Here is a 207480-nt window from a genome sequence, read left to right as displayed (position 1 = left end):
CTTCAATCTACTTTTACTGAGTTTCTCTTTGTAACATTCTCAGTCTCACTCTCTCACTGTGAAGCACTCGGGAGGGAGAGGGAGCTGAAATTCACATTCCTGAGCCTGGGGAAAGGCTTGTTCTCCATCCCAGAGTCCTCCTTGTGTTTTTAGACAGGGCACTGGGATTTGTGGATGGAAAGGATTGTTCTGTTTCACTGGGCCTCAATTCAAGGCCTGTGTGACTAGGCCTCAATTCAAGGCCTGTGTGACTAGGCCTCAATTCAAGGCCTGTGTGACTCGGCCTCAATTCAAGGCCTGTGTGACTGGGCCTCAATTCACGGCCTAATCTCAGGGGCACTTTTGTATTTGCTTAATTCCCGAACAGGGTTTAAGTGGCTGAATTCAATGGTTCAATAAGAGTGAAGGAAGAGAGGAGGGGTAAAGACGTTGAAGAATGCGTGAGGGGAGAGAGTCAGAGGAGGGAGAGAGTAAGGGGAGAGGGATTGACGGGGAGAGAGTGAGAGGTGATAGAGTGAGGGGCAGAGTAAGTGAAGAGCGAGTGAGGGGGAGAGAGTGAGTGAGGGTAGAGGGCAAAGGGAGATGGAGTGAGGGGAGAGAGAGCGATGGGCAGAGCGAGTGGGGAGAGCAGAGACCAAGTGAGGGGAGACTGAGGAGGAGTGGGTGATGGGAAGCGAGAGAGAGCGAGGGGAAGCGAGAGAAGGTGAGGAGAAATGAGAGAGAGTGAGGAGAGAGAGACTGAGGGGGAGAAAGTGAGAGGAAGCGAGAGAAAGGGTAACCGAGTGATGGGGGAGATAGAGTGAGGGGAAAGAATAAGGGGAGAGAGGCTGAGGGGACGGACAGTAAAGGGGAGTGTCTGAGGTGGGTTAGTGTGAGGGGAGAGACTGGGGGAAGACAGTGAGGGGGAAGAGAATGAGGGGGGAGAGAGACTAAGGGAGGGAAAGTAAAGAGGAGAGTGTGAGGCGGGAGAGTGAGAGAGCAGAGAATGAGGGGGAGAGTGATGGGGAAGGAATTGAGGAGGAGAAAGTGAGGGGAGAGAATGAGGGGAATGTGTGAGGGGAGAGAGTGTGAGGGGAGAGAGGCTAAGGGAGGAAAAGTAAAGGGGAGAGTGTGAGGGCAGAGACAGGGGGAGAGAGTGAAGGGGAAGGAATTGAGGGGGAGGGAGTGAGGGGTAGAGAGGGTGAGGGAGAATTAAGTGGGGAGGAGACAGTGAGGGGGGAGTGTGCGAGGGCATGAGGGAGCGGTAATGAGGAGAGAGGGTGAGTGGAAGAGTGAGGGGGAGGGAGTTTTGGGAGGAAGAGTGAGAGGAAGAGAGGCTGAGGGGAGCGAGAGTGAAGGGGGAATAGTAGGGGGGGGAATAGAGTGAGTGGAATAGTGAAGGGGAGAGACTGAGGCGGTGAGGGGAGGTAGAACGAGGGGGTGAGATTGAACAGGTGATAGTGTGAGGGGAGAGAGTGAGGTTAGGGAGGGTGAAGGGTGAGAGTGAGGGGGAGAGGGTGGGAGGGTGAGAGTGGATGAAGAAAGAATGAGGGAGAGAGAGTGACGGGGAGAGAATGAGAGGAGAGTGTGTGATGGGGGAGAGTGAGAGGGATGAGAGTGAACGAGGAAAGTGTGAGGGGAGAGAGCAAGAGATGGGAGAGTGTGACAGGGAGAGAGCGTGAGGGGAGAGGGAGTGAGAAGGGGAGGAGAGAGCACGGGGAAGGGAGAGTGTCGGGGAAAGAGTGAGGGGAGCGGAGTGAGGGGAAGTAGGTGAAGAGCGAGTGAGGGGGGAGCGAGTGACGGGGAGAGAGAGGGATAGTGTGAGGGCTGAGAGAGTGTGAGGAGAGTGTGTGTGAGGGAGGGGGGAGGATGTGGGAGGGAAGGTGTGTGAGGGAGGGGGGAGGATGTGGGAGAGGGGGAGGGAGAGTGAGGGGAGTGAGAGAGTGAGGGGAGTGAGAGTGAGGGGAGAGTGAGAAGGGCACAGTGAGGGTAGAGAGAGTGAGGGTGGGAGAGTAAGGGAAGAGAGTGATTGAGTGGGAGAGAGTATGAGGGGTATAGAATGTGAGGGGGAGCGAGTGAAGGGAGAGAGATTGAAGGGTATAGAGAGAGGGGAGAGAATGAGGAGGAGGGAGGAGCTTCCGTCAGGTTTGCTCACTGGCCGTGTTGGGGAGTTAGTGGTGCTTGTGGTTTCTCTCAGAATCCCGCTTTCCACTAACCCTTTAACGATCTCCACTACAGCTTTCTCTGCCTCTGGTTTGATTGGGTATTGTCGGTGTGGCTTATGCTCTGGTCCCGGTACCTTTATTGGGTCCGTTTTAGTCAAACCGGTATCTAACTTTGTTTTAGCCCATACTCCGGGGACGGAGGCACAGATGGCTCCGAACCCTCCTGTCTCTAATTCCCAATTTCTGGTGGTGACTGTGGCCACCCTAATAGTTTCGAGGTGACTTGTGAGTTTCCCTATTCTAGTTTTCCGACCGTCCTGTCTTGGCCAGATTAATTCTCCCTTTCCACAGTCTATCAGAATCTCATACTCTTTCATCAGATCATTTCCCATTATTGTACCCTCATTATTTTTGCGCACACAAAACCTCATTGGTAAATACAGATTAATTATTTCTACTAACGTGGTCTCGCTCAGGTAGGTGGGTGTTTTGTTCCCTCCTATCCCGGTCAGGTAAATCATTTTATTTGTAGTGGGTAAGGGTAGGTCGGTGACAGATATGGACGCTCCTGTGTCCACTAGCATCTCACATTGTCTGCCCCCTACCAGTGCTGACACGTAAATCCTTCCCTCCTTCTTACCCTTGTGGATGGGGGCTGCAGACCGTCAATCTTGCTGACCCCGGAGGTCCTGTGGTTCCTCCGGTTCTGCTGTGGTCATGGATCGGGTCGGGGGTCTCCCATGCTTATTCCAACACACTGCTTCTGTGTGTCCATATTTATTTCAGTGGCTGAAATGCTTCCCACTGTTCCCAAATCTGTTCCCTTTCCGTGGAGTCCCGCAATCCCTCGCAAAGTGTCCTTGCCGACCACAATTGTGGCAAGTCAGTTTAGACTTTGTTCCATTCCCGTTACTGTAGGCTGCTACTCTTTCTAGCCTTGTTCTTGCCTGGGATTTCCCTTCTCCCGGTACGCTGCTAGCCCACTCTACCAACTCATCGTAATCTTGGGGCATAATCACTCCCATTTTTAGGAGGACCTGGTGAGCGCTGGAGAGTCCACCCTTAAAAGCCTGGATGAACGCTCGATCCCCTCGACCTGGGTTCCCTTGTCCTGAGCACTCTTGATATACCTGGAACAATCATTCCCCGTATTCAGAAGCTCCTTCCCCTTTTAACTGTTTGGTTGTGGTAATTCTGCTCCAGTTAGTGGGAGCATTCCCTAATACCCTCTGAATCTCTGCTTTAAACTGGGTGAAGGGTGTCTGTTGGGCATCTATCTCCGATGTTCGGGCGACTGCATGTGTCCACCGTCCCTCACTATAATCCTGTGCTGGAGGAGCGGCGCGTCCACCTGCTACCTGCCTCCACTTACCCGCTGGACAGGCTGCCCTGACCAGCTGGTGTACGTCTCTCAGGTGTAATTGGTGTCCTACCCAGATTGTGTCTAATTCTTCCCAGAATTTAGTGTTTGCGCTTCTAGGTTGTAATTTACCCAGGGAAGCCATTATCTGCTGTCTCTCACCTGGGGTGAAACTCTGCTGCACTCTGTAATTCCTGTTTCCAAGATAACACACCTGCACCTATTTCCAGACACACAGGCCCAAACTGACACCCACACACTCACAAACACACACATACTCACAGGCACAGAGAAACACACTCTCACAAACACACACACACCCAGACACTTGCACATTCTTACCCATGTACTGACACACAGACTTACAGAGAGAGAAACACAGAATCTCTCTTAAATACACACAACACGCAGCCATAAACCCACAGAAACACACATCACAAACTACAAGCAACAAACTCATGCACGACAGCGGTTAATGACTTCTCAGCACCCCATAACCAAATTAAATTTAAGTTGGACAAAAGTGATAGCATTTCCTCTGAAACAGACATCCCGAAAACGAAAGCAACACAGGAACACTGGCGCAGCATTGCACAGGATCGGAGCCTCAGAAATGCAGTTTCCTCTTTCCTTGTTCCTTATATCTCACTGAGCAGATACAGAGCGAGAGCATAGAAAGGTAGAATTCACAATTTCACTCTGTCCCTGCACTCTCACCTCAGCTTTATTTAATTTCTGAATGTATGATTTATTTTGGATTATCCCAAAGATCTCAGGATAGATGCATGATGTCAGATATTCCCATTATTTATCAAACTGTTTATTTTACCATGACAGATATAACCTGGTGTTTGTCGGATTGTTGCTTTTCATCCATCTACAGTTGCAGATGCCGGCGCTGAAAAGTGGGTCGATATTCTATACCATTAAAAGCTTCACATTGAACCGGGGAAATTCTTCAAAGACTATGAATTAATCACTTTCTAATTAATATCATTTCTTCAGAACAAACTATTCATATCATCTATTATGTCAATTTAAACTAACTTTATTGTGTTGTCTGGTCTGTGCTAGTTTGAACTGAATACTGCTCAGTTGGAATGCTGAAACTAAAGCATACACTGAAGCTAATAAAGAGCGGGGGACTAGTGTAAATACTGTCGCTAACAGTGAGCGTGAAACTAATAAGACCATATGATATAGGAGCCGAATTTAAGGTATTCTGCTCATTGAGTCTACTCCGCCATTTAATCATGGCCGATAAGTTTCTCAACCCCATTCTCCCGTCTTTTCCCCATAATGTTTGATCCCCTTACCAATCAAGAAAATGTCTATCTCTGTCTTAAATACACTCAATGAACTGGCCATGCACAGCCTTCTATGGCAATGAATTGCACAGATTCACGACCCTCTGGCTGAAGAAAGTCTTCCTCATTTCGGTGCAAAAGGGTCGTCCTTTTATTCTGAGGCTGTCCCCTCGGATCATAGTCTCTCCTACAGATGGAAGCATCTTCCTCACGTCCACTCTATCCAGGCCTTTCAGTATTCTGTAAGTTTCAATGAGGACCCGCTCATCTTTCTAAACTCCGAGAACAGACCCAGAGTCCTCAAACGCTCCTCCAACGTCCAGCTTTTCATTCCCGGGATCATTCTTGTGAACCTCTTCTGGACCTTCTCCAGGGCAGCACATTCTTTAACACAGGTCCAAATTTGCTCACAATACTCCAAAGGTAGTCTGACCAGAGCCTTATAAAGCTTCAGCAGTACATCCCTGGTTTTGGTGGCACAAATTATTTTAATTTCTAAATGTGGCAAAGACCTTGAAGTTAACAAATAAAACTCAGCTGATAAAGTCATTTATTACACGTCAATGTCCCAGATTGGTCTGTCATGGTTGACCGAACAACAGGAGATTCAGATGCAGCTTCCAGTCGCTTTCTCATCTGCTGGGATTTTAATTGATGATTAATCTTTTGATTTGATCTTTTACTGTCACATGTATTAAGATAGAGTGTAAAGTATTGTTTCTTGCACGCAAGACAGGCCGAGCATAACATTCATAGAGAAGGAAAGGAGAGAGTGCAAAATGTAGTGTTACAGTGATAGCTCGGGTGTAGCAATGCACGAGGGTGTACTAATGTAAGATAGGTCCATTCAAAAATCTGACGGCAGCTGGGAAGAAGCTGTTCTTGAGTCGGTTGGAACGTGACCTCAGACGTAGAGCAGGAGCCATAAAAAAATGAGACAACCAGAAAGAATGCTTTCTGTGGTGCATTTGTAAAAGTTGCTGAGAGTCGGAGTGGGCATGCCAAATTTCCTTTGTCTGTGATTGCCTTGGACAAATATTAAATTGGAGAGATGATAATGTTTGAATTGTAATATCTAATGGTGTAAAGTATCTGGGAGCTGAGTGGATTTGATAAAGGCTAGAATACAGACTGGGGGAATGAGCGGGAAGAAGTTGTGCTGAATGAATGGTTCTTGTTGTAGGAGAGGGATGGATGGAGAGAGGGATAGAGGGAGGGTGAGATGGATAGAGGGAGGGTGAAATGGATAGAGGGAGGGTGAGATGGATAGAGGGAGGGTGAGATGGATGCAGGGAGGGTGAGGTGGATAGAGGGAGGGTGAGATGGATAGAGGGAGGGTGAGATGGATAGAGGGAGGGTGAGATGGATAGAGGGAGGGTGAGGTGGATGCAGGGAGGGTGAGGTGGATAGAGGGAGGGTGAGATGGATAGAGGGAGGGTGAGATGGATAGAGGGAGGGTGAGATTGATAGAGGGAGGGTGAGGTGGATAGAGGGAGAGTGAGGTGGATAGAGGGAGAGTGAGGTGGATAGAGGGAGGGTGAGATGGATAGAGGGAGGGTGAGATGGATGCAGGGTGGGTGAGATGGATGCAGGGCGGGTGAGATGGATAGAGGGAGGGTGAGGTGGATAGAGGGAGGGTGAGATGGATGCAGGGAGGGTGAGGTGGATGCAGGGAGGGTGAGGTGGATAGAGGGAGGGTGAGATGGATAGAGGGAGGGTGAGATAGAGGGAGGGTGAGATGGATGCAGGGTGGGTGAGATGGATGCAGGGAGGGTGAGATGGATAGAGGGAGGGTGAGGTGGATAGAGGGAGGGTGAGGTGGATAGAGGGAGGGTGAGGTGGATAGAGGGAGGGTGAGGTGGATAGAGGGAGGGTGAGGTGGATAGAGGGAGGGTGAGATGGATGCAGGGAGGGTGAGGTGGATAGAGGGAGGGTGAGATGGATGCAGGGAGGGTGAGGTGGATGCAGGGAGGGTGAGGTGGATAGAGGGAGGGTGAGATGGATAGAGGGAGGGTGAGATAGAGGGAGGGTGAGATGGATGCAGGGTGGGTGAGATGGATGCAGGGAGGGTGAGATGGATAGAGGGAGGGTGAGGTGGATAGAGGGAGGGTGAGGTGGATAGAGGGAGGGTTAGGTGGATAGAGGGAGGGTGAGGTGGATAGAGGGAGGGTGAGATGGATGCAGGGAGGGTGAGGTGGATGCAGGGAGGGTGAGATGGATGCAGGGAGGGTGAGGTGGATAGAGGGAGGGTGAGGTGGATAGAGGGAGGGTGAGATGGATGCAGGGAGGGTGAGGTGGATAGAGGGAGGGTGAGGTGGATAGAGGGAGGGTGAGGTGGATAGAGGGAGGGTGAGATGGATGCAGGGAGGGTGAGATGGATAGAGGGAGGGTGAGGTGGATGGATGGAGAATTTGAGAAGCTGCAGTTTACATTTGAAGAGGTTCCCAGTGCCTCTGAGCAGCTGAACTGGGGAAGCCTTTGGGGCAGAGACTGCGCTGTTGCTGTTTCCCTCCCTGGCCGCCAGGCGGTCGCTGTAACACTCCCGGCTGCTGCTGCTGCTCCTCCCAGTGTCACCTCCTGCCGTAACCGGCCGAGCCGCTGCTCGTTGGCGGAATATCCGGGGCCTGTGGAGGGGCGGGACCACCGCCATGTTGACCCGACGTCACGGCGAGCCCCTCCCCCGCCGCCATGTTGACCCGACGTCACGGCGAGCCCCTCCCCCGCCGCCATGTTGACCCGACGTCACGCGAGCCCCTCCCCCGCCGCCATGTTGACCCGACGTCACGGCGAGCCCCTCCCCAGCCGCCGTTTGTCTTCCGAAATGGAAGGTAGTAATTGATAAATGGATGGTGTTAGCCATCGGTAATGTATTTTTCATGGATTGTTTGTTATTGTAATATGTGGTTTTCCTGTTATGGTAATTGGTGGTTTGTTCCAGCCCCCGTCTATTTTCTTGCGTTATTTGTGGCCTGGGGGGCATCCCCCCCTGGATAAAGTCACCCCCGGGGGGTGTGACATCCACTTGGGGAAAGTTCTGGGTGGTGAAGCCCCGGACATAGTAACACCAGAGGGATTTTTATTCTCCGGGAGAAAAATTGGGAAGGCAGGCCCGAACTGAGTACCCTGGAGAGACTCTCCCACCGCCCCGGCTGAAATTCCGGAAGGGATTCCGGATTGAGTAGGTTCGGGGTGGTTTCCCCCATTTCCCCCCTCCGGCTGAACATCCGTAAGGTGTAACCCCCGGATATGAGTGCCACTGGAGGGTTGCATCCCCCAGCAGGTGGACAAACCCAGGGGACGGTGCCCTTATGCTTCAGTGTTTATTTTTTGTTGTGTACAGTTGTAGTGTTGTGTTAATGTTTGTAGATTTGTAGATTATGATTCGTAAATGGAGGTGTATTTTGAGGGCAATGCCCTGGAAAACTGTAATTGACGATGAACCCTTCCGAAATGGAAGGTAGTAACTGATAAATGGATGGCGTTAGCCATTGGTAATGTATTTTTTTCACATTTGTTCTTTGTGTATTTGTAATTGTTTTGTATTAACGTATTTGTAATAAACAAAAAGAAACCAGCCGCCGTTTGTTTTTAAATAAAAAGGAAGAAGTGAGTGTTGAGCAATGGGGAAAGTGAGAAATTCCCAGCCCCAAAACCCCCGCCAGGAACCCAATCAATATTACATCAAATCCATATTTATATCCAGAGGCCGGGGCGGGACCGCGCCTGCGCGGCGTGTTCTCCCAGACTGCACCGCGCGGGTCAGAATTCTTTTAAAAAACGCAATTAAAAAAAAGAAGCGACGATCCCGAATCGAGCAGGAACCGAAATTCTGCCGGGAGCGGATTAGGAATAAAAAACATCAACATTTAAAAAAAGATTAACATGTAGCTGCCGGTGCGCATGTGCGGGAGGGGGATTCTCCCAGAGGGCCGCGCGCGGACCACCGCCGCATTGAAGATGGCGGCCAGCCGTCTCCCCTGGCAACGCAAGATGGCCGCCGGCCGACTCCCCCTGGCAACGCAAGATGGCCGCCTTCCGTCTCCCCTGGCAACCGCAAGATGGCCGCCGGCGGTGAGTGCTGGCGGCGCAGCCGCAAACCGGGAATGGAAGGCGGGCCCCCGGCGCAGAAAGAGGCCATTCAGCCCATCAGAGCGGCAGCAGCTCGGGGAATGGAAACTAGCCGCCCATTGTAACCGCAGCTTCCAGTCAGGCAGCCCCCAGCCCCCTGTTTCCAGCCGGCAGCATTTCAGCTCCAGGTGCGGCTGCTGATGGAGTGAAGCCCAGGGCTTTGTGTCTGAAGCTCCAGTTTAGGCAGCGAATTGCAGACAGGCAGCAGCCTCTGAGTGAAAAGCTTCTTCCTAATGTCCCCTCTAATGCTGCCAGCAATCCCCTTCAATCTGTGGCAGCCCCCCCACTGCCCCCCCGGGTAAGTCACCTCTCTCTGCTCGGGGGAAACTGCCCTTTCCTCTCCACCCTGTCTCCCACCCTCACCATTCTGGACACCTCAGTTCACTCACCCCTCAGCCTCCTGTGTTCCCAGCAACACAACCCTGGCCAATCCAATCTTTCCCCATCGCCGCCATTCCCCAGCCCCGGGGCAACACTTTTATAAATCCAAACGGTTCTCCAATCCCATTAAACTGTCCATTTAACATTGCCCCATCGCCAACCGTGAGCAACCAACACAGACACAAACCAGAGGCACAGACGCTGCAAATGTGGCAATCTTTATTTACAAAACAATGGAACATTTATTGACATGTTCAGGTCAATCCCAGTGATGGGCGGTGACCAGGCCCACATTAAAACAATGGCTCAGTCCAAGGTTAAACATCATTGGAACAAAGTTGAAGTTTATTCTGAAATTAGACATTGCCGGTGACTCCCAATATGATGGAGAGTTCCAAACTCACACCACACCCTGATGTGGCAAAGGGGACACCAGGCCGAGCTACAGAGTTGGATGTAAAGAACAGCGGCGTGTGTTTGATTCTGGTGATGCACCCACTCCGAGCCGGTGTTGAATAATTCTGAGGCAGAGAGACAGCAGATTGAGGCCATATGACACATTGGGCCTTTACATCTCCCATAACAATCCCCCCCTCTCTCTCTAATACGATCTCCCTGTGTGTGTGAATAGAGGGATCTTAGAGTGAGTGTCCACTGATTCCTGAGGGTAGCAGGACAGCTCGATAAGGTGGTTTCGACCGGCAGACGGAATACTTTCCTTTACTGGCTGATGTATAGAGTACCAGAGCAGGGCAGGTTCTGCTTGAGCTATATCAAACACTATTTAGACCTGGACTGAGTGTCCAGAGAGAATTATCCCTGTGTCTGGGTGGGTTTCCTCCGGGTGCTCCAGTTTCCTCCCACAGTCCAAAGATGTGCAGTTTAGGGTGATTCGCCATGGTAAATTGCCCCTTAGTGTCAGGGGGATTAGCAGGGTAAATATGTGGGGTTACAGCAATAGGGCCTGGGTGGGATTGTTGTCGGTGCAGGCACAATGGGCCGAATGGCCTCCTTCAGCACTGTCGGGTTTCTAAATTTACAGAGGAAGTTATCAATTGTGGCACAGATTCCAAAAGCAGGGAAGTCATTTCAGGGAAGTTATTTCCATTTCTTCAGTTTTATCAACATTAACTTTGTAACCTGAGTAATCGCCAAACTTTATAATATTCTCTTTTCAGAAAGAATATGGATGTTGTCGGATCTGATAAATATAGCAGGATGTCATCAGAATATGTCAATTTGTGCTCTTCTTCTCCAGCTAGAACACCTTTTATGTCCTGACTGTCTCTCACCATTTGTGCTCAGGATTCTATGCAGATAGTGAACAGAAGGGGGGACAGAGGACACTCCTGTCTTGTCCTCCTCTTGAGTCCAAAGACTTCAGAAATTTGACCATTCGCTCTGACAGAGGCCTGTGGAATTGAATAAAGGATCTGGACCCATCTTACGAAGTTGGGCCCAAACCCCAGGCCGTCTGAAGTCTGAAATAGGAACACCCATGATTCCTGGTCAAAGGCCTTTCCAGCATCGAAAGATAAGACCATGGCCTCAACTCCACGACCTTGGGCATGAGTCATGATGTTAAGGAGCCTGTGGAGATTGTCCCCAGAGTAATGCCCTGTTCTACTAGTTTGGTCTGGGTTTATGATCTCAGTTTTTATCCTATGGATAATATAGATATTATTATCTATATCGATAACATAGTACAGATATTAGATATTGAAAATTGAGTACAGCGACACAAAAAGCAGCACTCAGCAGCTTTTGCAGGACTCCCTCACTATGGCCTTTGAGTTGTTCTGAAAGCAAACTATCAAGAGCTCTACGCGCCGTTGTGAGGGAAGCCATCAAAAGCTGACGAGTGCTGCTTTTTGTGTGGCTGTACTCAATTTTCAATTTAATTCAATCCATTTTAATTTATTTTTCTTCCTTTTGGGACAGCGAATGAGATGATGCAACCTCTGAAACACACCATCACTCAGCCCAGTAATGTCAGGGGTGAGGGACCTCTTGCTGCATTGAGTTGTTGATGGTGTTGAGATTGTTGAAGGGTCCAGTGCCTGGAGCTGGGAGCGGTCACAAACTCCCCGTCCATTCAAACTGGCCACTGCAGCCGCTTGGGGACATCATTGCAGGCCGCCGTGTGATTGGCTGCTGGCTGCTTTGTGATGTCACCTGGAGACAGGTCATCACCCCTGGTTACGGCCAATCAGTTTGGGGGTCACTCTGGGAGGTTGGGTTTCAGAGCTGGTCTGATGCCAGCTACAGAGGATGCTGCCATGTAAGGCATGGCACACATCAGTTAGAATATGGATCTTATTCAGTGTGGACATTGCACAGAGAAACTGTCAAAATGTTAGGTTAGAAAGGAGGTCACTGCGTTCACAAAGCTGCCTCTGACCATCAGGTGACACTGCTGTGTGGATCCCAGGACCCAGTCAGGGAACTGAGTCACTGCCTCACAAAGAGAAGGGATTGTGACTGTCGGTGACAGCAGCCCGAGCGAAGCAGCAGATTCTGGAGAAATCTGAGCACAACCACTGCTGGTTTGAGGTTAGTTATTGGTTTGAGTAAAAACAATTAAACTCATTCTGACTACAGCCAGGGAAGAGATCCAGACACGACACATCAGGAAAAACATTAAACTGCTTTTCTGGCCACAGTCTCTGAAGCCTCAGGACACCACAAGAAGAATCCGTCCATTCTGGTGACAAACCAAGGAGCAGACGATTCTCTCCCTGAACCTCAACCCACACAGGAACTGACTGTTCATCGATTGAAGAAACGACCAGAAACCAACTTCATCCTTTCAAGGGGATCCCAGAAACATCTTCTACCCCGGCTGTCAAAACCCCTTCACTGATCCTTCACTAAAGGAGATCTCTCATCAGGACTGCAACTTCGATCATCAGATTACAGCAGAGAAGTGGTGTGGGAACATTTCCTTTTTTACTCCTGTAACCTTTGCAGAGTGAGTTAGTGAGTGAATGTGAGACTGTGAAGTAGCATCAGTTTTTTGGTTATTTAGCTTCTTGTTTTTATTAAATTGTTTTTCATACAAAAATGGAAATAAATGAATATAATCTGAGCCGTTTTGTGCTGCAGGATGACATAGATTGGGACTGGAATATTGAAGGGTACAAGATGTTTGGGAAGGACAGGAAGTGAGGAAAAGGTGGAGGAGGACTAGCTCTATTAATTAATGATGGTGTTAACACAATAGAGAGGGATGGACTAAGCTCAGGAAACCTGGATGGAGAAACGGTTCAGGAAGAAATTTATGAGAAACGATAAAGGGAAGAAGTCTCTTGTGGGATTGACAGGCCCCTAAACAGTAACCACACAGGAGGAACAAGGTATAAAGGAGTTTGTCAGAAAGAGATGGCGATTATCATTCCGGATTTTAATCTAAATAAAAACAAAAATCAGACGGACAAAGGTAGCCTCGGTGAGGAATTGATAAATATTTTCAGGATAGTTTATTAGAATAACATGTTCTGCCACCTACGAGAGAGCAGCCTATACTAGACCTGGGAAAGTACACAAATAAGGATTAATTAGTGACCTGATAGTGGAGGCACCCTGAGATAACAGCCATCAGAATGTGATGGAATTTAGCATTCATTTTGAGGGAGGATCTGAGTCTAATATTCTCAACTGAAATAAGTTTAATATTTCACAATCCACAGACTCGATATATTCAAACAAGAATGAAAAATTCCCAGGGGGAGGGCCCACCCTCTGTGGTTAGTTAGAACAGATAAAGACAGTATCAAAGTTAAAGATAAAACATATTTGAGTGACAGATCAGAAGATTTGGCAGATTATCAAAAATAGTAAAGAATGACTGAAAGGTGAACAAGGAGGGGAAGTTTAGAGTTCAGTAGAAAGCTCGCCACAAATCTGAAGACAGATGTTGAGAGTTTCCACAGATAATTTTAAACAGAAATGACTGAAAGTGAGTGTTTGTCCACAGAAAGTGAGCCTGTAGAATTAATAATGGGAAATAAGGATATGACGTGCGAATTGAACAGATACTTTGAATTGGTCTTTACAATCGAAGAAACAAGTAACACCCACCCTGCCCTATGATGCTGAGAGACCTTGTTTCAGTTATGTCAAAGTCCTCCAATGATTGGATATGACGCTTAAGGTGGAGGGTGGTTGTTTTCCATGTGTTACCGTGTTTTCCTGTAAGCAGTTCTTACCATGTTTATATGTTCACTCCAATGCCTGCATAATGTTTAAAATTGTGTACATATGTTGTTACTGAGAGTTTTTGAAATTAATGTACTTGATCTGGTGCTGGCTAATGAACCTGGACAGGTGGAGGATCTGTCGGTGGGTGAGCATCTTGGGGATAGCGATCATAATTCTATCTCCTTCACGATAGCATTGGAAAGAGATAGGATCAGGCAGGCTAGGAAAGTGTTTCTCTGGAGTAAAGGGAAATACAGTGTCATCAGGGAGGAAATTAGACGGGTAAATTGGAAGGAGGCATTCTTGGGGAAAAGTACCGAAGGAAAGTGGAGGATTTTCAAGGAATGTTTGTCTGGAGCTCTGCATGACAACGTTCCGATGAGACAGGGGGGTGTTGGTAGGGTACGGGAACCGTGGTGCACGAAGGTTGTGGTGAACCTGGTGAATAAGAAAAGAGAGGCGTACAGAAGGTTCAGAGAGCTAGGAGGTGTTAAGGATTTAGAGGAGTATACGGGATGTAGGAAGGAGCTTAAGAAGGAAATTAGGAGAGCGAGAAGGGGTCATGAGAAGGCCTTGGCGGGTAAGATTAAGGAGAATCCCAAGGCTTTCTACAAATATGTCAAGAGTAAAAGGATGAGATGTGAAGGCATAGGACCCTTAAAAGGTGAAGGGGGAAAAGTTTGTGCGGAACCGTTAGAAATGGCGGAGCTGCTTAATGAATACTTTACCTCGGTATTCACGGTGGAAAGGGATCTGGGTGGTTGTACTGCTGGTTTGCGGTGGACAGAAAGGATCGAGCATGTGGACATAAAGAAAGAGGATGTGTTGGAAGTATTGAATGGCATCAAGGTTGGTAAGTCGCCGGGACCGGATGGGACGTACCCCAGGTTACTGTGGGAGGCGAGGGAGGAGATTGTGGAGCCTTTGGCGATGATCTTTGCATCGTCGATGGAGACGGGAGAGGTTCCGGAGGATTGGAGGATTGCAGATGTGGTCCCTATATTCAAGAAAGGGAACAGGGACAGCCCGGGAAATTACCGACCGGTGAGTCTAACCTCAGTGGTTGGTAAGTTGAAGGAGAGGATCCTGAGAGACAGGATTTATGATCATCTAGAGAAGTTTAGTATGATCAAAAGTAGTCAGCACGGCTTTGTCAAGGGCAGGTCGTGCCTTACGAGCCTGGTTGAGTTCTTTGAAAATGTGACCAAACACATTGACGAAGGAAGAGCGGTGGATGTGGTCTATATGGACTTCAGCAAGGTGTTCGATAAGGTCCCCCATGCAAGACTTCTTGAGAAAGTGAGAGGGCATGGGATCCAAGGGGCTGTTGCCTTGTGGATCCAGAACTGGCTTGCCTGCAGAAGGCAGAGAGTGGCTGTGGAGGGGTCTTTCTCTGCATGGAGGTCAGTGACCAGTGGAGTGCCCCAGGGATCTGTTCTGGGACCCTTGCTGTTTGTCATTTTCATAAATGACCTGGATGAGGAAGTGGAGGGATGGGTTGGTAAGTTTGCTGACGACACCAAGGTAGGTGGTGTTGTGGATAGTTTGGAGGGATGTCAGAAGTTGCAGCGAGACATAGATAGAATGCAAGACTGGGCGGAGAAGTGGCAGATGGACTTCAACCCGGATAAGTGTGTGGTGATCCATTTTGGCAGATCCAATGGGATGAAGCAGCAGTATAATATGAAGGGTACCATTCTTAGCAGTGTAGAGGATCAGAAGGACCTTGGGGTCCGGGTCCATAGGACTCTTAAATCGGCCTCGCAGGTGGAGGATGCGGTCAAGAAGGCGTACGGCGTACTGGCCTTCATTAATCGAGGGATTGAGTTTAGGAGTCAGGAGATAATGCTGCAGCTTTATAGGACCCTGGTTAGACCCCACTTGGAGTACTGCGCGCAGTTCTGGTCACCTCATTACAGGAAAGATGTTGAAGCCATTGAAAGGGTGCAGAGGAGATTTACAAGGATGTTGCCTGGATTGGGGGGCATGCCTTATGAGGATAGGTTGAGGGAGCTCGGTCTCTTCTCCCTGGAGAGACGAAGGATGAGAGGTGACCTGATAGAGGTTTACAAGATGTTGAGAGGTCTGGATAGGGTAGACTCTCAGAGGCTATTTCCAAGGGCTGAAATGGTTGCTACGAGAGGACACAGGTTTAAGGTGCTGGGGGGTAGGTACAGAGGAGATGTCAGGGGTAAGTTTTTCACTCAGAGGGTGGTGGGTGAGTGGAATCGGCTGACGTCGGTGGTGGTGGAGGCAAACTCGTTGGGGTCTTTTAAGAGACTTCTGGATGAGTACATGGGATTTAATGGGATTGAGGGCTATAGATAGGACTAGAGGCGGGGATGTGATCGGCGCAACTTGTGGGCCGAAGGGCCTGTTTGTGCTGTGGCTTTCTATGTTCTATGTTCTATGTTAAAGGGGAGGAGTGTTATATATGTAGTTTGGGGTGTTCTGCCCCTTTAAGAGGCCGGGATAGGTGACCCAGGGAACAAGCTGGGGAAGCAGTATTAGAATGACTATGCAACTATTAAGACGTTAAGTAAACTGTTCCTTGTTTTAATTATACTGACCTAAATGGTTGTCTTTTTATTGTTTATAATTAGATGGAAACATAATAGTTGGGCCTGGGACACTACCCTGAGGAACTCCTGCAGTGATGTCTTGGAGCTGAGATGACTGAGCCCCATAACCACAACCATCTTCCCATGTGTCAGGTACGACTCCAACCAGTACAGAGTCCCTTTAAGAAGCACTGTCTGTGATCTTTCCCCATCATTCTGTAACTCTCATCAGAAATTAGTTTACAACAAGATTCTGAACTTTTACTTCAATCCTAAACCCAAATCTATCCAATACAGCACGGTGATAGTGCCACACAGCACTCACTGTGAAGATGGGACTTTATCTACACAAGGAGTGTGCAATGGTCACTCCGACCACTGCTGTCATGGAGAGATGTATTTGTGGCAGGCAGGTTGGTGAGGAAGGGGTCTTGTATGTTTTCCCTCTTGTTGTTCCCTTCACTTGCCACAGACACTCTGTGTCCTTTAGCACTCGGCCAGCTCAATCTGTGTGTGTGTGAGATAGAAAGAGGAGGCTGTGTGTGTGTGTGTGAGAGAAAGAGGAGACTGTGTGTGTGTGAGAGAGAAAGAGGAGGCTGTGTGTGTGTGTGTGAGAGAGAAAGAGGAGGCTGTGTGTGTGTGTGAGAGAAAGAGGAGGCTGTGTGTGTGTGAGAGAGAAAGAGGAGGCTGTGTGTGTGTGAGAGAGAGAGAAAGAGGAGGCTGTGTGTGTGTGTGTGAGAGAAAGAGGAGGCTGTGTGTGTGAGAGAGAGAAAGAGGAGGCTATGTGTGTGTGTGTGAGAGAAAGAGGAGGCTGTGTGTGTGAGAGAGAAAGAGGAGGCTGTGTGTGTGTGAGAGAGAAAGAGGAGGCTGTGTGTGTGTGTGTGAGAGAGAAAGAGGAGGCTGTGTGTGTGTGTGTGAGAGAAAGTGGAGGCTGTGTGTGTGAGAGAGAAAGAGGAGGCTGTGTGTGTGAGAGAGAGAAAGAGGAGGCTGTGTGTGTGTGTGTGAGAGAGAAAGAGGAGGCTGTGTGTGTGTGTGTGAGAGAGCTGGTATGTTTGTGTGTGTGAGAGAGGGAGGTGAGGGACTGGAGTCTGTGTGTGTGAAATAGAGAAATTGTCAGAGTGTGTGTGTCTGTGAGATAGAGTGGAGTCAGTGTGAATGTCTGTGTGAGAGAGAGAGACAAGAGTTGCAATGTGTGTGTGAGTGAGAGTGTGAATGTGTGTGAGATAGAGGAGAGCTGGTATCTTTATGTGTGTGTGGGAGAGAGGAGAGAGATTGGGATCAGTTTGTGAGCAGACATGTGTGAGAGAAACACTGTGTGTGTGTGTGTGATAGAGAGGTGAGCGCATGTATGTGTCAGAATGAGGGATGTGAGTGAGAGGGATTCAGTGTGTATGGCTGTGTGTGTGTGTGTGGAATAAAGAAAGAGGTGTGTCTGTGTGAGAGAGAGATGACAGAGTGAGTGTGGGGGGGCCAGTCCGTGCTGCGCGCCGGGTTGGGTAGGGACACTGGGGATCAGCTTGTTAGTGTGTGTCTGTTTGTGTGTGAGCAAGGAGGAGAGTCTTTCTTTATATCACACACACACCCCTATACACAGAATCTCTCCCCCTCTCTCACTCACACCCATCATTCTGACTCACACATGGAAGCACTCAACTCTCTATCACACACACACACACTTTGTTTCTCTCACACATGGACGCTCACACACTGATTCCAATCTCTCTCTCCTCTCTCACACACAGAGATATCAGCTCTACTCTGTCTCTCACACACACACTCTCCTTTCGCACTCTCGATCACACACATTGCAACTCTTGTTTCTCTCACACACACATTCACAGTTTGTGTGTGTAAGAGGAGAGTGTGGTGTGTGAGAGACAGTATGGAGCGGTGTGTTTGTGTGTGTGAGAGAGGAGTCTGTGTGTGAGCCTGTATGTGTGAGCGAAACAAGATGTGTGTGTGTGTGTGAAATAATGAAAGAGGAGTGTGTGTGTGTGAGTGTGTGTGTGTGAGAGAGAGAGAGATAGTGTGGAGTGTATGTATGTGAGAGAGAGAGTACTGTGTCAATTTTTGGCATGTGTGTGTAAATGTAAGATAGGGAGGGAAGTGTGTGTGTCTGTGTCTGCGCATGCGTGCATATTTGTGTGAGAGAGAAAGAGGAGGGTGTGTGTGAGAGAGCTGGTATGTTTGCGTCTGGGAGAGAGTTGAGGGACCGGAGTCAGTGTGAGAGAGAGTGTGTGTGTGAGAGAGAGTGTGTCTGAGAAAGAGTGTGCGTGTGAGGTAGAGCGTGTGAGAGAGAATGTGTGTGTGCGTGTGACAGAGAGTGTGTGCATGTGAGCGAGAGAGTGTGCGCGAGAGAGAGTGTGCGTGAGAGAGAGTGCGCGTGAGAGTGTGTGTGTGTGTGCGTGTGAGTGTGAGTTTGTCTGAAAGAGTGTGTGGGAGAGAGTGTGTGTTTGTGACAGTGTGGGCGTAAGAGAGTGTGTGCCTGAGAGTGTGCTTGATTGTGTGTGTGTGAGTGTGCATGTGTGAGAGGGAGTGCGTGTGAGAGGGAGTGCGTGTGAGAGGGAGTGCGTGTGAGAGGGAGTGCGTGTGAGAGGGAGTGCGTGTGAGAGGGAGTGTGTGTGAGAGGGAGTGCGTGTGAGTGTGAGAGTGATGTGTGTGCATGTGACAGAGTGTCCACGTGTGAGTGTGTGTGTGTGCGAGAGAGTGTGTGAGTGTGAGAGTGTGAGAGAGAGTGTGTGAGTGTGAGAGTGTGAGAGAGAGTGTGTGAGTGTGAGAGTGTGAGAGAGAGTGTGTGCGACAGAGGGTGTGTGCAAGACTGTGCGAGAGAGAGTGTGTGCCAGAGATCGTGTGTGTGAGAGAGTATGTGAGTGTGAGAGTGTGTGTGCATGAGAGAGCGTGTGTGTGTGCGAGAGAGTGTGTGAGAGTGCGAATGGTCATCATTATTTATTACTCATGTTTTAACATTATCAATTTATTGCTTCAAAATTGTGTTCATTGCTCAGCAAGATGTTTCTGTTTATATCTGAGCTTTATTTTTGAACTCATGTTTAATGTTGTGCCAATCTTTTTCTTTCCAATATCTGTTCATCGGCCCGTTGAGTGAGAAAATAACTGAACCTGGTTCTACACAAGAAGGTTGGAGCAGCCGGTAACCACTGGACCAGAGGAGGAGATTGCAGGTCTCTCACCTTCCTTTCTCAGACGGGCAGGAACAGAGATAATGAAGACACAGAAACATACGCTGACCATCCACCAGAGGAGCTTCTAGATCTTGGCTGGCTCTTTGCTGACAGAGTTTATGAGAAGGAAGTTGTTGCAGAAACAAGTGATCCGCTGGAAGAGGAGCTCCTGGTTCTTTGTCTCCACTGTCAACGCAGACGTAATCTCTCTGGTCTTGAGGAGTTTGCTCCAATTGCTGAAGGAGTCATGGGAAAGATCAGCGGCCAGATGGCAGCAGTGGCCAGAAGCTGCTGTCCCGCTCCACCAAGGTGTTTGTGCCCCAGGAAAAGGACAAGTGAAGGCAAATGTCCACAACTGGCGGCAAGAGAGCAAGAGCACTGTTGGAGATTGAAGACTCGGGGGACAGTGACCCCCGGGGGGGTGGTGGAGGGGGTGGAGGGGAGAGGAGCTGGACACAAACTACAAAATACAGGAGGGAGGGGAGTGACATTCGTATTATCTGTGATTTTCATTTACAATTAGCTTGATTCTGTTGTCTGATCTGCGCTGGTTTTAAGTTAAATCTGTTCCACATGTGACGTGTTTTATGTGCGATTGAGTCTTGTAAATAAAAGGTTAATCCTGCTGCTCAGTAATTGGTGCGAATATTCCTCATTTTACAACCTGTATAACTGTATTTATTCACAATTAACTGCTGTTAAAGCCAGTTAATAATCGGATTCATGTGTGTTTTCTCGTGAAGTTTTATTAAATCAGTCTATATTTCAACAATTGCCGACCTAAATTCTCAATGGAATTTCACAATTCACTCCCTTTCATTTGAGTTGTTAGATTCACTCAACCTGTGATGTGAGACATGCAACTCCGCCTGGGAGTTCACTCCCTCCCGCTGCAGCTTGACACACATGTTCATCGATATGGTGGGGAATGCGGAATAGTCTGTATTTTGTCGAGTGTTAGCCGAGGTTCATGACACCAGACGACAGTTTCATGGTCACCTTACACAACGTAGAATCATAGAAACCCTACAGTGCAGAAGGAGGCCATTCGGCCCATCGAGTCTGCACCGACCACAAATTCCGGAATAATGACCATGAAATCGCCGTCTCGTGATAAAAGCAAACTATTTGGTCCAATACAAACCTCACTCCCCAGCCTCTCTATCCCCCTCCCCAGCAACTACCTGAAGCTAAATTAATGTCACAACATTACTGCCATCTTTTACCCAAAACTTAGCTTCAGACCGTGTCCCTCTATATTTAACCAGCCCGTCTCTGACATCTCCTCCAGTCACACAACCCTGTGAGATGTCTGCACCGCTCTAATTGTGGCATCATGAGCGTTCCACATGCAACATGACTTGCATCGAGAAACTCTCATCTCCAACATTTCAATTGAAATTTCAAAGCTCAATGGCTTTGAAGCCGAATGGTCCAGATTGCCATGGCCTTCAATGTGAACAGGTTGTTAGTGATGTCACTACAGAGGTTGCCTAGGAAACAATGACTGAACACAGGGGGTGAATGTGAGAAGCTGAAGTTTCCACTTGAAGACATTCCCAGTGTCTCTGAGCAGCTGAACTGGGGAAGCCTTTGGGCAGAGGCTGTGCTGCTGCTATTGCCCTTCCCGGCCACCAGGCGTCGCTGTAACGCTCCCGGGGGCTGCCTGTGCGCATGTGCGGGACGGGAATGCTCCCAGAGGTCAGCGCGCGGGACGCCGCCGCATTGATGCCGTCTCCCCTGGCAACCGCAAGATGGTCGCCGCCGCCGCCTCCCTTGGCAAGGGAATATGGCCGCTGGCCGTCTCCCTTGGCAACGCAAAATGGCCGCCGGCGGTGGGGGGTGTCATTGCGGCGCGTGCGCAGTGGGGTCTGTCTGCAGCCATTGTCCAGGTTGCCCCCAGTGGATGGGGTTGGGATTGTGCAGCAGATGGAGCAACAATCCCAGTTTCAATAGGGGGACAGAAGCTGCAATGCTGCCCCCTGTTGGTCACTTCTCCCAGTCTCAGCATTGCAGAGTGTTTAAACAAGAGTGCATTGTCACAGCAGCACCTTCACCTTCAGTTTCAGTTTATTTATTAGTGTCAGAAGTAGGCTTACATTAACACTGCAATGAAGTTACTGTGAGAATCCCCCAGTCGCCCACACTCCGGCGCCTGTTCGGGTTACACTGAGGGAGAATTTAGCCCGGCCAATGCACCCTAACCAGCACGTCTTTCAGACTGTGGGAGGAAACCGGAGCACCCGGAGGAAACCCACGCAGACACGGGGAGGGGACAGCCCGGGGGAAAGCTCCATTCCAACTGTCCCTGGAGTGTCAGATTAACCTGGGTAACTCACGCACCCCCGGCTAAGACTCACCTCCCTCAGACAGTGAGACCCTCCTGTATCACTCACCTTACTGTAGTCAGATACCCTCAGACTCAGCACTGGGCCCTGGGCGTGTTCTTTAAATGCTGCGATCAATCATGGAGGAAAGAGTTGGGAGGATTTTGATTTGATTTGATTTATTATTGTCGCGTGTATTGGGATACAGTGAAAAGTATTGTTTCTTGTATGCTGTACAGACAAAACATACCGTTCATAGAGTACATCGGGGAGAAGTAAAAGAGAGGGTGCAGAATGTAGTGTTGCAACATAGGTAGGGTGTAGAGAAAGATAAATCTAATATGTAGCAGGTCCATTCAAAAGTCTGAGGGCAGCAGGGAAGTTCTTGAGACGGTTGGTACGTGATCTCAGACTTTGTATCTTTTTCCTGACGGAAGAAGGTGGAAGAGAGAATGTGTGCATGAGGTCCTTAATTATGCTGGCTGCTTTTCTAAGGCCGCGGGAAGTGGAGACAGAGTCAATGAATGGGAGGCTCGTCTGCGTGATGGACGGGGCTACATTCACGACCTTTTGTAATTTCTTGCAGTCTTCGACAGAGCAGAAACCAGACCAAGCCGTGACACAGAAAGGATGCTTTCTCTGGTGCATCTGTAGAAGTTGGTGAGAGTCGTAGCTGACATGCCCAATTTCCTTAGCCTCCTGAAGAAGTAGACGTGTTGGTGGGCTTTCTCAATTATAGTGTCGGCATGGGGGGACCAGGACAGGTTGTTGGTGATCTGGACACCTAGAAACTTGAAGTTGAGACCCAAATGACAAGTTGTCATAGTGTCATAGATGTTTACAGCATGGAAACAGGCCCTTTGGCCCAACTTGTCATGCTGCCCTTTTTCTTTTAACCCCTAAGCTAGTCCCAATTCCCCACATTTGGCCCATATCCCTCTACATCTATCTTACCCATGTAACTGTCTAAATGCTTTTTTAAAGATAAAATTGTGTCCGTCTCTACTACTACCTCTGGCAGCTTGTTCCAGACGCTCATCACTCTCTGTGTGAAAAGATTGCCCCTCTGGACACTTTTGTATGTCCCCCCTCTCACCTTCAACCCTCTAGTTTTAGACTCCCCTACCTTTGGGAAAAGATATTGACTATCTATTGTGTGTCAACCATAGAATAGCCACAGAATGAAGGAGGCCATTCAGCCCATTCAGCTGGTGCCGACTCTCTGCTAGGGCAATCGAGCCAGTCCCACTGCTCCACCTTGTCCTTGGAGCCCTGCAAATCTTTTCCCATCCCATTTCCTCCGGAAAAACAGCGAGGAGCAGAGAGGAAAGAGGGACTTGGGGAATGGAAGGTTTCATCTGATGTTCTTGTTGGCAGATGCTCTGTGGCGGATAAAGCTGGCAGCCTCCTCCAGAAAGCAGCACAGAGTGAATGGAAGGGGCAGAATGTGAGTGAGATGAGACACGAGAGAGAGAGAGAGGGGTGAAAGCTTTCTGTTTGTCAGCAAAAAGCACAATGGTGGCCCTGTGTCCTTCAGGGAGCGGCCCAGGCCTCGCTCAAAGCCTGCCCTGTCCTCACACTCACTGGGAGACGGCCATTTCTAACATGTTGCCCATGTTTCTGAGCTGACACTGAGACAAACACAACAACAGCAGCCACTGTCCGGACAAGTCCTCACGGAGAATGAAATGTCCAAAGCCACTTCAAAGGAAGATTGCGCGGCAGGATTTGTCCCCAAGCTGCGGAGGGAGAGATTTGGATGGATGACCAGAAGCTGGGTCAGTGAGGTTGTGTTTTAGCAATGGAGGTCCAGAGAACAGAAAAGGCCCTTCGGCCCATTGCATCTGTGCCGGTCAAAGACAAATCACCCAACTTGGCTCACGGCCTGGTAAGCCTTGGCATTGCAAATGCATAGCTAAGCACTTCTTAAACGTTCTGAGGGTCTCTGCCTCCACCACCCTTTCAGGCAGAGAGTTCCAGACTCCCACCACCCTCTGGGTGAAAAAGGTTTTCCTCACATCCCCTGTAAACCTTCTGCCCCTTACCCTAAATCTATACCCCCTGGTCATTGATCCCACCACCAAGGGGAAAGCTTTCTTCCCGTCTACTCTATCGATGTCCCTCATAATCTTATCCAGCTCCATCATGTTCCCCCTCAGCCTCCTCTGCTCCACGGAAAACAACCCCAGGGTGGAATCTTATCACCGTTCAGGCCGGCAGGATTTTCCCATCCCACTGCAGTGAAAGGAGATTTGGCTGGTCACCAGATTCTCCGACCTCACTGAGCGGGAGTGTGGCGTCAACAGGTGGTAAGATCACACCCTCAGTCTATAAAATCTCTCTTCAGTTCGAGTGGTGGCACGGTAGCACAGTGGTTAGCGCTGCTGCCTCACAGCGCCAGGGACCCGGGTTCAATTCCGGCCTCGGGTTACTGTCTGTGTGGAGTTTGCACATTCTCCCCGTGTCTGCGTGGGTTTCCTCTGGGTGCATTGTCCATGCAAAATTGCCCTGAGGGTCCCACGATGTATAGGTTAGGGGGATTAGCGGGAACATACGTGGGGTTACGGGGTAAGCCTTGGTAAGAGTCCGTGCAGATTTGATGGGTCGAATGGCCTCATTCTGGACTGTCGGGATTCTATGATTCTATGAACTAAAACTCTCCAGGCCAGGCAACATCCTGGTGAATCTCCTCTGCACCTTTTCCAGTGCTATCACATCCCTCCTATCCTGTGCATTCCACAACTGCACAATTTTTCGATGAGGGGCGGCACAGTGGTTAGCGCTGCTGCCTCACAGCGCCAGGGACCCGGGTTTGATTCCTGGCTTGGGTCACTGTCAGTGTGGAGTTTGTACATTCTCCCCATGTCTGCGTGGGTTTCCATCGGGTGCTGCGGTTTCCTCCCACAGTTTGAAAGACGCGCTGGTTCGGTGTATCAGCCATGCTAAATTCTCCCCAAGTTGCCCAAACAGGCGCCAGAGCATGGCGACTACGGATTTTCCACAGTAACTTCATTGCAGTGTTAATGTAACCCTACTTGTGACACTAATAAACAAACTTTTGAACCTGATACTCGATTCCCCCATGTTGGCCTTGTTCTGTGATAATTAATGCGGATGTTTAGATTATTCAATAGTTCTTTAAGGACAGCAGACACGGGAAAAAAAACGTGACTCTTTACACAACAGATATATTTCAAGGGGATACTGCAGCCAGCTGTATCTGAGTGGGCAGTAATCTTCCCTCAGAATTAGACAGATTGTGGCTTCAGCTCAGAGCCTCAAATACTGGGCCCTTAGCATCGATCAGAGACTCCGAACACAGCATGATGGGAGAGCGGACAAAGGAAAGTGGTGTTGAATTTGTGAGCCTTGTTTTGTGGAAAGCTTTAGTGTTTGGTCAGAATGTTAATTTTTGAGTGGACCTACCATACATTAAGCTGATCTTTCTCTACACCCTATCGGTAACTGCAACACTGTATTCTGCACGCTCTCCTCTCCTTCTCCCGAATGTGGGGGTAGGGCCTGGGTGGGATTGTGGTCGGTGCAGACTCGATGGGCCGAATGGCCTCCTTCTGCCCTGTAGGGTTTCTATGATTTCTATGATTTCTATGAACTCTATGAACAGTATGTTTTGTCTGTGGAGCGTGCAAGAAACAACACTTTTCACCGTGTCCCAATACATGGGATAGGGCGACATGGTGGACAGTGTTTAGCACTGCTGCCTCACAGCACCAGGATTCAATTCTCGGTTGGGAGTTGAACCATGGAACCATAGAAAATTACAGCTCAGAAACAGGCCTTTTGGCCCTTCTTGTCTGTGCCGAACCATTTTATGCCTAGTCCCACTGACCTGCACTTGGACCATATCCCTCCACATGCCTCTCATCCATGAACCCGTCCAAGTTTTTCTTAAATGTTAAAAGTTAAATGTTAAATGTTAAAAACCCTGCATTTACCACTTTATCCGGCAGCTCATTCCACACTCCCACCACTCTCTGCGTGAAGAAGCCCCCCCTAATATTCCCTTTAAACTTTTCTCCTTTCACCCTTAACCCATGTCCTCTGTTTTTTTTCTCCCCGAGCCTCAGCGGAAAAAGCCTGCTTGCATTCACTCTATCTATACCCATCAAAATCTTATACACCTCTATCAAATCTCCCCTCAATCTTCTATGCTCCAGGGAATAAAGTCCCAACCTATTCAATCTCTCTCTGTAACTCAGCTTCTCAAGTCCCGGCAACATCCTTGTGAACCTTCTCTGCACTCTTTCAACCTTATTTACATCTTTCCTGTAACTAGGTGACCAAAACTGTACACAATACTCCAAATTCGGCCTCACCAATGCCTTATATAACCTTACCATAACACTCCAACTTTTATACTCGATACTCCGATTTATAAAGGCCAATGTACCAAAGGCACTCTTTACGACCCTATCCACCTGTGACGTCACTTTTAGGGAATTCTGTACCTGTATTCCCAGATCCCTCTGTTCAACTGCACTCTTCAGAGTCCTACCATTTACCCTGTACGTTCTTCTTTGGTTTGTCCTTCTAATGTGCAATATCTCACACTTGTCTGCGTTAAATTCCATTTGCCATTTTTCAGCCCATTTTTCTAGTTGGTCCAAATCCCTCTGCAAGTTTTGAAATCCTTCCTCACTGTCCACTACACCTCCAATCTTTGTATCATCAGCAAACTTGCTGATCCAATTTACCACATTATCATCCAGACCATTGATGTAGATGACAAACAACAATGGACCCAACACCGATCCCTGCGGCACACCACTAGTCACAGGCCTCCACTCAGAGAAGCAATCCTCCACAACCACTCTCTGACTTCTTCCATTGAGCCAGTGTCTAATCCAATTTACTACCTCCCCATGTATACCTCGCGACTGAACCTCCCTAACTAACCTCCCATGAGGGACCTTGTCAAAGGCCTTGCTGAAATCCAGGGAGACAACATCCACTGCCTTCCCTTCATCCACTTTCCTGGTAACCTCCTCGAAAAACTCTAATAGATTGGTCAAACATGACCTACCATGCACAAAGCCATGTTGACTCTCCCTAATAAGTCCCTGTCTATCCAAATATTTGTAGATCCTATCCCTTATCACACCTTCCAATAACTTGCCTACCACCGACGTCAAACTTACTGGCCTATAATTTCCCGGATTTCTTTTGGAACCTTTTTGAAACAACGGAACAACATGAGCCACCCTCCAATCATCCGGCACCTCCCCCGTGAATACTGACATTTTAAATATGTCTGCCAGGGCTCCTGCAAGTTCAACACTAGCTTCCCTCAAGGTCCGTGGGAATACCCTGTCTGGTCCTGGGGATTTATCCACTCTGATTTGCCTCAAGACAGCAAGCACCTCCTCCCCTTTAATCTGTAAAGGTTCCATGGCCTCCCTACCTGTTTGCCCTATTTCCGTAGACTCCATGCCCGTTTCCTCAGTAAATACGGATGCAAAAAAACCATTTAGTATCTCCCCCATCTCTTTTGGTTCCATACACAGTCTACCACTTTGGTCTTCAAGAGGACCAATTTTGTCCCTCACTATCCTTTTGTTCCTAACATACCTATAGAAGCTCTTTGGATTTTCCTTCACTCTGTCTGCCAAAGCAACCTCATGTCTTCTTTTAGCCCTCCTGATTTCCCTCTTAAGTAGCTTCTTGCACTTTTTATACTCCTCGAGCATCTGATCTGTTCCTTGCTGCCTGTACATTTCATACAACTCTCTCTTCCTCTTAATCAGTGTTACAATCTCCCTCGAGAACCAAGGTTCCTTATTCCTATTTACTTTGCCTTTAATCCTGACAGGAACATACAACTCTGCACTCTCAAAATTTCTCCTTTGAAGGCCTCCCACTTTCCATTTACATCCTTACCAGAGAACAGCCTGTGCCAATCCACACTTCCCAGATCCCTTCTCATTTAATCAAATTTGGCCTTTTTCCAGTTCAGAACTTCAACCCGAGGACCAGATCTATCCTTATCCATGATCAGGTTGAAACTAATGGCATTATGATCACTGGATCCAAAGTGTTCCCTCACACTCACATCCGTCACCTGCCCTAACTCATTTGGGACACCTGGGACTTCGATGTTGTGGCTATTTCAGAGACATGGATAGAGCAGGGGCAGGAATGGATGCTGCAGGTCCCGGGGTTCAAATGTTTTAGTCGAAGTAGGGAAGGAGGTAGAAGAGGGGGAGGGGTAGCATTATTGGTCAGAGATTGTATCACAGTGTCAGAGAGGAGGTTTGATGAGGACTTATCTGTTGAGGTAGTATGGGCGGAGATTAGAAATAGGAGAGGAGAGGTCACCCTGTTGGGAGTCTTTTATAGACCTCCTAAAAGTTCTAGAGAGGTTGAGGAAAGGATTGCGGAGTCAATCCTGCTTAGGAGTGAAAGTAATAGGGCAATTGTTATGGGGGATTTTAACTTGACTAATATTGACTGGAATTGTTATAGCTCTAGCTCGTTAGAGGGGTCAGTTTTTGTTCAAAGCGTGCAGGAAGGTTTTTTGACTCAGTATGTAGACAGGCCAACTAGAGGTGAGGCTATATTGGATCTGGTGCTGGGAAATGAGCCAGAGCAGGTGCTAGACTTGGAAGTTGGTGTGCATTTTGGTGATAGTGACCACAATTCGGTTACGTTCACCTTAGTGATGGAAAGGGATAGGCATGAACCTCGGGCCAGTGGTTTTAGCTGGGGGAAGGGTAATTATGAGGCTATTAGGAGAGAATTAGGAAACATAGGTTGGACTAGGAGATTACAGGGACTGGGAACGTCCGACATGTGGAGTTTTTTCAAGGAGCAGCTACTGCGAGTCTGTGATAGGTATGTCCCTGTCAGGCAAGGAGGAATTGGTAGGGCTAGGGAACCGTGGTGCACCAAAAAAGTTTCTTTGTTGGTTAAAAAGAAAAAGGAGGCTTATGTTCGGATGAGACGTGAGCACTCGGGTAGTGCACTAGAAAGCTTTAGATTGGCTAAGAGGGAGTTGAAGAGCGAGCTTAGAAGGGCTAAAAGGGGACATGAGAAGACTTTGGCGGATAGGGTTAAAGAGAATCCTAAGGCGTTCTATAGGTATGTCAAGAACAGAAGGTTGGTTAGGGCAAGTTTAGGGCCAGTTATAGATGGCAGAGGGAAGTTATGTGTGGAACCGGAGGAGATTGGTGAAGCATTGAACCAATATTTCTCTTCGGTGTTCACGCAAGGGGACATGAATATAGCTGAGGAGGACACTGGGTTGCAGGGGAGTAGAATAGACAGTATTACAGTTGATAAGGAGGATGTGCAGGATATTCTGGAGGGTCTGAAAATAGATAAATCCCCTGGTCCGGATGGGATTTATCCAAGGATTCTCTGGGAGGCAAGAGAAGTGATTGCAGAGCCTCTGGCTCTGATCTTCAGGTCGTCGTTGGCCTCTGGTATAGTACCAGAAGATTGGAGGTTAGCGAATGTTGTCCCATTGTTTAAGAAGGGGAACAGAGACTTCCCCGGGAATTATAGACCGGTGAGTCTCACTTCTGTTGTCGGCAAGATGTTGGAAAAAATTATAAGGGATAGGATTTATAGTTATTTGGAGAGTAATGAATTGATAGGTGATAGTCAGCATGGTTTTGTGGCAGGTAGGTCGTGCCTTACTAACCTTATTGAGTTTTTTGAGAAAGTGACCAAGGAGGTGGATGGGGGCAAGGCAGTGGACGTGGTATATATGGATTTTAGTAAGGCGTTTGATAAGGTTCACCATGGTAGGCTTCTGCAGAAAATGCAGATGTATGGGATTGGGGGTGATCTAGGAAATTGGATCAGGAATTGGCTAGCGGATAGGAAACAGAGGGTGGTGGTTGATAGTAAATATTCATCATGGAGTGCGGTTACAAGTGGTGTACCTCAGGGATCTGTTTTGGGGCCACTGCTGTTTGTAATATTTATTAATGATCTGGATGAGGGTATAGTTGGGTGGATTAGCAAATTTGCTGATGACACCAAAGTCGGTGGTGTGGTAGACAGTGAGGAAGGGTGTCGTAGTTTGCAGGAAGACTTAGACAGGTTGCAAAGTTGGGCCGAGAGGTGGCGGATGGAGTTTAATGCGGAGAAGTGTGAGGTAATTCACTTTGGTAGGAATAACAGATGTGTTGAGTATAGGGCTAACGGGAGGACTTTGAATAGTGTGGAGGAGCAGAGGGATCTAGGTGTATGTGTGCATAGATCCCTGAAAGTTGGGAATCAAGTAGATAAGGTTGTTAAGAAGGCATATGGTGTCTTGGCGTTTATTGGTAGGGGGATTGAATTTAGGAGTCGTAGCGTTATGTTGCAACTGTCCACAACTCTGGTGCGGCCGCACTTGGAGTACTGTGTGCAGTTCTGGTCCCCACATTACAGGAAGGATGTGGAGGCTTTGGAGAGGGTGCAGAGGAGGTTTACCAGGATGTTGCCTGGTATGGAGGGGAGATCCTATGAGGAGAGGCTGAGGGATTTGGGATTGTTTTCGCTGGAAAGGCGGCAGCTAAGAGGGGATCTTATTGAAACATATAAGATGATTAGAGGTTTAGATAGGGTGGATAGTGATAGCCTTTTTCCTCTGATGGAGAAATCCAGCACGAGGGGGCATGGCTTTAAATTGAGGGGGGGTAGTTATAGAACCGATGTCAGGGGTAGGTTCTTTACCCAGAGGGTGGTGAGGGATTGGAATGCCCTGCCAGCATCAGTTGTAAATGCGCCTAGTTTGGGGGCGTTTAAGAGATCCGTAGATAGGTTCATGGACGAAAAGAAATTGGTTTAGGTTGGAGGGTCACAGTTTTTTTTTTTAACTGGTCGGTGCAACATCGTGGGCCGAAGGGCCTGTTCTGCGCTGTAATGTTCTATGTTCTATGTTCTATGTTCTATTTCCCAATAGGAGGTCCAATATCGCATCCTCTCTAGTTGGCACCTCTATATACTGATGTAGAAAATTCTCCTGAACACATTTTACAAATTCTACCCCGTCTAAACCTTTAACAGGATGCGAGTCCCAATCTATATGTGGAAAATTAAAATCCCCTACTATCACAACTTTGTGTTTCTTGCAGTTGTCAGCTATCTCTCCGCTGATTTGCTCCTCCAATTCTCGCTGACTATTGGGTGGTCTATAATACAACCCCATTAATGTGGTCATACCTTTCCTGTTTCTCAGCTCCACCCATAGGGCCTCTGTAGACAAGCTCCCTAATCTATCCTGCCTGAGTACCACTGTAACATTTTCCCTGACCAACAATGCCACCCCCCCCCCCCCACCACCACCTTTTATCCCTCTGCCTCTATCCCGCCTGAAATATTGGAACCATGGAACATTGAGCTGCCAGTCCTGCCCCTCCTGTAGCCAAGTTTCACGAATGGTTATAATGTCATATTTCCATGTGTCTATCCACGCCTTCAGCTCATCTGCCTTCCCCACAATACTCCTGGCATTGAAATAGACACACCTCAAAAGATTATTTCCACCACACTCTACCCTTCCATTTGTGATTTTGCTTGAACTAACCTGTCTTTTTACCCCTGCTCCACTATCTGCTCTGGCACTCTGGTTCCCATCCCCCTGCAAATCTAGTTTAAACGCTCCCCAGTAACACTAGCAAATCTCCCTGCAAGTATATTGGTCCCCTTGTAGTTTAGGTTGAGTTTGCACATTCTCCCTGTGTCTGCATGGGTTTCCTCCGGGTGCCCCCGTTTCCTTCCACAGTCCAAAGATGTGCAGATTAGGTGGAATCTGAGACGCTACAGAAGCAGGGTAAAGATTTGAAAATGAAGTGTTTCTTACCCACTTTTAAAAGACAATCCACATTCGCACCAGTCACATTTCACACACTCTGCTCAGTCCTGTGTTGGGGGGTGTTTAGTGTGGGATCAGTGTTTGCTTTTCTCAAACCGCAGTGATATTCCCAACAAGGGCAAGAGGTTTCAGTGTTTAAACATGTAAACATTACAAAACTAAACCAGACAGAAAGTGATGAGGCCTCACACCTTCAATGTAGCCATCTTCGCTCAGAGTCTGAGAGATTGTGGGTTCAGGTCAGAGCCTGAAATACTAGGCCCTTAGCATCGAGACACACAGAGACAGAGAAAGACAGAGACAGAGACAGATACAGAGAAATGCAGAGACAGAGAGACACACACAGATACATAGAGAGATATACACACAGAGGCAGAGAGAGAGACACAGATCCAGAGAAGTACAGAGACAGAGAGACACACAGATACACAGAGAGATAGAGACAGAGAGACACACACACAGATACACAGAGAAATAGAGACAGAGAGAAACAAAGAGACAGAGAGAGACACACAAATACAGAGACAGAGTGAAATATACAAATATACCGAGAGACAGAGAGAGACACAGATACAGAGAAATACAGAGACAGAGACAGACACACAGATACACAGAGAGATAGAGACACAGAGACATACAGATACACAGAGAGATAGAGACAGAGAGACACACAGATACACAGAGAGATAGAGACAGAGAGACACACAGATACACAGAGAGATAGAGACACAGAGAGACACACAGATACACAGAGAGATAGAGACACAGAGAGACACACAGATACACAGAGAGTTAGAAACAGAGAGACACACAGATACACAGAGAGATAGAAACAGAGAGACACACAGATACACAGAGAGATAGAAACAGAGAGACACACAGAGAGATAGAGACAGAGAGACACACAGATACACAGAGAGATAGAAAAGGGCGGCATGGTAGCACAGTGGTTAGCACTGCTGCTTCACAGCTCCAGGGACCTGGGATCGATTCCCGGCTTGGGTCACTGTCTGTGTGGAGTTTGCACATTCTCCTCGTGTCTGCGTGGGTTTCCTCCGGGTGCGCCGGTTTCCTCCTACAGTCCAAAGATGTGCGGGTTAGGTTGATTGGCCATGCTAAAATTGCCCTTAGTGTCATGGGGTGTGTAGGCTAGAGGGATTAGTGGGTAAATATGTAAGGATATGGGGATAGGGCCTGGGTGTGATTGTGGTTGGTGCAGACTCGATGGGCCGAATGGCCTCTTTCTGTGCTGTAGGGTTTCTGAGAAAGCTCGGCACAACATCGTGGGCCGAAGGGCCTGTTCTGTGCTGTACTGTTCTATGTTCTATGTTCTAGAAACAGAGAGACACACAGATACACAGAGAGATAGAGACAGAGAGACACACAAATACGCAGAGAGATAGAAACAGAGAGACACACAGATACACAGAGAGATAGAGACACACAGATACACAGAGAGAGATAGAGACACAGAGAGACGCACAGATACACAGAGAGATAGAGACAGAGAGACACACACATAAACAGACTAACAGAGAAATACAGAAAGAGAGTTTGGCAAAGTCAGATTTAATTTTCCATTCAATATTTATTTAAAAATTCAGAGAATATTTTACAGGAAAATTGATTTTAAAGTTAACAAAAGTGAATCTGACCTTTGAACTTCACAATGAGATCTGAACCCCTACGCTCTGAGCTGCCCAATATATGTACAGCTGTACCAGACACCAGAAAGAGAAAACCAGAGCTCAACATCACGGGAAATGAACAATTGTGAATCAGGAACGAGAAAAGTTATTAATTTATACCTGAGATTTAAACTACAGGAAAACTATTCACTACAATTACATGACGTAAACTGTTCCCAGTGTGATATACGTTTTGTTTTCAATTGAAGTTCTTTCTTTGTCAATTTCCATCCCTCATGGAATGAAATTGCTGTCGGAAGCTGGATTTCAATTGATGCAATAATGTGAATTCTTCTGCCATCTCTGCAGTTCTCGCTGTTCCAACTTTCTGTTCTTCAAAATGAGTTCTTATTACTTCTGGAATTGAATACTTAAACTCCTCCAGCAGAATAATAGCTCTAATAGACTCATATTTATTTTCTATCTTTTATACCTGCAACTGTACAGGACCTTGGTGAGACCACATTTGGAATATTGTGTGCAGTTCTGGTCACCTCACTATAAGAAGGATGTGGAAGCGCTGGAAAGAGTGCAGAGGAGATTTACCAGGATGCTGCCTGGTTTGGAGGGTAGGTCTTATGAGGAAAGGTTGAGGGAGCTAGGGCTGTTTTCTCTGGAGCGGAGGAGGCTGAGGGGAGACTTAATAGAGGTTTATAAAATGATGAAGGGGATAGATAGAGTGAACGTTCAACGACTATTTCCTCGGGTGGATGGAGCTATTACAAGGGGGCATAACTATAGGGTTCATGGTGGGAGATATAGGAAGGATATCAGAGGTAGGTTCTTTACGCAGATAGTGGTTCGGGTGTGGAATGGACTGCCTGCAGTGATAGTGGAGTCATTTAGGAACATTTAAGCGGTTATTGGATAGGCACATGGAGCACACCAGGGTGATAGAGAGTGGGATAGCTTGATCTTGGTTTCAGATAAAGCTCGGCACAACATCGTGGGCCGAAGGGCGTGTTCTGTGCTGTACTGTTCTATGTTCTATGTTCTAATACTCTCACCCATCTATCGAAGTTGCTCAGCTTAATTCTTTCACTCTCGAAACGTTTCTGAAATGTTTCTTTCCTCACATTTCTGAACTGTGGTCCATTTGCTTCTGGTAACAATTTGTAAGCACTCAAAACAGCCTTCTTTAATTCTTCATACTTCCCTTATATCTCCTCTGACAGCACGGCAATCACCTCAGTAGCCCTGCCTACCGATTGGTCTGAATTAACATTACCCACACCTCCACTGGCCATTTCATCTCTGTAGCCAATTTCTCAAAGGAGATGAAAAAGGCTTCTGCGTCCTTCTGATCGAATTTTGGTAATGTTTGGACATATTTTTATACATCTCTATCAGGCGGTTGGCTACACTGAGCTTGCTCACAATCACTTCCATCTTGTACTTTCACTTCTGTCACTTGAAGTATTTTTTGCTTCGAATTCGAACTTCATCTTTTCCAACTCAAACTATCTTTCGCTTTCTTCTCCCTCTTTTTTCTGACTCCGGCCTTTTAAGTTCACTTTCTAACTCCATTTGTCTCATTTCTAATTTATTGTTTCTCTGACTCCACTCTGAATGCTTGGCTATCTCCGTTGCAATTTTAGCTTTCCTATTATCCTTGGTTCAAGCAAAGTTTAGCCTGTTTGCCAATTCTACAGTGTCACCTTTTTCTGTCATTATAAACTTTCTTGGCAAATATGGAAAGCATCGCCAACTCCTAGAACCTCTTCAGCAATGTTAAGAGCCATTTCCCCACTTTTTATTTAATCTGCTTGTTGTCTGTTAGCAGATCTTACACTCGGCACTTAAGGTTTATTTAAAGACCTGAGACTGTTCAAATCCCGGAGGAGCCACCAGTCTGTAACAAGGGGTGGGAGGTTAATCTCCTCTCTGCGAAAAAGCACTCAACCACTCAAAGATAAGTAGTTCCCTTCATAATCTATTTAAGTGTGTGTGAGAAGAGATAGTACCTGCACTTCAGCAACTTTTGGTGGTCAAATCAAAATCATTACCTGAGACTGTCTCTGGGAAGGAATACGTAACAATTTATTCATCTTACGAACAGTGAACACGTTAACTAAACTATTAACAAACCGAATAAAATATTATTATTAATGAATGTTGTTTAGATAAATACAATTCCTATGTATTAACCAAATAAAAAGTTGAATTTCTAGTCACTCTCCAAATAAAATAAGGTGTTATTTTCCCGAATCTTCTGTCTCCTTTACCTTCTCTTTTCAGTATCTTCTGCTGGTACCTTTACGATTGAGATGAGACTTTCTTTTAAGACATAAATGTGACTCTTAGGTTGTTAGAGGAAGTTCCTTGCTGTGCTTCTTTCTCTCTCTCAAACTATGAAATGTGTCAGTTGCTGGCAGAGGCAGTGGCTGTCTGGACCTCTGGAGTTGGGAACTGTTTCTTCCATCCCTGATGACATACCAAAATCCTGACAATAAGATTGTTTTACATGTTATCAAAACATCAAATTCAAATCTGATACGCTGCAGCTATTCAAATGCCTAGTTTAACCTGATAGGGCAAACTTCAAAAACAACCTGCTGTCTTGGCAGCACCACTGCCCAGGCTCGTCATACAATGTTTCAGTCTGTGCACCTGCATCTTTTCACGACATAAAAATACTACCTTTTCAAACAGAACCATGAAACTTTACAACTCTCAGCATTTTAGAAGTTCTTTTTCTAATTTTACAAACACTAACTTCACAACAATAGGAACACCGGAAATTAGGAACACATGACTTTGGAGCAGAAGTAGGCAAATTGAGCATTTCAGCCTGCTCTGCATTTCAGTCAGATCATGCCTGATCTCTCCATTGTCTCAAATCCAACTCCCCACCTGTTCCCAGATTCTTCTTTATTTCTTTATCAGAAGTATATCCATCTCCCTCATTAAGCGATTCAATGATTCAGACTCCACCGCGCTCTGTGGCAGCAACTTCCACAAATTCGCCACCCTCTGTGTGAATTAGTTCTTCCTCATTTCAGTTTTAAAGCTACCGCCTCTCAACCTATACCTGTGACCTCTTGTTCTAGATTGCAGCATAAGAGGAAAGATTGGCTCAAAATTACTTCAGCAATCCCTTTGAAAATTTTATATACCTCGATCAGATTCCCCTTCCATCCTTCTGAACTCCAGAGAAAGCAAACCCAAACTGTTGAACCTCTCCTCACATGTCAACCCCTTCATACCCCCGAAATCAATCTAGTGAAAGTTCTCTGAACTGCTTCCAATGCCACCACATTCTTCCTCAAAGTTATCCATTCGGAATGAATAACACCACAACCACAATTGAAATATTACCAAATAAGATCATTTCAGTATTATCCAATTGTACGGTATATATAGGCAATGTGGTGATTTTAAGTCAGACGTGAACCTGTGGTGGAATTATTCAATCGACTTCAGGAGGTGGGCTTGGCGGTAACCATAGCGAAGTGTGAGTTTGGAAAGGCCCAAGTTACATTCCTCGGCCAAACAATTGGACATGGACAAATCGCTCCACGGGATGTGAAAACAAAAGTTATTGGCGAGTTCCCAATGACGTCGACAAAAAGGAGAGTAATTACATTTCTGGCCCTGAATGGTTTTCATTGGAAGTTTGTGCCAAAGTTTAGCATTGTGGTTTCTCCACTGACTAATTGCTGAAGAAGCGTACAAAACTTCAGTGGAGAGCGGAGTGTCAACAGATATTTGAAGGCCTGAAGGCTGTGTTAACAGGTGCCCCTCTGTTGACCACATGAAATTACACAGAACCATTTCAAGGTGGCCATCGATGCGAGCGATGTGGGTCTCGATGCCGTGCTATTACAAGAAGACGATGAAAAATCTTGGCTATCTTTAAAAAAAATGATCTTCAGAAGAAATATTCAACGAATGAGAAAAAGACCTTGGGTTTGGTGCTGGTTTTGCAAAAGTTTAACTTTTATGTTACCAGGAATTCATCTAAGACGATTTTGTATACTGATCGCAATCCGTTGACGTTTTTGGAGAAATTTGAGAATAAAAATGCCAGATTGTTTCGATGGAGTCTATTATTGCAGCGATTAAATTTAAAAGTTATACATGAGCAAGGAAGAGACTATATGATTGTCTATGTTTGGTCACGAATGTGATAAATGATGTTGTGTTCGAATTTGGAAGACAAGGAATGAAATTGACTATATTACTGTTCTGTTTGCATGTTTTAACTTTGTAAAATTAATGCATATATTGCGAAGTAATCTTAGTGTGAAACTGAAAGGGCTTGAAAAACGAAACCATCTTGAATGCTGATGCTTCTTTTTTTATTCTGAAGGCGCTGCTGTGCCTTTAAGGAATGTGTTTTTAGGCATGTTCTCTGCAGCATGTCAGCAAGCCTTTGTTTTTGATATTGGCACCGAGCTGCCTGATTAGATGTCATTGTATTGCTGATAGAATGGTTTAAGTAGGGATTTGTTTATTTTTACTCTGGGCCTAATGCACTTTCTGGGAGCTTCCGACCATTTGAAGTGTGGTGGGAAGATTGTTTGACATGCCAAAATCAGGCGGTTCCTTCACAGAGGAATCCAATGATTCACTTTCAGTTTTATTTTGAAGTTATGTGGAATCCAGACATAAATGCAGTATTTCTGTGCCTCTACCCTTGTTGTTAGAAATTCTGCTCTGCAGGAAGCAGTCTGCTTGCCTTCCTGGAGTAACAGCTTTGCTGGCTAAACGGTAGAGCACAGTAAGAAGTCTCACAACACCAGGTTAAAGGCCAACAGGTTTATTTGGTTGCACAAGCCCCAAGCTTTCGGAGCGCTACCCCTTCATCAGGTGAGTGGGAGTTCTGTTCACAAACAGGGTATATAAAGACACAAACTCAATTTACAAAATAATGGTTGGAATGCGAGTCTTAACAGGTAATCAAGTCTTAAAGGTACAGACAATGTGTGTGGAGAGACGGTAAAGCACAGGTTAAAGGGATGTGTATTGTCTCCAGCATGGACAGTTAGTGAGATTTTGCAAGCCCAGGCAAGTCATGGGGGTTACAGATAGTGTGACATGAACCCAAGATCCCGGTTGAGGCCATCTGCATGTGTGCGGAACTTGGCTATCAGTTTCTGCTCAGCGACTCTGCGTTGTCGTGTGTCATGAAGGCCGCCTTGGAGAATGTTTACCCGAAGATCAGAGGCCGAATGCCCGTGACCGCTGAAGTGTTCCCCGACAGGAAGAGAAAAGTCTTGCCTGATGATTGTCGAGCGGTGTTTATTCATCCGTTGTCGTAGCGTCTGCATGGTCTCCCCAATGTACCATGCCTCGGGACATCCTTTCCTGCAGCGTATCAGGTAGACAACGTTGGCCGAGTTGCAAGTGTATGTACCATGTACCTGGTGGATGGTGTTCTCACGTGAGATGATGGCATCCGGCACGTCTTGCACAGGTTGCTGTGGCAGCATTGTGTGGTGTCGTGGTTACTGTTCTCCTGAAGGCTGGGTAGTTTGCTGCGGACAATGGTCTGTTTGAGGTTGTGAGGTTGTTTGAAGGCAAGACGTGGGGGTGTGGGGAGATGTTCCTCTTGATCGATGACATGTTGAAGGCTCCGGAGAAGTTGTCGTAGCTACTCCGCTCTGGGGATGTAGTGGACGACGATACATGGTACACACACTTGCAACTCGGCAAACCTTGTCTACCTGATACGCTGCAGGAAAGGATGTCCCGAGGCATGGTACATTGGGGGGACCATGCAGACGCCACGACAACGGATCCACATCATAAACGCGAGAGGCCAGCAGTGGTTTTCCCTCCACCACGAGGTCTGCTGGAATTTACAAAGCTGGGAAATCAGAGTTTCAATTGTATCCAAAGGATTAATTCACAGCAGGTATTTCTGAGCTGCGAAAGCAAATGAGCATTCTTATTTTCTGTGCTGCACCTGGGGCAATATCCATTGTTATAAGGAGATATGTTGTGTTCGAACAGTGTATTCAGATGTTATGTTTTATAAAACATCATGGGTGTTTTTTTCTTGTTTGTAATTTGTCAAAAAAATATTGCTAATTTTCAATCTATCTACTACTTTTTGATAAAAGCTCCATAGTGGGTCATTTGAATCATACCTGAAGTGAAATATCTCATGCTTCCCTTGGCCAAATTCAAATTGCAAATCCTATGATGCAGGCTGACACCATAAAGTACCTTGGACATTCTGCCCTGGATTCTAACATTCACTGAGCAGTTAGACTGTGGAGTTCGTCCCCTCTCCGAAAGCACTGGGGGCTGGGTCACTGAATTTATTCAACACTGAGGTTTCCTGTCGACAACAGAGACAACCGTTGTGGAGGACAGATAGGGCAGTGGAGTCGGGGCGATAAGCAAATCTGCTCAGTCCATGTTGAATGGCGGGTCAGGCTCTTAGGGCGCAGGGGCATATCCCTGCTTCTATCCCATGTTCCTATGATTCGGCGTGTTCGTTTTTCCCCTTAACAGCTCGATACCCGGATCACATGATTCAATCAATCCTGAAGAAGGAATTAGGTTCGTGAAGAATCGCTGACTCAAATGTACTAACGGAGCTTTGCTTTAGTGCGCGGAATTGGGGAGGCGTTGGAGAGAGCTCAAGGGACAAAGTGAGTTGCAGAGGTCAGAAATTTGAAATATTGGCCAGGAAAAATAATGAGGAACCAGATTCGAGTTCAAAAATCGGGTTGAAGCCCAGGAAATGAAGATTGTGCTTTTCCTGTGAAACATTTGCCAGTGCTCACACTCGTGCAAATTCCTGACGGGATGTCCAGGTGCGAAATTATCCCCAGCCTGTTGAATACTAAATTTAGCACAATGATTCTGGAGTTGCACGTTCCCTGAACCGAAATATATTCCCGCCTGATTATTAACCAGCGAATTTAGGATTTAGAGCAAGTTTTTAGAGCAATTAAATGCAAAACAAATAACAGGCCAGGTGCCCTTGGGATTTATGTGTTTATGTCAGTTCAATCCAGGGAGCGGCGCGATTGCACGGGCCGAGGTTAGCATTGTTTTACTGTAAGTAGCATCACATTGTCAATCCATGGTCGAGCAGTTTTCAGATATATCGGGGCAGCAGCTTTTTGTTAATGCTCGTCAGCTGACTGTCTGTGAATTGCTGAGTAAAAGCCTTCACTAAAATGGGCAGAAAGTTGGGGATCGGGTTATTGAGTAACAGACTCTTGCTGCTTTACAGCACAGAAAGAGGCCGTTTGGCCCATCTTGTCTCTGCCGGCCATCAAGCACCTATTTATTCTTTTTTCACTTTCCAGCAATTGGCCTGTAGCCACCTCTGCTATGGCGTTTCAATCGTTCGTCTAAATGCCGAAATGTTGAGAGTTCCCCCGCCTCATCCACCCTTTCATGCAGTGAGTTTCCAGATTACCATCACCCTCTGGATGAAAACAGTTCTTCTCAAATCCCCCCTCAAGTTCCTTCTCCTTTTGTAAAATATTTCCTCTCTTTTTATTGAACCCTCTACGAGGGGAAACATTTCATCCTATCTACCCAAACTATATCCCTCCATCTGTGCTAATATGTTTCCTCAAGATCATATCAATAACTTCTTCAATCAACAATGCAACTCCACCATCTCTTCCTCTGACGTTCCTTCCTAAACACCGACTACACCTCAATGCTTATTTCCCATTCTTGGTCACCTGGAGCATTGAGTCTGCAATATGAAATATATCATATATCCGCATAGCTAATTCTTCCATGATGTTTGGGATGCTCGGCGCGTTCAGGTACAACACCTTAAGGTAAGCATTTTAACTTTTCTTGACCCGTTCCTACAATTTTTACTGAGCCCTTACCTGTCTCTGGCTCTTGATTTATCTGCCTCTCACTGTTGTTATTCTTGCTGTATTTTCCACTTGTTCTTGCTGACCCAACCTCTGAATAGTCAAACAGGTTTCCTTCCCCCTCCCAAATTGATTTATGGCCTATGACTCTATCAAGTACCTTCCAAGGACAGCAGTCGCAGTCCTGCCCCGATGTAATTCATGTCTTTATCTAAAATGATCAGAGGGTAAAAATCAATTGAAAATGAACTTGTGTGTAATTTATAAGGAGCTCATTATGAGAAAGTATGGCATGGAGGGATTATGGTTTCATCATAACTTCTTGTGGGTCAGAAAATAATGTCTGACATTCGGGGCACCCGAACTACGGAGTCATCTGAAGATGTCCTCACCTGGGCCCAGAGGTGCTCGGATGAGCATTCCAGGCTAATATCCCGGGATGTTCAATTTTGATGTATTCCCTCTCAAGTCTCTGGTGGACTTGCGCTCTGCTGGGATAGACATTGAGTAATTTCATTCCAAAACGTGTAGGCGGCAGACAAGAATAACAACAAAATATTGAAATTAACTACTTGCAATATTACTGTTCATGGCTAAGGCTTAACAAACAGAAATATCGCATGTAACGAAATAGGGACCATCTCCAGGGCACTCCAATCATTACTCTCCTGTTAGTTGGTAAAATAATTTATGAAGGAAACTGCACATGTTCAAGACTGTATAAATGAGGTAATATGATAGAAACCTGATACCGAGATAAATCGAGCCAAGATGCAAATACATTCCGTTTATGGAGATAGAATTGGAGCAAAATAGAATGAAAGATCTAATGGTTAAAAGCAAAGTTTTTTTTAACACGTATTTCAACACATTTCCTACCTTCTGATGTTTGAACCCAATAAAGGAACAATGCTCTTTGCACATTGCTCTCTCTGGACGTTTATAGCCAAATAATAAAGACATTATATAGTGAGTAATAAAATAAGGAAAACATCAAATCTAACAAGTGCATACTGTTTCTCTGTCGGGCTGAAAGTGCCGGGGGAGGTATCACTGTCAACAGGCACGCAAAATGACTGATTTTGTTTAATTTGATCAGTGAGTTATCAGAATAAGTTAATATTAATGAAAATATGAGTGATTCAGACCCAGCACTAAATTAGGGAAAAATGTGATGAGGAATTGTACTGAGCAGGCTGAAGTTCATGTTTATGACTCTGCTGTGTGACAACCATTATCAAATTTTACCGGAGCGACATTGTGAAATATTTGACTTTCTGGTGCAGTCCTTATTCCTTGCCATTTGAAGCCCTCTGTGAAATTGGATAAGAAGTTTCTGAATCCTGTCACCAATTGAAACAGATTCACTGTAGTTAATGCTGAAAATGTCCGTTATTTTGAACATCGCTTAAATTTAGTGATTGAAAGCAAGTATGTTTCAAAACGAGAGTTTAGTTTTTCCTATCACCTGCCGTCTGAACCCAATAAATGTACATTGTTCTTTGAACCTTGTTCTCTCTAGAGTTGCCTCATTAAATAATAGATAAGTTATACAGTGGATAATAACATCTAACAACTGCTGACTATTTATCTGTGGGTCTTAAAGATTCTGTGGAAAATACTCTCTGTTATTCAGGCACACAGAACGAATGACTTCGTTTAAATTGATTCCGGATTTATTCAAATGATTCAGTAAGATTATACTGTTTAATTCAGACCCAGCTGGCATTAAGAGAAAGGTGTGGTGAGGAGTTGCACTGATCAGGCTGAAGGTCGTATTTATGACTGTGTGTAACTGACCTTTACCCAGGGTGTGTTTGATAAACGGTTGAATCCAATATACTAATTTGTTCAGACTTGCTGGAACCAGGAGCGGGAACGGCTGCTCAAGGTAAGAGCCCAGAATATTGTGACCACCTTTACATTGTTTTAATGTAGGGAATCTGAACAATCTCGAGTTTTGGTGCAGTAGTTCCATAGATTCATAGGTTAGAAAGTTCAAGGAGGTCAGTGTGCCTGTGTTAGCTCTCCGTAAGAACAATCCAGCCAGTCCCTCTGTCCCCTATTTGTCCATGTACCCCCTCATCCTTTCCTTAAATACTTCTTCGTTTCTGTTTAAACAAGGTGAAATGGGATATAAACGCTTCCCAATCATTCTAGCAATGATAACAGTTTATCTGTAGTTAATATTAAACTGTTCAGTGTTTGTAACATCTCGCGAAACCTTCTGTCGACCCCTCTTTTACATGTGCTGACAGTAATCATGCAACTGAGTTACTTTATCCGTGGATGATTTTCCTATTTTTTTCTTTATTCTCTGTGAACCTCACAGCTTCACTCAATATTCCTACTTCAAGCCGAAACAAAGTTTCATAAATTTTCATCGTAACCTCCTAGGTCTGAGCATGTCAAGTCTGGCATGCAGTGTGGGGCCTCACATCCTAACTGTGAGGTATCCAAAGATGTCCCTACAACAGGCCAGAGGTCCTTTAGTCAGGGTTGCACGACATTGCCCGAGAAGTTCAATTCTGAGGGCTCCCAGCAACTCTCCTGCGATAATACTGCCACTCCCTCTGGCGGATCTGTTCTCTCATGTGACACACACTGAGTGATTCCATTCCAAAAAAGGAAACCAGCAGACAAAGCCAATTACCAAATATTGAGGCTGATTAAGTGCTATATTTCTGATCACATCTCAGGCTGTAAACAAAAAAAAAGCGTAGATAACCAACTGGAGACCATTCTAAGACATTCTCCTCATTAATCTACTGAAGCTGGGAGAATAATCTATGATGGAAAATGCACAAGTTCAGGGCAGTGGAATATGATAGAAGCCTGGGTACCGAGATTAATGGATCAACAATATCAATAAATAGCATTTACACGGATAGAATTGCAGCAAAATGGAGTGAAAATCTAGCGATTGAAAGCAAATATATTTCAGCGGTCGAGCTGTGTTTCCTATCCCCTGGTGTCTGAACCCCATAAAGCAACCATGTTTGAACTTCTGAACTTTGCTCTCTTTGAAAGTTTATCGTCCAATAATAAAGACGTTACACAGTAGGTAATAAAAAGAGAAAAAAAACATCACAGCCAATAAATGTAGACTGTGTGTCTAAAAGAGCGGGGGGAAATGTAATCACTATCAACAGGGAACAAAATGAACACCCTTGTCAAAATTGATCAGTGAATAATCAGAATAATTCAATTAAAATGATACGCCATTTAATTCGGATCCAGCTCTAAATAAAATTACAATGTGTTACTGGTTTGTGCTGATCAGGCTGAAGGTCTTGTTTATGACTGTAATATGTAATTAATCTTTACCCAGGGTGTGTTCGATAATCTGCTGTAACCAGTACACTAATTTATCAGGACTCTCTGGAACCAGATTCAAGAACCGCAGCATAAGGTAAGAACCCAGAATATACTAACAACTATTACAGAGATTTAAGAAACATGAGTCTTTGTGGCAGTTTACAGAGTGGTCCAGTAGATTTATTGAATGGTTAACAACACTGAAGATCGCCATTTCTGCTACCATTTTTATCAACATTTTCTTCGCCTCTCTGAACCGGTTATGTTCTTTCTTTAGTACGTGTCCAATGTTCAACTCTTTCTTCCGGCTTAAGGCTGAACCAGTGTTTTAGGTTATCTTCATTCAATTCCGGCTCATACTTTTCGGGCTCTGAGATATCCGAATTGGGCAGAACCCAAAAAAAAAAGATGCTGGGGACACCACGGCCACGGCGCAGAGTTCCCCCGGTAAAACTTGTGTGACAATTGCCCGAGAAGTTCAATCTTTTATTGAGCCATCGCCCTGTGATGGAACCACAGACATTGTGATGTAAATTACGAACTTCCGATTAATGTTCAGACTGCCTTAAGTAGTCATCATTTAGACAAATTTAGAAGAATTTAATCCACTTCAAACTGAGATCTAACTATATTACTGAGGCAGCTATCGATAACATGGTGATCGATAGATCGATAGATCCACAGACCACCCATCAATATCGAATAATCCAATAGGAACAACGGACTGCCTCCTTGAAACCCCCACCCTCCTATCTGACTACTCATTGGCAATACATGGCATCCTGTCTTACCACCATGACGCTCTATGTTATTCCACATCTAACTTCCGAACATTTTGACTGTCCCTTCGATCCCCTCTGGCCAAACTCCCCTCGATCCCCTCTGGCCAAACTCCCCTCGATCCCCTCTGGCCAAACTCCCCTCGATCCCCTCTGGCCAAACTCCCCTCGATCCCCTCTGGCCAAACTCCCCTCGATCCCCTCTGGCCAAACCCACATAACATCAGTTGCCCTCCCCCTGACCCGACTTCAACACCACCAACATTCCACGGGATCCCACGGAAAACCACCTGATCTACAGAGCACCTCTGACTGTGTCTTCCGTGTGGCCCCACCAGACCACGCCCGCCTACCCAGACACTACCACGTGACCTATTATGAGCCCCTCGAGTAAACCCCACCTCCCTTCCTCAGGACTACACATTAATTACCCCCGAGTCAACTCGTCGCTGACTAAATGCCAGTGAGCTCCATTCACTACTGACCAGTATACCCACTGATCATCCAGACCATCTGAACATCCCATTGCAGCCCGCCTCCCCACTGACCACCCTCTAAAGACTTGACTGCCCTGCTGACTGACCCGGCTGACAATCTGACCGATCTCCACCAAGTAACGAAGCCGTTTAAAATATGACACCCCATAGCAACTTTTTTCACCATCTGACAACACCACACTGAACACCTCCTATCCAAGCCTTCCACTGACCATCCCCCTGACCACCCGTCCCCCTCGCAACTTCCTTGACCACCCAAAGGCCTAAAATTCCCCATGGGTCCCACGCTACACTCCAACCCCATTCCCACCACGTGACCTGTGCACTAACCTCTCGGAGATCCATGGGACAAAACGATTTCCCTCTGCCACAAGATTAGCCCCTCCATCCAGAATAGGGCAACATAACTACCCCCTCCCCCCACCAGCTGATGAATACAACACCGGCTCGCTTGCAGCTCAGTGCACCCACCTACAACCACACAACATACCACAGAATTCCAGCCCATCTTCCTCAGCCGGGCCAACATCTCACTGACTATTCTGATAATGATTTTCCAATCATCACTAGAGATAGAGGAGCTAACTGAGGGCTGCAGGAGCGCAAACTTAGAATCATAGAATCATGGAAACCCTACAGCGCAGAAAGAGGCCATTCGGCCCATCGAGTCTGCACCGACCACAATCCCACCCAGGCCCTACCCCCATATTTTTCCCGCTAATCCCTCTATCCAACGCATCTCAGGACACTAAGGGGCAATTTTAGCATGGCCAATCAACCTAACCCCGCACACCTTTGGAATGTGGGAGGAAACCGGAGCACCCGGAGGAAACCCACGCAGACACGAGGAGAATGTCCACGTTCCACACAGACAGTGACCCAAACCCGGAATCGAACCCAGGTCGCTGGGGCTGTGAAGCAGCAGTGCTAACCACTGTGCTACCGTGCCGCCCCATTCCTTTTTTAAACACTTGAACTTTGTTCAATTGTTTTAAAAAGGTGTCGAGGGAAATGCCAAACAATTATAGGCCAGTTAGCCTTAAATTGGTGATGGGCAAATTATTGGAAATAATCCTGAGTGAGCGGATTAATTGTCATGTCGAAAGGCACGGACTTGTCAGGGATGGTCAACGTGCAGTTGTCGAAGGAAGATCTTGCCTCACGAATTTCATTGAATTCTTTGAGGACATAACAGCATTTTGGTTGGAGGAAAATGGATGGAGTCAGTGAGATCAGACAGTGTGTAACCCGGGGAGGATGGAGTCAGTGAGATCAGACAGTGTGTAACCCGGGGAGGATGGAGTCAGTGAGATCAGACAGTGTGTAACCCGGGGAGGATGGAGTCAGTGAGATCAGACAGTGTGTAACCCGGGGAGGATGGAGTCAGTGAAATCGGATTGCACATGATAAAGGGAGGAGGGATTACGATCCAGTTAATAAATTAGTACCAGTTCTCAGCTGTGTCACAGAGCAGACTGTTATCAAGGAATTCAAATTTCATTTTTGCTCGTGACGCCGGTTTGATGCTGCAGTGAAATGGGCCTGTGATGAGTTACCGTTAGTCAGTGGAGCAGTGACAAGACTGCTCTTATTTCCATTGTGTTCTCCAGCCTGGTGAGATTAAAGGTCAGAATCATTCCCTGCTTCAGCTCAAGATCAAGTGCCTTCTATTGGAGGGTGTGACTGAGGGATTAAGGAGAATCCCAATGCATTTTATTCATACATTAGGAACAAAAGGATTGTCAGGGAAAAAATCGGACCTCCTCAGGGACAAAAGTGGGGAATTATGCTTAGAGCCCAAAGAAATAGGGGAGATCCTAAATGAATACATTGTCGGTATTCACAAAGGAGAGGGATGTGTTGACTGGGAGTGTCTCGGAGGGGAGTGTTGACCAGTTAGAGAAAATCTCCATTACAAGGGAGGAAATGTTAGGTTTTTAGGGAATATAAAGACTGACAAATCCCCAGGGCCTGATGGAATCTATCCAAGGCTGCTCAGGGAGATGAGAGATGAAATCACTGGGCCTCTGACGCAAATCTTTGTCTCGTAACTGGACACAGGTGAGGTCCCAGAGGATTGAAGGACAGCTAATGTGGTCCCGTTATTTAAGAAGGGTAGGAAGGATAACCCAGGAAATTATAGGCCAGTGAGCTTGACGTCCGTGGTAGGGAAGTTGTTGGAGAGGATTCTGAGAGATAGGATGTATGCGCTTTTAGAAAGTAATAAACTCATTAACGATAGTAAGCATGGTTTTGTGAGAAGGAGGTCATGCCTCACTAACCTGGTGGAGTTTTTTGAAGAAGTAACTAGAATGTTTGACGAGGGAAGGGCCGTGGATGTCATCTATATGGACTTTAGTAAAGCGTTTGACAAAGTCCCTCATGGTAGGTTGGTGCAAAAGATCTCATGGGATAAAGGGACAGGTGGCTAGATGGGTGGAGAACTGGCTTGGTCACAGAAGACAGAGGGTGGTAGTGGAAGGGTCTTTTTCCGGCTGGATGCTTGTGACTAGTGGTGTTCCGCAGGGCTCTGTATTGGGACCTCTGCTGTTTGTGATTTATTTAAACGATCTGGAAGAAGGTGTAACTGGGGTGATCAGTAAGTTTGCGGACGACACGAAAATGGCTGGACTTGCAGATAGTGAGGACCATTGTCAGAGGCTACAGAAGGATATAGATAGGCTGGAAATTTGGGCAAAGAAATGGCAGATGGAGTTCAATCCAGATAAATGCGAAGTGATGCATTTTGGTAGAACTAACGTAGGGGGGAGCTATACGATAAACAGCAGAACCATAAAGGGTGTAGATACGCAGAGGGACCTGGGTGTGCAAGTCCACAGATCCTTGAAGGTGACGTCACAGGTGGAGAAGGTAGTGAATAAGGCATATGGCATGCTTGTCTTTATCGGACGGGGCATAGAGTATAAAAGTTGGGGTCTGATGTTGCAGTTGTATAGAACGTTGGTTCGGCCGCATTTGGAATACTGCGTCCAGTTCTGGTCGCCACACTACCAGAAGGATGTGGAGGCTTTAGAGAGAGTACAGAGGAGGTTTACCAGGATGTTGCCTGGTATGGAAGGGCTTAGTTATGAGGAGAGATTGGGTAAACTGGGGTTGTTCTCACAGGGAAGACAGAGGATGAGGGGTGAACTAATAGAGGTGTATAAAATTGTGAAAGGCATAGATAGGGTGAACGGTGGGAAGCTTTTTCCCAGGTGGGTGGTGACGTTCACGAGGGGTCATAGGTTCAAGGTGAAGGGGTGGAGGTTTAACACAGATATCAGAAGGACATATTTTACACAGAGGGTGGTGGGGGCCTGGAATCCGCTGCCAGGCAAGGTGGTGGAGGCGGACACACTGGGAACATTTGAGACTTATCGAGGTAGCCACATGAATGGAGTGGGAATGGAGGGATACAAAAGAATGGTCTAGTTTGGACCAGGGAGCGGCACGGGCTTGGAGGGCCGAAGAGCCTGTTCCTGTGCTGTATTGTTCTTTGTTCTTTGTTTGTTGTTCTGACTGCTCTGTCGGATATGGAACTTGAAATAGATAATTGTGCAACAGATTATTTTGCTATTTGATCATTAGAATCTATCCAACACACAGAGGTATTTGCACCTGAAGGCGTGCAGTTTCTGTAACAATCAACAAGCTCTTCTGCAGATGATGTTTTGGATTGATTTCGTTGAGGGGGATTTGAGCCCTGACTGTTAGTTCACCAGAGAAAGAGGTCCTTAGGAAACTGAAACCAGTTATTAATAATTGCAAGTAAAAATATGCTTGGTTCCAGGAAAGATGCTGCATTTTGGGAGCTAAATATTTCTATTAGCTAGGTAGAAAGAGGGATGTGAGTGACCACCTGGAGGGACATCAGAGTCACAGGTGAGCGAGCTGCTGAGTACTGGAATTGTCCTATAGATAGCTGGTATTGGGAACTGCCTATATTGAGCTCAAACAACTCAGCATCTTGTCTGGAACTGAGCATAATTTAAATTATAACTATTAATAACTGGTTATTGAGGACTGACAGGGAATGTCAGCGGTCTCTACCTGTGATGCTACTGAAAGAAAGCCAAGCCCAATGGAGAAATAATATTTGCAGATTGCATGGGCCGACCTGAATGCGTTTCAAATCAGAATACTGGATATCTGGAATAAAAACTGAAAATGCTGGGGAATCTCAGCAGCTGTGGCATCACGGCGGAGATAGAAACAGAGATAACATTGGGGTTCGAACCAAGAGTCATGTTGGACTCAACATGTTTACATTGTTTTCTTTCCGTCAGGTGCTGCCAGACCTGTTGGGATTTTCCAGCACCTTCTCTTTATATTTCGAGAATTGAACAGAATTAGCAGTGACTCCACGTCACAAATAAATTTCCTGAAATATCACATGTAAAATGTATGGCTGTTATGAAGAATTTCTTGATGGAATTTTACGTGGAAAATTGCATTTATTACAGAGTATCAGAATCTGGGATCGTCTAGCACCACCATGGCTGAAGGATCACGTCCAACATCTTCAACAAGAATGAAGATGGATGCGGGTAGGTTCAGAAAATAATTAAAATTATAATTTCTAGTCAGGACAAAGGTCCAGATTTTGAGCAATAATCTACAGCTCAAATAGGAAGTGAAAGGGTAACAGGGGCTGAGTAGGAAGAGGAATTGAGTGACCATGCAGAGGTTCATCCTCGTCATAGGTTGAGGGAGCTCATCAGTACTGGAACTCTTCAATAGATAGCTGGCATTGGGGACTATAAGGTGAATCGAGACAGTACTGAAACTGGAAAATCCCACCCGAAGTCAACGGACCTTTCCATGGTCCGCCCCCCGCCTGCCCTGATTCCCTGGGGTGCGGGATGTTAAAATTCACCCCAACAAATTGCAGCAGGGTTTGAACAATAATGAGTTCAGTCCCCAGCTGATACCAACTGACAAGTGAATTCCCCTCACCGAAAGTGGCTAAATTGGTCCTATCTTTTATTATTTATTTAGTAATCAGTTGTTTACTTTGGATGGCAACTAGTGAACAGAGTCACTGACTCCATCCTCCCTGGGTTACACAATGTCTGATCTCACTGGCTCCATCCCCCTCGTGTTACACACTGTGTGATCTCACTGACTCCATCCTCCCCGGGTTACACACTGTCTGATCTCACTGACTCCATCCTCCCCGGGTTACACACTGTCTGATCTCACTGACTCCATCCTCCCCGGGTTACACACTGTCTGATCTCACTGACTCCATCCTCCCTGGGTTACACACTGTCTGATCTCACTGACTCCATCCTCCCCGGGTTACACACTGTCTGATCTCACTGACTCCATCCTCCCCGGGTTACACACTGTCTGATCTCACTGACTCCATCCTCCCCGGGTTACACACTGTCTGATCTCACTGACTCCATCCTCCCCGGGTTACACACTGTCTGATCTCACTGACTCCATCCTCCCCGGGTTACACACTGTCTGATCTCACTGACTCCATCCTCCCCGGGTTACACACTGTCTGATCTCACTGACTCCATCCTCCCCGGGTTACACACTGTCTGATCTCACTGACTCCATCCTCCCCGGGTTACACACTGCCTGATCTCACTGACTCCATCCTCCCCGGGTTACACACTGTCTGATCTCACTGACTCCATCCTCCCCGGGTTACACACTGTCTGATCTCACTGACTCCATCCTCCCCGGGTTACACACTGTCTGATCTCACTGACTCCATCCTCCCCGGGTTACACACTGTCTGATCTCACTGACTCCATCCTCCCCGGGTTACACACTGTCTGATCTCACTGACTCCATCCTCCCCGGGTTACACACTGTCTGATCTCACTGACTCCATCCTCCCCGGGTTACACACTGTCTGATCTCACTGACTCCATCCTCCCCGGGTTACACACTGTCTGATCTCACTGACTCCATCCTCCCCGGGTTACACACTGTCTAATCTCACTGACTCCATCCTCCCCGGATTACACACTGTCTGATCTCACTGACTCCATCCTCCCCGGGTTACACACTGTCTGATCTCACTGACTCCATCCTCCCCGGGTTACACACTGTCTGATCTCACTGACTCCATCCTCCCCAGGTTACACACTGTCTGATCTCACTGACTCCATCCTCCCCAGGTTACACACTGTCTGATCTCACTGACTCCATCCTCCCCGGGTTACACACTGTCTGATCTCACTGACTCCATCCTCCCCGGGTTACACACTGTCTGACCTCACTGACTCCATCCTCCCCGGGTTACACACTGTCTGACCTCACTGACTCCATCCTCCCCGGGTTACACAATATCTGATCTCATAGACTCCATCCTCCCCGGGTTACACACTGTCTGATCTCACTGACTCCATCCTCCCCGGGTTACACACTGTCTGATCTCACTGACTCCATCCTCCCCGGGTTACACACTGTCTGATCTCACTGGCTCCATCCTCCCCAGGTTACACACTGTCTGATCTCACTGACTCCATCCTCCCCGGGTTACACACTGTCTGATCTCACTGGCTCCATCCTCCCCGGGTTACACACTGTCTGATCTCACTGACTCCATCCTCCCCGGGTTACACACTGTCTGATCTCACTGACTCCATCCTCCCCGGGTTACACACTGTCTGGTCTCACTGACTCCATCCTCCCCAGGTTACACACTGATTTCACTAATCGAAGTTTCAGCAAAAGAATAAAATGTTTTTGAAACAAGGAAAGATAAACTATAATAAGCTGCTGCATCCCACTATACCTTTCCAGGTGTTTAAAAAAGTTTGTAAGGTAACATGTTATAAAATCCATTTTATGCTCTAATGTTCTTGATGAGTAAACTGTACGTAGCTAAGTGACATATGCCTCCCAAGAAACCTCCATGGATTTTCTTTCAGCAATCCTTCATTCTCAATGCTGATCACACTGAGCCAACTTTTCTTTTCATTGGTGAGACATGGGCGTTGCTGGCTGGCCAGCATTTATTGTTCAATCCTAGTCGCCCTTACTGACTGAGTTGCTAAGCCATTTCAGAGAGTAATTGAGAGTCAACCACATCGCTGTGGCTCTGGATCACATGTAGGCCAGACCAGGTAAGGATGGTAGAATTCCTTCCCTGAAGGACATTCATGAACCAGATGGGTTTTTTTCACAATCAACAATGTTTTCATGGTCATTTGTAGATTCTTATTTCCAGATTTTGCCTGACTGAATTCAAATTTCACCAGCCTCCGTGGTGGGATTCGAACGCGGGTCCCTGGAACATCAGCTGAGTTTCTGGATTAATAGTCCAGCAATAATAAAAACAGGCCATCACCTCACTGGGACTCTGCTTTCCATATGAGTGATTCTTTCTTTGCTGTTGAAGAGTATGCTTTAGAATCTTCTCCAATTGTTGCTTCTATTGAATGTCTTCACCAAGGATACACAGCCAGGATTTCAGCCTTTCTTTTTTGTGTCCATCTGCCCGGGACCACCATAAAGATTCAAGATTCACTTGCCACAGACTCTCTCTGGCGTTTAGCCATACCAACAGAACACAATTGCTTCATAGCCCCTCAATATGGAGTAACCAAGTTCTGATTACATCCGAGGCCTGGCTTCTTGAACATGAATTAAAAATCTGCTTCTTGCAGTTGTCTCTACCTCTTGGGACTTTCACTGCTCCTTTCTTGAACAACACTGAACATGGCCCTGTTCAGATTCCCACTGTTCGGAGGCACAGTAGTTGGCACTGCCGCATGACAGGGTCAGGGACCCAGGAATCGATTCCAGCCTTGGGCGTCTGTGTGGAGTCTGCACAATCTCCGCCGTCTGCGTGGGTTTCCTCCGGGTGCTCCGGTTTCCTCCCACACTCCAAGGATGTGCAGGTTACGTGCACTGGCCATGCTCAATTTTCCCCTGTGGATATGCAGGGGTGTGGGCGTAGGTGGAATGCTCTGGCGAATGGTGGGGGGAGGGGGGGGGGTGGAGGGGGGGGGGGGTGGAGGTGGGGAACTCAATGGACTGAATGGTGGGGGGAGGGGGGGGGTGGAGGTGGGGAACTTAATGGACTGAATGGTGGGGGGAGGGGTGGAGGTGGGGAACTCAATGGACTGAATGGTGGGGGGGGGGGGGGGTGGAGGTGGGGAACTTAATGGACTGAATGGTGGGGGGGAGGGGGGGTGGAGGTGGGGAACTTAATGGACTGAATGGTGGGGGGAGGGGGGGGGAAATGGGGAACTTAATGGACTGAATGGTGGGGGGAGGGGGGGGTGGAGGTAGGGAAGTTAATGGACTGAATGGTGGGGGGTGGGGAGGGGGGGGTGGAGGTGGGGAACTTAATGGACTGAATGGTGGGGGGAGGGGGGGGGGAGGTGGGGAACTTAATGGACTGAATGGTTGTGGGGGGGGGGGGTGGAGGTGGGGAACTTAATGGACTGAATGGTGGGGGGAGGGGGGGGGGAGGTGGGGAACTTAATGGACTGAATGGTTGTGGGGGGGGGGGGTGGAGGTGGGGAACTTAATGGACTGAATGGTGGGGGGAGGGGGGGGGGAGGTGGGGAACTTAATGGACTGAATGGTGGGGGGAGGGGGGGGTGGAGGTGGGGAACTTAATGGACTGAATGGTGGGGGGAGGGGGGGGTGGAGGTGGGGAACTTAATGGACTGAATGGTTCTCCTACACTGTCGGAATTCTATGATTCTTTCTTCCTTTGAGAATACAGTCTTCCTGGAACTTTATTTTGTTCTATTCCCTGGTTTCTAAAGAACATTTGTTCTTCTTCATCTTGGGACCAGCCACCCTGCAATCCCTACTCATGTTTTCCCTGTCCTAACAGTTTGCTGGAAAGCTGCTGTCCCGTGAAAAATAAATATTAATGTCAAATCTATGCCCATGAGTCGGCAACACGATCAAACTCCGACCTCTCTCTATCCCCAGCCACGTTTTGTTCATTTTATTTCAGCTCGAACAGTTCATCCCGCCCTCGACCCAGGTTATAGCCAAAACATAAAGGCTGTCTGGCCAATCAGCTTGCCCAGTAAATGTAAAGGCCGATGAGCCATGGAAAACTGCATTCAATTGGCCCCTTAATGGGCTAAAATCACAGTTTGGTTTGTGGTGAGAGTCAGGGGTGTGCCTGCCACTGGAATATTGCATGAGAAAGCAATGATTTTGAAACGTGAACCGGATGTCTTCTCTCATGATTTCAAAATGCGACTGAGTCAGGCACGTACCCACCCTATCAATGTAAAATTCTGGCCAATGTTCTTGGGACATTAAGGTGAGGGAACTGAGAATGGAGGGGACGGCCGCCATGGTCTGAATCTACCATCAACAACTCATTTACCGATAAGGTGGATAGAACAGTGTGAAGGGTATCAGCTGATGTGACTGGACAATGAGAAATATCCAGGTTTGAGTCGATAAGCAGCATTAACCATCCAATTGGAATAGAAACTAATGAGTACTAATTTACCACATGACTGTGGCCCTGTAGCACAAAAGAAACGATGATATATATCACTATTTGGAAGCTGTCACTTAATTGGAGATGATGGTGTTCCCATATTTTCCCCACTTGTCCTGGATAGTTGGATCTGTTAACTCGGGGGCGGCTAGTTTTCAAATGGATTGGATTAAAATAGCCCTCTTGATCATTTCGGGAAAGCAAGAAATTTCAGGAACACTGCAATTAAACAACCATAGAAACCATTGAATCCCCAGAGTGCAGAAGGAGGCCATTCACCCCATCGAGTCTGCACCGACTCTCAAAGAGCATCTTTCCCAGGCCCACTCCACCACCCTGTGCTCATAACCTTGCACGTTTACCATGGCTAATCCACCTAACCTACACATATTTGGACACCATGGGGTAATTTATCATGTCCAATCCATCTAACCTGCACATCTTTCGGACTGGGGGAAGGAAACCGGAACACCCGGAGGAAACCCACACAGACACAGGGAGAACATGCAAACGCCACACAGTTTCTCAAGGCCTGAATTAAACCTGGGTCCCTGGCGCTGTGAGGCAGCAGTACAAAGACAAAGAATTCCCAGTGTTACATCAAAATAGAAATCTATCTGAAGCCAATAAACTGAAGCTAGGTTGTGTGGCAAATTGTACATTTTTAATGAATTGATGATACAGATTAATGGAAAGTAGCACATGTGTTGTATCTGCCTTTCCACACATTGTTTCTGGTTCCGCCATTCTCCTCTCTTCCCCTCTATGGAAGTGACCCAGCAGCGAGGACCTGCATGGAGAGTGGCAGAGAGATGTGAGGAAAAGTTTGAATGAAGTGGGGAAATGGTAAGGATGGTGGGGGAAGTGCAAAGGCGAGTGGGGGAAGCGGCTGTCAGGAAACCATTTGGAAATTCCAATGAAACTGTTAGTTTTTCATGTGTTTCCCAATTACCGGTTCTTAATGCAGCATTGAGCTGGGACAGCGCCTGCATTGGGATTCTCCAGATTAACTTGGAATTAAAGTGTTTGATACAGGATCTCCCAGGGATGTCACTCACTATGATGTCACAGACTCTGATAGGACATCTGAGCATGTGCAGGACGTGTTCCCCCAGGTGCTGTAGCAAAGCAAATAAACACAGCTTTAATAAGCTGGTTCACAGGAGGATTCGGTTGTTCAGAATGAGAGGAATGTGACCGTCTGGGTAAAAAATTGATAATGTGTTGGTATTTCTTTGCTTTCACAGATCCAGACTCTACACTCACTGAGTTCTTCACAAATTGCAACGATGACCTGTTGTTCCGATTAACCAAATTTTACCGGGATAGACTGGAACAGGCGATTGAAGAAGGGGTGGAAGGTTTGGCTCTCATGTTAATCGGCGAGCACCATTTCAGTGGACAAGAATATCAGGTAAGATGTAGATTGAATTCCATCTCTTCACACATCACAGAACCTACAGAATAGAAACAAAGAAATAATGTGGAAAAAATACCTCAGTCTGTCTACTGCATCTTCCTACATGTTGTCGTTTGCATGATGTACTGAAAATTGAATTGTTGACTAATCATACCAATCGGTAGGTCTACAGCAGTCCCATGTTTGGAATGAGACAAACCCCAGTGTTTTAGAACCTTTGGAGCCATAAAAAGGCCAGAATTATTTTGTAAGTGACATGATCTCACTGACAGGAACCTTGCTTCAGCAGGTGGTGGGGATCCAGGAAGCTGCTGTCCTTATTAAAGGTGGCAGCTTCTACCCAAAACTGTCAGCCCAGTCAGACAGCCGGTATCTCAGCAGCAACGCCATAAGCTGCATCTGGAGGGTGAGTGCAGGTCAATGGCCATGAGCCCTGAAATTCAGACAAGTTAGGTCTGGGGGCCAGAGAGAGACCAGACCCCAGAAAGACTGGGGTTCTTTGAGGGCAGGCAGCACCGATGCCTTGGCATATCTATTGCCCCAAAGGATAGGCCCATCTGTGCACCAAATGGTGTCCAAAAAAGAGGCCTTCTCCGAGAATAGATTTTGAGGCCACCATCTGGAATGCCATCAAATGCCTTCGTCTGCCATTTTGCCACCTTCCCGCCTGGCAGCCCATCTCCAAATAGCCTGTAAAATCCCAGCCATAGAAACTTCCTTCCCCCAAACATCCTGAAAATTCGCTGGTCAAATCTCTGATATGTTATTATCTGAAATAAATCTAGATAACTTACTTTGGCATGATCAAAACTGACTATCATTCAGTCTCACGAAGGATCTTCTTGCACAATTGGCCACTTGCTTATGAGATGTTGGAATTAAATTTCCAAAAGCGTATAATGTCTCGCTGCTCGGGGTCAAAACATGAGCCAACCCTGATTGGGGAGACCATATGGCCCTGGGCATCATTTTATTAACAGCAGTCAATTAAGAAGTCACTGCTGGGACTTGTATCCAACTGAGATTCGCTTCCCAGAGCTAATAGCTTAATCAATGGATCGTTTGCACGACAGGCTCAGTAATGTCAGTGTTGGAATTGATCTCTGCTGTGACTGCAGGAAAAAGGAGATGGCACCTTCATGCTGAGCTTCCCTTCAAGGCAAGATTGCCTTTTGTTCAGCCATGCCAGGGCATGACAGGCAGGTCCCAGCAATTAGTGGGTTCACCTTCCATCGCTGATCATAGCTGGAAGCGCTAGTCATTGCTGCCAGGGTCCATCCATGAATCAAGGAGCATTTATAAAGGATGCCCTCTCCTAGCAGCCAAAGTTTAGCTGAAAGTTGCCGCACACAGGCATTGTCCAACTATCGTAAAGTTCCAGTGGGGCAGGAAGGAAGCTTCACATGGGTATTTCATTGGTGTAATAGGACGCCCATCTGGGGGCCCCACCACAGAGATTCCGACCTCTTCTAAGGTCCCATAATCCTGTCACATGGTTCTCAAATTGTGAAAATGAGAGAAATAATGAGTACAGAAATAAACAACCATTCCAAGGTGGATCCTGCGTTTACTTTCCTCTCCAGCAATCACTTATTCTAACCTGAACCTGATGCTTACTATCTGTTAGTTAATATCCCATCCAGTTGGACCAGTCCTGCTTCTTGCTCTCTTTTGCTATTAATTTATTATCCAATATATCAACAAAATAAAATTAACTTCTTCATCACAATAACATATTTTAACCATTTTACACTAAAAAAAATCCAGTCTGACCCATAAGACTGTAAATGTGTGACCTCTGACTGAATGTTGGAAACAATCCGTGAACATGTACTTCAGCGTAAGGCCACAATTGATTTGCCCTTTAATCTTCACAACTCTATTGTAACAAGTCCTAAATTCTCAGATCTCTGTTATAACATCAAACCATTCACCTCCAGTAACATTTGGATATATTCTCAGGACAGTTTTCTAATTGCTTTTATTTTCCTATAATGGAGGGTCCGAAATAATCCGTAACTGAGTGAAACTCTGACCATGTGCTCTGGGTTTGGATGGCACTCCTCCCCAGGGAAACATCAGCATCTTGAGCACATCTACTCTGTAGTGTATCTTTAAACTGCTGAAGAACACCCTAAAGCCACAGGGCGTTGTGTGATAAAGTTACTGGAATGTTATGGATCACATCTATAAGGACTGTTGTCACCAAAAGAGGATTTTGCTCTGAGCTTATTCAAGCAAAAATCTTCAGGGGATGTTTAACAGTTCTATTAAGTGTATTCTTTCCCTTATTTGAATCATTTGTTAACCTCAATGCAATACCATCACAATTGGCCTGAGCTACTTTTTCAGAAAACCTGTGCAGAATAGAAAAATTTAAAAAAAACATTTTGACAGCTGTTTCAAGCTTCCCTTTGCGGTTCGTGCACCCTTCTATGTGCACTACCTCATTCAGACCACTACTCGAGGCTGAGACTTCCGATGTCTTACTGTCCCTTCTGCCTCTCGACTTTCCTCACCTCCTGAAGACATTTCTGTGCACCCTGCTTTGTATTGGGTTCATGGTCCGATTTCTCCTCTTTTTGTGGGTTGTAAACTCTGAATGTAAACTGGTGATGAATGTTAAAACTTTGTGAACATGGTTAGTGACATTTCACACTAACTGCAAACATGCAAAATAATGGCTTCAGATATTTCAGTTAATGATGTGAAAATGATTGAATTGTTATCGTTGGTTGATTCTCCTGATTGATAAATCAACAATGTTTCCATTCATCTGTGGTCATTCCTGAGACAGCTGCAGCACGGGATCACTTGTGTGCCAAACTGAGAGCGGTATTCCAGCCATTAAATTTAGTTTATTCACATTCATTTGAAGGAATGATGGAATCAAGATGTGTGGAGAATATTCATCACTTTTCAGAATGACATTTCACCGAAAGAAGTCGCTGCTTCCTGTCCTCCAAACAACTGGGAAATCCCATCCCTGAGCAAGTCCTTTCCTTCCCTTTCCCAGTGTTTATCGTTCACACCTCTCATCGATATATTCATTATTATTCTTCACAGAAAGTCAGTGAGCTCGTGCAGAACGGAAACAGGGCGGGAAGTTCCAAACTTCTCCTCAATCTGGTTATGGGGAAAGGATCTCGGGCTCGAAGGATGATGTGGGAATCCTTTGTGAAAATGCACCGCAGTTTACGGAAATTGGGCACAATACTGAGAGAAATACAGGAACTTGGTATGGTAAAATCACACTGAATTCAGTTTCAGACCCAAACACTGCAAACTTTACTATAATATTACACAGACCTGATTTCATGGAAGTTAATTCTTTTCAACAGGTTCTGATCCAATTAATTATATGAAAGTTGGAGAAGAATTATCAGAAATACCCAGCCACCTGAAAGGTAAGGGAGGATTTCAGACAATTCATTTTACTTGTGAGAATCTGGGTATTTGGAAATACATCTTTGCCTCGAGGTTATCAGAATTAGAGATACAGAAATTCATAGAGTCTCGGAGCAGGACTAAAACTTGTTTGGAACTCATCAATTCTTGTGAATTCAGCATCGATGTAAGATTCAATCCATGTGACTTCTGACATTTCTTGTAATTATAGGGATATTGTTTCACTTCCTTAAATTCACAAAACCCCGTACTCACCTGGCAGGATCCTGATTCACTGAGAAACCCTGTATTCACCCGGCAGGATCCTGATTCACTGAGAAACCCTGTACTCACCCGGCAGGATCCTGATTCACTGAGAAACCCTGTACTCACCCGGCAGGATCCTGATTCACTGAGAAACCCTGTACTCACCCGGCAGGATCCTGATTCACTGAGAAACCCTGTACTCACCTGGCAGGATCCTGATTCACTGAGAAACCCTGTACTCACCTGGCAAGATCCTGATTCACTGAGAAACACTGTACACACCCGGCAGGATCCTGATTCACTGAGAAACCCCGTACTCACCTGGCAGGATCCTGATCCAGTTATAAACACTGTACTCACCTGGCAGGATCCTGATTCACTGAGAAACCCTGTACTCACCTGGCAGGATCCTGGTGCATTTAAACCCCTGCACATACCTGGCCAGAGCCTGATACACTGAAATGCTGTACACACCAGGCAGGATCCCGATACGTTGTACACACTTGGCAGGATCTGCACACGCTGCATGCACCTGGCAGGGTCCTGACGTGCTGTGAAGCACTCTGCCCACCTGGCAGGGTCCTGAGGCGCTGTGCCCACCTGGCTGGGTGCTGAGGCGCTGTGCCCACCTGGCTGGGTGCTGAGGCGCTGTGCCCACCTGGCTGGGTGCCGAGATGGAGGGGTATTTCCATACGGTCGCATGTGGTATACAGTTTTCTCCCTCCGAGTGTGCACAGCACCACAGGTAAAAACAGTAAAAATCTGCTTTGATCGCATTCAGCCGCTGAGCAATCTGTGCCCCAACTCCTCACAATACCCAGAACTCTGCTTCACAGACATCACTGAAGGATTCAAACGTTGAACGACTGGAATCTCCATTGTTGTACAATCAGGATTACGTGGGGGTTTGTACTGTCTACAATACACGGCAGCTTGGATAGTATTCACCATTAGAGAGAAAATATTACCTGCAAAGAAACCTGCATTCAGTAAATTTAGAATCAAGTGAGGATATGAAAATTTTCTCGGCTTTTGTTCACTTTCAAATGAGATTTCCATTAACTTTTAATGAATTAAATCTATCTTTTCAGCAAAGTGGTCTTGAGAATTTACTTATTAAAGCCAATAACATGAATAAACATTTTCTCTCTGTTCTGATTGAAGATCTCCAACAGAAACACAAGGAGACACTCCGGGTACAAACTGAAACACTGAGAGTGAACACTATCCTCATAAAGGAGAAGGTTAAGATTTTCCAGCTGGTTGGTCGATACGCTGAGCTCACGGTTATTTCTACTGTTCGAGATCGGACACTTGTCGAACATGAACTGCTGGCAAGAGGCCGAGACCATGAAGAATGGAGAGAGAAACATCTCCGGAGAGAACTGGAAAAAATCCGAACTGATCAATTGTTCCAGAGCAGCTTTTCCCAGAGAAAATCCAAATCTGGGAATTCAGCAGCAGTGAGCGGAGTGCCGGGAATTGGAAAAACAACAATGGTACAAAAGATTGTTTATGACTGGGCCACTGGGAAAATATACCCACACTTTCAATTTGTTTTCAGTTTTAAATTCCGGGATTTGAACACGATTAACTGTAGAATAAACCTGAGGAATCTGATACTGTTTTTCTATCCTTACTTTGGGAATATTCTGGGAGAGCTCTGGAAGAACCCAGAGGGATTGCTGTTTATATTCGATGGTTTGGATGAATTCAAGGACAGTATTGATTTTGCCGACAATCGGAGAAATACAGAACCTCAGTCCATGTGCACAGATCCCGAATGCTGGTGTGAAGTGTCTGACATTGTGTACAGTTTAATACAGCACAAGCTGCTCCCAGGATGTTCAGTGTTAGTGACCAGCCGCCCCACTGCATTACATTTATTGGAAAAGGCTGACATCAGTGTCTGGGCTGAAATCCTGGGATTTGTTGGTGATGAACGGAAGGGATATTTCAACAAGTTTTTTGAAGATCAGACGGTGGCAGCAGCCGTTTTCAAACACGTGGAGGAGAACGAGATCCTGTACACCATGTGTTACAACCCTTCCTACTGCTGGATCCTCGGTCTGTCACTGGGTCCCTTCTTTACACAAAGAGACAGGAAACGGCAGCAAGTTCCCAAGACCATCACCCAACTATATTCCTACTATATTTACAACATTCTGAAAAACCATGGCCGAGAGATTGAAAACCTCCGTGATGTGTTACTGAAGCTTGGTGAGATGGCCTTCACAGGAATCTCCAAGAAGAAGATTGTGTTTAGAGATGGAGATTTGACCAAGTACAAGCTGGAACCTTCCCAGTTCCTGTCTGGATTCCTGGTGGAACTTTTGGAGAAAGATGAATCTGCCCAGAGTGTGGTTTACACATTCCCACACCTCACCATCCAAGAGTTTGTAGCTGCACTCTCACAATTCCTGACTCCAGATCCCGGGGAGATCGGAAAACTCCTCAGTGAAGCCCACAGCGAGGAAGATGGGCGATTTGAGATATTTCTCCGTTTTGTTGCTGGTCTCTCCTCCCCACAGTCAGCTCGACCCCTGGTGGAGTTTCTGGGTCCATTTCTTCATCAAACAACCTGCCGAGTGATTGACTGGGTGAAGGAGAAGGTTGAAGGGCAGATTGGAGACACACAGACTGAAACTGGGAAGAGGAAGCTCCTGAACACATTCCACTACCTGTTTGAGTCTCAGAATAAAGCACTGGCTCGGAACACAGTGGGATCTATGGAAAAACTTTCATTTAGCGGATTGCGACTGACCCCGATTGACTGTGCGGTCCTGTCTCATGTCATTGGACTCTGTGATACAATAAAACACCTCGATCTACAGCAATGCTACATTCAGTGTGAAGGGCTCCAGCGGCTGGGACCCGTTCTGCACAAATGTCAGGAATTGAGGTAACTGTTTGGTCTCAGAGCGGATATTTTCATTGCTGAGAAGCCATTTCCTTTGTTCTAATAAAACAGAGACATGTTCAGTTGAGGAAGTCAAGAGGGAAACAATGTCCAATGGTCACAGAGAAAGCGCGGGAGAATGGCACAAAGCCATAAAGCTCATTTGAGAGCAGATGCAGACATGATGGGCCGATTGGCCTCCTTCTGAACCTGTAATAAATTTTTAATTCTCTGATAAAACTACAGCGGTTCAAGAAGGCAGATTCTCGTGGGCAAAGAGGCATCGGCAATAAATGTTGGCAAAACCAGCGATGATCACGTTCCTTGAGTGAATAAAAGCATTATTGGGATAAATTTTAAATAATTAGAGGTGTAAAGGCCTCGTTACAAAATTTTTAAAAAGGATATTTTCCCAACAGAAACCATCTGATTATGTATGATGCTAGAAGGAAATTTGTTTCTCTTGTGTTCGGTACAGCTTACAGTTTGTGGCTAATTATTGTCAGGATTATTTTCCTGCACGCTGCCTCTGTTATGTATTATAGTTGGTGTGTGTTTTATCGGGACAGTGTCCTTTTATAAGTCATGTGATAACTGGTAACATCAGTCAGGGTCGCAGTGGAGCTTCAGTCTTGTATTAAACCTCACAGTGTGCAGTTGTGAAAAGAAACCTCCCTTAGGTTACAGCAGCCCACGCTGTTTCTGTTCCATGGTTCTGACTGCAGCCTCATAAAACCTGAATCACTCGCTGTGTTTAAAAAAAATAGCTTTATTCACACTGTATTTGCATCTTTTAAAAATCACTTTAAATCTTGTTGTTGATCCTTGTCCGAGCAGCAACATTTCGATTTGCTCCCTGTTCTCTCCAGCACCATCACTATTTTGAACATTTCTATCAAATGTCCTCTCAGCATTCTTCCTTCCAAGGTGAACAACCTCTCCTATCGATCCTCGTGTCTGAAGTTTCACATCCCTGTAGCCAATCTTTTAAACATGTTCAGCGCTCTCTCCAATGTGTTCTAAGCCTTCCTAAAGTTTGACGCACTGAACTGAGATCTAACTGATGTCTTTTGCAGGTTCAGCACAGCCCCCTTGCTCTTGTACTCTATGCCCCTATTGACAATGTTATGATCCCAGCTGATTTCTGGACAGTCAGGTCGAAGAGCAGAAACCCGGCTCAGTAAATCATAACTTTTATTTATTGTTTTATTATTTAGAAATGTAGATGAACAGAATAACAAGGTCGTTGATTAACTTTTAACAAAAGAATAAAACCTTTGTTAAAAAAATAACTGCAATGCACCACCCCATCTAACTTCACAGATGTCTGCAGATCTGTAAGGATGACACGAGTTACAAAATAGATCTTATGCTTTAATGTTCCCAGTCAGTACACAGTTAATGTAAACCAACAATCCACCTGTGGTTCAGATATACCACTCTGTGAAACTCAGTGACAGATGCCACCCAAAGTAACTTCAGTGGATTCTTCTTCAAATCCCCCCAAATGTTTGTAACAATGTGAGAAAACCCGTCTCACTGGGACTGATGCTTCCGCTCCAGAAGCTCCACTCGAGAAACAAAAGCAGCTTTTGGAATCTTTTCAATGCTTTCTCTCAGGTGCCTTCACCAAGGATCCCTGTCCAATATTTCAATGTTTCCTTTCATTATTCCTCCATACTCAGCCGTGCCAACAGACACCAGCGCCTCATAGTCTGTATGAAGGTGTCACCAACTTTAGGAATATATCAGATATCTGGATTCTCGTGAGCAAACTTTACAATGTCTGCATCTCGCAGCTCTGTCTTTAACTGGGAGCCCGTCTCTGCTCCTCTCTTTAACTTCGGGAGCAGTCGCTAGTTCAGATTCAGGTTTTTTTTGTCTCTTTGACTTCTGTCTTCCTGGAACTCCTCTTTTCCTCCTTGGTTTCTGACGGTGATTTATCTTGTGGGTCCTGCTTTCTGAGTCCCTGCATTGCCCTGCCTCTCCTGGCAGCCTCTGTGAACTCCATCTCGCTTCTTGGGTTAACTGGTTGCAACTGAAACTCAGTGTTTCTATCATTCATTGTGGACTTCTGAATATAAGCAATCATTTTTTTAACCTCTCTAACTCTGACAATGTCGTAAACCTTAAATTAAAATGCAGGGACACAAAAAACCCGCAGGCAGGCAGCTTTGTTTATCACGAAGTGAAATTAAAGTTTTGGCTCTTTCTTAACACACAAGCACAGAAACACAAATTCAACTTAAACTCATGAATTATTATCTGATGCCTACAAACATAAACTATTTCACAGCAGTAAAGCCCAAGATGCTGTATTCTTTATTAACTGCTCCCTACACTTGCCCTGCTAACGGCAATGATCAATGTGCATATACGTCCAGTCCCTCTGCTCCTGCACTCTGTTAACTATTCTACCGATTATTTTATATTCCTTCCTCATGTGCATGTTACCAGAAAGTATCACCTCACCCGTCTCTGCATTGAACTTAATCTGCCACCTATCTGTACACTCCACTATTGTCCGTTTTTCAGTCCCAAGCTCTTCTCCTCACAGTATCCGATGCCTCAAACTGTTCTGTGATCAACAATCTTTGAAATTTTCCTCTATACTGCAAATACCTAGATCATTCATATATATCAGGGAAAAGCAAGGATCCCAATACTGACCTCCTCGGGTTCTCCACTACCGACATCCTCCAGCCTGAAAAATACCCATTATTCATTGTTCATCCAATTTTGTATCCACGTTGCTACTTTCCCAGTTATTTTATGAGCTTATGCCACAAGTCTGTTGTGTCACTGCATCAGATGATTTTTGAATCTCCATGTACACCACATCAACAGCAGAACCATCATTGAACCTTTCTGTTGCTTCCTCCAATTCACAGCAATATAAAGCCAGTCGCAAATGGCATTTTTTTAACCAACCAATGAATTTAGTTTTCTGTGTGTCATTATTAGACTTACCATTTCCCTTTTGAACTCAGTGTGGGTCGACTCAGTGTAGTTAAATGATCAACTGACCCTCCAACCCTCAGCTGAGCTTAACACCAGTGCTCCCGTCTGGAGCCACAGACTTGACTCAATTGGATTGACTCACTATTTAAGGTTGTGGTTACAGGCTCCTGGCCCTCTCTTCATCCACTCCAACAAACTGAGATAGCTGGGAATTAAACCCGTATCAACTGCTTAGAAAGCAACTATGCTGACCATTATATCATTGTCATCATTACATCACAGGGGTAAGTTTTTCACTCACAGGATGGTGTGTGCGTGGAATCGGCTGCCGGTAGTGGTGGTGGAAGTGGATTCGATTGAGTCTTTTGGATAGGTTCACGGAGGTTAGTAAGATAGAGGGTTATCGATGAGCCGAGAATGTAAGGAAATTGTTCGGCGCAACTTGTGGGCCGAAGGGCCTGTTTGTGCTGTCGCTTTTCTATGTTCTATGTTCTTCTATGTTCTAATGTAGTGTTACAGTCATAGCTGGGGTGTAGAGAAAGATCAACTTGGGTGAGGTATCGTATCGTAACTTGAATCTTAACTTGCTAAGTTTCTGACACAAAAATAGATCCAGCTATTTTTCCTGCTGAACATTCATCTGAATTTAATGTGTTTCTCACTTTCTCCATTTAGTCTGCGTCGCAATAATGTGGGAGATTCAGGAGTGAAACTACTGTCTGCGGCTCTGAGGAATCCAGAATGTAAAATACAGAAACTGCAGTAAGTATCAGACTGTGTGAGATTGTGTTAATAATCAGTGGATGTCTGACACTGTAAATTATTATCAGTGTCAGTAATCGTGTCATTAATAACCATTCCACATCATTCCTGTCAGTATTCGTGTTAAACACCACGGATTCACTCTGATTCCTGAAATCTTTCTCTCTCTGATCTCCAGTTTGGAGAGTAACAGCCTCAGATATTCTCACCTCTGCTCTCAGTACAAACCAGTCAGTGATGTGTCTGAACCTGAGTTACAATAAACTGCGAGAATCAGGAGTGAAAGATTTAACTAATCATTTATAATTATTCTCAAAACCATTCATGAAAATAAAAAAGGTGGACAAAACGATTAAATGTTTATAGAATTCCCCGATATGGCTGGTCGCATGTTCAATTCAGTATAATTTGTCATTCAGATTATAGATGTTTATGCCTGTCGGCTTCTCAGTTTGATTAAACATGGAAAACTGCTGTATATTGGTAAGGCAGATGACAAGCTACATTGAATTCTGATGAGTTTTATCCCGAGGGATCCACTTTCAAATGTATGTTAAACGGAGCTTAAGGAGCATCTGAAAAGAGAATGCAGATATCGAGGTGGGGAGGGTTATGAAGAGAATTCCAGAGCTTACAGCTCAGCAGTTCAAGGCACAGCTCAGCTGGCAATGGCAATAATCATTCTGGTGTTGTTACAACTCTTACAATGGCAAGAATCACTGTGCAGAATAGTCTGAATGATGTCCCTATTAATAATGGACATTGTTTTGAAGAACACAAATAATGATACAAAATATATCATTGCTATCAGTATTTTTGTTCTTAAAAACACGATCCGCTATGAGTAGACACATACTGAGCTTGGGAGCAAAGTAAGAAGACCATGAAATAAAAGAGACAAAGGCAGCCTGGATATGAAGTTATCTGAGTGACAGGAAATAGGCAGGAGAGGTGATCTATACTTTTTCATTCATCGGAAGCTGACAGTGGCTTTCCCCAGCAACCAGTACTGTGTTACTGCGACTAATTTTCTTTACATTATACTGCCAAATGAGACTTGGGTTTATCTAAAGATGAGATGTGAAGGTCCAGCACACGCCCACCAGACCACAGAGCGGACGCAGCATATGATAGACCGAGCTCAATCACACCAAAACCAATGGATCAGATCAGAGATCTGCTGTCTTGCCATATCCAGTCCGAAATAGTGTTACACATGCAACAAATGGTGGACATGCCGCTTACATGAGGTGACACGGTGGCACAGTGGTCAGCAGTGCTGCCTCACAGCGCCAGGGACCAGGGGTCAATTCCGGCCTTGGGTGACTTTATGTGTAGAGTTTGCACATTCTCCCCGTGTCTGTGTGGGTTTCCTCTGGGTACTCCAATTTTCTCCCACAGGCCAAAGATGTGGATGTTCGGTTGATTGGCTATACTAAGTTGTCCCTAGGTGTCTCAGGGTGTGTAGGTTACGGGGATTAGTGGGCCACATATGTGGAGTTACAGAGATAGGGCCTGGATATGATATTCTTTCAAAGAATTGGTGAAGACTCGATGGGCCAAAGGGCCTCCTTCTACACTGTGGGAATTCTATGATTCTATAAACATGCCACAAGAATTCCATCATTACTGATGAGGGAACCCAGAGCATCAGTGCCATCTGCAGCCAGAAGTGCTGAGTAGAATGATTAATCTCGGCCTCCTCCTGGGGTCCCCAGCATTACAGATGACCATTTGATTCACTGCATGTGAGGTAAAGAAATGACTGAAGGCACTGCATACTGCAAACTCTGTCAGCCCGGCTGTACCCCAGCAATGGTACTGAAGAATTGTGCTCCATAACTAGCCATTCCCCTGGCCAAGCTGTTCCAGTACAGCTACAACACTGGATCTACCGGACAATGTGGAAAAAAACAGGGCAAATCCAATCTGATGAATTGCTGCTCCATCAGTCTGCTCTTGAACGTCAGAAAAGTGTCATCCTTCCAGTGCCTCATGAACATCACTGCAGGAGTTCCTGAGGGTGATGTCCAAATCCCAACCACCTTCAATTGCTTTATCAATGTCCTGCCTTCCATTATAATGTCAGAAGTGAGGATGCTCACTAATGATTGCACAATGCTCAGTACTGTTCACAATTCCTCAGAGACTGAAGCAGTCCATGTCCATAAACAGCAAGACCTGAACAAAACAGAAAATGCTGGAAAGGCTCAGCATGTCTGACAGCTTCTGTGGAGAGAGAACAGCTAACCCTTCGAATCTGGATGACTCTTCGACAGAGCGAGCGTCTTAAGCTCTGAAGAACTTTCAGGCTTAACCTGATAAATGGCAAGTAATGTTTCACTGCACAAATGCCAGGCAAGGACCATCTCCAACAGACGGGAATCTAACCATATTCCCTTTACATTGAATGGCAGCACCATCGCTGAATCCTCGACCATCAACATCCTGAGTGGTGGGAGCGCACTGGGACCATTGAACAGACACTGAACTGTAAACACTATGGCTCCAAGGGTAGATCACAGTCTGGGAATTCGGAGATGAGGAACTCGCCTCCTGTCTCCCAAATGTTTGCCCACCATCTCCAAGGCACAAGTCAGCAGTGTGATGGAATCCGCTCATCTTGCTGGATTGTCTGCAGCTTCAAAAACACTGAAGAAGCTCATCCATGGAAAAGGAGCCCACTGGATCAGCTGGCCATTCACCAAACTAAACATTGACTGTCTCTACCACTGACGCACAGTGGCAGTATTTTACCACATACAAGGTGGAATGTAGCAGCTCACCAAGGTTCCTGAGCCAGCATCATCCAAACAGGCACTATCCATCACCGAGATGGCCAAGGATATCAGAAGGATGGGACACCAACCAGCTTCAGATTTCTTTCCAAACCACACACCATTCTGACTTGGAATATATTGCTTTTCCATCACTGATGCGGGATCATAATCCCGGATGTCCCTTCCTAACGGTTTTGTACCAGATGCTCTGCAGAATTTAAGAAGATGGCTCACCACCACCTTCTCAAAAGCAATTGGGGATGGGCTGCAAGTGTTGGCATTGCCAGTGATACCATCATCCCTTGAAAGAATTAATAAAGACAAGCGCTACCCACTGTAGAGGTGGGTAATTGTGCCTGTGTGTAACCCAAACACAGTCACGGAAGAGAGAAAAAACAGCTGCGACAGGACAAATAGTGTGACCATTGCACAGGCCAGAGGAATTCTAAAGATAGATCTGGTGGAACTATTTAATATACTCAGCGAGGGTCTCAAATGTCCAGGTGTTGTGCTGTGTTCCATACAACCTGGATCTAGAGTGGAGAAGCTTTGAACAAAGTGTGATGCAATACAATGTTGACCAGATGCTTCATGATGAGGAACCCCATGGACCACAGGCCAGGGACATGGGATATGTGTCAGGGAGGATGGAGATTCAGTAATGCAGACATGTTTTCCAAGAACCTTAACTCACACAGCCATTCAGTGTAATAAATCTTCACCATCTCCAGCACTGTTGCTGTTTCTGTGAATGTTTTATAATTTCCCTGGAGCCGTCACGACATGAAACAAAGGTATTGGAATTGTATTGACCTGATTCAGTGCTGTATTTCCCATCTCACATTCCCAGTGAACTGTTAAAGACCCAGTAATGTGGTGAAGCATTTTTTTAGTGGTGCTCCATCTCTGAATTTACTCAAAATACAGACATAACAAAGTGACCAGTAATAACAAAGTATAATCCTGTGAAACCCAAGGAAGCAACCCCACCATGACAACCACCGCCATCCCCGCACTTTCCGCTGAGCTGCAGGCAGCATCTTACCTCTCTCCTCTCCTCTGGGAATTTCGATGACCGTGGCCTTTGTCCTCGGATTTCCTGAGTCCTGGAAGGATCCGGCCAACTGCGGGTCCGTTGCCCAGATGCTGGAGTTGTCTCTGTCATCATAGCTTCGTGAGGTGCTTGTGTCACGGTCGGAGCAGAAGGGGATCCACTGCCCACACCAGAGGCATCCTGAGAGGAGCTCCCGAATACTGCAGGCAGCCGCTCCTCTATCCATTCAGGGCAAACTGGACCCTCCCTGCTCAGCTGGGGAGCTCCTGACAGTTACTCCAGGCACATTTTCCCACCCCTCCCGCAGCCCGTGTTCCACAGAGCTCATGGAGGTGGTGAGAACATGCAGGTTCATGTGTATTTCCTGTGGGTGATGGGCTGGATGTGACTCTCCATGAAGGTCACCAATCTCTCTGTGGAGGATGCTATTTGTGCTCCGACCTGAGACATGGTAACACTGCTGGCCTGGATTGACTCCTCCATCCTTTGTGTATGGATACACACAGCCTTTGGAAACTCCACCAAATGTTAAAGTATCCTACGCTGCAGCTCCAGTATCTGCTGCATTGTTAAAGACTCCAGTCACATTTCATCTTCCTGAAGCTGACAATGACCTGTCCTCTCGAGAGTGTGAGTGAACTCAGCTATTCCTGCCACCATCAGCTGTTCGGGTTTGTGTGTGCTCTCCTGTGCTGCCAGATTGTAACCCCTTTGCTAATCGTGAGAGACATTATCTGCTCTGGCGGACGTTATAGAGTATAATGTGACAATCCATCCTCTGACCCCTCCCCATCTTCAGAGCTGCACGCCTGTCTCCCGCTCACCGCAGCTGTTGATTTGTGAGAGAGTGAAGAATGTTAGAGGGTAATACACATTCCAACATGTCCTGCAGACTGTTCCTAACCCAGAGCTCCATGTGACCAATGGAAGACACACAAGCACCAGGTTTTGGACTCAGCAGCAGAGTCTCTCCTGTGCCCATCCATTCACTCACTCACTCTCTCTGGATCCACAACCCATCTCACCATCAGCGATTGCCCACCCAGCCTCCAGGTCTCCCAGCTCCAGCACTGCATCTTCCATTGGCATAAGGATGACACAATCCAGACACTGTCACTCTTGGCTCCTTCTCTGACGCTGTGTGCCCTCTTCTACAAGAACATAAATTTCCATTGTTACTCACCATCAAAGACACACACAAACCTGACGCTAATTTAGACTACCCATCATGGGACCACCAGGATGGTCAGTCAGTGTCGGCAGTGCAGTAGCCATCTCTGACTGACTCTTTACTCAGAGAGCGGTTGGGGTGTGGAATGGACTGCCTGCTGTCATAGTGAAGTCGGACACTTTAGGAACTTTCAAGCGGGTATTGGATAGGCAGATGGAGCACACTAGAATGATAGGGAGTGGGATAGCTTGATCTTGGTTTTGGACAAAGCTCAGCACAACATCGTGGGCCGAAGGGTCTGAACTGTGCTGTACTGTTCTATGTCCTATGTTCCATGTAACCCTTCACAGAGAGGCTGACATGTTCCTGAAGATTGATGCTGCTGTCTGGACATTGCCAGTGTCTGGGTGGAGATGGTCTTTCCACAATTTCTCTTTCATCCTTATTCACATATCAGCCTGTAGGCTTAACGCTCACCTTGTCAGAACATATCAGATTATTCATCTTTTGCCTCATTGCAGCCACTGCTCAGACCCTTGGCAGTGTCTATCCAGACTTGCTTGGGTTGATGTGACAGGTATCCTTCTCCAGTCCTGAGGGAACAGAACCTCCCTCCAAACCGAAATAGCCTTGAGAATTTCCAGGGTAGTGTCAGCGAATTGGGTTTAATCTGCCTTCTGCCATTTCAGCCCTTTGTTCATTAACCAGGGCTCCCTCACTGCTCCCTTCAGAGCCTTTAAAAGTGCTGCTGGCTGCCTTTAAATCTGGTGCCAGCATTGCCAGAATTGTGCTGTCCCCTGCAGCCAGTGGTTAAGCTCTGCAATACACAGGGATTTGGGGGAAGGTGGGGGAATGCCACTGAGTGAATTGCTCATTCGGAGAGTCAGTGCAGACACGATGGGCCGAGTGGCCTCCTTCTGCTCTGTAACAATTCTGTGATTCTGCCTGTGCTGCCTGAGTGGACGGATTTCCCGAACCTGTCAGACATTTACTGTGCCCGTTCTGGCTCTGTGTGGAGTTGGTTAGTTCAGTTGGTTCGGTGTCTCCAGCGTGATGTAGAATGACGCTGTTGTTGAGGGTTTGGTTCTCGTACTGGCTGTGGGGTTAATGGAGTCCCAACTCTGCCCATATCCCCACGTTTACTAAGTTGTGTCCCTGAAGTGACATGTACCAAATTGTGTCTCTTTCTATTGGAGAGATTTCATTGGGGACTGTGGCTACTAACACTGTCCACACGGCAACATCACCAACTTCCAGTTGAAATATCGATAACATTTTCAACCACTGTCTCCACAGAATTCTTACGGAGCACAATGAGGCCATTTGGCCCATCGTGTCTGCACTAGCTCACCAAATTGACATTCGAAATTCGTGTCATTCTCCAGCCTTTTTGTCGTATCCATTTTCGTAGCTCATTGCCTATCTTCAAAAAATCACCTAATTCCTTTTTGACTGCTTCGATGCAGCCGACCTCCACCACACTTCCCGGCTGTGAATTCCAGACCCGAACCACTGGCAGTGTGAGAAAGGTTTCTGTCGCATCATCTTCAACCCCACCACACACTCCATTCCTGAGCCCCAGTTACAATACTCACTGTCTCCATCTCCTGGTGTCCCTGTCTAACTGCACTCAGTTACCCCCCTCACTGTCTCCATCTCCTGGTGTCCCTGTCTAACTGCACTCAGTTACCCCCCTCACTGTCTCCATCTCCTGGTGTCTCTGTCTAACTGCACTCAGTTACCCCCCTCACTGTCTCCATCTCCTGGTGTCCCTGTCTAACTGCACTCAGTTACCCCCCTCACTGTCTCCATCTCCTGGTGTCCCTGTCTAACTGCACTCAGTTACCCCCCTCACTGTCTCCATCTCCTGGTGTCTCTGTCTAACTGCACTCAGTTAGAATACTCACTGTCTCCATCTCTTGGTGTCCCTGTCTAACTGCACTCAGTTACCCCCTCTCTGTCTCCATCTCCTGGTGTCTCTGTCTAACTGCACTCAGTTAGAATACTCACTGTCTCCATCTCCTGGTGTCTCTGTCTAACTGCACTCAGTTAGAATACTCACTGTCTCCATCTCCTGGTGTCTCTGTCTAACTGCACTCAGTTAGAATACTCACTGTCTCCATCTCCTGGTGTCCCTGTCTAACTGCACTCAGTTTGAATACTCACTGTCTCCATCTCCTGGTGTCTCTTTCTAACTGCACTCAGTTACCCCCCTCACTGTCTCCATCTCCTGGTGTCTCTCTCTAACTGCACTCAGTTAGAATACTCACTGTCTCCATCTCCTGGTGTCTCTGTCTAACTGCACTCAGTTAGAATACCCACTGTCTCCATCTCCTGGTGTCCCTGTCTAACTGCACTCAGTTACCCCCCTCACTGTCTCCATCTCCTGGTGTCTCTGTCTAACTGCAATCAGTTACCCCCCTCACTGTCTCCATCTCCTGGTGTCTCTGTCTAACTGCACTCAGTTAGAATACTCACTGTCTCCATCTCCTGGTGTCTCTGTCTAACTGCACTCAGTTTGAATACTCACTGTCTCCATCTCCTGGTGTCTCTGTCTAACTGCACTCAGTTAGAATACTCACTGCCTCCATCTCCTTGTGTCTCTGTCTAACTGCACTCAGTTACCCCCCTCACTGTCTCCATCTCCTGGTGTCTCTGTCTAACTGCACTCAGTTAGAATACTCACTGTCTCCATCTCCTGGTGTCTCTGTCTTACTGCACTCAGTTAGAATACTCACTGTCTCCGTGTCCTGGTGTCTCTGTCGAACTGCACTCAGTTAGAATACTCACTGTCTCCATCTCCTGGTGTCTCTGTCCAACTGCACTCAGTTAGAATACTCACTCTCTCCATCTCCTGGTCTCTCTGTCTCACTGCACTCAGTTACCCCCCTCACTGTCTCCATCTCCTGGTGTCTCTGTCTCACTGCACTCAGTTAGAATACTCACTATCTCCATCTCCTGGTGTCTCTGTCTAACTGCACTCAGTGACCCCCCTCTGTCTCCATCTCCTGGTGTCTCTGTCTAACTGCACTCAGTTAGAATACTCATTGAATGTCCCGCGCTGTACATTATTATTGTTAATTATCTTATTCTTAAAAACACTGTGGATTTACCCTGATTCCTGTTATTTTTCTCTCTCTGATCTCCAGTCTGAATGTTAATGGTCTGACAGATTCTTGTGCCGAGGACCTGGCCTCTGCTCTCAGTACAAACCGCTCACTGATAGATCTGAATCTGGGTTCCAATAAACTGGGAGATTCAGGAGTGAAACTGCTGTCTGTGGCTCTGAGGAATCCGGACTGTAAAATACAGGAGCTGGAGTAAGTAGCAGACTGTGTGAGATTGTGTTTATAATAACTGAATATTCAACAATATAATTTCACCACTGGTATTTGTATAAAAAACACTGCCCATTACTATTGGCGTCAGTTATGAATAAGGAAAACTGCTTTTCCTCTGACTCCTGTTGCTTCTCTCTCTGATCTCTGAGCAATGGGATGTCAGTCCCACAGATCCTTATGTTGAGGGAGTGGGGGAATAATGTTATGGTTCACCCTCTGAGGTCCAGTCATTGGCAACTGCAAACTGTATTGAATTTCTACCTTCGGGTGTGCTGACTCTCAGAATCCCCAACCTGATCCAATCACATGACTTCATATTATAAGATCCGACAGCTTTGACAAATCAACAGAAAAGGCAATGAGGGACAATTCGCCTGGGAGCAAAGGTCGCCAGTCACAAATCTGATAGGTTTGTGGTCACAGCACAGCTGAAGTAACGTATATAGTTTTGGTCACCTTATGAACGTATTTTATAAACATTTGAGAAAATGTTGGCTTGAGTCTTTCATGGCATGCCAGGCTTATCTTATGAAAAAATATAGAAATTATTCGTCCTATACTCACTGCAATTGGGACAAACCACGGCTGATCATGGTCGGCAGGGTGGTAGAGCTGTTAGCACTGCTGACTCAGAGAGCCAGAGACCCGTGTCAATTCCGGCCTTGGGTGACAGATTGTGTGGAGTTTGCATGTACTCTCCGTGTCTGCGCAGGTTTCCTTCAGTTACTCCAGTTTCCTCCCACATGCCAAAGATGTGCACGCTAGTTTGAGCGGCGATGGTAAATTGACACTTCATGTCAGGAGGATTTGCAGAGTTAATAATTAGGGTTACTGTTATAGGGCCTGGGCGGGATTGTTGTTAGTGAAGGATTGATGGGCCGAATGGCGCACAGCTTGTCTGGACTTGCAGAATCTCACTGGCTGTCCTGTCTGGAGACAATACACATCTCTTTAACCTGTGCTTAATGCTCCCTCCACTCACACTGTTTGTACCTTTAAGACTTGATTATCTGTAAAGACTGCATTCCAGTCATTATTCTGTAAATTGAGTTTGTGTCTCTGTATGCCCTGTTTGTGAGCATTTCTACACTCCACCTGACGAAGGAGCAGCGCTCCGAAAGCTGGTGGCATTTGCTACCAAATAAACCTGTTGGACTTTAACCTGGTGCTGTTAAGCTTCTGACTGTTCCTAACCCAGAGCTCCATGTGACCAATGATGAACACACAAGCTCCAAGTTATGGACTCAGCAGCAGATCTCTCCTGTGCCCATCCATTCACTCACTCACTCTCTCTGGATCCACAACCCATCTCACCATCAGCCATTGCCCACCCAGCCTCCAGGTCTCCCAGCTCCAGCACTGCATCTTCCATTGGCATAAGGATGACTCAATCCAGACACTGTCACTCTTGGCTCCTTCTCTGACGCTGTGTGCCCTCTTCTACAAGCACATAAATTTCCATTGATACTCGCCCATCAAAGACACACACAAGCCTATGATGCTGCCAGACTGACCACCATGGGACCACCAGGATGGTCACTCAGTGTCAGCAGTGCAGCAGTCATCTCTGACTGACCGGAACCCTTCACAGAGAGGCTGACATGTTCCTGATGATTGATGCTGCTGCCTGGACATTGCCAGTGTCTGGGTGGAGATGTTCTTTCCACAATTCCTCTTTCATCCTTATTCACATATCAGCCTGTAAGTTTAACGCTCTCCTTGTCAGAACATATCAGGTTATTGATCCTTTTGCCTCACTGCAGCCACGTGCTGCCTGCTCTGGCCTTTGGCAGTTTCCATCTCGACTTGCTTGGGTTGATGTGACAGGTCTCCTCCTCCACTCCTGAGGGAACAAAACCTCCCTCCAAACCGATATAGCCTTGAGAATTTCCAGGGAAGTGTCAGCGAATTGGGTTTAATCTGCCTTCTGCCATTTCAGCTCTTTGTTCATTAACCAGGGCTCCCTCACTGCTCCCTTCAGAGCCTTTAAAAGTGCTGCTGGCTGCCTTTTAATCTGGTGCCAGCTCTGCCAGAATGGGGCCTTCCCCTGCAGCCAGTGGTTAAGCTCTGGAATGCACAGGGTTTTGGGGGAAGGTGGGGGGATGACACTGAGTGAGTTGTTCATTCGGAGAATCTGTGCAGACACAATGGGCCGAATGGCCGCCACCTGCTCTGTAACAATTCTGTGATTCTGCCTGTGCTGCCTGAGTGCACGGATTTCCCGAACCTGTCAGATATTAATGTGCCTGTTTGGTTATATGTGGAGTTGGTTAGTTCATTTGGTTTGGTGTTTAGAGTGTGATGTAGAATGATGCTAAATCTGAGGGTTTGGTCCTCTTACCGGCTGTGGGGTTCATGGAATCCCATCTCCTCCCGTTGCCACACGTTTATTAAATTGTATCCCTGAAGCTACATGTAACAAATTGTCTCTCTATTGGAGAGAAATACAAAGAACAAAGAAAATTACAGCACAGGAACAGGCCCTTCGGCCCTCCAAGACTGCACCCACCATGCCGCCTGACTTAAATAATACCCCCTACCCTTCCGGGGTCCATATCCCTCTATTCCCATCCTATTCATGTATTTGTCAAGACGCCCCTTAAAAGTCACCACCATATCCGCTTCCACTCCCTCCCCCGGCAGCGAGTTCCAGGCACCCACTACTCTCTGTGTAAAAAATCTGCCTCGTGCATCTCCTTTAAACCTTGCCCCTCGCACCATTGTGAGGAGGATGCAAAAATATTTCAAGGGGATGTGGAGAGGCTCAGGGAGTGATCGCATTGAGGGGATGAGACAGGGTGGTTGCTGAGAGGCTGTTTCTTCTTGTAAGAGAGACCAGAACAAGGGGACAGATTTTAAAATGTAATTGTCAGTCCCTTAAGACTGAGATGAGGAGAAATTTATTTCTTAGATGATCGCGGGAGAGTGGAACTCTATTCCCTCGAGACTAGTGCAGGCAGAGTCATTGAATATATTCAAAGCTGAGTTAGCAATGACTTTGGATCGAGAAGCGAATCAAAGGTTACAGAAGAGCGAGCGGGAAAATAATTGTGACTGCAATTAGATCAGCTGTGATGGAGTATGCTCGAGGGGCTGATTGACCTTCTGCTGCTCCTAGTTATTTTGTTCTTAACCCAATACGTCCTTCAGACTGCTCTCTCTGGCCAGTGATGGATAAACAAGCTCTATGTTTTGTCCTCACCAGACGCTCTCCTGTGCCCATTCATTAGGCCACTCACTCAACCCATCTCACCCGCAGTAATTACCCACTCTGCCCCCAGGCCTTCCTGATCCAACACTTCATCTTCCATTGGCGTAAGGATGGCAAGACCTGGATGTCTCCACTCTTCTTCTCTCATTCCCTGATGATGTTTGCTCTCTTTCCAAACACATAAATTGTTACTCACCCATCAAACACATGCACTAGCCCAGGGTTGTCCAACGTGTGGACCAAGGGGCGAATGTGACCCTCGAAGCCCCTCAATGCGGCCCCCGGAGCGAGTTTCCAGAATCTCAGTCACACAGTTCAGTTTGAATGGAAGAATCTGCATGGAGCCGCTCCTCCAATCACATCCCGTTCCTTTCCCATGTTTGCTGCTGATAGGATTTTGAGCCAATCTGCAGCAAATGTGGGAGAGAAACAATTTGTGATTGATGAGGATTAAACTCTAATAATCATCTTTATTTATTACTCATTATTGTGCTCAGCAAGTTGTTTCTTTTCATATCTCAGTTTAGTTTTTAATTGAAATTTCTGCTGTGCCAAACTTTATCATTCTGAAATTTACTCATCGGCCCCTTGAGTGAGAAAAACATTGACGTGTGTTTGCCCAGTGAATATGTTGGTCAGCCCTGCTCGAGCCTATGCTGGTGTCAGCCTAACGGACATGTCTCTGACAGTCAATGCTGCTGCCTTTGCATTGTAAGAGTTTTAACAACACCAGGTTAAAGTCCAACAGGTTTATTTGGGAGCAAATACCATTAGCTTTCGGAGCGCTGCTCCTTCGTCAGATGGAGTGGAAATCTGCTCTCAAACAGGACACAGAGACACAAAATCAAGTTTCAGAATACTGATTAGAATGCGAATCCCTACAGCCAACCAGGTCTTAAAGAGACAGATAATGTGAGAGAAGGCAGCATTAAGCACAGGTTACAGAGATGTGTATTGTCTCCAGACAGGACAGCCAGTGACATTCTGCAAGTCCTTTGCATTGCCAGTGTCTGGGTGGAGATGTTCTTTCCACAATTTCCCCCTCATCCTTATTCACATATCAGGCTGTGCTGCACTCACCGTGGCAGAACACATCAGAACATTGATCCTTTTCCACTCTGTAACCACGTGTCTGAAACCCGCTCACCTCCCAGCAATCTCCATCCAGACTGGCTTGTACCGATGGGATAATCTCCTCCCATCCTGAGGGAACAGGACCTCCCTCCGAGCCTGAGCAGCCGGTAGGAGTCCCTCCAGGGCCGGGCGGGGCGGGGGGGGGGGGGGGCAACCCTTGCTCTGCTTTCTGACATTTCAGTCCTTCATTCAGTGAGCAGAGCTCCCTCGCTGCTCCCTCCAGAGCTGCTGTGTTTGAAAGTCCTGCTGGCTGCCTTTGGAGATGGTGCCAGCATTGCCTGAACCGGGACTGCCCCCTGCCCAGGCTGCCTCAGTGGGCAGCTCCCCCTGCCTGCCAGCCGTTAATTGTCCCGCCTCTGACAATATCACCTTCATAACTCTGCCTATCCTGCCCATACGGACACACCACCCATTTCCAATCCCCATGCTGGGACTTCAGAGCTTCTGGTAAAATCACAGCCATTATCTTCAACCTCACCACAAACTGCATTCCCAAACCACTGACCATCCCATGTCCCTCCCGAGCCACTCCGAGTAAGGACATGGTGATCCTGTGATTATGGTCCTGTCCCATCATCACTTGTATCATTTAATCACTCCTGTAATTCCAGTTTGTCCTTTCTTTGTTTCTTCCCCAGCCACCCACCGCTGTCACTTCAAACCTGTCAATTCACTGCCCGTTCCCAGTTCCAATGGAAGCTCAAACTTTATCCCTGTTTCTCTCTTCACATGTATTTAGCGAACCTGCTGAGCGTTTCCAGTTTATTTATATTTCATTTTCAGCATTGAGTATTTCCTCATTCTACAGAAATGCAGGTTGTGTTTTTGGAATGTCTCATACAATACATTATTATTGTTATTAACAGTATTATTTAAAACACTGGGGATTGAGCCTGATTCCTGTTATTCCTCTCTCTGGTCTCCAGTCTGTATAGGAACGCTCTCACAGATTCTTGTGCTGAGGATCTCGCCTCCGCTCTCAGTACAAAACAGTCACTGAGGATTCTGGACCTGGGATTAAACTCCTTCACAGATCAATCTGTCCCTGCTCTCCGCCGCCTCATACTGACCTGCACGAGTCTGGAGGTGATCCGGTGAGTGTTTGTGTTAATTTTTAGGGTAACAATTAAAATATAAATGGATTTAAAATATAAATGTGCCTGAATCTTCCAAGCAGCAGCAATGGTAAGCAGATTGTCGGTATGTTTAAAAATTCTCCCAACCTGAAACTGCTGCATATTTCTCCCAGGAACTTCGGCACTGCGACCCTGGGAGCTCCATCAGAGCAGACAAGAGTCGAGGAAGAGAGAGCACACACCCTATTTACAGCACAGTGACCCCGGGGAGCTCCATAAGTGTCAGTTGATTGGGGGAGTGGCTGGATGAATAGTTAGCCAGGGGGCTGGGGAGAGGTTCTGGGTGTGGGAGGAGTGGACGAGTTGTGTTGTGTTGGGTTGGAGGGTTAATCGGGAGTTTAGATGGTGGCTGGGAGTTGGTCATGCTGCTGGGGGTCTAAGCAGATGTGGGTGTATGGTGGGGCGTTGGGAATGGTTAATAGCTTTAGAGAGGGTAGTGGGGTGGGGTTGGTTTTGGAGTAATCAGTCAGAGGCTTAGTCAAGAATGTATTCAAGAGACGGCTATAAATAGCACTTGGGGTTAACGGGACCAAAGGTTATGGGGAGAAAGCAGGATTAGGCTATTGAGTTGGACGATCAGCCAGTGTTGTGATGAATGGTGGGGTAGGCTCCAAGGGCAAAATGGCCTCCCTGCTCCTATCTTCCATGTTTCTGTGTCAGGTCAGGAGAAGTTGGGACGGATGAGGCCAAGTTCGGAGGTTTAGTCAGATTTGTTCAAGGGCCAGTGGGAGGTAGTCAGGCTGGGGGGGGAGGTAGGGATGAGTTGCGGGGACTGGGTCTAGTCAGATTGTGGGAGGTGTAGTATGGGGATCAGTGGGATGTGATTGGGGGACTCGGGTTGTGCTATTCAGGTATTAGCCCAGGTGGTGAGCTGTCTAACATTACCTGAGTAACTATCCAGGTAAACTTTGTGGATCTGTCCCAAGTATCTGAATCTAACTGCAGCAGGGGAGTTCCCCAATAGTAGTTAATACCTCTGGGACAATTCCCAGATAGATCAGTGCGTCAGGACATCCACAGGGTCCCGATGCTCATCTTCGGATGTGTGTCTGGCCTCTGGCGATCCAGAGACCAGAAGATTTGTCCCATTAACTCCAGTCTCCTGTTATTTACTCTGTTGTTCAATCTGTTTATTTCCTGTTTCATCTTTACTCTGTTTCAGGCTGCAGCAAAATCAGTTCAGTCCAAATGGGAAGAGACAGCTGGAGTCGCTGCAGGGATCCAGACGGGGACTGAGAGTGACAGTGTGAACATTTCAATCTATAAACATTGCTGCTCCACCGGTTACAGTGAAATCCTGAATTGTGAAGATCTTCGACAGCTCCTTCCAAACCCTTCATTCCTGCCCCTCTCCCTCCCTATTCCATCAGCCCCTCCAGCCTGGCACTGATTTCCCTGCTTACCTGGTTTCCCAGCTGGAAAACTGTTGTAGTTTTAGTCTCCACATTGAAGGAAAGATTGCTGCAAACCATTGTTTAAGCAGCAATGTGTTGTCAGTGTTCTCAGCAACAGAGTCTTCAACCTCCTTTCAAAATGGAGCAGCAGAGATCATTCTCCAGAGAGAGAACAGTGTGTGTGTGATTCTGACAGTGTCCAGCAGAGGGCAGATTGGTCAATCTTGTCAGAGTTTCCTCTCTGTCTCTGTGAATGAATTAAAGGCTCCACCAGCCTCTCCTCAAAACCTCTTTCACTATCTGGTGATTAAAGTGACACAATGCCACCATCTGCTGGTGGCTCACAGCTACTGCAGGCGCTGCTCTCTGTGAGCCTCAGACAAGTTCAGTAAGTCCCATGTCTGCATCTGGGAACCGGTTACTGCAGCGTGAATATTGAACAATATTGACAGGGATTGGAGTTTGCAGCAGGAACCCCGGCTGGTGAATTAACCCTTTTATCACCAGACACTGTACATGAACTCTGTTCCCTCATTCCCTATGGGAGATATTGTCTGGAGATTGTAGTTGGGGATGATCTCAGACTGTAATGTGTACATTTGGTGCAGTTATCAGACACTAATCCCATTCAGAATGGGAGTGGGTAAACTCTGCTGCACTCTGTAATTCCTGTTTCCAAGATAACACACCTGCACCTATTTCCAGACACACAGGCCCAAACTGACACCCACACAATCACAAACGCAGACAATTGTTCACTCTTATCCACGTACTGACACAGAGAGAAACATAGAATCTCTCTTAAATACTCTCAACACGCAGCCATAAACCCACAGAAACGCACATCACAAACCACTATCAAGCAACAAACCCACGCATTTCAGCAGTTAATGAAACCGCAGCGCCCTGTAACCAAATAACATTTAAGTTGGACAACAAGTGATAACATTTCCTCTGAAACCGACATCCCTCGAACGAAAGCAACAAAGGAACACTGGCGCAGCATTGCACAGGATCAGAGCCTCGGAAATGCAGTTTCCTCTTTCCTTGTTCCTTATATCTCACTGAGCAGATGCAGAGCGAGAGCATAGAAAGCTAGAATTCACAATTTCACTCTGTCCCTGCACACTCACCTCAGCTTTATTTAATTTCTGAATGTATGATTTATTTTGGATTATCCCAGAGATCTCAGGACAGATGCATGATGTCAGATATTGCCATTATTTATCAAACTGTTTATTTTACCATGACAGATATTACCTGGTGTTTGTCAGATTGTTGCTTTTCATCCATCTACAGTTGCAGATGTCGGCGCTGAAAAGTGGGTAGATATTCTACACCATTAAAAGCTTCACATTGAATCGGGGAAATTCTTCAAAGACTATGAATTAATCACTTTCAAATTAATATCATTTCTTCAGAACAAACTGTTCATATCATCTATTATGTCAATTTAAACTAACTTTGTGTTGTCTGGTCTGTGCTAGTTTTAACTGAATACTGCTCAGTTTGTGACATGATCTGTGTTATTGAGTCTTGGAAGAGAAAGGGTTAATGTTGCTGCTCTGTAATTGTAATGGATATTCCTAATTTTATCATCTGTATAACTAGTTATTTACAATTAAATGCTTATTGGTTAATTAGTTAAATGCTAATTGTGAATCATTGGAATGCTGAAACTAATACGTACACAAGCTAATAAAGAGCGGAGGAACTAGTGTAAATACTGTAACTAACAGTGAGCGTGAAACTGAAAAGACCATAAGATACAGGAGCAGAATTCAGCTATTCTGCTCATCGAGTCTCCTCCACCATTTAATCACGGCTGATAAGTTTCCAAACCCATTCTCCCACCTTTCCCCCATAACATTTGATCCCCTGACCAATCAAGAACATGTCTATCTCTGTCTTAAATACACTCAATGAGAGAGAGTGAGCAGAAAGAGTGAGGGGGAGAGTAGGTGAAGAGCGAGTGAGGGGGAGTGAGGTTGAGGGCAGATGGTGTGAGGGGAGAGCGCGATGGGAGATCGAATGAGGAGGAGAATAGGTGAAAAGTGAGGGAGAGAATGGGGGAGGGAGAGTGAGGGGGAGGGAGATTGTGAGGAGGGGAGGGAGACTGACGGGAAGATAGCGCATGAGGGATAAGAGAATGAGAGGGGAGTGCGAGGGACGCAGGGGGAGGAGAAGGGTGAAGCGGAGAGATAGAGGGGACGGAGTGAGGGGGAGAGAGTGGGGGATGAAAGTGAGGAGGAGAGAGAAGAGAATGAGGTAGAGTGAAGGGGAGAAAGTGAGCGGAGATGGAGTGAAGGGACGGTGAGAGGGGCAGAAAGGTGAAGAATGAGGGAGAGAGGACGGAGAGAACGGGGAGAGGAACTGACGTGGAGAGAGTCAGAGGAGAGAGTAAGGGGGAGAGTAAATGAGCAACTGAGGGGAGAGCATAAGCGGGAGAGAGGTTGATGGGACGGATAGTGAAGGGGAGTGTCTGAGGCGTGATAGTGTGACGGAAAAGACTGAGGGGGAAGAGAGTGGAAGGTCTGAGGCGGGATAGTGTGACGGAAAAGACTGAGGGGGAAGAGAGTGGAAGGTCTGAGGCGGGATAGTGTGATGGAAAAGACTGAGGGGGAAGGGAGTGGAAGGTCTGAGGCGGGATAGTGTGACGGAAAAGACTGAGGGGGAAAGACACTGAAGGGGAAGGGAGAGAGTGAAGACAGAGTGAGGAGGAGAGAGAGGGGAGGGCGAGTGGGGAAGTGTGAAGGGAGAGAAACTAAGGGATGGAAAGTAAACGGGAGAGTGTGAGGGCAGAGACTGAGGGGGAAGAGAGTGAAAGGGAAGGAATTGAGGGAGGGAGTGAGGGGGAGGGAGAAATAAAGTGACGGACGGCATGAGGGGGAGGGAGTGAGGAGAAGAGAGGGTGAGGGGAAGAGAATCAGTGGGAGAGAGTGGAAAAGAGGAAAGTGTGAGGGAGGCAGAGTGTGCAAGGGGGAGAGATCAAAGGTTCTAGAATGTGGGTCGCGAGAGGGAGGGCAAGAGTAGGGGGAGAGAATGAGGTGGAGGAAGAGGGAGGGGGAGAGAGAGGGCGAGGGCGTTTTTTCACTCACTTTCCTGCAATCCTTCCCCGTTGCTCCACCTATTTGCTTCTGTGTTGCATCTTGTAATAAAGTCGAGGAAAATCCCAACGTGATTTGTTGTTTTAATGCGGGGGGGGGGGGGGGGGGTGGAAGGGGCAGGGTCTGGTGATCACTGGCTCCACCCTCATCCCCACTCTCCCTTTTCCCTCTCACTCCTTCCAGTCGTGTCTGGGGCAGTTTCGGGGCTGGAGAGGATTGTCCTCATTCACTGGGGGAGGGGGGGGGGGAGAAAACTGTTCTCTGTCCCCGAGGTTTAATGCAGCCTCTGTGACTAGGCCTCAATTCAAGGCCTAATCTCAGAGGGCCCTCAGAATGTCCTTTTGTATTTGCTTCATTCCCGAACAGTGTCAGTGCTGAAGTGGGAGAACTCGATGGTTAAAAACAAAATAATGCATTTAATTCAGGGTGTGATTGTGGGTTTTCCTGCTCTCTCTCTCTCTCTCTCTCTGTCTCCCATCGTTCTCCTTTGATTGCGAGTTATCAGTGAGAGAAATGGGAAATGGAGGGTAACAGTGAGGGGCGGGGGGATGGGGCGGGGGGGACAGGAGGGTAACAGAGCAGTTTGCTTGTGGGATCTTGCTGTGCGTATTTTCCCTGCAGCCTATCCTGCTGGGAGACTGTGGTTCCGCTCCCCAAGTTCAGTGTACTGACAACTGACTGTGATTGCTTCCATCTCCCACCACTGCCCCCAGCCTCATTTCTCAATGTGAATCAGTGATCAACACAAACAGTGGTCACAGGGTGACATGATTTAAAATGGTCAGACAGAAACCTTTCAGAGAGCATTTCAATCCAGGTTCATCGTCAGAGAGAGAGAGATTATCCAGAGCAGGCGAGAGAGAGAGAGGAGGGCGATGGGTACGTACAGAGATAGGGGGAGATAAACAGGCAGAGAGAGAGAGAACAGAGATAGATCATCAAGTGCAGGAGAGAGAGAGAGAGGAGGGTGTGGATAGGGGCAGAGATGGTGGAGGTAAAAGAGAGGGAATCAGAGAGGAGTGACTGTGCTCGAAGTGGAAGGTTCCCTGTTCATATCAAATGTACAAACAGCACCAAACCTGGAGTGACGTCCCATTATTGTAATTGGGGAGGGGTGGAAGGAAGAGACGGGGAGGGAGAGAGAGGGAGTGGTCCCTCATTCCCACTCACTTTACCTCAATCCTCACTTAAATATCACATTGTATCTGGCCATGTTCAGACTGTGTGGGATCTTGCTGTGCACTCATGCTCTGTGCCTCCTCCCTGCCCCATATTCCTAACACTGTATCAGTGTCCACATTTTAAACATAAAAGACTGAGGGAAAGGAGGGTGGGATATGGAGAGGAACAGGGTAAGGCAGAGCTGCAGAGAGGGCGTTTCGATCGAGTTCTCACAGGGGCTTGGAATGAAAAAGGCTGCGATTGGGACCCGGTTTAATTGGCCAATTGGACAGTGCCTGTGTTTTACTCTCAGTAATGTCACGGTGCTGTGTGAGAGCCCAGGGCAGCGCTTCAATCTACTTTTACTGAGTTTCTCTTTGTAACATTCTCAGTCTCCCTCTCTCACTGTGAAGCACTCGAGAGGGAGAGGGAGCTGAAATTCACATTCCTGAGCCTGGGGAAAGGCTTATTCTCCAACCCAGAGTCCTCTTGTGTTTTTTAGACAGGGTGGTGGGAATTAAGTAAACCTGCCCCCACCCACACCCCCCAGCAAAATGCTTTGATGTGTTTAATTAATTTAATACTGGGACAGTCACGAGGCATTTGCACCTTCATTTCATTTTGAAACCTGTTCCCCTTTGGTCAGAGTTTAATAATGGGAAGGATGTGGAAATGAATGTTTTCCCCGGCACCCCAGAGAAAATAATGCTGAGAGGAGACTTGATAGAGAGATTCAAGATCCCAAGAAGTATCGACAAGTTAAAGAGTGAGAAACTCTTCCCTATCAAGAGATGGTCAGGAACTAGAGGTCACGGATTGAGAATTGGTTCGCAGACAGGAAACAGTGAGTCGGATTTAAAGTATATTTTTCTCAGTGGCAGCCAATGACTAGTGGGGTCCCGTAGGGGTCAGTTCTTTCCCACCTCTTCACAAAATACACCAGTGATTTGGATAAGCTGTGCATCTTCCAGTCTCTCTGCATCTCTCTGTATCTGCCTGTTCACTGTATTTCTCTCTGTATCCGCCTGTTCACGATATTTCACTGTGTATCTGCCTGTCTCTCTGCATTTCTCTCTGTATCTGCCTGTTCACTGTATTTCTGTGTATCTGCCTGTCTCTCTGTTTCTCTGTGTATCTGCCTGTTCACTGTATTTCTGTGTATCTGCCTGTCTCTCTGTTTCTCTGTATTTATACATACAGAGACACAGGCAGATACAGTGCGAAATACAGTGATACAGGCTTGAGGCTGTCAACAACATTCAGATTGAATGCAATTGGTTCCGTGTCTCTGAGTCCTCGCTATAAACTCATCGCTCCAAATTCAGAAGCCTGTTTTGCTCTGCTGGGACTCTGGCTGCTGCTCTGGATACAAATGTTGTAAAGTTGTCTTCTGCAACCTGCTTTTGGCAGTTTAAAACCCCCCAGCACAGAGACACCTGCTTTTTAAAGAGACAATGCTGTATGATTTCTTATTTTGGTTTCAGCATTTCTTTTCAATATGTACATTATTCAAACTCCACATTTTTAACCTTATATGTGTAACTGTGGAGAGAGAAGCAGATTCTGGGATTGGGGGGGGACTGAGAGACAGAGAGATAGTGAAACACACACAATCTCACACACGAGCAGAGACACACAGACACACACACACAGCCCCACACTCACAGACAGACACACAGATACACAGACACACACGGTGACCCACAGAGAGACACGCACACAGAGCGACACACATACACAGAGACACACACACAGACAGAAACATACTGACACAGGCACACACACAGAGACACAGCGGCACGCACAGACACAGAGATCAACACACAGAGACACACTGAGGCACACAAACAGAGGCACACAGACACACACACTGACACAGAGACACACGCAGACACACAGACATGCGGAAAGATGCACAGACATAGATACACACAGGCACACACACACACACACAAACACAGATACAACCCTAGTTTTGTCTCAATAGCTGGGTCCCTGTCACATTTAACTACTAACGTTACCTTAGTGAGGAGACAACTCTGTCAGAAATATCTCAGTGCTGCGCTCACATAAAATGGCCACTGTGAAGAAACGTCAAATGGTTGACTGATGTTTGTGGATATTTTTCACAGATTCCCAGAGAGGGAGAGTGAGATGGAGAGAACATAGAACATAGAACAGTACAGCACAGAACAGGCCCTTCGGCCCACGATGTTGTGCCGAGCTTTATCTGAAACCAAGATCAAGCTATCCCACTCCCTATCATCCTGGTGTGCTCCATGTGCCTATCCAATAACCGCTTAAATGATCCTAAAGTGTCTGACTCCACTATCACTGCAGGCAGTCCATTCCACACCCCAACCACTCTCTGCGTGAAGAACCTACCTCTGATATCCTTCCTATATCCCCCACCATGAACCCTATAGTTATGCCCCCTTGTAATAGCTCCATCCACCCGAGGAAATAGTCTTTGAACGTTCACTCGATCTATCCCCTTCATCATTTTATAAACCTCTATTAAGTCTCCCCTCAATCTCCTCCGCTCCAGAGAGAACAGCCCCAGCTCCCTCAACCTTTCCTCATAAGACCGACACTCCAAACCAGGCAGCATCCTGGTAAATCTCCTCTGCACTCTTTCCAGCGCTTCCACATCCTTCTTATAGTGAGGTGACCAGAACTGCACGCAATATTCCAAATGCGGTCTCACCAAGGTCCTGTACAGTTGCAGCATAACCCCACGGCTCTTAAACTCCAACCCCCTGTTAATAAAAGCTAACACACTATATGCCTTCTTCACAGCTCTATCCACTTGAGTGGCAACCTTTAGAGATCTGTGGATATGGACCCCAAGATCTCTCTGTTCCTCCACAGTCTTCAGAACCCTACCTTTGACCCTGTAATCCACATTTAAATTTGTCCTACCAAAATGAATCACCTCACATTTATCAGGGTTAAACTCCATTTGCCATTTTTCAGCCCAGCTTTGCATCCTATCTATGTCTCTTTGCAGCCTACAACACCCCTCCTCCTCATCCACTACTCCACCAATCTTGGTGTCATCAGCAAATTTACTGATCCACCCTTCAGCCCCCTCCTCTAAGTCATTAATAAAAATCACAAAGAGCAGAGGACCAAGCACCGATCCCTGCGGCACTCCGCTAGCAACCTGCCTCCAATCCGAAAATTTTCCATCCACCACCACCCTCTGTCTTCGGTCAGACAGCCAGTTACCTATCCAATCGGCCAACTTTCCCTCTATCCCACACCTCCTCACTTTCATCATAAGCCGACCATGGGGGTCCTTATCAAACGCCTTACTAAAATCCATGTATATGACATCAACCGCCCTACCTTCATCAACACACCTAGTTACCTCCTCAAAAAATTCTATCAAATTTGTGAGGCACGATTTGCCCTTCACAAATCCGTGCTGACTATCCCGGATTAATCCGCATCTTTCTAAATGGCCGTAAATCCCATCCCTAAGGACCTTTTCCATCAATTTACCAACCACCGAAGTCAGACTAACCGGTCTATAATTACCAGGGTCATTTCTATTCCCTTTCTTAAACAGAGGAACAACATTTGCCACTCTCCAGTCCTCTGGCACCATCCCCGTGGACAGTGAGGACCCAAAGATCAAAGCCAAAGGCTCTGCAATCTCATCCCTCGCCTCCCAAAGAATCCTAGGATACATTTCATCAGGCCCAGGGGACTTATCGACCTTCAGTTTATTCAAAACTGCCAATACATCCTCCCTCCGAACATTTATTTCCTCCAGCCTATTAGCCTGTAACACCTTCTCTTCCTGAAAAACATGGCCCCTCTCCTTGGTGAACACTGAAGAAAAGTATTCATTCATCACCTCGCCTATCTCTACTGATTCCATACACAAGTTCCCACTACTGTCCTTGACCGGCCCTAACCTCACCCTGGTCATTCTTTTATTCCTCACATAAGAGTAAAAAGCCTTGGGGTTTTCCTTGATCCGACCCGCCAGGGACTTCTCATGTCCCCTCCTAGCTCTCCTCAGCCCCTTTTTCAGCTCATTCCTTGCTAACTTGTAACCCTCAATCGAGCCATCTGAACCTTGTTTCCTCATCCCTACATAAGCTTCCCTCTTCCTTTTCACAAGACATTCCACCTCTTTTGTGAACCACGGTTCCCTCACTCGGCCATTTCCTCCCTGCCTGACAGGGACATACCTATCAAGGACACCCAGTATTTGTTCCTTGAAAAAGTTCCACTTTTCATCAGTGCCTTTCCCTGACAGTTTCTGTTCCCATCTTATGCCCCCTAATTCTTGCCTAATCGCATCATAATTACCTCTCCCCCAATTGTAAGCCTTGCCCTGCCGTCCGGCCCTATCCCTCTCCATTGCAATAACAAAAGACACCGAATTGTGGTCACTATCTCCAAAGTTCTCTCCCACAACCAAATCTAACACTTGGCCCGGTTCATTTCCCAGTACCAAATCCAATGTGGCCTCACCCCTTGTCGGCCTATCCACATATTGTGTCAGGAAACCCTCCTGCACACACTGCACAAAAAGTGCCCCATCCAAACTATTCGACCTACAAAGGTTCCAATCAATATTTGGAAAGTTAAAGTCCCCCATGACAACTACCCTGTGACCCCCACACGTATCCATAATCTGCTTAGCAATTTCTTCCTCCACATCTCTATTACTATTTGGGGGCCTATAGTAAACTCCTAACAACGTGACCGCTCCTTTCCTGTTTCTAACTGCAGCCCATATTACCTCAGTGTGCATATCCCCCTCAAAGTGCTTTTCCGCAGCCGTTAAACTATCCTTGATTAACAATGCTACTCCTCCACCTCTTTTACCAGCTTCCCTACACTTACTGAAACATCTATACCCCGGAACGTCCAACAACCATTCCTGTCCTTGTTCTACCCACGTCTCCGTAATGGCCACAACATCGTAGTCCCAAGTAGCAATCCACGCCCCAAGTTCATCCACCTTGTTCTGGATGCTCCTTGCATTGAAGTAGACACACTTCAACCCACCTTCCTGTCTACCGGTACCCACCCTTGACCTTGATACCTTCCCCAATATCTCACCACCCTCAACACTGACTTCCGGACTACAACTCCTTTTCCCACTCCCCTGACAAATTAGTTTAAATCCCCCTGAAGAGCCGTAGCAAATTTCCCTCCCAGGATATTGGTGCCCCTCTGGTTCAGGTGCACCCCGTCCTGTTTGTAGAGGTCCCACCTTCCCCAGAACGTGTTCCAATTATCCACGTATCTGAAACCCTCCCTCCTGCACCATCCCTGCAACCACATGTTTAAGTGCACTCTCTCCCTGTTCCTCAACTCGCTATCACGTGGCACCGGTAGCGTACCAGAGATGACCACATGTTTTGTCTTTGCTCTCAGCTTCCAGCCCAGCTCCCGAAATTCCTGTTTTAAATCCCCGTCCCTTCTCTTACCTATGTCGTTGGTACCAATGTGTACCACGACTTGTGACTGTTTCCCCTCCCCCTTAAGAATCCGGAAAACACGGTCCGAGACGTCACGGACCCTGGCATCCGGTAGGCAACAAACCATCCTCGAGTCTCTTTTGCTGCCACAGAACCTCCTATCTATCCCTCTAACTAACGAGTCCCCAATAACTATTGCCCTCCCGCTCTCCTCCTTACCCTCCTGAGCCACAGGGACGGACTCAGTGCCAGAGATCCTCTCACTGCGGCTCACCACTGGTATGTCGTCCCCCTCAACCGTATCCAAAGCGGAATACTTATTGCTAAGGGGAACGACCACAGGGGATCCCTGCACCGACTGCTTCTTCCCAGCCCCTCTCACCGTCACCCATCTATTTTCATTCCGCGGAGTAACTGTATCCCTGAAGCTTCTGTCTATGGCCATCTCTGCATCCCTAATGATCCTAAGTTCCTCCAACTCCAGCTCCAGTTCCCTTACACGGTTTTGGAGGAGCTGCAGATGGATGCACTTCTCACAGGTATAATCAGCAGGGACACTGACGTCGTCCCTCACCTCGAACATAGTGCAAGAGGAACATTGCACTGCCTGCACACCCATCCTCTCTAGATACCTTGACAGTACCAGGTAGAAACAGCAAAAAATGAATTAACTCACCCCTGCTCGCCCTTTCTGCCTAAGCCCTGTGAGCCAAAGCCCTACAGCTTTCACTCTGCCTCCTGCTCACTCCCCTGCCCGCTAACGACGCTGCCCGCTCAAAAGTGCGGCCTACTTTTAAACCCTCCAAAAACCTTCTCAGACTCCTGCTGGGCCCACTTCCTGTTTTGAAAAAAAACCTCCGATTTTTTTACACAAATTTAACTTAAAATAAATAAATAAATGTAGTGAACAAACCAACTGCCTTCTCCTCAGCCTGGTCCTGTGGAACAATGAGAAGGACACAAGACACAGACACAGAGAGTGAGAAAAAGAGAGACACACAGATTGAGAGAGGTATAGATGGTCTCCCTTTTGCTGCACGTTTTAACTTGCTCCCATTGAATATGTCCAATGTCCCAACTCTCTGGGGAAGGGAATTCTAAACACTAACCAACCCATAAGAGAATAAATTATTCCTCCTCATCTCCCTCTTTAATGGGAGCTGTATGAATTTTAAACTGTGCCCTCCCTGATACTAGATTCCACCATGTTGGCTCTGTTCTGTGATAATTAATGCAGATGTTTAAAGATTATTCAATAGTTCTTGAAGGGACACAGGGAAAAAACATGCGGCTCTTTACACAACAGATATATTTCAAGGGGATACTGCAGCCAGCTGTATCTGAGTGGGCAGTAATCTTCCCTCAGAATCAGACAGATTGTGGGTTCAGCTCAGAGCCTCAAATACTAGGCCCTTAGCATCAATCAGAGACTCCGAACACAGCATGATGGGAGAGGGGACAAAGGAAATTGGTGTTGAATTTGTGAGCCTTGTTTTGTGGAAAGCTTTAGTTCTTGGTCAGAATGTCAACTTTTGAGTGGACCTACCATATATTAAGCTGATCTTTCTCTACACCCTATCAGTAACTGCAACACTATATTCCACACCCTTTCCTCTCCATCTCCCGTGTGTACTCTATGTGCGGAATATTTTGTCTGTATAGCGCACAAGAAACTCTGCTCAGTCCTGTGTTGGGGTATTGCTAAGTGTGTGATCAGTGTTTGCTGTTCTCAAACCGCACTGATATTCCCAACAAGGTCAAGAGGTTTCAGTGTTTAAAAACAAAAGCAGACAGGATTTGGTAAAATCTCACGGGATCCAGGGTGAGGTAGCCAAATGGATATAAAATTGGCTTGATGACAGAAGACAAAGGGTGGTTGTAGAGGGTTGTTTTTTTGATCAAACTGGAGGCCTGTGACCAGCGGTCTGCCTCAGGGATCAGTGCTGGGTCCACTGTTATCTGTTATTTATATTAATGATTTGGATGAGAATTTAGGAGGCATGGTTAGTAAGTTTGCAGATGACACCAAGATTTGTGGCATAGTGGACAGTGAAGAAGGTTATCTAGGGTTGCAACGGGATCTTAATCACTTGGGCCAGTGGGCTGACGAATGGCAGATGGAGTTTAATTTAGATAAATGCGAGTTGATGCATTTTGATAGATCGAACCAATACAAGACTTACTCAGTTAATGGTAGGGCGTTGGGGAGAGTTACAGAACAAAGATCTCGGGGTGCAGATTCATAGCTCCTTGAAAGTGGAGTCACAGGTGGACAGAGTGGTGAAGAAGGCATTCGGCATGCTTGGTTTCATCGGTCAGAACATTGAATCCAGGAGTTGGGACATCTTGTTGAAGTTGTACAAGACATTGGTAAGATCACACTTGGAATACTGTGTACAGTTCTGGTCATCCTATTATAGAAAGGATATTATTAATCGAGAAAGTGTGCAGAAAATAATTACTGGGATGCTACAGGGCTTGCTTGTTTGAGTTATAATGAGAGGCTGGATAGTCTGGGACTGTTTTCCCTTGAGTAGGCTTAGGGGTGCCTTATAGAGGTCTATAAAATAATGAGGGCATGGATATAGCAGCTGTACAGAATCTTAGTTAGGCCGCACTTGGAACATAGTGTTCAATTCTGGTCGGCACAGTACCAGAAAGATGTGGAAGCTTTGGAGAGGATTCAGAAAAGATTTACCAGGATGTTGCCTGGTATGGAGGGCATTAGCTATGAGGAGAGGTTGAAGAAACTTGGTTTGTTCTTACTGGAACGACAGAGGTTGAGGGGAGACCTGATAGAAGTCTACAAGATTATGAGGGGCATGGACAGAGTGGATAGTCAGAAGCTTTTTCCCAGGGTGGAAGATTCACTTGCATGGGGCCATACGTTTAAGGTGCGAGGGGCTAGGTTTAAAAGAGATGTATGAGGTACGTTTTTTTAGAGTGTGGTGGGTGCCTAGAACTTGCTGCCGGGGGAGATAAAGGAAGCAGATTCGATAGTGAGTTTTACGGGGGGTCTGGACAAGCACATGAATAGGATGGGAATAGAGGGATATGGTCCCCGGAAGGGTAGGCGGTTTTAATTCAGTCGGGCAGCATGGTCGGTGCAGGCTTGGAGGGCCGAAGGGCCTGTTCCTGTGCTGTAATTTTCTTTGTTCTTTGGTAAGCTAGTCAACATCTTTTCCAAAAGGGAGGGGAGTCTAAAACGAGAGGAGATAGGTTTAAAGTGAGAGGGGAGAGGGTCCAGAGGGCAATTCTTTTCACACAGAGGGTGGTGAGGGATTGGAACAAGCTGCCAGAGATCGTAGTAGCAGCGGGTACAATCTAGACAGCTAAATTGGTAAGATTGGTATGGAGAGATATGGGCCAACACAGGCAATTGGTACTACCTTAATGGTAAAAACTGGGCGGCATGGACATGTTGGGCCAAAGGGCCTGTTTCCATGCTGTAAACCTCCATGACTTTGTGGCACAGTGGTTAGCACTGTTGACTCACAACGCCAGGGACCTGGGTTCGATTCCCACCCTCGGGTCACTGTCTTTGTTGAGTTTGCACGTTTGCTAAATTGCCCCTGAGTCTCAGGGGGATTCAGGCCTGGGTGGGATTACTGTCGGGGCAGGCTTGTTGAGCTGAATGGCTCCTTCTGCAGTATATGAATTCTATGACTCTCACTTTCCCCATTGCTGAACACTCACTTCTTCCTTTGAGAAATGCCAATGTCTCCCCACACTCTGTTTCCTATCTCTGAGCCAACAAGAAAAAAAAGATCCTCCTCACGTTACATTTACCAATCACAGTGACTTTGCATTCGCTTGTTATCTAAACTCATGTTGTGGAGATGCCGGCGTTGGACTGGGGTAAGCACAGTAAGAAGTCTCACAACACCAGGTTAAAATCCAACAGGTTTATTTGGTCGCACAATCCACAAGCTTTCGGAGCGCTGTCCCTTCATCAGGTGAGTGGGAGTTCTGTTCACAAACAGGGCATGTAAAGACACAAACACAATTTACAAAATAATGTTTGGAATGCGTGTCTTTACAGGTAATCAAGTCTTAAAGAAATAGACAATGTGAGTGGAGGGAGCATTAAGCAAAGGTTACAGAGATGTGTATTGTCTCCAGCCAGGACAGTTAGTGAGGTTTGCAAGCCCAGGCAAGTCGTGGGGGTTACACATAGTGCGACATGAACTCAAGATCCAGGTTGAGGCCGTACTCATGTGTGCAGAACTTGGCTATCAGTCTCTGCTCAGCGACTCTGCATTGTCGTGTGTCGTGAAGGCTGCCTTGGAGAACGCTTACCCGAAGATCAGAGGCCGAATGCCCGTGTCCACTGAAGTGCTCCCCAACTGGAAGAGAACACTCTTGCCTGGTGATTTTTGAGCGGTGTTCATTCATCCATTGTCGCAGCGTCTGCATGGTTTCCCCAATGTACCATGCCTCGGGACATCCTTTCCTGCAACGTATCAGGTCGACAACGTTGGCCGAGTTGCAAGAGTATATACCGTGTACCGAGTGGATGGTGTTCTCACGTGAGATGATGGTATCCGTGTCGATGATCCGGCACGGCTTGCAGAGGATGCTGTGGCAGGGTTGTGTAGCGTGGTCGCTGTTTTCCTGAAGGCTGGGTAGTTTGCTGTGGACAATGGTCTGTTTGAGGTTGTGCGGTTGTTTGAAGGCAAGACGTGCGTGTGTGGGGATGGCCTTGGCGAGATGCTCGTCTTCATCAATGACATGTTGAAGGCTCCGGAGAAGGCATCGGAGCTTCTCCGCTCCGGGGAAGTACTGGACGACAAAGGGTACTCTGTCCGCCGTGTCTCGTATTTGTCTTCTGTGGAGTTTGGTGCGGTTTTTCGCTGTGACGCGTCGGAACTTTCGATCGAAGAATCGCGCGCCATATCCTGTTCTTATGAGGGCATCTTTGAACGTCTGGAGTGTTTGATCTGAACCTCCTCAAGAACCGCACCGACCTCCTCACAAGACAAACAAGTGTCGGTGTGTGTGTGTGTGTGCGTGTGTCTTTGTATGTGTGCTCCTAGATCTAAAGTCTGCTTTTCATGTCCTCCCTGTGTCCTAGTGGGTTTTCAGTGGCTGCACTGGTTTCCTTCCACTGTCCAAAGCCGTGAAGACTAGACTGATTGTCCACGGTAAATCATCACACACAAATACCCGAGTCTGAAATCGAACTTAGAGCTGTGAGGCAGCAGTGCTTGCCTTACAAATAGACAATATATGCACATAAACAGACAAACACAGCGTTTCGTTTGTTTGTCGGAATTTGTGTCCGTGAGAGTGCTTTTCATTTGCGAGTAAATCCTGTCCCTCAGAATCCTGTCCAGTAATTTTCCTCCCATTTGTGTAAGGCTCGCCAGCCTGTAATTTCAGAGAATACCCTTATTGCCCTCCTTATTCAAAGGAACAACACTGGCTATTAGCCTGTCCTCTGCGACCTCTCCTATGAATATAAAGGATATAAAGATTCCGAACAAGGCCCCAGCAATTTTCTCCCTCTCCTTCCTCAGTATCCTGGGATGAATCCCAGCATGTCCTGGGGACTTGCCTACCTGAATGCTTTTCAAAGAACCCAGCAATGGTATCTTTCTTTATATCAGCATGCTCCCCTCTCGACCCACCACCCAACATGCCCTCCTTTGTGAATATGAATGCAAAGTAAGACCTCACTCACTTTCTGAGGATGAACCCAGGCATTTTCTCCTTTAGCCTTGAGTGGACCTACATTTTCTGTAGCTGCCCACTTGCATGCATGCCCACTTATATACATATAAAACGCCTTGGGATTTTCCTTAACCATGTTTGTCAAGGACATTTCATAGTCCTCTTCAGACCGAAAGACTCCTTGATTCAGTTATTTCCTCATTTGTTGATATTCTCCGCGGGTTCTGTCTGCCTCCAGTTTACTAAATCCTACTTATGCCGCCTTTTTCTTTTTGACTTCCCTCACTATATGTCTTGTCACCCAAGTCTCCCAAAACTTGCGATCGTTTTCCTTCATTTCGCAGACATGTTGGTCATGAATTATAATCCACTGCCCTTTGAAACGTTTCCACATACCCTCAAACAGTGGCCCTGATTTAAATTCCCCAGTTTCTGCCGAATACTGTTGTAGTAAGCTTTACCCATTTTAGTAACTCCATCAGATGGCCACACTTATACTTATCCATAAGTTACTTATAGCTTACAGAATTATGTCTATTGTTTCCAAAATGCTCCACACTGAAATTTCGATCACCTGACCGAGTTCATTCCCCAATACCAGGCCGAGCATGGCCCCCTCCCTAGTTAGACTAATTACAAGATGCATAAAGAATGTCTCCTGAACGCACCTTACAAATTCCCCACCACTTTATCCAAACCTTTGGCACTAAGGGAGTCCCAGTTAATATAGGGGAAGTTAAAATCACCCGCCACAACAACCCTGTAGTTTTTACGTGATTCCAAAATCTGTCCATATACCTGTTCCGCTATCTCTCCCTGGCGATTGGGAGGCCCAGTACAACCACACCAATGTGATTGCGACCTTCCTATTCCTGAACTCTACACTTATGGGTTCGCTGGATGAGCCCCCCACCAAGGTGTCCTCCCTCAGTACAGCTGAGATATTCCACCTAAGCCGGAATGCAACTACACCCACCTCTTTTACATCCCTCTCTATCACGCCTGAAATATCCAAATTCTGCAACGATTAGCTCCCAGTCCCGCCCCTCTCTCAACCACGTCTCTGTAATACCTGCACCATCATAGTTATTTGTACTAATCCAAGCTTCAAGTTGATCTGTCTGAGCTGTCATACTCTTAAAGTTAGCACAAAGAAATTTCAGACCGCCATCCCTGCCTTGCTGATTAACCTCTCTCTGACAGGCCTTCCCCTGAGGCTTATTGCTTTTAAACTCTAAGTCCTGGTCGGTCATTTCACTTGCTGATCTGTTGCTCTGATTGCCATCCTGCTGCCACAGTAGTTTTGAATTGAAAAACAATTCCCCTCAGGCCATGGAACATTCTCCCTCACTTGGCCTTTCCGTATCAAGCTGTAACTATTTTGCGCCACTGCTTGTGTCCATGCCATGTAAAGTTTCAAAGCAGGTTTGTTTCTCTCCCTCCTGCCTCGCCCATCACTCCCCTGCCTCCCTGTCCCTATACTCTGACTCCTACTACAGCCACAAAATAATACAGTGGGAATGTTGCGGTGAGTGGAGCAGAGCATCAGAGAATTTTCAGAATGGGGATGTTTATGTGTAGGCATCAGATATTCCTCATCATGTCACATCACAGGGAAGCAGTTTATTCTGTAACAAAAAATGTTGTACTTGATGTTGTATGAGGTCATTATTGAAACATTTAAAACAGGATTTTTTCCCAGTGTGGGAGTCATTTAATCGAAAAAAGAAGACGCTGATGAACGAGATCATATTCCAGCAAAGAAAAACAGAATAGAAAAGCCTGGCAGTAAGCAGCGTTGATACATCCATTGTTCTGGAATCGAGTTTCGTTTCTACAGGCGCCCGAACACATATTTGAGTGAAAGCGAACAAATTGCAACCTCCATTTTGCTTCAAGACACGGGAAACGAATCTTTCAAGCCTCCAACAATTTCATGCATTATATTACAGACTGGAAATAAGTGACTTTTTTATGTTCTGCCCTTCTGATAATCTAAACGCCTGTTAAATTCCTGGATATGGCTTGATCAAATGTAATTTTGAGAAAAACCTTTCGTTACGTTTTTTTTTTCTGGTTTTGCAATGAGCAAATTGTAAAGCTCGCGTTTCATGTCTAAGTTCACATGGACGCCTGTTTTGTGACTGTTCTGCAATTATACCACTGGAAGTGTTTAACATTCTTTCCGAGAAATACAACGTACTCCTGGTGTTAGTGAAGTTGGAAAAAAATGTTTTGTGCAACAGGCGTCCTTGTCGGTAATACAACCATAACATCTGGTCACTCACCGAAGGTACAGCTTTCCCCGATTCCTTCCATCAACACACCTTGATCACACTGTTATGAATAGATCTCATTTTGCTCCTGGGTTCCCCATGGCCTGTGGAAACCCTTACTTGTGGTATCCTCCCGACTGTGTTCCAACTTTCGTTACCGAATCTTTGCTTTCTTCCGCAGCATTGCAGATCTTCCGGTTTGTTCTCTAACATTTTAATGTATTTCAATATTTCGCAGCACATGCAATAACACCTGAATCAAACTGTTAACTATTTTCCAGGCTCAAAGCTTAATTTTCTTGTTTGGTTCCATTCCTTACAGTGAACATTGTCACGATGGTGGTCCTGAAATTCAGAAACTGTGGTCTCTCAAAATGTGTCACTTCTCACCTCGTGACCATGGCAGCAGCGGATCTACTGGTCATTAACCTCGATCTGATATTGAGACACATTCCAATTGTTTATTGGGAACACTTTCTTTTCCTGCAGTATATTCTCGTGTGTAATGTCCACGCCATTCTGCTTTATGCAGCTACTGACTGTTCTGTCTGGTTCACCGTTACTTTCACCTTTGATCGATTTGTGGCCATCTGTTCCCAAAAACTGAAAAGTAAATATTGCAGCGAGAAAACGGCGGCTGTCGTGCTGGGAACAGTGACTGTGATGAGCTGTTCAAAGAACATTTTCTGGCCCCTTATGCTGAAGGGTGCATATAGGTTGAGAACATCCCTTGGTTTTGCAAGTACCCGAATTATGTTTTGTTCTCTCCAGTCTGGGGGACTGTTGTTTTCTTGCACAACCGTTTGAACCCATGTGTCCCATTTATCGTCATTTTGGTACTCAATGTTTTCACCTTCAGGCACATTGTAGTAAGGAGCAGAGCCCGCAAGAGACTCCGAAAGAACAAGAGTCGCGGAAGCCCCAGAGACCTTGAGATGGAGAGCTGAAGGAAATCCATCATTTTATTGTTTGTTATATCGGCAAATTTCATCCTTTTATGGGCAATGTTAATGGTTTACTCTATATAGTGGCGGATGTATTACTTCGGATATCGGCACATATGGTTAGATGCATTTTCTCAGGAATTGGGATTGATGTTGCAACTCCTGAGTTCCTGCACGAACACTGCTATTTATGCTGTTACACAGACAATGTTCAGAGAGCAGCTAAAGAATGTGCTCAAGTATCCCTTAACTCCAATTCTTCAATTATTTCAACGATGAAAATAATTGACTCATTGGGAATGAGTCAATCATTTTTATTTGATCCGAAAGTTCCAGGATTGAGAACACACAATTGTGCTTCTCTTGTCTCCCGGTAGCTGACCTGAATGTTCACATTCCCTCTTCGTCACATGGATCAACCAAAACAGTACGTTTCTCTCGTCCAGTAAACCTGTACACGAGTCTGATGCTGCACACTTAATGGACAGAATCACAGTATCTTAGGTGGTGGCCTGTAGCCACCTCTGCGATAGCGTTTCAATAGTTCGTCTAAATGCCGAAATGTTGAGAGTTCCCCCGCCTCATCCACCCTTTCATGCAGTGAGTTTCCAGATTACCATCACCCTCTGGATGAAAACAGTTCTTCTCAAATCCCCCCTCAAGTTCCTTCTCCTTTTGTAAAATATTTCCTCTCTTTTTATTGAACCCTCTACGAGGAGAAACATTTCATCCTATCTACCCAAACTATATCCCTCCATCTGTGCTAATATGTTTCCTCAAGATCATATCAATAACTTCTTCAATCAACAATGCAACTCCACCATCTCTTCCTCTGACGTTCCTTCCTAAACGCCAACTACACCTCAATGCTTATTTCCCATTCTTGGTCACCTAGGAGCATTGAGTCTGCAATATGAAATATATCATCTATCCGCATAGCTAATTCTTCCATGATGTTTGGGATGCTCGGCGCGTTCAGGTACAACACCTTAAGGTAAGCATTTTAACTTTTCTTGTCCCGTTCCTACAATTTTTACTGTGCCCTTATCTGTCTCTGGCTCTTGATTTATCTGCCTCTCACTGTTATTATTCTTGCTGTATTTTAGACCATAAGACCATAAGACATAGGAGCGGAAGTAAGGCCATTTGGCCCATCGAGTCCACTCCACCATTCAATCATGGTTGATTTCAACTCCATTTACCCGCTCTCTCCCCATAGCCCTTAATTCCTCGGGAAATCAAGAATTTATCAATTTCTGTCTTGAAGACGGTCAACGTCTCGGCCTCCACAGCCCTCTGTGGCAATGAATTCCACAGACCTACCACTCTCTGGCTGAAGAAATTTCTCCTCATCTCTGTTCTAAAGTGACTCCCTTTTATTCTAAGGCTGTGCCCCCGCGTCCCAGTCTCCCCTGCTAATGGAAACAACTTCCCGACGTCCATCCTATCTATTTTCCACTTGTTCTTGCTGACCCAACCTCTGAATAGTCACATAGGTTCCCATCCCCCTGCCAAATTGATTTAAAGCCTGGCCAATGACTCTATCAAGTACCTTCCAAGGACAGCAGTCGCAGTCCTGCCCCGATGTAATTCATGCCTTTATCTAAAATGATCAGAGGGTAAAAATCAATTGAACATGAACATGTGTGTAATTTATAAGGAGCTCATTATGAGAAAGTATGGCATGGAGGGATTATGATTTCATCATAACTTCTTGTGGGTCAGAAAATAATGTCTGACATTCGGGGCACCCGAACTACGGAGTCATCTGAAGATGTCCTCACCTGGGCCCAGAAGTGCTCAGATGAGCATTCCAGGCTAATATCCCGGGATGTTCAATTTTGATGTATTCCCTCTCAAGTCTCTGGTGGATTTGCGCTCTGCTGGGATAGACATTGAGTAATTTCATTCCAAAACGTGTAGGCGGCAGACAAGAATAATAACAAAATATTGAAATTAACTACTTGCAATATTACTGTTCATAGCTAAGGCTTAACAAACAGAAATATCGCATGTAACGAAATAGGGACCATCTCCAGGGCACTCCAATCATTACTCTACTGTTAGTTGGTAAAATAATTTATGAAGGAAACTGCACATATTCAACACTGTATAACTGAGGTAATATGATAGAAACATGATACCGAGATAAATCGAGCCAAGATGCAAATACATTCCGTTTATGGAGATAGAATTGGAGCAAAATAGAATGAAAGATCTAATGGTTAAAAGCAAAGGTTTTTTAAAAAAAGTATTTCAACATATTTCCTCCCTTCTGATGTTTGAACCCAATAAAGGAACAATGCTCTTTGCACATTGCTCTTTCTGGACGTTTATAGCCAAATAATAAAGACATTATATAGTGAGTAATAAAATAAGGAAAACATCAAATCTAACAAGTGCATACTGTTTCTCTGTGGGGCTGAAAGTGCCGGGGGAGGTATCACTGTCAACAGGCACGCAAAATGACTGATTTTGTTTAATTTGATCAGTGAGTTATCAGAATAAGTTAATATAAATGAAAATATGAGTGATTCAGACCCAGCACTAAATTAGGGAAAAATGTGATGAGGAATTGTACTGAGCAAGCTGAAGTTCATGTTTATGACTCTGCTGTGTGGCAACCATTATCAAATTTTACCGTAGCGACATTGTGAAATATTTGACTTTCTGGTGCAGTCCTTATTCCTTGCCATTTGAAGCCCTCTGTGAAATTGGATAAGAAGTTTCTGAATCCTGTCACCAATTGAAACAGATTCACTGTAGTTAATGCTGAAAATGTCCGTTATTTTGAACATCGCTTAAATTTAGTGATTGAAAGCAAGTATGTTTCAAAACGAGAGTTTCGTTTTTCCTATCATCTGCCCGTCTGAACCCAATAAATGTACATTGTTCTTTGAACCTTGTTCTCTCTAGAGTTGCCTCATTAAATAATAGATAAGTGATACAGTGGATAATAACATCTAACAACTGCTGACTATTTATCTGTGGGTCTTAACGATTCTGTGGAAAATACTCTCTGTTATTCAGGCACACAGAACGAATGACTTCGTTTAAATTGATTCCGGATTTATTGAAATGATTCAATAAGATTATACTGTTTAATTCAGACCCAGCTGGCATTAAGAGAAAGGTGTGGTGAGGAGTTGCACTGATCAGGCTGAAGGTCGTATTTATGACTGTGTGTAACTGACCTTTACCCAGGGTGTGTTTGATAAACGGTTGAATCCAATATACTAATTTGTTCAGACTTGCTGGAACCAGGAGCGGGAACGGCTGCTCAAGGTAAGAGCCCAGAATATTGTGACCACCTTTACATTCTTTTAATGTAGGGAATCTGAACAATCTCGAGTTTTGGTGCAGTAGTTCCATAGATTCATCGGTTAGAAAGTTCAAGGAGGTCGGTATCTCTGTGTTAGCTCTCCGTAAGAACAATCCAGCCAGTCCCTCTGTCCCCTATTTGTCTATGTACCCCCTCATCCTTTCCTTCAATACTTCTTCGTTTCTGTTTAAACAAGGTGAAATGGGATATAAACGCTTCCCACTCCTTCTAGCAATGATAACAGTTTATCTGTAGTTAATATTAAACTGTTCAGTGTTTGTAACATCTCGCGAAACCTTCTGTCGACCCCTCTTTTACATGTGCTGACAGTAATCATGCAACTGAGTTACTTTATCCGTGGATGATTTTCCTATTTTTTTCTTTATTCTCTGTGAACCTCACAGCTTCACTCAATATTCCTACTTCAAGCCGAAACAAAGTTTCATAAATTTTCATCGTAACCTCCTAGGTCTGAGCATGTCAAGTCTGGCATGCAGTGTGGGGCCTCACATCCTAACTGTGAGGTATCCAAAGATGCCCCTACAACAGGCCAGAGGTCCTTTAGTCAGGGTTGCACGACATTGCCCGAGAAGTTCAATTCTGAGGGCTCCCAGCAACTCTCCTGCGATAATACTGCCACTCCCTCTGGTGGATCTGTTCTCTCATGTGACACAGATTGAGTGATTCCATTCCAAAAAAGGAAACCAGCAGACAAAGCCAATTACCAAATATTGAGGCTGATTAGGTGCTATATTTCTGATCACATCTCAGGCTGTAAACAACAAAAAAGCGCAGACAACCAACGGGAGACCATTCTAAGACATTCTCCTCATTAATCTACTGAAGCTGGGAGAATAATCTATGATGGAAAATGCACAAGTTCAGGGCAGTAGAATATGTTAGAAGCCTGGGTACCGAGATTAATGGATCAACAATATCAATAAATAGCATTTACACGGATAGAATTGCAGCAAAATGGAGTGAAAATCTAGCGATTGAAAGCAAATATATTTCAGCGGTCGAGCTCAGTGTTTCCTATCCCCTGGTGTCTGAACCCCATAAAGCAACCATGTTTGAACTTTGAACTTTGCTCTCTTTGAAAGTTTATAGTCCAATAATAAAGACGTTACACAGTAGGTAATAAAAAGAGAAAAAAAACATCACAGCCAATAAATGAAGACTGTGTGTCTAAAAGAGCAGGGGAAATGTAATCACTATCAACAGGGAACAAAATGAACACCCTTGTCAAAATTGATCAGTGAATAATCAGAATAATTCAATTAAAATGATACGCCATTTAATTCGGATCCAGCTCTAAATAAAATTACAATGTGTTACTGGTTTGTGCTGATCAGGCTGAAGGTCTTGTTTATGACTGTAATATGTAATTAATCTTTACCCAGGGTGTGTTCGATAATCTGCTGTAACCAGTACACTAATTTATCAGGACTCTCTGGAACCAGATTCAAGAACCGCAGCATAAGGTAAGAACCCAGAATATACTAACAACTATTACAGAGATTTAAGAAACATGAGCCTTTGTGGCATTTTACAGAGTGGTCCAGTAGATTTATTGAATGGTTAACAGCACTGAAGAACGTCAGCGAGCCTGTGCCGGACAGTGCAAGATCAATCCATCTGGCCCAAATATCCCGCCTTCCTTGTCACCCTGCTTCCTGCAAATCGATTTGTTTTCTTTGGAAGATATCGGCGAAATTGAGACAACGATTTTTAATTCTTCCAGCAATAGTTACAGTTTCTCTCTACTTCGTCTAAACCGCTCGGAACTTTAAACATCTTTTGAAAACATTTCTCAATGCTGTTCTCCATGTTGCTATACTTACCAATGTAACTGAAGATCGCCATTTCTGCTACCATTTTTATCAACATTTTCTTCGCCTCTCTGAACCGGTTATGTTCTTTCTTTAGTACGTGTCCAATGTTCAACTCTTTCTTCCGGCTTACGGCTGAACCAGTGTTTTAGGTTATCTTCATTCAATTCCGGCTCATACTTTTCGGGCTCTGAGATATCCGAATTGGGCAGAACCCAAAACAAAACAGATGCTGGGGACACCGCGGCCACGGCGCAGAGTTCCCCCGGTAAAACCTGTGTGACAATTGCCCGAGAAGTTCAATCTTTTATTGAGCCATCGCCCTGTGATGGAACCACCAGACTTTGTGATGTAAATTACGAACTTCCGATTAATGTTCAGACTGCCTTAAGTAGTCATCACTTAGACAAATTTAGAAGAATTTAATCCACTTCACACTTAGATGTAACTATATTACTGAGGCATTTATCGATAACATGATGATCGATAGATCGATAGACCCACAGACCACCCATCAATATCGAATAACCCAAGAGGAACAACGGACTGCCTCCTTGAAACCCCCACCCTCCTATCTGACTACTCATTGGCAATACATGGCATCCTGTCTTACCACCATGACGCTCTATGTTATTCCACTTCTAACATCCGAGCATTTTGACTGTCCCTTCGATCCCCTCTGGCCAAACTCCCCTCGATCCCCTCTGGCCAAACTCCCCTCGATCCCCTCTGGCCAAACTCCCCTCGATCCCCTCTGGCCAAACTCCCCTCGATCCCCTCTGGCCAAACTCCCCTCGATCCCCTCTGGCCAAACTCCCCTCGATCCCCTCTGGCCAAGCTCCCCTCGATCCCCTCTGGCCAAACTCCCCTCGATCCCCTCTGGCCAAACTCCCCTCGATCTCCTCTGGCCAAACTCCCCTCGATCCCCTCTGGCCAAACTCCCCTCGATCCCCTCTGGCCAAACTCCCCTCGATCCCCTCTGGCCAAACTCCCCTCGATCCCCTCTGGCCAAACCCACATAACATCAGTTGCCCTCCCCCTGTCCCGACTTCAACACCACCAACATTCCACGGGATCCCACGGAAAACCACCTGATCTACAGAGCACCTCTGACTGTCTTCCGTGTGGCCCCACCAGACCACGCCTGCCTACCCAGACGCTACCACGTGAGCTATTATGAGCCCCTCGAGTAAACCCCACCTCCCTTCCTCAGGACTACACATTTAATTACCCCCTAGTCAACTCGTCGCTGACTAAATGCCAGTGAGCACCATTCACTACTGACCAGTATACCCACTGATCATCCAGACCATCTGAACATCCCATTGCAGCCCGCCTCCCCACTGACCACCCTCCAAACACTTGACTGTCCTACTGACTGACCCGGCTGACAATCTGACCGATCTCCACCAACTAACGAAGCCATTTAAAATATGACAACCCAGAGCAACTTTTTTCACCATCGGACAACACCACACTGAACACCTCCTATCCAAGCCTTCCACTGACCATCCCCCTGACCTCCCATCCCCCTGGCAACTTCCTTGACCACCCAAAGGCCTTACATTCCCCATGGGTCCCACGCTACACTCCAATCCCATTCGCACTACGTGACCTCTCAACTAGCCTATCGGAGATCCATGGGACAGAACGATTTCCCTCAGCCACAAGATTAGCTCCTCCATCCAGAATAGGGCAACATAACTGCCCCCCTCCGCCCACCAGCTGATGAATACAACACCTCCTCGCTTGCAGCTCAGTGCACCCACCTACAACCACCCAACATACCACAGAAATCCAGCCCATCTTCCTGAGCCGGGCCAACATCTCACTGACTATTCTGATAATGATTTTCCAATCATCACTAGAGATAGAGGAGCTAACTGAGGGCTGCAGGAGCGCAAACTTAGAATCATAGAAACCTACAGCGCAGAAAGAGGCCATTCGGCCCATCGAGTCTGCACCGACCACAATCTCACCCAGTCCCTAACAGCATATTCCTACATATTTACCCGCTAATCCCTCTAACCTACGCATCTCAGGACATTAAGGGGCAATTTAGCATGGCCAATCAACCAAACCCGCACATCTTTGGAATGTGGGAGGAAACCGGAACACCCGGAGGAAACCCACGCAGACACGAGGAGAATTTCCAAGCTCCACACAGACAGTGACCCGAGCCGGGAATCGAACCCAGGTCGCTGGGGCTGTGAAGCAGCAGTGCTAACCACTGTGCTACCGTGCCGCCCCATTCCTTTTCAATTGTTTTAAAAAGGTGTCGAGGGAAATGCCAAACAATTATAGGCCAGTTCGCCTTAAATTGCTGATGGGCAAATTATTGGAAATAATCCTGAGTGAGCGGATTAATTGTCATGTCGAAAGGCATGGACTTGTCAGGGATGGTCAACGTGCAGTTGTCAAAGGAAGATCTTGCCTCACGAATTTCATTGAATTCTTTGAGGACATGACAGCATTTTGGTTGGAGGAAAATGGATGGAGTCAGTGAGATCAGACAGTGTGTAACCCGGGGAGGATGGAGTCAGTGAGATCAGACAGTGTGTAACCCGGGGAGGATGGAGTCAGTGAGACCAGACAGTGTGTAACCCGGGGAGGATGGAGTCAGTGAGATCAGACAGTGTGTAACCCGGGGAGGATGGAGTCAGTGAGATCAGACAGTGTGTAACCCGGGGAGGATGGAGTCAGTGAGATCAGGCAGTGTGTAACCCGGGGAGGATGGAGTCAGTGAGATCAGACAGTGTGTAACCCGGGGAGGATGGAGTCAGTGAGATCAGACAGTGTGTAACCCGGGGAGGATGGAGTCAGTGAGATCAGACAGTGTGTAACCCGGGGAGGATGGAGTCAGTGAGATCAGACAGTGTGTAACCCGGGGAGGATGGAGTCAGTGAGATCAGACAGTGTGTAACCCGGGGAGGATGGAGTCAGTGAGATCAGACAGTGTGTAACCCGGGGAGGATGGAGTCAGTGAGATCAGACAGTGTGTAACCCGGGGAGGATGGAGTCAGTGAGATCAGACAGTGTGTAACCCGGGGAGGATGGAGTCAGTGAAATCGGATTGCACATGATAAAGGGAGGAGGGATTACGATCCAGTTAATAAATTAGTACCAGTTCTCAGCTGTGTCACGGAGCAGACTGTTATCAAGGAATTCAAATTACATTTTTGCTCGTGACTCCGGTTTGATGCTGCAGTGAAATGGGCCTGTGATGAGTTACCGTTAGTCAGTGGAGCAGTGACAAGACTGCTCTTATTTCCATTGTGTTCTCCAGACTGGTGAGATTAAAGGTCGGAATCATTCCCTGCTTCAGCTCAAGATCAAGTGCCTTCTATTGGAGGGTGTGACTGAGGGATTAAGGAGAATCCCAATGCATTTTATTCATACATTAGGAACAAAAGGATTGTCAGGGAAAAAATCGGACCTCCTCAGGGAAAAAAGTGGGGAATTATGCTTAGAGCCCAAAGAAGTAGGGGAGATCCTAAATGAATACTTTGTCGGTATTCACAAAGGAGAGGGATGTGTTGACTGGGAGTGTCTCGGAGGGGAGTGTTGACCAGTTAGAGAAAATCTCCATTACAAGGGAGGAAATGTTAGGTTTTTTAGGGAATATAAAGACTGACAAATCCACAGGGCCTGATGGAATCTATCCAAGGCTGCTCAGGGAGATGAGAGATGAAATCACTGGGCCTCTGACGCAAATCTTTGTCTCGTAACTGGACACAGGTGAGGTCCCAGAGGATTGAAGGATAGCTAATGTGGTCCCGTTATTTAAGAAGGGTAGGAAGGATAACCCAGGAAATTATAGGCCAGTGAGCTTGACGTCCGTGGTAGGGAAGTTGTTGGAGAGGATTCTGAGAGATAGGATGTATGCGCTTTTAGAAAGTAGTAAATTCATTAACGATAGTAAGCATGGTTTTGTGAGAAGGAGGTCATGCCTCACTAACCTGGTGGAGTTTTTTGAAGAAGTAACTAGAATGTTTGACGAGGGAAGGGCCGTGGATGTCATCTATATGGACTTTAGTAAAGCGTTTGACAAAGTCCCTCATGGTAGGTTGGTGCAAAAGATCTCATGGGATAAAGGGGCAGGTGGCTAGATGGGTGGAGAACTGGCTTGGTCACAGAAGACAGAGGGTGGTAGTGGAAGGGTCTTTTTCCGGCTGGATGCCTGTGACTAGTGGTGTTCCAGAGGGCTCTGTATTGGGACCTCTGCTGTTTGTGATTTATTTAAACGATCTGGAAGAAAGTGTAACTGGGGTGATCAGTAAGTTTGCGGACAACACGAAAATGGCTGGACTTGCAGATAGTGAGGACCATTGTCAGAGGCTACAGAAGGATATAGATAGGCTGGAAATTTGGGCAAAGAAATGGCAGATGGAGTTCAATCCAGATAAATGCGAAGTGATGCATTTTGGTAGAACTAACGTAGGGGGGAGCTATACGATAAATAGCAGAACCATAAAGGGTGTAGATACGCAGAGGGACCTGGGTGTGCAAGTCCACAGATCCTTGAAGGTGACGTCACAGGTGGAGAAGGTAGTGAATAAGGCATATGGCATGCTTGTCTCTTTCGGACGAGGCATAGAGTATAAACGTTGGGGTCTGATGTTGCAGTTGTATAGAACGTTGGTTCGGCCACATTTGGAATACTGCGCCCAGTTCTGGTCGCCACACTACCAGAAGGATGTGGAGGCTTTAGAGAGCGTGCAGAGGAGGTTTACCAGGATGTTGCCTGGTATGGAAGGGCTTAGTTATGAGGAGAGATTGGGTAAACTGGGGTTGTTCTCACAGGAAAGACGGAGGATGAGGGGTGAACTAATAGAGGTGTATAAAATTATGAAAGGCATAGATAGGGTGAACGGTGGGAAGCTTTGGGTGGTGACGTTCACGAGGGGTCATAGGTTCAAGGTGAAGGGGGGATGTGGGGGGGAGGTTTAGCATGGATATCAGAAGGACATATTTTACACAGAGGGTGGTGGGGGCCTGGAATGCGCTGCCAGTCAAGGTGGTGGAGGGGGACACACTGGGAACGTTTAAGACTTATCTAGACAGCCACATGAATGGAGTGGGAATGGAGGGATACAAAAGAATGGTCCAGTTTGGACCAGGGAGCGGCACGGGCTTGGAGGGCCGAAGGGCCTGTTCCTGTGCTGTATTGTTCTTTGTTCTTTGTTTGTTGTTCTGACTGCTCTGTCGGATATGGAACTTGAAATAGATAATTGTGCAACAGATTATTTTGCTAATCTGATCATTAGAATCTATCCAACACACAGAGGAATTTGCACCTGAAGGCGTGCAGTTTCTGTAACAATCAACAAGCTCTTCTGCAGATGATGTTTTGGATTGATTTCGTTGAGGGGGAATTGAGCCCTGACTGTTAGTTCACCAGAGAAAGAGGTCCTTAGGAAACTGAAACCAGTTATTAATAATTGCAAGTAAAAATATGCTTGGTTCCAGGAAAGATGCTGCATTTTGGGAGGTAAATATTTCTATTAGCTAGGTAGAAAGAGGGATGTGAGTGACCACCTGGAGGGACATCAGCGTCACAGGTGAGGGAGTTCCTGAGTACTGGAATTGTCCTATAGATAGCTGGTATTGGGAACTGCCTATATTGAGCTCAAACAACTCAGCATCTTGTCTGGAACTGAGCATAATTTAAATTATAACTATTAATAACTGGTTATTGAGGACTGACAGGGAATGTCAGCGGTCTCTACCTGTGATGCTACTGAAAGAAAGCCAAACCCAATGGAAAACTAATATTTGCAGATTGCCTGGGCTTGCCTGAATGCATTTCAAATCAGAATACTGGATATCTGGAATAAAAACTGAAAATGCTGGGAAATCTCAGCAGCTGTGGCATCACGGCGGAGATAGAAACAGAGATAACATTGGGGTTCGAACCAAGAGTCATGTTGGACTCAACATGTTTACATTGTTTTCTTTCCGTCAGGTGCTGCCAGACCTGCTGGGATTTTCCAGCACCTTCTCTTTATATTTCGAGAATTGAACAGAATTAGCAGTGACTCCGTGTCGCAAATAAATTTCCTGAAATATCACATGTAAAATGTATGGCTGTTATGAAGAATTTCTTGATGGAATTTTACGTGGGAAATTGCATTTATTACAGAGTATCAGAATCTGGGATCGTCTAGCAACACCATGGCTGAAGGATCAAGTCCAACATCTTCAACAAGAATGAAGATGGATGCGGGTAGGTTCAGAAAATAATTAAAATTATAATTTCTGACAGGACAAAGGTCCAGATTTTGAGAAATAATCTACAGCTCAAGTAGGAAGTGAAAGGGTAACAGGGGCTGAGTAGGAAGAGGAATTGAGTGACCATGCAGAGGTTCATCCTCGTCATAGGTTGAGGGAGCTCATCAGTACTGGAACTCTTCAATAGATAGCTGGCATTGGGGACTATAAGGTGAATCGAGACAGTACTGAAACTGGAAAATCCCACCCGAAGTCAACGGACCTTTCCATGGTCCGCCCCCCGCCTGCCCTGATTCCCTGGGGTGCGGGATGTTAAAATTCACCCCAACAAATTGCAGCAGGGTTTGAACAATAATGAGTTCAGTCCCCAGCTGATACCACCTGACAAGTGAATTCCCCTCACCGAAAGTGGCTAAATTGGTCCTATCTTTTATTATTTATTTAGTAATCAGTTGTTTACTTTGGATGGCAACTCGTGAACAGAGTCACTGACTCCATCCTCCCTGGGTTACACACTGTCTGATCTCACTGACTCCATCCTCCCCGGGTTACACACTGTCTGATCTCACTGACTCCATCCTCCCCGGGTTACACACTGTCTGATCTCACTGACTCCATCCTCCCCGGGTTACACACTGTCTGATCTCACTGACTCCATCCTCCCCGGGTTACACACTGTCTGAACTCACTGACTCCATCCTCCCCAGGTTACACACTGTCTGATCTCACTGACTCCATCCTCCCCGGGTTACACACTGTCTGACCTCACTGACTACATCCTCCCCGGGTTACACACTGTCTGATCTCACTGACTCCATCCTCCCCGGGTTACACACTGTCTGATCTCACTGACTCCATCCTCCCCGGGTTACACACTGTCTGATCACACTGACTCCATCCTCCCCGGGTTACACACTGTCTGATCTCACAGACTCCATCCTCCCCGGGTTACACACTGTCTGATCTCACAGACTCCATCCTCCCCGGGTTACACACTGTCTGATCTCACTGACTCCATCCTCCCCGGGTTACACACTGTCTGATCTCACTGAACTCCATCCTCCCCGGGTTACACACTGTCTGATCTCACTGACTCCATCCCCCCCGGGTTACACACTGTCTGATCTCACTGACTCCATCCTCCCCGGGTTACACACTGTCTGATCTCACTGACTCCATCCTCCCCAGGTTACACACTGTCTCATCTCACTGACTCCATCCTCCCCGGGTTACACACTGTCTGATCTCACTGACTCCATCCTCCCCAGGTTACACACTGTCTCATCTCACTGACTCCATCCTCCCCGGGTTACACACTGTCTGATCTCACTGACTCCATCCTCCCCGGGTTACACACTGTCTGATCTCACCGACTCCATCCTCCCCGGGTTACACACTGTCTGATCTCACTGATTCCATCCTCCCCGGGTTACACACTGTCTGATCTCACTGACTCCATCCTCCCCGGGTTACACACTGTCTGATCTCACTGACTCCATCCTCCCCGGGTTACACACTGTCTGATCTCACTGACTCCATCCCCCTCGTGTTACACACCGTCTGATCTCACTGACTCCATCCTCCCCGGGTTACACAATGTCTGATCTCACTGACTACATCCTCCCCGGGTTACACACCGTCTGATCTCACTGACTCCATCCTCCCCGGGTTACACACTGTCTGATCTCACCGACTCCATCCTCCCCGGGTTACACACTGTCTGATCTCACTGACTCCATCCTCCCCGGTTACACACTGTCTGATCTCACTGACTCCATCCCCCTCATGTTACACACTGTCTGATCTCACTGACTCCATCCTCCCCGGGTTACACACTGTCTGATCTCACTGACTACATCCTCCCCGGGTTACACACTGTCTGATCTCACTGACTCCATCCTCCCCGGGTTACACACTGTCTGATCTCACTGACTCCATCCTCCCCGGGTTACACACTGTCTGATCTCACTGACTCCATCCTCCCCGGGTTACACACTGTCTGATCTCACTGACTCCATCCTCCCCGGGTTACACACTGTCTGATCTCACTGACTCCATCACCCTCATGTTACACACTGTCTGATCTCACTGACTCCATCCTCCCCGTGTTACACACTGTCTGATCTCACTGACTCCATCCTCCCCGGGTTACACACTGTCTGATCTCACTGACTCCATCCTCCCCGGGTTACACACTGCCTGATCTCACTGACTCCATCCTCCCCGGGTTACACACTGTCTGATCTCACTGACTCCATCCTCCCCGGGTTACACACTGTCTGATCTCACTGACTCCATCCTCCCCGGGTTACACACTGTCTGATCTCACTGACTCCATCCTCCCCGGGTTACACACTGTCTGATCTCACTGGCTCCATCCTCCCCGGGTTACACACTGTCTGATCTCACTGACTCCATCCTCCCCGGGTTACACACTGTCTGATCTCACTGACTCCATCCTCCCCGGGTTACACACTGTCTGGTCTCACTGACTCCATCCTCCCCAGGTTACACACTGATTTCACTAATCGAAGTTTCAGCAAAAGAATAAAATGTTTTTGAAACAAGGAAAGATAAACTATAATAAGCTGCTGCATCCAACTATACCTTTCCAGGTGTTTAAAAAAGTTTGTAAGGTAACATGTTATAAAATCCATTTTATGCTCTAATGTTCTTGATGAGTAAACTGTACGTAGCTAAGTGACATATGCCTCCCAAGAAACCTCCATGGATTTTCTTTCAGCAATCCTTCATTCTCAATGCTGATCACACTGAGCCAACTTTTCTTTTCATTGGTGAGACATGGGCGTTGCTGGCTGGCCAGCATTTATTGTTCAATCCTAGTCGCCCTTACTGACTGAGTTGCTAAGCCATTTCAGAGAGTAATTGAGAGTCAACCACATCGCTGTGGCTCTGGATCACATGTAGGCCAGACCAGGTAAGGATGGTAGAATTCCTTCCCTGAAGGACATTCATGAACCAGATGGGTTTTTTTCACAATCAACAATGTTTTCATGGTCATTTGTAGATTCTTATTTCCAGATTTTGTCTGACTGAATTCAAATTTCACCAGCCTCCGTGGTGGGATTCGAACGCGGGTCCCTGGAACATCAGCTGAGTTTCTGGATTAATAGTCCAGCAATAATAAAAACAGGCCATCACCTCACTGGGACTCTGCTTTCCATATGAGTGATTCTTTCTTTGCTGTTGAAGAGTATGCTTTAGAATCTTCTCCAATTGTTGCTTCTATTGAATGTCTTCACCAAGGATACACAGCCAGGATTTCAGCCTTTCTTTTTTGTGTCCATCTGCCCGGGACCACCATAAAGATTCAAGATTCACTTGCCACAGACTCTCTCTGGCGTTTAGCCATACCAACAGAACACAATTGCTTCATAGCCCCTCAATATGGAGTAACCAAGTTCTGATTACATCCGAGGCCTGGCTTCTTGAACATGAATTAAAAATCTGCTTCTTGCAGTTGTCTCTACCTCTTGGGACTTTCACTGCTCCTTTCTTGAACAACACTGAACATGGCCTTGTTCAGATTCCCACTGTTCGGAGGCACAGTAGTTAGCACTGCCGCATGACAGGGTCAGGGACCCAGGAATCGATTCCAGCCTTGGGCGTCTGTGTGGAGTCTGCCCAATCTCCGCCGTCTGCGTGGGTTTAACATAGAAAGCCACAGCACAAACAGGCCCTTCGGCCCACAAGTTGCGCCGATCACATCCCCACCTCTAGGCCTATCTATAGCCCTCAATCCCATTAAATCCCATGTACTCATCCAGAAGTCTCTTAAAAGACGCCAACGAGTTTGCCTCCACCACCACCGACGTCAGCCGATTCCACTCACCCACCACCCTCTGAGTGAAAAACCTACCCCTGACATCTCCTCTGTACCTACCCCCCAGCACCTTAAACCTGTGTCCTCTCGTAGCAACCATTTCAGCCCTTGGAAATAGCCTCTGAGAGTCTACCCTATCCAGACCTCTCAACATCTTGTAAACCTCTATCAGGTCACCTCTCATCCTTCGTCTCTCCAGGGAGAAGAGACCAAGCTCCCTCAACCTATCCTCATAAGGCATGCCCCCCAATCCAGGCAACATCCTTGTAAATCTCCTCTGCACCCTTTCAATGGCTTCAACATCTTTCCTGTAATGAGGTGACCAGAACTGCGCGCAGTACTCCAAGTGGGGTCTAACCAGGGTCCTATAAAGCTGCAGCATTATCTCCCGACTCCTAAACTCAATCCCTCGATTAATGAAGGCTAGTACGCCGTACGCCTTCTTGACCGCATCCTCCACCTGCGAGGCCGATTTAAGAGTCCTATGGACCCGGACCCGGGTGCTCCGGTTTCCTCCCACACTCCAAGGATGTGCAGGTTACGTGCACTGGCCATGCTCAATTTTCCCCTGTGGATATGCAGGGGTGTGGGCGTAGGTGGAATGCTCTGGCGAATGGTGGGGGGAGGGGGGGGGTGGTGGAGGTGGGGAACTTAATGGACTGAATGGTTCTCCTGCACTGTCGGAATTCTATGATTCTTTCTTCCTTTGAGAATACAGTCTTCCTGGAACTTTATTTTGTTCTATTCCCTGGTTTCTAAAGAACATTTGTTCTTCTTCATCTTGGGACCAGCCACCCTGCAATCCCTACTCATGTTTTCCCTGTCCTAACAGTTTGCTTGAAAGCTGCTGTCCCGTGAAAAATAAATATTAATGTCAAATCTATGCCCGATATTCGGCAGCACGATCAAACTCAGACCTCTCTCTATCCCCAGTCACATTTTGTTCATTTTATTTCAGCTCGAACAGTTCATCCCGCCCTCGACCCAGGTTATAGCCAAAACATAAAGGCTGTCTGGCCAATCAGCTTGCCCAGTAAATGTAAAGGCCGATGAGCCATGGAAAACTGCATTTAATTGGCCCCTTAATGGGCTAAATTGACAGCTTGGTTTGTGGTGAGAGTCAGGGGTGTGCCTGCCACTGGAATATTGCATGAGAAAGCAATGATTTTGAAACGTGAACCGGATGTCTTCTCCCATGATTTCAAAATGCGACTGAGACAGGCACGTACCCACCCTATCAATGTAAAATTCTGGCCAATGTTCTTGGGACATGAAGGTGAGGGAAGTGAGAATGGAGGGGACGGCCGCCATGGTCTGAATCTACCAACAACAACTCATTTACCGATAAGGTGGATAGAACAGTGTGAAGGGTATCAGCTGATGTGACTGGACAATGAGAAATATCCAGGTTTGAGACGATAAGCAGCATTAACCATCCAATTGGAATAGAAACTAATGAGTACTAATTTACCACATGACTGTGGCCCTGTAGCACAAAAGAAACGATGATATATATCACTATTTGGAAGCTCTGCCACTTAATTGGAGATGATGGTGTCCCCATATTTTCCCCACTTGTCCTGGATAGTCGGATCTGTTAACTCGGGGGCGGCTAGTTTTCAAATGGATTGGATTAAAATAGCCCTCTTGATCATTTCGGGAAAGCAAGAAATTTCAGGAACACTGAAATTAAACAACAATAGAAACCATTGAATCCCCAGAGTGCAGAAGGAGGCCATTCATCCCATCGAGTCTGCACCGACTCTCAAAGAGCATCTTTCCCAGGCCCACACCACCACCCTGTGCTCATAACCTTGCACGTTTACCATGGCTAATCCACCTAACCTACACATATTTGGACACCATGGGGTAATTTATCATGTCCAATCCATCTAACCTGCACATCTTTCGGACTGGGAGAGGAAACCGGAACACCCGGAGGAAACCCACACAGACACAGGGAGAACATGCAAACGCCACACAGTTTCTCAAGGCCTGAATTAAACCTGGGTCCCTGGCGCTGTGAGGCAGCAGTACAAAGACAAAGAATTCCCAGTGTTACATCAAAATAGAAATCTATCTGAAGCCAATAAACTGAAGCTAGGTTGTGTGGCAAATTGTACATTTTTAATGAATTGATTATACAGATTAATGGAAAGTAGCACATGTGTTGTATCTGCCTTTCCACACATTGTTTCTGGTTCTGCCATTCTCCTCTCTTCCCCTCTATGGAAGTGACCCAGCAGCGAGGACCTGCATGGAGAGTGGCAGAGAGAGATGTGAGGAAAAGTTTGAATGAAGTGGGGAAATGGTAAGGATGGTGGGGGAAGTGCAAAGGCGAGTGGGGGAAGCGGCTGTCAGGAAACCATTTGGAAATTCCAATGAAACTGTTAGTTTTCCATGTGTATTCCAATTACCAGTTCTTAATGCAGCATTGAGCTGGGACCGCGCCTGCATTGGGATTCTCCAGATTAACTTGGAATTAAAGTGTTTGATACAGGATCTCCTAGGGATGTCACTCACTGTGATGTCACAGACTCTGATAGGACATCTGAGCATGTGCAGGACGTGTTCCCCCAGGTGCTGTAGCAATGCAAATAAACACAGCTTTAATAAGCTGGTTCACAGGAGGATTCGGTTGTTCAGAATGAGAGGAATGTGACCGTCTGGGTAGAAAATTGATAATGTGTTGGTATTTCTTTGCTTTCACAGATCCAGACTCTACACTCACTGAGTTCTTCACAAATTGCGACGATTACCTGTTGTTCCGATTAACCAAATTTTACCGGGATAGACTGGAACAGGCGATTGAAGAAGGGGTGGAAGGTTTGGCTCTCATGTTAATCGGCGAGGACCATTTCAGTGGACAAGAATATCAGGTAAGATGTAGATTGAATTCCATCTCTTCACACATCACAGAACCTACAGAATAGAAACAAAGAAATAATGTGGAAAAAATACCTCAGTCTGTCTACTGCATCTTCTTGCATGTTGTCGCTTGCATGATGTACTGAAAATTGAATTGTTGACGAATCATACCAATCGGTAGGTCTACAGCAGTCCCATGTTTGGAATGAGACAAACCCCAGTGTTTTAGAACCTTTGGAGCCATAAAAAGGCCAGAATTATTTTGTAAGTGACATGATCTCACTGACAGGAACCTTGCATCAGCAGGTGGTGGGGATCCAGGAAGCTGCTGTCCTTATTAAAGGTGGCAGCTTCTACCCAAACCTGTCAGCCCAGTCAGACAGCCGGTACCTCAGCAGCAACGCCATAAGCAGCATCTGGAGGGTGAGTGCAGATCAATGGCCATGAGCCCTGAAATTCAGACAAGTTAGGTCTGGGGGCCAGAGAGAGACCAGACCCCAGAAAGACCGGGTTTCTTTGAGGGCAGGCAGCACCGATGCCTTGGCGTATCTATTGCCCCAAAGGATAGGCCCATCTGTGCACCAAATAGTGTCCAAAAAAGAGGCCTTCTCCGAGAATAGATTTTGAGGCCACCATCTGGAATGCCATCAAATGCCTTCGTCTGCCATTTTGCCACCTTCCCGCCTGGCAGCCCATCTCCAAATAGCCTGTAAAATCCCAGCCATAGAAACTTCCTTCCTCCAAACATCCTGAAAATTCGCTGGTCAAATCTCTGATATGTTATTATCTGAAATAAATCTAGATAACTTACTTTGGCATGATCAAAACTGACTATCATTCAGTCTCACGAAGGATCTTCTTGCACAATTGGCCACTTGCTTATGAGATGTTGGAATTAAATTTCCAAAAGCGTACAATGTCTCGCTGCTCGGGGTCAAAACATGAGCCAACCCTGATTGGGTAGACCATATGGCCCTGGGCATCATTTTATTATCAGCAGTCAATTAAGAAGTCACTGCTGGGACTTGTATCCAACTGAGATTCGCTTCCCAGAGCTAATAGCTTAATCAATGGATCGTTTGCACGACAGGCTCAGTAATGTCAGTGTTGGAATTGATCTCTGCTGTGACTGCAGGAAAAAGGAGATGGCACCTTCATGCTGAGCTTCCCTTCAAGGCAAGATTGCTTTTTGTTCAGCCATGCCAGGGCATGACAGGCAGGTCCCAGCAATTAGTGGGTTCACCTTCCATCGCTGATCATAGCTGGAAGAGGTAGTCATTGCTGCCAGGGTCCATCCATGAATCAAGGAGCATTTATAAAGGATGCCCTCTCCGAGCAACCAAAGTTTAGCTGAAAGTTGCCGCACACAGGCATTGTCCAACTATCGTAAAGTTCCAGTGGGGCAGGAAGGAAGCTTCACATGGGTATTTCATTGGTGTAATAGATCGCCCATCTGGGGGCCCCACCACAGAGATTCCGACCTCTTCTAAGGTCCCATAATCCTGTCACATGGTTCTCAAATTGTGAAAATGAGAGAAATAATGAGTACAGAAATAAACAACCATTCCAAGGTGGATCCTGCGTTTACTTTCCTCTCCAGCAATCACTTATTCTAACCTGAACCTGATGCTTACTATCTGTTAGTTAATATCCCATCCAGTTGGACCAGTCCTGCTTCTTGCTCTCTTTTGCTATTAATTTATTATCCAATATATCAACAAAATAAAATTAACTTCTTCATCACAATAACATATTTTAACCACTTTACACTAAAAAAAATCCAGTCTGACCCATAAGACTGTAAATGTGTGACCTCTGACTGTAACGAGTCCTAAATTCTCAGATCTCTGTTATAACATCAAACCATTCACCTCCAGTAACATTTGGATATATTCTCAGGACAGTTTTCTAATTGTTTTTATTTTCCTATAATGGAGGGTCCGAAATAATCCGTAACTGAGTGAAACTCTGACCATGTGCTCTGGGTTTGGATGGCACTCCTCCCCAGGGAAACATCAGCATCTTGAGCACATCTACTCTGTAGCCTTTTTCTTTAAACTGCTGAAGAACACCCTAAAGCCAGAGGACATTGTGTGATAAAGTTACTGGAATGTTATGGATCACATCTATAAGGACTGTTGTCACCAAAAGGGGATTTTGCTCTGAGTTTATTCAAGCAAAGATCTTAGGGGATGTTTAACAGTTCTATTAAGTGTATTCTTTCCCTTATTTGAATCATTTGTTAACCTTAATGCAATACCTTCACAATTGGCCTGAGCTACTTTTTCAGAAAACTTTTGCAGAATAGAAAAATTAAAAAAAAACATTTTGACAGCTGTTTCAAGCTTCCCTTTGCGGTTCGTGCACCCTTCCATGTGCACTACCTCATTCAGACCACTACTCGAGGCTGAGACTTCCGATGTCTTACTGTCCCTTCTGCCTCTCGACTTTCCTCACCTCCTGAAGACATTTCTGTGCACCCTGCTTTGTATTGGGTTCATGGTCCGATTTCTCCTCTTTTTGTGTGTTGTAAACTCTGAATGTAAACTGGTGATGAATGTTAAAACTTTGTGAACATGGTTAGTGACATTTCACACTCACTGTAAACATGCAAAATAATGGTTTCAGATATTTCCGTTAATGATGTGAAAATGATTGAATTGTTATCGTTGGTTGATTTTCGTGATTGATAAATCAACAATGTTTTGATTCATCTGTGGTCATTCCTGAGACAGCTACAGCACGGGATTACTTGTGTGCCAAACTGAGAGCGGTATTCCAGCCATTAAATTTAGTTTATTCACATTCATTTGAAGGAATGATGGAATCAAGAAGTGTGGAGAATATTCATCAATTGTCAGAATGACATTTCACCTGAAAAAGTCGCTGCTTCCTGTCCTCAAAACAACTGGGAAATCCCATCCCTGAGCAAGTCCTTTCCTTCCCTTTCCCAGTGTTTACCTTTCACACCTCATCAATATATTCATTATTATTCTTCACAGAAAGTCAGTGAGCTCGTGCAGAAGGGAAACAGGGCGGGAAGTTCCAAACTTCTCCTCAATCTGGTTATGGAGAAAGGATCTCGGGCTCGAAGGATGATGTGGGAATCCTTTGTGAAAATGCACCACAGATTACGGAAATTGGGCACAATACTGAGAGAAATACGGGAACTTGGTATGGTAAAATCACACTGAATTCAGTTTCAGACCCAAACACTGCAAACTTTACTATAATATTACACAGACCTGATTTCATGGAAGTTAATTCTTTTCAACAGGTTCTGATCCAATTAATTATATGAAAGTTGGACAAGAACTATCAGAAATACCCAGCCACCTGAAAGGTAAGGGAGGATTTCAGACAATTCATTTGACTTGTGAGAATCTGGGTATTTGAAAATACATCTTTGCCTCGAGGTTATCAGAATTAGAGATACAGAAATTCATAGGGTCGAGAAGCAGGACTAAAACTTGTTTGGAAATCATCAATTCTTGTGAATTCAGCATCGATGTAAGATTCAATCCATGTGACTTCTGACATTTCGTGTAATTATAGGGATATTGTTTCACTTCCTTAAATTCACAAAACCCCGTACATGGCGGGACCCTGATACAGTTTTAAACACTGTATTCACCTGGCAGGATCCTGATTCACTGAGAAACCCTGGACTCACCTGGCAGAATCCTGATTCACTGAGAAACCCTGTATACACCTGGCAGGATCCTGATTCACTGAGAAAGCCTGTACACACCCGGCAGGATGCTGATTCACTGAGAAACCCTGTACTCACCCGGCAGGATACTGATTCACTGAGAAACGCTGTACTCACCTGGCAGGATCCTGATTCACTGAGAAACCCTGTACTCACCTGGCAAGATCCTGATTCACTGAGAAACCCTGTACTCACCTGGCAGGATCCTGATTCACTGAGAAACCCTGTACTCACTTGGCAGGATCCTGATTCACTGAGAAACCCTGTACTCACCTGGCAGAATCCTGATTCACTGAGAAACCCTGTATACACCTGGCAGGATCCTGATTCACTGAGAAAGCCTGTACACACCCGGCAGGATGCTGATTCACTGAGAAACCCTGTACTCACCCGGCAGGATATTGATTCACTGAGAAACGCTGTACTCACCTGGAAGGATCCTGATTCACTGAGAAACCCTGTACTCACCCGGCATGATCCTGATTCACTGAGAAACCCTGTACTCACCCGGCAGGATCCTGATTCACTGAGAAACCCTGTACTCACCTGGCAGGATCCTGATTCACTGAGAAACCCTGTACTCACCTGGCAGGATCCTGATTCACTGAGAAACCCTGTACTCACCTGGCAGGATCCTGATTCACTGAGAAACCCTGTACTCACTTGGCAGGATCCTGATTCACTGAGAAACCCTGTACTCACCTGGCAGGATCCTGATTCACTGAGAAACCCTGTACTCACCTGGCAGGATCCTGATTCACTGAGAAACCCTGTACTCACCTGGCAGGATCCTGATTCACTGAGAAACCCTGTACTCACCTGGCAGGATCCTAATTCACTGAGCGACCCTGTACACACCTGGCAGGATCCTGATTCACTGAGAAACCCTGTACTCACCTGGCAGGATCCTGATTCACTGAGAAACCCTGTACTCACCTGGCAGGACCCTGATTCACTGAGAAACCCTGTACTCACCTGGCAGGATCTTGATTCACTGAGAAAATCGGTACACACCTGGCAGGATCCTGATTCACTGAGAAACCCTGTACTCACCTGGCAGGATTCTGATTCACTGAGAAACACGGTACTCACCCGGCAGGATCCTGATTCACTGAGAAACCCTGGACTCACCTAGCAGGATCCTGATTCACTGAGATACCCTGTACACACCTGGCAGGATCCTGATTCACTGAGAAACCCTGTACTCACCTGGTAGGATCCTGATTCACTGAGAAACCCTGTACTCACCTGGCAGGATCCTGATTCACTGAGAAACCCTGTACTCACCTGGCAGGATCCTGATTCACTGAGAAACCCTGTACTCACCTGGCAGGATCCTGATTCACTGAGAAACCCTGTACTCACTTGGCGGGATCCTGATTCACTGAGAAACCCTGTACTCACCTGGCAGGATCCTGATTCACTGGGAAACCCTGTACTCACCTGGCAGGATCCTGATTCACTGAGAAACCCTGTACACACCCGGCAGGATCCTGATTGACTGAGAAACCCTGTACACACCCGGCAGGATCCTGATTCACTGAGAAACCCTGTACTCACCTGGCAGGATCCTGATTCACTGAGAAACCCTGTACACACCTGGCAGGATCCTGATTCACTGAGAAACCATGTACTCACCTGGTAGGATCCTGATTCACTGAGAAACCCTGTACTCACCTGGCAGGATCCTGATTCACTGAGAAACCCTGTACTCACCTGGCAGGATCCTGATTCACTGAGAAACCCTGTACTCACCTGGCAGGATCCTGATTCACTGAGAAACCCTGTACACACCTGGCAGGATCCTGACTCACTGAGAAACCCTGTACTCACCTGGCAGGATCCTGATTCACTGAGAAACCCTGTACTCACCTGGCAGGATCCTGATTCACTGTGAAACCCTGTACACACCTGGCAGGATCCTGATTCACTGAGAAAACCTGTACTCACCTGGCAGGATCTGATTCACTGGGAAACCCTGTACTCACCTGGCAGGATCCTGATTCACTGAGAAACCCTGTACACACCCGGCAGGATCCTGATTGACTGAGAAACCCTGTACACACCCGGCAGGATCCTGATTCACTGAGAAACCCTGTACTCACCTGGCAGGATCCTGATTCACTGAGAAACCCTGTACACACCTGGCAGGATCCTGATTCACTGAGAAACCATGTACTCACCTGGTAGGATCCTGATTCACTGAGAAACCCTGTACTCACCTGGCAGGATCCTGATTCACTGAGAAACCCTGTACTCACCTGGCAGGATCCTGATTCACTGAGAAACCCTGTACTCACCTGGCAGGACCCTGATTCACTGAGAAACCCTGTACACACCTGGCAGGATCCTGACTCACTGAGAAACCCTGTACTCACCTGGCAGGATCCTGATTCACTGAGAAACCCTGTACTCACCTGGCAGGATCCTGATTCACTGTGAAACCCTGTACACACCTGGCAGGATCCTGATTCACTGAGAAAACCTGTACTAACCTGGCAGGATCCTGATTCACTGAGAAACCCTGTACTCACCTGGCAGGATCCTGATTCAGTGAGAAATCCTGTACTCACCTGGCAGGATCCTGATTCACTGAGAAACCCTGTACACACCAGGCAGGACCCTGATTCACTGAGAAACCCTGTACACACCTGGCAGGATCCTGATTCACTGAGAAACCATGTAATCACCTGGCAGGATCCTGATTCACTGAGAAACCCTGTACACACCTGGCAGGATCCTGATTCACTGAGAAACCCTGTACTCACCTGGCAGGATCCTGATTCACTGAGAAACCCTGTACTCACCTGGCAGGATCCTGATTCACTGAGAAACCCTGTACTCACCTGGCAGGATCCAGATTCACTGAGAAACCCTGTACACACCTGGCAGTATCCTGATTCACAGAGAAACCCTGTACACACCTGGCAGGATCCTGATTCACTGAGAAACCCTGTACTCACCTGGCAGAATCCTGATTCACTGAGAATCCCTGTACTCACCTGGCAGGATCTTGATTCACTGAGAAATTCGGTACACACCTGGCAGGATACTGATTCACTGAGAAACCCTGTACTCACCTGGCAGGATTCTGATTCACTGCGAAACATGGTACTCACCCGGCAGGATCCTGATTCACTGAGAAACCCTGGACTCACCTAGCAGGATCCTGATTCACTGAGAAACCCTGTACACCCCTGGCAGGATCCTGATTCACTGAGAAACCCTGTACTCACCTGGTTGGATCCTGATTCACTGAGAAAACCTGTACTCACCTGGCAGGATCCTGATTCACTGAGAAACCCTGTACTCACCTGGCAGGATCCTGATTCACTGAGAAACCCTGTACTCACCTGGCAGGACGCTGATTCACTGAGTAACCCTGTACTCACTTGGCGGGATCCTGATTCACTGAGAAACCCTGTACTCACCTGGCAGGATCCTGATTCACTGGGAAACCCTGTACTCACCTGGCAGGATCCTGATTCACTGAGAAACCCTGTACACACCCGGCAGGATCCTGATTCACTGAGAAACCCTGTACACACCCGGCAGGATCCTGATTCACTGAGAATCCCTGTACTCAGCTAGCAGGATCCTGATTCACTGAGAAACCCTGTACTCACCTGGCAGGATCCTGATTCACTGAGAAACCCTGTACTCACCTGGCAGGACGCTGATTCACTGAGTAACCCTGTACTCACTTGGCGGGATCCTGATTCACTGAGAAACCCTGTACTCACCTGGCAGGATCCTGATTCACTGGGAAACCCTGTACTCACCTGGCAGGATCCTGATTCACTGAGAAACCCTGTACACACCCGGCAGGATCCTGATTCACTGAGAAACCCTGTACACACCCGGCAGGATCCTGATTCACTGAGAACCCCTGTACTCAGCTAGCAGGATCCTGATTCACTGAGAAACCCTGTACACACCTGGCAGGATCCTGATTCACTGAGAAACCCTGTACTCACCTGGTAGGATCCTGATTCACTGATAAACCCTGTACTCACCTGGCAGGATCCTGATTCACTGAGAAACCCTGTACTCACCTGGCAGGATCCTGATTCACTGAGAAACCCTGTACTCACCTGGCAGGATCCTGATTCACTGAGAAACACTGTACTCACCCGGCAGGATCCTGATTCACTGAGAAACCCTGTACACACCTGGCAGGATCCTGACTCACTGAGAAACCCTGTACTCACCTGGCAGGATCCTGATTCACTGAGAAACCCTGTACTCACCTGGCAGGATCCTGATTCACTGAGAAACCCTGTACACACATGGCAGGATCCTGATTCACTGAGAAACCCTGTACTCACCTGGCAGGATCCTGATTCACTGAGAAACCCTGTACTCACCTGGTAGGATCCTGATTCACTGATAAACCCTGTACTCACCTGGCAGGATCCTGATTCACTGAGAAACCCTGTACTCACCTGGCAGGATCCTGATTCACTGAGAAACCCTGTACTCACCTGGCAGGATCCTGATTCACTGAGAAACCCTGTACTCACCCGGCAGGATCCTGATTCACTGAGAAACCCTGTACACACCTGGCAGAATCCTGACTCACTGAGAAACCCTGTACTCACCTGGCAGGATCCTGATTCACTGAGAAACCCTGTACTCACCTGGCAGGATCCTGATTCACTGAGAAACCCTGTACACACTTGGCAGGATCCTGATTCACTGAGAAACCCTGTACTCACCTGGCAGGATCCTGATTCACTGAGAAACCTGTACTCACCTGTCAGGATCCTGATTCACTGAGAAACCCTGTACTCACCTGGCAGGATCCAGATTCACTGAGAAACCCTGTACTCACCCGGCAGGATCCTGATTCACTGAGAAACCCTGTACTCACTGGGCAGGATCCTGATTCACTGAGAAACCCTGTACTCACCTGGCAGGATCCTGATTCACTGGAAAACCCTGTACACACCTGGCAGGATCCTGATTCACTGAGAAACCCTGTACTCACCTGGCAGGATCCTGATTCACTGAGAAACCCTGTACTCACCTGGCAGGAGCCTGATTCACTGAGAAACCCTGTACTCACCTGGCAGGATCCTGATTCACTGAGAAACACGGTACTCACCTGGCAGGATCCTGATTCACTGAGAAACCCTGTACTCACCTGGCAGGATCCTGATTCACTGAGAAATCCTGTACATAAGAACATAAGAAATAGGAGCAGGAGTAGGCCATCTAGCCCCTCGAGCCTGCCCCGCCATTCAATAAGATCATGGCTGATCTGACGTGGATCAGTACCACTTCCCCGCCTGATCCCCATAACCCTTAATTCCCTTACCGATCAGGAATCCATCCATCCGCGCTTTAAACATATTCAGCGAGGTAGCCTCCACCACCTCAGTGGGCAGAGAATTCCAGAGATTCACCACCCTCTGGGAGAAGAAGTTCCTCCTCAACTCTGTCTTAAACCGACCCCCCTTTATTTTGAGGCTGTGTCCTCCAGTTTTAACTTCCTTACTAAGTGGAACGAATCTCTCCGCCTCCACCCTATCCAGCCCCCGCATTATCTTATAAGTCTCCATAAGATCCCCCCTCATCCTTCTAAACTCCAACGAGTACAAACCCAATCTCCTCAGCCTCTCCTCATAATCCAAACCCCTCATCTCCGGTATCAACCTGGTGAACCTTCTCTGCACTCCCTCCAATGCCAATATATCCTTCCTCATATAAGGGGACCAATACTGCACACAGTATTCCAGCTGCGGCCTCACCAATGCCCTGTACAGGTGCATCAAGACATCCCTGCTTTCATATTCTATCCCCCTCGCGATATAGGCCAACATCCCATTTGCCTTCTTGATCACCTGTTGTACCTGCAGACTGGGCTTTTGCGTCTCATGCACAAGGACCCCCAGGTCCCTTTGCACGGTAGCATGTTTTAATTTTTTTCCATTGAGATAGTAATCCCATTTGTTATTATTTCCTCCAAAGTGTATAACCTCGCATTTATCAACGTTATACTCCATTTGCCATATCCTCGCCCACTCACTCAGCCTGTCCAAATCTCTCTGCAGATCTTCTCCGTCCTGCACACGATTCACTTTTCCACTTATCTTTGTGTCGTCTGCAAACTTCGTTACCCTACACTCCGTCCCCTCCTCCAGATCATCTATATAAATGGTAAACAGTTGCGGCCCGAGTACCGATCCCTGCGGCACGCCACTAGTTACCTTCCTCCAACCGGAAAAACACCCATTTATTCCGACTCTTTGCTTCCTGTCGGATAGCCAGTCCCCAATCCACTTTAACACACTACCCCCAACTCCGTGTGCCCTAATCTTCTTCAGCAGCCTTTTATGGGGCACCTTATCAAACGCCTTTTGGAAATCCAAAAACACCGCATCCACCGGTTCTCCTCCATCAACCGCCCTAGTCACATCTTCATAAAAATCCAACATGTTCGTCAAGCACGACTTTCCCCTCATGAATCCATGCTGCGTCTGATTGATCGAACCATTTCTATCCAGATGCCCTGCTATCTCCTCCTTAATAATGGATTCCAGCATTTTCCCTACTACGACGTTAAGCTGACCGGCCTATAGTTACCCGCCTTTTGTCTCCTTCCTTTTTTAAACAGCGGCGTAACATTAGCCATTTTCCAATCAACCGGCACTACCCCAGAATGCAACGAGTTTTGATAAATAATCACTAACGCATCCACTATTACCTCTGACATTTCTTTCAATACCCTGGGATGCATTCCATCCGGACCCGGGGACTTGTCCACCTTCAGTCCCATTAGTCTACCCAGCACTGCCTCTCTGGTAACATTAATCGTATTAAGTATTTCTCCTGCTGCCAACCCTCTATCGTTAATATTTGGCAAACTATTTGTGTCCTCCACCGTGAAGACCGACACAAAAAACTTATTTAAAGACTCAGCCATATCCTCATTTCCCACTATTAACTCCCCCCTCTCGTCCTCCAAGGGTCCAACATTCACTCTAGCCACTCTATTCCTTTTTATATATTTATAAAAACTTTTACTATCATTTTTTATATTAATTGCTAGCCTAGCTTCATAGTCTATCCTTCCTTTCTTTATCGCTTTCTTAGTCTCTCTTTGTTGTTTCTTAAATTTTTCCCAATCACTTGTTTCTCCACTATTTTTGGCCACTCTGTACGCAGCTGTTTTTATTTTAATACTCTCCTTTATTTCCTTCGTTATCCACGGCTGGTTCTCCCTTTTCTTACAATCCTTGTTTTTTGCTGGAATATATTTTTGCTGAGAACTGAAAAGGATCTCCTTAAAAATCCTCCACTGTTCCTCAGCTATCCTACCTGCCAGCCTGCTCTCCCAGTCTACCTTAGCCAATTCATCCCTCATCCTATCATATTTCCCTCTGTTCAAACAGAGGACACTGGTTTGAGACCAAACTTTCTCCTCTTCCATCTGAATCAGAAATTCGACCATATTGTGGTCACTAGACCCAAGAGGGTCCTTCACAATAAGATCCTTAATTCTACCTACCTCGTTACACAATACCAGATCCAAAATAGCTCGTTCCCTCGTCGGTTCCGTAACATGCTGTTCAAGGAAACTATCCCGACAGCATTCTAAGAACTCTTCCTCCATTCCACCCTTACCGACTTGAGTCTGCCAGTCAATGTGCATGTTGAAGTCCCCCATGATTATTGCCGTTCCGTTTTTACACGCATCCCTTATCTGCTTGTTTATAGCCCTCCCTACCTCAACATTATTATTTGGGGGCCTATATACCACACCTACTAGTGTCTTTCTCCCTCTACTATTCCTCATCTCTACCCATAACGATTCCACGTTTTGTTCCTCAGAGCCTATGTCATCCCTCAGTACTACCCTGATATTATCTCTTGTTAATAGCGCGACCCCACCACCTTTTCCTTCCTGTCTATTCTTCCGAAACGCCTGATACCCCTGGATATTCATCTCCCAGTCCTGGTCACCTTTCAGCCACGTTTCTGGAATGGCCACTAGATCGTACCCACTTGTGCTGATTTGCACCATCAACTCATTCACCTTGTTCCGAATGCTTCGTGCATTCAGGCAAAGTGTCCTTATTCCAGCTTTTATCTGAACCCGCTTTGATGAGTCGCGAAAACCGTCTCCCTCTACTCCCTTATCTAAATTACCGCCTTCATTCACTTGCACCCTCTCCTCTACCATTAATTTTGTAATTCCCCTTACCCCTGTCAGGATCCTGATTCTCACCTGTCAGGACCCTGATTCACTGAGAAACCCTGTACACACCAGGCAGGACCCTGATTCACTGAGAAACACTGTACTCACCTGGCAGGATCCTGATTCACTGAGAAACCCTGTACTCACCTGGCAGGATCCTGATTCACTGAGAAACCCTGTACTCACCTGGCAGGATCCTGATTCACTGAGAAACCCTGTACTCACCTGGCAGGATCCTGATTCACTGAGAAACCCTGTACACACCTGACAGGATCCTGATTCACTGAGAAACCCTGTACACACCTGGCAGGATCCTGATTCACTGAGAAACCCTGTACTCACCTGGCAGGACCCTGATTCACTGAGAAACACTGTACTCGCCTGGCAGGATCCGGATTCACTGAGAAACCCTGTACTCACATGGCAGGATCCTGATTCACTGAGAAACCCTGTACTCACCTGGCAGGATCCTGATTCACTGAGAAACCCTGTACTCACCTGGCAGGATCCTGATTCACTGAGAAACCCTGTACACACCTGGCAGGATCCTGATTCACTGAGAAACCCTGTACACACCTGGCAGGATCCTGATTCACTGAGAAACCCTGTACTCACCTGGCAGGATCCTGATTCACTGAAAAACCCTGTACTCACCTGGCAGGATCCTGATTCACTGAGAAACACTGTACTCACCTGGCAGGATCCTGATTCACTGAGAAACCCTGTACACACCTGGCAGGATCCTGATTCACTGAGAAACCCTGTACTCACCTGGCAGGATCCTGATTCACTGAGAAACCCTGTACTCACCTGGCAGGATCCTGATTCACTGAGAAACACGGGACTCACCTGGCAGGATCCTGATTCACTGAGAAACCCTGTACTCACCTGGCAGGATCCTGATTCACTGAGAAACCCTGTACTCACCTGGCAGGATCCTGATTCACTGAGAAACCCTGTACACACCTGGCAGGGTCCTGATTCACTGAGAAACCCTGTACTCACCTGGCAGGATCCTGATTCACTGAAAAACCCTGTACACACCAGGCAGGACTCTGATTCACTGAGAAACCCGATACTCACCCGGCAGCATCCTGATTCACTGAGATACACGGTACTCACCCGGCAGGATCCTGATTCACTGAGAAACTCTGGACTCACCTGGCAGGATCCTGATTCACTGAGAGACCCTGTACTCACCTGGCAGGATCCTGATTCACTGAGAAACCCTGTACACACCAGGCAGGACCCTCATTCACTGAGAAACACTGTACTCACCTGGCAGGATCCTGATTCACTGAGAAACCCTGTACTCACATGGCAGGATCCTGATTCACTGAGAAACCCTGTACTCACCTGGCAGGATCCTGATTCACTGAGAAACCCTGTACTCACCTGGCAGGATCCTGATTCACTGAGAAACCCTGTACACACCTGGCAGGATCCTGATTCACTGAGAAACCCTGTACACACCTGGCAGGATCCTGATTCACTGAGAAACCCTGTACTCACCTGGCAGGATCCTGATTCACTGAAAAACCCTGTACTCACCTGGCAGGATCCTGATTCACTGAGAAACACTGTACTCACCTGGCAGGATCCTGATTCACTGAGAAACCCTGTACACACCTGGCAGGATCCTGATTCACTGAGAAACCCTGTACTCACCTGGCAGGATCCTGATTCACTGAGAAACCCTGTACTCACCTGGCAGGATCCTGATTCACTGAGAAACCCTGTACTCACCTGGCAGGATCCTGATTCACTGAGAAACACGGTACTCACCTGGCAGGATCCTGATTCACTGAGAAACCCTGTACTCACCTGGCAGGATCCTGATTCACTGAGAAACCCTGTACAAACCTGGCAGGGTCCTGATTCACTGCGAAACCCTGGACTCACCTGGCAGGATCCTGATTCACTGAAAAACCCTGTACACACCAGGCAGGACTCTGATTCAATGAGAAACCCTATACTCACCCGGCAGCATCCTGATTCACTGAGATACACGGTACTCACCCGGCAGGATCCTGATTCACTGAGAAACTCTGGACTCACCTGGCAGGATCCTGATTCACTGAGAGACCCTGTACTGACCTGGCAGGATCCTGATTCACTGAGAAACCCTGTACACACCAGGCAGGACCCTCATTCACTGAGAAACACTGTACTCACCTGGCAGGATCCTGATTCACTGAGAAACCCTGTACTCACATGGCAGGATCCTGATTCACTGAGAAACCCTGTACTCACCTGGCAGGATCCTGATTCACTGAGAAACCCTGTACTCACCTGGCAGGACCCTGATTCACTGAGAAACACTGTACTCACCTGGCAGGATCCTGATTCACTGAGAAACCCTGTACTCACATGGCAGGATCCTGATTCACTCAGAAACCCTGTACTCACCTGGCAGGATCCTGATTCACTGAGAAACCCTGTACTCACCTGGCAGGACCTTGATTCACTGAGAAACCCTGTACACACCTGGCAGGATCCTGATTCACTGAGAAACCCTGTACACACCTGGCAGGATCCTGATTCACTGAGAAACCCTGTACTCACCTGGCAGGATCCTGATTCACTGAAAAACCCTGTACTCACCTGGCAGGATCCTGATTCACTGAGAAACACTGTACTCACCTGGCAGGATCCTGATTCACTGAGAAACCCTGTACACACCTGGCAGGATCCTGATTCACTGAGAAACCCTGTACTCACCTGGCAGGATCCTGATTCACTGAGAAACCCTGTACTCACCTGGCAGGATCCTGATTCACTGAGAAACACGGTACTCACCTGGCAGGATCCTGATTCACTGAGAAACCCTGTACTCACCTGGCAGGATCCTGATTCACTGAGAAACCCTGTACTCACCTGGCAGGATCCTGATTCACTGAGAAACCCTGTTCAAACCTGGCAGGGTCCTGATTCACTGAGAAACACTGTACTCACCTGGCAGGATCCTGATTCACTGAAAAACCCTGTACACACGAGGCAGGACTCTGATTCACTGAGAAACCCTATACTCACCCGGCAGCATCCTGATTCACTGAGATACACGGTACTCACCCGGCAGGATCCTGATTCACTGAGAAACTCTGGACTCACCTGGCAGGATCCTGATTCACTGAGAGACCCTGTACTCACCTGGCAGGATCCTGATTCACTGCGAAACCCTGTACACACCAGGCAGGACCCTCATTCACTGAGAAACACTGTACTCACCTGGCAGGATCCTGATTCACTGAGAAACCCTGTACTCACCTGGCAGGATCCTGATTCACTGAGAAACACTGTACTCACCTGGCAGGATCCTGATTCACTGAGAAACCCTGTACACACCTGGCAGGATCCTGATTCACTGAGAAACCCTGTACTCACCTGGCAAGATCCTGATTCACTGTGAAACCCTGTACTCACCTGGCAGGATCCTGATTCACTGAGAAACACGGTACTCACCTGGCAGGATCCTGATTCACTGAGAAACCCTGTACTCACCTGGCAGGATCCTGATTCACTGAGAAACCCTGTACTCACCTGGCAGGATCCTGATTCACAGAGAAACACTGTACTCACCTGGCAGGATCCTGATTCACTGAGAAACCCTGTACACACCTGGCAGGGTCCTGATTCACTGAGAAACTCTGTACTCACCTGGCAGGATCCTGATTCACTGAGAAACCCTGTACACACCTGGCAGGACTCTGATTCACTGAGAAACCCTGTCCTCACCCGGCAGCATCCTGATTCACTGAGGCACACGGTACTCCCCCGGCAGGATCCTGATGCACTGAGAAACTCTGGACTCACCTGGCAGGATCCTGATTCACTGAGCGACCCTGTACTCACCTGGCAGGATCCTGATTCACTGAGAAACACTGTACTCACCAGGCAGGATCCTGATTCACTGAGAAACACCATACTCACCTGGCAGGATCCTGATTCACTGAGAAACCCTGTACACACCTGGCAGGATCCTGATTCACTGAGAAACCCTGTACACACCTGGCAGGATTCTGATTCACTGAGAAACACGGTACTCACCCACCAGGATCCTGATTCACTGAGAAACCCTGGACTCACCAGGCAGGATCCTGATTCACTGAGAGACCCTGTACTCACCTGGCAGGATCCTGATTCACTGAGAAACCCTGTACTCACCTGGCAGGATCCTGATTCACTGAGAAACACGGTACTCACCTGGCAGGATCCTGATTCACTGAGAAACCCTGTACTCACCTGGCAGGATCCTGATTCACTGGGAAACACTGTCCTTACCTGGCAGGATCCTGATTCACTGAGAAACCCTGTACACACCAGGCAGGATCCTGACTCACTGAGAAACCCTGTACACACCCGGCAGGATCCTGATTCACTGAGAAACCCTGTACTCACCTGGCAGGATCCTGATTCACTGAGAAACCCTGTACACACCTGGCAGGATCCGGATTCTCTGAGAAACCCTGTACTCAGCTGGCAGGACCCTGATTCACTGAGAAACCCTGTACTCACCTGGCAGGATCCTGATTCACTGAGAAACCCTGTACTCTCCTGGCAGGATCCTGATTCACTGAGAGACCCTGTACTCACCTGGCAGGATCCTGATTCACCGAGAAACCCTGTACTCACCTGGCAGGATCCTGATTCACTGAGAAACCCTGTACTCAACCGGCAGGATCCTGATTCACTGAGAAACCCTGTACTCACCTGGCAGGATCCTGATTCACTGAGAGACACGGTACTCACCCGGCAGGATCCTGATTCACAGAGAAACCCTGGACTCACCTGGCAGGATCCTGATTCACTGAGAGACCCTGTACTCACCTGGCAGGATCCTGATTCACTGAGAAACCCTGTACTCACCTGGCAGGATCCTGATTCACTGAGAAACACGGTACTCACCTGGCAGGATCCTGATTCACTGAGAAACCATGTACTCACCTGGCAGGATCCTGATTCACTGAGAAACACTGTCCTCACCTGGCAGGACCTTGATTCACTGAGAAACCCTTTACACACCAGGCAGGATCCTGACTCACTGAGAAACCCTGTACACACTCGGCAGGATCCCGATTCACTGAGAAACCCTGTACTCACCTGGCAGGATCCTGATTCACTGAGAAACCCTGTACTCACCTGGCAGGATCCTGATTCACTGAGAAACACTGTACTCACCTGCCAGGATCCTGATTCACTGAGAAACCCTGTACACACCTGGCAGGATCCTGATTCACTGAGAAACCCTGTACTCACCTGGCAGGATCCTGATTCACTGAGAAACCCTGTACTCACCTGGCAGGATCCTGATTCACTGAGAAACACGGTACTCACCTGGCAGGATCCTGATTCACTGAGAAACCCTGTACTCACCTGGCAGGATCCTGATTCTCTGAGAAACCCTGTACTCACCTGGCAGGATCCTGATTCACTGAGAAACCCTGTACAAACCTGGCAGGGTCCTGATTCACTGAGAAACCCTGTACTCACCTGGCAGGATCCTGATTCACTGAAAAACCCTGTACACACCAGGCAGGACTCTGATTCACTGAGAAACCCTCTACTCACCCGGCAGCATCCTGATTCACTGAGATACACGGTACTCACCCGGCAGCATCCTGATTCACTGAGAAACTCTGGACTCACCTGGCAGGATCCTGATTCACTGAGAGACCCTGTACTCACCTGGCAGGATCCTGATTCACTGAGAAACCCTGTACACACCAGGCAGGACCCTGATTCACTGAGAAACACTGTACTCACCTGGCACGATCCTGATTCACTGAGAAACCCTGTACTCACATGGCAGGATCCTGATTCACTGAGAAACCCTGTACTCACCTGGCAGGATCCTGATTCACTGAGAAACCCTATACTCACCTGGCAGGATCCTGATATACTGAGAAACCCTGTACTCACCTGGCAGGATCCTGATTCACTGAGAAACACTGTACTCACCTGGCAGGATCCTGATTCACTGAGAAACCCTGTACACACCTGGGAGGATCCTGATTCACTGAGAAACCCTGTACTCACCTGGCAAGATCCTGATTCACTGTGAAACCCTGTACTCACCTGGCAGGATCCTGATTCACTGAGAAACACGGTACTCACCTGGCAGGATCCTGATTCACTGAGAAACCCTGTACTCACCTGGCAGGATCCTGATTCACTGAGAAACCCTGTACTCACCTGGCAGGATCCTGATTCACAGAGAAACACTGTACTCACCTGGCAGGATCCTGATTCACTGAGAAACCCTGTACACACCTGGCAGGGTCCTGATTCACTGAGAAACTCTGTACTCACCTGGCAGGATCCTGATTCACTGAGAAACCCTGTACACACCTGGCAGGACTCTGATTCACTGAGAAACCCTGTACTCACCCGGCAGCATCCTGATTCACTGAGACACACGGTACTCACCCGGCAGGATCCTGATGCACTGAGAAACTCTGGACTCACCTGGCAGGATCCTGATTCACTGAGCGACCCTGTACTCACCTGGCAGGATCCTGATTCACTGAGAAACACTGTACTCACCAGGCAGGATCCTGATTCACTGAGAAACACCATACTCACCTGGCAGGATCCTGATTCACAGAGAAACCCTGTACACACCTGGCAGGATGCTGATTCACTGAGAAACCCTGGACACACCTGGCAGGATCCTGATTCACTGAGAAACCCTGTACTCACCTGGCAGGATTCTGATTCACTGAGAAACACGGTACTCACCCACCAGGATCCTGATTCACTGAGAAACCCTGGACTCACCAGGCAGGATCCTGATTCACTGAGAGACCCTGTACTCACCTGGCAGGATCCTGATTCACTGAGAAACCCTGTACTCACCTGGCAGGATCCTGATTCACTGAGAAACACGGTACTCACCTGGCAGGATCCTGATTCACTGAGAAACCCTGTACTCACCTGGCAGGATCCTGATTCACTGGGAAACACTGTCCTTACCTGGCAGGATCCTGATTCACTGAGAAACCCTGTACACACCAGGCAGGATCCTGACTCACTGAGAAACCCTGTACACACCCGGCAGGATCCTGATTCACTGAGAAACCCTGTACTCACCTGGCAGGATCCTGATTCACTGAGAAACCCTGTACACACCTGGCAGGATCCGGATTCTCTGAGAAACCCTGTACTCAGCTGGCAGGATCCTGATTCACTGAGAAACCCTGTACTCACCTGGCAGGATCCTGATTCACTGAGAAACCCTGTACTCTCCTGGCAGGATCCTGATTCACTGAGAGACCCTGTACTCACCTGGCAGGATCTTGATTCACCGAGAAACCCTGTACTCACCTGGCAGGATCCTGATTCACTGAGAAACCCTGTACTCAACCGGCAGGATCCTGATTCACTGAGAAACCCTGTACTCACCTGGCAGGATCCTGATTCACTGAGAGACACGGTACTCACCCGGCAGGATCCTGATTCACAGAGAAACCCTGGACTCACCTGGCAGGATCCTGATTCACTGAGAGACCCTGTACTCACCTGGCAGGATCCTGATTCACTGAGAAACCTTGTACACACCTGGCAGGATCCTGATTCACTGAGAAACACGGTACTCACCTAGCAGGATCCTGATTCACTGAGAAACCATGTACTCACCTGGCAGGATCCTGATTCACTGAGAAACACTGTCCTCACCTGGCAGGACCCTGATTCACTGAGAAACCCTTTACACACCAGGCAGGATCCTGACTCACTGAGAAACCCTGTACACACCCGGCAGGATCCTGATTCACTGAGAAACCCTGTACTCACCTGGCAGGATCCTGATTCACTGAGAAACCCTGTACACACCTGGCAGGGTCCTGATTCACTGAGAAACCCTGTACTCACCTGGCAGGATACTGATTCACTGAGAAACCCTGTACACACATGGCAGGACTCTGATTCACTGAGAAACCCTGCACTCACCCGGCAGCATCCTGATTCACTGAGAAACACGGTACTCACCCGGCAGGATCCTGATTCACTGAGAAACCCTGGACTCACCTGGCAGGATCGTGATTCACTGAGAGACCCTGTACTCACCTGGCAGGATCCTGATTCACTGAGAAACCCTGTACTCACCTGGGAGGATCCTGATTCACTGAGAAACACCATACTCACCTGGCAGGATCCTGATTCACTGAGAAAACCTGTACTCACCAGGCAGGATCCTGATTCACTGAGAAACCCTGTACTCAACCGGCAGGATCCTGATTCACTGAAAAACCCTGTACTCACCTGGCAGGATTCTGATTCACTGAGAAACAAGGTACTCACCCGGCAGGATCCTGATTCACTGAGAAACCCTGGACTCACCTGGCAGGATCCTGATTCACTGAGAGACCCTGTACTCACCTGGCAGGATCCTGATTCACTGAGAAACCCGGTACTCACCTGGCAGGATCCTGATTCACTGAGAAACCCTGTACTCACCTGGCAGGATCCTGATTCACTGAGAAGCCCTGTACTCACCTGGCAGGATCCTGATTCACTGAGAAACACTGTCCTCACCTGGCAGGATCCTGATTCACTGAGAAACCCTGTACACACCAGGCAGGATCCTGACTCACTGAGAAACCCTGTACACACCCGGCAGGATCCTGATTCACTGAGAAACCCTGTACTCACCTGGCAGGATCCTGATTCACTGAGAAACCCTGTACAAACCTGGCAGGATCCTGATTCACTGAGAAACCCTGTACTCTCCTGGCAGGATCCTGATTGACTGAGAAACCCTGTACTCACCTGGCAGGATCCTGACTCACTGAGAAACCCTGTACTCACCTGGCAGGATCCTGATTCACTGAGAGACCCTGTACTCCCCTGGCAGGATCCTGATTCACTGAGAAACACTGTACTCACCTGGCAGGATCCTGATTCACTGAGAAACCCTGTACTCAACCGGCAGGATCCTGATTCACTGAGAAACCCTGTACTCACCTGGCAGGATCCTGATTCACTGAGAGACACGGTACTCACCCGGCAGGATCCTGATTCACTGAGAAACCCTGGACTCACCTGGCAGGATCCTGATTCACTGAGAGACCCGGTACTCCCCTGGCAGGATCCTGATTCACTGAGAAACCCTGTACTCACCTGGCAGGATCCTGATTCACTGAGAAACACCGTACTCACCTGGCAGGATCCTGATTCACTGAGAAATCCTCTCCTCACCTGGCAGGATCCTGATTCACTGAGAAACACTGTCCTCACCTGGCAGGATCCTGATTCTCTGAGAAACCCTTTAAACACCAGGCAGGATCCTGACTCACTGAGAAACCCTGTACACACCTGGCAGGATCCAGATTCACTGAGAATCCCTGTACTCACCTGGCAGGATCCTGATTCACTGAGAAACCCTGTACACACCTGGCAGGATCCTGATTCACTGAGAAACCCTGTACACACCTGGCAGGATCCTGATTCACTGAGAAACCCTGTGCTCACCTGGCAGGATCCTGATTCACTGAGAAACCCTGTACTCACCTGGCCGGATCCTGATTCACTGAGAAACACTGTACTCACCTGGCAGGATCCTGATTCACTGAGAAATCCTGTATACACATGGCAGGATCCTGATTCACTGAGAAACCCTGTACTCACCTGGCAGGATCCTGATTCACTGAGAAACCCTGTACTCACCTGGCAGGATCCTGATTCACTGAGAAACACGGTACTCACCTGGCAGGATCCTGATTCACTGAGAAACCCTGTACTCACCTGGCAGGATCCTGATTCACTGAGAAGCCCTGTACTCACCTGGCAGGATCCTGATTCACTGAGAAACACTGTACTCACCTGGCAGGATCCTGATTCACTGAGAAACCCTGTACACACCTGGCAGGGTCCTGATTCACTGAGAAACCCTGTACTCACCTGGCAGGATCCTGATTCACTGAGAAACCCTGTACTCAACCGGCAGGATCCTGATTCACTGAGAAACCCTGTACACACCTGGCAGGGTCCTGATTCACTGAGAAACCCTGTACTCACCTGGCAGGATCCTGATTCACTGGGAAACCCTGTACACACCTGGCAGGACTCTGATTCACTGAGAAACCCTGTACTCACCCGGCAGCATCCTGATTCACTCAGAAACACAGTACTCACCCGGCAGGATCCTGATTCACTGAGAAACTCTGGACTCACCAGGCAGGATCCTGATTCACTGAGAGACCCTGTACTCACCTGGCAGGATCCTGATTCACTGAGAAACCCTGTACACACCAGGCAGGACCCTGATTCACTGAGAAACACTGTACTCACCTGGCACGATCCTGATTCACTGAGAAACCCTGTACTCACATGGCAGGATCCTGATTCACTGAGAAACCCTGTACTCACCTGGCAGGATCCTGATTCACTGAGAAACCCTGTACACTCCTGGCAGGATCCTGATTCACTGAGAAACCCTGTACTCACCTGGCAGGATCCTGATTCACTGAGAAACACTGTCCTCACCTGGCAGGATCCTGATTCACTGAGAAACCCTGTACACACCAGGCAGGATCCTGACTCACTGAGAAACCCTGTACACACCCGGCAGGATCCTGATTCACTGAGAAACCCTGTACTCACCTGGCAGGATACTGATTCACTGAGAAACCCTGTACACACCTGGCAGGGTCCTGATTCACTGAGAAAAACTGTACTCACCTGGCAGGATCCTGATTCACTGCGAATCCCTGTACACACCAGGCAGGACTCTGATTCACTGAGAAACCCTGTACTCACCCGGCAGCATCCTGATTCACGGAGAAACACGGTACTCACCCGGCAGGATCCTGATTCACTGAGAAACCCTGTACTCACCTGGCAGGATCCTGATTCACTGAGAGACCCTGTACTCACCTGGCAGGATCCTGATTCACTGAGAAACCCTGTACTCACCTGGCAGGATCTTGATTCACTGAGAAGCACCATACTCACCTGGCAGGATCCTGATTCACTGAGAAACCCTGTACTCACCTGGCAGGATCCTGATTCACTGAGGAACCCTGTACTCCACCGGCAGGATCCTGATTCACTGAAAAACCCTGTACTCACCTGGCAGGATTCTGATTCACTGAGAAACACGGTACTCACCCACCAGGATCCTGATTCACTGAGAAACCCTGGACTCACCAGGCAGGATCCTGATTCACTGAGAGACCCTGTACTCACCTGGCAGGATCCTGATTCACTGAGAAACCCTGTACTCACCTGGCAGGATCCTGATTCACTGAGAAACACGGTACTCACCTGGCAGGATCCTGATTCACTGAGAAACCCTGTACTCACCTGGCAGGATCCTGATTCACTGGGAAACACTGTCCTTACCTGGCAGGATCCTGATTCACTGAGAAACCCTGTACACACCAGGCAGGATCCTGACTCACTGAGAAACCCTGTACACACCCGGCAGGATCCTGATTCACTGAGAAACCCTGTACTCACCTGGCAGGATCCTGATTCACTGAGAAACCCTGTACACACCTGGCAGGATCCGGATTCTCTGAGAAACCCTGTACTCAGCTGGCAGGACCCTGATTCACTGAGAAACCCTGTACTCACCTGGCAGGATCCTGATTCACTGAGAAACCCTGTACTCTCCTGGCAGGATCCTGATTCACTGAGAGACCCTGTACTCACCTGGCAGGATCCTGATTCACCGAGAAACCCTGTACTCACCTGGCAGGATCCTGATTCACTGAGAAACCCTGTACTCAACCGGCAGGATCCTGATTCACTGAGAAACCCTGTACTCACCTGGCAGGATCCTGATTCACTGAGAGACACGGTACTCACCCGGCAGGATCCTGATTCACAGAGAAACCCTGGACTCACCTGGCAGGATCCTGATTCACTGAGAGACCCTGTACTCACCTGGCAGGATCCTGATTCACTGAGAAACCCTGTACTCACCTGGCAGGATCCTGATTCACTGAGAAACACGGTACTCACCTGGCAGGATCCTGATTCACTGAGAAACCATGTACTCACCTGGCAGGATCCTGATTCACTGAGAAACACTGTCCTCACCTGGCAGGACCTTGATTCACTGAGAAACCCTTTACACACCAGGCAGGATCCTGACTCACTGAGAAACCCTGTACACACTCGGCAGGATCCCGATTCACTGAGAAACCCTGTACTCACCTGGCAGGATCCTGATTCACTGAGAAACCCTGTACTCACCTGGCAGGATCCTGATTCACTGAGAAACACTGTACTCACCTGCCAGGATCCTGATTCACTGAGAAACCCTGTACACACCTGGCAGGATCCTGATTCACTGAGAAACCCTGTACTCACCTGGCAGGATCCTGATTCACTGAGAAACCCTGTACTCACCTGGCAGGATCCTGATTCACTGAGAAACACGGTACTCACCTGGCAGGATCCTGATTCACTGAGAAACCCTGTACTCACCTGGCAGGATCCTGATTCTCTGAGAAACCCTGTACTCACCTGGCAGGATCCTGATTCACTGAGAAACCCTGTACAAACCTGGCAGGGTCCTGATTCACTGAGAAACCCTGTACTCACCTGGCAGGATCCTGATTCACTGAAAAACCCTGTACACACCAGGCAGGACTCTGATTCACTGAGAAACCCTCTACTCACCCGGCAGCATCCTGATTCACTGAGATACACGGTACTCACCCGGCAGCATCCTGATTCACTGAGAAACTCTGGACTCACCTGGCAGGATCCTGATTCACTGAGAGACCCTGTACTCACCTGGCAGGATCCTGATTCACTGAGAAACCCTGTACACACCAGGCAGGACCCTGATTCACTGAGAAACACTGTACTCACCTGGCACGATCCTGATTCACTGAGAAACCCTGTACTCACATGGCAGGATCCTGATTCACTGAGAAACCCTGTACTCACCTGGCAGGATCCTGATTCACTGAGAAACCCTATACTCACCTGGCAGGATCCTGATATACTGAGAAACCCTGTACTCACCTGGCAGGATCCTGATTCACTGAGAAACACTGTACTCACCTGGCAGGATCCTGATTCACTGAGAAACCCTGTACACACCTGGGAGGATCCTGATTCACTGAGAAACCCTGTACTCACCTGGCAAGATCCTGATTCACTGTGAAACCCTGTACTCACCTGGCAGGATCCTGATTCACTGAGAAACACGGTACTCACCTGGCAGGATCCTGATTCACTGAGAAACCCTGTACTCACCTGGCAGGATCCTGATTCACTGAGAAACCCTGTACTCACCTGGCAGGATCCTGATTCACAGAGAAACACTGTACTCACCTGGCAGGATCCTGATTCACTGAGAAACCCTGTACACACCTGGCAGGGTCCTGATTCACTGAGAAACTCTGTACTCACCTGGCAGGATCCTGATTCACTGAGAAACCCTGTACACACCTGGCAGGACTCTGATTCACTGAGAAACCCTGTACTCACCCGGCAGCATCCTGATTCACTGAGACACACGGTACTCACCCGGCAGGATCCTGATGCACTGAGAAACTCTGGACTCACCTGGCAGGATCCTGATTCACTGAGCGACCCTGTACTCACCTGGCAGGATCCTGATTCACTGAGAAACACTGTACTCACCAGGCAGGATCCTGATTCACTGAGAAACACCATACTCACCTGGCAGGATCCTGATTCACAGAGAAACCCTGTACACACCTGGCAGGATGCTGATTCACTGAGAAACCCTGGACACACCTGGCAGGATCCTGATTCACTGAGAAACCCTGTACTCACCTGGCAGGATTCTGATTCACTGAGAAACACGGTACTCACCCACCAGGATCCTGATTCACTGAGAAACCCTGGACTCACCAGGCAGGATCCTGATTCACTGAGAGACCCTGTACTCACCTGGCAGGATCCTGATTCACTGAGAAACCCTGTACTCACCTGGCAGGATCCTGATTCACTGAGAAACACGGTACTCACCTGGCAGGATCCTGATTCACTGAGAAACCCTGTACTCACCTGGCAGGATCCTGATTCACTGGGAAACACTGTCCTTACCTGGCAGGATCCTGATTCACTGAGAAACCCTGTACACACCAGGCAGGATCCTGACTCACTGAGAAACCCTGTACACACCCGGCAGGATCCTGATTCACTGAGAAACCCTGTACTCACCTGGCAGGATCCTGATTCACTGAGAAACCCTGTACACACCTGGCAGGATCCGGATTCTCTGAGAAACCCTGTACTCAGCTGGCAGGATCCTGATTCACTGAGAAACCCTGTACTCACCTGGCAGGATCCTGATTCACTGAGAAACCCTGTACTCTCCTGGCAGGATCCTGATTCACTGAGAGACCCTGTACTCACCTGGCAGGATCTTGATTCACCGAGAAACCCTGTACTCACCTGGCAGGATCCTGATTCACTGAGAAACCCTGTACTCAACCGGCAGGATCCTGATTCACTGAGAAACCCTGTACTCACCTGGCAGGATCCTGATTCACTGAGAGACACGGTACTCACCCGGCAGGATCCTGATTCACAGAGAAACCCTGGACTCACCTGGCAGGATCCTGATTCACTGAGAGACCCTGTACTCACCTGGCAGGATCCTGATTCACTGAGAAACCTTGTACACACCTGGCAGGATCCTGATTCACTGAGAAACACGGTACTCACCTAGCAGGATCCTGATTCACTGAGAAACCATGTACTCACCTGGCAGGATCCTGATTCACTGAGAAACACTGTCCTCACCTGGCAGGACCCTGATTCACTGAGAAACCCTTTACACACCAGGCAGGATCCTGACTCACTGAGAAACCCTGTACACACCCGGCAGGATCCTGATTCACTGAGAAACCCTGTACTCACCTGGCAGGATCCTGATTCACTGAGAAACCCTGTACACACCTGGCAGGGTCCTGATTCACTGAGAAACCCTGTACTCACCTGGCAGGATACTGATTCACTGAGAAACCCTGTACACACATGGCAGGACTCTGATTCACTGAGAAACCCTGCACTCACCCGGCAGCATCCTGATTCACTGAGAAACACGGTACTCACCCGGCAGGATCCTGATTCACTGAGAAACCCTGGACTCACCTGGCAGGATCGTGATTCACTGAGAGACCCTGTACTCACCTGGCAGGATCCTGATTCACTGAGAAACCCTGTACTCACCTGGGAGGATCCTGATTCACTGAGAAACACCATACACACCTGGCAGGATCCTGATTCACTGAGAAAACCTGTACTCACCAGGCAGGATCCTGATTCACTGAGAAACCCTGTACTCAACCGGCAGGATCCTGATTCACTGAAAAACCCTGTACTCACCTGGCAGGATTCTGATTCACTGAGAAACAAGGTACTCACCCGGCAGGATCCTGATTCACTGAGAAACCCTGGACTCACCTGGCAGGATCCTGATTCACTGAGAGACCCTGTACTCACCTGGCAGGATCCTGATTCACTGAGAAACCCGGTACTCACCTGGCAGGATCCTGATTCACTGAGAAACCCTGTACTCACCTGGCAGGATCCTGATTCACTGAGAAGCCCTGTACTCACCTGGCAGGATCCTGATTCACTGAGAAACACTGTCCTCACCTGGCAGGATCCTGATTCACTGAGAAACCCTGTACACACCAGGCAGGATCCTGACTCACTGAGAAACCCTGTACACACCCGGCAGGATCCTGATTCACTGAGAAACCCTGTACTCACCTGGCAGGATCCTGATTCACTGAGAAACCCTGTACAAACCTGGCAGGATCCTGATTCACTGAGAAACCCTGTACTCACCTGGCAGGATCCTGATTGACTGAGAAACCCTGTACTCACCTGGCAGGATCCTGACTCACTGAGAAACCCTGTACTCACCTGGCAGGATCCTGATTCACTGAGAGACCCTGTACTCCCCTGGCAGGATCCTGATTCACTGAGAAACACTGTACTCACCTGGCAGGATCCTGATTCACTGAGAAACCCTGTACTCAACCGGCAGGATCCTGATTCACTGAGAAACCCTGTACTCACCTGGCAGGATCCTGATTCACTGAGAGACACGGTACTCACCCGGCAGGATCCTGATTCACTGAGAAACCCTGGACTCACCTGGCAGGATCCTGATTCACTGAGAGACCCGGTACTCCCCTGGCAGGATCCTGATTCACTGAGAAACCCTGTACTCACCTGGCAGGATCCTGATTCACTGAGAAACACCGTACTCACCTGGCAGGATCCTGATTCACTGAGAAATCCTCTCCTCACCTGGCAGGATCCTGATTCACTGAGAAACACTGTCCTCACCTGGCAGGATCCTGATTCTCTGAGAAACCCTTTAAACACCAGGCAGGATCCTGACTCACTGAGAAACCCTGTACACACCTGGCAGGATCCAGATTCACTGAGAATCCCTGTACTCACCTGGCAGGATCCTGATTCACTGAGAAACCCTGTACACACCTGGCAGGATCCTGATTCACTGAGAAACCCTGTACACACCTGGCAGGATCCTGATTCACTGAGAAACCCTGTGCTCACCTGGCAGGATCCTGATTCACTGAGAAACCCTGTACTCACCTGGCCGGATCCTGATTCACTGAGAAACACTGTACTCACCTGGCAGGATCCTGATTCACTGAGAAATCCTGTATACACATGGCAGGATCCTGATTCACTGAGAAACCCTGTACTCACCTGGCAGGATCCTGATTCACTGAGAAACCCTGTACTCACCTGGCAGGATCCTGATTCACTGAGAAACACGGTACTCACCTGGCAGGATCCTGATTCACTGAGAAACCCTGTACTCACCTGGCAGGATCCTGATTCACTGAGAAGCCCTGTACTCACCTGGCAGGATCCTGATTCACTGAGAAACACTGTACTCACCTGGCAGGATCCTGATTCACTGAGAAACCCTGTACACACCTGGCAGGGTCCTGATTCACTGAGAAACCCTGTACTCACCTGGCAGGATCCTGATTCACTGAGAAACCCTGTACTCAACCGGCAGGATCCTGATTCACTGAGAAACCCTGTACACACCTGGCAGGGTCCTGATTCACTGAGAAACCCTGTACTCACCTGGCAGGATCCTGATTCACTGGGAAACCCTGTACACACCTGGCAGGACTCTGATTCACTGAGAAACCCTGTACTCACCCGGCAGCATCCTGATTCACTCAGAAACACAGTACTCACCCGGCAGGATCCTGATTCACTGAGAAACTCTGGACTCACCAGGCAGGATCCTGATTCACTGAGAGACCCTGTACTCACCTGGCAGGATCCTGATTCACTGAGAAACCCTGTACACACCAGGCAGGACCCTGATTCACTGAGAAACACTGTACTCACCTGGCACGATCCTGATTCACTGAGAAACCCTGTACTCACATGGCAGGATCCTGATTCACTGAGAAACCCTGTACTCACCTGGCAGGATCCTGATTCACTGAGAAACCCTGTACACTCCTGGCAGGATCCTGATTCACTGAGAAACCCTGTACTCACCTGGCAGGATCCTGATTCACTGAGAAACACTGTCCTCACCTGGCAGGATCCTGATTCACTGAGAAACCCTGTACACACCAGGCAGGATCCTGACTCACTGAGAAACCCTGTACACACCCGGCAGGATCCTGATTCACTGAGAAACCCTGTACTCACCTGGCAGGATACTGATTCACTGAGAAACCCTGTACACACCTGGCAGGGTCCTGATTCACTGAGAAAAACTGTACTCACCTGGCAGGATCCTGATTCACTGCGAATCCCTGTACACACCAGGCAGGACTCTGATTCACTGAGAAACCCTGTACTCACCCGGCAGCATCCTGATTCACGGAGAAACACGGTACTCACCCGGCAGGATCCTGATTCACTGAGAAACCCTGTACTCACCTGGCAGGATCCTGATTCACTGAGAGACCCTGTACTCACCTGGCAGGATCCTGATTCACTGAGAAACCCTGTACTCACCTGGCAGGATCTTGATTCACTGAGAAGCACCATACTCACCTGGCAGGATCCTGATTCACTGAGAAACCCTGTACTCACCTGGCAGGATCCTGATTCACTGAGGAACCCTGTACTCCACCGGCAGGATCCTGATTCACTGAAAAACCCTGTACTCACCTGGCAGGATTCTGATTCACTGAGAAACACGGTACTCACCCGGCAGGATCCTGATTCACTGAGAAACCCTGGACTCACCTGGCAGGATCCTGATTCACTGAGAGACCCTGTACTCACCTGGCAGGATCCTGATTCACTCAGAAACCCTGTACTCACCTGGCAGGATCCTGATTCACTGAGAAACACCGGACTCACCTGGCAGGATCCTGATTCACTGAGAAACCCTGTACTCACCTGGCAGGATCCTGATTCACTGAGAAGCACTGTCCTCACCTGGCAGGATCCTGATTCACTGAGAAACCCTGTACACACCAGGCAGGATCCTGACTCACTGAGAAACCCTGTACACACCCGGCAGGATCCTGATTCACTGAGAAACCCTGTACTCACCTGGCAGGATCCTGATTCACTGAGAAACCCTGTACTCACCTGGCAGGATCCTGATTCACTGAGAAGCCCTGTACTCACCTGGCAGGATCCTGATTCACTGAGAAACACTGTACTCACCTGGAGGATCCTGATTCACTGAGAAACCCTGTACACACCTGGCAGGGTCCTGATTCACTGAGAAACCCTGTACTCACCTGGCAGGATCCTGATTCACTGGGAAACCCTGTACACCAGGCAGGTCTCTGATTCACTGAGAAACCCTATACTCACCCGGCAGCATCCTGATTGACTGAGATACACGGTACTCACCCGGCAGGATCCTGATTCACTGAGAAACTCTGGACTCACCTGGCAGGATCCTGATTCACTGAGAGACCCTGTACTCACCTGGCAGGATCCTGATTCACTGAGAAACCCTGTACACACCAGGCAGGACCTTGATTCACTGAGAAACACTGTACTCACCTGGCACGATCCTGATTCACTGAGAAACCCTGTACTCACATGGCAGGATCCTGTTTCACTGAGAAACCCTGTACTCACCTGGCAGGATCCTGATTCACTGAGAAACCCTGTACACTCCTGGCAGGATCCTGATTCACTGAGAAACCCTGTACTCACCTGGCAGGATCCTGATTCACTGAGAAACACTGTCCTCACCTGGCAGGATCCTGATTCACTGAGAAACCCTTTACACACCAGGCCCGATCCTGACTCACTGAGAAACCCTGTACACACCCGGCAGGATCCTGATTCACTGAGAAACCCTGTACTCACCTGGAAGGATCCTGATTCACTGAGAAACCCTGTACACACCTGGCAGGGTCCTGATTCACTGAGAAGCCCTGTAATCACCTGGCAGGATCCTGATTCACTGAAAAACCCTGTACACACCAGGCAGGACTCTGATTCACTGAGAAACCCTGTCCTCACCCGGCAGCATCCTGATTCACGGAGAAACACGGTACTCACCCGGCAGGATCCTGATTCACTGAGAAACCCTGTACTCACCTGGCAGGATCCTGATTCACTGAGAGACCCTGTACTCACCTGGCAGGATCCTGATTCACTGAGAAACCCTGTACTCACCTGGCAGGATCTTGATTCACTGAGAAACACCATACTCACCTGGCAGGATCCTGATTCACTGAGAAACCCTGTACTCACCTGGCAGGATCCTGATTCACTGAGGAACCCTGTACTCCACCGGCAGGATCCTGATTCACTGAAAAACCCTGTACTCACCTGGCAGGATTCTGATTCACTGAGAAACACGGTACTCACCCGGCAGGATCCTGATTCACTGAGAAACCCTGGACTCACCTGGCAGGATCCTGATTCACTGAGAGACCCTGTACTCACCTGGCAGGATCCTGATTCACTGAGAAACCCTGTACTCACCTGGCAGGATCCTGATTCACTGAGAAACACCGGACTCACCTGGCAGGATCCTGATTCACTGAGAAACCCTGTACTCACCTGGCAGGATCCTGATTCACTGAGAAACACTGTCCTCACCTGGCAGGATCCTGATTCACTGAGAAACCCTGTACACACCAGGCAGGATCCTGACTCACTGAGAAACCCTGTACACACCCGGCAGGATCCTGATTCACTGAGAAACCCTGTACTCACCTGGCAGGATCCTGATTCACTGAGAAACCCTGTACACACCTGGCAGGATCCTGATTCACTGAGAAACCCAGTACTCACCTGGCAGGATCCTGATTGACTGAGAAACCCTGTACTCACCTGGCAGGATCCTGATTCACTGAGAAACCCTGTACTCACCTGGCAGGATCCTGATTCACTGTGAGACCCTGTACTCACCTGGCAGGATCCTGATTCACTGAGAAACACTGTACTCACCTGGCAGGATCCTGATTCACTGAGAAACCCTGTACTCAACCGGCAGGATCCTGATTCACTGAGAAACCCTGGACTCACCTGGCAGGATCCTGATTCACTGAGAGACCCGGTACTCACCTGGCAGGATCCTGATTCACTGAGAAACCCTGTACTCACCTGACAGGATCCTGATTCACTGAAAAACACCGTACTCACCTGGCAGGATCCTGATTCACTGAGAAACCCTGTACTCACCTGGCAGGATCCTGATTCACTGAGAAACACTGTCCTCACCTGGCAGGATACTGATTCACTGAGAAACCCTTTACACACCAGGCAGGATCCTGACTCACTGAGAAACCCTGTACACACCCGGCAGGATCCTGATTCACTGAGAAACCCTGTACACACCCGGCAGGATCCTGATTCACTGAGAAACGCTGTACACACCTGGCAGGATCCTGATTCACTGAGAAACCCTGTTCTCACCTGGCAGGATCCTGATTCACTGAGAAACCCTGTACTCACCTAGCAGGATCCTGATTCACTGAGAAACCCTGTACTCACCTGGCAGGATCCTGATTCACTGAGAGACCCTGTACTCACCTGGCAGCATCCTGATTCACTGAGAACCCCTGTACTAACCTGGCAGGATCCTGATCCACTGAGAAACCCTGTACTCACCTGGCAGGATCCTGAATCACTGAGAAACCCTGTACACACCTGGCAGGATCCTGATTCACTGAGAAACCCTGTACTCACCTGGCAGGATCCTGATTCACTTAGAAACCCTGTACTCAACTGGCAGGATCCTGATTCACTGAGAAACCCTGTACTCACCCGGCAGGATCCTGATTCACTGAGAAACCCTGTACTCACCTGGCAGGATCCTGATTCACTGAGAAACCCTGTACTCACCTGGCAGGATCCTGATTCACTGAGAAACCCTGTACTCACTTGGCAGGATCCTGATTCACTGAGAGACACGTTACTCACCCGGCAGGATCCTGATACACTGAGAAACCCTGGACTCACCTGGCAGGATCCTGATTCACTGAGAGACCCGGTACTCCCCTGGCAGGATCCTGATTCACTGAGAAACCCTGTACTCACCTGGCAGGATCCTGATTCACTGAGAAACACCGTACTCACCTGGCAGGATCCTGATTCACTGAGAAACCCTGTACTCCCCTGGCAGGATCCTGATTCACTGAGAAACCCTGTACACACCTGGCAGGATCCAGATTCACTGAGAAACCCTGTACTCACCTGGCAGGATCCTGATTCACTGAGAAACCCTGTACACACCTGGCAGGATCCTGATTCACTGAGAAACCCTGTACACACCTGGCAGGATCCTGATTCACTGAGAAACCCTGTGCTCACCTGGCAGGATCCTGATTCACTGAGAAACCCTGTACTCACCTGGCAGGATCCTGATTCACTGAGAAACACTGTACTCACCTGGCAGGATCCTGATTCACTGAGAAACCCTGTACACATATGGCAGGATCCTGATTCACTGAGAAACCCTGTACTCACCTGGCAGGATCCTGATTCACTGAGAAACCCTGTACTCACCTGGCAGGATCCTGATTCACTGAGAAACACGGTACTCACCTGGCAGGATCCTGATTCACTGAGAAACCCTGTACTCACCTGGCAGGATCCTGATTCACTGAGAAGCCCTGTACTCACCTGGCAGGATCCTGATTCACTGAGAAACACTGTACTCACCTGGCAGGATCCTGATTCACTGCGAAACCCTGTACACACCTGGCAGGATCCTGATTCACTGAGAAACCCTGTACACACCTGGCAGGATCCTGATTCACTGAGAAACACCGGACTCACCTGGCAGGATCCTGATTCACTGAGAAACCCTGTACACACCAGGAAGGACTCTGATTCACTGAGAAACCCTATACTCACCCGGCAGCATCCTGATTCACTGAGAAACACGGTACTCACCCGGCAGCATCCTGATTCACTGAGAAACTCTGGACTCACCTGGCAGGATCCTGATTCACTGAGAGACCCTGTACTCACCTGGCAGGATCCTGATTCACTGAGAAACCCTGTACACACCAGGCAGGACCCTGATTCACTGAGAAACACTGTACTCACCTGGCACGATCCTGATTCACTGAGAAACCCTGTACTCACATGGCAGGATCCTGATTCACTGGGAAACCCTGTACACACCTGGCAGGGTCCTGATTCACTGAGAAACACTGTCCTCACCTGGCAGGATCCTGATTCACTGAGAAACCCTTTACACACCAGGCAGGATCCTGACTCACTGAGAAACCCTGTACACACCCGGCAGGATCCTGATTCACTGAGAAACCCTGTACTCACCTGGCAGGATCCTGATTCACTGAGAAACACCGTACTCACCTGGCAGGATCCTGATTCACTGAGAAACCCTGTACACACCCGGCAGGATCCTGATTCACTGAGAAACCCTGTACTCACCTGGCAGGATCCTGACTCACTGAGAAACCCTGTACACACCCGGCAGGATCCTGATTCACTGAGAAACCCTGTACTCACCTGGCAGGATCCTGATTCACTGAGAAACCCTGTACACACCTGGCAGGGTCCTGATTCACTGAGAAACCCTGTACTCACCTGGCAGGATCCTGATTCACTGAGAAACACTGTACTCACCTGGCAGGATCCTGATTCACTGAGAAACCCTGTACTCACCTGGCAGGATCCTGATTCACTGAGAAACCCTGTACTCACCTGGCAGGACTCTGATTCACTGAGAAACACCGTACTCACCTGGCAGGATCCTGATTCACTGAGAAACCCTGTACACACCAGGCAGGACTCTGATTCACTGAGAAACCCTGTACTCACCCGGCAGCATCCTGATTCACTGAGAAACACGGTACTCACCCGGCAGGATCCTGATTCACTGAGAAACCCTGTACTCACCTGGCAGGATCCTGATTCACTGAGAGACCCTGTACTCACCTGGCAGGATCCTGATTCACTGAGAAACCCTGTACTCACCTGGCAGGATCTTGATTCACTGAGAAACACCATACTCACCTGGCAGGATCCTGATTCACTGAGAAACCCTGTACTCACCTGGCAGGATCCTGATTCACTGAGGAACCCTGTACTCCACCGGCAGGATCCTGATTCACTGAAAAACCCTGTACTCACCTGGCAGGATTCTGATTCACTGAGATACACGGTACTCACCCGGCAGGATCCTGATTCACTAAGAAACCCTGGACTCACCTGGCAGGATCCTGATTCACTGAGAGACCCTGTACTCACCTGGCAGGATCCTGATTCACTGAGAAACCCTGTACTCACCTGGCAGGATCCTGATTCACTGAGAAACCCCGGACTCACCTGGCAGGATCCTGATTCACTGAGAAACCCTGTACTCACCTGGCAGGATCCTGATTCACTGAGAAACACTGTCCTCACCTGGCAGGATCCTGATTCACTGAGAAACCCTGTACACACCAGGCAGGATCCTGACTCACTGAGAAACCCTGTACACACCCGGCAGGATCCTGATTCACTGAGAAACCCTGTACTCACCTGGCAGGATCCTGATTCACTGAGAAACCCTGTACACACCTGGCAGGATCCTGATTCACTGAGAAACACTGTACTCACCTGGCAGGATCCTGATTGACTGAGAAACCCTGTACTCACCTGGCAGGATCCTGATTCACTGAGAAACCCTGTACTCACCTGGCAGGATCCTGATTCACTGTGAGACCCTGTACTCACCTGGCAGGATCCTGATTCACTGAGAAACACTGTACTCACCTGGCAGGATCCTGATTCACTGAGAAACCCTGTACTCAACCGGCAGGATCCTGATTCACTGAGAAACCCTGTACTCACCTGGCAGGATCCTGATTCACTGAGAGACACGGTACTCACCCGGCAGGATCCTGATTCACTGAGAAACCCTGGACTCACCTGGCAGGATCCTGATTCACTGAGAGACCCGGTACTCACCTGGCAGGATCCTGATTCACTGAGAAACCCTGTACTCACCTGGCAGGATCCTGATTCACTGAAAAACACCGTACTCACCTGGCAGGATCCTGATTCACTGAGAAACCCTGTACTCACCTGGCAGGATCCTGATTCACTGAGAAACACTGTCCTCACCTGGCAGGATCCTGATTCACTGAGAAACCCTTTACACACCAGGCAGGATCCTGACTCACTGAGAAACCCTGTACACACCCGGCAGGGTCCTGATTCACTGAGAAACCCTGTACACACCCGGCAGGATCCTGATTCACTGAGAAACGCTGTACACACCTGGCAGGATCCTGATTCACTGAGAAACCCTGTACTCACCTGGCAGGATCCTGATTCACTGAGAAACCCTGTACTCACCTAGCAGGATCCTGATTCACTGAGAAACCCTGTACTCACCTGGCATGATCCTGATTCACTGAGAGACCCTGTACTCACCTGGCAGGATCCTGATTCACTGAGAAACCCTGTACTCACCTGGCAGGATCCTGATTCACTGAGAAACCCTGTACTCACCTGGCAGGATCCTGATTCACTTAGAAACCCTGTACTCAACTGGCAGGATCCTGATTCACTGAGAAACCCTGTACTCACCCGGCAGGATCCTGATTCACTGAGAAACCCTGTACTCACCTGGCAGGATCCTGATTCACTGAGAAACCCTGTACTCACCTGGCAGGATCCTGATTCACTGAGAAACCCTGTACTCACCTGGCAGGATCCTGATTCACTGAGAAACCCTGTACTCACCTGGCAGGATCCTGATTCACTGAGAAACCCTGTACTCACCTGGCAGGATCCTGATTCACTTAGAAACCCTGTACTCAACTGGCAGGATCCTGATTCACTGAGAAACCCTGTACTCACCCGGCAGGATCCTGATTCACTGAGAAACCCTGTACTCACCTGGCAGGATCCTGATTCACTGAGAAACCCTGTACTCACCTGGCAGGATCCTGATTCACTGAGAAACCCTGTACTCACCTGGCAGGATCCTGATTCACTGAGAAACCCTGTACTCACCTGGCAGGATCCTGATTCACTGAGAAACCCTGTACTCACCTGGCAGGATCCTGATTCACTGAGAAACCCTGTACTCACCTGGCAGGATCCTTATTCACTGAGAAACCCTGTACTCACCTGGCAGGATCCTGATTCACTGAGAAACCCTGCACATACCTGGCCAGAGCCTGAGACACTGAAATGCTGTAGACACCTGGCAGGATCCTGATTCACTGAGAAACCCTGTACTCACCTGGCAGGATCCTGATTCACTGAGAAACCCTGCACACACCTGGCAGGATCCCGATACGTTGTACACACTTGGCAGGATCTGCACACGCTGTTTGCACTTGGCAGGATCCTGAAGCGCTGTACCTACCTGGCAGTTTCCTGAAGTGCTGTGAAGCACTCTGCTCACCTGGCAGGGTCCGGATGCACTCTGCCCACGTGGCTGGGTCCTGTGGCGCTGTGCCCACCTGGCTGGGTGCCGAGATGGAGGGGCATTTCCATGCGGTCGCATGTGGCATACAGTTTTCTCCCTCCGAGTGTGCACAGCACCACAGGTAAAAACAGTAAAAATCTGCTATGATAGCATTCAGCCGCTGAGCAATCTGTGCCCCAACTCCTCACAATATCCAGAACTCTGCTGCAGAAACATCACTGAAGTGTTCAAACGTTGAACGACTGGAATCTCCATTGTTGTACAATCAGGATCACGTGGGGGTTTGTACTGTGTACAATACACGGCAGCTTGGATAGTATTCACCATTAGAGAGAAAATATTACCTGCAAAGAAATCTGCATTCAGTAAATTTAGAATCAAGTGAGGATATGAAAATTTTCTCGGCTTTTGTTCACTTTCAAATGAGATTTCCATTAACTTTTAATGAATTAAATCTGTTTTCAGCAAAGTGGTCTTGAGAATTTACTTATTAAAGCCAATAACAATAATAAACATTTTCTCTCTGTTCTAATTGAAGATCTCCAACAGAAACACAAGGAGACACTCCGGGTACAAACTGAAACACTGAGAGTGAACACTATCCTCATAAAGGAGCAGGTTAAGATTTTCCAGCTGGTTGGTCGATACGCTGAGCTCACGGTTATTTCTACTGTTCGAGATCGGACACTTGTCGAACATGAACTGCTGGCAAGAGGCCGAGACCATGAAGAATGGAGAGAGAAAGATCTCCGGAGAGAACTGGAAAAAATCCGAACTGATCAATTGTTCCAGAGCAGCTTTTCCCAGAGAAAATTCAAATCTGGGAACTCAGCAGCAGTGAGTGGAGTGCCGGGAATTGGAAAAACAACAATGGTACAAAAGATTGTTTATGACTGGGCCACTGGGAAAATATACCTACACTTTCAATTTGTTTTCAGTTTTAAATTCCGGGATTTGAACACTATTAACTGTAGAATAAACCTGAGGAATCTGATATTGGATCAGTATGGCTACTTTGGGAATATTCTGGGAGAGCTCTGGAAGAACCCAGAGGGATTGCTGTTTATATTCGATGGTTTGGATGAATTCAAGGACAGGATTGATTTTGCCGACAATCGGAGGAATACAGAACCTCAGTACATGTGCACAGATCCCGAATGCTGGTGTGAAGTGTCTGACATTGTGTACAGTTTAATACAGCACAAGCTGCTCCCAGGATGTTCAGTGTTAGTGACCAGCCGCCCCACTGCATTACATTTATTGGAAAAGGCTGACATCAGTATCTGGGCTGAAATCCTGGGATTTGTTGGTGATGAACGGAAGGAATATTTCAACAAGTTTTTTGAAGATCAGACGGTGGCAGCAGCTGTTTTCAAACACGTGGAGGAGAACGAGATCCTGTACACCATGTGTTACAACCCTTCCTACTGCTGGATCCTCGGTCTGTCACTGGGTCCCTTCTTTACACAAAGAGACAGGAAACGGCAGCAAGTTCCCAAGACCATCACCCAACTATATTCCTACTATATTTACAACATTCTGAAAAACCATGGCCGAGAGATTGAAAAACCCCGTGATGTGTTACTGAAGCTTGGTGAGATGGCCTACACAGGAATCTCCAAGAAGAAGATTGTGTTTAGGAATAAAGATTTGATTGAGTACCATCTACAACCTTCCCAGTTCCTGTCTGGGTTCCTGATGGAACTTTTGGAGAGAGATGATTCTGCCCAGAGTGTGGTTTACACATTCCCACACCTCACCATCCAAGAGTTTGCAGCTGCACTCACACAATTCCTGACTCCAGATCCTGGGGAGATCGTGAAACTCCTCAGTGAAGCCCACAGTGAGGAAGATGGGCGATTTGAGATATTTCTCCGTTTTGTTACTGGTCTGTCCTCCCCACAGTCAGCTCGACCCCTGGTGGAGTTTCTGGGTCCATTTCTTCATCAAACAACCTGCCGAGTGATTGACTGGGTGAAGGAGAAGGTTGAAGGGCAGATTGGAGACACACAGACTGAAACTGGGAAGAGGAAGCTCCTGAACACATTCCACTACCTGTTTGAGTCTCAGAATAAAGCACTGGCTCGGAACACAGTGGGATCGGTGGAAAAACTTTCATTTCGCGGATTGCGACTGACCCCGATTGACTGTGCGGTCCTGTCTCATGTCATTGGACTCTGTGATACAATAAAACACCTCGATCTATGGGACTGTTACATTCAGTGTGAAGGGCTCCAGCGGCTGGGACCCGTTCTGCACAAGTGTCAGGAATTGAGGTAACTGTTTGGTCTCAGAGCGGATATTTTCATTGTTGAGAAGCCATTTCCTTTGTTCCAAATAAAACAGAGACATGTTCAGTTGAGGAAGTCAAGAGGGAAACAATGTCCAATGGTCACAGAGAAAGCGCGGGAGAATGGCACAAAGTCATAAAGCTCATTTGAGAGCAGATGCAGACATGATGGGCCGATTGGCCTCCTTCTGAACCTGTAATAAATCTATGATTCTCTGATAAAACTACAGCGGTTCAAGAAGGCAGATTCTCGTGGGCAAATAGGCATCGGCAATAAATGTTGGCAAAACCAGCGATGATCACATTCCTTGAGTGAATAAAAGCATTATAGGGATAAATTTTAAATAATTAGAGGTGTAAAGGCCTCGTTACAAAATTTTAAAAAAGGATATTTCACTCTCCCAACAGAAACCATCTGATTATGTATGATGCTGGAAGGAAATCTGTTTCTCTTGTGTTCGGTACAGCTTACAGTTTGTGGCTAATTATTGTCAGGATTATTTTCCTGCACGCTGCCTCTGTTATGTATTATAGTTGGTGTGTGTTTTATCGGGACAGTGTCCTTTTATAAGCCATGTGATAACTGGTAACATCAGTCAGGGTCGCAGTGGAGGTTCAGTCTTGTATTAAACCTCAGTGTGCAGTTGTGAAAAGAAACCTCCCTTAGGTTACAGCAGCCCACGCTGTTTCTGTTCCATGGTTCTGACTGCAGCCTCATAAAACCTGAATCACTCGCTGTGTTTAAAAAAAATAGCTTTATTCACACTGTATTTGCATCTTTTGCAAATCACTTTAAATCTTGTTGTTGATCCTTGTCCGAGCAGCAACATTTTGATTTGCTCCCTGTTCTCTCCAGCACCATCACTATTTTGAACATTTCTATCAAATGTCCTCTCAGCTTTCTTCCTTCCAAGGTGAACAACCTCTCCTATCGATCCTCGTGTCTGAAGTTTCACATCCCTGTAGCCAATCTTTTAAACATGTTCAGCGCTCTCTCCAATGTGTTCTAAGCCTTCCTAAAGTATGACGCACTGAACTGAGATCTAACTGATGTCTTTTGCAGGTTCAGCACAGCCTCCTTGCTCTTGTACTCTATGCCCCTATTGACAATGTTATGATCCCAGCTGATTTCTGGACAGTCAGGTCGAAGAGCAGAAACCCGGCTCAGTAAATCATAACTTTTATTTATTGTTTTATTATTTAGAAATGTAGATGAACAGAATAACAAGGTCGTCGATTAACTTTTCACAAAAGAATAAAACCTTTGTTAAAAAAATAACTGCAATGCACCACCCCATCTAACTTCACAGATGTCTGCAGATCTGTAAGGATGACACGAGTTACAAAATAGATCTTATGTTTTAATGTTCCCAGTAAGTACACAGTTAATGTAAACCAACAATCCACCTGTGGTTCAGATATACCACTCTCTGAAACTCAGTGACAGATGCCACCCAAAGTAACTTCAGTGGATTCTTCTTCAAATCCCCCCAAATGTTTGTAACAATGTGAGAAAACCCGTCTCACTGGGACTGATGCTTCCGCTCCAGAAGCTCCACTCGAGAAACAAAAGCAGCTTTTGGAATCTTTTCGATGCTTTCTCTCAGGTGCCTTCACCAAGGATCCCTGTCCAATATTTCAATGTTTCCTTTCATTATTCCTCCATACTCAGCCGTGCCAACAGACACCAGCGCCTCATAGTCTGTATGAAGGTGTCACCAACTTTAGGAATATATCAGATATCTGGATTCTCGTGAGCAAACTTTACAATGTCTGCATCTCGCAGCTCTGTCTTTAACTGGGAACCTCTCTCTGCTCCTCTCTTTAACTTCGGGAGCAGTCGCTAGTTCAGATTCAGGTTTTTTTGTCTCTTTGACTTCTGTCTTCCTGGCACTCCTCTTTTCCTCCTTGGTTTCTGACGGTGATTTATCTTGTGGGTCCTGCTTTCTGAGTCCCTGCATTGCCCTGCCTCTCCTGGCAGCCTCTGTGAACTCCATCTCGCTTCTTGGGTTAACTGGTTGCAACTGAAACTCAGTGTTTCTATCATTCATTGTGGACTTCTGAATATAAGCAACCATTTTTTTAACCTCTATAACTCTGACAATGTCGTAAACCTTAAATTAAAATGCAGGGACACAAAAAACCCGCAGGCAGGCAGCTTTGTTTAACACGAAGTGAAATTAAAGTTTTGGCTCTGTCTTAACACACAAGCACAGAAACACAAATTCAACTTAAACTCATGAATTATTATCTGATGCCTACAAACATAAACTATTTCACAGCAGTAAAGCCCAAGATGCTGTATTCTTTATTAACTGCTACCTACACTTGCTCTGCTAACGGCAATGATCAATGTACATATACGTCCAGTCCCTCTGATCCTGCAATCCATTAACAATTCCACCCATTATTTTATATTGCTTCCTCATGTGCATGTTTCCTGAAAGTATCACCTCACCCGTCTCTGCATTGAACTTAATCTGCCACCTATCTGTACACTCCACTATTGTCCGTTTTTCAGTCCCAAGCTCTTCTCCTCACAGTATCCGATGCCTCAAAGGTTTCTGTGATCAACAAACTTTGAAATTTTCCTCTATACTGCAAATACCTAGATCATTCATATATATCAGGGAAAAGCAAGGATCCCAATACTGACCTCTCGGGTTCTCCACTACCGACATCCTCCAGCCTGAAAAATATCCATTATTCATTGTTCATCCAATTTTGTATCCACATTGCGACTTTCCCATTTATTTTATGAGCTTATGCCACAAGTCTGTTGTGTCACTGCATCAGATGATTTTTGAATATCCATGTCCACCACATCAACAGCAGAACCATCACTGACCCTTTCAGTTGCTTCTTCCAATTAACAGCAATATAAAGCCAGTCACAAACGGCATTTCTTTTTACCAACCAATGAATTTAGTTTCCTCTGTGTCACTATTAGATTCACCATTTCCCTTTTGAACTCAGCGTGGGCCGGCTCAGAGTAGCTGAATGATCAACTGACCCTCGGACCCTCAGCTAAGTTTAACATTACTGCTCCAGGCTGGAGCCGCAGACTTGACTAAATTGGATTGACCCAGTCTTTTCGGTTGTGGTTACTACCTCCTGGCCCTCTCTTCATCCACTCCAACAAACTGAGATATCTGGGAATTAAACCCGTATCAACTGCTTGGAAAGCAACTATGCTCATTATTATATCACTGTCATTGCATTTAGTGACTCCTGTGGTGTAGGTGCACCCACAGAGCTGTGAGAAAGAGAGTTCCAGAATGTTGGCCCAGTCACTGTGAAGGAACGGTGATATATTTCCAAGTCAGGATGGTGTGTATCTTGGAAGGAAACTTCCAGGTGGTGATGTTTCCATTCATCTGCTGCCCTTGTCCTTAGGGATAGAAACCGCAAGATTGGAAGGTGCTGTGTAACGAGCCATGGTGAGTTGTTGCACTGCATCTTGTAGATGGTACACACTGCTCGCTCTGTACCTCTGTGGTGGATGGAATGAATGTTGAACATGGAGCACCAGTCAACAAGCAGAGTTATCCTGGATGGTGGCGAGCTTCCTGAATCTTGAGCTGCACTCATGCAGACAAGTGGATGGTATTTAATTAAATTCCTGACATGTGTCTTGTCGATGGTGGAAATGTATTTGGAAGTCAGGAGGTGAGTTACTTTGTGCAGAGTTCCTGGCCTTTAATCTTCTCTAAAATCCAGAGTATTGATACGTCTAGTCTGTTTCTGGCCAATGGTAGCATCGAAGGTGCTGATAGTCAGGATTCAGGTGATGATAATCCCATTGAATGTAAAGGGAGTTGATTGTATTCATTCTTGGTGGAGATGGTCATGGCCTGGCACTTGTCAGCCTTCCTTGAATATTGTTCAAGCCTTGCTAAATATGGACAGGTCCTGCATTACTATCTTGCGGAGTCGAGAATGGTGCTGAACGTTGTACAGACATCAGCAAACATCTCCACTTCTGACTCTATGATGGATGAAATTTAATTGATGAAGTAGCTGAAGATGGTTGGGACGAGGGCACTCTCCTGAGAACTTCCTGCTGTCATTTCCTGGAGTTGAGATGACCCTCTCTTCACACACTCCCAACAAACTGAGATATCTGGGAATTAAACCCCTATCAACTGCTTGGAAAGCAACTATGCTCACAATTATATCACTGGAATTGCATTTAGGGACTCCTGTGGTGTAGGTGCACCCACAGAGCTGTGAGAAATAGAGTTCCAGGATTTTGACCCGGTCACTGTGAAGGAACGGTGATATATTTCCAAGTCAGGATGGTGTGTATCTTGGAAGGGAACTTCCAGGTGATGATGTTTCCATTCATCTGCTGCCCTTGTCCTTCCAGGGATAGAAATCACAGACTGGACAGTGCTGTGTAACGAGCCATGGTGAGTTGTTGCACTGCATCATGCAGATGGTCCAACAACCATAACTAACTTCCTTTGTGCTGGTGTTGCTCCAACCGGCAGATAGTTTTTTTTCTCTCATTTCCATTGACTTCAGTTTTTCTCTGGTTCCTTTTTGCTACATGTGGTCATATTCTGCCTTGATGTCAAGGGCAGACCCTCTCATCTCACATCCTGAGTTCAGCTCTGCTGTCCGTGTTTGCATCAAGGCTGTAATGAGGTAGGGGACTGAGTGACCCTGAGTAAGCACAAGCTCAGAGTCAGCGAGCAGGTCATTGCTAATTAAATGCTGCTTGATAGTCTCGATGACGCCTTCTTCTGTTGGTGATTGAGAGGAGACTGATGGGGTGGTAAATGGACAGATTGGATTTGTTCTTTCCTTTTTGTTTACGGTCATATCTGGGCAATTTCCCACCATTTTAGGTAAACATCAGTGTTGTAGCTCTACTGGAACAGCTTGGCGAGGAACAGAGCAGCTTCTGGAGCAGTAATCTTCAGTACAGTTACTGGAATATTGTCAAGATCTGTGGTCTTTGCAGTATCCATTACCTTTAGCTATTTCTTGACATCATGTGGAGTGAATCGAATTCGCTGATAAATATCTGTGATGCTGGGGACCTCTGAACGGTTTAGCCACTGAAGTTGGTTACTAATATTTGAGCCATATCTTTTGCACTGATGTATTAGTCGTCTCCGTCATGAGGATGGGATATTTGTGGAGCCTCCTCCTTCTGTTGTTTCATCATCCACTACCATTCACAGCTAAATGTGGCAGGACTGCAGAGCTTGCATCTGAGCCGAGGAAACCAGAATTTCCTGAATGAGGAAACCTGCTGCTGGAAAATCTCCAGTCAAACTGTCAGTGATATGAAACCGGGTTTGCGGATAACCCTTTCCCTGGGCGGCACAGTAGCACAGTGGTTAGCACTGCTGCTTCACAGCTCCAGGGTCCCGGGTTCGATTCCCGGCTCGGGTCACTGTCTGTGCGGAGTTTGCACATTCTCCTCGTGTCTGCATGGGTTTCCTCCGGGTGCTCCGGTTTCCTCCCACGGTCCAAAGATGTGCGGGTTAGGTTGATTGGCCAGTTTAAAAATTGCCCCTTAGAGTCCTGAGATGCGTAGATTAGAGGGATTAGCAGGTAAATATGTGGGGGTAGGGCCTGGGTGGGATTGTGGTCGGTGCAGACTCGATGGGCCGAATGGCCTCCTTCTGCACTGTAGGGTTTCTATGATTCTATGTGAGGATCGACTGGAAGTAAGAACTCATGGTAATTCCCGGAGATAGAACACGAGCCAGACCTGCAGAAAATGTAGGGCCTGTTTACTGTGGAATGTAGCGGGAGACACCCCTCCCCTATAAACTAATCAAACAGAAATATTTCAACTTTCTAATGGGAGAATATTCTTTCCTTGTTGTATAAAATTTAGGATATGGACCTTAAAGCAACAGTTAGCACAGTTTCACACTTTAACTCGCCCTGAGATATTATACAGATGTTATAATGTCAATAGTTAAGAAGCACCGGGAATCCCGAGCGATCCACTCTCACAGCTTTATCATTTAACCCTCTGTGAAATGTACAATTCTCATAAAATCCTGGATTTACAGCAGAAATGATTTGAATTTTTGGAATCTTAGCAGGGTCAGTGAGATTCAGGAGGGTAATTCTGATGATCAGGAAATGAGACCAGAATGTGGGACATGTTTAAACGTTACTTGCTTGTTCACAGGATGTGGGCATCACCTCCTCTAGGGGCCATTAGCAGTGGGAAATAAATGCTGGTCTAGCCAGCGACACCCATATCCCATGGACAATTAAACAAAATATACATTTTGAGAGGTGTAAAAGAGTTAATTGTTCATCATTTTTCAGTGCTGACTATTGCCTTTTCCATTCAACAGAAAGGGCTTGATATTATCTAATTTAATATTGTCACATTTATTAGTGCCAAAGCATACCGTACATAGGGAAGGAAAGGAGAGTACAGAATGCAGTGTCACAGTCACAGCTGGGGTGCAGAGAAAGATCAACTTGGATGAGATATAATATCGTAACTTGAATCAGGTCACCACTCGTTCCTGACACAAAAATAGATCCAGCTATTTTTCCTGCTGAACATTAATCTGAATTTAATGTGTTTCTCACTTTCTCCATTTAGTCTGTTTCGCAATAAAGTGGGAGATTCAGGAGTGAAACTATTGTCTGCGGCTCTGAGGAATCCAGAATGTAAAATACAGAAACTGGAGTAAGTATCAGACTGTGTGAGATTGTGTTAATAATCAGTGGATGTCTGACACTGTAAATTATTATCAGTGTCAGTAATAGTGTCATTAATAACCATTCCACATCATTCCTGTCAGTATTCGTGTTAAACACCACGGATTCACTCTGATTCCTGAAATCTTTCTCTCTCTGATCTCCAGTTTGGAGAGTAACAGCCTCAGATATTCTCACCTCTGCTCTCAGTACAAACCCGTCAGTGATGCGTCTGAACCTGAGTTATAATAAACTGCGAGATTCAGGAGTGAAAGAATTAACTAATCATTTATAATTATTCTCAAATCCATTCATGAGAATAAAAAAGATGGACAAAACAATTAAATGTTTATAGAATTCCCAGATATGGCTGGTCGCATGTTCAATTTAGTTTAATTTGTCATTCAGATTATAGATGTTTATGTCTGTCGGCTTCTCAGTTTGATTAAATGTAGAAAACTGCTGTATATTGGTAAGGCAGATTACAAACTACATTGAATTCTGATGGAGGGATCCACTCTCAAATTTACGTTAAACGGAGCTTAAGGAGCATCTGAAAAGAGAATGCAGAGATGGAGGTGGGGAGAGTTATGAAGAGAATTCCAGAGCTTACAGCCCAGCAGTTCAAGGCACAGCTCAGCTGGCAATGGCAATAATCACAGTGCAGAATAGTCTGAATGATGTCCCTATTAATAATGGACATTGTTTTTAAGAACACAAATAATGATACTAAATATACCATTGCTATCAGTATTCGTGTTCTTAAAAACACTACCCGCTATTAGCAGACACAAAATAAGCTTGGGAGCAAAGTTGGAGACCATGAAATAAAAGAGGCAAAGGCAGCCTGGATATGAAGTTATCTGAGTGACAGGAAACAGGCAGGAGAGGTGAACTGTACCTTTTCATTTATCGGAAGCTGACAGTGGCTTTCCCCAGCAACCAGTACTGTGTTACTACGACTAATTTTCTTTACATGTACTACCAAATGAGACTTGGGTTTATCTAAAGATGAGATGTGAAGCTCCAGCACACGGCCACCAGACCACAGAGCGGACGCAGCATATGATAGACCAAGCTCAATCACACCAAAACCAATGGATCAGATCAGAGATCTGCTGTCTTGCCATAACCAGTCATAACTAGTGTTAGACATGCCACAAAATGTTGGACATGCCGGTTACATTAGGCAACAAGGTGGCACAGTGGTCAGCACTGCTGCCTCACAGCGCTTGGTACCAGGGTTCAATTCCGGCCTTGGCTGACTTTATGTGGAGAGTTTGCACGTTCTCCCAGTGTCTGTGTGGGTCTCCTCTGGGTACTCCAATTTTCTCCCACAGTCCAAAGATGTGCAGGTTCGGTTGATTGGCTATGCTAAGTTGTCCCTTGGTATCTCTGGGTGTGTAGGTTCCGGGGATTAGTGGGCCATATATGTGGAGTTACAGAGATAGGGCCTGGATATGATATTCTTTCAAAGAATTGGTGAGGACTCGATGGGCCAAAGGGCCTCCTTCTACACTGTGGGAATTCTATGATTCTATAAACATGCTACAAGAATTCCATCATTACTGATGAGGGAACCCAGAGCATCAGTGCCATCTTCAGCCAGAAGTGCTGAGTAGAATGATTAATCTCGGCCTCCTCCTGAGGTCCCCAACATTACAGATGACCATTTGATTCACTGCATGTGAGGTAAAGAAATGACTGAACGCGCGGCGTGCTGCAAACTCTGTCAGCCTGGCTGTACCCCAGCAATGGTACTGAAGAATTGTGCTCCATAACTAGCCATTCCCCTAGCCAAGCTGTTCCAGTACAGTACTGGATCTACCGGACAATGTGGAAAAAAACAGGGCAAATCCAATCTGATGAATTGCTGCTCCATCAGTCTGCTCTTGAGCGTCAGAAAAGTTTCATCCTTCCAGTGCCTCATGAACACCACTGCAGGAGTTCCTGAGGGTGATGTCCAAATCCCAACCACCTTCAATTGCTTTATCAATGTCCTGCCTTCCATTATAATGTCAGTAGTGAGGATGCTCACTAATGATTGCACAATGCTCAGTACTGTTCACAATTCCTCAGAGACTGAAGCAGTCCATGCCCATAAACAGCAAGACCTGAACAAAACAGAAAATGCTGGAAAGGCTCAGCATGTCTGACAGCTTCTGTGGAGAGAGAACAGCTAACCCTTCGAATCTGGATGACTCTTCGACAGAGCTAGCGTCTTAAGCTCTGAAGAACTTTCAGGCTTAACCTGATAAATGGCAAGTAATGTTTCACTGCACAAATGCCAGGCAAGGACCATCTCCAACAGACGGGAATCTAACCATAATTCCCTTTACATTGAATGGCAGCACCATCGCTGAATCCTCGACCATCAACATCCTGAGTGGTGGGGGCGCACTGGGACCATTGAACAGACACTGAACTGTAAACACTGGCTCCAAGGGGAGATCACAGTCTGGGAATTCGGAGATGAGGAACTCGCCTCCTGTCTCCCAAATTTTTTCCCACCATCTCCAAGGCACAAGTCAGCAGTGTGATGGAATCCGCTCATCTTGCTGGATTGACTGCAGCTTCAAAAACACTGAAGAAGCTCATCCATGGAAAAGGAGTCCACTGGATCAGCTGGCCATTCACCAAACTAAACATTGGCTGTCTCTACCACTGACGCACAGTGGCAGTATTTTACCATATACAAGGTGGAATGTAGCAGCTCACCATTGTCAGTGTGAAAAAGGTTTCTCTCACATCATCTTCAACCCCACCACACACTCCATTCCTGAGCCACAGTTAGAATACTCACTGTCTCCATCTCCTGGTGTCCCTGTCTAATTGCACTCAGTTACCCCCCTCACTGTCTCCGTCTCCTGGTGTCTCTGTCGAACTGCACTCAGTTACCCCCCCTCACTGTCTCCATCTCCTGGTGTCTCTGTCTAACTGCACTCAGTTACAATACTCACTGTCTCCATCTCCTGGTGTCTCTGTCTAACTGCACTCAGTTAGAATACTCACTGTCTCCATCTCCTGGTGTCTCTGTCTCTGAGCAGAAACTGATAGCCAAGTTCCGCACACACGACGACGGCCTCAACCGGGATATTGGGTTCATGTCACACTATTTGTAACTCCCACAGTTGCGTGGACCTGCAGAGTTTCACTGGCTGTCTTGTCTGGAGACAATACACATCTTTTTAGCCTGTCTTGATGCTCTCTCCACTCCCATTGTTTTGTTTCTTGAAGACTTGATTAGTTGTAAGTATTCGCATTCCAACCATTATTCATGTAAATTGAGTCTGTGTCTTTATAAGCTCTGTTTGTGAACAGAATTCCCACTCACCTGAGGAAGGGGCTAAGAGCTCCGAAAGCTTGTGTGGCTTTTGCTACCAAATAAACCTGTTGGACTTTAACCTGGTGTTGTTAAACTTCTTACTGTGTTTAAATCTGGTGCCAGCATTGCCAGAATTGTGCTGTCCCCTGCAGCCAGTGGTTAAGCTCTGGAATGCGCAGGGATTTGGGGGAAGGTGGGGGAATGCCACTTAGTGAATTGCTCATTCGGAGAGTCAGTGCAGACACGATGGGCCGAGTGGCCTCCTTCTGCTCTCTAACAATACTGTGATTCTGCCTGTGCTGCCTGAGTGGACGGATTTCCCGAACCTGTCAGACATTTACTGTGCCCGTTCTGGCTCTGTGTGGAGTTGGTTAGTTCAGTTGGTTCGGTCTCTCCAGCGTGATGTAGAATGACGCTGTTGTTGAGGGTTTGGTCCTCGTACTGGCTGTGGGGTTAATGGAGTCCCAACTCTTCCCATATCCCCACGTTTACTAAGTTGTATCCCTGAAGTGACATGTACCAAATTGTGTCTCTTTCTATTGGAGAGATTTCATTGAGGACTGTGGCTACTAACACTGTCCACACGGCAACATCACCAACTTCCAGTTGAAATATTGATGACATTTTCAACCACTGTCTCCACAGAATTCTTACGGAGCACAATGAGGCCATTTGGCCCATCGTGTCTGCACCAGCTCACCAAATTGACATTCGAAATTCGTGTCATTCTCCAGCCTTTTTGTCGTATCCATTTTCGTAGCTCATTGCCTATCTTCAAAAAATCATCTAATTCCTTTTTGACTGCTTCGATGCAGCCGACCTCCACCACACTGCCCGGCTGTGAATTCCAGACCCGAACCACTGGCAGTGTGAGAAAGGTTTCTGTCGCATCATCTTCAACCCCACCACACACACCATTCCTGAGCCCCAGTTACAATACTCACTGTCTCCATCTCCTGGTGTCCCTGTCTAACTGCACTCAGTTAGAATACTCACTGTCTCCATCTCCTGGTGTCCCTGTCTAACTGCACTCAGAATACTCACTGTCTCCATCTCCTGGTGTCCCTGTCTAACTGCACTCAGTTACCCCCCTCACTGTCTCCATCTCCTGGTGTCTCTGTCTAACTGCACTCAGAATACTCACTGTCTCCATCTCCTGGTGTCCCTGTCTAACTGCACTCAGTTACCCCCCTCACTGTCTCCATCTCCTGGTGTCTCTGTCTAACTGCACTCAGTTACCCCCCTCACTGTCTCCATCTCCTGGTGTCTCTGTCTAACTGCACTCAGTTAGAATACTCACTGTCTCCATCTCCTGTTGTCTCTGTCTAACTGCACTCAGTTAGAATACTCACTGTCTCCATCTCCTGGTGTCCCTTTCTAACTGCACTCAGTTACCCCCCTCACTGTCTCCATCTCCTGGTGTCTCTGTCTAACTGCACTCAGAATACTCACTGTCTCCATCTCCTGGTGCCCCTGTCTAACTGCACTCAGTTACACCCCTCACTGTCTCCATCTCCTGGTGTCTCTGTCTAACTGCACTCAGTTACCCCCCTCACTGTCTCCATCTCCTGGTGTCTCTGTCTAACTGCACTCAGTTAGAATACTCATTGAATGTCCCGCGCTGGACATTATTATTGTTCATGATCTCATTCTTAAAAACACTGTGGATTTACTCTGATTCCTGTTATTTTTCTCTCTCTGATCTCCAGTCTGTCTGGTAACGATCTCACAGATTCTTGTGCCGAGGACCTGGCCTCTGCTCTCAGTACAAACCGCTCACTGATAGATCTGAATCTGGGTAACAATAAACTGGGAGATTCCGGAGTGAAACTGCTGTCTGTGGCTCTGAGGAATCCAGACTGTAAAATACAGGAACTGCGGTAAGTAGCAGACTGTGTGAGATTGTGTTTATAATAACTGAATATTCAACAATATAATTTCACCACTGGTATTTGTATAAAAAACACTGCCCATTACTATTGGCGTCAGTTATGAATCAGGAAAACTGCTTTTCCTCTGACTCCTGTTGCTTCTCTCTCTGATCCCTGAGCAATGGGATGTCAGTCCCACAGATCCTTATGTCGAGGGAGTGGGGGAATAATGTTATGGTTCACCCTCTGAGGTCCAGTCATTGGCAACTGCAAACTGTATTGAATTTCTACCTTCGGGTGTGCTGACTCTCAGAATCCCCAACCTGATCCAATCACATGACTTCATATTATAAGATCCGACAGCTTTGACAAATCAACAGAAAAGGCAATGAGGGACAATTCGCCTGGGAGCAAAGGTCGCCAGTCACAAATCTGATAGGTTTGTGGTCACAGCACAGCTGAAGTAACGTATATAGTTTTGGTCACCTTATGAATGTATTTTATAAACATTTGAGAAAATGTTGGCTTGAGTCTTTCATGGCATGCCAGGCTTATTTTATGAAAAAATATAGAAATTATTCGTCCGATACTCACTGCAATTGGGACGAACCACGGCTGATCATGGTCGGCAGGGTGGTAGCGCTGTTAGCACTGCTGACTCAGAGCGCCAGAGACCCGTGTCAATTCCGGCCTTGGGTGACAGATTGTGTGGAGTTTGCATGTACTCTCCGTGTCTGCGCAGGTTTCCTTCAGTTACTCCAGTTTCCTCCCACATGCCAAAGATGTGCATGCTAGTTTGAGCGGCGATGGTAAATTGACACTTAATGTCAGGGGGATTTGCAGAGTTAATATGTAGGGTTACTGTTATAGGGCCTGGGCGGGATTGTTGTTAGTGAAGGATTGATGGGCCGAATGGCCCACAGCTTGTCTGGACTTGCAGAATCCCACTGGCTGTCCTGTCTGGAGACAATACACATCTCTTTAACCTGTGCTTAATGCTCCCTCCACTCACACTGTTTGTACCTTTAAGACTTGATTATCTGTAAAGACTGCATTCCAGTCATTATTCTGTAAATTGAGTTTGTGTCTCTGTATGCCCTGTTTGTGAGCATTTCTACACTCCACCTGACGAAGGGGCAGCGCTCCGAAAGCTAGTGGCATTTTCTACCAAATAAACCTGTTGGACTTTAACCTGGTGCTGTTAAACTTCTGACTGTTCCTAACCCAGAGCTCCATGTGACCAATGATGAACACACAAGCTCCAAGTTATGGACTCAGCAGCAGAGTCTCTCCTGTGCCCATCCATTCACTCACTCACTCTCTCTGGATCCACAACCCATCTCACCATCAGCCATTGCCCGCCCAGCCTCCAGGTCTCCCAGCTCCAGCACTGCATCTTCCATTGGCATAAGGATGACACAATCCAGACACTGTCACTCTTGGCTTCTTCTCTGACGCTGAGTGCCCTCTTCTACAAGAACATAAATTTCCATTGTTACTCACCCATCAAAGACACACACAAGCCTATGGTGCTGCCAGACTGCCCATCATGGGACCACCAGGATGGTCACTCAGTGTCGGCAGTGCAGCAGTCATCTCTGACTGACCGGAACCCTTCACAGAGAGGCTGACATGTTCCTGAAGATTGATGCTGCTGTCTGGACATTGCCAGTGTCTGGGTGGAGATGTTCTTTCCACCATTCCTCTTTCATCCTTATTCACATATCAGCCTGTAAGTTTAACACTCTCCTTGTCAGAACATATCAGGTTATTGATACTTTTGCCTCACTGCAGCCACGTGCTGCCTGCTCTGGCCCTCGGCAGTTTCTATCCAGACTTGCTTGGGTTGATGTGACAGGTCTCGTCCTCCACTCCTGAGGGAACAGAGCCTCCCTCCAAACCGATATATCCTTGAGAATTTCCGGGGAAGTGTCAGCGAATTGGGTTTAATCTGCCTTCTGCCATTTCAGCTCTTTGGTCATTAACCAGGGCTCCCTCACTGCTCCCTTCAGAGCCTTTAAAAGTGCTGCTGGCTGCCTTTAAATCTGGTGCCAGCATTGCCTGAATTGTGCTGTCCCCTGCAGCCAGTGGTTAAGCTCTGGAATGCACAGGGATTTGGGGGAAGGTGGGGGGATGACACTTAGTGAGTTGCTCATTCGGAGAGTCAGTGCAGACACGATGGGCCGAATGGCCTCCGCCTGCTCTGTAACAATTCTGTGATTCTGCCTGTGCTGCCTGAGTGGACGGATTCCCCTAACCTGTCAGATATTTATGTGCCTGTTTGGTTATATGTGGAGTTGGTGAGTTCATTTGGTTTGGTGTTTAGAGTGTGATGTAGAATGATGCTAAATCTGAGGGTTTGGTCCTCTTACCGGCTGTGGGGTTCATGGAATCCCATCTCCTCCCATTGCCGCACGTTTATTAAATTGTATCCCTGAAGCTACATGGAACAAATTGTCTCTCTCTCTATTGGAGAGAAACACAAAGAACAAAGAAAATTACAGCACAGGAACAGGCCCTTCGGCCCTCCAAGACTGCACCCACCATGCTGCCTGACTTAACTAATACCCCCTACCCTTCCGGGGACCATATCCCTCTATTCCCATCCTATTCATGTACTTGTCAAGACGCCCCTTAAACGTCACCACCATATCTGCTTCTACTACCTCCCCCAGCAACGAGTTCCAGGCGCCCACTACTGTGGAAAAAATCTGCCTCGTACATCTCCTTTAAACCTTGCCCCTCGCACCTTAAACCTGTGCCCCCCTAGCAATTGACTCTTCTACCCTGTGAAAAAGCTTCCGACTATCCACTCTGTCCATGCCTCTCATAATCTTGTCGACCTATATCAGGTCTCCCCTCAACCTCCGTCGCTCCAGTGAGAACAAACCAAGTTTCTCCAACCTCTCCTCATAGCTAATGCCCTCCATACCAGGCAACATCCTGGTCAATCTTTTCTGTACCCTCTCCAAAGCCTCCACATCCTTCTGGTAGAGTGGAGACCAGAATTGAACACTATATTCTAAGTGCGGCCGAACGAAGGCTCTATAAAGCTGCAACATGACTTGCCAATTTTTAAACTCAATGCCCCGGCCGATGAAGGCAAGCATGCCGTATGCCTTCTTGACTACCTTCCCCACCTGCATTGCCACTTTCAGTGATCTGTGGACCTGTACACCCAGATCCCTTTGCCTATCAGTATTAATATTTTATTGAGGACTATGGCGACTAACATTGTCCACACTGCAACATCACCAACTTCCAGTTGAAATATCGATACATTTCGACCCATTATCTTCACAGAATTCTTACGGAGCACAATGAGGCCATTTGGCCCATCGTGTCTGCACCAGCTCACCAAATTAGCATTAGGAATTTGAGTCATTCTCCAGCGTTTTTCTCGTATCCTAGCTCATTCTTTATATTCAAATAATCATCTAATTCCTTTTTGACTGCTTCGATGCAGCCGACCTCCACCACACTTCCCGGCTGTGAATTCCAGACCCGAACCACTGGCAGTGTGAGAAAGGTTTCTCTCTCATCATCTTCAACCCCACCACACACTCCATTCCTGAGCCACTGGCCATCCCATGTCCCTCCCTGTGACTCAGGGTAAGGACATGGGAATCCTGTGCTCTTCCCTTTCACCATCTTCCTTTTTGTCATTTAATCACTCCGGCACTTCCATTTTGTTCTTTCCTTGTCACCCGCCCATCCCCAGCTCCCTGTCACTTAAAACACTTTAATTCACCGCTATTTCCAATTTCTATGTTTCGCGAATTGAACTGAAACTAAATCTGTTTCTATCTTCACAGATATTGCCTGACCTGATGAGAGTCTCCAACATATTCATTCATATTTCAGATTTACAGCATCAATACAATTTTGCCTTCTGTATGAACTGAAGTTGTGTTTCTTGAATGTCCCGCGCTGTACATTATTATTGTTAATGACCTTATTCTTAAAAACACTGTGGATTTACCCTGATTCCTGTTATTTTTCTCTCTCTGATCTCCAGTCTCCATGGTAACGCTCTCACAGATTCTTGTGCCGAGGACCTGGCCTCTGCTCTCAGTACAAACCGCTCACTGATAGATCTGAATCTGGGTTCCAATAACCTGGGAGATTCCGGAGTGAAACTGCTGTCTGTGGCTCTGAGGAATCCGGAATGTAAAATACAGAAACTGCAGTAAGTAGCAGACTGTGTGAGATTGTGTTTATAATAACTGAATATTCAACAATATAATTTCACCACTGGTATTTGTATAAAAAACACTGCCCATTACTATTGGCGTCAGTTATGAATCAGGAAAACTGCTTTTCCTCTGATTCCTGTTGCTTATCTCTCTGATCCCTGAGCAATGGGATGTCAGTCCCACAAATCCTTATGTTGAGGGAGTGGGGGAATAATGTTATGGTTCACCCTCTGAGGTTCTCTCCTCCTCCTCAGATGTGCACAGCTCTCCCCGGACACAGCATCCATTGATTAGTGAAAAGGGGGAGAGTGAGTGGATGACAGTAAATGGAGGACAGGACATGGTGGTGGAGTCTCGCTGTTAGTAACAGATGTCAGTACAGCAGCGAGAGCTGAACTTAGTTCCAATGATCAAGATGCAGAATCAGTTTGGGTAGAGATAAGATTTAACAAAGTTAAAAGATCACTTGTGGGATTCATTTATAGGCCCCGAACAATATTCAGAATCTTCGACACAGGACACAGGAATATTAATGGGGTCTTGTATAAACATTCTGCAATAATCACGGGTGATTTTAACATTCATGTACAAAGAAGAACAAAGAGCCATGCAGCACAGTGACAGGCCCTTCGGCCCACCAAGCCTGCAGCGACTCCTCATTCTTATTGAGACCCAGTACTTATTGCTCAGACGCAGCTTCTATTCCTCTGCTCATCTCCCGTTCATGTTTCTATCAAGATTAACCTTGAACATTGGGAACGTGCCTGCTTCCGTCAATTTCACTGGCTGTGCATTCGAGGCACCCACCACTCTCCAAGTGAAACCTTTCCCCGCACGTCTCCTCTAAACTTTCCCCCTCTTGCCTTCAAACTGTCCCGTCTTGTAGTTGATCTTTCCACCCTGGGGAAAAGACTCCAACTATCGACCAGATATCTGCCTCTATCAGGTCGCCTCTCAGCCTCCGTCTTTCCAGTGAAAACAATCCGAGTTTATTCAACTTCTCTTCATACCTTAACCAAAGCAGGCGACATCCTTGTAAACCTTCTTTGCACCTTCTCCAAAGCAGCCACATCCTTCTGGTTGTCTGACGATCAGCACTGCACGCAATATTCCATGTTGGGCCTAACTAAAGTTTAATTCAGCTGTAACATAACTTGCCAACTTTTATACTCGATGCCCTGGCCAATGAAGCAAGCATGCTGCATGCCTTGTTGACCAAGTTATCCACCTGTGTTACCACTTTCAGGGATCAGTGGACAAGTACGCACAGATCCAGCTGTATGTCAATGTTCCTGTTATTGTTTTCAGACAGGGAAGGCTGGGGAACGACCATGTGGAGTTGAATCAAATTACAGAAATAAACCTTTCCCCTTTGTTTTAGGAGACAATAACCCGGGGCATAGATTTCAGGCATTGGGCAGGAGTTTCAGAGGAGAATTGAAGATGGCACAGTGGTTAGCATTGCTGCCTCACAACGTCAGGGACCTTTGTTTAATTCGGGCCTCGGGTGACTGCCTGTGTGGAACTTGCATGTTCCCCCCATGTGTGCGTGTTTCCGTCAGGTACTCTGGTTTCCTCCCACAGTCCAAAGATGTGTAGGTTAGGTGGATCGACCATGCTAAATTATCATTTCGTGTCCAAAGATATGTAGTTTCAGTGGATTTGCCATGATAAATGTCCAGTGATAAGCAGTTGTGTGGGCCTGGCTTTTTCGGACAGTCAGTGCAGAGTCGATGGGGCGATTGGGAGCCTTCTGCACAGTGGGGATTCTATGGTTCTGTGGAAAAGTTTTTTCACCCAGAGGGTGGTGGGAATCTGGATCTCACTGTCTGAAAGGGTGGTGGAGTCGGAAACACTCGCAACATTTAAGAAGCATTCAGACAAGCACTTGAAATGCCGCAGCAGACAAGGCTATGGAGCAAGTGCTGGAAATGGGTTAGAATAGATTGCTGCTTGATGGCTGACACAGACACGATGGGCCGAAGGGCCTCTTTCTGTGCTGACAAACTCTATAAAGGCCCAGGGGTTGGAAGTTATGAACCAGAACCTGAATTTTCACTGATTCCTGTGATTTCTCTCTCTCTGATCCCAATGCAGTGGAATGTCAATCACATTGATTTTTGTGCCCTGGGTGTAGGGGAATAATGTGACGGTGACTGAGGACCCGTTCACATGCTTACAGGGGGACACACGTCACCCAGTCACACAACCCTTGATTTGTGAGGAAGAGTAAAGAGTGAATGGAGGCAATTGTTAAGATGCAGACCAGAAACTCCAAGGTGTTTTGTGAGGTTAGACTGGACCCTTGGTTTTACATTTGATTTTGGCATTGATGAGCATGAGGTGTTTCACTCCAGGTATGAATCAAGTGACCCACTAGGATGCTTTTATCAAACACAGTTTATTTAAGAATGCAGTTGGAATATAACAACAAGAATTAGCATAACCTTCACCAATTGCAGCACTTAAACATGACACAGTATAACTCTTAACAGCTAGCTATCTCTGTTGTTCCAATATAAAGCAATACCCACAGACATACACCCTTCTCCAACATTAGTAAGCACAAAAACAAGTAAGCTCACGTGATGCCGATTTCCAGCTTTTTACCACTTCCGGAGAGCCAACAGACAATTGTTTTCAGAGAAGGATGTCGCCTCCGAACAGCCCAACCGCGGAGAGGTAACCCCAGTCTCTGACAGCTTCCAACACAGCAACACTTAAACAGCAAAAACTCCAACTTCAGAGAGGGAAACAGAACTGCTGTTTGTCTTAACTTCAAGCAGCTTCTGAAAGCAGAATTAAAACTAGAATGTTCTGTGAAAAATAGCTGTCCCTCAGTCACATGACATAACCTGTCAATCACCCGCAATCAAGCTCTACTCTGCCATCCCAGGAGAAACACTGAAACAACAGAACACTGCATTAGTTCAGGTTAAAATCAACATGATGTCAATTATACTGCTTCAGTAACAATAAAGGAAACCGGCTACAGATAGCACGGTGCCGACAACATAACCTGCAGAGAAACATGATTAAAATAGAAACTAGAAGCAGGAGTCGGCCATTCGGCCCTTCGAGTCCTGCTACACCATTCATTTTGTTCATGGCTGATCATCAAATTCAATATCCTTCAATATTCAGTATATTTCTTCAAGACATAGTTTGTAACAAAATGTACATTCCAACACGTCCTTCAGCCGGTTCCATGTGACCAGTGATGGGCACACAAGCTCTATGTGTTGCAGGTGCCGGAGAGTCTCCTGTGTCCATCCATTCTACTGCTCGCTCTCAGATCCACAACCAGTATCACAATCAGCGATTTCCCACACTATCTGCTGTTCTCCCAGCTCCAGTGCAGCTGCTTCTCGGTGTAAGGATGGCAAGATCTGGACACTGCCACCATTTGTAGTTCATTTCCTGACGTTTCGTGCTCTCTTCTACAGGCACATAAAATTCCATTGTTACTCTCCCATCAAAGACACAAGCCTGTGCTGGTTAGGTGATAGAAAATAGGAAGACGTTTCTATCACCTAGATGGGCAAGAATATCAGAAGAATGGAACACCAACCACCTTCAGATTCCCTCCCAAGCCAGACACCAACCTGACTTGGAATATATTGCTTTTCCATCACTGACGTGGGATCATAATCCTGGATGTCCCTTCCTAGCGGCATTGTACCAGAGGGTCTTCAGAATTTAACAAGATGGTTCACCATCCCTTTCTCAGGGACAATTGTGGATGGGAACAAGTGTTGGCATTGCCAGTGACACCATCATCCCATGAAAGAATTAAGAAAGACCAGCGCTACCCACTGAGGGGATGGGTAATTGTGCCCAAACATAGTTACAGATGAGAGACACACAGCTGCTCCAGGGCAACTTGAGTGACCATTGAGCAGGCCATAAGGTTTCTAAAGATAGATCTGATGGAGCCCTTCAATATACCCAGCAGGGGTTTCAAATGTCCAGGTGTTGTGCTGTGTTCCATCCAACCTGGATCTAGAGTGGAGAAGCTTTGAAGAAAGTGTGATGCAATACAATGTTGACCAGATGCTTCATGATGAGGAACCCCATGGACCACAGGCCAGGGACATGGGATATGTGTCAGGGAGGATCGAGATTCAGTGATACAGACATGTTTTGCATGAGTCTCTCACACAGCCATTCCGTGTAATAAATCTTCACCATCTCCAGCCCTGTTGCTGTTTCTGTGAATGTTTTATAATTTCCCTGGAGCCGTCACGACTTAAAACAAAGGTATTGGAATTGTATTGACCTGATTCAGTGCTGTATTTCCCATCTCACATTCCCAGTGAACTGTTAAAGACACAGTGATATGGTGAAGGATTTTTTTAGTGGTGCTCCATCTCTGAATTTACTGAAAATACAGACATAACAAAGTGACCAGTAATAACAAAGTATAATCCTGTGAAACCCAAGGAAGCAACCCCACCATGACAACCACCGCCATCCCCGCACTTTCCGCTGAGCTGCAGGCAGCATCTTACCTCTCTCCTCTCCTCTGGGAATTTCGATGACCGTGGCCTTTGTCCTCGGATTTCCTGAGTCCTGGAAGGATCCGGCCGACTGCGGGTCCTCTGCACAGATGCTGGAGTTGTCTCCGTCATCATAGCTTCGTGAGGTGTTTGTGTCACAGTCGGAGCAGAAGGGGACCCACTGCCCACACCAGAGGCATCCTGAGAGGAGCTCCCAAATGCTGCAGGCAGCCGCTCCTCGATCCATTCAGGGCAAACTGGACCCTCTCTGCTCAGCTGGGGAGGTCCTGACAGTTACTCCAGGCACATTTTTCCACCCCTCCCGCAGCCCGTGTTCCACAGAGCTCATGGAGGTGGTGAGAACATGCAGGTTCATGTGTATTTCCTGTGGGTGATAGGCTGGATGTGACTCTCCATGAAGGTCACCAATCTCTCTGTGGAGGATGCTATTTGTGCTCAGACCTGAGACATGGTAACACTGCTGGCCTGGATTGACTCCTCCATCCTTTGTGTATGGATACACACAGCCTTTGGAAACTCCACCAAATGTTAAAGTATCCTACGCTGCAGCTCCAGTATCTGCTGCCTTGTTAAAGACTCCAGTCACATTTCATCTTCCTGAAGCTGACAATGACCTGTTCCCTCGAGTGTGAGTGAACTCAGCTATTCCTGCCTTCATCAGCTGCTCAGGTTTGTGTGTGCTGCTCTGTGCTGCCAGATTGTAACCCCTTTGCGAATCGTGTGAGGCAGTATCAGCTCTGGTGGAGATTATGGGGAATAATGTGACAGAGCACCCTCTGTGAACCCCTCCTCTTCTTCTGAGGTAGACACTTGTCTCCCTCTCGCAGCAGCTGTTGATTTGTGAGAGAGTGAAGAATGTTAGAGAGTAATACACATTCCAACATGTCCTGGAGACTGTTCCTAACCCAGAGCTCCATGTGATCAATGGAAGACACACAAGCACCAGATTTTGGACTCAGCAGCAGAGCCTCTCCTGTGCCCATCCATTCACTCACTCACTCTCTCTGGATCCACAACCCATCTCACCATCAGCGATTTCCCACCCAGCCTCCAGGTCTCCCAGCTCCAGCACTGCATCTTCCATTGGCATAAGGATGACACAATCCAGACACTGTCACTCTTGGCTCCTTCTCTGACGCTGAGTGCCCTCTTCTACAAGAACATAAATTTCCATTGATACTCACCCATCAAAGACACACACAAGCCTATGATGCTGCCAGACTGACCATCATGGGACCACCAGGATGGTCACTCAGTGTCGGCAGTGCAGCAGTCATCTCTGACTGACCGGAATCCTTCACAGAGAGGCTGACATGTTCCTGAAGATTGATGCTGCTGTCTGGACATTGCCAGTGTCTGGGTGGAGATGTTCTTTTCACCATTCCTCTTTCATCCTTATTCACATATCAGCCTGTAAGTTTAACGCTCACCTTGTCAGAACATATCAGGTTATTGATCCTTTTGCCTCACTGCAGCCACGTGCTGCCTGCTCTGGCCCTCGGCAGTTTCTATCCAGACTTGCTTGGGTTGATGTGACAGGTCTCGTCCTCCACTCCTGAGGGAACAGAACCTCCCTCCAAACCGATATAACCTTGAGAATTTCCAGGGAAGTGTCAGCGAATTGGGTTTAATCTGCCTTCTGCCATTTCAGCTCTTTGTTCATTAACCAGGGCTCCCTCACTGCTCCCTTCAGAGCCTTTAAAAGTGCGGCTGGCTGCCTTTAAATCTGGTGCCAGCTTTGGCTGAATGGGGCCTTCCCCCGCAGCCAGTGGTTAAGCTCTGGAATGCACAGGGTTTTGGGGGAAAGTGGGGGAATGACACTTAGTGAGTTGCTCATTCGGAGAGTCAGTGCAGACACAATGGGCCGAATGGCCTCCTCCTGCTCTGTAACAATTCAGTGATTCTGCCTGTGCTGCCTGAGTGGACGGATTCCCCTAACCTGTCAGATATTTATGTGCCTGTTTGGTTATATGTGGAGTTGGTGAGTTCATTTGGTTTGGTGTTTAGAGTGTGATGTAGAATGATGCTAAATCTGAGGGTTTGGTCCTCTTACCGGCTGTGGGGTTCATGGAATCCCATCTCCTCCCATTGCCGCACGTTTATTAAATTGTATCCCTGAAGCTACATGGAACAAATTGTCTCTCTCTCTATTGGAGAGAAACACAAAGAACAAAGAAAATTACAGCACAGGAACAGGCCCTTCGGCCCTCCAAGACTGCACCCACCATGCTGCCTGACTTAACTAATACCCCCTACCCTTCCGGGGACCATATCCCTCTATTCCCATCCTATTCATGTACTTGTCAAGACGCCCCTTAAACGTTACCACCATATCCGCTTCCAGTACCTCCCCCGGCAACGAGTTCCAGGCGCCCACTACTCTGTGTAAACAATCTGCCTCGTACATCTCCTTTAAACCTTGCCCCTCGCACCTTAAACCTGTGCCCCCCTAGCAATTGACTCTTCTACCCTGTGAAAAAACTTCCGACTATCCACTCTGTCCATGCCTCTCATAATCTTGTCGACCTATATCAGGTCTCCCCTCAACCTCCGTCGCTCCAGTGAGAACAAACCAAGTTTCTCCAACCTCTCCTCATAGCTAATGCCCTCCATACCAGGCAACATCCTGGTCAATCTTTTCTGTACCCTCTCCAAAGCCTCCACATCCTTCTGGTAGAGTGGCGACCAGAATTGAACACTATATTCTAAGTGCGGCCGAACGAAGGTTCTATAAAGCTGCAACATGACTTGCCAATTTTTAAACTCAATGCCCCGGCCGATGAAGGCAAGCATGCCGTATGCTTTCTTGACTACCTTCTCCACCTGCATTGCCACTTTCAGTGATCTGTGGACCTGTACACCCAGATCCCTTTGCCTATCAGTATTAACATTTTATTGGGGACTATGGCTACTAACACTGTCCACACTGCAACATCACCAACTTCCAGCTGAAATATCGATACATTTCCAACCAATATCTTCGCAGAATTCTTACGGTGCACAATGAGGCCATTTGGCCCATCGTATCTGTACCAGCTCACCAAATTAGCATTAGGAATTTGAGTTATTCTCCAGCGTTTTTCTCGTATCCTCGCTCATTCTTTATATTCAAATAATCCTCTAATTCCTTTTTGACTGCTTCGATGCAGCCGACCTCCACCACACTTCCCGGCTGTGAATTCCAGACCCGAACCACTGGCAGTGTGAGAAAGGTTTCTCTCTCATCATCTTCAACCCCACCACACACTCCATTCCTGAGCCACTGACCATCCCATGTCTCTCCCTGTGACTCAGGGTAAGGACATGGGAATCCTGTGCTCTTCCCTTTCACCATCTTCCTTTTTGTCGTTTAATCAGTCTGGCACTTGCATTTTGTTCTTTCCTTTTCACCCGCCCATCCCCAGCTCCCTGTCACTTAAAACAATTTAATTCACCGCTATTTCCAATTTCTATGTTTCGCGAATTGAACTGAAACTAAATCTGTTTCTATCTTCACAGATATTGCCTGACCTGATGAGAGTCTCCAACATATTTGTTCATATTTCAGATTTACAGCATCAATCGAATTTTGCCTTCTGTATCAACTGAAGTTGTGTTTCTTGAATGTCCCGCGCTGTACATTATTATTGTTAATGATCTTATTCTTAAAAACACTGTGGATTTACCCTGATTCCTGTTATTTTTCTCTCTCTGATCTCCAGTCTGAATAATAACTATCTCACAGGTTCTTGTGCCGAGGACTTGGCCTCTGCTCTCAGTACAAACCGCTCACTGATAGATCTGAATCTGGGTTCCAATAAACTGGGAGATTCCGGAGTGAAACTGCTGTCTGTGGCTCTGAGGAATCCGGACTGTAAAATACAGGAACTGGAGTAAGTAGCAGACTGTGTGAGATTGTGTTTATAATAACTGAATATTCAACAATCTAATTTCACCACTGGTATTTGTATAAAAAACACTGCCCATTACTATTGGTGTCAGTTATGAATAAGGAAAACTGCTTTTCCTCTGACTCCTGTTGCTTCTCTCTCTGATCCCTGAGCAATGGGATGTCAGTCGAACAGTACAGCACAGAACAGGCCCTTCGGCCCACGATGTTGTGCCGAGCTTTATCTGAAATCAAGATCAAGCTATCCCACTCCCTATCATCCTGGTGTGCTCCATGTGCCTATCCAATAACCCCTTAAATGTTCCTAAATTGTCTGACTCCACTATCACTGCAGGCAGTCCATTCCACACCCCAACCACTCTCTGCGTAAAGAACCTACCTCTGATATCCTTCCTATATCTCCCACCACGAACCCTATAGTTATGCCCCCTTGTAATAGCTCCATCCACCCGAGGAAATAGTCTTTGAACGTTCACTCTATCTATCCCCTTCATCATTTTATAAACCTCTATTAAGTCTCCCCTCAGCCTTCTCCGCTCCAGAGAGAACAGCCCTAGCTCCCTCAACCTTTCCTCATAAGACCTACCCTCCAAACCAGGCAGCATCCTGGTAAATCTCCTCTGCACTCTTTCCAGCGCTTCCACATCCTTCTTATAGTGAGGTGACCAGAACTGCACACAATATTCCAAATGTGGTCTCACCAAGGTCCTGTATAGTTGCAGCATAACCCCACGGCTCTTAAACTCCAACACCCTGTTAATAAAAGCTAACACACTATAGGCCTTCTCACAGCTCTATCCACTTGAGTGGCAACCTTTAGAGATCTGTGGATATGGACCCCAAGATCTCTCTGTTCCTCCACAGTCTTCAGAACCCTACCTTTGACCCTGTCATCCACATTTAAATTAGTCCTACCAAAATGAATCACCTCACATTTATCAGGGTTAAACTCCATTTGCCATTTTTCAGCCCAGCTTTGCATCCTATCTATGTCTCTTTGCAGCCTACAACAGCCCTCCACCTCATCCACTGCTCCACCAATCTTGGTGTCATCAGCAAATTTACTGATCCACCCTTCAGCCCCCTCCTCTAAGTTATTAATAAAAATCACAAAGAGCAGAGGACCAAGCACTGATCCCTGCGGCACTCCGCTAGCAACCTGCCTCCAATCCGAAAATTTTCCATCCACCACCACCCTCTGTCTTTGATCAGACAGCCAGTTACCTATCCAATCGGCCAACTTTCCCTCTATCCCACACCTCCTCACTTTCATCATAAGCCGACCATGGGGGACCTTATCAAACGCCTTACTAAAATCCATGTATATGACATCAACTGCCCTACCTTCATCAACACATAAGAACATAAGAAATAGGAGCAGGAGTCGGCCATCTGGCCCTTCGAGCCTGCCCCGCCATTCAACAAGATCATGGCTGATCTGAAGCGAATCAGTTCCACTTACCCGCCTGCTCCCCATATCCCCTAATTCCCTTATCGATCAGAAAACTATCTACCCGTGATTTAAACATATTCAACGAGGAAGCCTCCACCACTTCAATGGGCAGAGAATTCCAGAGATTCACCACCCTCTGAGAGAAGAAGCTCCCCCTCAACTCTGTTCTGAACCGGCCCCCCCTTATTTTGAGGCTGTGCCCTCTAGTTCTGGTTTCCCTTCCAAGTGGAAAGAATCTCTCCACCTCTACCCTATCCAGCCCCTTCATTATCTTATATGTCTCTATAAAATCACCCCTCATCCTTCTAAACTCCAACGAGTACAGACCCAATCTGTTTAATCTCTCCTCATAAGCCACACCCTTCATCTCCGGTATCAACCTGGTGAACCTTCTCTGCACTCCCTCCAAGGCCAATATATCCTTTCGCAAATAAGGGGACCAAAACTGCACACAGTACTCCAGTTGCGGCCTCACCAGTGCCTTGTACAGTTGCAGCAAGACCTCCCTGCTTTTATATTCTATCCCCCTCGCGATAAAGGTAACACACTTAGTTACCTCCTCAAAAAATTCTATCAAATTTGTGAGGCACGACTTGCCCTTCACGAATCCGTGCTGACTATCCCGGATTAATCCGCATCTTTCTAAATGGTCGTAAATCCCATCTCTAAGGACCTTTTCCATCAATTTACCAACCACCGAAGTAAGACTAACCGGTCTATAATTACCAGGGTCATTTCTATTCCCTTTCTTAAACAGAGGAACAACATTCGCCATTCTCCAGTCCTCTGGCACCATCCCCGTGGACAGCGAGGACCCAAAGATCAAAGCCAAAGGCTCTGCAATCTCATCCCTTGCCTGCCAAAGAATCCTAGGATACATTTCATCAGGCCCAGGGGACTTATCGACCTTCAGTTTATCCAAAACTGCCAGGACATCCTCCCTCCGAACATCTATTTCCTCCAGCCTATTAGCCTGTAACACCTTCTCTTCCTCAAAAACATGGCCCCTCTCCTTGGTGAACACTGAAGAAAAGTATTCATTCATCACCTCGCCTATCTCTACTGACTCCATACACAAGTTCCCACTACTGTCCTTGACCGGCCCTAACCTCACCCTGGTCATTCTTTTACTCCTCACATAAGAGTAAAAAGCCTTGGGGTTTTCCTTGATCCGACCCGCCAAGGACTTCTCATGTCCCCTCCTAGCTCTCCTAAGCCCCTTTTTCAGCTCATTCCTTGCTAACTTGTAACCCTCAATCGAGCCTACAGAGGCTACAGAAGGATATAGATAGGCTGGAAATTTGGGCAAAGAAATGGCAGATGGAGTTCAATCCTGATAAATGCGAAGTGATGCATTTTGGTGGGAATAATGTAGGGAGGAGCTACACGATAAATGGAAGAACCATAAAGGGTGTAGCGACGCAGAGGGACCTGGGTGTGCAAGTCCACAGATCTTTGAAGGTGACGTCACAGGTGGAGAAGGTGGTGAAGAAGGCATATGGCATGCTTGCCTTTATAGGACGGGGCATAGAGTATATAAGTTGGGGTCTGATGTTGCAGATGTATAGAACGTTGGTTCGGCCGCATTTGGAATACTGCGTCCAGTTCTGGTCGCCGCACTACCAGAAGGACGTGGAGGCTTTGGAGAGAGTACAGAGGAGGTTTACCAGGATGTTGCCTGGTATGGAGGGGCTTGGTTATGAGGAGAGATTGGGGAAACTGGGGTTGTTCTCCTTGGAAAGACGGAGGATGAGGGGAGACTTAATAGAGGTGTATAAAATTATGAAAGGCATAGATAGGGTGAACGGTGGGAAGCTTTTCCCCGGGTCGGTGGTGACGTTCACGAGGGGTCATAGGTTCAAGGTGAAGGGGGGGGAAGTTTAACACAGATATCAGAAGGACATATTTTACACAGAGGGTCGTGGGGGCCTGGAATATGTTGCCGGGCAAGGTGGTGGAGGCGGACACACTGGGAACGTTTAAGACTTATCTAGACAGCTATATGAACGGAGTGGGAATGGAGGGATACAAAAGAGTGGTCTAGTTTGGACCAGGGAGCGGCGCGGGCTAATTGTTCTTTGTTTCTCGTTTCAAGGCTTCATTCTATGATCATCTTGCTGGTGCCAGTACAGAGCGAGACTGCGGATAGTTGGGAACCTGTCTCGGGGGCAGGGAATTCAGATGGTGTTCGTAAAGCAGAAGTGGAAATGAAGAGGGTTGGGAAGCATTTTCTGATCAGGGCCAGTGTGATCTCCTGGACTCGTTTCGATCGCCTCAGGGGGTCGGAGAGGAATTTCCCAGATTTTCTTTTCCCCAGATTGGCCCTGGGGTTTTCACTCTGGGTTTTCGCCTCTCCCTGGAGATCACATGGTCTGGAATGGGGGGGTGGGGGTGAGTTAATAGGTTGTGATGAACAAAGCATCGTAGCTGTGAGGGACAGCTCGGTGGATAGGATATTAGGATGTAGATAGGCTGGAAAATTGGGCGGGGATCCTGGATTCAGGATTCAATCCTGGACCGGGGAGCGGCGCAGGCTTGGAGGGCCGAAGGGCCTGTTCCTGTGCTGTATTGTTCTTTGTTCTTTGAGCCATCTGAACCTTGTTTCCTCATCCCTACATAAGCTTCCCTCTTCCTTTTCACAAGACATTCCACCTCTTTCGTGAACCATGGTTCCCTCACTCGGCCATTTCCTCCCTGCCTGACAGGGACATACCTATCAAGGACACCCAGTATTTGTTCCTTGAAAAAGTTCCACTTTTCATTCGTTCCTTTCTCTGACAGTTTCTGTTCCCAACTTATGCCCCCTAATTCTTGCCTAATCGCTTCATAATTACCTCTCCCCCAATTGTAAACCTTGCCCTGCCGTACGGCCCTATCCCTCTCCATTGCAATAACAAAAGACACCGAATTGTGGTCACTATCTCCAAAGTGCTCTCCCACAACCAAATCTAACACTTGGCCGGGTTCATTTCCCAGTACCAAATCCAATGTGGCCTCACCTCTTGTCGGCCTATTCACATATTGTGTCAGGAAACCCTCCTGCACACACTGCACAAAAACTGCCCCATCCGAACTATTTGACCTACAAAGGTTCCAATCAATATTTGGAAAGTTAAAGTCCCCCATGACAACTACCCTGTGACCCTCACACATATCCATAATCTGCTTAGCAATTTCTTCCTCCACATCTCGATTACTATTTGGAGGCCTATAGTAAACTCCTAACAACGTGACCGCTCCTTTCCTATTTCTAACCTCAGCCCATATTACCCCAGTGTGCAGATGCCCCTCGAAGTGCATTTCCGCAGCCGTTAAACTATCCTTGATTAACAATGCCACTCCTCCACCTCTTTTACCAGCTTCCCTACACTGAGTGAAACATCTATACCCCGGAACGTCCAACAACCATTCCTGTCCTTGTTCTACCCACGTCTCCGTAATGGCCACAACATCGTAGCCTCAAGTACCAATCCATGCCCCAAGTTCATCTACCTTGTTCCGGATGCTCCTTGCATTGAAGTAGACACACTTCAACCCACCTTCCTGTCTACCGGTACCCAACCTTGACCCTGATATCTTCCCCATTACCTCACCACCCTCAACACTGACTTCTGGACTACAACTCCTTTTCCCACTCCCCTGACAAATTAGTTTAAACCCCCCTGAAGAGCCGTAACAAATTTCCCTCCCTCAGTCCCACAACTTCTTATGTTGAGGGAGTGGGGGAATAATGTTATGGTTCACCCTCTGAGGTTCTCTCCTCCTCCTCAGATGTGCACAGCTCTCCCCGGACACAGCATCCATTGATTTGTGAAAGGGGGGAGAGTGAGTGGATGACAGTAAATGGAGGACAGGACATGGTGGTGGAGTCTCGCTGTTAGTAACAGATGTCAGTACAGCAGCGAGAGCTGAACTTAGTTCCAATGATCAAGATGCAGAATCAGTTTGGGGAGAGATAAGAATTAACAAAGTTAAAAGATCACTTGTAGGAATCATTTATAGGCCCCGAACAATATTCAGAATCTCCGACACAGGAATATTAATGGGGTCTTGTAAAAACATTCTGCAATAATCACGGGTGATTTTAACATTCATGTACAAAGAAGAACAAAGAGCCATGCAGCACAGTAACAGGCCCTTCGGCCCACCAAGCCTGCAGCGACTCCTCATTCTTATTCAGACCCAGTACTTATTGCTCATACGCAGTTTCTATTCCTCTGCTCGTCTCCCGTTCATGTTTCTATCAAGATTAACCTTGAACATTGGGAACGTGCCTGCTTCCGTCAACTTCACTGGCTGCGCATTCGAGGCACCCACCACTCTCTATGTGCAAATGTTCCCCGCACGTCTCCTCTAAACTTTCCCCCTCTTGCCTTCAAACTGTCCCGTCTTGTAGTTGACATTTCTACCCTGGGGAAAAGACTCCAACTATCAACCATATATCTGCCTCTATCAGGTCGCCCCTCAGCCTCCGTCTTTCCAGTGAAAACAATCCGAGTTTATTCAACTTCTCTTCATACCTTAACCAGAGCAGGCGACATCCTTGTAAACCTTCTTTACACCTTCTCCAAAGCAGCCACATCCTTCTGGTTGTCTGGTGATCAGCACTGCACGCAATATTCCATGTTGGGCCTAACTAAAGTTTAATACAGCTGTAACATAACTTGCCAACTTTTATACCTGATGCCCTGGCCAATGAAGCAAGCATGCTGCATGCCTTGTTGACCAAGTTATCCACCTGTGTTACCACTTTCAGGGATCAGTGGACAAGTACGCACAGATCCATCTGTATGTCAATGCTCCTGTTATTTTTTTCAGACAGGGAAGGCTGGGGGACGACCATGTGGAATTGTATCAAATTACAGAAATAAACCTTTCCCCTTTGTTTTAGGAGACAATAACCCGGGGCATAGATTTAAGGCATTGGGCAGGAGTTTCAGAGGAGAATTGAAGATGGCACAGTGGTTAGCATTGCTGCCTCACAACGTCAGGGACCTTTGTTTAATTCGGGCCTCGGGTGACTGCCTGTGTGGAGCTTGCATGTTCCCCCCATGTGTGCGTGTTTCCATCAGGTACTCTGGTTTCCTCACACAGTCCAAAGATGTGTAGGTTAGGTGGATCGACCATGCTAAATTATCATTTCATGTCCAAAGATATGTAGTTTCAGTGGATTTGTCATGATAAATGTCCAGTGATAAGCAGTTGTGTGGGCCTGGCATTTTCGGACAGTTAGTGCAGAGTCGATGAGGCGATTGGGAGCCTTCTGCAGAGTGGGGATTCTATGGTTCTGTGGAAAAGGTTTTTCACCCAGAGGGTGGTGGGAATCTGGATCTCACTGTCTGAAAGGGCGGTGGAGTCAGGAACACTCGCAACATTTAAGAAGCATTCAGACAAGCGCTTGAAATGTCGCAGCAGACAAGGCTATGGAGCAAGTGCTGGCAATGGGTTAGAATAGATTGCTGCTTGATGGCTAACACAGACACGATGGGCCGAAGGGCCTCTTTCTGTGCTGAAAAACTCTCTAAAGGCCCAGGGGTTGGAAGTTATGAACCAGAACCTGAATTTTCACTGATTCCTGTGATTTCTCCCTCTCTGATCCCAATGCAGTGGAATGTCAATCACATTGATTTCTGTGCCCTGGGTGTAGGGGAATAATGTGACGGTGACTGAGGACCCGTTCACATGCTGACAGGGGGACACACGTCACCCAGTCACACAGCCCTTGATTTGTGAGGAAGAGTAAAGAGTGAATGGAGGCAATTGTTAAGATGCAGACCAGAAACTCCAAGGTGTTTTGTGAGGTTAGACTGGACCCTTGGTTTTACATTTGATTTTGGCATTGATGAGCATGAGGTGTTTCACTCCAGGTATGAATCAAGTGACCCACTTGGATGCTTTTATCAAACACAGTTTATTTAAGAATGCAGTTAGAATATAACAACAAGAATTAGCATAACCTTCACCAATTGCAACACTTAAACATGACACAGTATAACTCTTAACAGCTAGCTATCTCTGTTGTTCCAATATAAAGCAATACCCACAGACATCCACCCTTCTCCAACATTAGTTAGCACAAAAACAAGTAAGCTCACGTGATGCCGATTTCCAGCTTTTTAACACTCCTGGACAGCCAACAGACAATTGTTTTCAGAGAAGGATGTCGCCTCCGAACAGCCCTACCGCAGAGAGGTAACCCCAGTCTCTGACAGCTTCCAACACAGCAACACTTAAACAGCAAAAACTCCAACTTCAGAGAGGGAAACAGCACTGCTGTTTGTCTGAACTTCAAGCAGCTTCTGAAAGCAGAACTGAAACTAGAATGTTCTGTGGAAAATAGCTGTCCCTCAGTCACATGACATAACCTGTCAATCACCCGTAATCAAGCTCTACTCTGCCATCCCAGGGGAAACACTGAAACAACAGAACACTGCATTAGTTCAGATTAAAATCAACATGATGTCAATTATACTGCTTCAGTAACAATAAAGGAAACCGGCTACAGACAGCACGGTGCCGACAACATAACCTGCAGAGAAACATGATTAAAATAGAAACTAGAAGCAGGAGTCGGCCATTCGGCCCTTCGAGTCCTGCTACACCATTCATTTTGTTCATGGCTGATCATCAAATTCAATATCCTTCAATATTCAGTATATTTCTTCAAGACATAGTTTGTAACAAAATGTACATTCCAACACGTCCTTCAGCCGGTTCCATGTGACCGGTGATGGGCACACAAGCTCTGTGTGTTGCAGGCACCAGAGAGTCTCCTGTGTCCATCCATTCGACCGCACACTCTCAGTTCCACAACCAGTATCACAATCAGCGATTTCCCACACTATCTGCTGTTCTCCCAGCTCCAGCACTGCTAATTCTACGTGTAAGGATTACTCGATCTGGACGCTGTCATCATTTTTACTTCATTCCCTGACGTTTCGTGCTCTCTTCTACAGGCACATAAAGTTCCATTGTTACTCTCCCATCAAAGACACAAGCCTATGCTGGTGAGAACCTGACTGACCATCATGTCTACACAGGGAAAGCCTCTTGCCTGTGACCATCCCATTCTCACAGTGCTAGAGTTATCTGACTAACTAGAACCCTGCAGAGAGAGGCTGACATGTCTCTGACAGTCGATGCTGCTTTCTGGGCATTGCCTGTGTCTGTGTGGGGATGGCCTTTCTACCATTTCACTTTCATTCTCATTCGACCCCATATGCCTCAGATTATATGCTATAAAATGCTTCACCACCTTGTCAGAACTTGGCAAGTTATTCATCCTTTTGCCTCATGCAACCATATAACCCACGCCTACTCAGGTCTCCAGTAATCTCCATCCCGATATACTTGGATTGATGTGGCAGATACTGTCCAGTCCTGAGAGAACAGAAATTTGCTCCAGACTCACGTAGCCTTGGGGAAGAGTACCAAGTGTTGCCAAGTGCATCATTGAATTGAGTTTAACCTTTCTCCTCCCATTCCAGCCCTGTGTTCTTAACCAGGTCTTCCTCACTGGTCTCTCCAGAGCTGCTGCCTATCAAAGTGCTGCCCATGCCAGCATTGCCTGAACCGGGACTTCCCCTGCAGCGAGTGGTTAAGGGCTGGAGTTCACTGTCTGAGAGTGTGGTGGAGACACGTTCAGTTGAAAATTTCCAAAGGGAATTGGATTATGATCTGAAAAGGAAGATTGTGCAGGGTTACGGGGAGAATTTGGGGGAATGACACTTCGTAAATTGCTCATTCAGAGAGTCGGTGCAGAGAGCATGGGCCGAATGGTCTCCTTCTGCTCTGTAACAATTCTCTGATTCTATCTGAGAGAGATACCAATGGCCCTTTGTGGACACTGGCTAAATTACCTAACCCTGTTGACACTGCAACATCACCAGCTTCCAGTTAAAATGCCGATACATTTCCAACCATTATCTTCACAGAATTATTGCGGAGTACCACGAGGCGAAATGTGTCTGCACCGGCTCACCAAACTAGGATTAGGAATTTGTCTCATTCTACTGCCTTCTCTTCGTATCTTTACACGTTATTTCATTCGATTGTTCATCGACTGCCCTCTGTGATGCCTCGAATCAGCCTGCCCCCACCACACTTCCAGACTGTACATTCCAGACCCGAACCACTGGCATCGTGAAAAAGGTTTCTCTCTCATCATCTTCAACCCCACCACACACTCCATTCCTGAGCCACTGACCATCCCATGTCCCTCCCTGTGACTCAGGGTAAGCACAGTAAGAAGTCTCACAACACCAGGTTAAAGTCCAACAGGTTTATTTGGTAGCAAATACCATAAGCTTTCGGAGCATTGCAAATACCATAAGCATTGCTCCGAAAGCTTATGGTATTTGCTACCAAATAAACGTGTTGGACTTTAACCTGGTGTTGTGAGACTTCTTACTGTGCTTACCCCAGTCCAACGCCGGCATCTCCACAGCATGACTCAGGGTAAGGACATGGGAATCCTGTGCTCTTCCCTTTCACCATCATCCTTTTTGTCATTTAATCACTCCGGCACTTCCATTTTGTTCTTTCCTTGTCACCCGCCCATCCCCAGCTCCCTGTCACTTAAAACAATTTAATTCACTTCCAATTTCTAATTTTATCTAATTGAACTGAAACTAAATCTGTTTCTTCACAGATGCTGCCTGTCCTTCTGAGATTTTCCACATATTTTATTCATATTTCAGATTTACAGCATCAATAGAATTTTGCCTCCTGTATGAACTGAAGTTGTGTTTCTTGAATGTCCCGTGCTGTACATTATTATTGTGAATGATCTTATTCTTAAAAACAGTGTGGATTTACCCTGATTCCTGTTATTTTTCTCTCTGATCTCCAGTCTGAATAATAACTATCTCACAGATTCTTGTGCCAAGGACCTGGCCTCTGCTCTCAGTACAAACCGTTCACTGATAGATCTGTATCTGGGTTACAATAAACTGGGAGATTCCGGAGTGAAACTGCTGTCTGTGGCTCTGAGGAATCCGGACTGTAAAATACAGAAACTGCAGTAAGTAGCAGACTGTGTGAGATTGTGTTTATAATAACTGAATATTCAACAATATAATTTCACCACTGGTATTTGTATAAAAAACACTGCCCATTACTATTGGCGTCAGTTATGAATAAGGAAAACTGCTTTTCCTCTGACTCCTGTTGCTTCTCTCTCTGATCCCTGAGCAATGGGATGTCAGTCCCACAAATCCTTATGTTGAGGGAGTGGGGGGATAGGTTATGGTTCACCCTCTGAGGTCCTCTCCTCCTCCTCAGATGTGCACAGCTCTCCCCGGACACAGCATCCATTGATCTGTGAAAAGGGAGAGAGTGAGTGGATGACAGTAAATGGAGGACAGGACATGGTGGTGGAGTCACTCTGTTAGTAACAGATGTCAGTACAGTAGCGAGAGCTGAACTTAGTTCAAGATGCAGAATCAGTTTGGATAGAGATAAGATTTAACAAAGTTAAAAGATGACTTGTGGGAATCATTTATCGGCTCCTAACAACAGTCACAATCTCCGACACAATACACAGGAAAAATAATGGGGCCTTGTAAAAACATATTGCAATAACCACGGGTGATTTTAATCTTCATATACAAAGAAGAACAAAGAACCGCACAGCACAGTAACAGGCCCTTCAGCCCACAAAGCCTGTGGCGCCTCCTAACGCTTATTCAGACCACGAACTTACTGCCAATTTGCGGTTTCTATTCCTCTGTTTGTCTCTTGTTCATGTATCTACCAAGATGCACCTTGGACATTGGAAACGTGCCTGCTTCTGCCACCTCCATTGGCAGTGCCTTCCAGGCACCCACCACCCTCTGGGTGAAAACTTACCCCACACACCTCCCTCCAAACTTTGCTCCTCTCACCTTCATCCTGTGCCCTCTTGTAGTTGATCATTCCACCCTGGAGAAAAGTCTCTGACTATCCACCATATTGATGCTTCTCATAATTGTGGATACCTCCATCAGGTCACCCCTCAGCCTCCCTTTTTGTAGTGAAACAATCTGTGTTTATACATCGTCTCCTCATAACCTAACCGTCCTTGACCAGGCAACATTCTGGTAAACCTTCCTTGCACCCTCTCCAAAGCATCCACATCATTCTGGGAGTGTCGCAAACGGAACTGCAAGCAATATTCAAATGTGGCCAACTGAAGTTTCATGCAGCTGTAACATAACTTGACAACTTTTACACTCGATGCCCCGGTCGATGAAGACAAGCATGTTGTCTGCCTTCTTGGCCACCTCATCCACCTGTGTTGCCACTTTCAGGGATCTGTAGACTTGTACACACAGATCCCTCTGTAGGTCAGTGCTCCTGTGGCTTCTTCCATTTACTGTATAAATCACTCAGATTGTCAAAAGTTGAATAGAAGATTGGTTCACAGAATCTATTCAAGCAATTTCCTGGAGAAGCACGTTCCAGTGCCAATCACACAACAAGCTGTTTTAGACATGGTGATGTGCAAATGTGTGGCGTTTCCAACAAAAATAGATTCCTTTCATTTGGAGAAGAGCAGCAGAAGTGTTCCAGCCGTTGCTAATTCAAGGAGTGTATTAGATTAAGCGAAGATGTGGCACCGGGGTTGGCACTGCTGCCTCACAGCGTCAGGGACCCGGATTCATTCCAGCCTTGAGCGACTGTGGAGTTTTCACGTTCTCCCCGTGTCTGTGTGTGTTTCCTCCGGCTGCTCCTGTTTCCTCCCATAGTCCAAATAAACTGTGCAGGTTGCGTGGATTGGCCATGCTAAATTGCCCGTTAGTGTCCAAGATGTGTAGGTTAGGGGGATTAGCGGCGTAAATATGTGGGGTTACGGGAACCCGGGCAACTGCAGATCTATTAGTCTGATATTGATGGTATGGAAATCCTATAATAATCTATAATGAAGGAAGTTATAACAGAACACTTCGAAATTAATGGCAGGATTAGACAGGGCCAACATGGATTTATGAAAGGCTGGCACGGTGACACAGTGGTTAACATTGTTGCATCACAGCCAGGGGCCCAGGTTCAATTCCAGCCTTGGGTGACTGGGTGGAGTTCCCACATTCTCCCCGTGTCTGCGTGTGTTTCCTCTGGGTGCTCCGGTTTCCTCCCACACTCCAAAGATATGGATGGTAGATGGATTGGCCATGGTAAAATTGCCCTTAGTGTCCCAAGGTGTGTAGGTTAGGTGGATTAGCCCCAGTAAATTAGTGAGTTTATGGAGAGCGGACCTTGGTAAGTTACTCTGTCAGTGTGTCTCGATGGGCCGAATGACGATTCCTACACTAGGGATTCTATAGTTGCATGATTCACTCACAAGAGGTTATTAAATAAAATTGGAGCACGTGGGATTGGGAGGAATATACCAGCATGGATTGAGAACTGATCAATGGACAGAAACAAGGAGTTGGAATGAATGGGTTACTTTTGGGTTGACAGCCTCTAACTAGTGGAGTACGGCAGGGATCAGTGTTTGGGTCTCAGCTATTCAGAATCGACATGAATGATATGGATGTGGGGATCAAATATAATATTTCCAAATCTGCGAATAATGGAAAACGAGGTGAAAATCTGAATTGTGAGGAGGATGCAAAGATGTTTCAAGGGGATGTGGAGAGGCTCAGGGAGGCTCCACAACTGGAGTAATGTGTACAGTGTTGAGCTCTACTTAAAAAAGGATAGAATTGTATTGGAACCAGTTCAGAGAAAGTTCACTCGGCTGATTCCTGGGATGGAGGTTTGTTTTACGAGGGAAATTTGAGCAGATTGGAGCAATATCTATGAAAGTTCAGAAGATTAAAAGGTGATCGCATTGAGGGGATGAGACAGGGTGGTTGCTGAGAGGCTGTTTCTTCTTGTAAGAGAGACCAGAACAAGGGACAGATTTTAAAATGTAATTGTCAGTCCCTTAAGACTGAGATGAGGAGAAATTTATATTTTTAGATGGTGGCTGGTCAGTGGAATTCTCTTCCCTGGAGACTAGTGGCGGCAGAGTCATTGAATATATTCCAGGCTGAGTTAAGAATGATTTTGGATTGAGAAGCGAATCAAGGGTTACGGGGAAAAGAGTTGAGACTATAATTAGATCAGCCGTGATGGAGTATGCTCGAGGGGCTGAATGGCCTTCTGCTGCCCCAACGTATTTTGTTCCTATCCCAATACGTCCTTCAGACTGCTCTCTGTGACCAGTGATGGATAAACAAGCTCTATGTTTTGTCCTCACCAGACGCTCTCCTGTGCCCATTCATTAGGCCACACACTCAACCCATCTCACCAGCAGTAATTACCCACTCTGCCCCCAGGCCTTCCTGATCCAGCACTTCATCGTCCATTGGCGTCAGGATGGCAAGACCTGGATGTCTCCACTCTTCACTCATTCCCTGATGATGTTTGCTCTCTTTCCAAACACATAAATTGTTACTCACTCATCAAACACATGCAGTAGCCCAGGGTTGTCCAACGTGTGGACCAAGGGGTGAATGTGACCCTCGAAGCCCCTCAATGCGGCCCCCGGAGCGAGTTTCCAGAATCTCAGTCACACAGTTCAGTTTGAATGGAAGAATCTGCATGGAGCTGCTCCTCCAATCACATCTCGTTTCTTTCCCATGTTTGCTGCTGATAGGATTTTGAGCCAATCTGCAGCAAATGTGGGAGAGAAACAATTTGTGATTGATGAGGATTAAACTCTAATAATCATCTTTATTTATTACTCATTATTGTGCTCAGCAAGTTGTTTCTTTTCATATCTCAGTTTAGTTTTTAATTGAAATTTCTGCTGTGCCAAACTTTATCATTCTGAAATTTACTCATCGGCCCCTTGAGTGAGAAAAACATTGACGTGTGTTTGCCCGGTGAATATGTTGGTCAACCCTGCTCGAGCCTATGCTGGTGTCAGCCTAACGGACATGTCTCTGACAGTCAATGCTGCTGCCTTTGCATTGTAAGAGTTTTAACAACACCAGGTTAAAGTCCAACAGGTTTATTTGGTAGCAAATACCATTAGCTTTCAGAGCGCTGCTCCTTCGTCAGATGGAGTGGAAATCTGCTCTCAAACAGGACACAGAGACACAAAATCAAGTTACAGAATACTGATTAGAATGCGAATCCCTACAGCCAACCAGGTCTTAAAGAGACAGATAATGTGAGAGAAGGCAGCATTAAGCACAGGTTATAGAGATGTGTATTGTCTCCAGACAGGACAGCCAGTGAGATTCTGCAAGTCCTTTGCATTGCCAGTGTCTGGGTGGAGATGTTCTTTCCACAATTTCCCCCTCATCCTTATTCACATATCAGGCTGTGCTGCACTCACCGTGGCAGAACACATCAGGACATTGATCCTTTTCCACTCTGAAACCACGTGTCTGAAACCTGCTCACCTCCCAGCAATCTCCATCCAGACTGGCTTGTACCGATGGGATAATCTCCTCCCATCCTGAGGGAACAGGACCTCCCTCTGAGCCTGAGCAGCCGGGAGGAGCCCCTCCAGGGAGGGGGGCGGGGGTGCGCAAGCCTTGCTCTGCTGTCTGACATTTCAGCCCCTCATTCAGTAAGCAGAGCTCCCTCGCTGCTCCCTCCAGAGCTGCTGTTTGAAAGTCCTGCTGCCTTTGGAGATGGTGCCAGCATTGCCTGAACCGGGACTGCCCCGTGCCCGGGCTGCCTCAGTGGGCAGCTCCCCCTGCCTGCCAGCCGTTAATTGTCCCCCTCTGACAATATCACCGTCATAACTCTGCCTATCCTGCCCACACGGACACACCACCCATTTCCAATCCCCATGCTGGCACTTCAGAGCTTCTGGTAAAATCACAGCCATTATCTTCAACCTCACCACAAACTGCATTCCCAAACCACTGACCATCCCATGTCCCTCCCGAGCCACTCCGAGTCAGGACACGGGGATCCTGTGATTATGGTCCTGTCCCATCATCACTTTTATCATTTAATCACTCCTGTAATTCCAGTTTGTCCTTTCTTTGTTTCTTCCCCAGCCACCCACCGCTGTCACTTCAAACCTGTCAATTCACTGCCCGTTCCCAGTTCCAATGGAAGCTCAAACTTTACCCCTGTTTCTCTCTTCACATGTATTTAGCGAACCTGCTGAGCATTTCCAGTTTATTTATATTTCATTTTCAGCATTGAGTATTTCCTCATTCTACAGAAATGCAGGTTGTGTTTTTGGAATGTCTGATACAATACATTATTATTGTTATTAACAGTATTATTTAAAACACTGGGGATTGAGCCTGATTCCTGTTATTCCTCTCTCTGGTCTCCAGTCTCAGACGTAACGCTCTCACAGATTCTTGTGCCGAGGATCTCGCGTCCGCTCTCAGTACAAAACAGACACTGAGGATTCTGAACCTGGAATTCAACTCCTTCACAGATCAATCTGTCCCTGCTCTCCGCCGCCTCATACTGACCTGCAGGAGTCTGGAGGTGATCGAGTGAGTGTTTGTGTGAATTTTTAGTGTAACAATTAAAATATAAATGGATTTAAAGTAGAAATGGGCCTGAATCTTCCAAGTAGCAGCAATGGTATGTGTGAAAATTCCCCCAAACTGAAACTGCTGCATATTTCTCCCAGGATCTTCGGCACTGCGACCCTGGGAGCTCCATCAGAGCAGACAAGAGTCGGGGAAGAGAGAGCACACACCCTATTTACAGCACAGTGACCCCGGGGAACTCCACCAGAATAGAGTTGGGGAAGAGAGAGCACACACCCTATTTACAGCACAGTGATCCCGGGGAACTCCACCAGAGTAGAGTTGGGGAAGAGAGAGCACACACCCTATTTACAGCACAGTGATCCCGGGGAACTCCACCAGAGTAGAGTTGGGGAAGAGACAGCACACACCCTGTTTACAGCACAGTGACCCCGGGGAACTCCATCAGAGCAGAGTTGGGGAACAGAGAGCACACACCCTATTTACAGCACAGTGACTCCAAGGAACTCCATCAGTGCACAGTCCTGGAAGAGAGAGAGCACACACCCTACTTACAGCACAGTGACCCCGAGGAGCTCCATCATAGTGGAGTAGAATCGGGGAAGAGAGAGCACACACCCTATTTACAGCACAGTGACCCCGGGGAGCTCCATCACAGCAGAGCAGAGTCAGGGAAGAGAGAGCACACACCCTATTTACAGCACAGTGACCCCGGGGAACTCCATCATAGCGGAGTAGAGTCGAGGAAGAGAGAGCACGCACCCTATTTACAGCAGTGACCCAGGCGATCTCCATCAGAGCAGAGTGGAGTCGCGGTAGAGCGAGCACACCTTATTTACAGCACAGTGACCCCGGGGAGCTCCATAAGTGTTAGTTGATTGTGGGAGTGAATGGGTTGGTGTGTCGCTGGATGAATGGTTAGTCAGGGAGCTGGGGAGAGGTTCAAGGATTAGTTCTGGGTGTCGGGAGGGTGGTCGAGTTGTATTGTGTTGGGTTGGAGGGTTAATCAGCAGTTTGGATGGTGGCTGGGAGTTGGTAATGTTGGGTGTCTAGTTAGATTTGGTAACGTGGTCGGGGGTTGGGATTGGTTTATAGCTTTGGAGAGTAGTGGGTTGGGGTTGGTTCTTGAGTAATCAGTTTAAGTCAGAGAGATAGTCAAGAATGTATTCAAGAGGCGGCTCCATATAGCGCTTGGGGTGAACAGGATCAAAGGTTATGGGGAGAAAGCAGGATTAGGCTTTTGAGTTGGACGCTCAGCCATGATTGTGATGGATGTTGGAGTCGGCTTAAAGGGCCAAATGGCCTCCTCCTGCTCCTATCTTCTATGTTTCTATGTCAGGTCAGGAGAGGGTGGGACGGATGAGGCCAAGTTGGGAGGTTTAGTCAGATTTGTTCAAGGGATAGTGGGAGGTAGTCGGGCTGGAGGGGAGGGAGAGATGATTTACGGGAGTGATAGCCTGTCAGGGGGAGATACCAGCAGTAGCCAGGCCTGTGACACCACAGCTGGTTCTGCTGTGGGACAGGGTCGGGCAAAGAGCAAGCGAGCAGTAGTAATAGGGGACTCGCTAGTTAGAGGCACAGACAGGCGTTTCTGTGGCCGCAATCGAGACTCCAGGATGGTGTGTTGCCTCCCTGGTGCCAGGGTCAAGGACGTCTCTGAGCGATTGCAGGACATTCTTAAGGGGGAGGGTGAGCAGCCAGAGGTCGTTGTACATATTGGTACCAACGACATAGGTAGGAAAAGGGATGAGGTCCTGAAATGTGAATACAGAGAGTTAGGCAGAAGGCTAACGTGTCGGACCTCGAAGGTAGTAATTTCAGGACTACTATCGGTACCACGTGCTAGTGAGAGTAGGAATAGGAGGATTAGGCAGATGAATGCCTGGCTTGAGAGCTGGTGCAGGGGGCAGGGATATAGATTTTTGGATCATTGGGATCTTTTCTGGGGAAGGGCTGATCTGTTCAAGAGGGATGGGTTACATTTGAACTGGAGGGGGACTAACATCCTGGCAGGGAGATTTGCTCGAGCAGCTCGGGAGGGTTTAAACTAGTTTGGCAGAGGGGTGGGATCCAAAGCAGTAGGGAGACATAAGAGAAATTTGAGGACAGCACGGAAGTTAAAGAGAGCACATTAAGTAGTAAAGGCAGTGTCAGTAATCCTAGTACCAGACAGATCAGACAGAAGCAAGACAGAGAGCAAGGAAAGTCCAGATTAAACTGCATTTATTTCAATGCAAGAGGCCTGACGGGCAAGGCAGATGAACTCAGGGCATTGATGGGTACATGGGACTGGGATATTATAGCAATTACTGAAACATGGCTAAGGGAGGGACAGGACTGGCAGCTTAATGTTCCAGGGTAAAGATGCTACAGGAAAGATAGAACAGGAGGTAAGAGAGGAGGGGGAGTTGCACTTTTGATTAGGGAAAGCATCACGGCCGTACTGAGAGGGGAAATATCCAAGGGTTCGGCCACTGAGTCTATATGGGTGGAACTCAGAAAGTGGCATGCTTTCAAAAGTGTGTTAACCAGGGTTCAGGGTGAACACATTCCTCTCAGAGTGAAGGGCAAGGCTGGCAGATGTCGGGAACCCTGGATGACTCGGGATATTGAGGCCCTGGTCAAGAAGAAGAAAGAGGCACATGACATGCATAGGCAGCTGGGATCAAGTGTATACCTTGAAGAGTATAAGGGATGTAGGAGTAGAGTTAAGAGAGAAATCAGGAGGGCAAAAAGGGGACAGGAAATTGTTTTGGCAGATGAGGCAAAGGAGAATCCAAACAGCTTCTACAAATACATAAAGGGCAGAAGAGTAACAAGGGAGAGAGTAGGGCTTCTTAAGGATCAACAAGGTCATCTATCTGCGGATCCACAAGATATGGGTGAGATCCTAAATGAATATTTCTTATCAGTATTTACTGTTGAGAAAAGCATGGATGTTAGGGAACTTGGGGAAATAAATATTGATGTCTTGAGGAGTGTACATATTACAGAGAAGGTGGTGCTGGAAGTCTTAAAGTGCATCAAGGTAGATAAATCTGTGGAACCTGATGAGGTATATCCCAGGACGTTGTGGGAGGCTAGGGAGGAAATTTGAATCATCGATAGTCACGGGTGAGGTGCCTGAAGATTGGAGGGTGGCAAATGTTGTGCCCTTGTTTAAAAAGGGCTGCAGGGAAAAGCCTGGGAACTACAGGCCAGTGAGCCTCACATCTGTGGTGGGTAAATTGTTGGAAGGTATTTTGAGGGACAGGATCTACAGGCATTAGAGATGCAAGGACTGATTAGGGACAGTCAGTGTGGCTTTGTGAGTGGAAAATCATGTCTCACAAATTTCATTGAGGTTTTTGAAGGGGTAACCAAGAAGGTCGATGAGGGCAGTGCAGTTGATGTTGTCTACATGGACTTTAGCAAGGCCTTTGACAAGGTACCGCATGGTAGGTTGTTGCATGAAGTTAATTCTCACGGCATCCAGGGTGAGGTATCGACATGGATACAAAATTGGTTCCTTGACAGAAGCCAGAGGGTGGTTGTAGAGGATTGTTTTTCAAACTGGAGGCCTGTGACCAGCGGTGTGCCTCAGGGATCAGTGCTGGGCCCACTGTTATTTGTCATTTATATTAATGATATGGATGAGAATATAGGGGGCATGGTTAGTAAGTTTGCAGATGACACCAAGATTGGTGGCATAGTGACAGTGAGGAAGGTTATCTCCAATTGCAGCAGGATCTTGATCAATTGGGCCAGTGGGCTGACGAATGGCAAATGGAGTTTAATTTAGACAAATGAGAGGTAATGCATTTTGGTATATTGAACCAGGGCAGGACTTACTCAGTTAATGGTAGGGCGTTGGGGAGAGTTACAGAATTAAAATATCTCGGGGTGCATGTTCATAGCTCCTTGAAAGTGGAGTCACACGTGGACAGAGTGGTGAAGAAGGCATTCAGCATGCTTGGTTTCATCAGTCAGGATACAGGAGTTGGGACGTCTTGTTAAAGTTGTACAAGACATTGGTGAGGCCACATTTGGAATACTGTGTACAGTTCTGGTCACCCTATTATAGAAAGGATATTATTAAACTAGAAAGAATGCAGAAAAGATTTACTCGGATGCTACTGGGACTTGATGGATTGAGTTATAAGGAGAGGCTGAATAGATTGGGACTTTTTTCCTTGGAGCGTAGGTAGTCAATATCTTTTCCCAAAGGTAGGGGAGTCTAAAACCAGAGGGCATAGGTTTAAGGTGAGGGGGGAGAGATACAAAAGTATCCAGAGGGGCAATTTTTTCACACAGAGGGTGGTGAGTGTCTGGAACAAGCTGCCAGAGGGAGTAGTAGAGGCGGGTACAATTTTATCTTTTAAAAAGCATTTAGACAGTTACATGGGTACGGTGGGTATCGAGGGATATGGGCCAAATGCGGGCAATTGGGATTAGCTTAGGGGTTTTAAAAACAAAAGGTGGCATGGACAAGTTGGGCCAAAGGGCCTGTTTCCATGCTGTAAACCTCTTTGACTCTATGAGTGGGTCTAGTCAGATTGTGGGAGGTGGAGTATGGGGATCAGTGGGAAATGATTGGGGGACTCAGGTGTGCTATTCAGGTATTAGCCCAGGTGGTGAGCTGTCTAACATTACCTGAGTAACTATCCAGGTAAACTTTGTGGATCTGTCCCAAGTATCTGACTCTAACTGCAGCAGGGGAGTTCCCCAATAGTAGTTAATACCTCTGGGACAATTCCCAGGTAGATCAGTGCGTCAGGACATCCACAGGGTCCCGATGCTCATCTTCGGATGTGTGTCTGGTCTCTGGCGATCCAGAGACCAGAAGATTTGTCCCATTAACTCCAGTCTCCTGTTATTTACTCTGTTGTTCAATCTGTTTATTTCCTGTTTCATCTTTAATCTGTTTCAGGCTGGAGAGGAATCGGTTCAGTCGAAATGGGAAGAGACAGCTGGAGTCGCTGCGGGGATCCAGACGGGGACTGACAGTGACAGTGTGGACATTTCAATCAATAAACATTGCTGCTCCACCGGTTACAGTGAAATCCTGAATTGTGAAGATCTTCGACAGCTCCTTCCAAACCCTTCATTCCTGCCCCTCTCCCTCCCTATTCCATCAGCCCCTCCAGCCTGGCACTGATTTCCCTGCTTACCTGGTTCCCCAGCTGGAAAACTGTTGTAGTTTTAGTCTCCACATTGAAGGAAAGATTGCTGCAAACCATTGTTTAAGCAGCAATGTGTTGTCAGTGTTCTCAGCAACAGAGTCTTCAACCTCCTTTCAAAAGGGAGCAGCAGAGATCATTCTCCAGAGAGAGAACAGTGTGTGTGTGATTCTGACAGTGTCCAGCAGAGGGCAGATTGGTCAATCTTGTCAGAGTTTCCTCTCTGTCTCTGTGAATGAATTAAAGGCTCCACCAGCCTCTCCTCAAAACCTCTTTCACTATCTGGTGATTAAAGTGATACAATGCCACCATCTGCTGGCGGCTCACAGCTACTGCAGGTGCTGCTCTCTGTGAGCCTCAGACAAGTTCAGTAAGTCCCATGTCTGTATCTGGGAACCGGTTCCTGCAGCGTGAATATTGAACAATATTGACAGGGATTGGAGTTTGCAGCAGGAACCCCGGCTGGTCAATTAACTCTTTTATCACCAGACACTACATGAACTCTGTTCCCTCATTCCCTATGGGAGATATTGTCTGGAGATTGTAGTTGGGGATGATCTCAGACTGTAATGTGTACATTTGGTGCAGTTATCAGACACTAATCCCATTCAGAATGGGAGTGGGTAAACTCTGCTGCACTCTGTAATTCCTGTGTCAGACATTGTCAGTGTTTAATCTTACACAGTGGATCAGTTTTTAAATTTTTTTTAATGTTTCCAAGATAATTGTCTCAATCTCACAGACTGATTCTTTGAAAATTGGAAATATAAACATTTTGAGACACAATGACAACCTTTAATCACATTTTGTCCGTGTTCGAAAAGAAAATAATTTCCAAACAAACTATTCCCCTTTTGCAGCTCTTGCTTTCCAATTCCACAGGTTTCGGTGAGACAGAGAGCAGCTCAGTTGGAATCCAAATGCTCTCATTCCACTCTCGCCCCCCTCCCGTTTACCCTGCCAATTATCAACCTCAACAAAAGTTCCCACATATTTATCTGGGACAGTTTCAGTGTTGAAGCAGGGTGACCATTCCTTAACCCACAACACATTCACACGGTAAATGTTGCTTCAATTATTTCTGGAACTGTTCACATCTCAAATGCACAGGTTGAGTAACATGATTCCGTTCCAAAGGTGGAATGTGTTTCTGTTTTATAATCTCAATCTCTCACAGGCACTGACATCCCCACGTAAAAGCACACAATCACAAGCATAATCTCACATATAATCTCGCACAGAGACATAATCATGGAAACTGTCTCACACGGACATACACATACACACATCTGCACATCCTACACACATCCCTCCAGATGCACACACTGACACCCACACACTCATTCACACAGACAAACTTATACACATGCTCACAGGGACAGAAAAACACACAGAGAGACTTAGAGAGAAAAACACAGAATCTCTGTTAAATACACACAACACGCAGCCATACACCCACAGAAACACATCACAAACCCATGCACGACAGCGGTTAATGAATTCTCAGCACCCCATCACCAAATGAAATTGAAGTTGGACAACAAGTGATAACATTTCCTCTGAAACCGACATCCCTCGAACGAAAGCAACACAGGAACACTGGCGCAGCATTGCACAGGATCAGAGCCTCGGAAATGCGATTCCCTCTTTCCTTGTTCCTTATATCTCACTGAGCAGATGCAGAGCGAGAGCATAGAAAGGTAGAATTCACAATTTCACTCTGTTCCTCCACACTCACCTCAGCTTTATTTAATTTCTGAATGTATGATTTATTTTGGATTATCCCAGAGATCTCAGGACAGATGCATGATGTCAGATATTACCATTATTTATCAAACTGTTTATTTTACCATGACAGATGTTGCTGCTCTGTAATTGTAATGGATATTCCTAATTTTATCATCTGTATAACTGTAGTTATTTACAATTAAATGCTTATTGGTTATTTAGTTAAATGCTATTTGTGAATCATTGGAATGCTGAAACTAATACGTACACAAGCTAATAAAGAGCGGGGGACAAGTGTAAATACTGTAGCTAACAGTGAGCGTGAAACTGAAAAGACCATAAGATACAGGAGCAGAATTCAGCTATTCTGCTCATCGAGTCTCCTCCACCGTTTAATCACGGCTGATAAGTTTCCAACCCCATTCTCCCACCTTTCCCCCATAACATTTGATCCCCTGACCAATCAAGAAAGTGACTACCTCTGTCTTAAATGCACTGAATGAGAGAGAGAGTGAGGGGGAGGGTAGGTGAAGAGCGAGTGAGGGAGGAGAGAGTGAGGGGGAAGAGTGTGCAATGGGAGATAGTGTGAGGGGGGGAATAGGTGAAGAGCGAGTGAGGGAGAGAGATAGTGAGAGGAGAGAGAATGATGGGGAGGGTGAGAGGACAGAAAGTAAGGGGAGGGTGTGACGGGGCGAGAGTGACCTGGAGTGAGAGTGAGGGGGAAGAGAATGAGGTGTAGGGAGTGAGGGGGAAATTGAGGAGGAGGGAGTGACGGGGAAGAAATTGAGGGGGAGAGTGAGTGGGAAGAAAGTGAGGGAGCACCTGATGGGGAGTGAATGAGGGGATGAGAGGCTGAGGGAGAAGAGAATGAGAGGTAGAGGGTGAGGGAGAAAAAGGTGAGGGTGAAGTCAGTGAGGGGGAGACAGCACGAGGATGCAGGGGAGAGAGTGCAGGGGAGGGTAGGTGAAGAGCGAGTGAGGCCGGAGTGAGGGTGAGCGGTTGGGGGGGGGGGGGGGGAATGTGAGGGCAGAGCATGATGGCAGTTAGCGTGAGGGGAGAGGGAGTGAGAGGGGAATAGGTGAAGACCGAGTGAGGGAGAGAGATAGTGAGAGGAGAGAGAGTGATGGGGAGAGTGAGAGGAGAGAGAGTAAGGGAACAGGATGTGAGGGGTGAGAGCGTGATGGGGAGAGAGTGAGCTGGAGTGAGAGTGAGGGGGGAAGAAAGTTCGGAATAAAGTGATAGGGAGGGAGTGAGGGGATGAGAGGCTGAGGGAGAAGAGAATGAGAGATAGACTGAGAGGGAGAGAGGGTGAGGGAGAAAGAGTGAGGGGGAGGCAGTGAGAGGGAAGAGATTTAGGGGAATAGAGTGAGATGCAGAGATTGAACGGGAGATATTGTGAGGGGTAAAGAGGGTGAGGAGGAGTGATTGTGAGGGGGAGAAAGTGAGGGCAGATAGAGTGAGCTAGAGGAGGTGAAGAGTGAGTGAGGGGACAGCGCGATGGGAAATCGATAGATTGAAGAGAGGGGGGAAGGGGGAGAGAAGGGAGAAGGTGAGGAATGAATGAGGGAGCAATCGTCAGATGAGGGACAGGGAGAG

General features: G+C 47.0%; 2 protein-coding genes across 2 annotated transcripts; both read left to right on the top strand.

Moving 5' to 3' along the window:
- The first annotated feature begins 61718 nt into the window (after positions 1-61718).
- Positions 61719-204045, top strand: LOC144486005 (NACHT, LRR and PYD domains-containing protein 3-like). The gene is made up of 5 exons (XM_078204114.1): positions 61719-62924; positions 66558-66644; positions 74799-74969; positions 80262-80429; positions 203907-204045. Exons 1-5 carry the CDS (start codon positions 61789-61791, stop codon positions 204043-204045), a joined length of 1701 nt encoding a protein of 566 aa, XP_078060240.1. The 5' UTR covers positions 61719-61788.
- LOC144485999 (uncharacterized) lies at positions 111802-176072 on the top strand. Its single transcript, XM_078204109.1, has 6 exons — positions 111802-111853; positions 118415-118581; positions 121573-121744; positions 121848-121913; positions 156861-156982; positions 175938-176072. Exons 1-6 carry the CDS (start codon positions 111802-111804, stop codon positions 176070-176072), a joined length of 714 nt encoding a protein of 237 aa, XP_078060235.1.
- Positions 204046-207480: the final 3435 nt, after the last annotated feature.

The sequence above is a fragment of the Mustelus asterias genome, unplaced genomic scaffold (genome assembly GCF_964213995.1).
Source record: "Mustelus asterias unplaced genomic scaffold, sMusAst1.hap1.1 HAP1_SCAFFOLD_263, whole genome shotgun sequence".
NCBI lineage: Eukaryota > Metazoa > Chordata > Chondrichthyes > Carcharhiniformes > Triakidae > Mustelus > Mustelus asterias.
This window is presented reverse-complemented; position numbering and strand designations above follow the sequence as displayed.

Coding starts and splice junctions, on each gene's coding strand:
- LOC144485999 (XM_078204109.1), top strand. CDS start 111,802: ATGGCTGAAGGATCAAGTCCAACATCTTCAACAAGAATGAAGATGGAT. Junction 118,582..121,572: donor TCAGTGGACAAGAATATCAG/GTAAGATGTAGA, acceptor TATTCTTCACAG/AAAGTCAGTGAGCTCGTGCA. Junction 121,745..121,847: donor GAGAGAAATACGGGAACTTG/GTATGGTAAAAT, acceptor TCTTTTCAACAG/GTTCTGATCCAATTAATTAT.
- LOC144486005 (XM_078204114.1), top strand. CDS start 61,789: ATGTGCACAGATCCCGAATGCTGGTGTGAAGTGTCTGACATTGTGTAC. Junction 62,925..66,557: donor CACAAATGTCAGGAATTGAG/GTAACTGTTTGG, acceptor TTCTCCATTTAG/TCTGCGTCGCAATAATGTGG. Junction 74,970..80,261: donor TGTAAAATACAGGAGCTGGA/GTAAGTAGCAGA, acceptor TCTGGTCTCCAG/TCTGTATAGGAACGCTCTCA.